A 288,358-nucleotide genomic window follows, 5' to 3' on the forward strand; every position below is an offset into this window, starting at 1 on the left:
TTGCATCACGACTATTTCTAAAACTTTTTTATTATCCCCATCAGAAATTCTATAACCGTTAAGCAATCCATTTAGCTTTAACATACTAGCATTACTCTATTCTTAGGTAAAACTCTTCAAAGACCCTCAAACTCAAACTGGAAAAAGACTGATTTTAATTCTCATTCCCAGTGTTATTAGGTCTGTTATGTGCTACTACACATTTACACTCTCTAAGTGTTGTTCTGAGCCCCATTATGGACACATTAATGACTCCAAAGAAAGAGCAAAAGGGAAGAATGAAATGTGGGGTTTTAGGTGAATCTTATAATTTTGAGTCCCAAGAGAGTCTTAATACTCCCATCAGCAGCTTTCAGTTAACTTTCAAATTAAACCAGATGGCTTTCAAAAAACATCCACTGCCAATTGGTGAATTGTGGAGCTTTGGGTGCTGTATACATGCATTCTTTTCAGGAAGTGACTGGAAAGCTGTTACCTCTCCCACTGTTGGGAGGTGTTTCTCATGTCTCTGAATGTTCCTTCAGGGTTTGTGAAGTGTTCACAGCATAGGAACCCGGCTGATGTTTACTTCTTGGTCCTGAGGCTTTCAGCTATCCTTACATATAGAATACCTTCTTTGAACTGTTGCTGGATTAATATCTCCGTGAAATCAGAGAGAAATAAAACCAGAAAGGTTGCATTTGTTTTCATATTATATTGAGCATATAAATTAAACTTGCAGTCTTTCAGTTGCTATTTCTTTCCTTCCTTGTGTTTTCTAAAGTCCTCTGGGGCCACTGCTCTATTGTTATCTAGAACTTTCACAGGTGGGTAGAAGCTTAGGGAAGTGAGTTTCAGCTGCCCTAAAATAACATTAGGTGCCTTCTCAGTAAATTTTCTACCACTGGGTGTTCAAGCAAAAGCTGGATCATTATGTATCAGAGATGGTGGAGGATTGTTCATGGACACCAGAGAGGATTGAGAAGGATGATTAATAAGTTTCCTTCAGTTTCTAAAATTCTGTGACATTGTGAGTAGGCTTGCACCATGGACTTAATCATACAGACCTGGATTCAAATTCTGACTCCTTAACTAGCTGTGTAGCTTTAAACGAAGTATTTAACCTATTCTAGTATTCAGGAGATGTTTAGATGCCCTTTCTTTAAGATTCTTAAAAGATTTTTTTTCTTTCTTCTAATCAAGAGACTCTTTTAAGATGAATTTTTTTTCATTAAAAAATTTTTTTTAATTTTGGTATCATTAATCTACAATTACATGAGCAACATTATGGTTACTAGACTCCCCCCATCAAGTCCCCACCACATACCCCATTAGAGTCACTGTCCATCAGAGTAGTAAGATGCTGTAGAATCACTACTTGTCTTCTCTGTGTTGTACAGCCCTCCCCGTGACCCCCCACCCCTACATTATGTGTGCTAATTGTAATGTCCCTTTTTCCCCCTTGTCCCTCCCTTCCCACCCATCCTCTCCAGTTCCTTTCCGTTTGGTAACTTTTAGTCCATTCTTGGGTTCTGTGAGTCTGCTGCTGTTTTGTTTCTTCAGTTTTTTCTTTGTTCTTATACTCCATATATGAGTGAAATCATTTGATACTTGTCTTTTTCTGCCTGGCTTATTTCACTGAGCTTTTAAGATGATTTTTATGGGATGATAAACACTGGAATGCTAAAAGGCAGTCTGTCCTAGTGGGCAAAAGTACTGAATCGGATGCTTAGCCTTTGATTTGAGTTTTAAGATATTAACCTGATCCTGTCTTGATATGCAACCTTGGGCCACTCTGTGGCTAGGCTTGTCCAACAAAATTAGAGATAACCCCCTATGCCTTCTCTGTATAGGGATGGTGTTTTGCCAATGGGTTTCAGCCCCAGGCAAGTTCACTATGGATTCAATGTGACCAAAGAAATGACAGTAGAATGTTCTTGGGGTGAAAGGGTTATACCCAACTTTATTTCCACAGTGGCAGGTCAATCATTAAAATCCCATTCACTCAGAGCAAGTCTGCATGCAGCAAGCTGGTCTCTGCCTCTGGGCCTCTCTGCGTGCACAGCCGTACCTCACAGCCATCCTCTGGGCCTCATTGCCTGCACAGTCAACCCACACAGCCGTCCTCTGGGCCTCTGTCCTCAGTGCTGCCACCACTCCAGCATCTGCTCTGCTCTCCTGCAGCTGTGTTACTGTATCACCCAGAGCACCGGGCGGAGCTCTTTAGAATCAGTAATGATGCATTGCCCACACCTGTGTAGTAAGCCAGCCAACCAGGGCCAGGTGAGAATCCTGGCCACAGGAACCTTCATTTTATCCACAGATGATTTGAGGTGCACAGGAATAAATTTATTAAAGCAATTTGATTTTTGCTGGAATAAAATGGCCTCTGCTAAATGTAAGGTCATATGATTTTTATGAGCTGGAGCATCACATGGGAAACTATAATTGGCAAGGTTAAATATGTCTTACTTTTTATATCAATGTTGAGATGTCTGAGAATGCTTGAAGTGAGAGGCTAATTTTTGACTTACCAGGGAGATCTATTGCCCTTTTATTGTTGTTACCATTAAACATCAGTTTTCCTGCCTTTGTATAAGAATTTTTAGAGTATGTGTTTTGCTTTTCTGGACAAGTTATGATTTCTAGTCCTGTGAAACTGGATTTCATAATTCTTTTTCTTATGGTACCCCTTGTGAATTTCTTAAGTGGAAAATTGTGGGAATGCTAAGGATGGAGAGGAGTGGTGGAGAGGATGAATGCAAGCTTCTATCATATCTTGACTTTGTAATGACTGGATTATGATTAAGACGAGGGACTTTTAGAAGCCTTGCTGAATCAAATGGGCTGTTTCCCCTGAATTACACATGGGAAATTTCAGTTTGTCATCATCCAAGGAGAACTGAGCTGGTACCCAGAAGAGGGGAGGAGGAAGAGCACAGGTAGGTAGTAAAAAAAGAGGAGAGCTTGGAAAGTCTGTAAAGAGAGGCTCAAATTTCCATCCACACACAGGAGATCTGATCTTTCTACCCCATTCCTTGAGCATCTCTGTCTTGTCAATGGGTTTCAGCCCTGGGCAAGTTCACTATGGATTCAGTGTGACCAAAGGAATCGACAGCAAAACGTTCCTGGGGTGAAAGGGTTTATTACCTGGTGAGTTCTCCGGTGGTAGGTCGAGCACTAGTATCTCTGCCTCTGCCCAGAGCACTGGGCCGAGCTCTCTATATAGCACAACAATAGCTTATTGCCCACAGGTGTGGAAGCGGCAGCCCAGCAACAGGCCAGTTACATCATCAGGTGGTTTAAGTTCAGTGAGGATCCTGGCCATAGGAACCCCAACTTCCCCACAATCGCCTTCTTGTATAATTTCCAGTCCATACCTCTCTCTAGAACCCCAGCCCCAGATACCCAACTGCCACTGGGTTGTCTCACAGTTACCATACTTAGGACATCCCAAACTGGGCTCAGGTCCTTTCTCTACTCTAAGCTGTTCTTCTCTTACATTTTACTTTTAATTCGATCAACTATCTGAATATATGAACTAAAAAATTTTCAGCTGTGCTCAACAATTGCTTCTCTTTCACCCTGAACCATTCATTCAGTGGGCATTTACTTATCATTTACTATGTACCACTGTTAGATACTGTGCCATAACAGGAGAGACAAAGATGATTAAGATATGGTCCTGAACATAACAGCTCAGTTCAGCAAAAGAAGCAAATAGACAACCATTAAACAGTCAGGTAGAAATCCTTTTTGTTCCATCTCTTAAATGATTCTTGAATCCATTTTTCCCTCTCCATTCCCATTGTCAGTAGTTAAGTTCAGACCTTTAATTTGGCCTGAATTACTGGCATAGGCCTTTCTGCGTCTATTCTGGAAATATCCTGCTTCCAGAATAACTGTTTTAAAGACACAATCTGCTTCAACACTCACGCCTTTACAGTTTTACCTCCCGGCATTCTACATGTCACTTTTCACTACCTCACACCCAATTTCCGTCACTAGAGCTTTTGTGCCCTTGAGAATACAATTTCTTTCATAGAATTGCTTTCTCTATGTAGTGAATTCTTATTTATCCTCAAAGAGGCAGTTTAATGTCCCTTTCTCCATGAAGCTTTTCTCAAATACTCAGGCAGGATTTAATGCTACCAGAGAACTCTTCATACCTCCATTTATATCATCTATCATGCCACATTTTGGGGGGCTTGTTTTTTTCTTTTTTATTGTTCCCTCATTGGCCTGTAACTTCATTAAAGGAATGTATCTTACTCCTGTTTCAACCCACAGTAGTCAAATTAGTGACTGGAATAGAATAAGTGCTCAGAAATGTTAAGATGAATGGCTCTTCATTTAATGAAGCTTGGGTGTGAACCAACCATGAATCTACACTAAGATTTAGAATGAGGAAATGCTGACTTTTCAGGCACTGGATTCTGGAGTTGGCTTATGACAGCAATAGGGCCACCATTACTTTGAGCTTCTATCTGCTCTTCCACAATTGGAACCCATAGTAGAGTCCATTTTTCACGAAGGAAAGGAAATTGCATACCAGACAATAAGGCTGGTGCCTCATGTATGTCATTTAATATAATCCCACAAGCCCTTTGCGGGAGACATTCTTATTCTCATTCTATAGGAAACAAGCTTATGGAGTTAAGGGACTGTCCTAAGATCTTATAGCAATTAAGAGTTGAACTGGGTTTTGAACCCAAGCTTGGTTGACACTGAAGCTGTGTTCTTTGCACCACTCCATACTACTGCAAGTTACAAGTCATGGTTTGAGTACCTGGTTATTGTTACTGCATTGGGGGTAATAAGATTATCATATAATGTTATTGGTAAGAATTGGTTAGTTATTTGGTGAATTACTATCCTATAGAGTTATCAACATGGAAGATTTAAGATTTTTGAATTTGGGTCTCTAAAGTACATAGTCATTTGAGCTCATGCTCCAGATTGCAAACATGAATTTTGGATTATAAAGTATTAGGGTGGCAGAGTAATACCTCATGTGACACATTTATAGACCCCAGTTGGGTTCTTCCACCATAAGATAGAGCATCAGTGATTTTTTTCATAAGATTAAGTAATGTGGGTAAACCATCATAATTAATTAAGAAATGATGGTTAACAATGAGGATTGTTAATAGCAAATGAAGTATTAAACTCTTAGGATGTTAGAATTAGCAGAACCTTATGGATTATCTAGTCTAACCATTTCATTTTACAAAATGAGACTGAGAAGCAGGGATCTACTCAAGGTCAAGAGAGAAACCAGGCCTTGATTCTTAGAATAATGCTCATTTTACCCAAGCTCCCTTTGGAAATCTAAAGGTAGTTTACAGGTAATCTGGCCATATGAGTTCAAAATTGTGCTTTCTGCTTTCTTAAATTAAATTCACTTGTTTATTGTCAAGGTTCCTCATTTCTTTATGCCTTGGTGATTTCATATATAACTGTAAAAAACGAATAGTTGTTATATCCTAATCTATGTAAGAACACAATTCCATTGTTGAATGCTCCAGACTTATTTACCGACCCTCCTGTTGACATTTAATTGTATTCAACTTTTAACATTGTAAACAATGCACACGGTGAACTTTAAAAGGTTAGAAATTTAAAGCTTTTACTTACAATTGATTCATCAATCGGACATTCATCAAGCAACCTTTTTGTGTCTGATGTAGTGTTTTTTTTTTTTACAATACCACCCATTAGAAGAACAAGCTCTCTCAGTCACAAGATGAAAATGGGATTTCTCTATTAACTGCCCAGCCCATAATAAGCTTCATCATGAGTGCTATAATTTCAGGAGAGCCTGCTCTGTGACGCTTGCAAGCCACGTATTTTAGAAGCATTTATCCATGGATAGGTTAACCAGGATTCTCATTGTACAGATGAAGAAACTGAATCATAGAGAGGTTAAGTAAACTATGCAAGAACACATAATGAATAAAGGGTAGAATTGGGTTCGTTCATTCAGCAAATTTTGTTTTGTTTTATTTGTTTTTTTATACCCATGGAGGAACTACTAAATGCCAGATTTTTATTCTACAGTCACAATACTCTAGAATAATACAATGGTAGTAAACCAGATATGGGGCTTATACTCTGGATGTCAGGCAGTAAACAAGTAAAACAAAGGTAGAAATGCACAATAACAAATCGTGACAAGTGCTATGAAGGAAACCATTATGTACCATGATAGAGAATGTTAGGGACAGGGACAGAAGGAGAGTGGCTTAGATTGGGTAGTCAGAAAGGCCTTTCAAAGGAGCTGACATTTAGCTGAAATCATGAAAAGAAAAGGCAAGAGTTCTTGCAGCAGAGGCCACAGCAGGTTTAAAGATTCTATTGTGGGAAAAAGCTTGTTAGACTCAAGGAAGCAGGACTGACTCCAGAGTGGCTGCAGGGAACCTGGTGAGGTCAGGAATCAGGGTGGCCTGTGGTGAGGGTGGAAAGAAGACAACTCTGATCCTATGGGATTTCCGAGACCATGGACAGGACTATGTATTATATTTGCCATAAAATGGGAGTGTCATCAAAGATTTAAGCAGGGGGTGAAATGGTCGTATTTATATTTTTAAATAATCATTTTGTCTTTTCTGTGAAGAAAAGGTAAGAAAGAGGAAAGAGTGGAAGTGTTGAGACAAGTAAGGAGGACATGACAATAATCCAAGTGAGAGATGGTCAACCATGGCTCTGGCTAAGGTGGTTGTGTAGAGGGAGAGGTAGAGGAAGATCTGCCTGTTTCTTGGTGGTATAAGTGACAGGACTGTGTGACCCAAGGTTTGTCCTTTCCATTGAAACTGTACCTCACTGGCTGGGAATGGGGAGATCCTTATGGAAGATTCTTATTTCTGGAATCTTCTAAAATTCTTTATGCATTTTGCAAATGCACAGCTCAGTGAATGTGACCTCTGCTGTTTGTGGTTTACATTGGCTTACAGTGTTGTAAGGGATGACTTTCTGTGAGACAAAAACTGATAATGGTCTGTTAATTTTAAGTTATAAAGAACTGGGTGACAAAAGGAGGAAGGAAACCCTAAATGCTTTCAATGAATTATTGGATTTATAGAGTCTAAAGTGACATTTCTTTTGTTCTTTTCTATTTGAAAAATGTTTCTTTTATTATTTTTCCCTTTTCTCAAAAACAATGGATATTTATTACCAGAAAATAAAAAGAAGAGCACAAATGCATAATTCCACTCACCCAGAGATATTCACTATAATGCTTTAGTGTACAAGAAGTTCACTTTTAAACAGTTTGTTTTATTTTACTATCATTAAAAATCAGTCATGCTAATAATAGTTTAGAGAGTATAGAAAATTAGAAATAAGGAAGTAGCTCATCATACAAGGGCAGCTGTTGGTCACAGTATGTTTTCAAGTCATTTTTAGTGCATATTTTATATAATTGATATACCACCTGTTAATTTTTCCACTTAGTGGAAATTTTTCTGTTAGTACAAGTTCTTTGTAATTATTCCAGTTAATCACTACATAAAACTTCAATCTATATTTCCTACAGTGTGTCTTGTATTTACCTAGGAATTTAGTCAATTTCATTTTTTTCATTATTATATATAAATCCTTAATGAAAATCTTTTCTCTAAAGCTCTTTCTTTATGGATTATTCCCATTTCTTTTAGAGTTAATTCCCAGAAGGGGACTTACTGGGTCAGAGGGAAGGCATAATGTTAAGAAATTTAATATTGTATTTGCAAGTGTCCCAATGGAATAGGTTGGACATCCTGAGATTTGGATTATGTTATGAGTGGCTGCCTTGTTGGCAATTGCCCTGAACAGATGGGTAGGTAGTGTCACAGGAGATGACACACAGGTCTAATATTCTTATTTAGCATCATATTCTCAGTTACAATAAGGGAGAGGGAGGAATGTCTTCCTAATTAGGTATAGCCTAATCACCTAGGGCACATTTTGCAATTTAAATTCTCTCTTTCCTCTCCTCAGCATCCTTACATCCCTACCACTGCAGCCTGGGGCATGCTTTCTCTCTCTCTAAAAAAAAAAATCTCACCATCTTCTCCCTTTCAAATCACTGATACAATAACCATTTTACAGATAGAAGTGTGTTATTTCTTTCAGATGTGTTGGGCAAGGGAAATTTTTGAGAAGCAGTCAATGGTTTAGGTGGTGGCAAATAGTGTTTAGGGCTCAGGGTCTGAAGCAAAATAGGAGATTGCTTCTGTCAATTTAGAGAAAGACTGCTTGGTGTATCCCTGTGGCTGCCCTTAGTGGTCCACAGCTTTGTTCTAGGCCCCATTTAGACACCTGGGAGACTAGCTGCCAGACTTAAAGTGTGGGGCGCTTAAGTCTGCCATGGAACCACAGTGATCTTTTCATTCAACTCTGAGACCAGTTTTCAGGCCCAGGGCTGCTCCCTTTTAATTCCCATACCCCCAACCTGGTGGACTCAGCCTGGCTGCTTTTTCCTTATCAAAGATACTGATCCTCATCTACCTCCTCTTCCTCACCCAGCCTGACTATTGGTGACAGACTTCTTAGTTTTCCCCCTTCTGCATTGTTTGGGTGAGGCTTAGCTCATCCCAGCCCCGAGTCTGCCAATCAGACTATTTCATTTCTTTGATCACAGTGATTGGTTCAGATGATCCAAACTGAAGCTTTTTTCTTGGAGCTATCAGGAAAGACAGAAGAGTCTTCCTTTGAGGTGCAGTCTGTATGGATGATGTAAGTGGCAGCTGCCAGAAGCTGTTGGGAAGCTTTATGCTGTAGGAGACAATGAGGCCAAAGGCAAAGAGAAGCAGAGCTGAGAAGTGGAAGGAGTGATGGGAGCACAAGGATATTGTCTGAGCTCCTGTTTTTAGTTGTAGAAGCTGCAGGCTTCTTTTTAATCTTCCCGAATTTTATATATTTTGAGTCAAATGCAATTCTCCCAAGAAGGACCCATAGCCAAATAAATATCAGCATTGTTTTACTTACTTGAAAAAAAATTTTTTTAGTTGAGGTATAATTAACATTATGTAGTTTCAGGTGTACAACATAATTCAGTATTTACATATATCTTTTGAAATAATCAAATAATCAAAAGTCTAGTTAGCATCCATAATAGTTACAAAATTTTTTCTTGTCATGAGGACTTTTAAGATGTACTCTTCAGTAACTTAGATATGTAATACAGTATTATTAACTATAGTCACTGTGTTATGCTATACATTCCCATTACTTATTTATTTTATAACTGAAAGTTTGTATCTTTTGACACCCCTTCACCCATTTTGCTCCCCCTCCCTCTACCCCTTTGCCTCTGGCAACCAGCAGTCTGTTCACAATATCTATAAACTTGTTTTTATTTTTTGGATTCCACAAGTGAGATCATACAGTATTTCTTTTTCTGTCTGACCTGTTTCACTTAACATACTAAGTATATATATTATATATACATGTTATATATATAACATTTATATCACGTTTTCTTTGTTCATTTATCCATTGATGGACACTTAGGTTGTTTCTATAATCTCTAAAGAGCTTTATGGTTTAAATGTCCTGAGATTTTCATTCTGGTCAGTTGGTGCTGTCTATGAAGAAACCCCTGTCAAGGACAAGGTGTTTTTTTGTTTTTTGTTTACTCATCCATTGATGGACACTTAGGTTGTTTCCATATCCTGAATGTTGTAAATAATGCTGCAGTGAAAATGAGGGTGTATATATCTTTTCAAGTTAGTGTTTTCATTTTAATCTAACAAAGACCCAGAAGTGGAATAACTGGATCATATGGTAGGTCTATTTGTAATTTTTGAGGAACCTCCATACTGGTTTTCCATAGTGGCTGCACCAATTTACATTCTCACCAGCAGTGCACAAGGGTTCCCTTTTCTTTTCTTCCTTAACAACACTTGTTATTTCTTATCTTTTTTGATATTTGCCATTCTAACAGGTGTGAAGTGATATCTCACTGTGGTTTTGATTTGCATTTCCCTGTTGATTAGTGATACTGAGCATCTTTTGATGTACCTGTTGTGCCATCTGCATGTCTACATTATTTTACTTCTTGATCAGTAGAGAATGTTATTCACACTTATAACTCCTTGCAGGCATGGACATAGGAAAATTGTAAGGGCTCAACAAATATTTGGACATTAAGTTTTAAATAAATGAATGAAAAAGTTAGTAGCAATAGTATCCTTAACCAATTCAGTTTCAGAGCCACTTTTTAAAATATGAGATCATTAACCAAGAATGGGCAGGGAAGGTTGATCCATGACATTTAATAAGATTGCCCAGCTGTTAAGAGTTCTAGACAGGGCCAGGTTCAGGGAAATTAAAATACAAAGTTCCATCTAGTGCTCAAATGGTTCATAGTTGCTGCTACTGTGTGTCAAAGCAGTATCTCCAGGTACCTGGCATTGCCCTCATTGTCAGGACTGAACCTTAGGGCATTCCTATTTATACCACCAGCACACAGTTTCTGTCCCCCTTTAGGTTGTCCCCCCAGTTGTTCTTGACAGGGGTTTCTTCTAAGTGGCACCAACCAACCAGAATGAAAATCCCAGGACATTTAAACCATAAAGCACTTCAGAGATTACAGCTGGGAAAAGGATATGGACATTTAACTTTCTACTTATACTGATGAGGGTACTAAGGCCCAGAAAGGTGAATTAATTTGCTCAAGGTCACACAGTTTGGGCAAGAACTGGGTGTGAACCTCCATTCCATGACTAACTGTGTGAGGCTTCTTCCATCCTACTAGTGATTCTGAGCCCTAGATGCAAGCTTGTACATTCTTAAGGAGCAGCTGTACTACAGACTCATTTAGATGTATGGATAGGAGACAGAATTTCTCACAAAACTCATCATTTAATGTCAATATCTAGCAAGGTTTGGAACCACTGCAATATCCTGTGTTTTGCTCTTGAACTTTCCAGACCCTTTGTGACAACAACCTAAAGTGTGAGGCTGAGTTCTAGTCTGAGTAGTGCCCTGATCTGGAAACAGGTGGGTTTTTCCATGCTTTATACTTAGACAGAGAGACACATGGAAACATTTTATTACTTATAAGCAATCTCTTATCCAGTATCTCAAGTGCCCTCCCAGCAATATTGTATTATACCTGTATTTCCCCAAAGAAACAAATACTCAGAGAGGGAAAATCACTTGTTTGAGGTTATTCTGGTAATAAATAGTGTCTGGAACCCAGCCCTTTCACTCCAAATCACTTGTTGTTCCACACTTCTATTTTTTAAGGTTTATCCTTTAAAAAAGGAAGTAAATCATGCACAGTAAAAATTCAAAAGGTACAATGAGTGAAAAAATAAAGTCCCCTCATACCCTTCCCCAGTCTGCTATCTGCTCAGTAATCTCCTCAGAGATACCACTGTTACCTGTTACTGGTGTGTACTTTCAGAAATTTTCTGTGCATTTTGAAATGCATACATACGTATTTCCCCATTCCTACCCCTTTAAATGATAGCTTGACTTTTTTTAAGCAATATATTTTGGGATATTTTTCCACCTTAATATAAACAGAGCTGCCTCATTCCTATTAAATGTTCCATAGAATCCATTGTCTAGATGTCATATATTTTCGGCCAGTTTCATTTTGACCAACATATATGTTGTTTACAAGCTTTTGATATTACAAACAATGTTGCAATAAATATCCTTATACATATATCATTTAAACATGTGGGAGTATGTCTATAAGGTACATTACTAGAAATAAACTTGCCAGTAAAAGCATATATACATTTAAAATTTTGATAGATCTTGTCTAATTACCCTACACAGAGGTTGACTGTTTTGTTCTGCCTATAGCAATGTATGAAGGTGCACAATTTTCCATATTCTTGACTACATGATTTAATCTTTTAATCTTTGCCCATCTGATGGGTGAAAAAATAGTAATTCATTGGAATTTTAATTTGCACAAAGGAGCTTTTAAACTTAAAAAGCTTTAGGGGATTGAGCTATAGGGCGAAAATGCAAAATTTAAGACACTAGCTATCTCTTACTCTCATTTTTGGGAAGCAGTCAATATAGACCTTTTCCTTAAGCTTTAGAATGATCTCTGAAATTTGGATTCTTGCAAACCTAACAGGTTCCCTGGTGTTAATTCTAAAGGGAATTGTAATTATTGTTAAGTATCCGATCCTCTATAGCTGCTTTCTCATATGTAATCTCATTCATATGAAGTACTCCTAACAGCTTTATGTGGTAGAGGTGTATGACCCTCAGGTTTCAGATGAAGAAACGGTCCAAATACTTACCCGAGGTCACAAAGCTTAGTAAGAGACAGAGCATTTACAACCTGTACAACTTGACTTAGAGCCTAAACCTTTCTCCATTATACCATGCTAATTCTAGACTAAGACATAATACATGTAACCCTATTAAACCTCTGAAGTATTTGCAGCTAATTCTATCTATAGTCACATTTAAAGAAGAAACAAGATTCTTCTAAAATTTATTAAAAATGAATTCTATATTTTATTCAAGTCTGTTATGGAATATTGTAGGGGATCCAATTTCCAATCCTTAACTGCACTTCTGAAAAATTTCCTCCTATCCCCAATTCTCTTATACCCTGAATCTGCTCTTGAGTCTCTCATATGCCGACTCCCTGTATACGTCCCTTATCCCTGACTCCATTTTCTCCTCCTCCTTCTCCTAGTTGTGATTAAAAAAAAAAATACTCACACATAATATGAGATCTACCCTTTTATGAATTTTAAATGTATAGTGCATTATTCTTAACTATAAGCATAATGTTGCACAGTAGATCTCTAGAACTTTTTCATCATTTATAACTCAAACTTCATACACATTAAACCATAACTCCCCATTTCCCCCTTCCCTGTCCCATGGCAATCACTATTCTACTCTTTTCTATGAGTATGACTACTTCAGATAATTCATAAATGGACTCACGCAAAGTTTGTCCTTCTGTGACTGGTTTATTTAACTTAGTTTAATGTCCTTGAGGCCTATATTCTTCTATGTCCCCTCTTCCCACTATACCCAAGGTCTTATGTAATTCAATTTGTTATCATGTTAAGTTCTTTCTCTCCTTCTTAGTTGAATATCTGTACCTATTGTAGATATTCTGCATCTAAAACCACAGGAACAGGCCTAGTCAAGAGGGAGGGAGAAACTAAATGGAAAAGAACACAGACTCTTTTATCCAAAGAGAAAATTATAAACACTTATGCCTTTATTGAATAGCTTTTTGTTAGAGCCACTAACAAATAGTCTTAGAAGATAATTAGAATTTTAACTTGGAAGAGATGAGATGTAAGAGTCAAGTTGAAATAGAGGAGGCATAATTGGAATATGTTGGGTCCTAGAACTGCAATATCCAATATTGTAGCTGTTAGCCACATGGAGCTGTTGAGCATTTGAAATGCAGCTGGTTCAAATTGACATGTGCTATAACTATAAAATATACATTGGATTTTGAATGAAGATTTAGAATGAAAATATTTCATTAATAATTTTTAATACTGATTACATTGAATTGGTAATATTTTGAATATATTAGGTTACATAAAATATATTTTTTAAATTAATTTTTACTCTTTACTTTTTAAAATATGAGACAGGAAAAATTAAAATTGTGGTGGTTCACATAATATTACTATTGGGCAGAGATGTTCTAGAAGGCTTAGTAATCAAAAGGCAAGATGAGGGCAAGGTGCTAGGGTTACAAAACGGTTGAGGGACTAGATGGAGGAAGGACAAATTGAGGCAAGCAAGAGGGCCCTGAGATGACACTTCTCCAATTTCTCCATTGTCTTAAGGCTGTCCTGACTGTGTTACGTGTGCAATACGCATGTAAACACACATGTGCATATTTTATTATAATTAATTCCATATTTTGGCTTTTTTGGGTGATTTCACTTTCTTTTTTCCTTTGGCTTCTTTATGATTTGATGGAGGGGATACCTTCTTGCTAATAATATAAAAGGACTTGATCAAAGGACTTAATGTTTCACAGCTTCAGTTTCCTTAAATGAAAATGGGAATAAAAATCTTGTTATATATTTAATTAGGTTTTTGTGAGGGTCAAATGTAAATTGGAAAGTGTTTGACAATAAAAAGTGGTTTTTATGCATTGTTGTTTGATAGAGCCAAGAGTCCTCATCCAGTCCATCAAATCTGAGAATATTATATGCATCAAGGGAGGCTTGAAGAGGATCTTAATATTTGGAAAAAGTTGTTTAGGAAATGACACTGTTCTCCTTTCTCTCAACTATGTATTTCTGATAAATTGGAGATGGTGAGGGGTAGAGAGGTGGACTAACTAAAGATGAGATACAGGGTGCATGATGGGCTGCTGAGGGGCAGCCTACTGCATGGGACATGAAGGATGGTTCTGAGTACATCATGTGGTAGACAGAATAATGGCCTTCCAAAGATGTCCACTTACAATCCTTAGCACCTACAAATATGTTACCTTACATGGCAAAAGAGACTTTGTAGATATGACTAAGTTAAGGATATTGACATGGGAAGATTATTGGGTGTGGGGAAGGGAGGACAGTGTAATCACAAGAATCCTTATAAGAGGGGGACATGAAGGTCTAAGTCAAATAGGAGATGTGACCATGACAGCAGAGGTTGGAGTGATGTGCTTTGAAAATGGAGGAAGGAGCCATGAGCCAAGGAATGAGGGCAGCCTCTAGGAGAAAGAAAAAGCAAAGAAATATTCTTCCCTAGAGCCTCTGAAAGGGAACACAACCCTGTAGACACCTTGATTTTAGCTCCTAAGACCCATTTCAATCTCTGACTTTGAAAGCTGTAAGATACTGAGTTTGTGTTGTTTCAAGCCATTTAGTTGTGGTTGGTTTTACAGCAACAATAGGAAAGGAATGCACTGAACAACCCATTCTGAACTGTGATTACAGCTTGTTGAGGAAAAGAATTGTGAGAATAAAATGGAAAAATTCCTTCAGTAAGCTGTATAATACTTTAGAAGTCACCTATGGGACAACCTATAACTGAGCTTATCACAGGAGCTGTCACATTTTCCTGTTCATTTCACAAAATCATTGTTAGAGTGTATTGCCAGGGACTGGCACTGAGGAAACGGGGGAGATGATGGTGATGGGAATAGGCTCAATGCCCCATCTTGTTTCTGGGAACATAGAACAGATGCAGATTAAGACAGCAGGAGGATGTCTCAGAGGAGGGCCTCTGCATGTTCATTCTCAGCTGAAGATTCCTGACTCAGTTGCTATACTAACAAATGCTTAGAATGGCACTGTGGATACTCACTCCCCACTCTGGGAATTTCCAGAAACACCTGAGAGGTAGGGAGCTTTCTAATATATTGGCAATCCTACTTGATTAGAAATGGCTTTGGAGCTGGTGAATATCATGTATGAATGGTAATGTGATCACCTTTGAACTCATAGGTTGATGTACTTGAACTATTTGCTTTATACTACTACAGTGGATGGCTTTTTGATGTAGACTTATAACACTGGCACCTGAGGAGGATCAAATTTAGGACCACAGAATCTGCAATTCTGAAATCTTCAAGGTCCTGAAAATTTTAAAAAAAATTTTATTTGGCAGTGAGGTAGACATGAAGTGATATGAAACTATTTACTGTCTTTATTTCTCTTTCTTTTTGTGAATATGTGTACACTTAACTGCTAAAATAGTAATGTGTTTGATTATGGGGTGCTGCTCCAGACCTCAGCAGGTAGGGTATTTTGTAAAATATAGTATATACCTGGTATTTCCTTTCTAAAATCTTATTCTAAATCTAAAATCATTTAATTCCAAGATAAGGGATTTATGGAGCTACAAAGGGAACCAGCCATACTGGGCATGTTGGATTGAATAGTGTTCCCAGAATCCATGTCTACCTGAAACCTCAGAATGTGACTTTATTTGAAAATAAAGTCTTTGCAGATGTAATTAGTTAAATTAAAATGAGGTCATACTGGATTTGGGTTGGCCCTAAATCCGATGAATTGGTGTCCTTATAAATGAAGACACACAGAGAGGAAGGCCATGTGAAATGAAGTCAGAGATTGGCGTGAATGCAGCTACAAGCCAAGGAATGTCAAGGAATTGTCAGCAACTATCAGATACTAGGAAGTAAGTGTGGGGCAATTTCTCCCTCAGAGCCTCCAGAAGAAACAAACCCTGAAGACATCTTGATTTTGGACTTCTGAGCTCTTGAACTGTGAAAGAATAAATGTGTAAATGTATAGTGTTTTAACCCACCTAATTTGTGGTAATTTGATTTAGTAATCCTAGGAAATTAATACACTGGATCAGACCAATTTAGTTGTAGGACTAACTGTTGGAGTATCTTCGAATCTTCAAAGTTTGATTAATTCATTCAACAGCATCTCTTTCAGTACAGGAACAGCAGTATAACTATAGTTTACATAGTGATATTACATTGTCTTTTTAACAGTGTCAATAGGATATTGATTGTAGCACTGCTCCTAATAGAAAACATTGAAAATTAATGATCTACTTATAAGGAATGGCAAAATCAATTACAATATATTCATACTATAGAATAATAACCACCTTAAAAATTCATACTTTTGAAAAAGCCTTTAATGACATGAGAAATTGCTCATATCAGGTTGAAAATAGTATATGAGTTGTCAGAACCCATCACATTGTACATGCAAGATTTCTGCACTTAACTGTTTATGTCACACTGAATATATCTCAAAAAAACAAAAAAATTATAAACAAATATCAAACTCTAGTCAATACATTTGCTTTTTGTAGTGGTATGAGTTAACAATCTGAAACTAACTTTTTGTGTATTTGGGCTTAGGCAACTGAGTAGGTATAATGAAGATATTGGAGGCTAGTTTTTTCACTGTTGAAGAAGGGAGTTACAAACGTGACTAGGTGGAAGTTGAGAGTAGTCTCCGAAGTGTTGCAGTGGAACTGGAGGTATTCGTTTGAATTCATGTTTTTAAATATATGTATTTAACATACGTATAGATATAGAAAAATTGTAACTAGATATATAAATAATTACATGTAGATATTTTCTAGCTTTGTCTGCTGAGTGAGCCTAGAAGAAATGACTAAGTTGTAACAATAAGCACACCTAGAATCCAAAAATTGGTTTCTAAGTACCAGTTTCCAATAAAAGGAACTAAGAATCCTTGGAGAATTAGCTGATTCCAGGACTGGTTCAGGGAAGCACAAGATGAATCTGAATTATCTTGTACAAAAAAGTAAGGAATTTCTTAAGGAACATTTCAAAAGGACATGGAAGCCAACTTGAAGAGCTCCCACCGGCCAAATATGGGACAACTTGTACATCAAAATAAATAATGCTAGTAATGGATTATAACCCAGTAAATAAAATTAAAATCTATGAATAAATGAGTAAATACATGAAAAATGAGAAAGGAGGAGTATTCTTTTAGTGGGATGCCAACTAACAAATATGGGATGAGGACATAGAGAGTCATTAATGAATGCTAAAATGAGTGAGTGAAGGTTTAGTGAGGAATGGAATATTTATATCTTCTCAAAGTATTTCCTCATAAAACACTTAACTAATTTTAAAAGGAAAAATAGTCACAAAACAAAATGATCAAAGTTAACAAACCAATATCATTCGTCTCCTGGTGAGATTCACTGAGAAGGATACAGTATTATTTAGTGGTATTCCTGCCAAAAAGGCAAAACCTGAATCTGATTAGACAAATCCAAATCAAAGGACATTGTACAAACTAAGTGGCTGTACTCTTCAAAAATGTCAAAGTCAAGAAACACACAAAAAAGTTGAAGAACTGTTTCAAATTAAAGTAGATTAAAAGTTGTGGCAATTAAATGCAGCTAAGATTTGATCTTAGGCCAAGTAAAAATAATCTATAAAGGACATTTATGGGACAGCTGATGAAATTTGAATATAGATTGTGGACTATGAATTGTATCAATGTTAAATTTCCTGCTCTTGATACTTGTATGATGGCTATATAAGAGAATCCATGTCTCCATTCTTAGATATCTCTGACTTAATAGCGACTTAATAGTGAATGGTTCATACCAGATAATATGCATAATATAAATACACATATACGGATAGAATGATAAAACAGATGAGGTAAAATGCTTTTGTGAATCTGGAAAAGAGCGTATGAGGGTTCTTTGTACTACTGCAACTTTTCTGTAGAAACATTTGAAATTATATTAAAATAAAAGGTTATAAAAATAGGGTACAAAGCCCTGTACAGTATGGTCATGTTTGAAAGAGTAAAACATTAAAAATGTATTTATTTACCTTATTTACATAGGAAAAAACTGAGAAGAAACACAACAAAGTATTACCAGTGGTTATGTCTCCCATTTACGTTAGGTGTTATTATAAAATTTCTTTTTTCAAAATGTTCTGTCTTTTGACCATACTCAGAATAAAGCCCCATGACTTTAAATGCCCATTGACCTCTTCAAAGGGAGGTCTTAATGTCTAAATAGTCACCCTCATCTTCCCCGTGTTAGTAGTGTTAGTTCTTTTTAATGGCAAAATGTTGGAAACAAACATCCAGTCTCCAGGAGGGATTACATATAGAATGATAGACCAAATTCTGAACTATTAGGTAGTCTACACTCTGGAAAATCTGTACTGTGTGTTATTTCTCAAAAAGAGCTTGGCTGTCCTACTTCCTGGCTGTGATCAAGCCATTAGAACAAATTCCTTTCTTCTAGCTTTCTTGCCTTTGCTTTTGGGAAATTGGAGATAGGCGATAGAACGTAGAATTCAATTACCATTGCTTTTTTGCTTACTAGCTGTACAACTTTAAGCAATTTTCAAGTTATTGAAACTCTAAGCTGTAGTTTTTCCATCCATAAAGTGGAGAAAATATTAAATGCCTCGAGAGGTTATTGTGAGAATTGAGGAGAGTGATGCATGTAAGGCCTCAAGCAAAGCACCTGCTTTGCTGAATAGGTCAAATGTTGATTCTTTCACAAACTCTTATTTTCCTCTTTTTTTGTGATGCCACACAGTCCCCAGGCAGAACTAGCTGCTTAATCCTCTGTGCTCCAGTGGCTTTTTTCCTGTTTTTCCAAAAACAGCGTTTGCCAGGGTGGGTTGAGATTTTTCTAAGTTTCTCTTTCCTGGCTAGGCTCACAGTTTTTCCATGAGCACAAATTGTCACTTTTATATCTGAATTCCCAGTGCCTGGCACAGAGTCTGGGGAACAACAGAGCTCAACAAGTGCTAACAGAAAGTGGGGAATTCCAGTTCCAATGACAATTTGCTTATGAAATCTTCTGATCCTTTAATTAGAAATAATTTTTCTCTCCGGTGGGAACTGAGTGCTCTCTGATCGTGTCCTGCCTTGAGTATTTATTTGTGAACTTTATTTTTTTAATTTACTCTCCCACCCCCTCATGCAGTGCCCCAGTCACAGGATGGCTGGAACTGCATCTTACTCATCTCTGAAACCCCAGCAGTGTCTGACCCATGCATTCTATCATTTGTTTAAGATACAATTCTTTTTGAGCAAGAAACAAGAGATATGATTCATACATTTAATGTCCAATACAATTTTTGCCTCTTTTGTGTAGGCTTGCTCAGCAAACCACTTCCCCCATTGCACAATGAGTTGGAGGGTAGGGCTGCTCCCAGTGTTAAAATCAGTCAGGGTTACTAGAAGGCATTCATCTACCTCTGAATAAAAAAACATTAATTCACAATTTGGTTCCAAATCCAGGCCTGTCTTACTGAGAATGTCAGGATAAGAGTCTGAATCATTGTACATATGCAAAATATAATGCAGAGTCTGAGCAGGACAAGGATTATTAGAACTGATGTGAAGATGAAGTCAGAATGCAATGCCAGGATTATAGTTCCTGTCACAGAGTTTTAAAAAAAAGTTGTCTGACTTTAGCAGCAATCATATTGCACTACTACATATGGCATTTATGATTAATTGCATTGGTTGGCATTACATTATACTGAACTTACATTATGGATGGAGGACAGCTGAACAGAGATTTTTTGCTGGGTCCAGTAGCACCTTGGTGCTTTCATCCATTGAACAAATGTTTACTGAGATTCTATTACATGCCAGCTCTATGCTAGAAATGGCTGATAGGTAAATAAGACAGACCCTGCCCTCTCTTTTCTCTTTATTGCTATTAAATAATCAAGTTGACTGTATTTATCCTGATCAGAAAACTTGTAGAATTACTATGGGGAATGAAGAGAATGTTTATAAAGGAGTTCAGATGTTTTGATAGGAACTATGTAAGAATTCTATGTGATTATTCTTCAGTACAATATTAATGTGTTAAAAATCAACCATGAAATTGCATTTCAAAGACCCTTTGCTTTTGACTTTGAGATTTCTTAGTAGTCAAATCCACTGACTCTTAATTTGGTCATTGTTTTTAAAACTAAACTTGTTTGTACCGTTTAACAAAGAAATAGTATTTTGATTACTGTTGGAGTATAAATGCTCCACTCTAAGTAGTATTTCATAGAGTTATTTTTCTTTAATGTCCATGTTTCCTCCTTAACCTCACGGACATTTGAACTAGAAAGGAACTTGAATACCATTTAATCCAAATGCTGGTCATTTTTATTCTTTTCATAACATTTGAAATGCTTCTTTTCTGAAGAACTGAAGTTCTAGAAAATTTTGGTATACCAAACTGTACTTAATTATGAATTACTAATATTGAATTTTCTGATCTTCATTAAGAACATTACTGCCAATTAGAGTTTCCAATTAGTGTGAGATAATTAGATTTAGCAGTAGGCAGGGTGGCTCTGGATTCTGGAATCAAATTACCTGGGTTTGAATCTTCCCTGAATCACTAACTATGCATCACTGAGCAAGTTCCTTAATTCTCTGTCTCAATTTCCTCATCTGTAAATGAATGATAACAATAGTACATAACTCACAGAACTGTGAGGATTCCTGCATTATCACAGCCCAAACAAAGAAAAGGGGCCTCTTCATTATCCTGTGAAACCTTAAGGGTTTCTATATAAATTAGGTTTCTGAATAAAATATTAGAAATATTTTAGCTTGTGAATGCTCACTACTGCCTTTCATGACTTCACTGAGGTTCTAGAATCCCATGATGGAAGTGCTGTTTGAGAATAAACTTTCTTTTAAAGATGAGGAAATTGAAATCAGAGAAATGAGTTGCCTGAGGATTCCTATCTAGTCAGAGCCAGGACCAGCACTAGAGCCTGGACCTTCCAGACTGTAGGACTGTGCATTTATCAGGCTCATTAGAAGCCTGTTCATAAAAGTCACAGATGTACCACCCAGATCATGTGATATGAAACAGGCATAGGATGGGGACAGTAGAAGCATATATGATGGGAACATTAGAAGCACTTACTATCATGGGTTCCATGCACACTGAAAGCAACGAAATATTGAAATTTCATTTCCTTTGGAATAACAGAAGGTCCTTGACATCTGAAAGGAATTCTCCAGAATTTGGAGATTCCAAATTGTTAAATGTAACTGTAGCATATAACTTCCTCCAGAAAAATGCATTAAAGAATGACTGAGAAATTAAAGTAACCCCATAAGACCCTTGATAAAGTCTAATAAAATATTAAAGTAACTGATAAGGCTTTTAAAATAAATTCTACCTCAGAAATAAACTTGACACTGTATTATGACATCATTATAAAACAAAGCAAATCATAAGCTTTCCTGAATGTGCAAAAATTCAGGGATGATGGTGGGTGCCAATGACCACTGCTTCCTGGTAATGCACTGATGGATGGAGCAGTAGTCAGAGGTCGACACACTACAGGATGCAGTCAGCAAGGCCCTGCTTAGAGTTCCTACACTGAGTGCAGACTAGACTTACTGGATGCTAAGTGACCTTCTTAACCAGTTCTGACAGTTCTCCAGTCCTGTCTACCAATTACCAATTACTACCTGTCATGAACCTCTGTGAGGCTCCTGAGGAGTGGAAAATTGAGAATGACAAACCTAAGAATGCCAAGAGTCTATTATGCTCAGTGCTGGTGAGGGCTCATTTAATAATCATATATTACTGTTGGGAGGACTCTAAGGGGTTACATACTTTGGGGAGGAAAATTTACTATTTCATTATTATAAGTTCAAAAAATTTCCATTTCCTTTGATGGGTAAATCCACATCTAGATATCTATTTTAAGGGAACAATTAGAGACACTTGAACAAAGAGGTATTCACAGCATTACACAATAGCAAAATGTAGGAAATAATATCAATGGCCATCAGTAGAGAACTGATTAAAAATTACTTTATGTTTATACATTGCAAAACTAAACAGCCATTACCAATGATAAGAATAAAATTTATTGATATGGGAAAATATTTAGGATATAATACTGAGTCAAAAAATCAGATTACAAACCTATATATATGCACATTATGGTCCCATTTATAAGAAAAAAAATTATGTCTTCAAATACAAGGAAGACAGAAAGGAAATACACCAAAATATATAGAATGGTATATATTAGAGGTGAGATTATAAGTGATTTTTATTTTTGTGTGTATTTCATGGTTTCTAAACTAAGTATGTAGTGCATTTTAAATCAACTGGTTTTATTCAATAGTAATGCATGTGTTTATAAAACTAAATGTGGAATGAAAAGAAATCCAGGTCTAGTTCCTCTGCATAGAAACACTATTAATAGTTTTTTTTTGCATCATTCTAGAGATTCTATAGTGTAGGAATTGTGTGTATGGTGTTTGTGTGTGTATTCACATTCATTCCTTCACAAATAGAAGAAAACTAAAAACACTGCTTTATACTTCACTTTTTCATTTAGCAGTACTTCTGCAGACCATTCCATATTAATATACAGCTACCTCATTCTTTTTTAATGGCTACATAGTATTCCCTAGTGTGGATGGACATAATTGTTTAGTCAGTCCTCTGTTGATGAACATTTAATCTGTTTCCTATCTTTTGCTGTTACAAACAATGCTACTATAAACAGCCTTGTCTATGTCTTTAAGCATAGGTGTGGGTTTATCTGTACAGTGAATTCTTTATACAGAATCATTGAGTCAAAGGCTTACACAACATAAAAAATACATATTAGAATTTTAAACATTTATTTAATGATCATAGAACATGATCCAGAAACATAGTTTTAAAAAAAACCCTAAATATCTTAATTTTTAATGATTATTTTGCTTTGTTTATTATCATGATGTGTCTGCACATTATAAAATAAACAGCATTTATTGTTGTTTATTGAAGGGGCAATATCTATCTTACCCATTTTAAGTATCTTTAGTGTAGGGAAAATGGAAGTTCCATGGCCAGGATTTTCACCTGACCCTGGTGTGCTTTCCCACTGTGCATGTGCAATGAGTACAAGTGCATGCTTGCACACATGTGGGCAATGAGTTGTTATTGACTCTATATAAAGAGCTTCTCCCGGTGCTCTGGGGCTGCGAGGTGGTGGAGAGGCCCGGAGGCAAGAGACAGGCTTGCTGTACACAGACTTGCCCTGAGGCGGATGGGATTCTAGTGCTTGACCTGCCACCACAATAAAACGGGATAAATCCTTTTGCCCTCAACATTCTGTTGTCATTTTTCAGTCTCTCCAAATCCAGAGTAAACTTACCCAGGGTTGAAACCCTCAGGCGAGACTTTTAATATCTGAAACAGTGTCTGATGCTGTGGATAAAATGAAAGTTCCTGTGACCAGGATTCTCACCTGGCCCTGGTTGGCTGGCTCATTAAACACGTGGGGAATATGTTGCTGTTGACTCTATAAATAAAGAGCTCTGCCCAGTGCTCTGGGTGACATGGTGGCATGGCTGTGGGAGAGCAGAGCAGAGGCTGGAGGCCCAGGGGATGGAGGCCCAGAGGTAGAGACCGGCTTGCTGCATGCAGACTCGCTCTGAGTGGACGAGATTTTAGTGATTGACCTGCCACTGTGGAAATAAAGTTGGGTATAACCCGTTCACCCTAAGAATGTTCTACTGTCATTTCTTTGGTCACACTGAATCCTTAGTGAAGTTGCCTGGGACTGAAAACCCATTGGCAAGACAGATGCATACTATGTAATTCAATAAATATTGATGGGATGGATGAATGAGAGAAACTTAAATGGAGTTTTCATTACTGGCCACTCATAAAAACAGCACATTATTGTCTTAAGTGTCCTAGAAACAGCCTGAGATAGGGATTTGGGTATGAGTGATTTTTTTGTGGGAGTGCTCACCAAAGAAACTTGTAAGGAAATGAGGAAACAGAAGGGAAGGGCAAGCAGTCGGTAAAGATGTTACTTCAGGTAAAGTGTAGCCTCGGCCTGACCCAAGAGGAACTGTGGAGCGTAAGTCACACTGCAGAGTTGGTCCCATCCTGAGGTGAGGTGCCAGATATTTTAGTCCCTTATCAATCAGTTTTTGGCTACAGTCTGAGGGTGAGGGAAACATAACCTCCTGAGAGAGTGAACTCCCCATTCTGCAGAGGGCAATTTCTGTGAGCCATTAACATGAACACTCACAGAAGCTGGGTGATAGACGGTACCATCTCAGCCATTTCCTAGTTCATTCATATAAAAAAAGTTCATTCATAAATATACTTGTTATTCTTCCTAGCTATTGACTCTAAAAGTCCTTATTATCTAATATGCATTTATATGCAGAAAGGCATGCAAATTCATTGTTTCTCCAACTAATAAAAGCACAGTATTTTAATAAAATATGCTTGCTCCCTTAAAAAAGTATTCAACACACAGCAAAATCTATAAAATAAATAAAGCACAAAAAAGTTAAATATAGTAACTTTTGTCAAAGAACTAGATGATGATTTCATTGTTCTCAAGTACATATTTTCCTGAATTTGGCTTTATTATTGGATTGTAATTGACATTTGTGCCTGAATTTTGACAAGTGTCAGTGTTTTACAGGTCTTTTGCTGAGGTTTCTAAAATATTGGCTTCAAAATTCTTCCTGCTTTGGGGGCACGTGGCATAACTCCAAATACATACTAGAGGTGGTTGATAATTAAAAAGGAACCCAAGGATCAACTAATCCAAACCTCTAAGTTTACAGGGGCAGAACCAGAGGCTCAGAGAAGGAAATGACTTAGCTAATGCTCCAAGGTAGAAACAGGATTAGGACCCAGTCACCTGGCTCCTCTTCAGTGCTCTCAGAATTACTAACTTCTGGTTCCCCCAAGGTTCATGAAATGATTTAGGAAGGTTTAGTATGAATTTAAGCTTCTTGTTTCTTTTTTACAGTTTTTCCCAGACAACACTGGGAGAAAAAAAAAAAAACTTTGGGAATTGAAATGTTCTGTGTAGCCATTACAGTGTATTCAAGTGCGAAGGACAAAGAGCAGAATGGGTTAGACTTGGATGCTGTGTGGGAAATTCCTTGACACTTGAGCATTTTTGGATTATTCGGGAAATGTCTCAGAGACTTGGTTTCCTCTCTATTATTTCTTCAGAATTGCCATGAGGCTAGGGAAAGAAACAGGGTTCACGCTAATTATTTACAACTTTCCAGAGTGACCAGAGTTTGTCCTCTATAGGTAGATTTTAAGATCACAGCCCTTTGTATCTTCACCCCAAGGAGGCTGGACTCTGATATCTCATTCTCCATCTTCATTCATCCTATTCATTCATTCCTCTATTAAGTCACTTACTATTTAACCATGTGTAAGGCATGGAGTTTTTCTTTTCTATACTTTTATTGAAATATTTCTGAGATAAATAGGGAAGAAAGTGAGAAACCTAGGACAGTTTTCCCAGCCAGCTCCAAGTACCTGCCCCACTGGGGTGTTAGGTCCAAATGCCTAGAGCAGTGAATGGAGTTGAGTTCCACCCATGCCTTTTATTGGGTGTATTATGCGGGGAAATCACTTACCCCCTTATAGGCCTCAGTTGCAAAATGGGTATCACACCACTTACTGCCTTGGGCTGTAGAGAATAATATGGATAGATTCAAGTTAAAGTATCTAGCAAAGAGACCAGTGTGGCTGAAGTTTTTAGCACACAAGACTCTCAACAGAATGATGGTGTAATCCTTAAGCAGCTTTCTTCCTTTCAACACCACCAGGCAGGCAATCACAGAAGTATCTTGACAGCACCAGGCAGCACATGATCTCGCCCGGTCACTTCAGGGTGGCTGCAAGGCAGGGTTATGTTAGGGCAAATTCAGTCCAATTGCTGTCTTTGTCTTAATCAGCCTGAGCAGTAACACAGTCTTGGGGCACAAGGCAGTGACATTCCAATTCCCTGACTGGACACTCAAGGGGAGGGATTTGTGGAAAGAGATGAGGGTGGGAGGGGGTTGATTGGCTGCTCTGAAGCTTTTTTCTGCTTTGCTTGCATTTCCCTTTTGGTAGTTGCCTGTTTCCAAGGCCTCTTTAGGAGAAGAGCAGAGCTGCTTTTGTTTTGTGATTCTGAGGAACATCTGGGGCACCCACAAGTGGGAGAACTGTGATTTGATCCTATGCCCCTCACAGGAAACCCTGTGGCTTCCACGAGCATGGATGTGGACAAACTCCCAGATGTCTAAGACTTAGCCTGGAATTTTCAGGAGAAGCAGAGCATTTCTGCCCTCTGAAGTTCCCATCCTGTCTCCTAGCTGTGTGCACAGCAGAGTAGGTGCTAAGTGTGTTTGCTGAATGAGTGCAAGAGCCTTCATCTGAGAAAAGTCACAAGAAAGTAGTCACTTCATCCATTGCCAGACAGAACTGCAGCTTCCCTCTGGGGTAGCCTGGGATTGAAAATGTGTTCATTCAGTTATAAACTCACCCATCGAAAACCCACTGAAGCAAACCATGAGCAGTGGACTCTGTTCCTGCCTTCAAAGAGATAGCTAAACATCCAAATATCTCCCAGAATGGGTGCTCACTCTTTAATTCTGCAATGAAACCTGCAATCAAAGGAAACCTCCAGTGATGAGAACTCCCTTGTTTTCCTCATGGCCTGAGACCCTCATCCAGTAGTGCTTGAAACTCTCATGTTCTTCATAGGTCTGCCTGATGGAGGGTGGGAATCTCATCTTGATCTTTGAACTTTTTATCTCTCCATAATGTACAGAATCTCAAATTTGCTAATTTCTGTGTGGTCTCAGAACAATTTCTTCAGTCTGTTTCTCCCGGCATCTACAAAACAGTACATATCTGTAGGTTTCAGGTAAGGATCCAGTGAGTAATGTAAAGGGTGCCATGTAAAGTGTGCTACACCTGTCAGTTACTAGCACTAGGGCAAAACTTACCAAACAAAAACAACCTCAAATCAGGGAAATTTGCGGAAACTGCCTTTTATTGATTGGCTGTCCTTGGGCAAGTTACATGAATTTTTCGCGCCTGTTTCCTCTTAAAAGCATTGCGGCAATTATAATAATGCAGCGACAGGTCCAGGACCTTGTCAGGCACACAAATGAGGTTCAATAAGTGATTCTCTCCCCTGCACCACTCCTGGACCTCATTTCCTCTGGGAGGATTGAGTGACAAGATTTTTCCGTCTGCTCGAAATCCCCAACCCCCACCCCATCGCCTCCTGTTCCGTTCCCAGCCACACCCACAGTTCGATGAAGTGCAGGCTAGGAGAAACTTGGGAAAGAAGGAACTATTGGGCCCGCCGCGCCTGTCTGGCTGTGCTCGCGAGTCTAGGCCCTCGCCCGGGGTAGCGCCTGCTAGTTACCTTTCACCTAGTTCGCCCGGCTCGCCGCTCGGGGTAACTCTAGGGCAGACGCGGGGCTCTGTGCGCCTGCGCGAAGCTCGCTTCCATCCCCAACCCCCACTCTCAGGCTGTGGTGGAGCGTCCAGAGCGTTTGTTTTTTGGTGGTTTCCATTCTCTTCTGAATTGACGGGTGTGGGTTTTGCGGATGTGCCCAGTTCTGGGTCTGGCGGAGCACCGTGGCCTCCTGAGCCATCACACCCCACGTATATTCCTGCCTTGGTCCTCTCATCATTTCCTCGTACCCATCTGTTTTTCTCCCCCAGCTGGCCCCTATCTAGTTCTGCATCTCCCCACATTTCTTCCCCCAAAAGGCTGTTAAGAAAGGAATCCCGGGCTCCCCAACGGAGCACACGCCCGCGGAAAAGCCACGTGGGTACAAAGTTAATGTTCCCATTTCTGCTGGGGAGGGCTGCTGACCTAACTACCAGGTTTGAAGTATACAAGCCGCACATTCTGTTTTTTACTCTTCTCTAAAGGCTGCGTGGAAGATAGCCGAGGCTGCAGCGCGCCTCGGGGTTACTGCCGGGCACCGGGCGGGGCCTGCGCCGCCGCGGAGCTCGGGGAGGGAAAGCCTTCCACGCCCTCAGAAACCACAATCGTAGAAACGCTTTTAATCGTCTGGCGAAGTTTTGAGTTCCAACCACACAACCTCCAGCGACGGTTTTCAGTGGTCCTACTTATCTCATCTGTCCCAGGGGTCCTCCCTTTCCTGACAACATTCCACCAGTTTAGGGGCGGGGAACACGGTCTAGGATGAGGACTAAAACCAGATGTGTACAAAATACACTTCTTCCTGTGGCCTGTGCCCCTCTCTTCCTTACCTTTTGTTCCTCCAGTCTACTAATAACAGCAAATGAGTGAAGGCAGCGCTCGGTTTGTACAGGCTTTGCCACCAACTGGAGAGATTTGGGTTAAGTCCTTTTCCCTCTCCAGAATCAATCTCTTCACCTGTAAGATGCCGGGGTTAGTCCAGATGACACTCCAGGCTTTTCAGCATTAAAGTTTGGTGACGAATCCTAAGATTTTTCAATTCCTTAAACTCAAGTCTCCTCCATTTCTGACAGGGCCAGCAGGGAATGCTGTTAAAAGGAAATTACCATCAAGGTTACAAGATTGTTCCTTGATTGGGCATTTTGAGGTTTTCTAGGTTTCTTTGAAAGAATTTGTAGCAGTCTCAAGATACAACATTTAAGGTTAAGTAAGTAGGACATTTCCTAATTACTGATAGACTGGAGGGAGCCCACCCCAAATTATATTTCTTTGACTCTGCCATTGCTCCCAGCCCAGTATATAATGCAGTCATTTGGTACAGATTCATTCTTAATGATAAAAGAAACTTTGTGACTAGAGAGTATAGGGCTCCTTTGCTTTCATTTTAATATGAATATATTTTTTAAAACTTAGGAGCATATAAATACACCACAAGAAAAAAATGTGAAGGCTGAGCATAGAGAAACCACTTGAAACAGTGTTAATCTGGTAAATCTTAAATGAGTCTATATGTTTTAACAGAGATTAGTAAAAAGTCCTGCACTTAATTTAAAAAGAATCTTTTTTTTTTATTTTATGAGGGGAATGGAAATAAGGTACCAATAAATATGGAGCTTCTTTACATTTCTACCTTACATAATCCTTATAATACTGTGAGTTAAGTGAGTACAAAATTATGGTTTTCATTTTGCACAGGAAGAAAGTACAGCTCAGAGAGGTTGAACATCTGGAGACACAGCTAGCATGTGATAAAACTAAATCCAGGGATTCTACGGCCAGGCTTTCTGCTTTAGGAGAGTATCTTCCAATAAGAGCTTTGTGTGCCCTTGTGTGTGTGCATGTGCAAGCTTATAGGATGTGGGGGAGATGGAGAAGTGGAGAGATCTGGCAATGGGAGACAGGATAGGCATTTATAGTAATTATTGTTATAGCTAATATTTATTGAACTTTACAATGTTCCAAATACTGGGTTAGCACCCTGTATACATTAATTCATTTAATTCTTCTAACAACCTTATAAGGTAAATAATAGTATTGTTTCTTTTAGAGCAGCAAAGGAAACTGGAGCCTAAAAAAAGAGAGGTGAGTTGTCCAAATTCTCACAGAAAGTGGTAAATCAAGGATTCACCCTGGGACTGACTCCAGAGCTCTAGGAGGACCCTTGTTTTAGGGGTTTCTGTTGGCTGAAAACTCAGGATGAATCAGCAGTGAAATGTGGGTTCAAGGAGCCAAAGGGACTCAGACTGCATGACTAGAAATCTAGGGTAAAGAATGAAATGGAGGGTCCTGTTCTTCTATGTGCAGGTAACATCTCACCTGGAAGGCTGGGCTCAGGTCCAGGTGCCATAAATGAAGACAGGAGCACAGCTGGGGTTTGTCCAGGATGAATGGCCCAGGGAGGAGCTACATTTGGCTCCTCTGATCTCTGCCATTGCCTTGGGAAACTTTGGATTTCCAAGGCCAAGCACAACATATGAGGCTACATGAGGTGGTGTCATGAAACAGCAGGAGATTCCGAACCAGATCCACATGGTCTTGACTCTGCTAATCTCTTCCCAGCTAGATGACTTTGGGGATACTCTTTAACCTCTCTGAGCCTCAGTTTTCCCAGTTATAAAATGGGGGAGAATCAGACCTATCTTGCAGCATTGCTGTGATAACTAATTGAGATAATGTATGTTTACTACTACCATACAGACAGACAGCAATGATGAGTTTAATTTTTAGACAATAATTTAATGAAGTCCTTAAAAAGGATAATTTCAAATTTTCAACAAGATCTTTATGTGGCTAAAGTGGTAGCCTTTAGGGGTTTAATTAGGTTTTTTTAAAAAGTAGAAGGCTGGAGAGAGTTTAATGGATTTGTCTGTGTAATGGAACAAAAAGAATTTGGAGTAGCAGGCAATCTGGAAGTGAAGGCTCAAGTAGGGAAAAGGAAGAGAGAGGAGGATTAAGAACCTGGTAGGAGGCTGGATGTGGACACAAAGACCTTATAAGGAATAAGGATGACTGATACTGAGCTTAAAATTGATTAGGCTATTATAATGTAAATCTTCCCTTTCCTCAAAGATTGCTACTTATGTGAATACCTTGATAAGTTTTGTGTAGATATTAATTTGACCTGAACATTTGTGGAACAATATGTGCAGAACAACCAAACAGTCCTCAAACAGAGTAATTCTGAAGAAGCTGGTGTTTAGCAACTGAGCTAATCAAGAAATGTACTCTTGGGAATTCAAAGAACTCTTGGGGACATTATTGGGTTTTTCATAATCCATGGAAAGGGAGATCCAAACCACTTACTCTCTGCATCTGAAGGGTCAGGATAACTCCGTCTGTCATCTGAATCTCAGATGTAATAAAGAACCTAGTGTAGAACAAATACTTTTAAAGGGAAGAAATTTTTAAAATTCAGTTTATCTAATTCTTACATAGTTTTCTGTGCACTAGGAACTGTTCTAAGCACTTTAAATATATAGCAAGTTTAATCCTCATTACCACTTCCTATGTACTAATAATACTCTATTTAAAGATGCATACACTGAGTCACAGAGAAGGTAAACAATATGCCCAAGGTTACAGTTAGCAAGTGCTGCAGCCTGATTCAAATACAGGCAAATCTGTAGACTAGCTAGGAATACTGTGTTCTATCTGTTACTGGCATTATTTCATACTGTCAAACTGAGGCAAGGCTATTCCCTATCCTGTGTGTAATCACAATTTTGGCTCATTGACCACTGATGATAGAACAGCTTCTCCTAGACCAGGATTATCAGAGGAGGAGGAAATGGAGAAGTAGCTTCAAGTCTGGAGGCTTTCTGCCCATGGATGAAGCAGCACATCTGGTGTGATTAAGGAAGACTCCCTCTCCCCTGCCTGTTTGTTCCCCATGTTGGAAATTCTCTCAAGGAGAGAGTAATTTTCAAAAAGTCATTTTCCTAACTGTTGGCTGAGATGTCCTGAAGGAGACAGAAATAAGAGAGACTTTTGAAGAATGGGATACTTATGACAGCTGGAGGGAAGCCCAGGGGTGCTAGGGGACATATGAGAGGGTACTGTAGGAGATGCAAGCTGCAGAGGAAAGCAAGGTGCCAAGGACACAGGGTCCTTGGAAGCCCAGGGAAGCTGTAGCTTAGTTGATGGTAGGACTGTATCTCTCTGTCCCACTCCTAGCATCCACCTTTATTCCAGGTGCCCCAGGTGACCCCAAGTGATCCCAAGTAGGCTCTTAAGTCCCTTGAGAGAAGTCAAGAGCCATGGAATTTCCCTGGAGGGAAAAATATGATTTAAACTTGGGGTATGCTTAGCAGAGGTGGGTCTCCAAAGAAGCCTTTTGTAGTAACTGTGGCTATAGACTGACATTTATTGGAAGAGACAAAAATATGCAGTATGGTAAAACAGACCTTGGTGTGGATTCTGTTGTTCATTACCTTCTCTAAACCTCAGTTTTCTCAAGTATAAAATGAGAATAGTGATACTTACCTCACAGGATTATGTATATAATAAAATGAGATAATGCAAGTGAGCATGCTTTGAAACTAAATATACTACAGAAATGTTATTTGTATTGCTAAGCAGTGATGCCATAATCATGACATTGTTCATAACCAGTCAACTCAATTTCCATCTATATTTTGGTAATATAGATCTCACCTCACACAAAAGAGAAATCAGTAGCCCCAGATTAAAACAGAAAAGAAGAACATTTCAGTTTGTTATTAGTTTGTATCAGCTGGTTCACTGTCATATATTCCATAATTTGTTACACTGAATCTTTCCACTGTGCTACAAGCCAAAAGAGAGAAGAGGTGAGCCAGCTGGCCACTGGGGGAAGTGCTCTCTCATCTTTTAAATATCTTCTTCAGCCATCAAAGTGTTAACCTGTGATCGTATACTTTTTTCATTTGCTCCCCCTTTTCTTCCTCTGGCAAGTCTTTCTGTCCTTCAGTCAAATTGCAATTAATCTCCCAGATATAGACAACCTTCTCTCGAGTCCTCCACCCATCCCATCAACTCTCCTTTAAGTATTGATGCATTTTCTCTCATACATTTTGCCCCCCACCGACCCTGGCCACCAGTTCCCAAATAAAGATATTAAATAGCCATTCCTGCTCTGTAACAAGAAATCAATGTACTAAAGGAGAATATAGATTTTCAGGGTGGAACAAAAAGGTTCTAGGAAGCAGAACATCTGTCACCTTCATATGCTGTGCCAAAGCTTCTCATAAATGAGACATTAAGAGTTTGTTGGCATTTTCCCTTGACTTCTTTCACTTCATGAACATTTAAGGTAAAGAGCTATGACTATTTATTTTGTATCCATTTTCTAGATTCAGAGTTACCAAATACATTTGTGAGATATACGGGAATTTAAAAAATACACAACTTGGAAGCATCACTCATGAATGCAGCATCATTAGAAGGCAAAATTAATTATGATCAGTGTGTAAAGTCTGTGGGCCTGAGGAAGAAGGATTATCCTTTTTAAAGTTGATACAAGTAAAGTGTATAAACTGATAAACAATCAAAGTAGTTAATGTAGGTTATTTTATTCTTTAGTGAGCACCTGAGTGTATTACTGCCTTAATTTCCACCTTACTCCACTCTTTCATCCATAACAAGATTCAATAATAGCTATAATTACTGAACACTTATCTTCTTCTGAGCATTGGGTTTATCATCTTATATACCTTATCTCACTTAAACCTTATATATATTACCCAATAAAGTATTTCAATCTTGAAAATGAGGAAGTGGAAGTAAGGGGAGGATGTTAAGAATTTGCCCAACATTGCTATGTTAATAGGTAGCAGAGCTGGCAAGTAGACACAACTTGTCTGGCTCCAAAGTCCATGCTTTGTAGCATTATTTAGAATTCCTTCCCTTATTGCTGACATAATACCTTCAAATTTCCCCTCCATATCTGATTACTGTACTCCTCACTCCAATAAGCTACTTTTATAATATTACTGTACTCTAAAACAAAATTAATAATTATAATAATAATATCAGTTACATTAGCGGGTCTACTCTATGTATTTCACAGGGCTAGACTCTCAAACAATTAAATTCAGGTCCCATGAACCCCATACTCTATCAAAAAGCTATTAGAATAACTAGATTCAGCAAAGTTGCAGGATACAAAGTTAATACACAGAAATCTGTTGCCTTCCTATATACTAACAACAAACTAGCAGAAAGAGAAATCACGAAAACAATTCCATTTATAATTGCATCAAAAAGAATAAAATACCTAGAATAAACCTAACCAAGGAGGTGAAAGACAACACAAATAGGTGGAAATCTATCCTATGTTCATGGATAGGAAGAATTAATATTTTGAAAGTGGCCATCCTGCTCAAAGCAATTTACAGATTCAATGCAATCCCTATCAAAATACCAGTGGCATTTTTCAATGAATGAGAGCAAATAATCCTAAAATTCATATGGAACCACAAAAGACACAAAATAGCCAAAGTAATCCAGAGAAAGAACAACAAACCTGGAAATATGCTCCCAACTTCAAGCTATACTACAAAGCTACAGTAATCAATACAGTATGGTACTGGCACAAGAACAGATCCATTGATCAATGGAACAGAATAGACAGCCCAGATGTAAACCCACACATATATGGTCAATTAATATATGACAAAGGAGCCATGAGTGGGAAAAGATAGCCTCTTCAATAACTATTGTTGGGAAAACTGGACCACTACATGTAAGAGAATGAAACTGGATTATTGTCTAACTCCATACACAAAAGTAAACTTGGAATGGATTGAAGATCTGAATGTAAGTCATGAAACCATAAAACTCTTAGAAGAAAACAGGCAAAAATCTCTTGAACATAACCATGAGCAATTCTTTCCTGGACACATTTACTCAGGCAAGAGAAAAAAATAAAAAATGAACAAGTGGGACTATATGAAATTAAAAAGCTTCTGTACAGCAAAAGACACCAGCAGAACAAAAAAGTCAGCCTACAATATGGGAGAATATATTTGTAAATGATTCATCCAATAAGAGGTTAACATCCAAAATATAATAAGAACTCATATGCCTCAAGAACCAAAAAAACAAATAACCCAATTAAAAATGGGCAGAGGATCTGAACATTTTTCCAAAGAAGTACTGATGGCCAATAGGCACATGAAAAGATGCTCCCCATCACTAATCATTAGAGAAATGGAAATAAAAACCATAATGAGATATCACCTCTCACCAGTCAGAAGTCCACTATCCAAAAGACAAGAAATAACAAGTGTTGGCAAGTAGGTGGAGAAAAGGGAACCTTCCTACACTGTTGGTGGAAATGTAAATTGGTGCAGCCACTGTGGAAAGCAGTATGGAGGTTCCTCAAAGAACTAAAAACAGAAATGCCATATGATTCAGTGATTCCACTTCTAGAAATTTACCCAAAGAAAATGGAGTCCCTGATTCAGAAAGATATATGCACCACTATGTTTATTATCACATTATTTACAATAGCCAAGTTATGGAAGCGACCGAAGTGTCCATCAGTAGATGTATGGATAAAGAAGATGTGGTACATATACACAATGGATTATTACTCAGCCTTAAAAAAACCCTGCCATTTGCAACAACATAGATGGATCTATAGGATATTATGCTCAGTGATACAATCCAGGCAGAGAAAGACAAATACCATATGATTTCACTTATTTGTGGAATATAAAAAACAAAATGAACAAAATCACAGTAGATGCATAGACACTAAGAAGTGCCTGGTGGTTACCATGGGGAAGGGATTGGGGTAGGTAGAGCGGAGTGTGAGGAGCATAAAGGGGCACAAAAATTCCCAGTCATAATATAAGTTGGTCACGGGGATGGTAGTACACATGGAGAATATAGTCAATAATTCTGTAACATCTTCCTATGTTGACAGATAGTAACTGCACTAATGGGGATGAGGACTTAATATGGTAACTGTTGAATCACTGTGTTGTATACTTGAAACAAATATGACTGTATATTAATGATACTTTAGTAAAAAATTTTTTTAAAAAGAGGAAGGAATATACCCCTTTTCCCCCCTTCCTCCTTCCTGCCTTCCTATTCATTGCAGTGTAGTCCTGGTGGCCAAAGTTCAACAGATATCTTAGGCCAAGAGGCAGGCTGGCATGCCTAGCACTGCACAACAACAGCACATAAGAAACCTAAGTTCCTGACACCATGCAGAGCTGCACCTGCACTGTCCTGACTACCACCAGTCTTCCATATAAATGGAAATGCAAGGCTTGCTTGTGTTAGCCACTGATGTTTGGGTTCTCTATTCTCACAGTTTAATCTTCATAGGATTAGTGTTCACCACTAAACTCCCCTTTTTGCCTGTGTCAAGCAGCAGTAGCTCATGTTCTCCATCCTAGCCTCTGAGATATAGGATAGTTTCAGCCAGAGGTCTACTCGATTTCCATTTTCCACTAAACCCATTTCCTCCAAAACCCTATGTCAGTGCTCCTCTAGGAATCACCTTGTGGCCTTGTTTGAAATGCAGTTTGCTGAGAGTTTCTAGTAGCAGGCCTGGGAGGAAGCCCAGGAGTCTGCATTTTAGGATGTATCTTCAGTGATTGTGATGTAAACGGTTTGTGGACCAAATACTGAGAAACACTGCTCAAGTTTTGTTGCGTCATATTTTGCTAATTTATAACATTATGAAATCAATCTTACAGAAAAATAAAATGAGTAATATAACAAATCTTAGTATCTATATTGTAGCTTTCTCAAATTTTACTTAACTGCTGTAAAGTATTCCACACTATATGAATAAATCAAAGTTTACCTGTTCTTCTGTTGATGGACATCTATGTTTTTTCCAAGCTTTGGCCATTAACAAAAAACTTTGAAACAAACATTCTTGAATACAGGTCCTTGTGCATACTTGGGGAAATTTAAAATGTACTCTATATAAAAGTTCACTACCATTATCACAATTATACAGGTCTTCATAAATTATACCACCTTCATCACAATTATTACACACACGGTTCTACCTTGAAATATTACAACAGCCCTGAGAAGCTGTATGAAGGAATGATAACCTTTGCAAAGCCTTTCTAGCAGCAGCTCTTCTTCCTCCAATTGTTCTTGTCACAAATTTGCATGTTCTTTCTCTGTACCATATATTCATGTGTCTCTATAGTGCACATTGATAACATCTGGTTATGGTGGATATTGCTATTTCCCAACTGATATCCCCTTGTCCTTTTTTTATTATTACCAAAACATCAGTTTTGTTAGGGATATGCCCAGTTTTAAAAAACAATCACACTACTCTCTATCTCCCATGTAGCTAGGCAGGGACATGGGAGGGTTGGGGGTAGGAGACTCTGGCCAGTGAGACTACATGGAAATCTGCTGGGGAGTCTGTTGGGCAGTTACTGAAAAGTCCTATTTTATTGAAACCTGTGCTGTCCCCTTCCTCCTCCTTTTCCTCTTGTATGTAACAGGGTGAGAGGCTGGAGGTATAGCCCCACCTTGAACCATGAGACTGAGGCCATGTGTGGAATCTGGTGAAGTAAAAAGATAGGAGGAACCTGAATACTTGATGGCATTGGGGAGCCTGCATACAACCCCAAGTGCCCACCTCTAAGGCTCCTGGTTACACAGGAGAAAGAAACCTGTGTTTGATTAAGTGTTTGTAATCTCGTTTGTGTTCTGTGCAGACAGATACAGTCCCTAACTGATACTAAGATTTCACTTCATTTATTGGTGTTTGCTTTCTTTCAGTCCTTTATGGACTGATCTCTCTTTTTAGAGAGATTAGAACAGATTCTTGGGGTGGTCTGCATATAAATGGTGATAGGAGAATGGGAATGGTGATAGGGAATTTGAGGCCATGCCAAATCCATTTGAATAATCCAAATTGAATTATTCAGATTCAGTGCCATAGGGACTAATTTTTACCTTAATCTGTTAGAAAATGGCTTTGGCCAAGAATGTAAATTAGTAATCATATGTGAAATACTGATTTAAACACTGCCTTCATAAACTTAGACTTCTGTGTATTTAAGTTTTAAATAGTAACATAAACCTAACATTTACAGTAAGACTGTATATAATATTCACCTATTTCCTTCAAAATTAGTGGTCATTTCTAGGGTTGGAAATTAAAATGATATGGAAAGAGGTGTTGATAGTTCTGCTGAAATGTATCCAAACTGTACCATTTTGAATATGATGCATTAGTGTTCACTGACATTTCATTTGGCTCCTATAAGCAAGCATCTTCCTGGTAAATGCACACTTTTATGCTTGGCTTCAGTAATGCTGAGCTACCTCACAGGAGGGCTTTGCAGAAATACTAATGAGCATGAATCTCATGCACTTTGCAAATATAAAAGTGCTATGAAAATACACAGAACATTAATATGGCATCATCTAGGCTGAAACATGCCATCAATGCAACTCTAAAGGAGGCATCAAAGTATTACACAGTACTCATCTAGCTATGCTCAATGGACACCAAAGCTAAAAATCTGGATTGTGTTTTGGAAGCACCTTGAGATGATAGATAATTTTAATTTTTAATTGTTATTTTTTAGTGGTGTTTTGATATAACTTTACCTCTGAGTTAAACAATACTTCACTTGAGAGTGTCAGGTTCATATTTATAGTGCAGTCATTCATACAGAATGAGTTACACTAATAAATGAATCAATAGTTTAATAGTAATAGGTTATAGATGAGCTACTACTAATGAAAATTCAAAAAACATTTAAAATTCATCTTAAAAAATAAAGTATGGCCTGAACTCCCTCCAAATAAGGCATTCTTTGCTTTCCCAGCAACACAGTTCATTCATTAATTCAACAAATATTTAGATGACTACTATAGGACAGGCATGGGAGAGGTGTTTTGGGGATTAAAGAGCAACATATAAGAAACAACATGTATGGCAACATACACAACCATATATATATATCTAAAGACATCCTGTATACTCTTGATTGCTATTAAAGAGAACCAATAACAGAAGGGCCTCAGAGAAATAGAAGAGGCAGTCTAGAATAAGGAGAAGATATAAATAATGCCATAGTCTATTCCAATAAGGGCTTTGAGATGGAAGGTGAAAATTTGGGGATTGCTCCCTGTAACAGTTGGCAAATCACTGCAGTGCCTTAGGAAGAGAAGTGAGGCCAGGGAGGGATACAACTGTAATGCTCAATGGGATGGAGGATTTGAGATAATGAATCAGAGATGAACTTCCACCATGTATGGTTTGAGAACATGTTTTCCAGTGACCACCTGCTCTGATCAAGAGGACTTTAAACTGACTATGGAGGGGGAGGAGAAAGATGCCTAAACATACCTGTTAAACAAGTTACCATGGAGCAGTTATAGCATTGAGAGAAGAAGAAGGTTTGGGAGTTGCCCAGTGAGTCACCTGAGAAAATAATTGGGAAGAAAATTGGAAATGATACTTAGAGCTTCAGATATCCATATGCTAGTGGGCTATGCATAGGTAATATACAATGTGCACTTGAAATGATAACAGAGGACAGTAAATATAGTCTCTTAAGGTACATTGAGCTGTGGTAGTACAGGAATCAACCTGCTGGATGCCAATCCCTATTGCTTCAGATAAAAGGACTTCTAGAATACTGAACGTAAATCACCTAGCATGGTGCCTAGCACAGGGTAGTTATTATTTGGAGTAGAAAAAAATAGCAATAAAGCCCTTGTAAAATCCTGATCTTTTCTTCACCCCTACTCCCATCTCAGTAAATGCACCATAATTTATCCAGTTTTGCAAGCCTAGAAACATAGCATTCTCCTACCTTTTCAAAGCAAACACCAAATCTTACTGCTTTCACCTCATGAATGGTAGTGGTGCCCATCCACTTCTCTGTTATACAACCATCACCTCTGGGTCTATTCCAGTAGTTTCCTAGCAAGTGTCCCCAGTTCTGCTCTTACTTCACTTCCATCCATTCCCCATCATGCAGTCAGGCCCTTTTAAAACAAAATCCATTCATGTCTCCTCCTATGTAAAACCCATCCCATCTCCCATCACAGGGTAAAGACAAAGATAATACTTTAACACAGCTTACAGCACCCATGTGTACTGACCTACCTGTCTCTAGCCTCGTCTCTCTCTCTCTTTGTCCACCACCTTTCAGCTCCTGAAGTATGTCAGGTTCTTTCTTGCCTTAAAACCTTTGAAAACATTATCTAAAACGCTTTCCTCTGTCACTTTGCCTAGTTCATTCCTGATTATCCTTCAGATCGCAGTTTACCTGCTGGTTTCCTCTGGGAAATCCTGACCTCCCACACTAAGGCAGTTCTCTTAGTAAACATACTTGTAGTATGTTCTGCTTTTCCTCCTCACAGTTTGTAAATAGGCTTTTTGTAAGATCATTTATTTAATAGCTCTCTCTCCCACTAAACTATAAACATAAGGGCAGGGACTGTGTCTATTTTGCTATATAGCCTTGAGACTTAGCAAAATGCCAAACAAATGGTGAAATTACACACTATATGCTTGATAGATAACCAAAACATCTATCATCTAAATCTGATTTAAAGACTGGATTAAAAAAAAAACATTATGGCACAGGGTACTGATGGTGGGAGAGGTTGTTGGAGGGGGCAGGGAGGATATTAGAACTCTATACTTTCAATTAAGTTTGCTGTGAACCTAAACTGCTCTAAAAATGAAGTCTAGTAAAATTTTTTAAAACCTATTGTAGAATAGTTCAAACATATGCAAAATTAGAATAGTATAATGAATCCCCACGGACCTGCCACCATAGATTTTTAGTATCATTTGAGTGTTTGGCATGACTAGTGAAATCATTTACTTTTAAATTGACTTCATATTTCACTACTGACATAAGAATAAAAAGATTTATACTAACCTAATTAAAAAATGGGCAGTGGAACTGAACAGACAGTTCTCCAAAAAAGAAATACAGATGGCCAACAGACACATGAAAAGATGCTCCACATCGCTAATTATCAGAGAAATGCAAATTAAAACCACAATGAGGTATCACCTCACACCAGTAAGGATGGCTACCATCCAAAAGACAAACAACAACAAATGTTGGTGAGGTTGTGGAGAAAGGGGAACCCTCCTACACTGCTGGTGGGAATGTAAATTAGTTCAACCATTGTGGAAAGCAGTATGGAGGTTCCTCAAAATGCTCAAAATAGACTTACCATTTGACCCAGGAATTCCACTCCTAGGAATTTACCCTAAGAATGCAGGAGCCCAGTTGGAAAAAGACAGATGCACCCCTATGTTTATCACAGCACTCTTTACAATAGCCAAGAAATGGAAGCAACCTAAGTGTCCATCAGTAGATGAATGGATAAAGAAGATGTGCTACATATATACAATGGAATATTATTCAGCCATAAGAAGAAAACAAATCCTACCATTTGCAACAACATGGATGGAGCTAGAGGGGATTATGCTCAGTGAAATAAGCCAGGCGGAGAAAGACAAGTACCAAATTATTTCACTCACATGTGGAGTATAAGAACAAAGAAAAAACTGAAGGAACAAAACAGCAGCAGAATCACAGAACCCAAGAATGGACTAGCAGGTACCAAAGGGAATGGGGCTGGGGAGGATGGGTGGGTAGGGAGGGATAAGGGGGGGGAGAATAAAGGGGGTATTATGATTAGCATGCATAATGGGGGGGTGGGAGAAAGGGGAGGGCTGTACAACACAGAGAAGACAAGTAGTGATTATACAACATTTTGCTATGCTGATGGACAGTGACTATAAGGGGATTTGTGGGGAGGACCTGGTATAGGGGAGAGCCTAGTAAACATAATGTTCTTCATGTAATTGTAGATTAATGATAAAAAAAAGAAGAAAAAAAAGAAAGAAAAGCGGGATTACTCTCTGATAGGATAAAACTAACTGCAAATCACCAATTAATGCATGCTTTAAATATCCTTAATTTTGATCACTTAAAGGGTGTCAGATGATCAGCTATGGATGTATATTTTTCTGATAATATTCCTTTCTCTTAAAAAAAAAAGCAGTTCCTGTGTGGTGATCTCCAATAAGTTCTTCACAATGGTATAAAGGGCATATCAAAGTGTGGGCAAAGGGTTTGTTTGTGTTTATACAGAGGATCAAAGCCTAATTTGGCTACCCAGAAAACAAATTAAGATACGATATGAAGAAGAACTTCCAACATCAACCTTTCCTGGAAGAGTCATTCCAGAAGATGATCATCAAAAAACAAAGATCCTGGTGCTGTTGCAGTTGTAGCTGCATTCGTCCCACCGGTTCCTGGACTTGCCATTGGAATGAAGAAGGAGATATCTAAGCTGGCCTGTGCATACAGTAAAACAACAAATTTAACTGGATCTATACTGTCGGAACTCAACCAAGAATTAGGAGAAGTGCAAGTTGCAGCGCTCCAAAATCTTGTGACTATAGACTATCTACTGTTAAAAGAACATATGGGATGTGAACAGTTCCCATGAATGTGTTGTTTTAATTTGTCTGATTTTTCTCAAACTATTCAAACTCAGTTAGACAATATCCATCATATCACTGATAAGTTTTCACAAATGCCTAGCGTGCCTAACTGGTTTTCTTGGTTTCACTGGATATGGCTGGTAATTGTAGGTCTGCTTTGGTTATGTAGCTGTATTCCTATTATGTTAATGTGTGCATGCAATTTAATTAGTAATTTAAAACCTGTACATGCTTATGTTACACTACAAGAAGATATGTCAAAGAAATAATCAATCTTCCCATGTTTTCTTCCGTCTGCTCCTTCTATAGCTTCTCTTCTTCCTTCATACTTAGAACCCCTAAGTAGAATTCGTGCCTCATATCGAAATTACCGAGTATCATAATTCTTCCAAGTGGTAAAGATACCTCAAGACAAATGCTGGGCATAGAAGCCACAGGGCATAAATCTGCAAAAAAGTAAAAAACTAACCTTTTCAAACAATATTGCTTCTCTCTCACTTGCCAACTTTACATTTCCCTGTATGGCCCCAGAAGATGACTGGTTAGCCAGAGACGGGTAAGATTCCTCAAGGGAGGAACAACCTAAGACAGGCACAGTTGCAGGGGGGCCATCAGGTGAGAAATTGGGGATCAACAGAGGTGAGGCCTAGAACCTCATGCCCCCTGTTTTGAGAGAAATCTTCTGCATCCGTGGATGTTTTGTTGCCCTTGTCTAGCTTGGATTAATACTTAGTCTATAGGCACACACCTGATCATCTACATTTGCCCTCTTGCAGCATTAAACTATGTTTTCTACCTTTATCTTGCATCTACCTACCACTTCAGCATTTTATTAAAAATAATAACAACAATAATAATAAGGGAGAAATGTGGGATTCACATGTAAATCAAGTATAAAAATCAAACGAATAATCATAATTGACCTGACTGTTTATAGTTCATGATGCGTGATCAAAACCGAAAGTTTCTGTGATGACTGCCCTTGCACTGTTCACCATGTAAGAACTTATTCACTATGTAAGAACTTGTCCACCATGTAAAAACTTGTTCGTTATGCTTCAGAAGATTGGAGACTGTTGAGAATTAGGCTTGGGGTTGATTAATGATTATGCATTGAGTCCCCTATACAGAATTTTATTGTTGTTAACAACTATGATCAATAAATATGAGAGATGCCCTCTCAAAAAAATAAAAAGATTTATACTTAATATAACCTGTATAAATGATAAATGATAATTCCTTTTTTAAAGGGCATAATACAAGCCTTCACATTTTGTACTTTTCAGTCCCTAAAGGATACTAGTTTACTTTCAGAGCTATCTGGTTTCACTGGAACAGGAGGGGTACATGGTGTTGGCCACTTCAGTATGTTGTTTGGGCATCAGAGTACAGTGGTCCCCTTGAGGATCTGAAATCAACATGAAAACCCTAATTCATTTCAATAATCACTCACCCTTACACTTCAGCACTTTGAGACAAAAGCAAAGACAATTAGCCACTGTGAGCTATACAAGAAAAAAGCCTTGAAAACAGAATGACTAAGATGTTTACCCAAAGAAATACTTACAGTTCCTTGAATGTGTAGGAATTTCCATCCTGCTTTCCATTTCCCAGGCTCATGCATTTGCGGTCTGTCTGTCCAGATGATGCCTCTGGCTTGATCTAGGAAAATCTACTTACCCTTTATATCTCAATTCAAGTGACCCCTCCCCCAGGAAGCCATTGCTGACCCTCTTACTCGCACCCCAATATAGATGGCTTTCTCTATTTCAGGGTTAATCCTTTGCTAATTTTTGACCCTGTACTTAATATACTTTTACTTTCTGTCTTATCTGTTGTTTGTAAGCCATGTGTGAGCAAAACCATTGAACTGTTTAAAGAAGCATTATAATGTAGAAATTAAGCAACATATAAGCTTCAGAGTTATGAGACCTGGGTTCAAATAATGATCCTAGGACTTACTGGCTGTGAGGCCCTAGGCAACTTGCTGAATCTGAGTCCCAGTTTTGTCACATTTTAAGTGAAGATACTGCTACCTACATCATAGAGTTGTCATGAGTGTTGTGGGAAATTATGGACATAAAGCACTTAGAAGAATGAGCGCCTAGCACATCATTAGTGCTCAATAAAGATATGTTAAAAGAAAGAAAGGAAAATAGAGGAAGGCAGAGGAGGGAATGCTCTCATAGAAAGTGAACATATGAAAAATCACCACAACTGTTAACAGATTCTAATCTTGAGGATTGCTCTTCTCTATTTACCTATGGCCAAATTAGAGAGACTTTCACATTTGAAGTACATATATTGCAGTCTGTCTTTTTTGGAGAAGAACATGCTTTCCAATTCTTTTTACACTGTTTCCCTGAGGGGGAATGCACAGACCTGCTTTTCCATTTTTCCTTATCAGCTGATAGGATTTTCATCTTTCAATTGTTCTTTTTATCTTTGGGCTCACTCATTCTGGATGGATTTCATATCCTTTATTAATCTGAAAGTTGTATTTACTGGGCATTTATTAGTACAGAGCATTACAGCTAACACAAATATGAAATAATATGGTATTTTCAATTTTGCTTCCTATTTGGCAAGATTAACCATGTAGAAGGCAAAGGGGTAGGGTCGGAGACTCAGTATATGTATCTCATTTACTTGGGCATCTCGTTGCTGGAACAGGGGATCTGGAACAGGTACTCTTATCTTTCTCAGAAAACTCCACTTTAAGCACCTGCTGTATGCCTGGCACTGCAGTAGACATTGCAGGGGACACTGAGGGAAGTAAGGTTCACCTCTTGCCCTTAAGGAGCTGACCACTGAGTTGGGGGATTAGACACTGAGAAAATTATAAACTGAAGAAAATGCCACAGGAGAAATACAAGGAAAAGTGTTCAAGGTTTCAAAAAAGGAAAAGGATGTATCAGGTTGGGGATATTACAAAAGGCTTTATTTATTCATTCAATAAAAAATATATATTGGGTGCCTATTATATGCAAGGCATTAAACTAGCTAATAAAAATAAGAGATAAATGAGTCAATTACCTAGCCACAAAGACTTAATAATAAAGTAGGAGGAACAGATATGTAAACTGTTATCATTCACCTATTCATTCATTTATTCAACATTTATTGAGTGCCTGTTAAGTTCAGAGCTCAATAATTAAATAAACATGGCCCTTGAGGTAAAAGAACCCATAGATTAGTTCAGGAGATAGGGGTGTGAACAAAAAATTTCAATACAGTATGTTAGGTGCCATGATAGGTATGTTGAAAAATTATGAAGTCACAAGGTGGAGGGTGAAAGGACAGTTAATTCTGGGGTCAGGAAGGTTTCTGAGTGAAACAAAATGGAAGGGGTATTAGAGGATGAAAGACTGCCACGTGGTTGTTGAGAGGTGGGAGAAAGAGTGTTTGAGGCAGGTTGTACTGCACATCTAAAATAAGAAGCAAGAGTATAGAGATGTCTTGGAGATGTGAAGACAGATAGTGGGGGGCTTTTAAACCTTGAAGCTGAAAGAATGGAATGTGAGGGTGCAGTGACTTCTCAAGGACCCAGTGAATAACTGAGCCCAGGAGGGCAAGGAGGGAATGTCAGGGGAAGGATCACCATGGGCAGGTGTCCTGTAGTCTGAAACGATGCGTAGGAACTTGTTAGGAAACCAAAAAAAGCATTCAGTTAGGAGAAAAGATGTTCCCTTTTCTTGGATTATGACAGGTATAAATAACGGAGGAAAGGAATTCCAGAAAGAGAAGCAGCTTGAGCCAAAGGCAGAAAGCTCACACACATATATAACTGAAGAGTAGTGAAAATCTATGGAAGCAGCTTTTCTTGTGTTTCTAAGCTCAGTTCCCTCTAGGTGTCTAGCCTGACTCTGACCCTCATACAAATTAACATAACAGGGATGTCCTCTATCTACTTCTTTCTCTTTACCATGGGTGGGTCTTGGGTATTCAATGTATTTTTGAAGTTAGGAGACAAAACCTGTTTTTAAGGCCTCCAGATCAACAGTGACTGCTACATTGCTTAAGGGCCCTGTGACAAAAAGGACCCTGAGGCTTCAATGCCAAAGTGACCCCTGAGCCCAGCTCCTTCTTCCAGACTGACTCATACCAAGGTCTCTGTCCTTCGTTGGGGGTTGGGGAGGTCAAAAAAGAATATGCCTGTTCTCTACTTTAGAGCTTGAAACGAACTGAGTAGTAACACCAGGAGGCAGACCACTGATCAAAATATCAGCTTCATTTACTCATAAAGCTGACCTGAACAGTGTGGCTTGACTTGTGGCCAAATGAGTTTCCTGAAATGCCCCTCTGATTTGCTTATTCTGCAAAGCTGCAAGCTTCTCACGATGTAGGGCAAAGCCTGCTTGTCCAGGCTCACCACAAGGCAGCCCAGAATGCAAGTGTCCTGTGGAGAAGCTAGCTGTAAAAGGATAGAGAGAGAAAAGGCAGGGGCAGGTTCACCACTCAGGTACGTTATCCCTTCTCTTGGGGTGGGGAGAAACTCAGAGTTCCTGCATACTTTTCCTTTTTGGGGGAGTGACATGGAAATTCCCTTCTTGTTGTAGAATGTGAAAAGCAGGGAATAACTATTAATATCCCTTGTACCACACACACTCATTTCACCTTCCTTACCCTTGTAGGATTTTTATTTTCTATCACCTGACTAAATACTTAGTCATTTACTTCTAAGTGGTAAATCCATCTCAGGTCTGCAAATTCCTTAAGGTTGGAGAGCATTATTATTATTATTTTTTAAATCTCTTCCATCTCAGACTAGGAAGAATGAAGGGTAGGAAGGATAGAGGAAGAGTGGGAGGGAAGAATAGACCTGTGGTTGGTAGTGATTCCCAGTGACTGGCTCCTCAGCTTTGCTCTGCCTCCAGTCTGCCCCCTCAGCTGGAGTCAGTGTCTTTCACTACAGGACTTGGGACCAAACCTGAGGGTTGTGGCTCCTTGCCTCATTGCAAGTCACCCTGTTTCTAGAAGGGGTCTCCTGCTGCCCTGAGATACAGTCTGTGCCAAATAATGGGCTTGCTTGAATTCTGTTTACTCCTGTTAGCCCTCCTGGAGATTGAATAATCTACCAGAATCTTCACTCTTAGGACAGAATCCTTGTTTTGGCCTCTTATGTTGTCTATCTGGGCTGATGCCTCAGCTTCCTCTTCTCTTTTTCCAGGCCTCCCCTCCTGGAGGAGCCCTTCCCTGACCATTTATACTATTCTCAGCAGATTTTTGAGCTTCTGCCTTCTCCTTCTGGTTTGGTCTGATGCTACTAGATCCCTGGTTCTGACATCAAGAGGCTGATTTCTCTGAACAAGGACATTAGCACTACCACACATCCTAAGCATGGCTGTCATTTGAGAAAGTCACCTAGAAAGGTTGCATTACCTGATGAGTCCAGGGATGCTATTGTTCAGGAACTTTTCTGAAGTTCCTCTGTTGTAATTTCATGGAGTAACAGAGCAAGACAGGACCCTAGACTTCCCCTCACGCCCACCCCTGGTTCTGCCTTCCATTTTGTCTGTGGAAACACTGAGACTTTGGAACTTAGGACACCACAGAGAACATGCATCTAATTACAGGAGAGGCTGAAACCTGCCCTCTGCTTCCCTACTACTGTCCTTCAGAAACTCTTCAGTGACTCTCCTTCAGAGCCAGCTTAAAATCTACATAAGAAGTGATCTCATAACTCTAGAGCAGTGGTGGTTATCTTTACTGAATCGCGGAGTCCTTGGGGAATCTGATAAAAGCTGAAGATATGCTCCCTCAGGAATACAAATACACTCAAAACTTCCACACACTCCAGGGTGAGAATCACAGCCCTATGGAAACAAATACCTTCTTTCAAATTTCAACAGGAACTATAATGCTGTATGACTGCCTTCCCCACCGTCTAGACCTGCATCTAAAAAGACTTCTGGCTTTTCCCAAATATCAAATCTCTGAAGGAACGAGATGTTCCAGGGCTGAGGAGGCAAAAAAGAATATGCTGTAAGCTCAAAGGCATTTCCACAAAGAGCATTCCAAAGATGTTTGAAGAAAGCCAGGGTCCCTGGAAAGTGCAGCTTCTCCATATGACCACCTGAAGGAGGACAGCATCTGTTCCAGTCCTGGTCTGCTCTTAAACAATCAATCCCTTTACCTCTCAGGCAAAGCTCATATGGAGGCTTTGGTGTGATAACTTCCTGCTAATTCAGGGAGGGAGAATTCCAAAGCTTAGCACATAACTCTTGCTCCTTTAGGCTTTAGGGACCACTCCAGGAAGTTATGCGCTGCTTCTATTCTGCCGCAAGGCTTGTATAAACCTACATCTTATTTTTATCTCTACCTCTTCCAGTAGAATATGAGTACAGACCTGAAGAGTGGACACTGGATTCATGAATTTCATCATTTGACATCTACTAAGAGGCCATTGTGTGTTAGCACTGCAGATATAGGAGTGAACAAAATAATGCTTCAGACTTTAAAGAAAGGCAGTCAAGCAAGAAATCACATGACAAAGGGTGCTCTGGGAAATACAGGGTGCTTTACAGTCCAACCTCACCCTTTGGGGAAAGGCGCCTTTTAAAAAGCTAAGATGTGATGTATATCTATCTATGGCCCAGCACAAAGTATGTGCCCAATCTTAAACATTTCCCTAGGCAAAATCCTCTGTGGTTGTTGGATGGCTCACTCACTGAGGACAATTGCTCACTAATTTAAGAGTGGCTGTGGTGAACCAGGGCCTGACTATTCAGAAAGCCAGCTGCATCAGGCCTAGCTGCTTATCTCCTTTAGCTCTTTCAGAGACATCTGAAGTAGTGGAAAAAAGTAGATTTAGAACTCCTACAGACTGTGGTCATGGGTCTTTGTCACCGACTACATTCATGAACTCTTTCACTGCCCTTTACTGTTGCCACCTCCCAAAGCTCAGGAAGCTATGAAAGCCCTTCGTGAATCTCAGGTCATTATCTATCTATCTGTCTATCTATATCTATCATTTATGTATCTGTGTATCTATGAATCTATCATCTATCTTTCTAATCTATCTATCTATCCATACATGTAATGTATGGCCTAGCTGGTCCCAGCTTTGCAGGAAAGGAGGGCGCGGTAATCATAAATTTAAGAGAACTGACGATGGCATCGCTTTGTGGGGCCTGTACATCAAGCCTTTTGCTGCCTCACATGACATGGATTTGGCAGGGAGGGGGCGGTCTGAATTCCTAAAAGGCCTTGGCTGAGAAGCTCTAGCGGATTTCACAACACAGAAGGAAAAGACTTGCCACGAAAAGTCAGGGGAGGGAGGAGGAGGGATGCGGACGGCAATTCTGCAAATCAGTAAGGGGTAAGAGGTGGGAGAGTCCCGAAGGGCAGATGGGCCAGGACGAGAAGAATCCCTGATTATCGGACAGCTCCCTCCAACTTGCCGCTAACAAACGCCACCCCAAAACCCTATTACCTCAAACTTGAGTGGCGCACTACGCGCGTACCCCCAGCGCGTCCTGAGACGTGCGGATGCAGCAGGGGCCGCCCAGCCGCCCGCTCAAGCGTGCTGCTCGCGCCGTTGCCAAACTCTAGAAGCTTCTGAGCGGCGTCCAGGTCTTCTCCCTACTGTGTCTCCGTATGCTCGGTGCTCAGTCCACAGCAACTTCAGAGTCCGTAGGCGGCTGGGGAATTGTGGGGGCGGGAAGAAACCAGTCTAGAGGCAGTAGGGTCTAGAACTACAACTCCTAGCAGACCCCGCGCCCGCCCCGCCTTCTGTGGGATGGGAGGGCTGAGCCCCCCCCCCCACCCCCGCGGCTTAAAGCGGCGAGATTCCCAGGCGGCTGCGACTGCTAGGCTCGGAGCCGCTGCTTTCTGTTCAGTTGGGCGGGGTGGGGGGGCACGGTAGTGTCCTTCCGTTTTTCCCTGTTGGTACGTGAACTAGCAAACCCCACAAGACAAGAGCCAAACGCGTTTAGAAGCTTCTCTCGAATTCCGCAGCTCTTCTGCTTCACAGATTATGAACTGTGATTTAGCGAATGAGAACCTGAAAAATAGCTTGTGTGTTAAATTTCTGTAAGATGAATTCTTGTCCCTACCATGTAAGAGTAACTTTATTTTCTTTTCCAATATTTCAGGTAGCAGTCAGTGGCTGATGTTTAGTCTTACTTATTTTCTCTAAAGACTCAACACAATGAATAAGAGGGAAGTCTATTTTAAAAAATCATGTAGTAAATTATACTGAAAAAGTGAAAGCTTATTTGCTGATTTAGTCAATTTTCTATTTTAATTTTCTGAGTTTTAAGTTTTGTAATGAGGTGTCTTTAAAATGTAGCACACTTGAAATCCTGTTTTAAGGTGCAGATTTTAAAATTTATTTATAATCATAACCTAATCTTTTAATAGGATGTAGGAGGGGTGAACATGCTATTTTTAACTTCTTGCTGTAGGGAGGCAAAAAATGACAGTTCTTTGATAACATGAAGAATAGCTGTCAGAATAGTGCTATTGGGAGCCTAGGTCCTCATGACTACCATGGGTTTCTTGAATGGAATAGTTACTGTGTTAAGACTGATTAAAAATTTTATTGGCTTAAGGCATTAAAAGTTCCCTACTCTATTTCTACCTCAAGTCCTAACGCTGATTTCTTAGAGCCACTAATAAACCACCTCCACATGCTAACAAAGAACTCCTTTTGTTTTTGCAAACAAGTACATTTTAATGGCCTCAAAAGGAATCAATTCAGAACTTAAATGCCAAATAGTTTAAGAGTTCGTTTTTTTTCTTTGTTTTTGGGCATCTTCAACTTCAGCTTGCTGAACTTTATGACTGTACATGCGTTCAGTCTGTTTAGTGTGACATTTGTGGATTTCATGAAATTGGCCAACTTTGCCAAAAATTAACAAGATGTGTAATTTTTTTATTTTTTCTTTGTATGGGGGAGCCCAGCAATAGGCATATTGAAAAATGGAAATGATACTTGATGTAGAGTGATGTTTGAGATGACTACAGCGGCTATTGTGCTCTAAACAAACCCTCCATACATTCTGAAACATTAAACAGGGGAGAAAGCAATACTTGTGATATTTGGTAATATTTAAATTTTCCCCAAATGTTCAAGTGTTCTCTTTATAGTCACGAACAGAACAAGTTTTCTATCAACTCTTCTATTAAACATTCAGTTTACCAAGTCTTAGCAGAATAAGACAAGAAAGTATAAGATATAAAATGTGTTTACAAGAAAATTTCAAGAGAACTTACAAATGATTAATACTTTAAAGAGAAGGCAGCTGGAAATAAATGCAGTATGTAGTGATCAAATTTACTCCTATCAGAGAAATCTTCTGCATCCGTGGATGTCTTGCTGCCCTTGTCTAGCCTGGATTAATACTTAGTCCATAGGCACACACCTGATCATCTGATCATCTACATTTGCCCTCTTACAGCACTAAACCATGTTTTCTACCTTTATCTTGCATCTACCTACCACTTAAGCATTTTATTAAAAATAAAAATAATAATAATAAAGGGAGAAATGTGGGATCAACATATAAATCAAGTACAAAAATCAAACGAATATTCATATTTGACCTGATTGTTTATAGGTCATAATGTGCGATCAAAACCGAAAGTTTCTGTGATGAATGCCCTTGTACTGTTCACCATGTAAGAATTTATTCACTACGTAAGAATTCGTTCACCATGTAAGAACTTGTTCGTTATGCTTCAGAAGATTGGAGACTGACGAGAATTAGACTTGAGATGGATTAATGATTGTACATTGAGCATTGACCCCCCTATACTGAATTTTATTGTAGTTAACAACCATTTGATCAATAAATATGAGAGATGCCCTCTCAAAAAAAAAAATTTACTCCTATCAGTACCAACAAAGGACAAACATCAGTCTGATAAAAGATACCACTTACAGGTGCAACAAAAAACATCAGGAACCTATAATAAATCTAAAAAAAAGATATGCAGCATTTTAATGGAGGGAATATAAAAGTTTTTAAAAAACATTAAGAAAGCATTTAAGCAACTGGATGGGTACATTATGTTCATGGATGAAAGGACTCTATTTTTGTAAGGCTATCAATTCTCCTCAAATCATTTAATGCAACCTGAGTCAAATTCTCAATAATGTTTTAGTGTATGTACATTTACATACATAAAATAAATATTTAGCATATATGGAGATCATATGTGTGACTTGACAAGGATTTTCTAAAATTTATGTGGAACATCAATGGTTCATGAATAACATATTTTTTAAAGAATAAGGTGGGGCTCCTACTAGGTTTCAAGAGTTTGCCTTACTAGATGTTAAGACATCTTATAAAACTCTAGTAACAACATGTGATATTGTTGCTGGAATAGGCAAGCAGAGAACAGAACAGGCAGGGCCTGTGCATATGGAGGACTTATTTGATAGATCACTGGGAGAAGGCGGACTGTTCAATAAATGGTGTTTGGAATAATTGGTTAACCACACTAAAAAAAAAAGATCTCAATCTCTCAACATACAAAAAAATAGAATAAATAAATTCTAGGTAAATTAGAGACTTAAATATAAAGAGCAAAACTTTAAAACTTTTAGATGTTTTTCTATATAACTTTATAAACTTGGAGAAAAGATTTTTTAAACAAGCCACAAAAAATTCAAGCCATGAATGAAAAGATAGGTAAATCTGAGTACATTAGAAACAAGCAAGCAAGCAAGCAAACAAACAAAGCTTTTGTGCACTAGAAAACACAAGTGAAAAGGCGAGGCACACACGGGGAAGGCATTTACAACTCAGACAAAAAATTAGTACTCAGGACATGTAATGACTACAAATCAATAAAACAGACAAATGATACAATATAATAATGAGCAAAGATATGACTTGGCAGTATCCAGGAAAGGAAAACTGAATGGTTAATAGATAGTGAAGATGCTCAACCTCCTGGAAATCAGGGAAATACTAATTAAAACAACAAGATATCATATCACAATTATCCAATTGGAAAAATTAAGATGTTAAACAACAGAAAACTCACCTACTGCTGATGTCAGGGTAGCTTGGTTTAGTTTAGCAATCTCATGAAAGTCAAGATTACAAAGCAAGTCCACTATGAGCACATATTCTAGAGAAACTCTTGTATGTATGCGTAAAGTGATACATTGGAAAATATTCATAGGAGCAATGATGATGATGATGATAGCTAAAAATAGAAAACAGTGAAAATGTCCCGCAAGAGAAGAGTGGATAAATGAGTCAGTTCATTCAATAGAATACTATAAAGCAGTGAAATGAGTGAATTAATTAGAACTGCTTCATCAACATGTGTAAATCTCATAAGCATAATTTCTGCTAGAAGAATAAGTTACATGATGTGTACAATGCCAGTATGATACCATTTACATAAGGTTTGGAACATACAAAATAATACTAGTTATTGATTATGGACACTGTAGAGAGAAAGTATATAGAGAGTATGAAAAATATAGAAAATGGTATATCTGGCTATTTATCCATAGAAAACCACATGTTTAAAACCAGCTGAGAAGGTAAAAAGCCAACTGCCACATATAGAGAAAGTATAAAACATATATAGAAGTTAACACCAAATTTAAGGGGAAGGAAGGAAATAAAATTGGAGGAAACTTCAAGTGTGTCTGTAACATTTTCCTTCTTCATTTCTTGAAAGTGTCTGTTAAAAGGAAAAGATGGCCATGGACATACAATGGGGAAATGACAGCCTTTTTAACAGCTGCTGTTGGCAAAACTGGACAGCTACATGTAAGAAAATGAAACTGGATCACTATCTAACCCCATACACAAAAGTAAATTCAAAATGGATCAAAGACCTGAATGTAAGTCATGAAACCATAAAGCTCTTAGAAAAATACATAGGCAAAAATCTCTTGGACATAAACATGAGTGACTTCTTCATGAACATATCTCTCCAGGCAAGGGAAACAAAAACAAAAATGAACAAATGGGACTATATCAAGCTGAAAAGCTTCTGTACAGCAAAGGATACCACCAATTGAATAAAAAGGCATCCTACAGTATGGGAGAATATATTCATAATGACAGATCCAATAAAGGGTTGACATTCAAAATATATAAAGAGCTCACACACTTCAACAAACAATAAGCAAATAATCCAATTAAAAAATGGGCAGAGGAGCTGAACAGACAGTTCTCCAAGGAAGAAATTGAGATGGCCAACAGACACATGAAAAGATGCTCCACATCGCTAGTCATCAGAGAAATGCAAATTAACACCACAATGATATATCACCTTACAACAGTAAGGATCTCCACCATCCAAAAGACAAACAACAACAAATGATGGCAAGGTTGTGGAGAAAGGAGTACCCTCCTACACTGCTGGTGGGAATGTAAACTAGTTCATGCATTGTGGAAAGCAGTACGGAGGTTCCTCAAAAAGCTCAAAATAGAAATACCATTTGACCCAGGAATTCCACTCCTAGGAATCTACCCTAAGAAGGCAGGAGCCCAGTTGGAAAAAGACAGATGCACCCCTATGTTTATCACAGCACTCTTTACAATAGCCAAGAAATGGAAGCAACCTATGTGTCCATCAGTAGATGAATGGATAAAGAAGATGTGCTACATATAAACAATGGAATATTATTCAGCCATAAGAAGAAAACAAATCCTACCATTTGTAACAACATGGATGGAGCTAGAGGGGATTATGCTCAGTGAAATAAGCCAGGCGGAGAAAGACAAGTACCAAATGATTTCACTCACATGTGGAGTATAAGAACAAAGACAAAACTGAAGGAACAAAACAGCAGCAGAATCACAGAACCCAAGAATGAACTAACAGTTACCAAAGGGAAAGGTACTGGGAATGATGGGTAGGAAGGGAGGGATAAGTCGGGGGGAAGAAAGGGGGCATTACAATTAGCATGTATAATGTGGGGGGTGGGGCAGGGAGGGCTGTGCAACACAGAGAAGACAAGTAGTGATTCTACAGCATCTTACTATGCTGATGGACAGTGACTGTAATGGGGGTTGTGGGGTGGACTTGGTGAAGGGGGGAACCTAGTAAACAATGTTCCTCATGCAATTGTAGATTAATGATACCAAAATTAAAAAAATATATATATATATATATATATACACTAAAGATTGTCATGATAGGAGAACTTCTACAGACCTGCTGTTTGAGACACCTACTCTATCACAAGAGCTTTTACAGGGTATACAGGCAGAGCCAAAAGCTGCAGAGAATAACTCAGTATGGACATACTTCTCTATGTTGCTGAATCTAATCACAAACAACCATATATTGCTTTCTCAAGAGCCTGATTATTAAAACTCATTAAGTGCATCTAAGAAGATAACTATTAATTTTGTATATAATTAAATGTATGAATAAAGTCATTAATACTTTCGTAAAATTTATTAAAATATTTTGGCTTGTTGAGGTGCAAACAGCAGAGGCGGACGGGGAAGGGAGAATATTTGACTAGGAAGAGCTGTGGTGCTACACTCATGGTTACCTTCTGTGTGTTCAGTATGTAGCACAGGCGTCTCAAAGACATTGAAACATGCCAAAGAAAGGTGACATTTTTTCCCCAAATGTTCTGTGCCCTAGGGTAATATTAGAGATATTTCTAGTAAGAAGAAAAAATAACTTTTGGCCTTAGTGCTAGAAAGGGGAATGGCGCCAACAGAAATGGAATGTAGGTCACTTGAATCCCAGTCTAATGGTCTTCCACCTACATGCATAGCAACTTAAAATTTTACTTTATTAATTTTTGTATACAGCAGAATTCACCCTTTTTAGTGTATAGTGCTACAAGTTTTAAAAAATTGCATAGTCATACAACCATCACCAAATTAAGATGCAAAACAATCCTATTGTCCCCAAAAGTATCCTGTGCTGCCCTTTTGTAGTCAGCCCTCCCCCCCAACCTTTAACTCCTGGAAACCAGTAATCTAGCTTCTCTTCCTTTAGTCTTGCATTTTCTGGATTATTTACATGAGTTATGCAGGTAACACAGCAATATTTTAATTAGGGGATTTAAAACAAAAACAAGCAAGTAAACAAAAACAACAAAAACAGAACCCATTCCCTAAATATTCAGTTAAATAAAATTTACTGTGCCAAGACTCCTCACATCTTCCTGATGCTTCTCAAATTTTTTTCCTGATTGAAGCAACTTCTGTTTCTCTTTCTCTTGGTCCTCACTCTCAGTTGCTTAAGAATTTTGGGAGTAGCTTTGCAATTGTTTCCTGTTTGGCAATGATACTGAATTTGTACAGAGGAGACTTGCTTTGTAATATTCTGTGTGGGAGAGTGGCAATGTTGTGTTTTTCTAGAAATTTTATAAATAAATTCTGATCTAAAGAGGAGAACTCCTTCTATGGAGTTCAATTAGGATTTTCCTAAAAGAACAAACGAGAAGGATGTGGGAAGCAGAGCTACGCACATAAAAATTTGAAAAGCTCTGAGGGGCTCTCATTTTTGAAGGTCAATTTCCTACATAAAGGAACATAAAATTCCTGAAACATACAATTGCAAGGCATGCAAAGGAAAACCAACCCTTGTGGGTTTGTTTGGGTGCAAACACGAACTCTGTGAGGCAAGCAGACCAGTTCTAGGTACAGTATGGGTTGGTGGCCATATTCTCCACCACCCTTTCTACTCTTGCTTTTCATGATCCACACACATTACCTATACAAACGAAAAGCACAAGAATTGGATTTTACTTTGAATTTCCCTTAGGTATTATTGTATTTTTAGAAATGCATTTGGGAATGTGGGCTTGTTTTGTTCCATTCCATGAAGTATGGAATGGATAATACTTCCTAGTTGGGGTAAGGATGGGGCAAAATAGAGGCAGCTTGCTGCCTTCTCCTTCTTAACTGGCAGTGTTTATAGTGCATCCATACCGGATTAGGATAGTTCCTGTTCGGCTGTTGTCTTAGTATAGCTACCTTCTTTCTATTATGTCACTTTGTTTTCCCCACCAACTGTTAAATCATTTGTGTAAAACCACTGTGTATTCCTGCTGGTTTGGGCTCTGCCATTGTGCTTCTCACTAGTATTAGACATAGGAGAAGTGCAGGGCACCAGGGGGAAACACTATATGAACACAATGATGGCAATAGTAGCATGGTGACCCACGGGGACAACATATACATAAGATCCCTGAGTTTTCTCAACTGTCAGTTTGTGATAAAATCCAGCCCCTGGAAAGACATTAATTATATTTTTATTTGTGAATGCCTTATATTCAAAGTCTTACACTAATCTGTTAATTTTATTAATAAAAACAAAACAAAATTCAGCTCTGCATGCAATAAATCTAACTTTTAATATAGGAAAAAGTAAATTTGTGAAACTGGTAGGTTTGATCCCTGACATCAGATGGTGAAACAGATGGTTTGTAAGCACATAGCAAAGAAAACAGCATGAGTTTACTAAGAGCAAGTGACGCTAAACCTTGTTTCTGTTTATGATAGGGTTAATACTGATGGAAAAGAGAAATTCCTTAAAATCAATATATCTTGATTTTAATAACGTTAAAATGTTTTCATGAGGACAAAATAGAGAAAACTGACTTGATTGATAACATGGTAGATTTGTTGCTAGTTAAATAAGTGGCAAATAGGCCAACCTGAAGGGTGATATATAGTGACATGTCATTGGACTCTTTAATTGTTTCCGTTTTATCAGTAACTTGAAAGAAACTTGTACATACTTTACACAGCATTTTGAGAGACACAGAATAAATAAATATCAAATTCATTATTTTTTAAGAAGAAAAAAAGCAAACTAAAACAACACCCTAAACTAATAAATGATTTTTAATGAAGACAAATGTAAATTGTTAAGCCTATGTCCTGAAAAATGCACTAGTATGGAGGACAATTGACCTCTTATTAGTTCATGAGAAGAAGACATGGATATTTTAGTCAATTTCAAATGTAATGTCAGTCAGCTCTATGAAATGGTTGTTGAATAATAGACAAATGGTATCTATATCAGATAGAAATGCCTATCCTACTGTACTTTCTAGTGGTCACACCCAAAAATAGTACTGTTTCTAGAACCATGTGTCTGAATTTAGGAAAGACACCAACTGGAGGAGATCCAGGGTATCTAACCGAGTTGATAAGGGTCTGAAGATCTTGTCACAGGAAGAACAGGGGGAAAGCACAAACATGCAGTGACTGTCTACTCTGTGCATAAGAGAGAAGGAGAAAAGGCTGGAAGAAAAAGGAGGATGAAATAAGAACAGGTCAGCTTTCTAGGGATTTCAATAATAAGTCAATGTGTAGGAAGTAGCCCCAGAATGCAAGTTATCTAGAATAGGGAAAGAATCAAGGAGGGCATTCAACAGTTGTTGCTATCTAGCCCTGAGTGAGGGTAAGGGGTGTGTGTATGCCTGCATGCATGTGCATGTGTGTGTGTGTGTGTGTGTATATGTGTGTGTGCTTGCATGTGTATTCACACATGTATGTATGTGTGTGCAGATGTCCAGGCAAGTAGGTTGTTAGGAGGTGATCAGAGTGTATGCCTTAGTCAGTTTGAGCCGCTATAACATAACACCACAGACTGGGTGGCTTATAAACAGCAGAAGTGTATTTCTCACAGTTCTGGAGGCTGGAGGTTTGTGAGCAGGGTGCCCGTATGGTTGGGTTCTGGGGAGGGCCCTCTTCTGAGTTGCAGACTGCTGTCTTCTTTTTTGTGTCCTCACATGGTAGAGAGAAGATGAGAGAACTCTCTGGAGCCTCTTTCATAAGGCACCAGTCCCCTTCATGAGGCTCCACCCTCGTGACCTAATTACCTCCCAAAGGCCCCACCTGCTAATACATCACACTGGGGTTAGGATTTCAATGTAAGAATTTTGGGGTGGCACAGATCATTCCATAACAGTGTACACGTCTGCTCCCCCTACACCCACAGTGGTTTCCCCCAGGAGAATCTTATTTGTCTTCAGACACATCTGTTCCTCATTCCATGTTTACTCTTTTCATTTACTTACTGCCAGACCTTGTGGTAGGAATTGGAGATACAAGGTTGAATAAATCCGGTTTCTACACAAAATGAGCTCACAGTCTGGAGGAGGAAAATGGACATTGTGCCTGCCAGTCGCCCACTGAGAATCTGAGAACTGAAGGTAGGAGTTTAGAGCCCCTCAGTTATCAGTGAAGTGACTGTAATCTGCATTGGTTTTCAGAGGTGGAGGGGATTTGGGACATCTGCTTAGGGTGCAGTTTTCAAACAGTGTATGGTGGAATGCTAGGGCTTTTGCACAGCTTTCTCAGGGGTTGCTGTGTGTGAGGGGGCGATTGAATCAGAAAATGTCTGGGTTCTTCCCTACTCACACTACAAGCAGAGCTGCTTCATTTCTTCCTGTTTCATTTGTTCATTATCCATACATGAATTAACTTAATGAACAGGTACTATGGCTGCTGCTAAGTGTTTAACCACACTCTGAGCCCACACAGGAGGATACAGTATATTGTGATTTGCTTGAAGTAATTAAATAAATATTCTTACTGTGTACCTATTATGTGCTTATAAAGACTATGAAATCTGTTTGTGCAGTGATTCATTGAAATACCAAATAAGCAAAGATCCTATGTGCTTCTAAAATTGTCCTAAGATTTTCCCTCATTTTAACTTTTTCATAAGACTTCAGACTCCCTGAGGGCAAGAACTTTGCCCTACTCTTTTTTGTTTCTCAGGTGGGTGACACTGCCTGACACATATGGACATTCCAAATGTTTGCTGAATATATGAAGAAGAAATTAAAATAATGTATTAATTGGATCCAGGGCAGATCCTCTGACCAACAATTATGGAAAACAAGATTGTGAAATCTTATTCAATTCTCAATAACCTGAATATATCTCTATCTATCTATATATAAAATACTGCATTAGTGGTTAACTATAGCAATCAAATTACATATAGATTGGTGATGGAGAAGAGCTGAACATTTGGCTCTTAAGCAATGTCATCTCTTCCATCTGAGGATACCCAGTCTCCTGTCCCTTCTTAGTGATGAATCCTGGCGTCTAAGTCATAAATAATGACAGAATTCTGCCAAAGATATTTCTCAGAAGGCTGTGCAACTTCTTTTTCTGTGATGCACTGACTCACTAAACAGCTACCCTTGTGAATTCCAGTTAGCAACATTTCTTGTTCTTTCTGGTCAGACTTTCAGGCAAATGTAAAATCTTGAGAATTCCTGTAGCTCTTTCTGAGTGTGGGCTGGCAGCACTCAGACACTCTCAGAGGCACTCAGTAACCAACTGATCCATGACTGTCTGGCTTGGACTTGGCCAGACTGAAACCTGTAAGTCATCATTCTCTTCAGGGAAGGTGTTTGTGGGGTGTGAGATAGGCACATAACTAGATAGTGCATGGGGAGGGTGCTTTTTCCAGTTTTACCTTAAGTGTTAACCCATAAAGCTGCTACCAGTACACATACACACATGCATGTACTCACTCATACACACACACACACTCTGACATATTTACAGGAAGAGTCTTTAGTAAAGAATGGAAATCAAGATTTTATGTATGGACCAAGAAGGGGACAGGTGATGTTCTTGGAAGGGAGCTGACAGGCAATAGCTATAAATTATCCCAAGAAAGCAAATAAAGGCCCCAAATAGCTATGAGAATGGTTAAGGATCCTGCTTTTGATGACCAATTAATAACTCTTAATTTTTTATAGTCTTTTAGGGTTCCCTATCTTTATCTAGAGTAAATGGAGTATTTTGTAAATTGTTCCTTAGACTCATGTCTGTACATTCAGAGACCAGAACTTTACAGGAGGATGTAACTTTTCTCATTCTGGACCAACTGAGTTCTATAGCTAAAGACACTGAGACAAACATTTAGTCAGGTATAGACTGGGCATATACTGTTTCCTCTCTACTGAACATGAAGTGGTACAGGAGGCAGAAACCCATTACTAGCTATGGAACTTAAGTTAATAGTACCTGTTTTCCTAAAAACAAACTCCAAATCTCAAAGATGGTCTCCATCTTTTCAGTGAAGCTCATTCTTCTTCTAAACTTGCTTTTCAAAAGCTGGAATCATACTTTTTTCTTTCATGCACATTCAGTATACAGAGAGGTTTTGTATTATATGATAGGTTTTGCAGGTACATTAGTCGAGTAGGCATTGTCCTTCTCTTCAGGAGTGAGCTGGGAAAATGGACAAATGTTCCTAGAAAGTATTTTTCTAAAAAGCCACTCAATGCTGAAAACAAAACTAATAATTATTTTGCTCACAAATCTCTAATTTTGGCATGGCTCAGAGTACCAGTTTATCTTTGTTCTATTTCTTCTGGGGAAGTTCAAAGGCTGGGAGCTGGAATCACCTGAGGGCTTGCTCACTAACCTATCTAGAGGTTGATGCTGGCAATAGGCTGACCTATTAGCTGGGGCTGTGGCCACAACACATAAATGTGGCTTGTCTCTTCTTCACTGCTTGTGGTTGGCTGGCTTCCAAGAATGAGTATCCCCAAAAAACCAGCAAAAACTGCATGGCCTTTTCTGACTTTGCTTCAGAAGGCAAACAGTATCACTTTTGGTGCATTCGATTTTCCAGGCAGTCACAAAAGCCCACTCGTGTTCAAACAAAGGGGAATTAGACACCATCCCTTCACTGGACAAGTTTCAATATGCAGACATGTTTTAAAACTACCACAAGAAAACAATTACCATGCAATGGGAAGAGTCCTAAGTGGAAAGGGTAAGCATTGGGGCCTGGCTAGAACCTGGCCTGGGTAACACCCAACTCAATGCTGGGGGGCAGGAAAGGCTTCCAAAAGAAATTGTATATAATCTAATTCCTGAGGAGTGAGGTGGGATTAGTCAGGAAAATGGTGCCAACATTGTGGAAAGAAAGGTACATGTAGAGAAAAGTAAGAAAGAACCAAGCAGGTACAGAAGTATAAGTAATATGGTAGAGCCAGATGTAGATAGAGTAGCTCCCCAGTAGCTCATAGTTAATACCCTACTTATTAACATACTCTTTATTTATGTTTCTCCTTTCCTTTCCTCACTTTCCCTACTTTCTCACTGGTACATCTTGGGATTGCCTTTTAAATACGGCTCCTATGCCTGTTTCCTTTTCAGCTTGTACTCCTTAGGGAAGTTAAACTAAGGCAGGTGTTCCTTAGAAATGATGTTTCTTCTCCCAGCCCCACCCACAAGTGATTTATTGAAGCTTCTGATTAGTTTCTAATATGATTCCAATAACTGTAAAGGCTTATCTTCTCTGAGGCAGTGCTGGGACTTAGATACTTATGGTGCTCAGGGTTAGACAACTACTTCCTTCCAAAGGCCTCTTTGTACAAGTTCAAATGCATGCATGTGGGCACTTTTTGTCTCTTTGGGTGACTGAGGAAGGAGGTGTTGGACGTTGCTGCTCCTGTTGGTGGTGGTGGAGAGACATCTGGGAAGGCAAGGACTGTCTGAATGATCGCCTAGACTTTCCCTCACTTTGGCCTCATTGCTCAGGGCCTGGTTGTGAGCCCTCTGGAGAACAGTGTCAGGGAAAGTAACAGAGCCTGTGTTCCTGAAAGACTAAGAAGGCTTGGGGCACATGCAGTTAGTTGTGCTTTAGGACCAAGATAACCAAAGGTAGCACACAGTGAGTTGCCACCTTGGCCCTCACCCTGGGGCCTCCAGACCACAGTGCTTCCTGACTCAGAGACGGAAATGTGCAGAGCATAGTGAGGGAAGACCCAAGAAATGATAGCTGGACTAACAGAGAGTCTGCAGCCCACCAGCTCCTCATGGGAGACAGGACCCTGGGTAGGGAAGCCTTTGGGAGAGGGATAAATTCCTGAATGAGCAGGAAGGGGCACAGAGCTGACAAAGTTTAGGAGCTTTTGTTCATGTGACCTATTTTGTACCCACAGGCAGGTGAAAACTGGGCTACTCAGTTGTGTGATACTTGCTATAAGGTTCCTAGTATCCACTTGATTTAATCAACATGTTGAGCAAAAGTCCTAGGATTCAATTATCCTGGGCTCTAGCTCTGTCACTAACAATAACCTTGGGCAAGTCACTTGACTTCTCTGTGCCTCAGTTTCCTTCATCTTGTAATGACCTCATTGGGCAAGATGAAAGCTGAGGTGCTTTTTAATATTAAGATAACCAGAGTTCTTTCTCTAGAAAGTGTTACCGGACACATGGAGGCCTAGAGATGTCCCGTTGTGTGGCTCCTGCCTTGGAGTTCAGAAGTGGCCCGTGGGCCTAGGATCTTCTTTCTCTTACAATGCTCTTGAGTAGAATGCCGGGTTACAGTCAGAAACTGTAACTGAAGAGGTATGTCAGCCACAGCTTTTGTGGGAAAATCCACTGGGGCTGTATCTTAAATGTTGAAGAGATGACTCTTAAACTGATGCTTTATTGTCCTTGAGCCACCGATCTTTGTTGAGTACATTGTAGATCATAAATGTGAGCATGAAACAGTTTGCCAAACTGGCAACTAACTGCACCCATTTGTGGTTAGTTTGGAATGAACCTGAAAGTACTCTTGGAGCGGTCTGCTTAGTCCCAGCTGGACTCTGATTTTTTCCCATGCTTTATAGCTTTCACCTTTTTAATATCTTTGCTCTCCACAGAGTTGGCAGATTGTTGTTTCAGAAAGTTAAATGGAATACCTTCAGTGGAGGTATGATTTCATGGTGTCTCTGCTTTTGAGAGTGGAAAGTCCATCTCCACAGTGCCATAATTGGGGAGTCTTATTACTAATTAAAGAAAATATAAACCAAAACATTAAGTTGGATCAGACATAATTTAAAAACCAATAAGAATGTTGATAAAAGGAAGGGAAAGTAGACATACTGATACTAATATACAGCTATTAGAAGCCTAAATTAAAAAATACTGGCAATACTAAGTGATGACAAGGATGTGGAGCAGTTGGAACTCTCATTAATTACTGGTGAGAATGGAACAGACACCTGGAAAAGAATCTGGAAGTTTCTTGTGAAGTTGTTGGATTCTCCCAGAGGAGGACGCCGCCCCAAATCACTCACGAAAGACGTCTCTTGATGCAACAAGCAAGAGGAATTTATTCAGGAACCAGCTAGCAGGGGTCCAAGTTACCCGTCGCAGCGGGTCTCAACAAGGACCCCGAACAGTTAAAGCCAGAGGTTTTTATAGCATAGCATTTTCAAAAAGACAGTATTTTCTTACACAGTGTTTTAGCAAGATAAGCTTGGTATGCATGACTATCCGACCAAGGTTAGCTGTCTGAAGGCCGCAGCTGCCCACCACCTGGTGTTCATGATTAACTGATTTGAGGTTAGCTAACTGAAGGTCACTACATTTAACACTGGCTGACTAATTTGTTTTTTTTCAAGATTCTAATAATTTTCCTTCTCCTAGGCTAGAGGGTGGTGTTTAACCCTTTAAGATGGCTGTACTTATGCACTTATGCTAACTTTTGATTTTTCAGATCCTACATTTCCCCACTTCTCTTTAGGGACATTCCAATCATGGAATGTTTGTATCTTCTTGTGGGGTGAGTGAATGACATTGTTGCCTCAACATTAGTACATGAACAGCACTCACTCTTTCTCTAACAAAGTTATCAGCTGATTTAGTATGCAGGGTCCTAAAGTGAGGAGCAACACAAGGATGAGTAGGGGCCCAGCCAGAGTGGATATCAGGGTTGTAAACCACGGGGATCTAGTGAACTAAGATTCAAATAGCCCTTGGCTGGCTTCTCGTTCTTTCTTTCTCTGGCCTAGCTTTTCTCTAAGCTTTGACATTGAATCTCTTACTATTCCGGAATGGTCTGCATAAAAGCAGCATTCTTCTTTTAAAGCTGCACACAGTCTTCCTTCTTTTAGGAACAGCAGATCCAGCCCTCGTCTATTCTGCAAGACTACTTCAGAGAGGGAAGTCAGAGATTCTTCAAGTTTTGTAATGGATTGCTCTATGGTCCTTAGATCTTCATCAATAGCTGTCCTTAGCCCTTCATAATGTTGGTTCCCTTGCACAATAGCGGCTGCCCCCGTTCCCACTCCGGCTGCGACACCTATCCCTAACAACACAGCTAAGGTCAGCGAGACCGGCTCTCTCTTATATCTATGCCTAGGTTCAAATTCAGCTACGAATGAGAGATCATCATCATAATACATCAACCTGGGCACCAGCTGGACTATGATACAGAAATCACGGGAAGAGTTGAAGGCAGAAATAGAGACACATGGGGTCACTCCAGTGTTATAAGCCCACCATCCCTCGGGAAGAGGGACTAGATACCTGTTTTTACCAGGGAAGGCTATGGGTATGGTCTCATTCTTTTTTTTTTTTTTTTACAGATAGAGACTCTAGCTGCTACTAGGGAAAAGGGGCGATGACCGCTCTGGCTGCTTCGTGCTGAGAAGGGGGCGCAGTAAAGGGTGCAGCTAGGTCTCTATCACTGGTCAGTTGAGAGGGCTTCAGAAGGCTGGCACTTTTATTCTGGGTTTCATTTCTATTACTATTTGCAGTTTTGTGGCTTCTAGGCAAGATAAAACAAATTGTGTTACTAGGTTATGTAGCAACATCTGGAGTTGGATTTTTTATTCTGGAAGGAGGCTGCATTATTGAAACAATACTTCTCTCTAAAATCACTCTCATTTTTACTAGAAGTAACTAGGTTAAGAAAATAATTAACAGCTGGCTTGATTATTTGCACAGGCGCAGCAAGAAGAGCAATTGATTACACAGGCTCTTTTAAATATGCTTTGCTGGAACTTTTTGTAAGGAATTTCAGATTGAACTTTTAAAAGCCTCTTGAGGCTAGACAGCCAAGCTAGACTTGCCATCAGGCTTTGCCTGCAGTACCTGTAGATTTGGATGAATTCTTCTCTTCTCGAGGTCTCTGCACCTGCCAGGAAGTGACCTTCTTTACTCACCTGGTAAGGCTGCTGGGAACTCTGTAAGCAAGGTACCAGGCCAGTTCTTCCAAGGGGCTTTGTTGGCTTTATAAAGTCAATCTTAGTTCTTTAAAGTTGTTCACATCTGAGTCCATACACATGTCTCTCAGGTATGACATTCCAGTCAAAGCCCTGGTAGTAACCAGTGTTCTTAAGTAGTCTTCTTACAAGGAAAGCAGATTCTTATTGAACTCGTGCAAATAAACATACTGCCATGGAATACAAAAACAGTCACTGAAAGTTTTTAAACTCTGGAGGGATCAAGTAGAGAGAAGGATGTTTCAATTCTGCTCATAAAGATAGTCATTTACTAAACTGTTGTTAGTTTAAGAGAACAAGGTTAAAACACTTTATCAGCAACATTTGAAACAAAAAGACACAAAATCATTTTCTTTAGTTTATGTAATCTTATGTAACTAATACCTGTTCTGCTGAAATCTAGTTCTTTACCAGTTTAGGGATAATACTATAAATGACAAAAGACTTACAAATGACAATGGTTAAAGATCTGATGAGAGCTTACTGTAAAACAGTTGACATAAGGTAATTCTGATATTTCTGTAATGCAAAACATTCAGTAACAAAGTTTAGCATCATTCTCTTTGACAGTGCTTTCCTGGTAAATAAATATATATATTATATATATATATATCAGATAAATAAGCCAAATTAGTCAAATACTTTCTCTAATGAGAAAAAATTCTTCTGACATGTTCCAGAGGCCCTCTGGAAAATATCAGAGTTAACTAGAGGTAAAAGCACCTTTTTGCATTTAATTTTTTTAGAACTATCATTACACATTTATTGTCTATATACTCAGCACAGTAAACGAGATATCTTAAAAAGGTGGGGCAGCAGGGGAGACTGCTGCTGTCAATTTTTAAAGACAATATACAGAAAGTCAAAATAATTCTAGGTTACTAAGCATTCTTGAGAGAATGGTAGCAGATGGTAGATTCTTCTGCTTTCATCTTCAGGAAGGGAAAAAAGCTACAATAAGAATTCATATTTAGCTGAAAGAACTGTCTAAACTCAAGGCAGAGTATAATATCACCAGGCATACAAAAGACCTGTTAGAGATACATACAAAGAATGAATATGGCTATAGTCAAATTCAACTTAAAAGTTTAAGCAGAATCTCAAATTTAAATGTCTCTTTCTTTCACACAGATATTCAGATATGACCAGAAATATGCTTTGAGATGAAAGAGACCAGGCATTTTACTTCTTCATTTAGGGACTGAGAAATGATGACCTTTGGCTTACAATCAATAGCTTACAAACAGTGAAAATAATAAGAACATAACTCAGCATAAGTGTCTAAGACCAGATACAAAAAAGCAGAGAAAGTGCTTAAGTCTACAGGTCTTCCCTGAAAGCTTCAAGAATGTTTTACTCTTTAATAGTAGATATAAGCTGCTATGCAAATTCTATTAAAAGCTCTAAGATCATTTGCATTAAAAAATATGGAGAGTCCCCCATGTTTTTTTTAAACATACAGCATATAAATTAAACAAGAAGACCTGGTGGTTCTCAAAAAATCTATTACAACTTTTCTCAAAAGTGGTCACACGTTCGTCTATCTAAACCTTTACAGTGAAACCTGTTTTTCTGGGAGAAACATAATCTTGTCCAGATTCTACAGTTTAATAAATTTTGGTTTGTTAACTAAGTGCATTTAATCAGCTGAAAAAAGCTTTGTTACCATTCTGCTTAGGAATTCAATTTTTCAGGCCATGCAATCATTTTCAATAACAAAATATTTCGAAGGCAAATAAAGGTTATACAGTTGTTAACAAACTTTAGCTTTTAGTCTTTTTAATATTACGATTTCATGGCAACTCACTGAGACTTTAAGCATGAGAAACTGCTTTGATCTTTCAACATTAAGAGCAGACTAACAGTTAAAGAAAACTGTTTAACTGGAAACGAGATTCTAATTTTGCTGTGCACTTGATATCAAGACTCACTTGCTTTAATTTCACTAGGCACGACTATATCTGTAAGAATATAGTAATTTATTCTTCATTTGCCCCATGGTCCCAAGCACATAAACCGGTGAGAATTATGCCTGGGTTTGCCTGCGGTTTGACTGGGTTTATCTCACTTTATCTCTAAACATCCTAACCCTCCCCCCAAAGCAACAGGCTGAGCGGATCTTCCACAACAAAAGGCACCACGCTGTTTTCTCTCTTTGTCTCTTTTTAAATAAATAGCTGTACTTTAGAACAAAGTTACTTTCTTTTATCACAAAACACATTCTTTAGCATGCAGAAGAGTTTTCATTCTTTATACTTTTTCTTATTAAAACATACATCTTCCAGCATAGAGAAATGCCCTCTCCATCACTGAAAGGAAAGGAGCGACACATAGCAGCAATTCACCGGAGAGTTCCGCTTTATTAGGGAAAGGTGCTGGGTTATATAGGAGGGGGCATGAATTGATTGAGGTATCACTTCTACGGGGCTGGTGGCTGTTGGCTAGGTGCTGGGATTGGGAGGGGGGCGAGAGGTGATTGGGCTTCAGGTGGCGCCGGCGGGAACTGAGGACCCCGAAGAGAAGCCGGAAGTTTGCCATCTTACTGGTGGGGACCCTTCATTCCCCCCTTTCTCCTCTATGGGTTTGTGGACGTTGCTTTCTCTCTGGCTGCTTCCTGCTGAACAGGGCGGAGAAGGGAGTGAGGGCTTGAGGATTGGGAGGAAAGGGTTGATAGGACTCCCCGCAGTAAGGACGAGTAGATGTGGACTTCTTCAGGTTTGGAAATCAATGAAGGTTCCCTGTAACCATAGGTTGGCCAAGAGGATATGGGTGTCAGGAGCCAGGCGTCTGCGCTATTGTTTCCAGGAACAGTTTCCAGTGGAGGGAGGGGTCCATCTCAGCGTGTGGTGAGGAGGTCACGTGAGGGTGAGGGATCTTCTGTGGCCAGAAGCTGGTAGTTCCTGAGTAAAAGCTGGTTGAAAGCTTGATTAGAGATTTTTCTGACTTGGGATTTGATGAACTTTATTATACAGGGTAAGAAGAGACAGGCGAGAAGAATGATTATTATGGGGCCTGCAATGGGCCAGAGCCAGGTGAGGAGGGGGTTTGTTAGTATTGACGAGAATGGGTTGGAATTGGAAGCAGAGTGGAGACTGGAGGCAAGGTCGGTGAGTTTGGTAATGTCAGTTTCTACAATGCCGGATTCGTTGATGTAATAGCAGCACTCTTCCCAGAGGAAGACGCAGGTGCCTCCCTTCTCGGCTGTAAGCAGATCTAGGGCCCGCCGGTTTTGAAGGGTGACTTTAGCTAGCGAAGTGATGTCTTTGGAGAGAGGTTAGAGAATCGGCAGTGGATGTCAGGGCTCCCTCAAGTTTGGCGTTGAGATCTCTAACTGCCTATAGAGAGTGACCCAAGGCTTCTCCCGAAAACCCTGCCCCAATGGCTGAGGTGGTCCAAGAGCTACTGACTGTGATGGGAAGGAAAGCAGCTCTTTTTGTGCATGAGGGCAAAGGAGGTTGGAGCTCAAGGAATTCTGCCATGCTGTAAAGTGTTAACTGTGGGATTAGGGTGACGAGAATGCAGGGTGTATCGGAGTTGAGAGGCAGTGAGTTGAAAAGACTGCCATTACACTAAAAGAAGTGTCCCGGTTGCGTAAAAGTCTTAGAGCCGGAGGTAGGGGTGTAGATAGAGAGGCAGTGAAGTGTGCTGGAGGGGGGTGGAGTTGGGTTTACACAGTGGTGGATGGTGAGATTATCTGCGTATTCTGGTTCTCATAGGGGTATGTCTGCCAGGGGGCAGAGGGGTTGTCTTTCTGCATGGAAGGAGTAGTTGGAAATATTAAGGGGCACGGCGGCCAGCAGTGGGCGCTGTAGTGATGCGCACAAGAAACAATTGTCTGTGTTAAGGGTGTGGTTGAAAAAGATGGTGGTGTCCTGAATGAGCTGTAATGAAGAGTAGGAGAAATGGGAAGAGGGGTGGGGATAAGAAGATGAAGAGGCACTATCAAGAGTTTGGATAATGACTTTTTCGGAATGTCTGCTATCTGATGCAACTTGAGAGATCTGGGAATGAGAGGGAACATACTTTCGAGAGATATGAAGGGTACTGTGGAGGGTCGAGGACCCCCCGTAGTAAACTGAGGCTGTGACTCTGGCAGCCCATCGAGAGTCCCAGGGATCTGGGATTGATAAGGAGAATGAGCCGTTGGGATATTTCATGAAATGGTTGGAGGAGTAATACTGTGGGTACTGGAAGTTACTCATGTAGTGAATGGTGCAAGACTAGTAGGGACATCTCCTGTAGGTGTCTGGCTATCACCTGCAACAGGCTTGTTTTTGGTCATAGAGGAAGCAGAGGTAGGGAGAATAAGGGTAGCTGCTAGTGAACACTTCGGTGGAGGGAGGAAAGTGGAGGTATAAAGGCTCAGAGCAGCTTTTCAGAGGGCAGTCTGGTGTGGCAATGAGGACAGTAACTTTTGTTTGATGCTGTGTGTAAGTCTCTCTGACTTTGAATCGCCATACAAAGGAGGCTGGGGTGGTGGGGAAGACAATAGGAATGAGGAAAAAAGCAAGAGAGCAGTAAAGGAGGAAAAAGTCATGATTCGGGTATGGATGGCAAAGGGGGTGAACAGGATTTTGGAGGAAAGAGGACAGTAAGGTCAGGAGTCTGGAGGGAGGGAGAGTCTGTAAACTTTTGTAGGTTAAGAGATCTTTTAGGTGATGTGGGGACAGAATGGTAAGGGGCGCTCTGAATGTCAGTTTATGAGCTTCTTTCTGCAAGAGCTGTCTAGTGGCTAATGCTCGTAGGCAGGGGGCCCATCCCTGAACTGTGGGGTCTAATTGCTTGGAGAGATAAGCTACTGGGGCAAAGGATGGGCCATAATATTGGCCTAGGACTCCTAGAGCTTGACTGGACCTCTCATGAATGTATAATGAGAAGGGCTTCGACAAATCAGGAAGATGGAGAGCTGGCGCTTCTACAAGGGCTTGACGGAGCTTAATGAAGGAGTGTCGGGGTGAGGAGGATAATGGTTTTTTAGGGGGGCTCTTGCTGAGGTTGTATAGGGGTCTTGCCAACGGGGTGCAGGGAGAAGTTAGGGATCTACGTTCTAAAATATCTAGCTAGGCTTAGAAAGGGCCTAGAAAGGAAAGGATTTTTGTCTTGGTTTTGGGAATGGGCAGGTCAGAGAGGAGCCATTTTCTGTCTAAGGTAATGGACTTTCTTTGTTGAGATAGAAGGAATCTCCTAGGCTAGAGGGTGGTGTTTAACCCTTTAAGATGGCTGTACTTATGCACTTATGCTAACTTTTGATTTTTCAGATCCTACAAAGTTAAACATATATCTGCCATTTAACCTAGCAATCTCACTCCTGGGTATTTATGCTAGAGAAATGAAGACTTACATTCATAACTGCCAAAAACCTGGGCGTGTGTGTGTGTGTGTAGAGAATATCCTTCAATGGATGAATGAATGAAAAAAGGAAAATGAGCATGTATTACTTATATATTTTTAAAAATTATTTTGATTTTTACAAAACCCATTCAAAGTTTGAGGTTTTGAGTTTTAGACTATGATAAAATTTTCCCAAGCATAACTCCAGGAGAAAATTTCGGGGCAAAATACCTTTGAAACTGAAATTAGTCAAAGGGAGAAATAAAGTTTACGAAACCCATTTATTTCTTAGAAGCAGTTGTCCCGCTGTCTCTCTCTTGACCAGACTGCAGAAGAGAGAGCTCCACCCAACTTCTCCCGTTCAGATAAACCCTCTCTGTCCTCCCTAATTTCCTATTGATGTGGAGATGGACTATTTCTCTCCACCCTTTTGAAACACCTATTGATATGCAGATGCACTAAAGCCAGGAGAGAGATTCTGGAAATACTGCAATTTTACCCACACCAAGTCAAAACAGATACATTCAAATATCATATACTCCACAAAAGTATCCTGACCAAATATACTATAAAAAAGAGCACTTAGCTGCATATTTTTAGGACTGCTGATACCAGCAATATTATTTCTACTGTTTAACTTTTCACCTCCCGAATATATGTGGGTTACTAACACTCTTCTTCATTTTTGAGGAGTTGTCTTTGTTACTTAAAATGTAATTCTGAAGGAACATAACCTCAAGGTGTTTGTATGGTTAAAAATCAAGTAATGCACCTTGTTTAGTATAAAGGGTGATTCTGTGCATATGGTGATTGGGAGGATAAAATGGAAAGGTTATCTGTTACTAAATTTAGAAATTATGTTCTGATAGATTGATGGTTGACTTAAATATAACTTCTTGTCAAGCTTCTGTTTTTAGAATCAAATTACTATGACTCTACAGTTTCCTTGAAATCGCACAGTCTCATATTTCTGTTTGCCTTCACATGGTTTTCAGGAAAGGAAGAGTGTGTGAAACTGCAAATGTAGTTTTCATTATATTATATTTTATATGACACACTGGGCATTTCATAAAAACATGAGGTGACAAATTGTCTGCAGAAGAAGTAATTGTCATTATCTCATTGAATCTCAGGTCATTCAAAACTCTCCCCCACACACTGAAGATCCATCTGGGAATGCTTTTGTCTCTCTAGCTGCCCACATGTTTTTCTGATCCATCTCTTCTCCTATTTATTGACCACCCCCAGTGGAGTGCTGAATTTTTTATTTTGCTTCTTTTGTCTATTCCGAGTTTAATTCAAATAGACAAAGTGGCTTGGATCTATCTCAGGCTCTTGTGGGTGTGGATGTGTTCTTTGGTCTCATATTTAGTTGCCAAGAATGTTGTTTCTGACCTTTGACTCTTTCCTGCTGATTTCACTAGGCCTTTGATACTAGTAAAGGGTGAGATGTGTGAGGAAGTGGTGTTGCTTTTGTTAGAGGCAGTAATGCCTTTTATTGCCTTGAATCCCAGTCTAATGGTCTTCCACCTACATGCATAGCAACTTAAAATTTTACTTTATTAATTTTTGTATACAGCAGAATTCACCCTTTTTAGTGTATAGTGCTACAAGTTTTAAAAAATTGCATAGTCATACAACCATCACCAAATTAAGATGCAAAACAGTCCTATTGTAACTCAAGTTGTGTTCAGCTACAATCATTAAAGTGTGCCTTAAAAAAATCAAATCTAAACTAGTAAAGTCAAAACTCAAAGTTACTGTCTTCAAGGAAAGATGCCATCCTTATCAAAGCTGAGATGAGCATTCAGCTATATAGCAAAAAGACTCTCTGCTAGGTTTAATTTCATCAAAATTGAGGCAGTTTACAGGCAGTGAAACTTTCCTTTTTCCTTTTTTTTCCTTTCTTTTCTCTCTCCCTTTTTCCTCTTGCTTCTAGAATAATAGCCCAACAATCAGTTATTTAATCCAATACATTTCCTTCAATATGTACTCTTACACAGAAGGAAAGGGGTGGAGATGAGAAGGATTTCCAAGCAAGGGGAAACTACATGAGCAGAAACACAGGAAGTCTGTGAAATGGGGGGTGGGTAGAGGTAAGATAGGGATGGTAGGATTGAGAAGGAAGCAAAGTGTACAGTTAGGCTTCAAAGGCCTTCAGATGTTTGCAAAGGTCTTTGTAGGTTTTGTTAAGGAATTTTTGAGGGTATTTTTTTCTTTGTAAGCAATGAGAACCATAGGAAGTTTTGAGGCAGGTAGGGGTGGAGGGGAAGATATTGTTTAGATAGTCTTTGGGTTTCATGTTGGTTTACTTAGCTTTATTCCCCCCCAAGTAAAACTCATTCTATTGTGGAAGGGAAAATAAATAGGAAGGGGAAGAAACTAGTCAGAAATAGCAGTTTGAAGGGTTATTGCAATACAGAAACCCAAATCTTTGGCTTGGACTCATGCATGGAGACAGAGAGGAAAGGACAGATTTAAGAGATATTTAGGAGGTTCAAGTGACCTGACTTTGGTGCTTTTTAGAATGAAAAGAGACAGAGAGATGGAAAGTTCAGTATGACTATGATTTCCTATACTCAATGTGTGGATGATGGTGCCATTAAATGAAATAAAAAATAAAATGCAGGCAGGAGAGAGATTTAAAAAGGAGGGAGAATTAAAGAGAATATTATAAAAAATTGGTTTTGGGTTTATTTGCAGAATGTCCTGTTCAGTGTTGTACTGGTAAATGTTAACTGGCTTTCCAAAAACGAAAAGAAAGGAAAACTCTGATTGTTTTACATTTCCACTAGTGTAAATGTTTGCACCACTGTCTGATTTTAAGCTGGTCCTGTGGAAGACATGTATTGCAGAGTTGGGTAGAGATACACATAGTCAGCTCTGAGTGGGAGTGAGCCAATTCTAGCACACCATTGGCCCTGCTGGATACTCTTCAGTGCATTAGGGAGGAAAATCAGGAGCTCAGCATAGAGGTAAGAGCTGATGATACAGGATTTAGGTGAAGCCAAGGGAGTGGAGCCTTTAGAAATAAAAAGAGGAAACCTCTATAGGAGACCTATATATAAGAAAAGAGCAATTAAGAGCAGTTAAAGAGGCAGGAGAGTCAGAAAAGAAACATTCATGAAATACAAGCGAAGAACTAGTTTCAGGAAGAAAGTTGTAGTCAATAGTGTCAAATACCAGCGATCAGGTGGCCTAAGGACTTAAGAGGTCATCAGCCTTACCAATTAAGCAGTCTTTCTGTGCTTGAGATATTTTTCTATTTTTCTACATTAAAAATATTTTATAATGATAAGAAAGAAAGTACATTTTCCCCCTTCTCTCTTTTTAAGTAGGTCATTAATGAGTTTAGACAGAACAAATTCAGAGTGGTAGGGACAAGAGTTTGCCTAAAATGGATGGGAGAGTGAATGAAAGGGAGGGAATACAGATGAAATCTTATCAGGAGTTTGGATTTTAAGGGAAGGAGGGCTTGTAGGAGGCAGGTTGGAAGGATGGCTTTTAAAAAGAATTGTAACTCACTGATCAACAAGTAACTCAGGAGAACATATCTGTCTATGATCCAGGCTAACTTGCTGATCCCAGTGACAGGCAGAACAAACATCTTAAGTCCATAAGCGGTAATGGTTTTGAATCTTGCTTACATGTCAATAGGAGTCACATTAATACAGAAGGGGATTATACTGGTCCATTTAAATTACATATGGAGGTATTGAGAACCTATGTGATAACATGGTTTATTCTACATATAATGGTGCTTCCTTGTACCTTTTTCATTTGAACATTGGTTACCTAATGCTTTTTTCTGTGTCTAACCATGTATTGGAATTAAACTGACTCAAATATGAACTATAAATCCATCCTTATATGACAAAAGGATTATTTTTTGTTTTAATTTTGAGGCCCCTCTCATTATCCAGGAATTCTATTAAAAAAATCTAGCTAACAGGTCTTCTTAACTGACAAACACAGATTGAAAAGTTATTTTTAGAATACTTTTTTTATTTGTCACTGACCTAAGCAAGGCCTTTTAGGTAATTCCTAACTTGAAAGTGAATGACAAAATTGAGCTTTTCTGTAGCTCCATGACCTCTAGCAGGGTCTCAAAGGCCACAGCTGCCTGAAGGGCAATTCTGTAATTAGAAGATGCCAGGGTCATCTCAGAATAGAACCTCAAGCTGCCCAGGCTAGATTTCTAGAATCAGCTTCCCCAGAACAACAGCAACAAAGAAGGGTCTTCTTATTTATTTGGAAAGGGTCACTTAGTTGGGTACTTGGAGTTTTTGTGTTAATGTTTGGGGGAATCAAAAGACTTGGAGAAAGCTCACTGAAGCATACTCTGAAACAGATCAATATATGACATTCAAGGAAGAGAATTCCCACTTACAAACTTTCTCAAGGGATACATTCTCTTAGGCCCTAACTTTTGGAATTCAGCATTTCTGTAATATGAACCTGTCACATTTGCAAAGCATAGGCTTGGTGTCAGTAGACTTACTCCCTTGTGTCACCAGGCCAAATCACTTTGCCTCTTTGGGGGCTTGGGCTGTTTGACTGGTAAAACCAATGAGACTGATAACCATGTTTCAAACATTTCACTGTGTTCATGTATTCATTGTAGGGGGGTGAGCAGATTCTCATAGGTTGTTCTCAGTTAAAAATGATTAAGTTTGGCATTGGGACCGTAGACTTATATATTTAGAATCAATGGCTGTCCTATCTCGGGCTTCCATTTTCTTCTTAGGCTCACTTCCTTTTTCCATCATCCTTGTTGTCTTACTTGTACAGGACTTACTGCCACTTATTCCCTGGTAGAACAACCTAAGGGGTTACCTTAATAGGGCTGCGCTTTGGAATCATAGCCTTCAAAATTACAAAAAAATTGATTGGTAGTACAATTTTAAGCACAGTGTTGGATGGTTTTGGGATGAGGTGGGGAAATGGAGAGTCAGGAAGACCTCATCACTCCCAAATATCACACTTGGAATGGCAACACCTCCTCTAGGAGCTATCCTTTATATCTAGAAGGTCAGAGATTACTTTTAACTTTTTGCTAGTCCTGGAGTTTTAAAAGTTTAGCATGGGAAAAAATTTATAGGCCATGGCTGGTACCTGAAAATGACATTAAGAGTCATCTAACACTCTCTTTGTTTATAATGACATTCTTACAAAGTGCTCAAATGAACATAATTCACTTTCAGAAACCCCTGTGAGGAAGGGAGATCATACAGATTCTCTCCATTTTACAGATGAAAAAATGGAGGCATAAAGTTTCAGATCATGTGGTTTGGTCAAGTTTGACCCCAGAACCCAGTCTCTTGGCCAGGACTGTTGTTTGACCCAGATAAGAGTGACCTCTGTCCCTGGCCCTGAGCTGCAGAAAGCTGGGCTCCAGCCCTCCTCAGGCTTCAGCACTTCCTACAGGTGAGTTTACAAGGCCAAGGAGCCATACCACCAGAGTTATGAGTACATGGAGCCGCAGAATTCCTTGTCCTAAGGCCCCTACGTGCTCTTCCAGGGCCTGTATGAAACTCCTCACCAGATTTGTCCTGGTGTTACCAGAACCACTGATATGGACCTGGGCTCAAGTTGTGGTCTTTACTGTAGGGTGGAGGGGGCTTGGTCCCTGAGGGTCTGCAATGCACACGGTGGAAGTTTTTCTGGAATATGATGGAGCTGGGAGTAAGAAGAGAAGGGGCTTGGGGGCCAGCTCTCCTTTTCCACCACATTCTTGCCAAAACTCAGGTAAAATAAACTGTGAGCTCAGAGTCTGAATGTGAATCTGCCCTTCTGGGTTGCCTCACAGGTATCTTTATCAAGGTAGTAGACATTTATTTTAAAATTTGTTGACTTGATATACGACTTAATATTTAGACTTAAGCATGTGGGCCTCCGTTTGTACTGTCACCTCTATTCCCCAAATGTTATGTGGGCCATCCTGCTCCTGACTGTCAAAGCCAAAGTCAGAGGAAGAAGCTGGAAACTGGAATGGTTATATAATTTTACACAACTGCTCATCTTTAGCTCACTTTGCAAATCTGTAGAAGCCAAATACAAGCTCTCTGTATATATCAATGGTACATTGATATAATGAAAATAAAAAGGAAGCTGGTTCACATTGTTCCATCATTTTCAGCCACCTTCCCTGCCTCAGTTTGCAAAGAGAAGGAACAAGAGCTTTTCATGTGCCCTCCCAGGACCTGGGAGACCCAGGATGGGAATCCCAAAGGCAGTTAAGTCGCCTACTGAATACCTAAGTCAGGGTTTGTGGAGCAAACAAAACACCCAATTATCCAGAGGACTGTCCACCTTCCCCCACATTCTAGGCATTTGAAAGGAAAGAAGGCCTAAACGGTTGGCGTCCTGAGGGGTTTCAGCCTAGAATTTTTCTCTCCCTCACTCTTTCTGGGTGACTAAAATGACAAAGGAAAAAAAAAATTGCTGAAAACACGAGTTTAGAGGAAGCGATTCTCACTAGTGCTATTAGCTGCCCGGAACGTGGACGAGTCTCCCGCGCAGCCCCCCGCGTTTCCCGGCCGCTCTAGGCTGGCAGGACAGGGTGGGACAGAGGGCGCCGATCCTGGGCCCGACGATACCCGCAACACCCCCACCCCTCTCCCTCTGGCCCGCAAGGCTGCCTGGAGCTGCCGGACGTCGCCCGTTTAAGGGGCGGGGCGCGGCTCCACGTGCTTTCTGCTGAGTGACTGAACTACATAAACAGAGGCCGGGAAGGGGGGCGGGGAAGGAGGGAGAGAGCAGGCTTTGACCGATAGTAACCCCTGCGTTCAGCCGAATCTATAAAAGGAACTAGTCCCGGCAAAAACCCGGTAATTCTGAGGGAGAGAGAGAGTGGTACAGGGACCTACACCTCTCTCCGGGCGCAGGTGGGCAGAGCAGGGAGGGGGCGCTCAGGACCAGAGCCCTTATAGCCAATTTCTGGGGGCGGTTAGCTCCTCCCCCCCCTTTTTCCGAAGGTTCTTCAAGGGGTGCGGGAAAGAGACGCAAACACAAAAGTGGAAAACAGGTAGGCTCTCCAGTGACCTGGGGGTTGTTATTTTGTTTCGCGGCCGAGGCTTTGGGAAGCGCTCGGTTTCCGGGTTTTTGATCCCACCCCCCCACAGCCTCACCTCTGGCAATTCTAAGTGTGGGGAGGACGTCCTAAGACTAGCTTTGGCGAACAGAAGGCGCAGCGCTGTTGCTGTCGCTGCTCGCCAGGCGGTGGACCGCGGGGAGCATCCCTGGGAGCTGGGAGCGGAGACTCGTTCGCAGTTCCTCGGGGGCAGTGGGATCAGGGGCTTCTGATTGTGCCGGGGACGATGCTGCCGCATTGGGGCAAGTGGCAGTTCTGTACCGAGCGCTTCTCTTTGTTCGGAATTGCCTGAGCCGGCTGGAAACCTTTCTGTCTGCTGGTCGGTGGGCGCCCACCGGGACAAATGCCAACACTGTGTTCCCACTCCGTTCGTAAGAAGCTGGTCTGAGTTATTAAATTAGTTATTCTCAAATAACTAATTTAATCGACTCCATGCGCCCCCAGTCTGGAGCAACGCGTTCTTGATTCTAAAGAACTGGACCTGGGAGGTGTCCCAAGTGAGGTCCGTAGCGTTATTGTTAACCTGAGGCCTGGGGGCTTTGTTTGATCTGGGGGATCCTGCCTGCGGTCTCTGCGCTCACCCGAAGCGGTATCCTTGGTGCAGCTTGGGGACGAGTTTTGTTTCTTTCAGAAACAGACTTAAGACAGAGAGTCTGCGGAAACCTGGAACTGAGGTGCCCATTCCCCAGTTCCCCCATCTTTCTGCCCTTTGCTGCTTGTTTCTGGCGGACAGCTTCAGGCCAGGCACGGATGGGGAAGCTGGGGCGAGACGTGCTGGGGAATGACCGGGAGTAACCCCGGCGGGCGGCGCAGAACTCCGAGCTCAGCAGCTGGGCAGGGCTCCGCGTTGGGGGCAGGGCGGGCTGTGCGTGGGCCGCCGGTGACCCTGCGGGACTGGCCCGCAGCGCCTCCTGGCCGGGTGGCCTGGGAATCGGCCCGTGGCCGGAGCGGGGCTGGGTTTTACAAGGCGTTGTCGCTTTCGGGTACCGACCAAGATCCGGTGAAGACGGGTGGTTGCAGACTGGGAGGAAGATCGCGGGAAAGCCTGGCTGGTTGTTTTTTTTGTTAGAATGATTTCCGACTAACAGACCGTTGCTAAATGGGAAGGTTCTTGGAGCATGGGCCAGTGCCAGGGTTGTGTGTAGATGTAGGTACCTCTCTTTCAGAACTAACACAAAGAAGAAAATAAACGAGATTCTAAAAGTGGTGGGGAGGTGGGGGTGCGGGTAGGGAGAGAGAGGGAGAGAAAAAAACAACCATCTGGCCCTGGAGGTAGTTGACCCTTCTTTTGCAGCATTGATGTCATCAACTTTTCAGTGACACTTTACAAAGTGAGTGGGTGGTATATGCATTCACATAATAGAGGACAAATTCGATATTTAGAAAATTTTCCTTGGTAATGAAAATCAGCAAGTTACTTTCTAAGGTCAGATCCCTCTCACTCCCCAAAGAACACCTCATAAAATTTTATGAGTTCAAAATTAAGAGTTTTACTGGTTCTTTTAACAGTAGTTTGGGACCCAGACCTATGTTTTGACCTTCTTTCCAGACAAAATTTAAATCCCAACTAAAAAAGTACTTAATTTCTCATTTTCTCTTTCATTTCAGCCCATTTTTCTCATATCAACCACAGACATAATGGAGGCTTTCTGTTATTCATGTCATTCTCCCGAGATTCTTCTCCCAAATCAAAGAAAGTGTGAAAGCATGGAGTAGAACCTCTTCAGATAGTATAGTAATTTTCAAGAATGTTTCCATTGCTAGGCCGGCCTCTTCCCAAAATATTTAATGCTCCTATCAAGCATTAAAATACTTCACAATAGGGAGATTTTGGAAAACACTGGATTCACAGAGCAAATTGGTATCTACTTGAGTAAAAGCACTACAATCAGAGAGACCTGAGGAGCAGTAGGATCATAGTCCATGTAAGGGACAAGAACAGCTACTGTGGTCAGAGTAATGCATGAGCCCCTTTGCAAGGACAGGCCTGTGTTCCTCAATGACGTATCTGATTGTAAAGGGGACACCAGTAATATGTGTGTCTCCCTTTCAGATGAGTATTTGAAATCTCGACCTTTGTAGGTATTTTGGTTTACATCTAGGTAGAGGCCTATAATGGACCCTGGGTGCATTTTGACTTAGAGTGTATTTACAGTTCATATGAGAATGGTTAGTCTAGGACTGGAAAAGGGTGATTAGAGCCTGGTTTTGCCTAATCTCTGCTCTGGGAAGTCTCTATGCTTATGTTACTAAAAATGAATGACACCTAATGAAACTGAGGGACATGGCTTGTTGTTATCTACTGTTATTTACCTTACATGGAGAGAAGTTGGAGTATTTTTCGATTAAATTTTTTCTTTGAGGGAATCTTCATTCCCATAAACCAAGTTGCTTATGCTATGTTTATAATGACTGCAAATTGTTAATGCTTCACTACTTCAATTTTTACCTCCTAAAATAATTAAATGGATGTTGCCTTAGACTTTGATTATGAACCTTTTGGATATCTAGAAAATACCAATATATATGATTTGGCATTTCTAAAATGCTTTCAGATTCAAATACATTTTTACTTACTATCTGGATAGTAAAATACTTCAAGCATAATGCTCCTTCTGGTCAGTTACTCTAGCATCAAATTTTAAAAGATCTTTCTGAAAATTTGTTTTATTTGGGAGAGGTCCTACACTAAAAACCCTCTTCATATCTGCATGTGGAAATAATTATAAATGCCATGTTACTGCAATATTTATTTGATAGACTATTAAATATCATTATGTACCAAGTACTATTCCAGATGCTTCTCAAATAACTAATTTAATCTTTACAACAAACTCATTTATTATGTCTGTTTTTCAGGTTAAAAAACTTAGAGGTTAACTTGCCCCTGGCCACAGACCTTGCAAGTGGCAGAGCTAAGATTTGAACTCAACCATTAAGCCCTAGAGTTCTTTAACTCCCAGTGAAGTGGTACAATTTCAGTACTATGATCAGAGGACTTTCCAAGGATGCTCACTGTGTTCTGGTACATTCATCTGCTATAGTCCTTATCAGAGTGTCTACAGCCTGTATCATATTTCCCTTGTTTCTGTGGGTGGGCCACCTAAGTTCTCTTCAGCTTGTTGGGACATTGATTGCATAGGGATTGCAACACTGTGGAAAAGAACAGACAATGAAATTTACTCAACTCTAATTCTTTATTTGGTTTAAAATGAAAGATTTACTGTTGCTTCTGTCAAATATTTGTGAGAAATCTGTGATCTCAAAATGATTTTCTGTGCAATACATGGAAAATGGAATGACGGAGTATTTGACTGTAAAAGTATAAGGAAAAAAAGCAGAAGGGAGCTATTAGTTTAGCTGGCAACCTAACTTTGGTGATTTTTGTTTTATTGGTATGATACAATATGATTTCTGCTTGTTCTATCCCTAATTACATTGCGAATCTTTTGAAATAAGCGATTTCTCCATTACTTCCATTACTATCTAGAAATCATGCTTAGCCTTTTCTGAAGGCATCTTTCTTTGAAAGTAAATACAGTTTCAAAGTCTGTTTATAAAAGTGAAATACAAGGGAAAACTTTTTCTTATTAACTTGGTGTGGCAAATTAGAAAAAAACTCATAGAAAACATTTCTACTTGGTAAAAAGTTATGTTGTTGATTTACTGTATTCTGAATGTTGTTTTAAGCATCTTACATGTAATAATTCAGTACATTCTCCTAAGAACCACGTGAGGTGGTACTATTATTATCTTCATCTTTACAGATGGAGAAACTGAGGTATTAACTAGTCTGATTATGGAGTTTGTAAGTAATGGAGCTGAGGCTGCATCCCAGGCAGTTTGGTTTCTATGGATTTACCATTGTCAGGGTAAGGACTTGTCAAATGACAAATGAAATACTAGCAAAAGGCAAAGAATGATTCTCCCTTTTCATTTGAATTTTCATCTGAAAATATTTCCTTGGATAGGTAACCAGCATTGATGTTGTTAGAGAGGTACATTTTAGAAATATTTGAAGCCAGAGAATGAAAATTTCACATGTAAAATCACTTTCAAATAGAGCCTTTAGTTATTCTATATTCTGCTGAGGTGAGATGATAAACCATATTAAGTAAAGAGCATTTTACTCTATCAACAAATGGAGGTATATCAGACTTTGTTCCTAGAACAAAATAATGGTTAAAATCCTTTTTATTTCTATTTTGAAAACTTTTAAGACCTGATTTAAATGTCATTCTTCTCATGAGCTCTCCCAGATTCACTCCTCCTTGCCAACACTGCCTTAAAGTTAATTATCTCCCCCCTTTTTTTTTTGCTCCCATAGGAATGGATTATGGCACTATTTATGTATGTAACTGTGATTTTTGTTTTGGTTAGCATTTATTAGTCTTCCTTTTGAGTGTGTGCTTCTCCAGATGGATGGATGTCTTCAATACATTCTCCCTAGTCCTTAAATCAACCCCCTTGGTGTGGAAGGGATTCAGTAAGTGGGGACTTGAACAAGTCATGAACAAAGAGAATGGGAAACTAGTGTTTCTTACCTATATTCAAATAGATGAATTAAAATGACGGGATAACCACAGGAAAAAGCATTTGAAGTAGATTTATATGAGAAATAAATAACTATATTTCAGGTTAGGTTTATGAAAGACTGAGAGATTTTAGTATGTACCTGTAATTTAATAAGGCCAGTTTACTTTTTGTAGCACAAAAAATCCTGGTGCCAGTCAGTTTCATTTCCCTTTCTGAGAAGCTGTGATTTGAGAAAACAGTATATATAGCTTGTGACATTTCACATTGAATACTTTGAACATTATTTTTTTAAAATAAGAGAATGAGATAATTCACTAAATAATTTAGAACTTAAGTACTTTCTAAAAACAAAATAATCTTTTATGCATAGGATTTATTCTTTTATTCATTCTTTTTGTGTGTATTGTGCATTTGTTTAAAACTGTGCAACATTTTCTATGCCAAACTCAACTTCCAAGAAGCATTTGAAAGTCAAAGTATTTTATCTGGCTAGTCTTGAAGTCAAAATGTTTTATGATAACTGGTGTTTGGTATGGGAAATTTCCTAGGAAGAATATATAGACATATATATATATATATATATATATATATATATATATATATAGCACCAATTCATGGTTATCACTTACTGGGAGAGGATGATTTTTTTACTATCTGGAGAATATGATTGTGTTTTTTTTTTACATACAGCAGTAGTATACACTGCAGTAGTATAACTCCTTTCGGGTTCCTGGACCTGGTGTGTGTGTGTGTGTGTGTGTGTGTTTCTCCCACATACAAAACACCAACCAATTCCTGGACCTGGTGTGTGTGTGTGTGTGTGTGTGTGTGTGTGTGTGTGTGTGTGTGTGTGTTTCCCACATACAAAACACCAACCAATTCCTGGACCTGGTGTGTGTGTGTGTGTGTGTGTGTTTCCCACATACAAAACACCAACCAATTCCTGGACCTGGTGTGTGTGTGTGTGTGTGTGTGTTTCCCACATGCAAAACACCAACCAATTCCCAAACACCAGCAGGGTCAGGAGGGTGTCTGAGAACTCAAGTCAATTCTGATACCATCTGCCAGGAGACAACACCAGATTCCCCAGGTTAAGGGCTCCATCCTATAAGACTGCCCTTTGTAAGCACCAGGCAGTTATCTGTGCTTCTCACCAGCCGGCTACAGATTGGAGGTTCTACTGACCTCCCCGGAGCTTCTGTCCTTACGGAGCTTGGGGCCTGGCTCGGTGGCACGTGGAAGCATTCTCTGTTAGAGAAGCAGGATCCAAGACAGTAGTGTGCTCTTTTGTGAGGGCTTCATTGCATACATAGTCTTGGTTGACTAAATTACAGGTCATTGACTGGTTCAATCTCCAGCCTCTGCCCTTGGGTGGGGGTACAAAAGGTCTCTAAGCAACATGATAAGACAACCCATTTCAAGGCCCTGCAGTGTTTTCAGGAGCTGTGGATGAAGACCAGATATATCTGGGAAATAAATATATTTGGTCTTCTGAATGACCAAATATGTATTTCTTATGAATCATTATATTGAAATGATGAAAATTATAGATTCTCTCTTCAGAAAAAATATGCAAAGGCATGTACATTCCAGATTTTACATATGATAAAATGTACATTCTAGATTTTACATATGATAAAATATATATTTCGTATATAATTCCAGAAACCCTACTAAGGAGTTTTGTGACCTTGGGCAAGTCGCTTCTGAGATTAAGGTTCCTGGTTTATAAAATGAAAGAAGCTGAAGTGCATGACTTTTAAAGAGCCCTTCAAGCTTTTATGTCTACTAAGTCTATATGTAGGGGAAAAGATGATCCTTTAATTGGAGCTGCCCAGAGGTTATGTCCTGAGAACATCAGATTAGTGTAACAGATCATGTGGATTTTGAGGTAGAGAGGAAACACCCAAGGAATGCATATGAGTATTCCTGATGAGAGTGATGGAAGAAAGGAAGATGATGGGTAGAGAGGAAGACAGACCAGAGAAAGTTCTTGAAATTTCCTGAAATTAAAATTCTCACCATTAGGTGGACAAAGACTTGTATCACAGAACCAAAAGGGGATTCGCATCTGAAATACAAAAGAAGGAAGAGTTGGTTCATCTCAGTAAATTTCAGTAGAGCAAACATGATTCAGTGAGACACAGTGAGTCATTGTTCTCATCTTCAACACATGATGTGGAGGATCTCTCTGAAGTAAAATATTCACTTGGACTCTCCATCTTGGACATCACCATTTTGTGTCTAGGTTTTGCTTTTTGTTGCAGTTCTGTTAATACAATATGTGATGAAAAGAAAAGCTAACCAGCCCCCAAGACTTAACTCATCTTCCAAGAAAGGAGTACCAATGCCTATCCTAGGATGAGAATTGGACTAGCCATAAAGGATATTTCTAAATACCTTGGAAAACTCTCAGTGGGGGTAGGTGGGCAAAAAACAAAACTTTTTAAAGCACTGCCTTGAATTTGTTTCCAAGATAATAATAGATTAGAACTAGAAGGAAGAGGTGAGGAAAAAGAAGAGGTTTCTGGATTGGGGTGGGGTATGGGAGGAGGAAAGGAGCTGCTAAGAAGTTGTTGGGGTTTTGTAGCTTTATTTACATTTGCTTTGCAAAATTCCTGTAGGATGCCTGGTTGAGAATAATTGTTTTTGCCAAGAGTCAAACTAAGCTTGTTTTCTTGCAGAAGCAAGTCCCTATGGGCATGGCCCCTTGAAATCGATTGGATCTGGTATTTAGATGATCCAAGTTTGACATAGAGGCAACATAGATGGAAACACGACTTCTTGGAAAGGCAGGGAGGTGAAGACACAGACTTGCACAGACTAATGAATTTAGATTTACCTTTAGACCCTTCTCCACTCCCAGAGGCCTGTTCCTTGGGAAGGAGGTGGCAGTTATCTTAGCTGAGGGGAGGTGTGATTTGGAAGAGGGAGGAAAGAGGAAGATACATATTATATGTAAATTAAATACATTAATTTATTTTGTATAAAAATACCATTAAACTGAAATTCATTTGTTCAGCATATATTCTTCAAAAACCATGTAAAGGACTAGGTGCTGAACAAATGTCAAAGACTTAAGAATCTGCCGCTATAGTGATATTTAGCTTGACATTCAAGGCTCTTTAAAACAAGACTCTGACCTATTTTGACAGCTTTGTCATAGATTATAAGGCACATACTCAAAGGAACTACATCTGCCTTTCTTACCAGTGATTAGCGCATAGCATGACTCAATAACTATTTGTTAACTGAATCTAATCTCCCTCTACAGTTTTTGCTCTCTTCTCTGGATTCTACTATAACTATCCTTTTCCTATTTTTTGACTCCTCATCATTATGGAATCTCACATCTATCCTCCATGGTTGTTTTTATTTGTTCTGTACCCTCTACTCATCTTCCTCACCGACTGAAATTTTACCCATGGACCATGGATAGAGTGTGGTGTGGGCTAAGCTTTGCCCTATGTAACCTCATGTAATCTTTATTGTAACACTGAAATAGGAAGTATAAGCCATGTAATTTGTTTAAATTGACTCAAATTCTCATAGTGATCAATGTATTTTAAAAAGTATATTGGTTCTCTAAATTGAAAACCAGTATCAGTTTTCTCACATAGAAGGTAATTTAAAAAATAATTAAAATGATTTTTAAATTAAAACAGTCTACAAGAGAGACTTGCTTTCCAGAGGCATTAGAGGATTGAGACTTGGTCTTACTTTGTTAAAAAGGGAAATTAGAATGTGTTAAAGAGGTCTTGAAGAGAAGAGCAAACAAAAACTTTCTGCTTGATGTAATAAAATTTTAATAAAGGCTAAAGAAGTGCTGAAAAGAATGGATTTTCTCATTGTGTGATTTACTATTTAATACTATGCCTGCCCATCTCCTAAGGTCCTCTAAGCGGAAATTAAGTACTGCTTAAATTCATCTTGTATAACTCTTCTGTGTTTGGGAATTATTGAGGTTGCCCCATTTTTCAGATGGTGCACTTGATACAGAGTGGTTAAGTAACTGGTTCACACATTTCGCTGATGTCAGAGCTGGGAATTCAAACTCAAGTCTGATACCCAAGTTCCAGGCAGTTTTCTTAGACTCAGAAGGTCTATTTCAGCCTCTTCGTAAAGATTTGTTTTCTGTTCTGTGGCTTCAAGTGGTAGAATGGCTTGCCTAAATTCACTGTTATTAACTGGAAATTAAAATAGTGACCTCTTACCTCTTTGATCCAGGCTTCTCACTACTATACCAGACTTGAGGGTAATATTTACAATGTCCTTTTAGGAGAGAAAAAAGAAAGTGTCTGTAGAAGTCTATCCTTTTCAGCTTAAAATGGACAGGGAATCCATGAATATCAGACTGACCTGATTTATTCTGTCTGTTGGTTCAATTTGAATCTTAAGTTTTTTTCCACTGGATTTTTTTTTCTCTTAAAAATAAAAATTACTCTTTGGTTGTAAGTTAGAATTGGAAGGAAATCTCTGCAAAAAGTCTTGAATATTGAGTCTTTCTTAGGGACTATTTGGCTAGCTAAGATTAATTGTGATTCTTCGAGACAGGACTTTTTTTTTTACATTAATGATTGTGTTAATTGCAGTAAGAACTTTGAATTCAAGAAAAAGAAAGACTTTGGTCAAGTAATATGTATTCAGTTGTCAGTCCTGCTGCAGGATTTGCAAATTGAGTGGAATTAATGCCCTTTTCCAGCTTCCAACTCTAGTCACATTTCACAGGATCATAGCGTGGCTTTCTCCTCTGCTGAGCAAATGGAGGGGCTGACTGACACTTGGTTCAAATGGCCTCCATTAAAGGGAGTGGACATGACTCTGGAGGCTGCAGGGACTAGCAAGACACTCTTTTGTTTGGTGGAGCTCCGTTTGGGGACTGTGGTATCAATACTGAGCACATTGTCACTCAGGAGATTAGATTGTGTGAGGGTTTAAATGTCACTATAAAACCACAGTTGAAGAAAGGAGGCTAGCAGGAGTTTGACCAAATTGTTTAGTTCATCTTTCCCTGGGCACGTTTTAAATCTGACACATAAAATGTTTGATTTGTGACATTCTTAATGACAGTAGCACTTTCTAGAAGAAATACTAAAAATAATCATAATATTGGAGTAATACAGACCTATTTCCTCTTGGAGGATCCTCCCAGACCTCAAATAGTAGAGTTCACATTGCTGGTATTTTTTTAAAAAAGGCTAACATCCTTCAGTTTTTGTTTTTCACAATTACAAGTATGTGGATTTAAACTTGTGATCTTATTCCTCTTCTCAATTTAGCGAGGCAGCCGGCAAAATGGTTTGTTTGGTTATTGTAGAGGAGTTTAGTTATAAAGTTGGGAGGGCAGAGCTTAGACCCTGTGCCTCTGTGTCTGACCCGGAACCTTGAATAAATTCTCACTTACCTGATTATCTGGGCCTTGCCAGGCCACAAAAACAGAGGTGTATTGGACACCTGACATATGCCCCTGCATTGCCTTAAGAGTTGGCTGGTGAAAGAAGATGTTCCAGACTAGGTAGCTGCCTTTGGTTACATACTCTGTGAGTTAGAACTGGACAAGTGCCTGGGATTAGGTAACTGTTTTTGGCAAAAGTAAAGGAATACAGTGTTGAGGGGTAAAAATTGTATCCAGGTGTTGATATGCTTCAGGGAGAGAGTTTTGACTTGAGCCTGTGAGTTTAGAGTTCAAGGCTGCTTACCAGTGTTCACAATTTTGTATTTGGGATCGTGTCCCTGGAGGAGGCATTCTTGTTAGCTGGCATGTTTACAGGTGTTCTAGAGCCTCAGTCTGGCAAATTACAGATTCTCCTTTGCTCTCATGAAGCCAATGAAAATGAATGTCCTACCCAACAAATTAGAGCAGCTTTGAGGAAAACCAAATTAAAAGCATTCCTACTTGAACTTGTATTTCTTTGAACAGAGCTGGAAATTCTGTCATGGTTTTGCACTATGCAAACCTTTACTTTCAGTGAAGTTTCTGATTTGTTAATGTAGTGAGCCTGCTTTAACTATTTTTTTCTCTTCCCTGAGGTCTGACTTCAGAGGCCTTCATTCTACAAATGCTTATGGAGTACTGAGTCATCTTGGGCACTGGGTTCAGTGTGGCAGAGAATAAGAAGATGTTGAGACAGAGTAGCTTGCTGTACAAGGCTTACAATTTACTAGGGACACCCTGAAAATTTGGTTAAATGGAGAAGATTGTTGGGAGAGCTGATAAGAGGGAGGAATTGGGTCCACATTGCATTCAGGTAATTGACATAGAGAACTGGAGGACGTAGGGTGGAGAGAGAAACAGAGCCAGGTGCTGAAGACTTGGAGGAAAGTGATAGTGTGCCTGTAAGGAAAATAAGAGCTGGCTGCCAGGAGCATGGAGAGAATAATGAGTGGTGAGGGCCCTCAAAAAGGGGATTTTATGGTAAAACAATGGCGGAAGTGGCACCAGAGTACTAGACTAACCCTTTCATATCTCCCACTGAGTTGGGCACTAGAAAGATGTTCTGCAAAGGTCTTTGGGGGAAATAGCATCTTCTGTGGATAAAGAAGAGAGAAGAGAGATTCCTTTAATAAACTGCCCACTCTGTGCCCCACCCTTGATGAATACTTTACCCTGTGAAGTCAGCATCACTAATCTTTATAATAGCTACCATTTACTGGATATTTACTTTGTTCCAGGAACTGGCTTAATGTTTTGTATACATTAGTAGCTCTATTTTATGGACAGGATAGAGGGGCTCAGAGTCCCTAGGGTTGCAGAGCTGGTAAATACCAGAATAAGGATTCAGACCTAGCTTTCTCTGACTCTAAAACCTCCTTTCTTTCTACTGGGCCAGTTAACTCAGTGAGAGTTAAGAATGTTTGAGGGAGTTTGATGCCTAGTGGCATAGGCCCAGAGGGAGAGGAAGGCATGAAGGGATCTGGGTTTGTCTGTTCCCGAGTCCTCTGAGCACTTTTATAAAAATAAACCCTGTAGCTGGGAGGAGGATGACCATCTAAAGATGTTGACCCTTCCAAGATGTAAGTCAAACAAACAGTTTTTTGCTGATACGGTCCCTAAGCCTTTTATCCTAAAATTCTTTTGGAAAACCCTCTTACAACAACAGGGAACATTATCCAATCTAGTTTTTCTGCTTATCAAGGGGGCTGAATAAAGGATTGCTCACGGAGACTTGCTTGGTTGTGTTTCTATAGCTCAGGATGTTGAAGACTTTAGCAGTTCCTTCCCTGTGGGTCTCTCTTATTTTGGCATTATGATTGTGGTTGAAAAATTTGATTTCTTTTCCTATGACATATGTTGACAGGTTGAATTTTTTTTTTAGGGGAAAGGTTCTTTTTTCCTGTGCGCTACATACCCCCAACCAAGGAAAAAGCAAATAGTTGTATTGTTTGCTAAAGTCTTCTTTTGAAGGTTACTCTATTTACTTAGTGGAAATCAGCAGGGGAAGAAGGGCTGTCTCAAACATTTTGTTAATTTCTCCATAATCCTACAGCGATGAAATAACTTCAGTATAGGACAGATTTGCTTTCTGAAACCTTGGCTCTTGACAGTTTTAGAAGTCATGAGACTTTTTTAGCTGGTAACAGCTAGAATGTCGAGAGTGATAAATAGGATCTTTGGTTGTCCAAATACCAGTGACATGATGGGAGTAGATTTAAACCTTTTGAGTCTCCTTTAAAATAGAATTGTTGACAGCATGAAGAATTATGCTTCTCAAAGCCTAGTTACAGATTTGTACAGTATTCATAGATCTCCTTTCATTATTTATGTATTCATTTCATATCCTTCATTTTGAAAATTAGCTATTAGCAAATACTTTTTTCCAAGAAACTGAACCTGTATTCCAGAGTAAAAGAAGAATGTGCATTTATCTCTAAACTTAATTGTTTCTAATAAACAAGTAACATGATGCATTTGGTACTTCTAAAAATAGTTCCCAAGTAACTTATAGATTATTGGAATTGATAAAATTCACTGGATCTGTATTTTTAAAATGGGTAATGTGATAGCTGAGCCTCTTCTAGAATGATAGCAATCTTCTAGAATGATAGATGGCTTCCTTTTATCCTTGACTTTTACTTTAGAGGATTTCTTATACCCTTTTTTCTCCTCAAATTTGAGTATTAAAATGTTATGGTTTAAGAATGAACAAAATAGGAGTAAACTCATAGGCACTGAAAAGTGAATGATGGTTAACCCTGGGGGAGGAGCTGGGGTGGGTGGTGGGAAGGGTGAGAGAGATAAAGGAGCACAAAAATTCTCAATCGTAACAGAAGTTGGTCATGGGGATAGTAATACAAAATGGAGAATGTAGTCAGTGATTCTGTAACATCTTCTTATGTTGACAGATAGTAACTGCACTATTTAGGGTAAGGATTTAAAATATTGGTACCTGTTGAGCCACTGTGTTGTACATTTGAAAGCAATATAACATTGTATGTCAGTGATACTTCAATAAAAAAATAAATTTAAAAAAAGCTGTGGTTTACGTAGAAACACAGTTTAAAGGGTGGCTGAGTGACAGCCCATGGCCTTTCTGCAGACTTTCAAGGGCCTAATAGCAACTAACAGCATTTTCCCTGAATTTGTGGGTCTTCAGGATGGTTAGGGAGTGTGAGGGGGTGGAATTTAAAGTTTAGCAAGGATGGCCTTAAAACTGGATAACTCAGTGGCGTCTGGAGGCTGGAATAGTTAAGACATAAGTTGTCAAATTAACTTCAGGCTTAGTAAAGTTTCCCTAGCTTAACTTGGGAGACATCATGGAATTATTCAAAATCCCTTCCTTCTACCACAGTAGCCACATCCTGCCTTCAATCATGGGTGCAGTGAGCTGTTCCAGCCTGGTTTTTTGACTGTCAGTAATCCCATTAGCCTCTTGCCTGAATGTGGCTACTGATTCAGAGACATATGCTTAGAGAGGCAATTAAAGAACAGACCTTTTCCAAAGCAAGCTTGCTCTCTTGGGCTTATAGGTTTCATATCCTAATTTTCAGGACTCTCCACATCTCTCTGAAGATGAGATGCATAAACATCTGTGATTTTTGCTTTTGCATCAACACATCATGAATAGGCAATCATTTGAGCTTTAGCGCCAACACATTTTCAATTCATATGTGATATAGTTAAATCCTGCCTTAAATGTACCTCCTGTTTTGTAGGTTATATCAGTACACTGTAGGTTATATCAATACACTGCTAGAAGACATTTAGAAAACAGGTTCATCAGGAATGATGCCTATAGCTGTTGTCACAAATTTCAACTTCTCGCTCACTTCTGGTAAATATGTAGAAAATTGTCTAACAAAGCAGAACACATACACACACACAAATTTAATAAATCAAAATTTAGAGAAATAGTCTCATAAAACCACTGTTTTTGAAGGATGGAAATTAGTTGCTGACTGCACAATTTGGGCATATGAACTATTCAGATAGAACTCGTAAGAAAAATATGTTTAGAATAACATAAAATGTAGAAGAAATATTGTAGTGGGAAAGGACATACAACAATTGTTGAAAAAGCTCTTTTTTGATAAACCTGGGAGTCAGCTCTTACTGAGGGGTAAATCTGGGCAAGTTACTTCCTTTTGGGGAGCCTCATCTTCTGTACAAGATTGGGGCAGGGATGGGTGGAAGTAGGTCTCCAAAACCCACTCAACTCTTCTTATCTGTTGGTAACAATAATCAGCAGGCTTAGGACTTTGTGAAAGGTTGTCCTCTTCTGCCTGGAGGGGCCAGCTCCTGTGCCTCAGTGAGCAGTGTCAGTTGTGTGGTTCCTACTAGGAGGCGCCTCTTCTGGAGCATGCGCTGGCCAAGGAGTTGACCTCACCCTTCGATGGAAGCTTGGCTCTAAAGCTATGAGGCATGGCCTCACATGCTCAGTGTTCTTGCAAGAGGTTAAAAGACCAACTGACCTTTTGTTACTGCGCAAACTAAGAATTTTTGGTAGCATTGCAAACATTTTTCCCCCCTTATTACATTTCCGTAGACAGATTTAATGCTTCAGAAGGGTAGAAAGCAGTCACGGGAAGTAGTTCCTGTTTTTCTTTTGACTTCAGCAAGTAGGAAAAAACCCTTTTATTTTTTTATTAACATAACTTCCTTCTTCCTTACTCCTCCTTTCTTCTTTATATTTCTCATTCCTCATTAAAACTTAAAGGTGATGTTTAAAAAGGCCAAAGGTTTGGGTGAGGAAGGGGAGTATCTGTTTCAGTGTCTGGAACAGTGCATGGCATATAATGGCCACTCAATAAGTATTTGTTGTGGCTAATGGGAGCCTTGCAGAGTTAAGGTTGCCACTGTTTGTTGAATGAATAGTGTGGTGGGAACTAAATGGGGTCATCTATTTACCTTTTCACATCAAGCTTCCTGTGAACTGTATTTTTTCCTTTTATCAGCATCAAGGACTCTGTCCAGCATTTCAGGTTTGGTTTAGGGAAAAGTTAAAGGAATTCACAATCACAAGTGTCACTTGGTGACCCTTTTACAAGTAGCATATGGCTCACTCTCTCATTTCACTGTCCTAAAAGTGCTTCTTCAGAAAGAAGTTACCTACCCTGCCATTACTTTCTGTTTCCTTACTCTGCTTCATTTTTCGTCATTATTCCTATCACCCACTGCCTTAAGCCCATGGTTGTTTGTCTATTTTTCACCTCCTTGCTAGAATAGAAATTCCATGAGAGCAGGAACTTTGCCTCTTTTGTTCACGGCTGTGTCTGTTCCAGTGTCTGGAACAGTGCATGGCACATAATGGCCACTCAATAAGTATTTGTTGTGGCTAATGGGAGCCTTGCAGAGTTAAGGCTGCCACTGTTTGTTGAATGAATAAGCGGTGCATATTTTATCCACTGTTCAACTTCCTAGGGAATCCACAACAACCAAGCTTTACACTGTGTGTTTTTTAGGTCTTCCAGGGATTGACTTGATTTATGGAATGTGTTAATTATTATAATAGATGGCAACTTTTTTGGGAAACAGTCAGGTTATTGATACATAATTTACATACAGTTAAATTTACCTTTTTTTTAAGTGTACATTTTGATGAGTTTCAATAAGTGCATATAGTTATATCATCATTACCACAATTTGATTTGTAATATTTCCATCACTCAATGCTTTTGCAGTCTCTCCTCCCCCACACCCATATCCACTGGCAACTGCTAATCTAATTTCTGTCCCCATAGTTTCTTGTTTCCCAAAAGAAGGGAAATGGAGTCTTACAGTATGTAGTCTTTATATCTGGTTTATTTCTATTAGCATAAGGCTTTGCAACCATGCTGTTGCATATATCAGTAGTCTTTTTCTTTTTTATTGCTAAGTAGTGTTTTCCACTTTTTTAAAATTAATTAGTTGATGGACATGTAGGTTGTTTACAGTTTGGGCTATTCTGAATAAGATTTCTATAAATATTTACACATAGGTCTTTGTGTGAGCGTATTCTCTTATTTCTTTAGGGTAAATACCTAAGATGGGATGGCTGGGCTGTGTTATAAGTCTGTGTGTAACTTTACGAGAAATTGCGAAACTGTTTTACAAAGTGGCTTTTCCCTTCTACATTCCTACAAGCACTGTGTAAGAGTTTTAGTTGCCCCACATACTTGCTAACACTTTCACATTTAAAAAATTTTAGTAGTTCTAGTAGAGTGTAGTGGCATCTCATTGTGGTTTTAATTTGCATTTCTCTGCAACTAGTGATGTTGGGCATCTCTGCTTATTTGAGAAGGTCATGTTTCAGTAGTCTGTTGTATTCTCTAGATATTAGTATCTTAGAGTATCAGTGGCTTTTGAAGGCAAACTTTCTTACAAAAATTGCTCAGAGCCTTGAGCACTCACTTCCATTCAGTCCAAACTGTATAAAAGAAGGATAAGAGTGTGGAAACTGTTAAATTTTGGCACAGGGTGATCTATCTGGTAACCGATGATGAGACACGGAGAGAGTACACCCAGGACTTGAGCATGAAGAGTGGCAGAAAGCAGATTTCATGGCTCTGCTGGCCTTGGGAGGGCCTGCTTGGTTCTTAGCTAAACCGGGTGTTTGTAGGAAGCAGGCTTAGATTCAATTACATTTTCCCGGATGCCCCTGGAGTCACCTGGGAAGCTCAACAGTCCTTTGTGGCCATTATGAGTGTGTGTGGAAGCCTGTTAAACGTAAAGCTCTTTCTCTGGGGACAGTTTACCTAAATCAGTTAATCAAGCGTGAGAAATCAGTTACCACAGGCCCAGGAATGCCAGCACACTTATATTTTGAAACCCTATTTCTCACATCCATCTCTTAATTAAGCAAACATTCCCTGAGTGCTTACTACATGCCAGGTGCCGTTTTGCATACTAGAGAATTTTAGTGATGAAGAAAACAGGAATGGTCCCTGGAGACTCGGAAGGTGGGAAAAATGCTGCAAGGGAAAGCAGATGCTGCCCTGGGAGCACCTAGGAGGGTGTCTATCAGGACAGGATCCTGAGCATATGACAGCTAAATGGAGACTTCAGGTTGGAGAAGAGCCAGCCAGTCTGACAGTGCTGTGAACAAGTACTGCCAGCCAGGGAGCATACCAGGCAGGTCCATTCCTCCCCCAGTCCAGGACCATGGTTTAGGAGGTGGGGAAGGGTAAGAGAAGGGGCTGGAGTCTTCAGGGAGCCAACAAACTCATGGCGAGCCCTGGACTTTATCTTCAAGGTGGTGGGGAGCTGACAAAAGGCTTTAATGTGGGGAAGTGGCATATTTAGGCATTTGGTTTAGTCGAATAATTTTGGTTGCTTTTGGGTAAATGGATAGGAGTGGGGCAAAACTGGAGGAAGGGAGACCAGTGAAGTCATCGTGGTAGTCACCCTGGACTGGGATAGGAGTGGCTTATTGACGGGCAGTGATTGTGAAGTAGGACCCTTTCCAGCTAGTAACTGGAAATGTGCATTAGAGCAGAAGCTACTAGCTTTGAAACATTGGGAAATTTAGTACATAGTCCTGCCTTCTTTTTGGTTTTGGTTTGTTTGTTCGCTTCCTTGAAAAACTGATGTAGAAATGTCCCTTTGGCTACAGTTACCTGAGCAGAGGATTTTGGGCATTGCTCCCAGCAGTGGTCACTGAAGGTGTTAAGTGGGGGAGGGTCTGACATGTGAGGAGGGAATTGTGAAGGAAGCCAGGGCCATGGCAAGGTGGGTGGGGGAATTGGGGCAAGAAGACTGCCTCTTTCTACCAAGCAAAACCAGAGCAGAACGACCTTATATTGCTGCTCTTTGCTACTTCTTGCTAACTTTCTGTGCATGTCTCCTGGAGGGCCCCTGGGAGCAGAACCCATGTCTGGAGACCAAGAAACTCTACTTTTAGGAAAATACTCTCCATAAAAACTACTGGCCTTTCTTGTTTGATGAACATTCTACTGAGGTGTCTTTTCCTCTGAGATTCTCCACTAAGGTTTAGGGGATGCTATGCTATGGTTTGGCCCTGGTTGGTGGTCTGATGCCAGGCTATTCAGATTTCACCATTCCTACTTTGCCCTTCCTACTTTTCTAGAAACCCATCTTCCGACCTACCTTCCCACAACCCCTAGATTTGCTAAAAATAGTGGAATAGAAAAGAATGTTTGGACAGGATATAACTATTTCTCTGTTAGAAGGTACTGATAGTACAGAGAATGGTAAGTGGGGAGAAGGGAACACATTTATTTGACACTTATAATGTGCCATATACTGTGTCAGGAACTTTATATTAACTCATTTAATCCTTCGATCATCATGCAAGGTAGGTTTTGTCATCCCTGTTTTATAATGAGGAAATTGATACTTAAGAGGGCATAAAGGCTTGACCAAGGGCACGTAGAAGCTGGGGCTAATTCTTATCTGGGTTCTTTCTACTTAGGTTAATTTTCCTTTTAAAATTACAAACTTGTGTTTCAGGCTTCTCATTTTAGCTTGGGGATCTGAAAAAATTCATGTAGCTTCTAAATTAACTCAAGTGATTCCTGGAGAACAGCTTTTGTATGAGAAAAACCTAGCTAATTATTTATTTCAGTGTTTCTGGAATGCAAGCCCTGTCCTAGGTCACTTACAAAGCAGTTTGGGAGTATAAGTATGTGTCTCACAATTGCATTCTTAGTGCTTAGAGGCCAGTTCACATCTTTAAACAACAAATTGTAAACTGTCACAGTACTGGCTTACCTCTTCTCCATTTTGGGGTGAAAACTTTTGGGAGTCTGTGTCCTTCTAAAGGTTTGCTGAGCAAATGATAAAGAAAGAAATAGGTCCTAAAGCTTGAATGTTTTAGAGGAATTCGTGATTTGGGGATTGTCAATGAATATACTGAAGTACATAATAGTAGGGTCATTCCTTCTCAGACACTGCAAACTCCCTCTACTTTCTTGTCTTCTCCAGAAGTTTTTAATCCAAGTTTTTGTCAGATGGGCATCAAAAGGGTAAAATCCTCCTAGAGGTTGCCTTTTGCATTGAGATCTGATTTGGACTTGTAGATATTTAGTCCAGTATTTTAGCATTTTTAGTCCAGTATCCACAAATGGTCACTATATTCTTAGCCTTTTTCCCTGTTTGTACCTCAAGCCTATGTCACATCCCCACTACTTCACTAGAGGCCACAATGATTAACTGAGCCATTTTAGAAATAAAGCTGGTTTCCAGTTTCTTTTAAGAGTTCATGACAACAAAGTGTGCCCAGGGCCTAGATTTTTGACCTGTGTATCCCTCACTTCTTTCACATTTCATTGTCTGCCCCTTCCCCAATTTTAATTTTAGTGTGACTCTTGGGGTTATTCCAGCATTAAATAAGTACAGTTGTTGAGTGGGCAGCTGGGACACACAAGATGTTGTATCCCCTGGGTTATTTATGAAAAGCTGCCCTTCCCCCCAGCTTGGTAAAACGGTCCCCCACAGAGGCACCTAACTAGGAGTAGTAGCGCCCTGCATGCAGGTAGAGCAAGACCAGAAGCGTGCATATGTCTGGACAGTGAGAGCTTGTCAGTTTAACAGCAATGCTCTTGGCCTGTCTCAGCTGACTTGTTTCTCCATGGGGTATTGTTTTCTTTCCACAGACACACAGCACTAGGATTGTCTTCATTGCTTGGGAGCCAGGTGTCACTGCATTTCTTTGGTGTTTACTCACAGTCATCTGAGACATGCTGTGGCTTTCCTGACTGGGAAACTTCTTTATTGATGGTGCCATTTATCATTTGAAGGACTCAACTTTGTGGCTCAGATGAAAATGTAGTCTGTAGCAAATTTTAAGAAATAACATAAATTACTCCATATTGAAGGCAAAATGTATAAATGCTGCTGACATTTTATGTGAGGGAGGCATTTTCTTAGAGGCAGGTGTCTGGGTTCCAAATATGCCATTTCCAGCTTCAGTGTTTTGGCTACCTTTGATTGCTCACTTAAGTCTGTGTTCCTAAGTGCATTTTTCATTCCCAAATGATCACACCATTGGAGCTAAGATGATTAGGATTATAATGACTAGCTCCCAGGTCATTGCTAGAAAACCTCCAGAATCTCTTGTTTCCTAGAGAACCCCAAGGCCAGAAGCTGGGGACTCATGACCTGCAGGGGAGCAGTCATGACACAGATCTGAGTGTTGAGGTCTCAGGTGAGGGGGCTGGAGCAACAGCCCTCACTGGCATATGGCTTTGCAGCAATAACTCACAGTACTCTCCCCTCCTGCTTTATCTTTCAGTTAATGACCAGCCACAGCGTCCCTGCTGTGAGCTCCAGCCTCTGCCTCTCCGGGCTCCGAGCCACACACAGGCTGCTGTGGGTGCCAGCTGAAGTAACATGGCTTATTGGCCTCAGTTGAGGTTGCTGTTATGGAAGAACATTACTTTCAGAAGAAGACAAACAGTAAGCTTGGGTTTTTCAGGGGGGTTCTCCCATGCTTTTCTTCATGGTTTTGAGTTATAGATTGGAGGAGGGAGGACAAGGAGTCATCTTGGTTTTCTGAAAGTGTTTGATTGAATCTGGCCCTGGTGGACTCCAACTGTGTGGTCCTGATAGAGCCCTGTGGTTCACTGTGGAGAGCAGATTTGCAACCAGGCAGAAATGTTGGCTTTGGTTTGTGTTAGTGCCTGGCCATCAGTTCTGACCTGGAATCTGGCACAGAATTGCCCCCAGCTATCTTCCTCTTTCATCTTAACTGCAGCCCTGGGGGCCACCTTGGTTCTTTCTGCAATAGCACCTAACCAGCCCCAGTATTTCTGGGAGGTGGGTGTGAAGTAAGATCATGGCCTAGCTGTTAGAGATCAGAGTGTAGAGCTTTCAGTGTGGACTGTGTCCTTTCATCTGTGACTGCAAGCCAAGAGGAATATAAAACTTGTTTTATTTCTGTGAAGGGTTCTAAGTCAGTAATTTCCCAGATGGGACAACAATTCTCTAAGTAATGCTGAGAAGATCATCTTTAATGCACAGGTAAATGGTATTGTTCCACAGAGGAAGGTGAAGGCTATAAGGCATGCTGAAATCCCTGAAGTTCAGATGTCAGCTCTGCTTTTCTATCTCTGGACACTCATATAAATCCCATCTAGTCTCTTGGGTTTAGCTTCACCTCTCTGCATTTAGCTTCTAAATCCCTGTTTCCTCCCCTGCCTTTTTCCCTGAATTCTAAACCAGCATTCTCACTTGGCTTTCTTGAAGCTTGACATGGCTATAATCAAAATGATCATATTTCTTAGACTCAAAGAGCTATAAGGGACCTTGGAGAGAATTCAATTCAGTGTTTTTCAAACTAAAATAATGCATAGACCTTCTTTGAAAGAAAAAAATGTCAAGGTCCCCTTGTGTTCATTAACTTTCTTTTTTATTATAATGCTACTTTAATATGTAAATATGTGAAACTAGATATAAACCCCTTATACTAAAATATAGGCTATTATACAACCATGTGACACATACATACTTACAAATTAAATGCAAACAAAATGACAAAACCACTACTGAAATTGAAATTAACACTGTTAATAAAATATGACAGCTGACATTGTTTAGCTGAAATAAAATTATAAGTAGTAATACAAATATGGTAGTGAGTGCTGTGGTACTGATCCTTGTGAGTTTGGACAGTCTATATTATTATGTGTTAATGGTTCAAATCGCCAACCACTTTCCCAGTAACCTTCATTTGATGTCATTTGGCTTTCATTTGGTCCGACCCCATCTCATTCATAAATTACATCTGTATCTGTTCCTTTATCTTTAGCCTGCTACAGTTATATTGGTGACAGCATAATCACAGCCACAAATATAAACTTAGGCTTTGAAGTCTTGTGCCAGAACTTGGTTGTAAAGTAGGCATTCAGAAAATCCAGATATGTTTATTTGAATTTGTTTAGATGACCACTAAATGAAAAAACAAAATGCCTAAAATCCTCACAGAGAACTCATATATAATCCCTCATGAATATATGTGTCTATATATATATATATATATATGAGGGATTATATATATATATGTCCTAGTTTGAGAAACACTGATATTTTAGCTCCTCACATTATAAGTGGTACGTGAATCTCTAGGTTACTAGTGAGAGAGTAGGAACTAGATTCTATAACTTGGTAATACTAGTACTAAAATATAACATATATTATATAATATAATAAAAGCAAACACTTAGAATGTGCTAGGCACTAAAGTGGGTTATTAACTGTATCAATCCTTTTAAGACCCCATGAAATACTATTATTTCCTTATAGTTGTGAGAGTTATAGATAGTTCATGAGTTATTTGTCTGAGTGTCACATCGCTAGTCAGGAGAATGTGTTGATTCAAATGTAGATAATCTAACTCTAGAGCTGGTACTCTAAACCACTATGTCAGATGTTTTTTAGTAGTATCATGATTTTTTCTGTCCTCAGTCTTAAAATCTTGAAGTTTCTGACCTCTTCCTTGCCTTTGCCCCCATTTCCATAGCTGTTCCCAGGTCCTGGTGTTTCCAAGTCCAGCATGTTCATCTCCTGTCTGCATTTCTTAACTTCTGTGTGGTCCAGGTCCTCTGCCTCTTCTCATCCTGGTAGCAGCAGTCTGCGTGATGGGAAACTGTTTCTGTCATGGTGTGTTTATTAGCCAGTGAGTAGTAGACAGAATTTTATCATCTTAGCACTGAAAGGGGCTATCAACGGTAGTCCAGTACAGACGTCTCAGTTTACAGATGAGAACACTGGGGCAGAAAGCAGGGAAGAGATTTCCTCAAGATCAACCAAGAAATCAGGGGCACAGGTGCTGGAACAAACTGTGGAGTTGGACCATCCAGCCTGGGCCAGTTTCCACTGGTTTTGAGCTCCTTGCTTCTTGCTTAATATTGCTTAATGGTTTAAGGAATTAAGATTAGAGGAATAGGCAGGTTTAGTCAAAGGCAATTCTTAGCTTTGTGGCAGAGTTCTTGTTGAAGGAGGAAGTAGAGAGCATCTTGACACACAAGGGCTTTTCTGGATGATACATCACTGCCTGATAGCTTGTCCTCCTTACTTCCCCTCCTGATTTCTAAAGGAAATGTATTTTGCTGAACTAGAAGGAAAAGTGGTTTATTTCAGGTTACAGATGCTTAGCTTGTCAGAGCTGGAAAGATCTGGCTTGCCTCTTGTGTTGTTGATGAAACTGGGGTTTGGGGAAGGGGGCAGAGATCCAGAATGGGCAGTGATGGAAGTAGCACCAGAACCAATTTCCTTGTGGCCCTGCAGTCACACATCCTTTTTTAGCAGGATTTGCTTTATTTGTACTAAAGGTTTAATGCCCATGGATCTTAGTGCTTACTTACAGCTACTCCCCGATGCACCTGGCTTAGATGTGGAGATTGTATTGTTTAGACAATGGAACCTTGCTGTTAAGGGTTTTAGTGTCACTTTGTTAGTTCATATAGTCAGAACCAACTGAGCCCATTAGGCAGGGGAAGAAGTTAGTAGCTCCATGATGGTTCTTTCTCATAACATATGGAAAATCATTGTTTCCTTTCTGAGATTCTGTAGTGTGCATACTTGGCTCCAGAGCCTGGCATCTGGGATATACTTAATAAATATTTGATGAACGAGTGGTAAATGCATTAAATGGGCCATTAGTTTGCAAGTCTCAAGGAGGCTTCCCTGCTATAGGGGCCCCGTGTGCTGCTTCCAGGAAGAAAAGAAAGACTGTATAAAAATTGGTAGCTGAACAGCATAGCCCGGTTGAAAGGCAGCCATTTCCCTTTCACTCTGTGTCCTTGTTTGCTAGTGAATCATGGGGACCTCTCTCTTGTGTCCCCATTGTACAGACTCACGGAGACCATCAGCTGGGGTAGCTTTCTGCTCTTCCTGTTGAGCAAAGAATACATTGAAATTTAGTTGCGAAAGCTGGGTGCAAAGCTCAGTTTGGGTCCAAAGTAACAGTTAACTTGTGTGGGTGGCAGGCATTCAGCATAAACAGAGCTTGGAACAGAAGGGCGAGGGGCTTTAGAGTTCTCAGGATCTTCAGCTGGTTTTAGGCTGAGCCAGAGGCCAAGGTCCCCAGGGAACAGACGGGGCAAAATGTGGCCATGGGGCCTCCCTTTTTTGCTTTTGCTACTGATTTTCTCAATTAGATCTGACTTGCCATGTGGGTGGGCAAACAGATAATTCTAACTGTTGCTTAAGTTAGAGCATCAATATTTGGATATTGTTTAATGACATTATTTGATCAAACAAATAAAAATTAAAGTTCCTATTTAAGAGACATTAGAGAATTTTATAGGGTAGATGGAAACTCTCCACATCTCCTCCCTGCTTCCAATTTCGCTTGACACATTTCTTCCTTGTTCTTAGTCCTGCCTGGCAGTCATGGTTCAAATCCAGATAATAATTCTAATTCAATTCTGATTACAGGTTGGCCACAATGTGCCTCAGTGGCTTAGGGGAAACTCATTTTTTTGGAGTTTGTTTCCCCTTCTATGGAATGAAGAAAGAAAAAATAGCCCCTTATTGTTTCATTTGGATAAATAGTCATTGAGCATCCATTACATGTGGAACGGTGTACGTTGTCCTGGGTGTACACTGGCTGGATGTACAGTGGTGAAACAGAATGATCCCTGCCCTCATAGAGCTTATAGTTCAGTGAGGGAAGCAGATATAAAACACATTATCACATAAGTGAAATATGTTTTGTATTACATTGTGTATATTATATTCATTACAACTGTGATGATTGTAATGAATTAAAAAAACAGATAAACTGAGGCAGTGTGTTAGATACTACCAGTCTGTGGATAGGGACTTAACTTAGACTGGAACATAGGACATTTAAGCTGAGAGTCCTGAAGTTCAAGCAGTATTCAGCCAGGGGAAGATCAGTAGCTCAGCATCAGGGGCAGTGTATTCCAGGCCAAGAGACAGAGGATGTAACAGCCATGGGGCTGAATGCAGTTCCTAAATCAAGGAACAAAACAGCCAGTGGCACTGGTGGAGTGAATGAAGACTGGCTGAGGATGAGTTGGGAATCGGCAAGGCCAGATCATGCAGGGCTTTGGAGCTGGGGGAAAGGCATTGAATTTTATGTGCAGCAGGAGTCGCTGCGGTAGATGGGTCATCTATGATAGTCACGTTGTGTGGTCCTTGGTACTGAGGGCACTTGAATGGAGACAGCCCAAGGAGACAGTTGCAATCATTACATACATATATGCCATTTTATGCTCTGTTTTCTTCCATTAAACATTCTTTGGAGTATATGTCCCTTTATTTCCAAAAAGCGTCCTGCTTGTTAATAATGATTCTTGATGTGTAGGCTGCATTTTGTAGTTTTGAAAGTACTTTTATATCCCTTACCTTCTTGATTTTCACAGCAATTCTGAGAGGTATGCATTACAATTTCTGTTTCACAGGTGAAGAAGGTACTGGAAGTTAGTAAGAGGAGGGACTGGATCTTTTCATCCCAAATCTACCATGGAACAATGCCATTGACTTTCCTTGTAGTTTTTATTTTATAGGTTCATACCCGATTGCCAACATTTAAATATTTCCAGTGTTTGCTGCTATAAATAAACTACTATAAAAATTTTAGACATGTAGCCTTTTCTTCCTTTTGTATTAGTTCCTTAGGCCAGAATCTCAGGATTAGGATCACTGGGGTCAAAGGGAAATGGCCAATGAACTATATGGTCAAATGTCCTTCCAAAGGATCAAACCAACTTAAAAAGCCACTGTCAGTGTAGAGGCTTTACAGTTCTCAGAGGGTGGACCTGGTTTTAAAAACTGTTTTACCCTGTAACATTTCTCTGATTAGATCTTTAAGATTTCATTCTAATGTGCTCACACCTAATTGAGTGTATGGCATTAGGGATGGACCTAAACACATTCAAATAATGTCACCCAAGAAGCTTTTATCAAACAGTGATTCCTTTTCTGGTTATGTTTGAGACATTTATTAGAATCTTATCTGGGTAGGGGGCTGTTTTGGGGTTATTTATTTGGTCATTTGATAAGTATTTTTTATTTTGATGCCAATATAGCTCTGAATGTGCTATTACTTTGATGAACATTCTGGAATCTTGGGGGAGCCCATTGTCTCACACTTTCTTTTTTGCTTCTTAGAATATTCTTTGATATTTTCATCTATTTATTTTCCCTTATTGAATCTTACTACCTTATTAAGTTTTAAAAAGTATCTCGTCACTATTTGAATGCCTTATAGACACTTAATAATATCTGGAGACATTTTTTGGTTGTCATAATCCTGGGCAGGGGTGGTTAATGCTGCTGGTAACTAGTGGGTACAGGCCAGGAATATAGATGGTAAACCTCCTATAATTCATAGGAGAATCCCTCACAACAATTATCTGGCCCCAAATGTCAATATTGAGACACCCTGCTTTAGAGAAACCGTGCTCTGGAAATGCTTGTTTATGCTTTCCCCATGTTATAAAGAATATAAGCTGAGGAATAGTGAGATGGAAAGAGCAGAGTGATGCTTTGGTATTTCCTAAAGCATTTTTCTTACATATCAGAATTATTATTTTAAACCCAACATCAAAGAAAGGCTTCTGAGTTTCTGACTTGGGTGAGTAGCGTCAAAGGAGGTGAGTGAGTAGGTGTCAAAGTAAGGTTTAGAAGAGTTTTCTATTGGAGTTTATAGCAGTGAAGCATCAGTCTTACTTCCTAGCTATGTATTTATGTATGTATAATACATAAATTATGTATTATACTATACATGTATAACAGGCCCTATGTAGGGCCTATTTGAAGGAAAAGTGCTAAACTTAGAGATGGGAGAGAAATCTGAATTTGATGAGTGGAGCCAGAATAGCATTCCTGGCAGAAATCAAATTAGGTTTCTATTGGGAGGCTATTAGGAAAAAAAAGAGAGGAATATCCCCCTAAGTTTGGAAGGCTAATTCTGTGTTCAATAACAGAAATAATTTTATGGGTACAGAATAAAAAAGCGCAGATGAAATTTTTTCTCTCATGAGTTCTCTGGGTGGTGTGAACTTCATTCTTCATGCATGTTAATATCTCGGCTCAGTAAGGGCTTTGAAAGATTAACAATATCAATACTCTGGTAATAGGGCAGGGGTGTAAGAAGGTTGTGGTGTATTGTAGCTAAGAGCAGCGACCCTTGAGTCAGACTGGCTTTGAATTCTGGCTCTGCTGTTTACCATGCTTGTATCACTGGGCAATTGATTAATAACTCTTTGAGCCTCAGTTTCCTCATCTATAAAATAGGTATTATAGCAGTACTAACAGGGCTATTTGAAGATTAAATGAGTTAATATATGTAAAGCACTTAAAACACTGATACATAGTCATAGTAAGACCTATTTTAGTGTTAGCTATTATTATTATTGCCAGTCTTTTTCTTACCTCTTCCCTAATCTGTTTATACCCATTGGCTTCAGTTGCTGAAAATGATTTGTAAGATTTTCTTTGTGCCCTTTGCTATCGGTGCCTTGGGGAAGATATATTCATTTTTTTCAGTCAACCAGTGTATTTTGAGCATCTGCTTCCCTGCAGGGTCCTAGATGTAGCGGCTGCAGAAATGACCAGGAACATAGGGCTTGATTTGTTGTATCAAATCAGTGCTCATGGAGGCTAGTGAGTGCTAGAGTCCTTAAAGTGGCCATCTTAAAAGGTATGTGTCCTAACCATGGCGCTGTGAGTGGCAGCATGATGGGTCCAAAGCACATAAGGTTCAGTAGGTCTGGTTCATATACTGGTACACTCTACAGGTTATGGTTCATAAGCTGTCCAAACCTTAGTTTCTTCACTTTTGAAGTGGTAATGATACAACCTACTTCAGAGTTATTGTACAAATTAAATATTAGAGATGAGATGTATAAATACCCCTGATACACAGTAGATGCTCACTATTGACTGTAACTATTATAAATCTTATATATCTATAGGCTGTGAGTTCGTTTTACCTGTCTGGAACCTGTTGTTTTTTTTTTTTTTGACCATGCCACCTAGTGGGGTTATTTCCCATCTGGGCCATGTGCTATGTTACAGAGATGCACGTGCACGTGGCTTCTAGAGTTGGGCAGAAGGAGCTGCTCATCTCAGCTCACCACTGGCATCTCAGTGACTTACCCTTCCTTGAGCCCTGTCACATATAAAATGGAGACAGTAATGGTCCCTACATGACAGGCTTGTTTAGGGGATTAGATGAAATAATCCATATAGAATGTGCCTATTACATATTGGACTCAAAATAAATAAACGGTAGCTAATCTTTATCCTAAAAGTAGCTTCAGAGCTTCAAGGTTGATGACTACTTATCTTACTCATACTCTTCATTTGAATTTTTTTTTCCGAGTTCAAAATTCTTTTCTGAATTCTTCAGTTTTGCCATTTTTAAAGTTTTTTTTCCTGTCAATTATTTGTAAGTGATTTTATTTAGTTGTAAGTTAGAAGGCATACACTTTTGTGTTCTGCTTTTTTCACTTAATGTTATATGTGACACTGTGTTTCATAAATGTTGTAGTGACTGCATAATCTATTGTCCAGTAGATATACCATAATTTATTAATTTCCCTGTTGCTGTGCAATTAACTTATTCCCAATGTTTTATGGTTACAGTGTTTCAGTGAATGGATAACTTCATGTATGTAGCTTTTTGATATTTTAAATTTAGTTCTGTAGGATGAATTCTTAGGAGTATTACTTGGTCAAAGGCATAAGCATATCTTTTGAATACATATGGCAAAATTGATTTTTTAAAGGGCTCAACTGATTTGTGTTTTCCAACTTCATTATTTTGTAAATTTCAGTTCATTCTCTTACTCAACAAACGTTTTTTTAAGCCCTTATCATATGGCAGCCCTAGTAAGAAGAAACAGCAACTAGGGGAAAAGTACCTATACAAGTAGGGCCCCTTCTGTGCCCAGTGCTGAGAAAGGCACAGAATGCCTAGGGGATTCCAAAGAGGGACTTCCAACTTGGTAGAAGAGGCTGAATGTCATCTGAAAGCTTCGAGATTTCAGTTTGTTGCCTCTTTGGGATCATTTACAGAAATATTTAGCTCCATCTTTGGTCTTGGAGATCCCATTGACAGCATGGTTTCTTCCAAAGAGAGGCCTGCTTGTCTTTCTTTTTCCTGTTGTGCTCTTGATGGAGACCTATTCTTCATAGTTCTATGGTAACAGTGTTTTTTATGTCCCATTAAAAAAGTAATACATGCTTGTTGTGGAAAATTTAGGAAGCACAGGGAAGTATTTAAAGAAAAAAAATCACGCATGTTCTTATCCCAGTATATCCACTGTTAACAATGTTTGTATTTCTTTTCAAAAAGAAGATTTTGATTTCCATATCAAACGTCTTTGGAAGTTAAAAGTGGATTATTTAATATATCAGAAATCTAACAACAAACAAGAATTTAAAAGCCAAAAACAGTCTGAAGCACCCGCAATAGCAGAAAGGTTTAATTAATTATGATCAACTCACAATGTGGAATATCAAATGGCCATCAGAATCCATATTTTAAGATAATCTTTCATGTCATGGAAAACTCTTCCAGTATGATGGTTAATGAAAAACACAGAAACAGGAATTATATATGCTGTATAATCTCAGTTTTATAGAGAAAAAAATATTTATGCATACAAAAAAATACAAATATTAAGAGGACCATTGTTAGCTCAATTTACTGGCCTATCTCTGGGAAGTAGGATTAAGGGTGATTTATATTTACCTTTTTCTATTTTTCTGTATTTTTTATTAATTTCAAAATTTCCACAATAGCAATATATGGACTTGAGACCAAAGAAGAAAATTCAATTTAAAGAAAAGGGGGGATTTCATGCCATTGTTCTTTTGGCTTTTTGGCTCTGAAGCCACAGTTGTAATTACTCTCAACCACATGGCCTCATGGCTCTTCTAGATTCTTGGTGTTCATCTTAATTAGAATGTTTGAGTACAAAAATTAAAAGAATGAAAAAGGTGAGAGACTTTGGGTAGTGTAACTTGTCTGAACACCATGATTCAGTTATGTCTAATGATTTGCATCCTGTCCCTGTGCTTGTTTATCCCACGATAACTCACTGAAGCAGCATTTTCCTTTAGAGAAACCTCATTGCTTTAAACAGTGGACCATGCTTACTTATAAGATTAATGATCTTCTAACACATAGGAGAAGATGGTGACCAGACCCTGATGCAGGAAAGAACTGTGTGTGCACTCCTTCAAGCTCTTGCCAGTCCTGGGTACACACAGGTTGATCTGGAACTGTGTGTGGATTCCTATTGTCCTTTGGAGCTGTCTTCTCACCCCTCAACCCCTTGGAGGGAAACTTTGTGTTCATATAAAGGAGCATCCAGTCTTTTTTCACAGCAGGATGCCCTGGGCCTCTCTTTTCAACAGATGGATGTACCTGGCACTGGCTCAGGCTGGGAATGCAGAGATGACTAGCATCTGATGCTTGCCTTTAGGGTGCTAATTTGCAGTGAGAAAGCTAGTGATAGAAACAGATGGTTTCAGGGGCTCAAGAAAAATGCTCTGAAAGGTGTAGGCTTGGGTTTCTGTGGGAGCACAGAAGGGGGTCTGGCTCAGCCTGAGATTTTGTCAATTATATACTTGGTTAAGTCTTGAAGAATAAGTAGTAGTGAGCCAGATGAAACAGGATGGGAAGCATCTTCCCTTTCTTAAGGAAAATACAGAGGTATGGAATAGTATGTTATAAGGTGAGAACTGCAAACAATTTAGTGGTTAAAACTTAGAGAGTGGATGATACCAAAATAAAAAAACCAAAAAAAAAAAAAAATTAAGAGAGTGGTGGGAGAGGCTGGACAAATTGATCAATTGTTTAATTTTTCTGTGGATTTCCTAGATCCTAGTAGCATTAGACAGCCGTGTTATTTTTTTTAATTCACAGTGCTCTGTCTTATTTCCTCCTCAGTTTCAGCTGTTGCTGGAGGTGGCCTGGCCATTATTTATCTTCCTGATCTTGATCTCAGTTCGGCTGAACTACCCACCCTATGAACAACATGAATGTGAGTATCTGAGCATCCTGCCTGAGACTTAACCACTGACAAACCAAATCCAGGCAGTGGACATGGGCTAAATTTGACCTTTCCCAAGACGCTGTCTTTAGGAAACACCGCAAATAATTTGGAACAGAAATGCTTTCAATTTTTTGATAAGGCATGACCTCAGGAAATTATTTTCAGTCCTAGTGAATGGTGATAATAGTAATTATAATAATAGTCAACATCTGTTTCATACATTTTATATCATGAAAGTAAAATAACCTTACTGATAGTTCATAAAGTGGTGGAAAAAAAGCCCACAGGCAGTGCCTTAATCACTATCAGCTGGTCCCTGCCAGTCTTTTTCACACGCATTATTTCTTTATTACACAGTTGCAAATCATGGAGCATATGATTTTAAGCAGCATTTCTATGGAACTCAGATTGGCTAATAATATTTTATTTGAGTCTCATAAAAACCTTGTATAGTAGACTTTATTATTGTTATCATTTGCTTTAATTTCTTGATAAATAAATTGAGGCACAGAGAGTGCAGGAACTTGCTCAGGTCCCACATCTCATAAGTGACAGAGATGAAATAAAGCTTAGGTCATCTGACTTCCACTTGTGTTTTGATGATGGCCTAATAGTGAATGTTAAAAATACAGTAGTGGCTAAGAACATAAGCCCCAGGTGTCAGGTTACCTGGGTTTGAATCCTGTCTTCAACACCAACTAGATATATCACCTTGGGCAGGTGATTTATCTTCAACATTTACTAGATATATCATTTTGGGCAGGTGACTTTGATACCTGAGTTTCTGCATCACTGTCAAAGGGGAACAGTAATCCCTACTCTGTAGGGTTGTTGTGAGTGTTATTGCACAATCAGTCTTTCCTGGCTGGCTTGCTGGATGGATTGACACTGCAGAAATATTTGTATGGGAGGTTTAGCCAGGACCTCTGTTCCATTGCCCCAGTGACTCTTCCTACCATAACCAGCTCCACTCACACCCCACAGCCCCACAGGCTTGCAGAATGCTGTTCCTTAGGGAAGAGATGGGACTAGGGTCACCTTTTAATTGTGTCCTTGTCTGGTCCCGTCTCTCTGTCTGCACATAGCAGGTATTTATTTACCTGCTAGTTTACTAGTACACATTATATGTGTTTAGGGTCTAAGAAGCCCCATAAAAGCTCAAGAACATTCTGACAGACATGATGATATTATGATTTTACAAAAAGAAAAATAGTATAAAGTAAAAATATACTTAGTCTTTGGGCCTATGAGGTAATTGTGCTTTCTTTTTCAGAGCCCCAAAGATTGACAGACAAGTGCACATTTTATTTTATTTAAGCAGTATCCTAAGCTCCACTGAAGTACACGTTTTAGGGAAAACTCATCTTTTTCGTCTTCTAGGCTATTCTCTCTCTGGAATGATCACAAGAAGGCAAGGTGGTATAGTGGAAATAGCATACACCTTAGCATGAGACAGTTGGGGTTTGGATTGTGGCTCTGCCACTTCCGAACATGTGATCTTGGGCAAGTTGTTGAATTTTAACCCAGATCCCTCTGAATCTAGACCACAGACTCTCAGAAATGTTGTGAAATTCCTAACCTATAGAGGCAGGTAAGACTTGCTCTGAGTTTGTACACTTCCTACAACTTACCTCTTGTTCTTACCACTTTCTAGGGACACAGCTTAGAAGGGCAGAGAGCTAAGGTAAAGCTTGCAGAGGTTTCTTGTCTCTGAATGAATGATTGGTGTATAATTTTCTCCCACTTTGCTGTATAATCTTTCTCAATTTGGCCCAGAGCCGTCAAGGTCCTAATCACCTCTCTGGGTCCTGGGAGCCCATTACTTCATTTGATTATCATCCTGTTTACTCAGTGCCAAATCCTCCTCCTGCTGTTGTTTGAAAATAATGTGGGACACAACATACAGGAAGAGTTTTTGCTTTACCCACCGAGGGATAGCCTGCTGCCTGTACCCACCGAGGGATAGCCTGCTGCCTGTACCAACACCACCCTGTCTTTGGTGCCAGTGTCTCCACTGGGTAGTTAAAGGAGAGAATCCCCTGGTCCTTCAAGTATTTAGGTGGGTTACATAAATCTCCCCTGAATGAGGAGTAGCTGACTTAGGCAAGGGACCTTATTTGGTTTTCCTTGAACTGTTAACAGGGAGATAAGGAGGTTAATTGAGTAAATGGTCAACAGGCCAGAGTCCCTGCAGAGGGTGGCCACAGTGGTCAGATCTTGTTACATCCTTGCTCTGGATGTTGCCTGTGGTTGGAATATGGATATAAGAAAAAGACAGAAGGAGCCCAATATTGAAATGTAAAATGTAGCAAATCCTGGCTATGGGTTAACTTCTGGGGAGACTCTGTTAGCACATTTGCATGTAAAGAGTAAGATGTATTAAACAGGGTTGATGCTTTGGGTGATGGTGGTAGCCATGAGATAGAATGTTTCCAGCTGGATAATAGCAGAGTAAGGACTACTGTAGGCTCACCAACAAAGTGACTTGATAATCTTCACAGGCCCATTCATTGAGCCAGGTACTCTGCTACATTATTTGCCTGTGAAGTAGAGTGTATTTTTGTCACCATTTTACAGATGAAGAAACTGAGGGTTAGGGTTCAGGGCTAGGGTTCAGTGACCTGGCCAGAGTTGCTGCTTAGCAAGTTGGAAGGACTGGATATGAATCCCAGTTGGCCTGACCCGAAATCCTATGAAGCTACATGGCTGTTCACCACCTACCACTATGGGTCTTAATATGGTTAAGTCTTCTGTGATCACAGATAACCCTGAGAATATGATGAAAGCTGCAGCCATGGCCTTTTCTGTCCAGAGGAATACACACATGCTTGGTTCTTAGGTAAAGAGCCCCTGATTCCAGGGCACATTTATTTTGCTTCTCATAAGCTGAGTGTCACACACAAGGCTGTGCCTCTGATGCCTAAAACCAGCCCAAATACACCAAAGTCATCTGTTTGCAGGAAGCTCCTCCACAAGGCAGGGGAAGGGTAGTGAGGAGATGACCAGTTAAATGGGCTCATTGTTTTGATAAGAGACAGGGCAGCAACAATGAGCAACTGTAGCTTCACAGATGACAGCCAGCCCCAAGTCAGCACATTTATGTGGTGCCTTTAAGGAGCTTGTGGGCTGTCAGAGGAGGGGAAACTCACATACTTGGCCAACAGAGGACAGTACCAGAGGGGCTTCAGGAGAGCTAGGATATAATGGGGCCATGGGTTTAAGGGAAGGAGCGTGGACTGGGCTCTCAGACATGTGGGTCCTGCCCACTGACTTCTTGAGTGTTCTACATCACCCACTCTATTTTGCCGTAGTTTCCTCCTTAGTGTAAAGGACTTGGATTGGGTCATCCCAAGGCCCCTTTATGTCTCTGAAAGGTGAGGCTGGTGGTGGGAGGTGCACTAGCAATGATGGAGGACTTGCCGTGCACCAGGTGCTTTCTGTCTGTGGTCTGATCTACCCCTCTTACCACTTTCCCAAGGGTGCTGTCATGAATCACACTCTACGGAGATGCCACATAGGTTAAGAATTGCTTTCTAATGCCAAGTTTCCAGCTCAGTGTTGGATTACTCCAGAGATGGCAGGTCCTGGGATGTGGGGAAGGAGATAGACAGATTGAGATGGGGAAATAAATCAAAAGCAATAAAGGTTCCTATCAAGTCTCAAAATTGATTTGAAGAATTAATGTTTCTTCTTGTGTTTTTCTTCTCCTGGATCTCAACAGGCCATTTCCCAAACAAAGCCATGCCCTCTGCAGGAACACTTCCTTGGATTCAGGGGATTATCTGTAATGCCAATAACCCCTGTTTCCGTTATCCAACTCCTGGTGAGGCTCCTGGGGTTATTGGAAACTTTAACAAATCCATGTAAGTATCAGATCATGTTTTCTTTCCCAGATTGTTAATATTTTTCTTCCCTTCTCAACTGCTGGAGAATTTTGAATGATTGGATTTGAGTGAAGTTGTTTTTGTAAGGGTTTGTGTGATAAAGTCCACAGAATGAGGGCAGGGAGAATTGTTCCTGGGATTGAAGACTCTGGGACCTTACTTTGGTACATTTTAGGAGTAATGCTGTGTAGCTACAAGTCATGTAGTTGGGGACTGTTCCCCCAAAACTGGCTGGTAAGTCAGGAGACATAGCACATCAGCTGTATCTGTTAATTAGCCAACATTTTCAGCAAGCATTTACTGTGCGTCTGAAACTGGGGGTGTAAGAGCTGGGCAAAGAGGGTACAAAGATGTGTATGTGTGTATGGAGGGCCTTCCTGGAGAGGAGGCATATGGGCTGGGCATTGAATGGTGGTAAGACACATGGGGAAGAGTATTTGGGGCAGGGATGATGGGTGGGTAGTTGGGAGCACTAGGTAGAAGTGAAACTGCGTGTGGGAGCAGTAGGAGTGGGCCAGGGGCAGCCCATGAAGGACGTGGCAGCCAGGCTGGGGCTTGTGTTCCTGGAAAATGCTTTGTTCAAGCTGGAAAGGCAGCTGGCCTAACTGGGGCTTTTCTTGCACTTCCTGCAGTGTGTCTCGCCTGTTCTCAGATGCTCAGCGGCTTCTTTTATATAGCCAGAAAGACACCAGCATAAAAGACATACACAAAGTTCTGAGAACACTGCGGCAGATTGAAAGTTCCAGCTCAAGTAAGCAAAAGCCTTCTGTGTATTGGTTCATAATTGGAAATTGACCTGCACCCGGGAGAGATAGCAGCCCAGGCAGCTGAGAGCTTGTTTCTTTTAGTTTTTCCTGTAGGGTTGTTCTCCTCAGTGGCTGGGCTTTGAGGGCTCTCTACAGGAGGTATTTGAGCAGAAACTAGGAAGACAGTGAGTACACTGGCTTCCTCTGGGAAGACATGAGAAAAATCCCCAGAGATCAATGTCACAGCCCAAACTTAGGACAATTAGGGGTGCAGTTGCTGCCAATTTCATTTTTTTGCATTTGGCCATGTGGGTTATAGTGAATGGGCAAATTCTTATACAAGGGATACTTCTGTGCATGCAAGAGCTTTTAAAGTTGCAACTTCATGTGGATAAGTGAAAGTTAACCATTTATTTCTAAAAGGAAAATGCAATGCATCTTTCCCCTAGTCATTTGATTTAGTCTGATAGGCATTTGAACTCTGACCTTAAAAAGTGAAATCTTTATCTCTGTTGTGGTAAGTCCCAGGCAGTTTATTGCATGCCATTGAGGAAGTGTCTGTGGATCAGGCAGTCTGATGACCGAGACATTGACTGCAGAAGTCATGGGGCAGCCTCCCAAGTAGTGGCCTACCAAGAGGGCAGTGGGCAATGGGAGCAGTCCCTGGGTGTCAAGCAATGATGGTGGGCATGGTCTGTAGAGAACTTGAAAGCAATAATGATCTTCTTATCATCTCATGCACTCGTGGTTCTAAACAATATCAGTGATAAGTGACTCTTGATCATGGGCCAACTGCTGCCACAGCTCCAGGAAAATACTTTTTATTCAGTTTGGTGTTTGGGGAGGCTTTTGCTGAAAGGCCTCTCAGTTTGTGATCCACTTGACAAAAGAAGAAATGGTATAAAGTGCTGGGGTTTAAACCAGACTTGTATTGGAGCTTTTTCTGGGGAAGACAGTACTTCGCTTTCCCTGGGCAGAGAAAGAGGCAGTGGGTAATGTGGGGCCTGATGACAAAGGGGGCAACACTGTGTGTGGGGGCACAGAGGAGGTGTCACTTCTCATCAGAAAGCACCGTGTGACTGCTTAGGCTCCTGGCTCAATTTTGAGGAGCTCTCAGCCAGACCACTCCCAGTGTGTGTCCAGGTCATCTGGATGCTGTTTCCTTGCCCTGTAGGTACTTGGTCATGCACACGTTTCTGGCCCATGGCAGGACACAGAGAGGCAGCAACCACCAATCAAAGCATCCATCCTTCCTGATCTACTGGAGGCCCCTGCCCGTTAGACCGGAGGCAGAGCCAGGGTTATTCTACAGAGGAAAAGAATAATAGGATATATTACTTTGTAGGTTTCTGACTTCGTGGAAAGTCATTTAGTCCCTTTTGGGCCACTCTTCTCATCTGTAAAATAGGAGCAATAGGAGAATCTATCTGATAGGATAGTTTTGAGGAATAAATGGGATAAAACATTTAATTGCTTAAAAACAGCATTTTGCACATAGGAAGCAGTCAGTGAATATGAACTAGGATTATTTTGGAGTGGTGACATCTTGGCCAAACCATTTAACCTCTCGGAGCCTTAAATTCCTCAGCTATTAAATAATAGGTAACTTGCAGTGTAAAACGTAAAACCTAACACAGTTTCTGGCACACAGTAGATGTTCAATAAACGTGAGCCAATGTTATTCTTGTGTGTCAGTGAATCACAGCTGGAGAAGTGGATTGGTTGATGGGGGTAAGCTGTTAAACAGAGTTTCATTTCTGATCTTAGTGGGAGCTTTCTTAGACACAGAACTGATTTTCTTCTTAGAGCACCTGGAGACATGACAAGTGGGGATGAAAAGACAAACCTACTTTTCAAAAAACTTTCTCTGTACAGCTCTGAAGAGAGATCGCCTCTGACATTGATTGTATCATATCAGTGCTCATTACACTTCTCTCCATTCACCCAGTGTGTTCCTTTTTCTGCCCTGCAGTTACTTCTTAAATCAATTTCACCTTTCTTTGCCTGTATTGTAGTACTAAGCCAGGCCTTAGTCTAAAGGGAAATGCATAGAAATGATGCTTCTTCCAGGTAAAAATCAGTAGCTTTTTGCTGAATTTGAATAGCACTTCAGATTTCTGAGAGAATCCAAGACTGGAGCATGTCAGTATAGAACCTGACTCAGAGACCTGTGTTTATCTGCACTGATGCCCCTACTCACAGCATGATGGGCTGAGCCCTCTTGTACTGTCCCTCTCAGGATTGGAAGGCTTTTTGGTCGGAGTCCTGCCCTCGTCAAGTTCTCTACCACACACTGATTCCTGAGATGGGGACCTACCTCTCTCAGGGTCACTCATTTCAGATACTGACAGTTCTAATGATGAGGAAATATTCACTACCCTGCTATACCTTCTAGAGAATGAGGCTACTTCTGTTTCCCTTGAAATATTTAAAGATAGCTCTTGTGTTTTCCCCCCTCATCTCCTGAAGTCTTTGATTTTTCTAGGTTAAACGTCCTTCCTTCTGGAATGTTTATTTTCCCTGACTTCTGCCTCTCTCTTTTCTGGCTGTGTTTCAGTGTGACTATGCCTTTCTTGAAGTTTCTCAGAAATTACGACAGTATTCTAGCACAGAACAGAAAGGGATTTTTGCCTCCCTTGTTCTGAGCACTGTATTTCTGTTGATGACATCTGAGATTGCATTAGGCTCTTTGGCATCCAGTCACACTGTTGCATCGTGATCATGTGCAGCCAACCAAAATTGCAGTTTTATAAATACACAGTATTGCAAGTTACTTAGTCTTTATTTCTTAATTGTGCTATCAACTTTTTGAACCTAAAGGGAAAATATCTCTTTTCTGTTTTACATGTTTAGTTTCCCTATGTCATCTCATCCTACCAAAACCATTTTAGATTCTTATTGTGCCATGTAGTATATCTGTTGCTTCTTGTCATTTCCTGTCATGCAAGAACATGACAAATAGCTCTCTTTGTTCTCATTGGAGTTGCTGACAATAAGGCTTGAAGTTTGGATCAGTCCACTGGAGACTAGTAGCCCCTCTGGACACTAGCACTCAAGTTCTCAAAAATCCACTGATGTCATTTGTGCTAGGTCACCAGGCCCAGTTTCTGTGATCTAGTTGGAGAACTTATTTTGTTCTTCATCTTGTGTCTGTTACATCCATTAGACTATCCAAAGATAATTTGTGAATATGGCAATCTCTCCTCAAATACTCTCTTCTAGTCCCATGATTTCCTGGGCTAGGGCATTGTCTTATTTCCAGTTACTGGACAAGACTGTAAAGGCCATTTAGTTCATTTATAGGTAAATGGGTTGATCGGTTCAATCATTCAGCCAGTATTTATTGAACATCTAGTATGTGCCAGCCACTGTTCTAGCTGCTGGGAAGAAGAGATATATAAAACAGATATGCCCTGTGTTCATATGGAACTTCTATTCTAGAAAAGAATCTGATCCATAGAGGGTTGGGCGAGTGACTTTCCCAAGTTTGCACAGCCACCAGAGAGATATTCTAGGAATGGAACACAGCTAAATGTCTGCTGCTCTGCATACAGTTCTCTTTCTATAGTGCTGTCTGGCGCTGTTCTAAATAATCTTTCTACTGAGAAGGCCTCTAGTTTTAAGCATTAAATCTTTGAAAAATCTGATTATTCTTGAAACCACCCTAATGAGAAACTCCTGTAGGAAGTCTTGTAGAGGGGCCTTATTCCATGTTCTCATCACTAGAACTTTTTTGACATTTTATTATTTTTTCCTAAACCTCCAACCACATAAGTTGAGTGGTGGTTAAATTGCTGTTTGGGAATCAGTATGAGGAGCATTTGTTCTTAAGTTCCTATCATGATTGCAACCCAGTGGAAATACAAATATTGCACAAGTTCTCAGAAATTTTTGAAAAAAATGACAGGTCTAGGTTCTGTCTCTGTTAGATGCAGACTGACAAGGCTGAGTGTTTCTCTGAGTAAGTTTTGTGTGGCATCTGAGATGATTTCAGGCAGTACACAGATGATAACTTAATTTTTAACCCATATCAAATTGCAGTTTCATCAGTTTTGTTGCCTAAGAGGATATTAATTAGAAAAAAATTTAAGAATACATTGTTTCACATGAATACGGTAAAACTTGTGAGAGTGATCTGTAACTGCTAGAAGATTGAAAAACACTTGTATAATAAAGAGTTCAAGGTTTGTATTAAGATTCCTTTTGGGAACAGGCTCTGTCCCTCATAATGTGTGAATCTTGGGCACAATTAGATGCTTTCTGACCCTCAGGTTACCTGGGAAATGGAGATTAGCTGCCCTGAGGGTTGTTGAGCAGCAAATTAGATGATATTTGTAGATGACTGATGGTGGGGCATAGCACATAGTTGATAAAATAATCTGAGTTGGTTTACCTCCCCTTCTGTTTCTGGCTGACTGGCTTTGCCAGTTTGTTCCAATGTCTCTGGACCTCAACTTTCCTTGCCTCAAAAGTGGAACATCGGCATGACAACCTGAAAATGTTTCATTTTGAAAACTTGGCCAGTACTTGGATGGGGAATCTCTTGGGACTAACCAGTGATATGGGCTGTCTTCTGGACTGTAGCCAATCAGTGAATATTTGTGGAATGAAGGTGAGAGAGAATACCTACCTTTTCTCCTTCACAGAGCATTTCAAGGGTCAAATGAAAGCACTTTGAAAAGTATAAAATCCCAGCACATGTAATTTTCGAGTTGATACCCTTGTGTGAACCCTAGTCAACAGGGCTCTAATTAATAATAATAACAAAAGTTCTTAAAACAGTCTTGGCTCTCTTTCTTCTACAAGGTTTACCTTCCAGAACTACTGGCAGGGCTGTTTTGAACCCAGAGGCCAGAAGTGGATTTACTGAGAAGCTGAGGAAGTTTCGCTTTCATAGCCCTCTTCCAAAGCCCTGGTAGGAATTTTAGCTACCAAAAATTGCAAGAGTATTATATTTTAAAATACTGTTTTTTTGTAAGGAGAGTTCCCCAGGTTATGTCAGCTTTAGGCTTCCCCAAACCTACATCTGCTCCTGCCAGACAGAAGAACTGCTCCTTCCTTAGCTGCCTCCTGCACCCACCCTCATTCTCTTCATCCTTCCAGCCCACCTCCCACTCTTTGGTGAACCTGACATTTTAAGATGGGATGACCAGCAGACCAGCCAGGCCAAGGTCTGCCTGCTTGGCTAGTGCTGTCTGGGTGAGGGCTGGGCTGGAGAAGGATGATGTCCCTTTGCTTTTTCTTTGTCTTTTCTGCTTATTTTCTCTTAAGCTACCAAAACACATTGCTTAGTGATACTTAACAGGTTCATTAGTCTGCTTCCTGCTGAACATTCTGCCAAGACATCCACTTTGCCCCAGAGTTTTGGTTCTTGCCCAGATCCTTGAATCTTGACTGTAGACTCTCCTTCATTTCTAGGTGGCCCTGTGGGCCCAGGCCCTTGTTGAGTGTGGTCAGGGCTTCCTAGTTGGCTTCCTAGTTGGATCTGAGGCTTCTTGGCTTCCTGGAATGGGCCATGTTCATATTCCCTATAAAAAGCTCCCCAACTCTGCCCCCATCCCCATTTCCAGAGTTAACTAGGCTCTTGCCTGCTGCTGCAACTCATGGCTCCTCCTTCTGCCTCACCATTGCTTATGCTGGCCCAGGGACACTTCCTAGGTAAATGGATGTTGTCTCTGTCAGCTGCAGCCTGGCCCAGCAGACAGGACTGTGGGTCTGTGGAGTCACTGGATGCCAGATCCCCAGTCTTCTTTGTGTATGGGATTCATCAACTTCCATCCTCAGCCAAGATCTTAGCTCTCCAGGTGTTAGGTCTTGTACCAAATTACAGCCACACTGATACTTTTTAACAGAAGCCCAATAGGTGCTTTGTGGGAATTCAGAAAATACTTTTCTGGATCTGCTAAATTAGACCAGGCCTGGTGGGTGGGACAGTTGGGGCATGACTTTCAAACTGTTATGTAGGGCTGCCAAATTAGACATTTCTGCAGATGCCATGTGTGCCATGGTCTATGAGAACTGTGCTCCTTGACGTTAGGTAGTGTGCATCCTACATCGCCTTAGCCATGGCCTGGAGTACTTTATCTCAGCTATCCGCAGTGAGTACTAGGGTTACAACAGACCCCCCACAGCCTCTGATTCAGGGTCTTCTGAAGTACTCCTTCTCCAGGATGTAGAACCCTCTGAAGCTTATGAGGACCTTGCCAGAAAAGAACAAGGAAGAACTTTAGGCATTTTGTCACTCAGCTGGAGATGTCCTTTGGAGGGTATCCCACATTTTTGAGGTCAAAGGCTGTAAAGGACAAGGGCTGGAGGAGAGATCCTGGGCTATACCACATGCATCCTGACATCCTGACTTAGGTCTTAAGCTTTGCCATCCCTTAAGCTAGATTTTTGTGTGTCAGTGGCATGGCTGCCTTTATCTGCATATTCATGGCACATATCTCTTCTTTTTATTTTTTGGCTTTGGTGATGTGGCTCTATAGGAGTTCCGTGAAGTCAGTCCTGTGGGTTAGGCCGAACTTTACTTAGGGAAAAGGGTCATAACTTTTTGGCTGTTGGATTTACTTGTAATACTAAGAGCCAACGTATGGACTTTTGATTATGTTTTGATCTTTGAAAATCAAAAAGACACGATCTCCAGAGGGCTGGGCAGGCTTTGGTGACATGGCGACATAGTTGGCTGTGGCAGAGTTGAGGGAAGGGAATGTAAAATTTCATTTTGAAAACATCCACTGAGCAGTACAATTTCATGTTAAGACAATGGATTTGGCAGCCACACTTCTTTGGTTCAAATCCTGGCTCTGCTGCCTACCAGCTCTGTGACCAGAGAGAATTCCATAACATCTCTGTTTTAGTTTCCTAAAAATGGAAATATTAGTAAAACCTCTCTCAGCAATATTGTGGGGAATAAGTGAATTATTAAGGGTAAAGCAATCAGTACAGTACCTGTTATATAGGAAGCTTGTACTTTAGTAACTACATTTTTACAACTATCAGGTGAGTTGAGGGGGCTTGGTTCATTTTTATGCACATGCAGGGGTTGAAGTTCAGAGAGGCTAAGTAACCTGCCTAAGGAAGCACAACTGACAAGGGGCAAGAAAAGGGTCATCAGTCTTTTGTACTCTGTTTTTATTACATCCTAAAGAGAGCAGTGTAGGAAAGCCAGAAACTTCCCTAAGGTCACAGGATCCTGGGCATGGATGGGCTGGAATTAGAATGGAGACAGAGGACCTCAGAGAGAAATGCCAAACTTCCTCTGCTTCCCGGCTCCATGGATAACAGGCATGGGTGGAACATTCCCCAAGGTCTGTCTAGAAAGAACATCCTGTGACTCATAGCTACTTCTTCCCTGGCTGAACCCCTTCATTCCATTTGGGCAACCACTGAAGTTGAGGTTGCAGCCCCAAACTTTGTTTCCTGTCCTTGTGAGCCTGCCATGTGTCTTCTTGTTGGGAGATCTGATGACACATGTGTCAACATTATGTCATCAAACTGAAAATTTATTGAAATCTTTGTATGATTGTAATTCATGTTCTGTATGCACTTGTTAAAAGTTCTGATTTAGGGCCTTAAGGTTTCATATTTTGAAACCTTTGTACCTAATACCAGAAAGTTTTCCCAGACCTGTCACAGCCAGGCGGTAGCCCAGAGCCCAGAGCCTAGGGTGTTGATTTTTATCCAGAGTAGGGGCCTGGTCCCAGTTAGGTGAATGCAGTGCCGCACTGCTGTGTTGAAATATTCCTTGAACTAAATTGAACCAAAGGTTGACTTTACCCAGACAAGAATAGAAAACATAATTACAGGACAGTGTGTACCCCACAATATCAGACTGCCCTTAAGAAGTTTGAATTGTTAACACCAAGAACAGTGTTTTTTGTCTCTTACTTTTCCAGTATTAGATTTATTTACCCTGTGGGTGGCAAAGAGCAATTTGGGAGTCTAGTTGTTTCCACTTGAAAGCTTCCCACTTCTGGCCCTGTTATTGTTGTTGCACTGAGGCAAAAAAAGGCAATCTTAGAGTGACACTTTGTCCAACAGACTAAGTTGCACCAGGTAATGATGCTATTTTACATTTTAATATATTGTTACATTTAAGGGTTACAAAGGCTCTAGCAGGCTGGTATTATCATCCCCATTTTATTGCTGAGGAAACTGAGTCTTGAAAGGGTTATGTCTGTTGCCCAAGATCACAGAATAAAGCTGTGAATTGAATCTGGGTCTTTGTATGCCCCAGTTCCCAACATTATTCCCCCATACCATGCTGCCATGTTGCCCTATTCCAGTACCTGGAAGCATGGGTGGCGTCATCAGTTTTTGAGGCCAAAAATGATGATGAAGCACTTTTAAAGAATAAAGCCATTCACTTAATTCCCAGTCTGGTAGAAAACATTGTAGCCAAAGGTGTCTGGGTTCAGATTTACCACTTGCTTGTTCTGTGACCTTGAGTAGGAGATTTACCTCTCTGGGTCTATTTGAAAAATGGTAGTAATAGGTTTCTCAAAAGCTTGTTTTAGGAATTCTAGAAAATCATACATATGATATTTCTGATGCTTGAAAAATGGTAATCATCTTCCTCTGACTACAGATCACCACCATGTCCCTTATTAACACATTTTATTAATTTTAAAATAAAGAAAAAACTAAGCTGTTTATACATTATATATATTAACAATTTTTCTTTAGTTTGGCCCTGGAAAGAATTCCTTCTCAGCCCCTGACTTGTATGCCCATCTTCCTTTCCTTTCCTGCGCTCCCTAGACCTCTCAACATCACTCTGGCTAATTTTAATCCCACATCAAATGGTGTTAGCAGTGTCTGGTCTCTTTTTCAGTTGGAGACCAGCTCATCAGTGAAAACTGAGTGCCTCAAACTCCTTTCTTCCCATCTCTTTTTCTGTCCGCTCTTTTTGTTTGATCTATCTTTCCTTTATCTGGACTTTGTGTTTCTTCATACTTTTGACCTTTTACCTCCTCTCCATCCTGTGCATTTTCTGGGCATCCTTTCTCACCTTCCCACCTCTCTGGCCCTTACAGAGTCCATGCAGAGTTCGTCCAGCTATCTACTCGCTTTTTCTAATGTTGGCCCTTTGTCTCTTCCTTTGTTTCTCCAGAACTCATTTGGGCCAGTGTTACCTCCTCAGTGTTACCTTTTATTCCCTTCTGGGCTTCAAAACCCAGAACTCAACTGTGCCTGTCACCCCCATTGCATCAAGAGTGCTTCTGGCTAGTCTGACCAGGTCACCCTTCTCCTCTGGGGCCACGGTCTCCACTGGTTCTTTGGGATATGGTTACCATTCAGCTTCTTATCAGCTGACATCAGTCCTCATTCCAGGGTCTTCCAGCAAGCTCTCCCACCTTGCCAACTCTTCACTAAGACATGGGTATGCTATTGTCTTAGCAGATGTCTCTTTCCATCCCTTGATTTCAATGATGACTGATTCTGCAGTGGCAGAGAGGGCTGGAGCCCTACAACTCTGCTTACCTGACCCTCTGTCCATCTCCTCTTGGAAGGCAAAGACACAATACAGCATCTCTTCTATTATAGACTCCTGCCTTCTAAGAGCACCAAGAGTATTATTCCTATGAACCATAGCACTAGTATTTTGGGTTCATTTAAAAGTTTGTTGAATTGATGCAAGTTCACATTACATGTAAAATGCTTCAAGGAATGTATAATTTCTAAAGTGGTAGTACTCCCATTAATCTCAAGTGAGGATCCTGGCTTCCCTCATAATCACCTCAAAGGGTTCAGGAAGCATAACTCTAAATATTTGGCTGTTCTTGGAAACCCATCACATAATTGTTATCCATAACTATATCAACATTTGTTTTGAACTTCTTTAGTTTTCAGCTTGTATTTTTTCTTGCAGCTATGTGTAAGTCAGTATTTAGTATTTTATGGACTTCACTTCATTAGTGCTTACCTAATCCATACACCTAGTAGGGTAGATCTCCATTTATAGAAAACTAGAGGCTCAGAGAGCTTAAATGACATCTCTAAGGCCACGTAACTGGAAAACTATGGACTGACATTTGAACCAGGTAAGCCAGACTCCAGCACCTGAGATAATTTAGGTATGTCTTCGGTATCCCTCTGCAAGCCCTCTGAGGTTGGGAACTCCAGGCCCTGATGCACAGCAGGGAGATTCTGAAGCTGTATGGACCCTTGGCTCTCAGTCTCCTCTTAACTTTCTAAGGAATCATCCCAGGAAGCTGCCAGTGTACCCTGCCTTACTGCCTTCTCCAGATCCCTGAACCTCCAGAGAGGCTCTGGTCCTGCCAGAGAGGGTCAAGCCATCTCAGCAAAGCAGGCACAAGCTATTGTTTGAAGAAGAAAGTAGGGCCCTAGCACCAGGATAACAAACCAAAACAACAAACACCTAGGAAACAACTGTGTGTGTTTCTTACCCACCCTTTTATAGGAGAGAAATGGTCCATGGCTTTTTTTTTTTTTTTTTTCTTTTTATATGGCCAGACAAGCTTAGGCTAAGTAGAGCTATGAGTTAGAATTTGTACCAGAGCACCCGCCCCCCCCAACCCCCACCTCAGGCCATTTTCCATTTGACTGGGTGAGGGCAGGGACCCCTCCTGGTATCCTTTTAAGAAGAATATTTGGGCCTTGGATGCTGAGGCTATCTCTTTCTCCACTTCTTCTTTTAATTTGCCTGCTCCACCCACTTCTCAAGTGGCTGAGTGCTGTGGTTCTTTTTCATGTTGAACAAAAGAGATGACAGCAATCTTGAAACCCAAGCTGGGGACCTGAGGGCACTGACCGAGAGTAACCCCTGCTGGCTCTGGCCAAGGGCTTCCTTCCTCCGCCTTCCGGCCCCTTTCTGTCTCTGTCCTCCTCCTCCTTCACTGTGCTCCAGCAGAAGCCCAAGGACCACTAAGTGGCCCTGAAAGGACCCCCCCGGTTCAGGGCCTCTCTCTGCTACACCCTCTGCCTGCCTGCTGTGGAAGTGTTTCTTAAGCTTGGCCAGAGAGGCCTGGCCCAGAGGATTGGCGAGAAACTGAGGATTCTGTCCTGTTCTTCCTCAGCCCACAAAAAAGCATTTCACTTGTTTTGTTCTTTAGATTCCAAGCTCCTGATACATTTTTTCTCCCTTTCCTGTGCCCCACCTCCCTGCATCCAAAGCAAAGCTCTCAGAAAATGATCATTTGCTCCTCCAGGCAAAACCAAGGAGGCTGAATGCATGGGATGACGTATTTTGGACCACATTGGAGAGACTGCGGCAGGAAAGCTGTCTTGGCCTTTTACTGGGTAGTGACTTTCAGTCTTCTCTGCAGGCTGCAGGGACTCACGTTTAATTAGTGACTAGCCCAGCTCCCTGGTGGCTCTGTTCTGTGGCAGCATTTATTTCCTCTCAGTAACCCCTGCAGGCATGAGGCTTGTTAACTCTTGCCTCTGAAAGACAACTTTCACATTCTTGATCTTGGTTTTCACAACAGTCTGTGAATATTATTAGCTCCATTTTACATCTAAAGAAAACTGAGGCCCAGAGAGACTAAGAAAAGGGGAAAAGTGAGGTTCATGGTTATACAATTAGGAAACAGCAGAGCTGAGACTTGAATTTGGATTTTCTGATGCTAAATCCAGTGTCAATTTCCTTTTATCCCAAGTGTACCTTTCTCTACTGTGGATAAGAAAAATGGATATCATCCTCTATAATTCACACATTTTACATAAGAAAATCCAGGTCATATATTACCTCATGGGAAAAGTTAAATGGCTAAAGAAGTGACTATAATTTCTTCTACGTATTCCCTGCCTTGCTTCCAATAACTGGTCTTTCTTACTGGTCATCCCCCACCTGTGCCCATCCTTGCACTGACCCCGTAGGTGTGATCATTCACATTGATTCTCTGTAAAATGCTAGATCCATTTATTCTTCTATAAAGTTCTGAATAGGCAAGTCAGTTTGCTTCAACATTTTCTTCATCTTATAGACAGTGTCAGCAGAAAGAAGTCAATAATTCTGTCCAATTCAGGAACTCAGCCAGGCAAGTATATAACACACACACCTCAGATCATAAGTTTAACATGGACTTAGTTGGCAAAGTCACTTCTGTGCTCTTATCTAAAGACATATGCCTTAAGGGTCAAAGTAGCAATGAGCTAATGAGATCAGTCTTTCCTGAAATTGATGACGGAATTAGTCATCCTTTATTGAGTACTTTTCTCAGTACCAGGCGTTATTCTAGGACTTCTGGTACATTTTCTCATTTTACCCCAGCTCAGCCCAATGAGGTAAATGCCATCGTCATCCCCATTTTTTCTGTTACTGACACTTTCTGCTTCCTGTTTCCAGCTTCCACCCTCCTGACTATCTTCTTGACTTGAGCTGAAGCAGCTGAGTGGGTTAGAGAAGCTCCAGTGCTCCCTTGACCTGGTTTGTTTCACATGCATTTCACATTCATGTTCTGATCCACTCTTCCCTAACCACAGCAAGGTGAATTTACTCTTCCACAATTGGCTCTTTCCTAGACCACCTCAGTTCATTAATTTATTCACTCATGAAGATACCTCCACCATTTGTGGAGTGTCTCCTCTGTGCCAGGCACTGCTGTGCTTTGGAGTTACAAAGTCCTGGCCCTCAAAGCACTTGTGTTCTGGTGGGAACGTTGTGCTCAGGCAACTGCAAGTTAATCTGTGTGCTACTTGAGGGAAGCATAGGAGGCTATTAGGGCACAGAGGATGGACACCTTATCCAGCCCTATGGTGGGAAAGTGAGGGCAGGCTTCCTGGAGGAGATGACTCAAGGGCCAAGTCATAAAGAAAGAGGTGGAGTTAGTTGGGCTAAGAGGAGTAAAGGGTTGTTTCTGACATCTGGCTTTCTTAGCATTCTTGGCTTCTCTACTCATTTTCCTGCCAGCAACTTAATGGAGAAAACTGAGACCAGAGATACAAAGCTGCTGCCCCACTTTGGCCTCACATCACACTCCTTCCTGTTCCTCCCCCAATCTGCTTCCCAAATCTTAGATTTTGAGGAACCTCGTCTCTCTTTATCTGCTTGTGGACTTACTTATTCATTCAAAAAAATTTATTGAGAACCTAATGTGTGCATGGCACTATGACTGCAGGGTGTCCTGGTCCCTGCCTTACCCTGTCCTAAAATGCCACAGCCTCTAGATCTAGAGACTTTTGACTCTGTCCTTTTCCATAATATGGCTTCATTCTGACTCTTCTCCCCAGAGCGCTTGCATGTATGCCTTCTCTTGGTCAAACACTTGCGTAAACTGCCTTCCTCTGGCTTTCTCATCCCTCTTGCTTTATTGATTTGTCTCTTCATCTCCCTTATCAGCCTTGGAAGTTTCTTGAAGTCAGGAACTCTCTTACCTTTTCACTGTACTTCATTGTGGCATATTGGTAAAGTTGAGTGAAAACAATGTATTCAGTCATCAGAAAATTATTACTACTTATTGAGCACCTACCGTGAGCCAGTTGCTCAATACTCATGCTTTACATATGAATATCTCTAATCCTCTTATCTTTGAAAAAGTGAATATTGTTATCCTTACCTCTCAGGAAGAAAACTTGGGCTCCAGAAGGCAAAATAAATTTCTCAAAGCCACACAGTTAAATACTGATGGCACAGTCCAGCATCAAAGTTAGGTTTTTCTGGTCCCACACCCCTGATTTTTCTGCCACAGCATTGTTTCTCAAGTTTGGCTAGAATCACTTGGGGAACTTTATAAAATTCTGATGCCGGGTGTTAGCTCCAGAAGTTCTGATTATCTGTTAGGATGTGTGGCCCAAGCAATGGGTATTTTGTAAATCTCCCCATTTTAGTCTAATAGGAGCCAAGGATGATATCCATGTGATCAGACTGCAAGTTTTTTGTAGCCAGGGATCTTTGGTGCTTCCTGTTGCTTCCCCACCCAGCGACCTCACCACCCCATGCACGTGCACTCTTGGGTTTGTGGACTATTTCATTAGCCTCTTGGTTCTTATGTCTCATTCAGAGGATACACTGATAGGCGGGTGGAATTTGATCACATCCAGCTGTTCTCATCCTCAGAGCCTGTTGAAATAATGAAACAGTCTTATAAACAAGCTGGTCTCCAGAGTGTTGCTCGTGACCTAGACCCATTGCAAGTGCAGCCTGAGTTGACCTTCCACACTTCCAACAGCCCTCCTCTGGAGGGACGAGGCTGTTCTGAAGTTCTGTAGCAGGATGTTGGTGTCCTGCTGTGACATTTCACACTCAGGACGAATCTGTGGCCCAGGAGGTCAATGAGCATCACTTCATGTATATATTCTGTTTGTCCAGGACTTAGAGAGGTCTTTTTTTGAAACCCTTCACATCATAGGTAAGGCAGTGGAGACACAGCTGGATGAAATGACCTGGCAAATGAATGGATACAGACCCAGGTTTTCTGACCTCAAGTATGGTACTTTTTCCATTGTTCCTTAGTGGTCAGTGTCTGGCTTTTCATGTGAGGCTTCACTTGAAGCTACTAGCTTTCCCACCTTCCTCCCTGTTTAACCCTACGATAGCGGTCCTGCCACACCTTGGGTGTCACTTTGTGTCCCTGGGAATATAGTACTAATGACTAGAAGTCCTGTTCACTCCTGGGGTGCAGTCTAGGGATTCTTCTGACATCTCTGGGCCCTTCTTGGACCGGCTCAGCTGAAAGATGATCTGTGGTTCTGCTCAGATACTTCTGGAATCTTCTGCCCTAATCCCATCTCTTACTATTGGTTATCCAGCCCTCATTCACTGAACAGTAGTTCTTTGTCAGGCCCCGAGGCGGACCCTGGGATTCAGAGATAAAATACTCTGTCCCAAAGGCATAGTTTATTGGAGATAATATGCAAATAAAACACCACCCCTAAAAGTATAGTTCCCAGATCCTCTGCACTATTAAAATGCAGATTCTTAAGCCCCACTCCAGATCCACTGTTCAGAATCTCTGGGAATTGGGCCCAAGAAACTGCATTTTAGCATGCTCCATGAGTGAACCTTAGCTGCTCTTAAGGTTTGACAATTACAGAAGTGAGCACTATGGTAAAAGTATGATGTCATACATGATGGGGAGCACCAGGTAGGTGGCCATCTACAGGAGCACCTATTCTGATGAGGGGCAAGCAACAGTTTCTTGAAGGTGTCATGAGGATTATCTAGGAGTTAGCCAAGTAAGGTGTAGTCAGAGAATAATTTCTCTAGAGATGTGAATCATGCTTAGTTTCTTCTTTCTATAATTCTGAATTATTAAAGTTTGCTTAAGCAGAGTTGCCTTAATCAGGCAGCGCTGATGCAAATCTGGTTGGGCATTTGGGCCCTTCTTCTACTTTATCTTTGCATATGACCCCATTAGCTCTGAGAATTAACTCTTGTCCTCTTTAAGCCCCACATCCACACAGTAGCCACAATAAAACCAAACCTCTATTCTCATCAGTTCAATGATTTGGGTTGTCAAGGCTTGCCCCCTAGAGGTTGGGTAGTGCCTGGGCCTGTAGGTTGCAGTCTGCAAAGAAGACTTCCAAGTCATGTGGTCGTGATGAGGTGGTTTTCTTTCTTTTTTTTTTTAAAGCCTTTTTTTTTTTGGTATCATTAATCTACAATTACATGAGGAACATTATGTTTACTAGACTCCCCCCATCACCAAGTCCTCCCCAACATACCCCATTACAATCACTGTCCATCAGCGTAGTAAGATGCTGTAGAATCACTACTTGTCTTCTCTGTGTTGTAGAGCCCTCCCCGTGCCCCCCCACCACACTATACATGCTAATCATGTTGCCCTCTTTTTTTTTGCCCCTCCCCTTATCCCTCCCTTCCCACTCATCCTTCCCAGTCACTTTCCCTTTGGTAACTGTTAGTCCATTCTTGGGTTCTGTGAGTCTGCTGCTGTTTTTTTCTTTGTTCTTATATTCCACAGATGAGTGAAATCATTTGGTACTTGTCTTTCTCCGCCTGGCTTATTTCACTGAGCATAATACCCTCTAGCTCCATCCATGTTGTTGCAAATGGTAGGATTTGTTTTCTTCTTATGGCTGAATAATATTCCATTGTGTATATGTGCCACATCTTCTTTATCCATTCATCTACTGATAGACACTTAGGTTGCTTCCATTTCTTGGCTATTGTAAATAGTGCTGTGATAAACATAGGGGTGCATATGTCTTTTTGAATCTGAGAAGTTGTATTCTTTGGGTATATTCCAAGGAGTGGGATTCTGGGGTCAAATGGTATTTCTATTTTTAGTTTTGTGAGGAACCTCCATACTGCTTTCCACAATGGTTGAACTAGTTTACATTCCCACCAGCAGTGCAGGAGGGTTCTCCTCTCTCCAACCTCACCAACATTTGTTGTTAATCTTTTGGATGGTGGCGATCCTTACTGGTGTGAGGTGATATCTCATTGTGGTTTTAATTTGCATCTCTCTGATGACTAGCAATGTTGGCCATCTGAATTTCTGGTTTTCTTTCTTATTGAAAGAAGAAGTTGGGTCATTAAGAGGGTGGGCAGAAGAAGTGGACAGGGAATGAAATAGAGAAAATGATAGCAGTTTAGAGTCAGGGGGTTCTACCTGGTCAGAAACCTCTTGTTATGGAGATGAAGAGGCTGAGGTTCAGAAAGATGTTAGGAAATACCCAAGTGACACCGCCAGACACAGCCTCCAACTTTAGGGATTAAAATTTTGGATTTCTGTCTAGTGTTTTTTCTGCTTCAGTACACTGGATTGGAACCTTTTCTAAATGTACCTGAAAGGCTTATTATTTAAAGGGATTCTGTATGAAACCCAGCAGCAGTCCAGTCATTTAGTAGGGTTGATTTTTAAATGTGTGTTGACATGTTTTCTTAAAGCTTGGCAGGCCTGGGTTTTGGAGCTCCGTATCATTTTTTACACATTTGGTATTAAAGTGAGACCATGTGTACAAATGCTTTGATATGTATAATGCTCTGTACCAGTGCTTCTCAAACTGTGGGTCCCAGATAAGGAGAAACTAGTATCAGAAAGTCTGGAGGTGGACCCAGCAATCTGTCTTAACAAGCCCTTCAAGTGATCTGATGCCCACTCAAGTTTGAGAACCACTGTTCTGCATCAAGAGGAAATCAGCCCCAGCAGTTTGTGGGAATTAGGCTTAAAGTATCTCCGATTTTAGATATCTGGGATGGCATTGGGGAGGCAGGAGCAGTGGTATTGATGTCACAGTTCTCAGGGGGATGGGCAAGAACATATAAAAAGTCTTTTTTTTCCTTCAAAAAGTGAGGAAAGGCTGTGCATGTACATGCAGCGCTGTTGCTGTCTCAGTGTTTGAGTCTAGGAGCACGTGTCTTGGAAAAGCAGTCTTTTCATGTCTCTTCTGCTAAGGTGAAGCTCCCAGCTCCCTGAACCTCATTTCTTTCTGTGCTTAAGCCAGAAGCCTGTGGTTATCAATTGGTTTAAAGTGAAGTAATCAATATTATGATGTTTTTCTCAGTCTGCCCCATTGTACTGACTTCAATACTTTTTGGAGTTACTTACTAAATGAAAACAAAACACTATTTCTCCGCAGGCTTGAAACTTCAGGATTTCTTGGGGGACAATGAAACCTTCTCTGGATTCCTGAATCACAACCTCTCTCTGCCAAGGCCTACTGTGGACAATATCCTGGAGGCTAATGTCAGTCTCCACAAGGTAAGCTGTGACCGTCAGCTTCCTTGGTAGGGCTGATAGCAATTACATTGTTCAAGAATGCCTGGAAAAAAATGGAAAAGTCCTCTTTGTAATGGCACTGAAAGAAGTTGTTAGCTCAAATTCAGCTTCACCTATTTTACTGGCATTGCCAAACCATCCAGAGGATGGAATATGCAACCTGGTGTCCTGGGCCAGCTGGTTGAAATAAAACTTATTTCCTGTCTATCAACTGGAATTTGTTCATAACGTCTCCCTATAAGGGGGATGAATTTAAGTTAAGAGAAATTAAACATTTTCTCTACAATTCTACAGTTCTGAGAAAATAACCAGGGTTGAGGATTATTAATGTGGAGCAGCTCTGTCTATAAAATCTAAGACAGGGGATTTATTTAATGCTTCCTTTAAAGATAGATACAAAAAACATATAAGGAGAAAATATTTGTTTTTTCTTAATATATAAAACCAGGAGATAATATTAGGGTTTACATAGAATTTTAACCTTAGATTCTTCGAATATTCCTCTGGCATTATTAGATATCATAGAGCTCCTGTGCAGTGGTTAGCAGACCCAGGTTGCTTGCTTATTGATTTTTAGAGAAGTTTCTCACATTTATTCTCTGGTAGAAAGGAGAACTGCTTCTTTACCCTGGCTCATGTCTGCTTACTGGCTTGTCTTTACAGTAAGCAGAAGTAGTAGACATGTTTATGCCTAAAAATAAGATCTTTGCTTTACCGTATCTAGAATTTTTATTTATTTATTTATTTTACTTTTTTTCTTTTTGGTGTCATTAATATACAATTACATGAGCAACATTGTGTTTACTAGATTCTCCCCATTATCAAACCCCCCCCACATACCCCATTACAGTCACTGTCCATCAGCATAATAAGATGCCATAGAATCACTACTTGTTTTCTCTGTGTTATATTGCTAGAATTTTTAGAATTAGAAAAATGTGCTTATTGCTTGCCCTTATTAAACTAGGGGAATATGTCTTGTGTTTACTAATTATGTGGTTAGGAGATGGGCCAAACGCAGCAGACTTATGAAGATAGTTGTATTTAGCACAATTTCTGTTGCCCCCCGCCAGTTTCATATCTGTCATATCCAGTCAATTTAAAATAAGGGGCATCCTAAGTAAGGAGGTAGTCCTTGCATGGTAGAGAGAGTTTGTGTGTAGTTTTAAACACAAAGTAGGCTGGCAGCCTGGCAGCATGGATACAGAAAGGAGTGAAACTGAAGTGGGCTTTAGTATCTGGCAGTATGTGAAAACTTAATGGAAACAGTGGCGGGCCAAATGCTCCTCAGTGTTAGAAAGCTGCACAGGTATTGAGAGATCTTGGTCCATCATTCCTGTTAGATTGTATATAAGCAGGTCAGGCTACACTAATTTAAACTGCTAGGGCAGGTAGTAACGGAGTAGTAAAAAGTAGATCATCCATTTATTAATTCCACAAATAATTGCTGTCTCTAATGTTCCAGCACTGTGGACACAAAATGAGCAAGAAAAGGAAGGCCTTTCATCTTAATGAACTTGCTGTCTGTAGACACTAAGGACCATATATGAAGAGGCACAGTTTATTTAGGCCTGGAAAAGCTAATTAACTAAACAAAATATGGCCAAGGAGAGGCTTTCTACTGGGTATGCTGTAATGAATAGATAAGAGTGACTTAGAAATGCCTTACCAATGAGATGAGAAGAGGCTTGGAGTTCTGGTACTCTCTTCTGGGTCAAGTAAAATGAAGAGTCTAAATTCTGCAATTACTTAAACATAGTTCTTTGCTTCAGTTAAATATCTCTACTACAAATACATAGTATAAATGCTTTTAAAAAGCATTCAGCCCAACTCCAGTATAAGATATAAGTTTTCAACATAGTAAGAATGTTTTTCTCTAATAAAAGTGGTTTCAGTAGTTCAGACTCTAGATTCCTATTCACTGAATCATTTGTCCCACTTTTGAGAAGAAGAGACAGACTCAGGATTTCCCTTTATATAAGCACAAGAATGTTGGAGCTAATGAATCAGACACAACAATCAGGTTTTAAATACCTAGTCAGATTGTGGCTCAGTATATTCCAAAGTTGAGGAAAGAGACCCAATGCAATGGACTGTTGCAGTGGTGTTCATTCTTCAAACCTGTATTGATGTGAAATCCCCCAAAAGGCTTCAAGGATCCAGCTTCCCATCTTTGTAATCTAGTTTTACTTGTCTCTCTTTGCATGAAATGCTTCCAGATATTTTTACAAGGCTACCAGTTACATTTGACCAATCTGTGTAGTGCATCAAAACTAGAAGAGACGATTCAGCTTAGTGACCAAGAAGTTTTCAAGCTTTGCAGCTTGCCAAGGGAGAAATTGGATGCAGCAGAGCAAGTACTTCGTTCCAACATGGACATCCTGAAGCCCATCATGGTTAGTAGGCTTGCTGTGTGGAGAAGCTTCAAGCACTAATGCCTTTGGAATGTGAAATTTTTCTTTGGACAATCTGACTTTGTTTTTGTAGAAACATAGGACTGGCTGGGAGTTTGAAATATCATTTAGCTCAATTATTATTCTTACTGTTCTTTTAAACTTTTGAGCTATCTACCAAAGGGTAAATGGGGAAGAATGAGTTGAATGTGGCTCTAAGTCCAAGCCTGAGTTTCCTTGTGCCTGTTTCAGTAAGAGATCTTTTTTTTAAAATGTTTTTTTAATATTTGAGATTATAAAATTCATTTGAAGAAAGAGTTCTCAGATTTAAAAAAAGCCTAAAACCTTTGATAGGAAGATGTATATCTAGTCATTTTTAGAAGCACATCAGAAAGGAGACACTATGAACTGTCACAGTGGGAAAACCTTGGAATTGGATGGGTGGGTAAATTAGCTTAATCTGAATAAATTGCATTCACAGAAAAAAAATTGCCAGCAAAGTCTGATTAACCAAAGAATCAATAGTGCAGAAAATCAGTGCATGAGAGTAAATGTTCATTCTAAAAGAATATGGTTGAACCTGAACATTCTGGCCATCAGAGTGCTGTGTATACAGTTCTGTAACAGGCATATTTCTTTGGGTTTTCTGAGAGGTCCTTCAAAACGCTTCTCCAGTACCATCAGTTAGCATCTAGAATTAGTGTTCTGGCTTCTTACACACCAGAGAGCACTCTGGTTTGTCAGTAGATTCTCTTAAAAGTAGGAAAAGAGCCTTGGAAGGATATGCCTGGAAAGAGATGTTCCTCATTATAATAAAAAGAACTTGGAATCCTCTGTGACTTTGTGCAGCATGATTTCTTTATAAAGAGGTGAGTCCTTGCAGGGCTACTAAGAATGTTCAGTTTCCGGAGCCTGTGCCTGGATCACACCCTAGAACATAACTTTAGGAACACATCCTCGAGTTGACACCCTAAACTGAAACCTGCTTGGTTTGGTTATGATGCAGCTTCTGCAGGAGTCAAAGGCAATAGGAAAACTGTGAGCTCCTGGGTGTTTCTGTTGGCAGGGTCAATGATGAGCCGGTCAGTGTGAAGGACTTGGGCCTCAGGCTTAATATCTCTTTTTGCTTTATTCTGGAAATAGTATTTTCTGTTTCAGTTTGAAAAAAAACAACAACAAAGCTGAGTTGTTTTGTTCAATGGTCTGTGATTCTTTTGGTTAGTATTTCTATACTATAATTTCAAATAAGATATATTTTTGCATGGGGATGTTTGGAGCCCCAGGTAACTGTTCTAAATGTCCACTTAAGCTTGTTTGTGCAGGCATTGGCAGCCTGTTGACACTTTTTGCATAGAGTCGAAGGTTATTACAAATGGTAGACCATTTTCTTGGGCTGTTTTGGCTGTTTTGCTATACTTCTTATAGAACAGAAATGTTTACCCTTTTAGCCAGAGTGATTTGAATTTTGGCAAGATGGATGTTTTTAGAAGACATATAATTTATTCTGGTGCTCATTCATTGTTTCATTTGTTTGCTCATTAAACAGTTACAATGTGCACAACCCAGTTAAAATGAATTAAGTTCCTAGCAGTTGTAGGACTGAAGTCCCTGTTTCCTTCCTGGATGTCAGCTAGAGGCTGGTGTTTGCTCCTAGAGGCTGCGGGCAGGCATTCCTTCTCATGCTTTTCATATTTCCCCTCTCCAGCCACAGTGGGCTGAGAGTCCCTCTCATGCTTTAAATTTCTGACTTCTCCTTCTGCTACATCTCTGTCTCCAGTCAGAAATATTCTCTGCTTTTACAGGCTAGATTGGACTCATCTAATCCAGGGTAATTTCCCTGTTTTTTTTTTAAGGTCCATAACTTTTATTACATCTGTAAAGTACATTTTCACGTGATACAGCACACTCATGTTTTAGAGATTAGGAGTGTGGACAGCTTTGGGGAACACAGTCATCCTGCCACAAATGCTTTTTAATTGGAAAGTATATTTCATTATGTCTTTGAAGTGATTTCTCAGTGCCTTGGCTTTTTTATTAGTCCCTCTTCAGTCCTGTGTACTTTCTTGCCCATATTCTGAGAGTGACTTTAAAGAATCATAAAGACCATCCATTAGGGCTTTTAATGCACAAACTAAAGAGAGCAATTACTTTGGAGAAGCAAATGCATCTCTGAACAAGCCATGAGACATTCATCAATAAAACCAACAAAGGTTTACTGTATTTCTGCTTTGTACCAGGCAGTGTTCTAAGCCACTGAACCTTTAACCATGAACAGGGCAAGCAAAGTACACATGGAGCTCTCATTCTAGTGGTCACTGAGAACCAACTTTAAGGCTGAGATTAGGAATATAAGGAATTCTTCACAGGTTCTGGGTTTGTAGAGTGAGGGCTATCTTTTCAAACCAGTTTTACCGATGATCTAACAACTCCTTGACAGCAATCTTTGCCCACATGGGACACTGTGAGCCATAGTGGAAAGAAGTAGTGGAGTTTGGTAGACTTGGGCTATAATCCTGACTCACCATTGATTCAGTGATGTGAGAAGTGTTTAATTCTTGAGTTAAGAAGGACAGGCATACAGATTTATTTCCGTCTCAGTAACAACTTGGATATTGCACAACCATGTGGTTATTAGATTGTCTTGACTTCTGATGGTACCTTTACTCTGAAAGGGAAAGTTGTTTCTTTGAAACAAAGAGCTCTGTTCACATACCTTCTGATGCATGCAGCATATTCTTGAAAGGGTGGGACTTGGTTCATGGGACAAAAGAGGTGAAATGAGTGGTGCCCTGAGGTCCCCAGAAGACCAGTGATCTCACTGGTCTGTGTATAGATAGGAGGAACAGATGAGGAAGGGGTGAGTAAAGTTACCCTCAACTTGAAGGGTCTTTGTTCAGCATCTTCTTGACTCTTAGACAAGGATCCTTAGATTACAGATGGGACTTAGCTTGTGGCTTCTGGGGGGATAGATACTTGAACTTGTCACAAGCAGTACTTAAAGCATATGTGTGGGTTTTTTTGCAGGAGAAAACACTTGATTTTCCTCTCTTCCTGCCTGAAATTTAGGCATTTGTGGAAAGTATCAGATTTTGTTTGGCTTTATTTGATTGTACTGTCCACCTGTTTACAACATATGCTTTTGCCTGGCAAGCAGTTGCAATCTTCATCATTTGGCTGATGGTAGAGTGACATACCTCATGCATGTTCACCTAATTATTATGGGAAAAGGGGAGCACAGAGCTGGGATAAATTGGTTAATATAGCAGTGTGTTAACTACTACTACATATTTACAGACATTTTTGCCTCACATTTCTTCCTGAAATTCTTTGATTTCTTAGATGAAGGTTTAATTTTTTTTGGAGAGGACGCTGTCCTGAATTATGTGGTAATAGGTATATTTAGTAGTGTGTAGAAACAGCAAAAAATGAAAAAAAAAACCCAGCAAAATATTTTTATGCATTAAACACTTCAAATTGAAAAGCTATTATTTAAATTGTTGAATTTTTTTAAAAGATTAGTACCTTTCTCAGATGTGTTTTATAGTTCTTTACTTCAAGAAGAAATAATAAATGTTTCTCAAAGGAAAACTTTATTGTCATCTAAATATTGGAAAGAGGAGAGTCTTTGTACCTCGTGTATGGCTTATTTTCAATTTGAACTAAAACATATAAATCCTAGCCCTCAGTTGGATTTTTTGAGTGTGGGCAAAGTGAAGTAGACTTTTTAGTTTACTTTATGAGAGTATTTAAGGAAAGTTTGAAATGTTCCAGTGAATACATTATAGCATGCATTCACAGGAAAACAAAACTGTGCATTACACTGAAAATACTATTCAAATAAATATACCCACATCTCACATTATTTGGTGTTAGTAGTAGAGTTCCTAAAAAATTGGGGTATGGACACAATTTTTGTAAATTGAAGAGAGTTTTCAATTAAATTTTAACTTCTCAGAGGTTCTGTCTCATATTAGGCTGTGACTTCTAATGCATTAGTAATATTCTCTCCTAGTCTTCTATAGTGATCATCTATAAACAAACACTTAAATTCATTCATTCAGCAAGTATTTATTGAGACCTGAGCTGTGCCATGCACTGGGCCAGAGAAGTACTCGTGAGCAAAGCACAGCTCTCTTTGAGTTTCTTTGCTGGTGGGACAGTGGGTGGGATGGACCAGGAAAGAAGCATAGCATATCCCTTGCTATGCAGACAGATAGAGCCTCTGCTGGGCACTGTGCAGGCCCTGATGGGCCCCTCCTAACCCAGTATTTGAGGATTAGGAAAGAAGCATACTCTGAGTTGAGAACTAAACAATAAAGGTTAGCCAGGTCAAAAACCAGGAGAAGGTTCAGGCAGAGGACATGGCATGTGCATGGGTCCACAGGGGAGAGAGAAAAGAAGGTGGTTAATACGGGGAACTGCACATGATTGAGTAATTCAGAGTGGAACAGATATACCTATGGGAAGTTTGACTGTAGAAAGAACAGTAAGATATGACACTAATGGGGTGGACAAACTTCAAGGAGCCGTGTTAGGCTGTTGGGCCTCATCCTCAGAGCAAGGGGAGCCACAGCAAGACCCAGGAGGTGAGTGACTTAGCGAGATGCATGTATCTGTCATTTTGAATAACCTTTGAAACAGGACTCACACCAGCCTGTCTCTTACCCTCCTAATGTGCTTCTCCCTTGCTTTTGGCTTTTCTTCCACAAATATTTACTGGGTGCATAGTTAGTATGTGCCAGAAACTGTGCTGGACATTGAGTTGAGCTAAAATACCAGCTCAGAAATTAAAGTCAAATTGACTTTGTTAAATTACTGCCTTTTTGAAATTTCAGTCTTTTACAATTTAGTTAAGCTAGTGAGGCTAGAAAGAATATCATTAAGTCATCTGTTGGATCCAGAAGGGATGAGGCACAATGGCACTGGCCCCAGAATATCATGCCTTTAGGAAATATTGCTATGTTGTGATTAATACATTTTACAGAAATGGGTAGGAGCTTTTGAGTAATACAATAAGCATTGTCTATTCCTTGTCTAATGATATTACAGTATTTAGTTATGATCTAAAAATATTGAATAATACATGAATTCCTGTTAGCTGAACACAAAATGTACAGTCTTGAACTAAAGGTTTTATTTTACCTCTTCCTATCCTCCACTTTACTTTATAAAAGAAAATCACTTGCCTCTGTGGTCAGGGATTTTAAAACATGGGGAGAGAAAAGACAAATGGTCTAAGTGGCCAGTTATTGAGTGAGACCTATATAAGTTTATAGCCAAGGGAATGTTTCTGGTTAGGAAAAACAATAGTAGGGATTCCAAACTGTGAATTGTTAACTGGAGTTCTTTGGAAATACTATTTGGCAAGTTTTGCCTGCGTGTGGCAAGTACAAGCAGGCAAACACAGTTAACAGTAGATACAAGCGCATGGTTCTCAGACTTCAGTTTGTGGCCTGGGCATGTTTCCCGAGGTTAATTTTATTCAAGGAAGTTAGACATTTTTCAGATCTTATATGTACTCAAGCCAGTTTATATTGTTTACCTTTCTTTCATTCTTGCCCAATCTCCTTCCTTTCCTTCTCCCTCCCTCTCTTACTTTTTACTGAATTAAAAAGAAAATTATGAAATAGTTCCAACATACAAGTTGCAGAAAATAACATGCACCAGTATCTATATCATTCACTGTGCTTGCTTTAGATTCTTCTTAAGAAATGAAACATTGTACTTGTAGTTAGTGCCATCTGTGTATCTCCATCTCTTTCCTCAGAGATAACCACTATCGTGGAGTTGCATTTTTTTATGCTTTATACCATATATATTTGCATCTGGTAATAAAAATATACTGGATTGATTTGAATGTGTTCACATTTTATAAGTACATATTGGTCTGGAACTTGTCTTTTTCACTCAACATGTTTTTTCAGACTTATCAATGCTGATAAATGTGGTTCACTTTATTGCCTGGTATTCTGTTTTAATACTAAAATGTAAGGAAAAAAATCCATTCTTCCATTCTTTGGCTCATTTTTTCACATTGTGTATGGTGTCTTTTGGTACATAGTTCTTACTTTTAAAAGTTGGAGTCATTTTTTAAAAAAAAATTTTGGTTGGACTTTTTGTATTTTAAGGACTTCCTAACCAAGTTCATATGTATCTTTTTTCCTGTATGTTTCAAACTTACCAATTTTACTTTTAGATCTTCAATCTTGTATAGTAGTGTGAAATGGAAAATTTATTATATAAACAACTAGCTGTCCCAGCAATAGTAATTGAATAGCCCATCCTTTCCCCATAAATTTGTAATATTAAATTTCCTGACTTGTATCAGTCCATTCTCAGTATTTTATAATGTCCAAGCACAGAGAAGTAAAACGAAGTCTTGAGCAAAATATCCAGAAAATCTAAGCTTTGAACTCAATGTTGAATTTAAATTCTGTGTGTATGTGTGCATTTTTAACCCTGTTATGTCAACCCACATCTGTGTGTGTAACTCCAACAATCCTTTGAAAATGGAATTTTGTTTGCATTGACTTCATGTTGCCAGTATTTGTGTTAATGAATATTGAACACCTAATCTCAAACAATCATTAGTGTAAAAAGGACAGTAATGACATTGTTCTATCTATTACTTTTCTATGGATTTAGCCAATGTTTCTCCTAGATACCAAAACTCAAATTATATCAGTTAAGTAAACAAACCAAAGCTCGGACTATTGACAACCAAGTTGTATAGTAAGGTACAATATTGCATCTGTGTTTGAAGATGTAAAGGTCTGATATCCACAATAAATGTAATGAGGTCCTTCTATGTATGTCTATGGTAAACTATGGGTTAAACAGTCAGGTGGTAGGCCCTGCTATGTGCATGGAGTTTTACTGAATTGTGTAGCTTTTAAAAGAAGAATAAACTTGCCCCAAGGTTAAGATATGTAAGTCGAAAAATCTGAAGGAAATATCATTACCCATGAAGATTTAAATTTATTCAGATGGGGAACTCATTGATTTGTACCCTCTAAGGGAAAGATTACTGCTAACGGTGACAATGGAATGATGCTGTGTCTGGGGTTTTAGAGTCCGGGTCTTTTGCGTTTGGTGGCTTGTGTACTGAATTGATGTGATTGTGTACCTAGCCTCAGATGCCTTTGACCTTATCTTCTATCCCACTTGGGACGAGGGGAACTGATTGCTCTTTCTTCAGTGCTCCACAAACCAAAGCAGACAGCATGTGAGTCCAGACATGGAACGCACAACCAATCACATCCATGCAGAGAATTGTGCAAAAGAAGCCTAATGTTGTCTAGGTGCTGTGTCTTATGTAGTTCTCAAACTTCAATGTGCAAAAAAGTCCCCTGGGTATTTCGGGATCACATGCCTAGCTCCTGAATCAGTAGGTGTCAAGGGGCTAGGAGTCTGCATATTTAACAAGCACCACAGGTGGTTCTGATGCGGGAGCTGTGTATTAAAGAAACTTGGTCATTCACAGTCTCTGTCACGATTTGGTTGTATTCAAGTGCAATTGGTACCATTTTAATTTAATATTTCCTTTTAATAGAGTCACTTCTTTTGCATAAGTAAGTTTAATTAGAAAGGAAACTATCACTATTCTGAAGGTATAATTACTATCAGTATGAAGAGAAGGTACACGTGAATATACATTAAGATAAAGTGTATGTACTTATACATGTCTGTATATATATATATATAGATATGTACATATACATAATCATACGTTATGGTTTTTCCTTCAGGTTTTTCAATTTAAATGTCAACTTTGGGGCAAGTTTATGTATGCATAGTATAATATATATATATATTTATATTTCTTCTGCTTAACATTCTTTAATATAAGTATGTAGTTCATCTGTTTAACATTATATTTTGTTTCATAGTTTAGCAAACACTGAGTTAAAGAAAAGGGTTAGTGGGAGAAAGAAGAATTTTACCTCAAGCCTTCAGAAATTAGGTCTTAGCCCTGCAGTGAGGAGTATTTATAATTTTAGAAATAACACATAGGAATGTGGCTGACATGCTTTGAGATGACAACTCTAGCTCTCTGCTTAGTGGAGGGCACCTCAATAGGAGAAAAAGTTCACTGAGAACTAGCCAAGAAACAGAAAGGAGAATATATGTCTTTTTAAGAACTAGAAAGCCCTGTTTGCAGAGGTGAGCTCTTTAGTGTTGGTAGTAAACTTTCATGGAAGGGAAGAGAAAGGGAGGGATGAAATTGTTTATAATTGTGAGGGGCATATTATGTGCCAGGCACTCTAACACTCATGAAAATGCTGTGACTTGTGCACATCATTATTGAGTCTGCTGTGCAGTTGAGGGAATGGCGTGGAGGAACTGGAGCCATTTTCCCAAGATTCTGTAGCTATTGCAGGTTCCCACTAACCAAAGAAGAGGGAGCAAAGTGACAAAAATCACAAGAATCTTATTTCTATTCAGACTTGATAAAAGAAAAAATTATCTAAGAAGTTTTAAGTTTTAAATATTTACATTAACTTAATTTGGCATTTTTTGTCACTACAATCCTGAACATGTGTCATCTTGTGGGCCTCGTGGTAGGCATGGAAACAGTTTATCTCTCCTCGGTCTTCCAATTAAGACTTCTCATCTGTAAAGGGTTTCCTTGCTGTCAGCTCTCTGGGTTCAACTTTTAGTGTGGTAACCTTTAGTTATAATGTGAAACTGAAGAGAGAAAATTTTTTTTTAAATTCCTGTTTTTGCTCATGAATTACTTCATGGAAAGAATGATCATTAACATAACCTGTGGGTCATACCACAGAGACCTACCTGAGTATCGCATTTACGGGGGAAACCATAGGTCAGTCAGAGGACTGGGAAAGTGGGAAAACTTGGCTCTGGTGAGTAAGCCATTTTGGAAGAGCTAATGAATCAGGCTGGACAAATTCTTTCATTTCACCTTTGGACAGATTTTGTTAGAAATACATTCAGGATTATGCTTGGATATTATGATGATCGATTGGGATGACACTAACTTAATCTCCTGCATTTGGAGTTCTTTTTAAAAGAAAACATCCCAGCCTTCTATTCTCAGAGGTAATGATGAGCTTCATCCACTTTCAGCCATTTTCCATGCAGTCTGCATTATAATTTCACAACAATTATCATGAGACATGAGACAAATATCAAAATAGCACAAGCATTCTTGAGATTTCATAGGTATCGGATATTGCATAAAATGTCGATAGAAGTGCCAAGGAAAGCTGAGTTTTCCCTGAAGACTTTTTCTTCCCTATTTGACAAAGAATGATGAAACTGACCCTCTCTCTATCTTTCACTCTTTGGAAGAGAAACTCAGAACCAAATTTGAGTCCCCTCATCTGTAGTACTTCTGGCCTCAGAGTCTCTGTATCATTGTTTTTTCTTCTCTGCCTTAGACTTTCAGCCCTACCTTATCTTTTCCTCGGGCCTAATTATTTTCTTACATGTGCTGTGAGGCTAGGTGGCATAGAACAACAATTAACTGTATAAATGAGTAATTTAAAGGTTTGATTAAAAGTAGACCTAAAAATAAGTGGTCTGTATTAAATTTCCAGTGTTAGAAATAATGTTGACTTGAGCAAATGACAGAGAATTCCTTCTTCCCATGCTTTTGGCACCTTTACATTTGTATTTTTTTCCTTTCTGTGAGCCTTTACAAACTTGTTTCTCAAGGCCATTCCCACAATGTCTGTCCTACAGAACCACAGAAAGAGTTTGGAATTTGTGTTCAGAGTTGCTTTGGACTCTAATCCAATATGAGATAATTTTATCTTTTGCATTTCAACTAGTTCTAAATGTATATTCCTACACCATTAAAAAGAATTAGTAATTCTCTGAAATAACCTGCAAAAATACAGTTAGAATAATTTTAGTGTCTTATTTTGGTTAGGGATGGGCTTTTTGTTGTTTTTAATCTCAAGATTATGAAGTTTTAATTGTTTATTTTTAGTAAGATCTCAGTTTACATTTGAGCTTAGTAACAAAGTATTTTTTCTCCTTCCAGACAGAACTAAACTCTACATCTGCCTTCCTGAGTAAGGAATTGTCTGAAGCCACAAGAACTTTGCTGGATAGTCTGGGGTCACTGACCCAAGAGGTAAGTTGTCATTCTAGCACCAGAACACAGACAATCTGCTAACACTTTTTTTGACCCTGAGTTTGGTTAAGAGAAGGTCGTTTTGGTTTGAGTATTATGTTAAATGTGAAATCAATTTTCGAAGCACCAGTGATCTTAAAAGTTATCTGGATTGATCTCCTTACTTTATAGGTGAGGAAATGGAGTCTAATAGATGTCTCAGAGCTAATTAATTAGTGGCTAAAGGCCTGATATCCAGTCTAGAATTTCCTCGCATTGTTACTTTTCGCTTCTAGTCAATAACTTACTTGTAAAGAGGATAATTCCCTCTCATTCCCCTACATCCTGCATCTGTTTTACTAGCAACTTCTCCATATTTCTTATTCAGTAGCAAGGCCAGGTGATCTTTTTACAAAATATTTGCTAACTAAAGGAAATAAATGGTACCCCCTTATTCAGATCTTTCACTTAGAAATATGGTCTCTGAGATTCAACTTTGGATATGCAGTACTTCTGTGAACATTGTTAAGTTTGCCTTTCAGGTCCACATGTTGACAAATTTATCCAATAACCTTATATTCATTCATAGGAACCAGAGGGCCTGTAGTTGCCTGCAAAAACAGTTAAGCTTTCCTCTGCCTCCCATCCAGCATCTGCTTCATCTTCCTGGCACCTAGCCTTGTTTCAAATTTGACTTGGAAAACAGGAACTTTCCGGAGTCCAGTATAAGGAGCCGAGCCAGGGGCAGTGGTCAGAAACAACACTGGCCTTAATTTATAGGACATTGCATATTAATAATTTGTGGGAAAATTTTCTCAGACTTGTTCCAGCCTTATTTTGAGTTGCTTCTCTAACTCATTTTTTTGGTGCTTGTATTATTTTTCTCAAATATCTAAATGTATGTTTTCTGTGAGTGAAAGTATTGCATGTTTATTATGGAAAGTGCAGAACATTTGGAAGATACAGAAAACATGAAAATTAAACACTGTTGACCCTTTAGTGTATTGCTTTTGGTTCAGTTCTCTTTTTTCTTTTAATTTTGCTTATGTGTGTCTGACTGAAGAGGCTTGGTTTTTGGGTCCCTTTCAGGGGAAGTCCTCTTCCAGCCTGCCTTTGTTACTCCAGTTCTGAACGCTGGTGACCTTACTGTAGGTGGAGAAGCTGGGTCACCAGGGTTCTTCCAGGAAGCGGAAAGAAAACAGAAACTGCCCTGCAAGGCCATAGGCATTTCTCTCGGCTCCTGTTAGCTGACACTGACATGCCCTGTACTGCCCTTGCAGGTCCCCTCCCAGCTTTAGCGACAGCAGAGCAATGACTGGAGCATAGGAAGCTGCCTCTAACTCAGGGTCTGGTTACAGCTGTTTCCTTTTACATCACTGGCCAGCCTTTTGTCTGGGGTAAAAAATAAATAAAAGAATTGAAAGCATGTGATGCTCCCATTGCTGATGTGGCGGAAGCTTGTGGCGGAAGCTCTCCAGCTGAGCAATATATATTTTTCATGGTGGCTGCTTCCTTGTGCCCTGCTTGCTACCTGGTTCAGGGCGAGCCAGGCCGCCTGCTCCTCTCAGTGGAACACCTATAAATTGCTCTGACCAAGAGTTACTTATTGGCTAACTTGTTATTTCTCTGGGACAAATGGGGGAAGATAAATAAATGTATTCGTTTATCTGTTCAGTGTTTAGAATGAAATTGGTTGTTTTGACCAAAGCACAACGCTTGAAAGAAAAAAGGGAAAGGAAGCAGGGAGCTATTACTTTCTGGGGACTGCCCCTGGTTCATGAGGTTCTACCCAGTTTTCCTCTAATCCATACGACAGATGTGAGTAGCTCTTATGGTATCTGTTTCACAGAAGACACTGAGGCTCAGAAAAGTTAGACAGCTTAACGCACAGTCACCTAGTTAGTTAACTGGCAAAACTGAGATTTGAACCCAGGAGCGTTAGACTCCAAAGCCTATGTTTTTGCCGCGATAGCCCATTTTTTGTCTAATGAACAATGGTGATAACTGTAATAGACTAAAAAAGGAAACACTTCAGAGAAGAAAATATGGATTAATGGCCTGGCAGTTAGGTGGAAATGGGGACTTTAGGAGCTAGATGAGACAAAGCTGACATGAGCTTCACATCTGGTGGGTAGGGAAGATACGCCTGATGAGATGGGGAAGGCTGGGCAGTTATTTGTCTAGCACCTACCAGGTGCCTGGCACTGTGAGATGGTGGGGATTCACCTGTGAGCACTCTAACTTCCCCATTCTCATGGGGCTTGTGTGGGGTGGGAGAAAGAAATGCACAGGTGAGCATGTAATGTGACAGCAGACATACTTGCAATGAAGAAAAATAAAGCAGGGTAAGAGGGATAGTAGGTGAGGAGGTGGTGTTTTAAAAGGGGTCATTAGAGAAATCCTCTCTGATAAGGTGACAATTGAACCTGAAGGAAATGACCGTATGTCTGCCACTCCAAGCAGGAAGAACTGAAAATACAAAGACCCTGGAACAGGGCATGATTAAGGAATGTGTTTCAAGGCCAGGAAGGAGGCTGGTGGGCCAGAACAAAGTGAGCGGCCGAGAGGGTGGTTGGCAATGTGATCAGAGAAGTAGGCGAGTGCTGTGAAGGCTTGGTAAGGCCAGACTTAGGCTGAGGGGAGCGGGAAGCCAGTGGAGGGTTTGGAGCAGCGGGGCATATGATATAACCTAGAGTCTGCAAGCCTAGAGTCTGTTTGCATTCTGGCTTTTAAACGGAGAAGAGACTGCTGGGGGTAAAGGAAGGAGGAGGCTGTTAAAGCAGATTGGGAAAGCCGTAAGTCAGCAGTTCACTCAGCCACAGATGATTACCACAAACTGCCTTTCAGGGCTGCAGGACGACTGGCTACCCTTCCTTGTGAGTAGGAGTGCATCACAGGAAGTGTGGGCCAAAAGCTGAGGTGCAGAAGAATGAGCAGCAGTTTGCCCCTAAGACAGGTGCTGGGAACAGCCAGCAGTGTGGAATAACTCACTCCTTTTGGTACCTGTATCCAAAAATGTACTGGTTTTATGTGGGAAGAAGTTTGTTCTTTTGGTTGGGGATTGGTGGGATGCTGGTGGTGAGGTGGCCTGTGGAAAGAGGAGTGGCTTTTTCTCACTGTCACTTAAAAGTCTCCAGGGTTGTTTCTATGCACCAACAAAAGGAAAGGTGGTCTGGCTACCTCTCCTCTCCCTGTCATATATTCATACAGGTTATGAAAAGATAAAAGCTGACCACCACTGTGTTTTCGTGGGGTGTGTCAGGTATTCCACCCTAGAGGGAGAACTCTGTGACATCTGACCCACCCCTGGGGTCTCTGGTTGCCCTCAGGAAACAGAAGGCAAAGTCAGGACCTACAGAATCCATTATCGTGTCACTCATAGGAACCAGCAGGCTCTGTGAGACAGAAGACTGCATGCAAGGAGCTGGAATCTGGGCCTTCTCCAGGGTGTGGGCAAGGGTTTATTAATGATTTATTGTGAAACTTGTGGAAATACAAAGTGTTCTATAAATATTTAATTGTAAGAGTAGTTGGGCCAAGAACTCCACAAGGTGCTGGAGTACATTTGTATGTGAGACCCAGCCCCTGACTGCTGGTATGTCTGATTCATCCTTGCAGCGCCCTCTCTCATATGGTTTGTGGCTTACTCCCCACGACACTATTTTAGCTTCAAAGCCTTGATGAGAAGTTGGACCCTTAGAGAAGCAACTTTCCTAAGGCTTAAGCTAATGAGAGACATAACTGCGGTTCAAACTCAGGTCTTCCACCTTATGCTTTTTCCATTGCCTGACAGTAACTAAGACAAGGATGGCGGCTTCACACATGGTACCTTTTCTCCAAAGGGTCAGGGGGCTCCTTAGTTTCCACATTAAAGTTTGATGTGTTTTAGAAATGAGTTGGTGATTTTGAGGGTGTGAGCAGGTCCTGAGGTATGTATATGAACATAGAGCTGTTCAGAGAGAGCATTCTCTTACAAACCAGAAAACAATCCAACTGAAGTAAAGCACATCACCACGGGCTCCTCTAATATCCAGGCTGTGCTTCTCAGTCTTTAATGTGCATAGGAATCGCCTGGACATCTTGTGAAAATGAAGATTTGAGCTGTAGCTAGATAGATTAGAATTTGTGTTTCAAACAGCCTCTCCCAAACTGCTGGTGCTGCTGGCGCCACTCACAGGTGGAGTCACAGGTTCTGGCTGTCCCATCACAAGACTAAGAGGAGATGTTGTCAGACATGGCATGGTCTGGGATATGGCTTTGTGGAAGTCAAGAAAATGAGGTGTTTCTTTCTCTTCGCTGTTCTAACCCTTGCTCTACCTACCCCTTTATCCTCTTCCCTCTTGTTTTCCTCCTGATACCTGACACCAGCTGTTCAGCATGAGGAGCTGGAGTGACATGCGGCAGGAGGTGATCTTTCTGACCAACGTGAACAGCTCTAGCTCCTCCACCCAGATATACCAGGCTGTGTCCCGCATTGTCTGTGGCCACCCCGAGGGTGGGGGCCTGAAGATCAAATCTCTCAACTGGTATGAGGACAACAACTACAAAGCCCTCTTTGGAGGCAACACCACTGAAGAAGATGCTGACACATTCTATGACAATTCCACAAGTGAGTGTCTGCAGACTGAAGCCCGGGCCCCAGCCCACCTTGTCTAGACTTGGCCTATGTCACCTCCTGCTTGCTGTTATCCTCTGTGGCAGCATTGGACATTTACGTGTCTGTTTGCCCGCCATATTGAGCTCCTTAACTGTCCCCACTTCTTTGAATGGGGCCTGATACATCTCAGGTGCCCAGTGTGTTTATCAAATGAATGAATGATTGAGAGCCAATCTCTCCAGTTGCCTGGGGTGTGTAGGAGGGTGGTTCCCAGAGTAATCAAGGATCTTTTTCTTCTTCCTCTGTCCCCTTTCTGCACTCCCCAACTCGATGTATGCTTTATGATAAAAACTTAAAATAATGGTATTAATAACAGTAATAAAAGCTAAATGTCAGGAACATTTCCTGTGTACTGTACATTCTATTTATCTCCTTTAACCCTTAAAATAACCCTGCAAAGAAGGTCTTACAACTCCACATTATGTAGGCTCGGAGAGGTTAAATGGCTTGGGCAGAGCCCCACCGTAACTAATCCACAAGAGCTGGATTAAGCTCAGATCCACCTGGCTCCATGCTGTTTTCCAGTAAACCGCATGGCCTGTTAATAGTGGCGTGTGTACAGTCAGATTTGGACATTTGATCTGCTGTTTGTTTTTGGTTCTTAGTCGCAAGGTGGTGTTAAAGAACCTGTAACTCTATATTCACTGTCCACACTAGGTACTTTTGTGGGGATGTGTGTCCTTACCTGGTAGCAGCGAGGAGCCAGTGTTACAGTTTTAGACAATGGCATCCTTTTCCTTGAAAACATTATGCAAGTAAGCCTTTCTCCATTTTCAGCTGTAGGTGTGTCTTTCAGATCCTGAGTGAGGCAGCTTTTTGTGCATTACTGTAACACAAGAACATTTTATTCTTCTCTGGAGTAAAGCACCGCAGACATTGCAGGTTGCTTTGCAAGCCAAAGGGGATGGAATGATGGGCAGTTTTAGGAAATGCCATCCCCTCCGCTCCCTTGCTTTGCAAGTCAGCCCAAGGGAGCCTGCATTTGCACAACACATACAATTGTGAACAAACTCTCCTTATAAAAAAATTGTGTTATCTGTGCAGCTTGTAGAGTAGATAGATTTGGTATCTAAAAGAACCAGAATGAAATTTTTTAAAAATTCAGGAATTTTTCTGGGTAATCAAACCCTGTCTGTTTAACTTTGAATTTTTCATTTGGGATTTTTATTACATTTATTGCATATACTTCTGATGAAACCTATTAATTAAAAGAAAATTTAATTTTTACTGAAATACTAAAGTCTGAATTCAGCCTTCTGTTTTCAGTGAAAATGAAGTGGCAAGGTCTGGCACAGTGGTATGGACCTAGAGTTCTGCAGGCTTGTGCCTAGTAAGAACATTTTTCTTGATTGTCTCAGTTGTGAGTTATCCATCATCAGTGTTACAATCTCTGGTTATTTTTTGAGCATTTTTCTTGGAGGTCTATAGATAACATCTGTTATTCCTCCTCACATGTCTGCCAAGTAGATTTTGTTAACTTTATTTTTATAGAGGAGCAATCTGAGGCTCAGACAAGTAACATTATTTGTTACATAGCTCTTAAGTGGTAGAGCTGGGATTTAAACCCATGACAGGCTGGTTGGCCACAAAGCCTTTGTTCCCAAAAGTATATGCCTATGCATATGAATGTTTCATCTTCTTTGTAGCTCCATACTGCAACGATTTGATGAAAAATTTGGAGTCCAGTCCTCTTTCCCGCATCATATGGAAAGCTCTCAAGCCTCTGCTTGTTGGGAAGATACTGTATACACCTGACACTCCTGCCACAAGACAGGTGATGGCTGAGGTAAGCTACCCTGGCCCAAGAGTTCCTCTTTAGAATCTACTGGGATTATGGGCAAAAAAGTAAAGGTGGCTTTAGATGGTGTGTATTAAGTATACTCATGGCTCTTCTTGGATTTCCAAAGAGTAAGAACCTAGTCTGACCCAGGCCAGAGCTGACCTCTGGGTTGTAGCTACAGATAGGTACTCTCTGGAAATGGGAAGGACTGGAAAAGAGCTGCTATGATGGAGCATCTTCTCAGGGTGCATCTGAATTTCTCATGTCTCTGCATCTCCTCCTTTTTTCTGTTGCATCTGACTTCCCACCTGACTACAGGTGAATAAGACCTTCCAGGAACTGGCTGTGTTTCATGATCTGGAAGGGATGTGGGAAGAGCTCAGCCCCAAGATCTGGACCTTCATGGAGAGCAGCTCAGAAATGGACCTTGTTCGGGTGAGTGTCCCACTGTTCACTGTGTGCCTGTTTGATGCTAGAAAGGTGAGTTCTAGTCACTTTCCCAGTGACTGAGATGAGAATTATTTATTACATTTAACTGGTATAGACATACTAGACATAGGTTGAAGCCCAGGGCTGTCACCTTTGCAGAGTTACAGGAGATGGGGCACAGATAACACTTTTCACACACATCAGCATCAATGTGTCTGTCTGATGGTCAAAAATCATTTTTCTAAGAAACTTAGTGAGGGCTGGTATTTGGAGCAAGAGTTTGGTGATTGTAGCACCTTTAGCCAACCACAGCATCTTACTTGACCTTTCTATATCTTGGTAGGTCTTGGACAGAGGTTGGGAGGAAAGGCGATCTGACCTGTAGACCAGTCTGAGATATTTCCTCCCAAGGCACTGTGTCAGTGAGGAAACACTGTTACCATATGGAGGGGAATTGCATTTGGTGCTTAAAACCATTTGAAAGGGATAAGTAGAGGCAGGATTCAAAAGTGGAGGAGGCTATATGAGAACAGAAGGTCTCCTTTGCTTGAGACTGAGTGCCATTCAATCACATCATCCCTGCCTTGGGCTGAGTCAGAGAATCATTAGACTATTTCTTGTCTCCATGATGAAGGAGGCCTCTTTTGTTTCTGCTGCCATTAAGAAGCAGGAATGGATTTTGCCATCTTTCTTCTTTTGACACCTCATTGATCAAAGGGGCAGCTGGGTTTTAGAGATGGTACCTACCTGGAAGGTACTCTCCTGGGCTTAAGACTGTCCCCTGATGCCCTAGGGTGGACATTATTCTGGGGGCCTTCCAATAACAGGAAAGTTGGAATCATCTTTAACACTAGTCCTATTATATATGCAGATTCTTAAACTGGGGACTTTAATAACCAAGGGACTTCAGTGAGAAAAACATGAACAATATTTTATATGGATATACCAAATAATTACTGACTAACAACTCTTACCCTTCAAGTATGGGTCTTTATTGGGCTCCAGTCTCTCCTCTGCAAGGGGTTCCTAGCCATGGGCAGAACCACAGACTGAGATGTGGTCTCAGGCCTCTTCTTCCTGGTCTTCTCCTTGGAATCCACATTTCTACTTGTTAGATTTCTTTCCTTCTGAGTCATAGACGATGATGAGGGGCCCTGTTAAAGAGACTTCATGAGTTTTGGTCTGTAAACATACAGATGCTTACCCCAATCTTAAATGGGGACTTTGGCTTGGAAGCATCAGAAGCTCATAGGCTCCCTGTTCTTTGGCCCTTCTAACCATGGCCGTGGCATTCATTAGGAATCCTGCTGGGGGAACCCAGGATGTAAGACAGGAAATGTAGGAGCTGTGAGTGGGGAGAAAGGCATGGCAATGTGGTCTGGAGGGCCTTGTGTGTCAAGCCAAAGACATTTAAGCCCTGGGGGACCACTAAAAGGTTTTAAGAAAGGGTATCTGTAGGTACTTTTCTCTGATATGACAGGTAGACTAAAGAGGGGAAAGGTGAAAGGCAGAGAACCAGGTGGAGGCTATCCAAGTGGGTGGCCAAGAGATCAGTAGGAGGTAAAGCCTGGTGACTATTTGATTGAGGAAGGGTGAAAGAGTGGGAGACGTTAGGGTGATTCCTGACCTCTGATCGGTAGGAGGTGGGGATGTTATACAGGAGCGGGGAGATGGGGCCTGTAGTGCAGGGTTGGTCAGGCTAGAGACACCAGCAAGGGGCTCATCGGGTGGCAGAAGCCGAAGGAGCCTCCTCCAACTGCTTTCTTTCCTCTGTTAAAGAGTGTTTGACTCCACAGGCTTGGGCTCCTAGTCCTCTGCATCCCCTTCAGCCTCACCTTTGGTGTGTGACACAATGCCTGAGGCTTCTGCTTCTGTTGGGGTGGCTCTTATCTGTTCTTTCTTTATGCTTTCCAGCTTTCCTGAGGTGTAATTGGCAAAATTATGTACATTCAAAGTGTACAATTTGCTGTTTTGATATATATATATATATATACACACACATTGTGAAGTGATCAACACAATGAAGCTAATTAACATATCCATCACTTTATATAGTTGCCTCTTAGCCAATTTGAAGTATAAGTCCAGTATTATTAATTGTAGTCACCGTGCTGTATACTAGATGGCCAGAACTTATTTATATTGCATAACTTAAACTTTTTGCCCTTTGACCCCCCCCTATTTCCCCCATTCCACCCAAATAGCCCTGGGCTACCACCTTTCCATTCTGATGGCTTTTATCTTTCTGCTCTCTCTGTTTACACCCACTGCATCACTCCACAGACTGGGGGCGCTTCTCTGTTCAGTCACAGGAGCCACTGACACTAATCCGTCCTCCTTTCTGAGCTGCTTTTTGCCACCTCCATCTCAAGGCCCTGCTTTTCCCCCTGCTACCACGCCTAAGGGTGATCTTACATCTACTGGGCCCCAGAATGGCTATGTGACCAGTGATCTCCCTAGGCACATCTCTTTGGTCTGGCTGCCTGCCTTGGCCATATTACTTGGAAGCCACACTGAGCATGGCAGGTGTCACCCCAGATGCCACATGTTTTCGCTCAGCTCTTATTTGTGCGGTTCAAGTCTCTACTTGAAGTCATTTCTGAATTGCTAACCCAAACTCCTATGAACTTTTGTGAAGTACAATTTTGTATCTGTTATGTTGACAAAAATAGTTACATATCTTACTGATGACGATATAAATTGTTATTCCCTAAGGAAAGCAATTTGGAATGAAAATTGCAAGAACCATAAAAAATGTGCTATCCTGTGTACCTCCATTCCATATACTCTCAGGGATATATCCTAGAAAAGATTTTAAGGAAATCACAGTTGGAGAGAAAACATTATTGCTATAATAACTGTTATTGTGAGAAATTAGAAATAGACTAACTGCTGAGCAATATGGGAATAGTTAATGAAGTTATAGTATATATACTTTATAAAACCATTAGGTTCCCATTAAAATAATAAACATGAAGCCACATGGAGGAAAAAACTTGATAGTGAAAATAAGACTGACTTAAAAAGTAGCTGTTTTTGGCCCCTTAGAGATTCCACTTCAGTAGAACCAACGTTTCATCTTCTGTCTTGAAGGTGTGACAGGAGTTAGAGTTTCTTCTTCTCCATGAATTGAATTGGAAGCTGATCCATTTTTCTGGCAGCACATCTGTGCAGGCCTCTGCCCAGCCCTCTGGACCTCCTGATTGGGTACCAGATTGGTTTGTCCTGCTCTTCTGTGTTGACCCACGTGGGGAATCAATATCTAAGGAACAAGAAATAGAAGACAGGCCTCCTCTGCATCATGATCCAGGCATTTTACTATTAGGAAAGGTCACATTTTACTTGGTTTAACAGTGGCATTATTTTCCCAAACTACATAGCAAAAGTAGGCTTGTGTTACTAATTCAGTCTAGAGATAGTGTATGTGAGGTATCATCAGCCTGGGGCTCAAAAGAGGAAGATGATATAATGCAGTAGGAAGATGCAGTAGAATCATAGAGTGCATGTTTCATATCCTGGCTTTTCTACTCCTTAGCTGTGTAGCCTTATGTTAGGAACTTGAGCCCTCTGAACCTGTTTTCCTATCTGTAAAATGGGAACTATTAAAGATGCCTTCTCATGTAGTTGTGTCAGGTAAAGCATTTAAATAATTCAGTATAGTAATTGCACAGAGTAAGTATGATTATTGTTACAGTAGTTAATACTGTTAAGCTAGGCTGGAAACACAGACTGTCAAAGTATTATATGGAACCCTATTATCTACCTCACTGTTTTCTGTGAAGATAAAGATGTAATGTATGTGAAAGAGTTTTGTCAATCATATAGTGCTTATCAAGATTCAGTTGGTATTTACTACCTGTCTTTTCTTATTGGGATGGCAGATACTGTTGGACAGCCGCAGCAATGACCACTTTTGGGAACAGCAATTGGATGGCTTAGGTTGGACAGCCAAAGATATTGTGGCATTTCTGGCCAAGCATCCAGAGGATGTCTGGTCTACAAATGGCTCTGTGTATACCTGGAGAGAAGCCTTCAATGAGACCAGCCAGGCAATCCAGACCATATCTCGCTTCATGGAGGTGAGAATCTGTTCTGTGGATCATTTAGAAAAGACTTTGGCTTCTTTTCTCTGAGATGATGCAGTAAGATTTGGATTGGAGGAGAGTTCAAAGTAACATATAGTATCCCTCAAACCTAACACATGGCTTGGTGTACAAAGGCACTCAATAAATGTTAGTTGAATCAGCAAATGAACAGACCTAATGCCAGTTTTATTCTTTCTGACTTAAGAGTGTTTCTACCCATTGTCTTTCAGGTTTTCCTCTGTTTTATCCCAATAACTAATGGCACCAAAGCATTTGCTTAAAAAGGCATTACTTAAGAAACTTACCTAAAATCTAATAGGACAGATAACACTTAAAAAATTTAGTCCTAAAAATTACATGATTTAATAGGGACAAATAAAAGGTGTTTGGGGTCTGTTAGTTAGGTTAGTTGCTAAGAAAGCAGAGAGAAAAATGAGGTATGATCATTGTTTTAATCTCTTCCTTGCCACAAAAATCAATATGAGTAACTTATCTCTAAATAATTCTAGTAGTTCTCTTAAACTGCAGTTAAAAAAATGATCCATTCTTGGTCGAGGATTGGAAAATCACTCTAGAGAGGAGTAGAGATTGAGGATAAAACAATCATGCAGTTAACACTTCTGTCTTAGGATAGAGTTTGCTTTGGCCACTACTTGTTCTCCTGGCCCCCTGAATTCTCACCAGGCTCTTCTTCCATCAGTGTGTCAACCTGAACAAGCTTGAACCGGTAGCAACAGAAGTTCGGCTCATCAACAAGTCCATGGAGCTGCTGAATGAGAGAAAGTTCTGGGCTGGTATAGTGTTCACTGGAATTACTCCTGGCAGTGTTGAGCTGCCCTCTCATGTCAAGTACAAGATCCGAATGGACATTGACAATGTGGAGAGGACAAATAAAATCAAGGATGGGTAAGTTGAATCCAGTCACACCAGTGATCCTGGGGAAGTCAAGAGCAGCTGATATGACTAGAAGTACTTTGTTTTAACTAAAATTTGGTAGAAACTTCACCAAAAAATAACTCAAATTGGTGGCATAATTTTCATGAAACCCACACATTCATTACTAGAGATAATTATTTCAAAGGTCATAAAAAAACAATCTTTTGATTTAGCATTTCCACTCAAGGGAATTAGTCCCAAGGAATTATATCACTGGAAAAGAAAAAAAAGAAAAGTGACTTTAGGTTCCCTATGTTGGTATTATTCATTTTTACAGAAAGGAGCTAACAGCCAATATAAACAAGAATGATTAAGGACATTTGGTATGTCCACTTGATGTAATGTTAGAGAGCCAGTGGAGGAGAAAAAGCACATCAACAAGTGATATGCTTATTCTTACTGTATCTATTTAAAAATATGTGTACATGTCAACTAGCCAGAAAGTAAGGCAATTACAAAAATAATTTCAGCGGCTCTGTCATGGTGGGACTATGGTTGATTGGATTTTCTTTGTAATTGTATGGTTCTAAGGAATGTTTGATCACTTGTGGTTTGGTTTTAGGTACTGGGACCCAGGTCCTCGGGCTGACCCCTTTGAGGATTTGCGTTATGTCTGGGGGGGCTTCACCTACTTGCAGGATGTAGTGGAGCAGGCCATCATCAGGGTGCTGACGGGCATCGAGAAGAAAACTGGTGTCTATGTGCAACAGATGCCCTACCCCTGTTATGTCGATGACATGTAAGTAACCAGTAAATCACCATCTTTATCTGTTTAAAATGGTCCCCAGATGGAGTGTATATACAGACAGACACATGCAAACATACATGTGCCAGGGGAGGGGACAAAAATGCCTTATTTATTTTACCTGTGTATCAATACTGTCAAAAAGTTGTTTTTGAAATTCTGTAAAGATTTCAGGAAGATGCCAGATGTAGTGAGTTGACTGTTTCAGCCCCATCACAGACACACAGGTATGCATACCAGTAATTCTCCCTCCTTTTTTATCCATGTTCCAGCACCTACATTTTTTATACTCTACCCTTTTGGTTACAGTTTCTTCAATCTTAAAGTTTAAAAATGTGTAATGATGAACACATGCAAACACATACACATATGCACACATCCCTGAAACACAGAAATAGCAGTCTAGACCTATAAAAACTGAGTTCACATAAATTTGTCCACTTCCTGTCTATAAGTGATAAACCACATTTTGAACAATCCACATGAATTTGAACAATGTGTTTTTATCTTAGACTTTTTATATAATCTTTTGGTGGTTAGGCACTAATTAGCTGCCAAGTTCTCACTGTAGAAACTGTGCCTTTGAATCTAATAATTTCTTGTAAGAGAGAATGGGCAGAGGTGGTGTTATCGTAGGCATCTGAAATATGGAATGTCTTTTTTCCACATTCTGAAAGTTCTCTTACTCTCCATTGTGATTGTATGTGTGTATGAGTGTGTGTGTGTGTGGGGGGGGGGATCAGTGCAGAAGGAGCAGAGCTCCTCCTTGTATTTGCTCTCTGCTTTGCACTGAACAGCTATTTCCTTGCATGGCTCTCTCTAACTTTTCCAGGTCACCTGCATTTATCTTGTTTTTCACCTTTCACAAGGATTAGGCAGAATTTTCTAAAGGAAGACTCTTCCAAGGACCCTGTCAGCCAAGATTTATTTTAGAAATGATGTCTTAAGATAGGAACATGATGGGAGTGGGGGGCATTGAGGGCCTTTGCCTGTTGTCACATATTCAGTAAGTGCAAAAGTACTAAAACTAGTACTCAAACCTTGAGTTCCAGAGTCCAAATTTTGTGTCCATTTTACTTCACAGCACATTTCCTACTCTAGTGTGGAATCTGAAATATTACTGGCAAGAGCTGCCTGAAGTGTGTTTCTGCACTATCTGTGATAAGAGTTACACAAGGAGAGTCAAATGACCTTGGCAATGTTGAACTTCCATGAGAGGAGTTGTGTTTTTTTGTTTTGTTTTAGTATTTTAAAATAGCCCAAACTTAGCTTAATGATACTTCAGGTACCTAGTTACTAAAGCAGGCCCCAAAGAAATTTTACTTAACAACACTTTGTTAGTCTAATTTCTGTCACTAACTTGCATTGTTCTAGAAGCATCTGACAACCTGTATATTTCAGAGTCCAGAGGGCCTGCCCATCTTTGACTCAGTTGCGGTGCTTTCTCTTGCATGCAGGCTTGGGGATTTTGGCCCATGAGCCTGGCTTACACTCATCTTTAATTTTCCTTCCATTGCTTGCCCTTCCTTGGGCCTCCAGCTTCCTGCGGGTGATGAGCCGATCAATGCCTCTTTTCATGACGTTGGCCTGGATTTACTCTGTGGCTGTGATCATCAAGGGCATCGTGTATGAGAAGGAGGCGAGGCTGAAGGAGACCATGCGCATCATGGGCCTGGACAACGGCATCCTCTGGTTTAGCTGGTTCATCAGTAGCCTCATCCCCCTGCTGATGAGCGCCGGCCTGCTTGTGGTCATCCTGAAAGTAAGACTGCCTCACTGGCCCTTCCCTGGCAGGGAGTTCCTAAATAGCCCAGCATTAGCTATGTAAGGAGAAGAAAAGCAAAGATTCTTGAGGAGGAAAGGGCTCATACCTGTCATTGCCTGTAATTCCCTCATTTATAGTTGGGGAAGTGAGGCCCAGAGAGGAGTAGTGACTAGCTCAGGGTCAACCCAGCTATCTAGCAGCAGCTAAGCAGGACAAGAACCTAGGCTCTTGCTTCCCTGTTAAGCCCACACCTAAATACACTTTGCTGTCTGGTCAGCAGCGGTTCGTGGTAGCTTCTGAGTGCTGTTCATGTGCTTAAGTGTATTGGGTGGTGATTCTGCTTAAATTTCTAAAAACCATAATCAGAGGGATACATATTGTTGCAGGTTAGGTTTTTCTGGAAGCAGAGGCTGAGACAGAGTCATTAGGGATCAACATCTGTGAAAGAGAAGGGGAGGATACAGGATTGAGCAGAGGAGGATCTCTGATGCAGGGCCAACCCCATGGGTACTCTGGAGCATATACAGCTTGTTGAATTGAGCTGACAATGAACTAAATATCTGGCCCTTTAGGTTCCCCAAAGCCTTCTTCCCTGAAGAACAATATGCCAGCCCCCTCAGTCAGTCAGTGGAGGTGTGTGCCCCAGGGTCAGGTGGCTCTCTGAAGCTGTGACAAACCCAGAGGAGTTGACACCTTGAGCTGTCTGCTGACGTCCAGGCAACAAGTCCCCCTTGAAAGGAACTCTGGGTATTGGGGTTCTGTGTGTACCCCATACATGAGTAGGTTTATATGTTAATTTTCTTTCTCCCCAGTCATTTCATTTAAGCATACAACATGGAAAAATAACTGTTGTTAAACGGGGTGGGGAGTGTAAAGGGATAGGAACCGACACTTAATACTTGCTCCTATTCATTACAAATGAGTACTTGCTGATTGCCAAACACTATTTAATGTGTCTCTTCCTTCCCAGTTAGGAAACCTGCTGCCCTACAGTGACCCCAGCGTGGTGTTTGTCTTTCTGTCGGTGTTCGCTGTGGTGACCATCCTACAGTGCTTCCTGATCAGCACCCTCTTCTCCAGAGCCAACCTGGCGGCAGCCTGTGGGGGCATCATCTACTTCACACTGTACCTGCCCTACGTCCTGTGCGTGGCTTGGCAAGATCATGTGGGCTTCACACTCAAGGTCTTTGCTGTGAGTAACTCTGGCCCTCCTGCAGTAGCTGCAGTCACGGCCACCCCTGGGGCTTCACCTCTCCTTTGTAGTCCAAGCTGAGAAAAGAAAGAGAGAGAATCTCATTCTGGTGGGACTTCAACCTCAGTTCTAGCTTCTTAGTTCCTTGAAGGCAGGGATTGTTGTGTTGTATGTTGTTATTTTTAGTCCTCTCAGTGAATGCTGGTTGAATTGAGTTGAATGCAATTTTTCAGAGTCAGACTGCAGCATAAACTGGGTTGGGGAAGAGTGGCATTGGGAAATGCCTTTGGACAATAGATTTCATCCCCACCTTGTATTACCCAGCTCTGCTGGCCGTGTTAAGCTTGCCTCAAAGTCACAGTCACAGATAGAACTGAACACTCCTGAGCACAGATGGTTTCTTCTTGACTCTTATCTTCCTTGTGTCCAGAATGGGATTGTGCTTGAGTAATGTTTTCTCATTACAAAAGACTGAGAAGCAGGTGTCCCATCCCTCCACAAATCTCTGACTTCAACACCCTCTTCTTTATACAGAGGAGAGGACTTTGAGGGTGTATAAGCTTCTATACAAGGGAATAGCCTGCTTTCCTCTGATTCACCCACAGGATGCTCCAGGTGCCTCAGTCTGCACCCCTTAGACATCAGCAGTCCCAGACAAACTCCTCTGACCCTGAGGCGTTGCTGGCTGAGCAGGGAGCTGGGGGGGGGCCTTGAGTATGTGTGTAGGTGTAGGTACAAGATTGCTGAGCCCTTGGGGACATCTTAGGAAGCATAAAATTCTAAAAGTTTAATACTCCATACATACATTTATGAAATGTGTGCAAATAATGAGTGGTTATAAATAGAATAATTTCATATACTGCCAGGGAGCCCACTTCCTTCAAGGGACTCTGTAGGTGAATACTTCCATATCTTGTAATTGATCCATTTTACAAATTAAAATTTCTCCAGGTGGAATTTACATTCGAGATGATAGAAAAATGAGAAAGATAAGGATATAGAACAGTGACTTTGCCTCTTTCTCACAGAGCCTGCTGTCTCCTGTGGCTTTTGGGTTTGGCTGTGAATACTTTGCCCTTTTTGAGGAGCAGGGCATTGGGGTACAGTGGGACAACCTCTTTGAAAGCCCTGTGGAGGAAGATGGCTTCAACCTCACCACCTCCGTCTCTATGATGCTGTTTGATGCCTTCATCTATGGGGTGATGACGTGGTACATCGAGGCTGTGTTTCCAGGTACACTGAGCTTCCGCAGGGCTTTAGCCATCTGCTAAGGAAATGTGATTTACAGCTGCAGAGCTTTCCTCCTTTTGTGCTGGAATTTCTTCAGGGCCTGGGATTTCTTGGAGAGCAGCTTGGGCCTTTAGACCTATGGCAAACAAACAGTCCAAGGAGAAGCAGCTAATGCTTAAAGTACAACTCTTACTGCTAATGTAGCTCTCATTGCTTGTACACTGTGTGCCAGGCACTATGTAGTGTTTTGTACACTTTGGCTCATTTAATCCTTATAAAACTACTCTGCGGGAGTTACTGTTATGACCAGTTTCTGCAAATGAGAGAACTATGACTAAGAGAAGTTAAATAACTTGCTTGTGGGACACATGGCGGTAGTGGTGCTTGGAGGTAAACCAGCTGGGTCACACTGGGTCAACTAGTCCAGGAGACTCCTGCCAATGCTGACCCAATTCTCTAGCTTTGTATCCCCAGAATTACCTCTAGTGGAGGTCCTGTTTTCTATGTACAGCTTGTGAATAATACAATATATTGGCTCTAAGCACTTGCCTGTGATTTAATTGAATTAGTATTCATAAAAATTTATTTTGATACTTGTCTTAATAAATCTCCTTACCAAGACATGTGTTGGATACATTTTCATACAAATTGAATTCTGAGAGAGTTAAGGTTTAATTTTCTCCCGATTTTCCTCTAAGCGAGTGTGTGAAATATTTATTACCCCTACCTGAATTTCCTGCATTGAATGTGCAATCTTGTATTATACAGATTCGGATTCAAATTCTGAGTTCTTCACTTAATGGCAGGGTGACCTGTAGTAGGTTTCAGGGAATGTTAGCTTCGTCTTCGCCCACCGCCATCTGGTCTGTCCTGTCTTCAAAGTCTGTGTCAGGAATGGTTCTGGCTGGGATACCTCGGGAATGCTGGGATGTTGGCAAGCATGGCTCATATCTGTGCTTTGCTTTCAGGCCAGTATGGAATTCCCAGACCCTGGTGTTTCCCTTGCACCAGGTCCTATTGGTTTGGGGAGGAAAGTGATGAGAAGAGTCACCCTGGTTCCAGCCAGAAGGGAATATCAGAAAGTAAGTGCTGCTGACTTGCCCTCCCTTGGCTGGAGTGCAGCTGCCCTCACTGACAAGGGGGCACAGATGGCTTTGCCCTTTAATAGAGCCTATCTACCCTAGGGGCAGAGAAATCACATGCGATGCCCCTTTCCAAATTCTCCCATGCCGTTTGTGTCCTCTGCTATTGATTCATTGAGAGGTCTATGTTTGGGCCCCTTAGGGGTATTTCCTTTTTTTTCTTGTTTTTCAGGAAAGTGGTTGTTAATCTCTGTACCTTCACCTCCCACTCCCCTCCACACATATACTTTTCATGATATCCTAACAGTTGGAAGGAAGAGGTAAAGACTATTGTGATTGAGGAGCCATAACCTCACTGCCTGCCCTGTCATAGTGATAGATGACTGAGCCTGTGTTGGCTGACACCAAGTGGCTGCCCCAGAGCTCAGGCTTTGCTTCTTAAATGTTCTCACCCTTCATTACCCAGAACTCTGATCCTCTCCTGGCTCCCAAGTATAGGTAAAGATGCCCACAGTTCAGCAAAGGTTCTGCTTTCTGGGCTGTGTGCTCAGGTTCTTGGAGGGAAATAATATCTTTATGTTCAGTGTGGCTTCCTAGGTAGTTAATGTAAGTCCCTCTTCTGCTGATCTCTTCTGTGTCTTCCCCTGGTTGCCAGTATTATGCTCCTTAGCTTGCACTCTACTCTTATTGCAACTGGTCCTTGCCTGCTATTCCAGCTGCTTCTCCTGCTGTTCCTTCTCTCCTTGTTCAACTTCCCCTCTCCACCTAACCTCTAGAGTTGCCTAGTATCAGTCACCTAGAACTGTTCACAGTGGCTGTTTTCCAGCATCTTTGTGTCTTAACTGTGTACTCTGGCAGGAGAACCCTCTCTGCCAGCTTGCCTGCCTTCAAAATTCCTACTCAGTTTTCAAGATCTAGTTCAGTATCCCTTCCCCTGAGTAGAGCTTCTAGAGTTCCAGGTAGTCAGTCACTTCTTCCTCTGAGACATTAAAAACAAACAAAAAACCCTTTTTATTTAAAATAATTACAGATTCACAGGAAGTTGCAGAAAGTTTTATCAGGGGTTCCCTTGTGCCTTTCACCCAGTTTTCCCCAGTGGTAATACCTTACATATTATAGTACAATATCAAAACCATAAAATTGACATTGGTACAATTCACAGACCTTCCTCAGATTTCCCAAGTTCTACATGTACTCATTCATGTCTGTGTATTTAGTTCTGTGCAGTTTTATCGCACATTCACATTTGTACATGCACATTTGTATAATCAAGATGAAGAACTGTTCATCAATACAGACTCCCTTATTCTAGCACTTAGAAGGCACAGCCACGTCCCTTTTCCTTCCCAATCCCTGCCATCTGTCAACCACTAATCTATTCTCCACTTCCACATTTTATTATTTCCAGAATGCCATATAAGTGGAACCATACGATATGTAACCTTTTGAGACTGGCTTTTTTCACTCAACATAATTCCCTTGAGATCTATCCAAGGATCTCAGGTGTGTATATTAGTAGTTCATTCCTTTTTGTTGTTGAGTAGTTCATGGGATGGCTGTACCACAGTCCTGTACCATTTTAGATGTGTTTTTTTAAACACCTTTTAGTGCCCTGTGTTTTAATTGCTTGGTAAGTCTTTTTCCTCAGAAAAACTGTGAATGCCCCTTCATCACAGAATTCTCATCACCAACGCTAAACAGGCCTTAAATAAACGTTTGTAGCCTGCCTGCCTGAGAAACCAGAAGTAGCCATGGACAGAGGATAGTTCTCAAATACAAGCATAGCCCCCTGGTCTGTACCTCCCACTTGCTCTGTGGGTTCACTTTTGTTTCTGTCTTATCCTGTCACACAGTCTGCATGGAGGAGGAGCCCACACACCTGAAGCTGGGTGTGTCTATTCAGAACCTGATGAAGGTTTACCGAGATGGCATGAAGGTGGCAGTCGATGGCCTGGCTCTGAACTTCTATGAAGGCCAGATCACCTCCTTCCTGGGCCACAATGGAGCTGGGAAGACCACCACCATGTAAGAAGAGGGTATAGCTCTCTCATAATCAACCGCAAGGGTCTGTAGTGCAGTTAGAAACCATGCCTACAGATGGTGTGCTGGTTGCTGAGGCGCATGAGGAGCTGAAGAGTGTAAAATGTTATCACAGGAGTACTTTACAAGCACTGGTTTTGCTACATATTATTTCTAAAACAGGCTGGGGGTCTTTTGATGACCTTTTCCATTTATTTCTCAGAAGTCTGCAGTGTTCTTAGAAACTGAGCTCATGACAGCTCTGAGAAAGGTCTCCTTTTGAGCTGATTTGGTCAAAACTGTGAAGCAAGAATGTTTAAAGAAATATATTTTGAAGAGAGATAGTAATTTCCAGTAACTCTGTCTCTTAACAGATGTGAGAAATGGCTGAATAAGCTGGCTATATGATTGCCCTCTCTGGGACCTTTAAGATCCTTATAATGGGGAGGTTCAGAAGGGAGCACAGGCCATGAAAACACCAGAGTTAGCCTCAGTAGTTTTCAGTGCGGTCCCTCAATCGTTGCAGTCTTGGGGGTGATGACCATTTCCTGTTTTTCTTTTATCCCTTTTTGTTGTTAATGCAAATTCAATGTATTATGAAAATTGTAGAAAAATTTTTAAAGGTGTACAGAAATTTTACTGCCTAACACAAAAATCATTTTTATCTTTGAATAATTTGTTCTGATTTGTCCATTTTATATGGACATGATTTTAGGCATAGAAAAATATGTTTTCAAGTGTTATGTTCCACTGCAAATTGTAAACTTCATTTAAAAAATACTTGTACTGAAATTGCCATTTCCTACACCTAGGCCCACTCCTCCTTATTCACTAAAGCAAAAATGTCTTTAATTTGTAAGGGTATGTTGGGGTCCATGAGGAAGGAATAGGGGTGCGAGGGCTGGTGCCTCTGCTCTATCTGCCCTGGCTCTGTAGCCTGGGCTGGGGCATGTCCAGGGCAGGGTGCTTAACACTGACTCCTGTACTTTAAAATTTTTGTCCTCAGGTCAATTCTGACTGGCTTGTTTCCTCCCACCTCGGGCACTGCCTACATTCTGGGGAAAGACATTCGCTCTGAGATGAGCACCATCCGGCAGAACCTGGGAGTCTGTCCCCAGCATAATGTGCTGTTTGACATGTGAGTACCAGCTGCACTTGAACTGCAGACCCTCTCTGGATATGTCTGTTGTGAGGTGGGGTGGAGGGGTCTTAAAGCATCTTACCTTCTCTGGGGACAGCAGACCTCGCCTCCCTAGATGTGCCTCTGGTTATCCTTTAATTTTAGGAAAAGTCAGAATTGTATTGTTGGGTGGAAGATGTTAGTAGATGGGGCTGGGGAAATGATGCTCCCTATTATTGTCATTCTCAAGGGCCAATCAGCTCATCCTCAATCCTGTCACACCCCTCCCTAATGCCAGCTGCAGCTCTAACCTTCAGACCTGGCAGCACCTCAGGGCCTCTATTACAATGGCCCAGCATTTCCTGTTCAAGACATTTGCTTTCATTCAAGTTTCTCCTCAGCAAGTAGAGCCCCCAGGGAGACCTTGTGGTGGAGCAGAGAAAGACCTGAGCTCTATGACCTTGGGCAAAGACTTCTCCCCTTCTGGGCCCCAATTTCTTCTTACCTAAAGTGAGCAGCTCAGGCTCATATTCTCCCTTTTCATATGATTTGAGGTCCTCTGAGGTTCAGGAGGGCTGCATCAGATAAGTGCTGACCCAGCTTCTTGGCTGATGGGTTTACAGGGAGGATTCTGAGATTTTAAAGTTGCAACCACCTGATGCATGGTGGCCAGGTCTGCTGGGAATAGGTGGAAGTGACCTGTCACATTTCAGCTTTGGCTTCTTGAGCAGCTCATGTGGACATTCTGTCTTGATCCTTCATGAGTATTATTTTTCCAAAGTTGATAAAGTTAAAAAAAAAAGGTGTGTGGAATGTGCCCATTCTCTTCTGTTCTGGGTCAGGAGGCACTGTATTCTGGAATCTTGTGAGCCACAGATCTGACCTTTCCCTCTGTTCCCAGGCTGACTGTTGAAGAACACATCTGGTTCTATGCCCGCCTAAAAGGGCTCTCAGAGAAGCATGTAAAAGCAGAGATGGAGCAGATGGCCCTGGATGTTGGTTTGCCACCCAGCAAACTGAAAAGCAAAACAAGTCAGCTGTCTGGTAAGGCTGGTGCTCCCCCTTCCCTTTCCCCTCTTCCTCCAGCCACACAAACACACACAAGGGAGAAGCAACCGCTGTCCCAGTGTCCCTGGCTGGGCGGTGAGTGGGTCAGAAACGTGTCCCTGGCTTGTCCTCAGGTGGGTGCCTGCCTCCATCGTCTCTCACTGCCTCTGCCTTTGCTGTCTGGGGCCAGTCCTGGAAACTTCTCCCTTTCTTACAGGTGGAATGAAGAGAAAGCTGTCTGTGGCCTTGGCCTTTGTTGGGGGATCCAAGGTTGTCATTCTGGATGAGCCTACAGCTGGCGTGGACCCTTACTCCCGCAGGGGAATATGGGAGCTGCTACTGAAATACCGACAAGGTAACTGATGTGTATTGATTTTGCATTATGGAGTTGGAGAAAAGGATGAAGAGGCTCTTGAGAAATATGGGTGTTCCTGCTAGAGCAACAGAATTGCTTCTGAAGGAGCACACACACTTCCTTTCTTAAAGCTCTGCTCATCCCTGATACGGAGGTGGGAGGCCAGGTTTATAAGACACTTAAAGTTTATGCTTCATTACCTAGGGTCCTGCAAGATAAAGAGAATTGGAGATAAAGAGCAGGGCCCCTAGTGCTACCTCTGACATAGAATTTTACACATGTATATTATAACTATATTCCCCTATAGACTGAGAGTCTTGAGAGCAAGGGCTGCATCTTTGTTCATCTCTATCCCCAACATGGTACACTAAATTTATGTTTGTTGAAAGAGTGGATATGTAAATGAATGGAATGGGCGAGGTGCGGGAGCATTGGCAATCTGCTTAGAGACACAGAGTGTGTATTAAGGAACCACCTTAGGGTGTGAGAAGAGTGGACTGTGGAGCCAGCTTGGGCTGGCCCTGAGACCTTGGAAAAGTGATTTAAGTTGCCTCAGTTTCTTTACCTATAATAATAGTGGTGCTTGCTTCAAAGAGGATTAAGTCAAATAGGAATACATACAGAATACATAGCATATTGTCTGATGTGCATGTGGTAAGTTCCCAAGTAAATATTCCTGTTCTTATTTCTGTGAGGGTACAGTAGCTGTATTCACAGTTTTGCTATCTTAGAGGCCATGGCCACATAGGCATCCAAGGCTTTCTCCCATACTTACCCCAACAAATATTTCTGTAGTTCCAGCCCCTGTGATCATTGAGAACTGACAGCTCTCACCTGCCCACATGTGTTTCCACTTGGCAGGCCGCACCATTATTCTCTCCACACACCACATGGATGAAGCGGACATCCTGGGGGACAGGATTGCCATAATTTCCCATGGGAGGCTGTGCTGTGTGGGCTCCTCCCTGTTTTTGAAGAACCAGCTGGGAACAGGCTACTACCTGACTCTGGTGAAGAAGGATGTAGAATCCTCCCTCAGTTCCTGCAGAAATAGCAGTAGCACTGTGTCGTATCTGAAAAAGGTGAGTTGCAGGCTTAGTGCCGGGCTGGTGCTGGGTCTGGGGATCAGGACTGGTTGGCCGTGAACGGCTGGTCCACCTATGCCTGACTCTGCCGCATTGGAGTCACCATCTCCATGGTTCGGGGTCCTTTTGGAATCACATCATACTTCAGACATGGAAACCTCTGTTGAAGCCCATTTCCTTCTTCCTGTGGAAGCACAGTGAATGATGGAAAAGGTCCTTAGAGAACTTTGTTATGTTAAAGAGATGAGACTTGCCAAGAGTTAAGAGCCTTGTCTGGAGAATGCTCTTCTGTTCCTGCTCATTACTTTTACATCTTATTGACCTTTTAACTGTAAAACAGCACATATTTATTGAGCACTGATTTCATGTTAGACAGTCACTCTAGCAGACTCTGGGCATAAAAGAAAATAATGATAATAGTTAATTCTTTGTAGTATTGTTATCATTTGCAAACTTTTTTTTTTTAACATCTGTCACCTCAAAATGCAGAGCAGCCCTGGAAAGGAGGCATTGTAATTATTATCCCAGATGAGGGAAGTGAGGCTTGTAGAGATTTGGTAGTTTATTCAAGGTCACCCAGCAGTTAAATAAAACACAGATGGGACCAGAACCCAATAAACAGGTGCATTTTTCTCTGTACCACAGCATATGCCTGAGATTTGTATGTTGAAACGAGTAGCACTTGAAACATTTATATCCCAACCTTGAGCCCCTGTTCACTTACTTACCTTTTAACTAATACCTGGTTACTCCAAGTGTGGTCTGAGGACCAGCAGCACTGGGATCACTTGGGAGCTTATTAGAAATGTAGAAACATGGGCTCAACTCAGACTTACTAAATCAGAATGTGCATTTTAACAAGTTCCTTGAGTGATTAAACTCAATTGGCTGAGAAGCATTGAACTAGACAAGTATAGCCAGGTAAAACCCATGCCTGAAAAGATCGGTGAATGCCTGGATACAGCATTCATTGGCAGGCCACAGTTCTGTTGACAGCTTGCTTCCTGACCTCCTGACCACATAACACATAGTGTCAGACAGTGGCCTCAGAAGCCGTGGCTGCCCAGTTGCATGCTTCCCAGGAGGAGCTTTTCTAGTTCTCATACACTAGAGCCTCATGGAAACCCTCCCTGGCAAAGGTGGTGGTGGTTGTACCTTATTTGGTCCCTGACCCATTCTCACCTCCTTCTTTGCCATCAGGAGGACAGTGTTTCTCAGAGCAGTTCTGATGCTGGCCTGGGCAGTGACCATGAAAGTGACACGCTGACCATCGGTAAGGACTCTGGGGTTTCTTATTCAGGTGGTGCCTGGGCTTCCCCGAGCTGGGCAGAGTGGAGGCAGAGGAGGAGAGGTGCAGAGGCTGGTGGCGCTGACTCAAGGTTTGCTGCTGGGCTGGGGCTGGGCGGCCATGGGAGGGGAGAGGGTGCAGCTCAGTGGCCGATTGGCTTAACTTGCTGGGGATCCTGGGGTTTGGTCTGGGAGCTGACAGGGCACTGTCCCAGAGAACTGAGATGATTGGGGTGGGGGACCCCCCCTTAGGGGAGTGGATCTGGCTGGACCTGAGACCAGGGTGAGGAACTGAGAGTTAAGCCAGTGGGGAAGGACTGGAGCTCAGTCCTAAGGGTCAAGAGATTGGGAGATCAGAAGAGCCTGGCCCTGGGTTTCCTCAGGAGGCCAGTGCTCCCAATAGCACAGGTAGAGCAGAAGCCTTACCCTGGCCATCTCTGCCTAGGCCTCAAACTGGGTTTTTCGAGGAAGACTTCTTCCATGAATTATATGATTAGCCCTCTTTTGAGGTAAATAGAAGGTGCCTCATTTAAAATGTGAGAGAAGGGTGAAGAATCTTTAAGGTTCCTTTACTCGTTTCCCATTAAAAAAATCCTAGAATTTAGGCAATAGACAACAGGCTTTCAACCACAGAAAGTCATCCATCCTTCCTTCCATCCACCTACCCACCCACCCACCATGCACTGAGAGCCTACAGGCTTTGTGTGTGACTGGCTGTGGTGAAACAAAGGTGAATAAGACATAGTCCTTATCCCTAGGAACTCTCAGGTCAGAGATAAACATGTGGAATGACTTAAGTATCTGGGAAAAATGTCATATATGGGCCGCTGGCTTCTGAGGAGTAGACAAAGGGAGAAGGTAGGGGTTGGCTGGCCCTTACTGTGGGGCCTCTGATCTGGCTGAGTTATCTTTTTCCTTTGGTTCCTACAGATGTCTCTGCCATCTCTAACCTCATCAGGAAGCATGTGGCTGAGGCCCGGCTGGTAGAAGACATTGGACATGAGCTGACCTATGTGTTGCCCTATGAAGCTGCCAAAGAGGGAGCCTTTGTGGAGCTCTTCCATGAGATTGATGACCGGCTGTCTGACCTGGGTATCTCTAGTTATGGCATCTCTGAGACTACCCTGGAAGAAGTAAGTTAAGTTACTGACTGCCAGAATACATCAGGACCAACAATCCCAGCAATCCCAGGGCTAGACAGGCAGCCGCATTCCGCCTGAGGACAGCGTTACCATGGAGCTAGGCAATGTGCCCTTAAGTTTTTGACATCAGGAAAAGGTTGGCTTCAGTTAACCCTTTAAAGTTGTAGTGGCAGATAGCAAGAAGGATGTATTTGGATTGCTCCTTGGTGTGACTATGTAATGGCCATGAATAGGAAGTGGCCAGCATTTATGGAAAATTTACTTTTGCCAGGTGCTGCTGAGATTGGTGTTTTGTTTTTTTATTTAATTACTGTAGCTGCATTTAATCCTCATAAAATGAGAAAGTGGACACTCAGGGGTGCTAAGCTAGGATTCATAATCAGGGGTTTGGGGTTTTAAAGCCCATACTGTCTTTACTGTGTAGGAGCACTGCCTCCTTTTAGAGATGCAGCATCACAGACCTTGAGGACTGGAAGGGATATAAAAGTTGTCTGACCCGGTGGTCCCCAAGCTCAGTTGCAGCAGAATCATGTGGGGATATTACTGACAATAAAAATTCTAAGTCTCAGCTACAGAGTCTTTGAATTATAATTTCTGGGGATAAGGCTTTGATGTCTATGCTTTTATTACATGCTTCCTAGACAGTGGTCTGTAGTTGAGAATTTGAAAATCATTTGTCTAGATACTCTTCTGATGCTGAATTCCTGCCGTAACATTTCTAGTGAGGGCAATCCATCATCTCCTGATCACTCTGTCTTGGATAACCGTGCTAGCCTACTCAAAGATTTGGGGCCTGAGACCTAGAAGAAGCCACTTGACTTGTTCCCTGTTGATTCAGAACAAATTTCTTCTGCTGCAGCGTCCTTATGTTGTAGCTTAATTTGAAAATGATTGTCTGGATTGATAGCTCTTAACACTGAGGAAGTATTCTCTGGTTAAGAAGAGCTTTGCTTGCAAGTAACTCTGACAAAGTGTTATTAATAAATGAGGCTTTTATTTTTTGTCTTTAGGGGCTAAGAAGCCATTCAGTAATGTAATAATCATGGCAGTGATGGTTGCTGACATAACATGGTGTTTAAAATATCCTCATTTACTCTTTATTTTTCAGATATTTCTCAAAGTTGCTGAAGAGAGTGGAGTAGATGCTGAGACCTCAGGTAGCCTTTCAGGGGTGGTAGGGGTAGGGGCTACACACTCTCTGAGAAATGCCTTCTGCATGCTGTCTTAGCTCACCAATATTGTGCCTTTTCTTTTGAAATTTTTTTATTGCATTCTTATTTTTAGTGTATAAGTTTGTTAGAAATGTGGAGGGTTTGTTTTGTTACAAAATAAAATAAAATGCAGTATTCCTTTTCTTTGCCTTCAGATGGCACTTTGCCAGCCAGACGAAACAGACGGGCCTTTGGGGACAAGCAGAGCTGTCTTCGCCCATTCACTGAAGATGATGCCATTGATCCGAATGATTCCGACATAGACCCAGGTCTGTTTGGGCAAGGTCTGTGTTCCATTGTTAGAAAGTGAATTTCTCTCATGTTCTTCTCTGGAGTTCTCTTTTGATGTCTTTGAGTGAGGATGATAGATGCCTACAGGGTCCAAAGGGAGGTAGGGAGATGAGAAAAGCTGCTTTTCCTTTTTCAGTGCTGTGCCTGTGATCAAACCTGAAAGATCCTAGCCTCATCACTTCCTTCATTTCAGTGAGGTCTTTCTCTCATGAGACATATAGAGATGGTCCCTCCGTACTCTAAATCCATTTATTGTCTTTTCTGTAGAGTCTCAGTTCCTTGATATATTATTTAATTGTTGAAAAATATTCTTTGAATTGATGAATGATTTTGAATGGGTCAGCTTTTAGACTTAATTGCACCCATACACTTAAATCCTGTGGATTTGACTGGGATGGAGAAGGGGAGGCGAGAAATCAAGCAAATACTGGGAGGATGTCAAACACCTTATTTAGGAATCATTAGTTTAAGACAAGGATTTCTATAAAATTTCTAGGAACAGAAACCTTTCTGGCTCCCCCAGTCCTTGCTCATGTGAATGTGTGGTGCTTATGCTGTGCCTGATTTCATATGTTGTCAGTACTTAATTCATTTGGATGTGTCCCCTTTACTCAAAATATAACAGTTGAAAGACAAATTGCCATCTTTGTTCTCAAGTATGGCAGCCTAAATACATGGCCCATTTTATAGAATATTCTATAAAAAATTGAGGATGACTTGGTTCATCTAAATGACTTGCTGTAACACACAGTGATGTGTGAACACATCTCTTCAGCTGTTTCAGGGTACCTTCCTTTCCTGCACTTAATCAGATAAGAACTGAAAGGCAGAAACTACTACTGTTGGATATTTGAAGTCCTAACTCTGCTTGGATGTGGATTTATCCTGAAAGTCCTGTGTACTTCTGAGTAACTTCCAAGCACAAACCTCCAAGATGGTTGCTGAAGATGCTGGAAAGAGGAACACAGTGATATAAAAAAATGCCTAACCTATAGGTGACCTTCAGTGTTGGCTTCTTACAGAATCCAGAGAAACAGACCTGCTCAGTGGGATGGATGGCAAAGGTTCCTACCAAGTGAAGGGCTGGAAGCTCACACAGCAACAGTTTGTGGCCCTTTTGTGGAAGAGGCTGCTGATTGCCAGGCGGAGTCGGAAGGGATTCTTTGCTCAGGTGAGAAGAGAAGAGCTGTTCCAGGCCAGCAACTGGCTTCATGAGTGGGCTACAGGCTCCATGACCAGTGAAGGCAGGATAGAGTCATGGTTATGGGATGGATGCTGGAGCCAGATGATCTGTATTTCAGACCTAGTTCTTCTTCTTGCCACATTACTTGAGGACAAGTTATTTCTCTGTGCTTTCCTCTCTTCATATTTAAAATGATAATGTACCTATGACATGGATTGTTCTGAGGATTAAAATGAGTAAGTGCTTAGAATGGGCCTTGTAGTTGTAATTACCTTTTTTTTCTTTTTGATATCAATTTTATTGTAGAGGAATTAGCCCTGGCTGGGCAAATTAATTTTTTTTTAAATTTAAAAACCTGAGAAGTGATTTGCCCAGATGCACGTGACATATGAACTAACTGGAAAGTTGATTTTTCTCTAACTTGATGTTAAGCTGCAAAGTGATAGAAAAGATAATTAGGACAGAAAAATATTGGTAAACAGAAGATTCAAGACACTGTTGTCTGCTTTGCATGCTAACTTACTTGGTTAGGAGGGATAAATTATTCCTCTCTGTAATCAAGAAATATAGAGAAAGAACCTGTAGAGACTTTCCCACAGACCGTGTGGGTAATGCAGAGAGCATGAATTTGTAGCATTCAAATCTGGATTTGAATTCCAGTTCTGCTACTTATTGGCTGTGTGACTTTGGGCTTAGCTTTTCTGAGTTCAGTTACCTTGTTTGTTGATTGATGATAATGATACTACTTAGGGTTGTGAAGATAATTAAATGGGGTCATTGTTATACAGTATTTTCCCATGTAGTAATCACTTGGTGATAACTTTCTGCATTAAAACCCTAGAACATAGGAACCAGGGGCATCATTTGTATCTTTAAGTTTTAAAGGATGTATGCCTCAGGAATAATTGGAAGGAGCTTAGAGTTTACTTAGATAGTAGGCACAAGTCATTGTTTTCAGAGAAGGTACAGCTGTAAAGTTTGAGGATATTCAAGAAGAGTTTAGATAATTATGTTTTTTGAGTCCATCCATCAAAGGAGACAATGGCTGCCAATCTCTTTCACTGGAAACATTGTTATGGGATAGTTTTATCAGAGAATGGGTCATCTAGTCTTAGTCTGCAGGTTAAATGAGAGCACTGAAGCCAGAGGGGAGGTGACTCCACATGTAGTAGAGACAGAACCAGCTTTGGGTCTTCTGGCTCCTGGCCTCTGGCTTCTGGCTTGTTCTCTTAGCCTTCCTCTGAGTTGAGATGAGCTGAGCTGGGCTCCTGGCCCTATGTGATCCTTGGTTTTCAGAGGGAAGAGAGTAGGACCCAGTGTTCTGAGCCACCCTGCCATGTTTACTCTGTGAAGTGCTCAGCTCACTTCCTTGCCAGGTTGCCACAGCTTCTGGTACTGCCAGCTGCCAGAAAGTCCCTAGAGGGAGAGGAAGAAAGGTTCTTGGGCTCCCTGCTTCCAGCCCACCAAGAATGCCTCGGTGGAGCTCAGCTATGGGCCCTGTACTCCCCATTTGTATTCTGGCTGGTCTGGGAGACTGGGTGGACTCATTGGGGCTTGCCTCCTGGCCTTTTCTTTCTAACACCTGCCATTCTGTGATTTCCCTTCCCCATCCACCCCTGGTTCTAGATTGTCCTGCCAGCCGTGTTTGTCTGCATTGCATTGGTATTCAGCTTGATTGTGCCACCCTTCGGCAAGTACCCCAGCCTGGAACTTCAGCCCTGGATGTACAATGAACAGTACACATTTGTCAGGTAAGTGTGTGCCTTCTGGGCCCAAGGAGAGAGGAGAGCTCCGGTAGACCAAGGGTGTTTACTGCACTGAGGGCCAAGAAGAGGTGAATTCAAGAATTACACAGTGGAATGGATTTTATCAGCTCTGGCTGAAGCCTTGCATGAACTAATATGGGTGCAAAGAACAGCAGGGAGCTGAACCCGAAATACCAGACCAGTCCCCCGTTGTCCCACTTAAGCTTCTTCCTGTTTATCCTGCTATTGTCAGAAACTGTCATATGAGTCTTATGTATGTCATCTGCCCTTGCAAAAATATCTGTGATCAAGCTCTAATAAATTTGGATTTTTATAGCTATGTTTTAATTTTGTAGTTTAATTACAGGGTTTCCATACACTGTCAAAGCATTGTACCACCCAGGCTCTTGTTTCTGTACAGCATAATTAGTTGTACATATTTAGTTGTAGATATTAGCTGGTGTTTTTTCTTTAGACCAAAGTGCCAGCTACTCTGTAACAATACAGTGCTTCAAACAAAGGGACAAAAGGAACCTCTCTGTCTCATTACACAGGAGTGTTCTTCAGTCTTGTAGTATTTATAGTTTGTTAGATGGTGGGGTGGGGTGTGGAGGATTATGTGAGTGATATAAAAGGGAAGCTTAAAAACAAACAAAAACATGAAAAATCCTATGTGAATCAGTCTTTTTCTCTAACTCTATGTTTCCTTACTACTGAATTCAGGTTTACCTTATTCTTTCTTTCCCTAGCTGCTGACCCTGTACTGCCCAGGGCTATGGAACAAGGATTTGTTTTGTATTTGTAACCTGTGCACATTATTGTGCTTTCTAGTTGTTCATGTAAACATTCAGCCAATAAAATCTGCCTGCCCTTTCTAGAAAATCCTGGTTGTCTGTGCCTAATGGATGATTGTGAAAGTATTTTTGAAATACTCATCCTAATGAATTTCTTCATATTAAAATAGATATGTAAATGTATATATGCATGTTTGTGCATACCATACATGAACTTATTCACACAAGCTCCACTTCAGAATGCTATGTTACCTTATACCAAATATGTAGTTAGAGCCTGAGCTCCTCTAGGGTAGGTTCTATGTTTTATTCATTTCTGTTTTAAAAGCTTGGCACACAGGAAGTACCTTGAGTGTTTAATGTAGAAAAGCATTTCAAACTCCCAGTCCTGGTTTTAATGAATCACTGAACTGGCTGCCTCTCATGTTCCCACAGTAATGACGCTCCTGAGGATGTGGGCACCCAGGAACTTTTGAATGCCCTCACTAAAGACCCTGGCTTCGGGACCCGATGTATGGAAGGAAACCCAATTCCGTGAGTGTCACTTGAGCTAGGAGACTCTCCATGGCTGGCTTCTTATGCTTGTCATCTGGTTTGATCTCTAATATACCCATTTATCAGCTATGATAAGTGCACCATAGTGACTACTGTCATGTGTCCTTTGAACCATTTTTTATTTTTAAGAAGTTAATAGAGTAACCTAATCAAACCATCTTGGAACAAACAGATTAGGAGAGTTTTTTAATATCCTGCAAAGAAAATCGCCAAACATGTCTGTTTACTGCTTTAGAAATTAATATTTAATTTAAATAACACTTTATACTTTCTGATTAAATGATTTTCCCTTCTTCCTTCCAGCTCCTGTACCTGAAGGCAGAGACAGGCTGCCATTATATATAATTTGCAGTTTTGCTTATTAGCTTCTTCCTTTACAAACCTGAAATGATGATGTATTCATTTCTATAAAAATGGACATTTTCTTTTAGAGTTTCATATTTTTATCTTTTCTTCAAAGTACTCTTTAAGAAAGTGGGCAGTGTATGAATTAATTCAGTGATGTATCTACATGTCTCTCAGTGGGTATGGCAGGACGTATGTTGGCGATGTTTGTAAGGGAAGATAGTGAAGAGAGGTGTGGCTCTTCAGAGAGAGTCAGAGAGAGCCAAACGATGGCAGAGATGAGTTCAGGCTTCGAGGCAGAATTTGCTATTAAAGCTGTTACACCACAGACTCAGGAAATTATAGAGAGTATGGGAAGGTATAGGAAGATTGGAGAAGGACTAACTTGAATTCCAGGTTTTAAAGGGAAGATACCAACCTTGTAAATGACAGACTAAGTGCAATACCTGTGCATGCAAGGTTTTAGAGTTGATTATAGAGACTGTGCACTTGCTATGTTTTATTAGTAATTGGATGCTTAGTAAATGTTAGTACTCTTTTAACACCCAGTGGGCAGTAAATCCCAGCAGCCAATATTGGTTCCTAAAGAACAAGATGACCCAGGTGGAAAAGGACACAGAAACATCGTGTCTGGACACAAGGCTTTTGATGAGATTCCACTTATAAGTTTTATAGGTGAGCTGGAAGAATGAGATGAGATGATGATAAGGTCAAGTGGATTCATCATATGTCAGCTGAACAGTATTGACTCACAGATAGATGCTGGCCGGGGAAGGATGTGTAGGAGCCTGCTCTGGACTCAGCTTGCAGACCGAGACAAGGGGCACGGCCCCTGACACCAGAGGCCCCACAGTGCGGAGGCAGAACACTGCTGAACATGGCTTGGGGGTGGTCTGATGGAAGGGCCCCAGTCTGGCAGCTTCTTCTGAATTCATGTTTTAGCTTTTACAAAAAGTAGTAAAACTGAGAGAAGTTTGACTGGGACATTTACCTGTGGCATCTAACTTGGTCTCAGGCCAATCATTTTGTGAAGGTTTTAGAGTGTGAGCTCCAGGAGCACCATGCCTTTGATTTTTCTATCAAGTCAGGGTGCTTTAGAGAGAACTACAGGGAATCCACAAAAGTGTTATTTGAAACAAGAATAACATAAAGACTCTTCCTCTGCTTGAAATTACAGAATTTTGGAATTGGAAGGGACATTAGAGATGAGCAGATGAAACAAGTCATTTTGTACTTTTATTTTACTTAGTGGAGAAAATAAGCCCCTCTTGTCGATGGTCTCACAGTGATTCAAGAGCTCAAGTCGGGCATAAAGGCCTTGTCTTTTGTCACTGCTTGCAAACAACCTAGTTCTTCGTGTACCAAACAATGTCAGCCCTATCCTCTACTTCCGCAGTTCTCTTCTCATTTTGAAACATGAAGTGAACCCTGACGTTCCCCGCAGGTTTTCAGCACATTGAGCGGAAAATGCAGATCCCTCCGCAGGCCCGCGTCACCCAGCGCCTGCCTCCCTCTCTTGCTCCCTGCTCGTCAGCAGTCCAGCCGCAGTGCCTTCCCGCGGTTCCTGAGACGAAGCTCGGGGCCTTCACACCTGCTCATGACATTCTTTCACCCCAAATCGCTGCCTGGTCGTTCTCTCTCATTTTTTACATTTTTGGCTGAAGTATCACCTCTTTGGGTGGATCTTTCCCACTTGTCACTCTCCCTTTGTTTTGCTTCATTGTGGGGTGTCAAAGATTATATTATTTGTTGTCCAGCTTTCCGTGGGAACATAAACTCTGTAACGGCAGGGACTTTGTCCCGGTCACCCCAGAATGTACACACACATGCTCAGTGAATATTTGTTGAGTGAAGACATGGGTGAATGACCCCATGCTGGTGGACTCAGCTGAATGGAGTTCAGTATGCGAGCATTTAGGCCCATTTTGCATTCCATCCTCCTCCTCTGTAAAGTGAGTTTGCATCTTACAAGTCTGTGGGGGATCAAATAACGAAATGCTGAGGGGACAGATGCTTGCTTGCAGTTGATGTTGCTTATCTGTGCTCCCAAGGTAACAGGAAAGGCCAGGCCCTCTCAAGTGATCCTACCCTTGCTGTCCTCCCTTTGCAGAGACATGCCCTGCTCAGTGGGGGAGGAGGACTGGACCACTGCCCCAGTTCCACAGACCATCACGGACCTGTTCCAAAATGGGAACTGGACAATGGAGAACCCCTCACCTACCTGCCAGTGCAGCAGTGACAAAATCAAGAAGATGCTGCCCGTGTGTCCACTGGGGGCAGGGGGTCTGCCTCCTCCACAAGTGAGTCACTGTGTGTGCAAGCAGGTGGGGGGGTCATGGGGGGCTGGGAAACTTCTGCTTGGGAAGAAGGAATGGATGACTTACCACGTGAGGGGGGCTCTTTCAGTCTTGATCATCATTCTTGTCATAGGGAAAAGCATGGAGGGGAAGGGGTTTGGACCACATTGTGCTTCTATCTGAGGGAGCTCAGCCTGTGACTCTAGTTGGAAAAGTTAGCCTAGGCTACTAACTTGTGTGAGTCAAAACCAGAGCACAATACCCTGGATCAGTGGCTGTGGGAGACACACTGTGGCCTCTTCTGCAGAGATGGTGCCACAGGAGACCATGACAGGCCCACTTCCATCCCTGCTCTGCCACAGATGAGCTGGTGACTTTGGATAGACCACTCAGAGTGGGCCTGTTTCCTCACCCCTGAATTAGGGAGGCTGGCTCATAAGATTTTGGAGGTTCTTAAAACTCTGACATTCTCTGAGACTCTGAGTGTGGGAGGCAGTTCTGAGCTGTTTTCTCTGAGAGCAGCTTGAGGAAGAGGCTTGCTTGTAATACTTCTCTGCTGCTTTATCAGCATCCAGGTTTCAGGGTGAGGACCATAATTTTAAATGGGTGTGAGAACTTAAAGAGGTTCTAGTTATCTCTCCTTAAAATAACAGCTAGGGGAATTATCAGCATAACTCTAGCAAATTAAAGAATTCACTAGGTATAGTCAGTGATGCTGCTCCCTAGGCCTTTGTGAGTATGCAGAATCGTATTCTGTTGTCTATGTTTAGTTGTTCACAATAACTTCCTGGGGATGATCTTGGCTTAGCATAGGTGATGGCCAGTACAGAGTGAACCAGGCCTTGGTGCTGGCTGATGGCCGTGCCTTGGCCCTATGGGCAGGATCTGGTCTCACTGTGGTCCATCTTTGAGGGACATATGTCATTGTAGTCCTAGATTTGTTTTCTGCCCCAATTATGGTCCATAAAGACACTTGTGCTTTGTTTTTCTGTGATAACAGAGAAAACAGAAAACTGTGGACATCCTTCAGAACCTGACAGGAAGAAACATTTCAGATTATCTGGTGAAGACTTATGTGCAGATCATAGCCAAAAGGTCATTACTTATTAAACTTGCCCCTTGCTTTATCAATCCTGATTAGAGAAATTAAAGGCTTAAAAATAGTAGACTGAATGGTGGGGGAAATTTTGGCCTGATACTCTCCCAAATTAGAGAAGATAAGTACTGTGGACATTCAGCTGTCAGCATCAAGTTGGGACTGCCTGGAATAATCACAGTTCTGTGAATTAGATAAATTCTGGCAATCTAATAATGCACAGCATTGTGACTGTAGTTGACAACACTATTATTTGCTTCCAATTTGCTAAGAAACTCTATCTTAAATGTTCTCACCACAAAAAAGAGAGGATAATGGGACGTGATGGAGGTGTTAGCTAATGGCACCATGATAATCATAGTATACAAATATATTAAATCAATGTGCATGCCTTAATCTTAAATAATGTTACATGCCATTTATATCCTAATAAATATAAAGAAATCTGGATTCAGATTTGGATTCTGCCACTTAACTATCTGCTTTACCAAGGTAACCAGTTGTCCTTTAAGAAGACTTAGTTCATAAAAAATGTGATGATAATGTTGCTCTTACCAGTTTGTTGGGAGAATTAAATGAAATGATAAATGTAATAAAGTGCCTCTTGTGGGAGGAATGCATGATACTCTGTGGCATTATGAAGAGAGTCTGGGCTAGCTCAGAACTTGGCTGTGGAGCCCTGGAAGAGCCATGTAGCTTCCTGGGTCATCACTGCAGTGTTGGATACTTGGTTTAAGCCCTGGCACTGTTTGCTCCGGTGTCCTTTCGGCTGCTTGTGCCTCTCAGTTAGGAGTCCTCTGTGACTTTAAATGACAAGGGTATGCTTAAATGGCAATTACCATGAATTTCCAAGAAAGAGACATAGACTCTCCATGTCATTCATAGTTGAAGCATTACTTTGAATTGAAAGAAGTTTCTAGTTCCATCTCATCTTTGTACATAAGGTGGTTTTTGAATGGTTTCATCCAAAGCATGATTTTCATATAAATAAGGTTTTAAGATGGGGGAAAGCCTGTTGAGTAGGGCTTCTTTCCATTGGCACAACCCTGCCAGACCTGCCTGATCATTGAATTATTTTTGTCCCTTTGTAGTGTCCTCAGGTAGATAGGTACTCCTTTTTGTATCATCAGGAATAGGATCCATGTTTCTGTGAACTGATATTTGGTTTCTTTGGCTTTTCCAGCTTAAAGAACAAGATCTGGGTGAATGAGTTTAGGTGAGTTGATCTCTTTTTGTGCTTTCTTCTAGTTTTCTTGGCTGTGGTAGTTCAGTCAAGAAATGCAGGTATCTTGAATAGTTCAGTCAGGAGGATGATTTTAATGCAGGTATCTTGAATCTGGGGAAGTTACTGGTTTGTGGATTATTTTGCCCTTAGTGTTTCTGTTCAGTGCCCAGTTGTCAAGTTCAGAGGCCTTTAAAATATTTGGTATACTGAGTTCCTTGAGGAAGTTCAGCAGTTTCTTAGGTGTCTCTAGGGATTTACCAGGAAGCACTATGCTGTGAGAGAATATCTATGCTATTTCCACTTTTCTCCCAAATCAGATTCCCAAGGGGTCCTAGAGACTCAAGTATAATTTTTCAAGCCTTTGGAATGAGACCAAGAAGGTCTTGGATGAAATGAAAGGCACCAAAGCCATATATTTTCACTGTATTTGAACTCATTTATCCTTCTGTGTTTTGAAGGAACAGGTGGGACTGGGGAAGAAAAGGAAGAATCCTTGAAGTCACTCAATATTTCATGAAAAATGAGACCTTAAATGGCTGCCTCAAAACTTAGCTCTGTCACTGTTTTCCACCTTTCCTCTTGGCCTTTTCCCCAAGGGCCAGCACCCACAGGACTCTGAGCAGAGCAGATGCAGAACCCTAGAGTGGCCCTCTTACTAGGAAAGAGCCAAGGCCTATGGATAAGCCTTCCCTAGCCTACCCTGATCAGTGTCCCCCATCATTCGTCCTGATTCCCCATCTGCTTGCCTCAAGACCCACTGCAGGTGTGAGTCACAAAGTGGGAGGAGCATCTGTGAGATGGACTGTTCTCTCCGCAGTGTCTCAGATGTCATACTTTATGTGTACTTAGACCCAGGTCCCTCCCACTTGGGAGGACCTCTCTTAATTCTAACCAGAAGAGTTAAGAGATTGTCAGAATCCACTGGAGGAGGCCAAGCTGTAATATTCTCTGACTTCAGTCCTACTTTAAGTAAGCAGTTTATCTAAATGAAGCATGCACATGCTCAGGTGGTGTCTTCTGCTGAGTGACTGGTATTGTGTACCACATTGTCTGTGTTTTAATGTCAGGCTGTTCTTTTAGGTATGGAGGATTTTCCCTGGGTGCCAGCAATTCTCAGTCACTTCCTCCAAGTCAAGAAGTTAATGATGCCATCAGGGAAATGAAGAAACTCTTGAAGGTGGCCAAGGTACAGTATGCATCCTAGGACATGTCAGAAAAATGTCCTAGAGAACAATGGCCCAGAGTTGCTGCTGCATGGGAGTAGTGGGCAGGCAAATCTAATCACCTAGCCACTGATTGTTTTTAAGATTTTAAATACAAAGTCATCATTGGCATGTAGTGATCTTACACCAATCAGGACTGAACTACTCAGTGTATATTTAACATCTGAAAGTGTAGATGAAAAACAAATTCAGAAATTTAAAAGCTCTCAGAATAACAAGTTTTTGAATTTGGCCAGTGGGTAAACTGGGCTTCAAACACATTTTTCTAAAACAATCACTGGTTAAAAAGGTAATAAATCATTTTCTTTAAGCTGGCAATAGGCTTCAGGACCTGATAAGCACTAATTTCATTTGTCTATATTTCAGGTTTTCCACTTTTAAATGAGAATTGTGAGGGGGTCAGATGATATGGACTCCAAATGGATAGCAATGACAGTCCTAGAGTTTGTACCTCTGCTTCCAAGGCACAGACCCCATGTGTCTGACACATTTGCACACTGAGCGTAGTTTTGGGTCTTACACCAGGGAATCTCTGAAGAATCCTCATCACCCAGTGAAGCCAGACATCTCTATCTTGTGACTTTGAGTCGCAGGGTGTCCCCATGATTCCTTTAAGATTTTTTGGCTCCTGGAAACATCAGTGCTTTAGATTTATCGACACTTGTTTCTTAGGAGCCAGTTATTCAGTGGCTTCAAATTTCATTTCAGTTGAATGAGGCAGTGATAGTGGTGCTCTTCATAAGGTTGTCCCTGTTGCCCTTGTGAACCATCCCAGCTGAGGCAGGTTTCTTTTGTTCACAGGACAGTTCTGCAGATCGATTTCTCAGCAGCTTGGGAAGGTTCATGACAGGACTGGATAAGAAAAATAACGTCAAGGTAAAGCACTTTGTTCCAGTAGCTGCTTGATGAATAGTAATCCTTATGTTCCGTGAAGTACTTTCAAGCTCATGATAAGATGATGCAGGTATTCGTGACAGAGAAAGCCGACTAGTAATTTTATCATTTAGGCCATATGGTATAGTTATTAAGGGAATTTGCTTTGCCACCAGATGTACCAAGTGAGCCCTTGTGAACTTAATCAAATTACTTATCCTATCTCAGCCTCAGTTTCCTAAGCTATAAGATGGGGACAGTAATCAGGCTATGTCAGAGTTGTGGTGAGGATTAAATGACTTAGGGATATAAGGGGGTCAGCACAGTGCCTGGTCACATGGCCAGGGTTCAGTATGCCTGCCTGCTGTTATGACTTTGCCATGTTCTTTGACTGTAATGTTTTGTCTTGGTGTGTGACTGAGAGTTTCTGCAATTTATGTGTATGTTTTGTGTGTGCATCTACCACTGGGAGTAGAGTTTGGGAATATTACCTTGTACCTGGTATACTTTATTTCAGGTGTGGTTCAATAACAAGGGTTGGCATGCCATCAGCTCTTTCTTGAATGTCATCAACAATGCCATTCTCCGGGCCAACTTGCAGAAGGGAGAGAATCCTAGACAATATGGGATCACTGCTTTTAATCACCCCCTGAATCTCACCAAACAGCAGCTTTCAGAAGTGGCTCTGTAAGTGTGGCTGTCTAAATGGCTGGGTGGGTATGGAGAGGAGAGGGTGTTGGAGGAATCGTGAAGCAGGGAAAGGATATAGGAAGCTGGTTTTGGAGTAAAACCTCGGGAAACAGTTACATTATGGTGTATGTCTGGGTTGATCCAGGCTCTGGGAAGAAAATTGTCAGTTTATGAATTGCCTGGCAGGGATTAAACTGCAGAAGATAAATGATTCTGTAGTGAATAAGTAGGGTTACATGTAGTGAATTCATATAAAATGAAAAAAGTTGTTAATAAAATCCTAAAATATTTTAATTTGCCATTAATACAATGTTTAATAAGAAATAAATTTCATTTGCTTCAAAACCACTGTTTTTAAACTTGGTGAAACATGCTTTTATCAGGTTGTCTTTAATTCCTGAATTAAGCCTCTGTGTGTGTGTGTCTGGGTGTCTGTGTGTCTCTCCTCCTTGGCTGAGTCTTCGGCTGCGTCAGTGGCCCCTCAAATCCTCACTGCCTTTCTTTTCTAGGATGACCACATCAGTGGATGTCCTTGTGTCCATCTGCGTCATCTTTGCAATGTCCTTCGTCCCAGCCAGCTTTGTTGTGTTCCTGATCCAGGAGCGGGTCAGCAAAGCGAAGCACCTGCAGCTCATCAGCGGAGTGAAGCCCGTCATCTACTGGCTCTCCAATTTTGTCTGGGACATGGTAAGGGCACCTGTCTGCCGCTGCCTTATACATGCCATCGGGGCTGTGGATCGGATGAACAACACGGCTGTGCTCTGCTAAAAGTGTTCTAACTAGACTAAAGATAAATGAAAAAGGAAAAGGTAGAAGCAGTTGTATGTTCTCATGACACCAACCATGATGTTAAATACAGAGCTGATTTCACATCAGAGAGAAAATTTGTCCACACCAACTACATTTAATACCACTACCACCTTATTTCCTAAGTGACAACTTCTCAAAGAAACCTTGAGATGGAAGACTTAGTCAAAACTCCAGTTTCTCTCTTGTCTGATAGTTTTCTACCTCCAGAATCAGGGTGTTATTTGCTTTACTAGGAAATATCTGTCATTGGAAAACCATATTTTTTTACCAGGAGCTTATCCATCCATTGCAAATATGTTTTTGCATCAGCTCTAATACATTGTTTCTGTTTATACCAATAGAGAAGACTTCAAAGAATTCTGAAGTTTTAATTTTTATAGAGTTGAAATGTATCTCCCTATAACTTCCATTAATTATAAGCTATACAGAAATTTAATTCTCCCACTGCACAATTGAAGATAACTTCATTTAACCTATGTTTTCCCCAGATAAGATGGCACGTGGGAACACACTTTGTAATCTTTAACGCAATATACAAATGTGAGTGGTGATGCAGATGGTGTCTGTGCTGATTATACTGAGCCTCTCGGACTTGCCACTATTCTGATACTATTGCCTTTCTATGGCCATGCATTGTATCATTAAGGTGAACAGTTAGAAGTCTAGAGGGAATTTATCTTTATCCCGTACTTCTTTTTATTTTATTGATTGATTGACTGAATGAAGTAGTTGATATATAATTATGCCATACCTCTATTACTAAGCCCCAGGGTATTTCACTTTGGAAGGAGCACTGTCTTGTTGGCAACTTGGTAGTAAACTGAAACTCCATTCCACAGGAATGATTGTTGAGTGGGTTCTCTTTCGTTCTATACTAATACAATTGACTGTTTTGAACCTGAACTTTATAATTAATCTTATTAAACTGCATCTTGTTTAGTATCCATTTGTTTTTGTTTTTATCCTGATCTAGTAATTACTTCATCCAGTAAATACATGCTGAATGCTCACTGTGTGTCGACTGCCTGCCAAAGGAGATTCAGAAATGAAAGAGCAAGTTCCTGAACTCAGGGACTTCACTTTAACTTTCTGTATATGATCCATCTCTCCCTGCTTTAGAGCCTCTAAAATTTGCTGTAATCATGTCTTCATCTAAGTTGTTGATAAACACATTGGGTAGGATGGGAATGAAGCAGAACCCTGCTGTCTGAAGCTACAACTTCTTCTAACAGCTGACAAATCCACTCTTGCCTCCCTGCTTATGCTTTTCTCTGCCCACTATGAACTCTCATAATTGTCCCATGGTCATATCTTTACTTCTGCATGTTAATGCTTGATACATCATCAGGATAGACTTTCAAATTATTGTCAGTGTGGTGAAACAGTTCTGATGTTTGTGTTAAAGCGTTTATCTCACAAAGAGATTACCCATGAGACTGAATGTGGGTAGACTGACACAGCCCTCTTCAGGAAGAACAATGAAAGCTTAGTTGCTGCCTGTAGAATTGAAATTACTCTGGGAATCATCGTTCAGTAGGTTTACTAAGCGTCACACTTTGGCTTCACTGTTGGAAAGACAGAAAGGGCATGAGTTTATAAAATCAGCCAAGGGTACAATTCTTGTCAAAATGTATTGTCCAGTATTTTGATTGTTTATGTGGCTTTATTAATTCAGAGTTATTCTCTAATACATTTATCTGCCCTTTCTTGTCTGATGATGGTGAAGACTTGAGATTTATCTTTAAGGACTTAGAGGTGAACTTTGTTTCCGTGTTTTACCTTTAGTGCAACTATGTGGTCCCTGCCACACTGGTCGTTATCATCTTCATCTGCTTTCAGCAGAAGTCCTACGTGTCCTCCACCAATCTGCCTGTGCTAGCCCTTCTACTTTTGCTATATGGGTAAGGCACCTCTGGATGGGGGAAAGGCATTTGGTGCTCAGTGTCAGAGAGGCAGGGGACACCCAATGGACATTTGTCTTTGTGCCTCACCAGGTGGTCGATCACACCTCTTATGTACCCAGCCTCCTTTGTGTTCAAGATCCCCAGCACAGCTTACGTGGTCCTCACCAGTGTGAACCTCTTCATCGGGATCAATGGCAGCGTGGCCACTTTTGTGTTGGAGCTCTTCACCAACAATGTGAGTTCTGTAAAAGAGTACCTCCTGCTGGGATGAGCATTTCTGGGGAGCCAGAAGACAGGGTCAAGTCATAATTTTTTTCTGCTTGTCGGTGGTGTTGACACCACAGAGCACTCTGTCCTATCTCAGACTGTCTCTTCCTGGGTTTGCGTAGCACCTCTCTCTCCTCCTTTGCCTTATATTTCTCTGATCAAACCTTTCAGTTTACTTTGACAAGTTCTTTTATACTCTTCTGTTTAAATGTTGTTTTTCCTGACATTTGGCCTGCTGCCATCTTTGCTTTCTACTTTCGATGCTATCTCTGGATAATGGCATTCAGTCCAGAGGCTTTTATCATCACCACTCTCAGTGTCTTAGGTTGTTATCTCTCAGATCTGTGCCTTTAGCCCTGACAGTTCCCTTGAACTCTAGATGCACATTTTCACTTGCCTAGTAGATGGCTCCATTTAGATAATTTACAGATATCCCAGACTCGACATGTCTAATTATTTTCCTTGCCATTCCTGTTACACCGAAAGGCATTGTCATCCCCCCAGTTGCCTCTGCTGGCCATAATAGGGTCATCTAAGATGCCTTGCTTTTGCTTATTTCCCACAATTAACTGGTTACCTTGTCAGTTCTTCCAGTTCCAGATCTCTTAAACAAGGGTCCCTGTGCATTCCTGTTGTCATTCCCTTTGTCCAAGCACCTTAGCACACAAGGCCTTTCAGAGGTGTGCAGCCCTTCCTGGCCGGTAATCACTATATCCTTTCCCAAGACTCTGTAAACCTCAGCTGAGTCGTCTCTTAAACCCTCCACACTCCTGCAGGCCTGGCTTAAAATGTCCTTATCACGGAGTCTGGTGGTTTCTCCCTTACCCTTCAAGACTGAGTCAAATGTGAAGCTCCCCTTACCTGCCCTATGGGAGATGCTGTCTTTTCCCTGTGTTCCCAGGTTCCTTCATTCTTGCCTCCAATTATGTAGTAATTTCCTTAGAGCAGAGACTGCTTCTCACTAACTTTGCTTCTCACATGCCCTATCAAGGTACACCCAGCACATAGCTTCTTACTCAGATGCTGGTTATTTGGCCACTGCTAACTTAATTTACTTGAGGAAATTCCAACAAAATCCTGAGATTGAAATATTGACCCAGGCATGAGCAATTTGCTTTTAAGATGTTAAGCCAATATATTGTTAGGGATTTGCTTTTGATTAAACAAATCCATGTTTCTATGAACTTTGCTCATATTTCTCCATACTCATAGCATTGTTCTAAATTTTCTAAAGAGCAAAATTTTATTGTTATATATCATCATCTATGGCTGCTACTATTTATTGGTATCTGAATTGAAAGATTCAGTTTAACACCAGGGAATCAAATTTTTTCTTCCCTATACTTTAGACTTTGATAAATTTTTAGCCTAAACCATGAATGACATTCAGTTTTTCTCTCTCTTATTTTTAGAAGCTGAATAATATCAATGATATCCTGAAGTCTGTGTTCTTGATCTTCCCACATTTTTGCCTGGGACGGGGGCTCATTGACATGGTGAAAAACCAGGCCATGGCTGATGCCTTGGAAAGGTTTGGTGAGTGGCAGCAATGACTGGAGGATGCTCTAACTGAGGTGGCCATTTTCATGGGTCTTGGTATTCTGCCCTTTGTTTTGGAAGGAGGCTGGAAACGGGGCATAGGTCTTCCCACCACTGATGGTTGTGACATGGGTTTTGTAATACAACCATTTGCCTGTGCCTCTGAATGCACTGAGAAAGTGAGAAGGCAGTTGAGAGGCAAGGAAAACACTGGCTTTAGCATGGATTCAGTGTCTAATGCCACTGGTTGGGTTTGTTAGTCATTGGAAAAGTCAAACCATAGCTTTGAGATTAGATATAGGCCAGAGAATCAGAAGGAAATATGTAAACTTTAGCTCTATTAGGAAAATCATGGGCCTTGCAGATGTGGCCATATATAACCTTTTACAGTCTATAAAAGGTAATTTACTGCAGCTCTTTCTATCTTTAGATAGAGTCTTTAAAAATATTTCTTCTGCAGCCACATTACTATTCTTTATTACTGGCTCATATAGTTAGATGGGCCATTTTAATGGACATAGAAGAGGGACTCTCTTTTTCAACATGGAAGGACAAAGGAGATGTATAAGGAATTTAAGGAGTACTTACATAAAACCAGGTGATATGAGTCATAGGTTATATTACATGCTGTAATGTATTATATTACATCATATGATTATAATTGTAATTGCATTACAATTACATTACACTTTAAAAAGGGACATATTTTTAAGGTGCTGTCTAATTTTTCTGAGTGAAACTTATAATTTACCAAAATACTCTAAAAATTACCTTGGATTGTTTGCCTTTTTAAAAAGGATTTTTGGCATGTCTCATTAATAAGGAAACACTAGCTATCTTAGACGAAGTTACAGATCTGATACATGTTGGCTTTGAAATTCTGAATGATACTGGGTCGCAGTGTGTTTTTCCAAACCCTACTCTAAATCAGACTTGGAGAGTTCTTACTCCCTTACTTTTTTCCTCCTTGTTGTAGGCGATAACCAGTGATGTCTGTAGGAACATAGATGAATTTGAGCCTGAATGGGAGGAAGGGCTGTGGTCTTCAGTGCCTTCATTCTGACTACATCTCTGCATGTCTTTCAGGGGAGAATCGCTTTGTCTCACCACTCTCTTGGGACTTGGTAGGACGGAACCTCTTCGCCATGGCCGTGGAAGGGCTGGTGTTCTTTCTCGTCACTGTTCTGATCCAGTACAGATTCTTCATCAGGCCCAGGTGAGTCTCAGAACTCATGGAGCACCTGGTTGAGGGTCACAGAGGAGGATCACAGGGGAACCCTTTGCAGTGGTCATTGGATTGCATTGTGCTCAAAGCAGATAATCAAACTGATTTTCCTAATGTGGGCATTCCCAGCCCCCAACACTGCCAATCCTGGAAACTGGAGAGTAGCTTTTATACTGCTTTAGAAACTGGATCTTTGTCTTGAAAAATAACTTGAAAGGTTGATTTTTGTAATTTGTTTCCCCTAAGACCTGTAAACACAAAGCTTCCTCCTCTGAATGATGAGGATGAAGATGTGAGGAGGGAAAGACAGAGAATTCTTGATGGTGGAGGGCAGAACGACATCTTGGAAATTAAGGAGTTGACTAAGGTGAGGCAAGGGAGCACAAGTCAGAACAACGTCTCTTCAGTTTTTTCAGCTTTATATGTTGGAAATGAGCCTTTTGCTGATTTGCTTAATGAAAAGAGCATGCTTCCCAAAATATGCATCTATATCAAACCACTGTCAGTTTAATTGCATTTAAAATATAGCATGGGGACTTCTTAATTAAAGAAATCCCACCAAGAATACTTTTATAATGTGAATTTGTATTCTCGAGTATATTTGTTATCACACTTATATTTATGTGTTTGTTGTTAAAGTATACTAATACTGTATACCTAGCCAAAGCTGATGTAGGGCAAATAAATGGTTGATTTGGAGATTCATAGTCCAAAAAGCTGATACATCTCCATTGTTCCAGGAGGAGGGTTTGTTTCAGTACTCTGTGCCAGAATCCCCAAAACTCACTTCTTGTAATATGTACAATATTTGCAATGTCTTGATTATAAAATTTTACCCTGTAGAATTTAATTTTTAAATATTTACAATATATTTATTAAGTAAATTTAAAAAGTGTAGATATTAATGGCCGATACACTTTTTTAAAAGGTTTATATTAGATTAAAAATGAAAAGAAATTAATTTTTATTATGAGCTTCAGAGTCATTCAGAAGTTGGTTGCTACACAGACAGACCAAGGCTGTTGGCACATCAAATATGTCACTTAGTCTCATCTGTGAGTCCCATTTCATGGTGTGTTTGGGTTTAAATTCCCTTTTCTACAGTTGGTTGGCATAGCTGTGAGTTGCCATAGCTCATGACCTTTTGCACTTTCGTTTGTTTTAGATATACAGAAGTAAGAGGAAGCCTGCTGTTGACAGGATTTGTGTTGGTATTCCTCCTGGTGAGGTAAAAGCACTTTGTTTACATTGTGTTTGTCCTTATTAATTCAGACTGTTTCTACCCAGTCAAATAATGTCTGTAAGAGGTAAAATTGTTTTTTAAAGGCTTCTTTATTTATATCTATGTGGAGCAATCAGTCATTGAGAGGATGGGGACCCCATATGTCAAAAGAGAACAATTTTGGATAATCTCAGGCAATTTCAGAAAAGCATGCACATGCAAAATGTGATTTTTGTGATCTTTTCAAGATGATGGTGAAATTCAAATAGATTTTTAAAAATAGATTTTCCCCTTTCCCATTCATGTTTGTGTTCTGTACCTTTAGCCAGATCAGATGGTAAGATGTGATTGGTTTGGCTTTCATTACTATGTTTCATACATTAACTTTGGCCTCAACCTGATGATTAAATAATACTTACAAATATGCCCACACTTAAAATGGTCTCATGATAAGATATATTTTTAAATATCTATATGAGTTCTTAAAACCAAAAAAAAAATGTACTCTTAATTGATATTTAAGAATGGTATTTTAGGATCATGTAATATAAAAACTAAGCTGAGGCAACTATAAGGTTCATTTATATGATCTGTGTATTATGGATATGTTTAGTAGTAGTTTGCTTATACAACTTACCCAACCTTTTTCAGTGCTTTGGACTTCTGGGAGTCAATGGGGCTGGGAAATCATCAACTTTCAAGATGTTAACTGGAGATACTACTGTTACCAGAGGAGATGCTTTGCTTAACAAAAATAGGTAAGAAAAGATAACCACTACTTACATTTCCTTTCATTCTCACTTTATTCTTTTTATCAGCTTTATTCAGGTATAATTTACATACCATACAGTTCACTCGTTTTAAGAGTATATAATTCAACGACTTTAAGCCAGTTTGCTATCATCACAGTCCAGTTTTAGAACATTCTCCTCATCCCAAATCTATTGTATATACACATGATAAATCTATTATATATACACATACACATACAAATGTGTAATTGACTTCATATTGTACCTAGGTTTTTAATTTACTTTTTATTACTAATTACTATTAAAAAATAGTGTATTATGGATATTCCCCAATAGGTTACATATCCTAAGATGTAGATTTTTACATTGCTGCATAAAATTCCCCTATGTACATGTACCTATGCTTTATTTAAGAAATTCCTTATTTGGGGACCCTTAGTTTCTATTTTTCACTCTGTAAATATGTCCTGTGTTCATCTTTTATTATTTCTTCAGGAAAAGTCCTATAAGGTAAAAGGGTGTGTACTTGCCAGGTTGCCCATTCTAAATTGTGTATCAGTTATTGAGGCCACATCAGGCACATTATCTGAGAATGCACAGGCCACCAAGCAGGCTGATCTTCAGGGTTACAGCTCTACTTTAGAGACCTGTTAGGCCATGTTACCTTTGAATACCCTAGATATGTAGGGCTTCTCTGGGCTTTTTATGTGGGGAGATGGAACAAGGCAGTGGTTTTTAAACTTTGATAACTATGACTCATAGTGACCAGTACATTTCACCTCTCAACCCAGTAAATACACAAAAACATAAACATGCATATAGCTTAAAGCTTTGTAAAACAGTACAAACCTGCACTACTTGTAGCACTCTCTGATATTTCTTTTTCTACTCTACCATGTCATTAGAAAATACTAGTTGTGACCCACTAAATTTTACAACCTGTTAATGGCTGCTGACTCACAATTTGAAAACAATGGACAGGGAACTACCAACCAATAAAATTGAAAAGTGCAAGGGACTGAATGTACTTATGGATCTCCTCCTCTGCCTCTTACCAGTTTTTTCAGTAGCAGTGTAAAGGAGGTTTAAGAGAACAGAAATTCTGGAATAGCAGGCCTAAGGCTGCACACCTGCTTCCCCAGGCTTGTTCCTAGTACCAGGCTCCTGGGACATAGTAACTGGCCCAAAATAAGGTTTGTTACAGTGACTGGTTTTAAGAGCTGGCTTGGGTAGTGTAGCTATCAGGGCCAGGTACAGTGTCTATGGGTACCTCAATCATAAGTCTGGAAAAGGTAGGACATGGAAGTACTAATTAGATACGCAGAGGGGAATGAATACCGCTGACAGGCAAACTCATAACTGTCCAAAGGCAGCTGCAATGCAGCCCTCAGAGTAGATGTGACACTGAACTTCTCCCACATTGGGATTCTAACCTGAGATTGGCTTCATAGGGCCTAAAAGCTGCCCCAACCCACCAATATATGTAAAATTGCATTTGTAGGTATATTTTTTTCTTGTCACCAAATTCTCAGAGGATCTGCAATCAAAAACACTTAAACCAGGAGGGTGCCTGGTTTGGGCATTTAGTGGAACCAAGTGGTCTGGACCATGCTGAGGCTGAGTCAATATATAGGCAGCAAAAAGTAGAGGGAGGTCATGCCAGAGTTGCTGGAGGTTCTCTGCATCTGAATGGCCATGAAGGAAACTCCGGAATAACAAGACATTTTGGTACATATGACTGGGCCACAGAGCTGAGTATGGGGTGGGCACTCAGTGTTAAAGCCCCACGACTGTGTGACCGAGGTTGTTGGTAAGGATGGTGCTGCAGCTGGGATGGACTTGAGAATTTTGAAATGGTACTGAGCCTGCAGGTTGAGGTTTTGGGGGAGCCACATATGAGAAAGGACTGGGCACAATAGAGGCAGAAACCGACTGCCAGAAGGACTAGCATCCTGCGGGCAGAAAAGCTGTTCTTTCAAGCTGCGGCAATTGTACTCACTGGTATTTCTGACCTGTGTAAGCATACTTCATAGGGATGTTGGACAAGATTGTTTGAGTATCTCTAAATGCTTAAAACCTGACCAGTTCTGTTTTTATTTGCAGTATCTTATCAAACATCCATGAAGTACATCAGAACATGGGCTACTGTCCTCAGTTTGATGCTATCACGGAGCTACTGACTGGAAGAGAACATGTAGAGTTCTTTGCCCTCTTGAGAGGAGTCCCAGAGAAAGAAGTTGGCAAGGTAACCTGGGTACCAGAAAACCAGGCCGCCTCCTTTGGCATACTGACGACATATCTTACGGCTTTGACTTTCACATGACTGTTGGCTTGGGGCTGGTTTCCATCGTGGGTGCAGCACTGTGGAGTGCTGGCTCCCTGCACCTCCTCTCAGAGCGGGAATCGTGGTGGAGAAAGTGGGCAGGGATGGGTGGGCAGGCATGCTGGAGGGCCGAGAGGGAGTACTGCTCCCACCCACCTAGTCCCTTCCCCCTGCTTTTGGCCCCTCAGTATTTGCCAGGTCATGCTTATAGAAGCTAGTCCTACTCAGTGGAAGAGTTTCATATGTAAATGTAAGAAAGCATGATAAAATTACCAAACCAGACAAAAGTCATGGTGCTTTTTATTGGTCTAATAGGTTGGTGAGTGGGCAATTCGGAAACTGGGCCTCATGAAGTATGGAGAAAAATATGCTGGTAACTATAGTGGTGGCAACAAGCGCAAGCTTTCTACAGCCATGGCTTTGATTGGCGGACCTCCTGTGGTGTTTCTGGTGAGTGTGATTGTCAGTGGAAAACTGCTCTTCTGGCTTGAATTGAGAACGTGACTTTCTAAAGTCCTACATGTGTAGGGATGTTGCATGACTGGCTTGGAAATGGCATGCCTCACTTCCCTGACCAGGAACAGCGGAGCAGCCTCAGGGAACCAGAGGGAAGCAACCTTGTTCCTTTCCTTGACACTAATTGGGGGTGGTTCTGCCATGCCCTCAGATGCCCCAGAAGAGACACACTAGATACCTTGTTTCTCTAGCATGGAGAACACTGACAAGTGTGGCTAAGGCTGGATATGTGATTTGACCTTTCTCTGGAACATTCTTTCTGACCAACTATGTGTTCATCCCTCTGAGGATGGGGAGTGTGGATACAGCTTCAGGGTCCCCAAGGTAGCACCTGGGTCATAGTTCCTTACATACTGATAGATGGAAACAGATTAGACTGGCCAGTGGCCCTCAACCCTGTTTTTCTCTAGAAGACAAAAGCATTGTAATTATTATATGAAGAAAGCTTGGTTAAGGCTTTAGTGTTGTCCGAAAAACTTGGATCTGGAATTTGTTTCTATAAACTACCAAGCACCATAGAAAGGCTAAACTGTTGTGAGCTACAATAAAAAAGAAGAAAAGGAATTTTACCCAAACTTTATACTGACTTCAGTGGAGATTTCAGACAAAAGAATTTTTTGTATATACTTGGCAGTCATAAAAAAATTATTGAAACTAAATGTCTTTTCCCCTTCCCTTTCTGTTTATTTGGAGAAACTTTATTTCACAAACATTTGAATTTACTACTTCAATGACACATTTATAAGTGAACTGTTACAAACGAGTATGAAACTTTTACTTGTAAGGTCTGGTTCTTTGGTCTCTCAAGAAATAACTAGAAGGGCAAGTTAAAATTTAAGCTGTTTCAAAGGTACTTCTGCATTTAAAAACAAACTTATCTTTGTTGTTGGGTTTTTTTTTCTTTCCAGCAAATAATAGGACTATTTTATTCTAATTACAGGATGAACCAACCACAGGCATGGATCCCAAAGCCCGGCGATTCTTGTGGAATTGTGCCCTAAGTATTGTCAAGGAAGGGAGATCAGTAGTACTTACGTCTCATAGGTTGGTAGTGAAGACTGGTGTGGCTTTTGTGTTGTGTAATTTAAAATTTTTCCAAGTAGAATATATGATCATTATATAAAAATTAGAAAATACAGAAAGAGAATGAGAAAGACAATTATAATGACCTGAAATTGCATCACTAGATTACTGTTATTGAGCTAAATATCTTTGCAGATTTTTCCTATGAAAATCTGTATGCACAGGTGCACACATGTGTGTGTTTACAAGCAAAAATGCAAGCTTAGTGTATATATATATATACTGTTCTTTTTCATTTAATATATTGTGAACATGATTCCAATTAGTAAATTTAGATGTCATCACTTCTTACAGCTATTAGTGGATGGTATTCCATTAGAATATACTCAAATTTATTTAACTGTTCCTGTCTTTGTAGATCTTTGGACTATTTCCAACTTTTTTCACAGTTGTAAACAGCAGTGGAGTGAACAGTGTTATCCCTACATCTTTGCATTGTAATAGGTTGCAGTTATGCCCTAGGAAGCTGGAAATCTGTTTCTTTGAAATGCCAGATGTTATATGATGTTCTGATGGTTATAGGCACATCTCTCCAAAACTAAAACCTCTGTTTTCCCACAGTATGGAAGAATGTGAAGCTCTCTGCACTAGGATGGCAATTATGGTTAATGGGAAGTTCAGGTGTCTTGGCAGTGTCCAACATTTGAAAAATAGGTAACAAAGATAATTTCTTTGGGATAGCACCTTCTGAGAAAGCTTTTATTTATTTTTTTCTAAGTGTATAAATGGTGGCTCTAAAGAGAAATAAACTGAACCAAAAGATATAACAGAAAGAATGAAAGTTTTGAAGTCAGACAGAATTGCATTCAAATTCTGTCTTTACCTTTCTGAGAGTAGTAGGAGTGCTAGGAATAGCCACTTACTAGCTTTGTCATATAGATGAAATGGAAAAATTTGCACGTGTTGGTATGGTTAGAGCATCAAACTCTATACTTTTATGCAAACTTTAGACAAATGTTATGGCTTTAAAGTCAAACACAAACCAGTCCACATCTTGGTCTTACCACTTAGAAATTCTGTACCATGGGCAGGTGACTAACTCCTTGAGCTTCAGTTTCTCTATAACATCTCTCAGATTTCATAGGTTCAGATGAGGATTAAGTGAAACTGTGTGTCAAGGCACTCAGCATGGTACCTCACATGGAATAGGCATTTAATAAATGGTAACTAGTTCCTTTTCTGAGATACTTATTTCTGGGTCAGTCAGGGACCTTGTTTTTCATGGCACCAGTTGGGTTTCAGGGCTAAATATTCTTTTGAGACATTTCCTGAGACTCTTCCATACCTTTTTTTTTTCTTCTGTTTTCAGGTTTGGAGATGGTTATACAATAGTTGTACGAATAGCAGGGTCCAACCCTGATTTGAAGCCTGTCCAGGAATTCTTTGGACTTGCCTTTCCAGGAAGTGTCCTAAAAGAGAAGCACCGGAACATGCTGCAATACCAGCTTCCATCCTCATTATCTTCTCTAGCCAGGATCTTCAGCATCCTTTCCCAGAGCAAAAAGCGACTCCATATAGAAGACTACTCTGTTTCTCAGACAACCCTTGACCAAGTAAGATTTGAGTGTCAAAATAGATTTACTTCTCAGGGTGAGGATTCCTGTCCCCTGTCCCCTATCCCCATTGTGGGCCCTAGAGCAGTTCAGGCTGAGTTTGAATTCCTGACCTACTGGCTATGCTTTTTACTAAAGTTTTCCAAATTTGGAAAAGGGAGATGATGTCTCTAGCTTATAGGGTTATTAGATTGTAACAATAATCATGAGAACTACCATTTATGGGTACCTGCCACAGACAAGGCATTTTTCCAGGTACATCATCCCATTTAAATTGGACAACATCAAGTAACAAACAGATCCTGGCACTTAGTATATATTCAGTAAATGTTAGTTTTCATCCCTCTTCCCATTAATCAAGCCTGTATGAATCAATGTAAATATATGATTGAGCACTTGGTGATTTGAGAGGCAATGTAGGTCAATTTTTAAATGGTTAATGGGTTTTCAAGTATTCCCCTCTCCCTTACACAGAGTTTTCTAGTTAATCTATTAATGCAGTCTTGTATTCTCCTACTTGACCTCATTTCCACATGGGGAAAAAAATCCAACTGGAATAAAGAAAAAGCTATTTTTATAAAGGCCTGTTTTTCTTTTGACAGGTATTTGTAAACTTTGCCAAGGACCAAAGTGATGATGACCACTTGAAGGACCTGTCATTACACAGAAACCAGACCGTAGTGGATGTTGCGGTTCTCACATCTTTTCTGCAGGATGAGAAAGTGAAAGAAAGTTATGTATGAAGAATACAGTTTGTACAAGGTGGCTGGAAAAAAGGGGTAAATAGCCCTTTCTTTGCACCATGTGAAGTGCTCCAGAGGAAAGAGCTAGAAGTTTGTGTGGGAAGAATTAAACTGGATACTGTACTGATACTATTCAATGCAATGCAATTCAATGCAATGAAACAAAATTCCATTACAGGGCAGTGCCTTTTTTATAGCCTGTGTCTTGTATGGCTCTCGAGTGAAAAAGACTTGAATTTAGTTTATTACTTTATTATACTATGTGAAACTCTAGTATGGAACCCAAGGACATATGGGTTTGAAATACTTTTTTTATTCCTTTGTATTCTCACTGGGGTTGCAACAATAATTCACCAAGTAATCATGGCCAATGATTATGAAAATCAAAAGGTGTGCACATTCCCATTCATTAAGCCGTGCCATGCCAGAAGACTGGTCTCCCAGTGACACATCCATTGCTGGCAATGAGTACACCAGAATTACTAGTGCCAAGTTGCTCAGAAAGCACGAAGGACCATGGTGTGTCATGCACACGTTTGTGAAAGCTGCTCTCCTCAGAGTCTATCGTTAAATATCAGGTGACAAAAGGTGCCATGTGTCGGGAAAATACTACTTTGATTCCCTCTTTGATGAGCTGCTCTGGAGGTGGTAACATACAAATTGTGCCTCTAGGCAAGTGAGGCTTGGTTCTACTGTTACATTGTCCCTCACTTGGAACCATGGGTCTCCAGCGTCATCTTTCTGGTACTCTTTAAGTATACTTAGATGCTGGCTGGAAGCAAAGAATCAGCCAAATTGTTGGGGTTGCAAGCTGCTGAGGTCAGGGCATGAGATTAAAGAGATGGCATATTCAAACCTAGGGAGGCCTATGTCTGTTTGTCCTGGTTATCTACTAACATGGTACATTGCATCTCAAGATCTTGTTGTTTGACATAAGTGTAGTATTATTTCTGGCTTTCTGAACTATGTAAACTTAAAAAGATGGAGCTGTATTTTGACAAAAATCTTTGTACTTTAATGTTATCTGGTTTAAGTTGTCAGTGATTTCTGAAACCTTAGAATGGCCTCTTTGCAGAACCCTGTGGCATAGAGGAGTATGGCACACTGCTTTGCTAGCTTTATTTTCTCATGTAAGTTTGCAAGTTTGCAGATGGATTAGCTGTCTAGTGTTTAGTGATTAGAAAACAATGTGATGGTCAAGATCTCATGACATTATGTTTCAGTTCTTTAAGATCATTTAACATACTTACAATCTCAGTTTGTTAACCAAGTATTTTTTGAATGTATGTTATAGTTGAATGAGTATATGTATGTATGGATTGGGTGAAGAGAAATTAAAGTAGATTTCCTGTGCCATTAGTAAGTCCACTAACTGATTTAAAATTTAAAATAATAGTTTTTTTTTTTTTTTGTGGTTGTGGAAGCCCACTGAAATACTGGGCAGTCCACTTTTTGAAAATATCAACAATGCAAAAAAAGCCAAGAAAGTGTCAGTGTCACAAGGGTCACAAGAGTGAACGATGGATGCCAGCACAGAGAAGGCGGCTGGCTATAAAACTTGTTGAACACAATTTGTGTTTATGATATTTAGTACCGTTAAATAGTTGGCTTTGAAGATTTTAAACACCCCATTATGACAATCTCAAATTTGTCACCTCTTCAATCACTAACCTATCATGAAAAAATTAAAAACAGCAAATGCCCCCATATGAAGTTTATTTCAGACTTTTCTAACTCAGTCTTTTTTTTATAGTAAACACTTCACAAAAATATTATTTCACTAATGCTTAATGTTATCTGTCTTGAGACAACAAAAATATGAGAGAACTAGAGTTCAACTGATCTATTACTATCATTACAAATTTCTTTTTTTTCTAAGTTTTTAACTTTATGAAGGTGTAATATTTCAGATCTATTTCAAATCTATATTTTTTTCTTTCTTCATTTACAGACTGTTTTATAGCTCACTGCTTGGAAAAGAAAATGTCTTTTAGAAAGTAATGCTAGTATTGTTTTCTAAAATGATAAGTAATGAAGGCATACTTCCAATATTCATTGGCATAAGAACAGTATATTTTATGCTATCTTTAATTATCTAAAATTTATAGAATAGTTTCTCCTATCGAACTTAAGTATTTTCCATTTCACTAGAATCATGTTCTAGTTCTCTAAATCCATGAGCAGCTCTTCTTGCTTTAATTACTCTGACTTCAAGGCCATATTTAAAAAAAACCAAAAGGCACTGTGAACAAGTTTGAAAAAAAATACAACTTTTCAATAAAGATTTAAAGGATCTCTTCTGAAGCTGGAAACAATCTACAGTTACACATTGATTTCATTGATACTGTTACCTTTTAGACTATCAAACTCATAATCTTCTAAATTTTCCTGTGTAAGCCTACTTACAGCAGAAACTTTTACCCTCTCAGTTGAAATTTCCATACATTCCCTGTGGAAATATAACTGTGAATTTAAAAAAGAATTTCAAGAGTGTTTTAGGATTTCTACTTTGGTTTCTTTTGGAAACCTCTAACAACTGTAAGCAGGAAAAATACAAAAGAAAACAGTAAGAAGCCCTTTGTATGTAAATGTCCAACACAGTTCATTATTAAAAAACAACCAAACCTCAAACTACTGTATTTCAAAATCTGTACTGAAAGCATTGTGACTATTTAATGTTGCATATCATTCATTCCCTGCATAGTAATCACTGATTAAAGGGGAGTTGTCTGTTTTCTTCTTGTGGTTGTACACATCAGGTAAAATTTTTTCCAAAGAGCCCTGTGTCATAATATTGTACCACTCTGATATTGATATATTAATTTGTACTCCTGTTACTATTTACTAGGAATAATATATATAGTAACATAGCTCTAATTCTCTTCAAAGTTGTTGCATCCCTTTTGTATTTCCGTAAGGATTAAGAATTCTACTCTCTCTTCTTACCCTAGGACAAAACTATGTTTTTGTGCTTTTTATCATTGGCCCATCATTCCAAGCACTTTATGCTACTCGAATGGGATCTATTTTTGCACTGGAATATCAGAGAACTGCAAAACTAGACAAAAGTTTCACAATAGATTTCTAAGTTAAATCATTTTCAGAAAAGGAAAAAAACAAAAAAATTTGTATTGTCAGTAACTTTATATGAAATATTAAAGCATATTTCTATGTTGTAATGAGTCATGAAATAAAGCGTGACAGTTTTGTTGGTCTGTACAAATTGATTTTTGTGCATTTGTAGCACCACCTACTGTTAAAGCTTATAAAGCCATTATGGGAGTAAGAAATGTCCACTTGTAGAGGGGAAGCTGTGTGGCTTAAAAGTGAAAATTTTAGAAAACGTCTTGTTAATCACAAAAGAGAACTCGGGGGACTTCCTGGAAAGAAAGGGTGTTTTGCACTTTCATGATTTAGCTAACTGGCACTGAGTTTAAGCAATTTTTAGATAAACTTATTCTGCTTAGTGATTTGAAAGCTGTGGAGATCTTTGAAAATATTCTGTAGCTAAGCTTATTTAATCAAAGTCTCATTACTTCATTTGTTATTGAGCACTGCAAAGGCAGTCTTCAGTGCTCTTGCTTATTCAGCCGAAATGCAAGGACACGGTAATGACGAGTGTACTGGTAAGATGCTGGGTGTGGATGACAAGGAGGAGCGTGCAGAAGTAGAAGAATGCAGAAGGAGTTATGATACTGAAATTAATGGAGGCGCCTTCCCGTTTCCTGTAAAAAGTGCTGAGCAGTCTATACCTAAGATAGGTAGTGCTACTGTGAGACAAGTGGATGTATTTTTCATAGCTCATTAGACATCAGTTTCAGAAATGATGTCTGCTTATTTCGGTACTTGGAGAACTGTCACACAGCCCTTATTCTGCACACGGTGGAGCTGTGGCTTTATTTATGATCTCTCCTGAATGGCTGTGACGATGTGTGGTGAACAGTCCTTTCCTACAGCGTGGATCTGAACTCTGTGCGGAAGCATCTTGGCTTGCAAGGGAGCCTGGTTGACCATATGGTAAGAGCTTCACAACTTGGTCTTCCCCCCCTTAAAGTTCACATTACAGGTGACATCAATGAAATGATAGAAAACTTTCTTTATGAAGAATGACAATTGAGGGAGAGAATACTGAAAAAAGGCAGTTAATTTAGGTAACAATGTAAATTACCCATGAGTCTTGACCAAAACATTCTTCTAATTAGAGAAAAGCCTACATGAACACTACAAGTTCAGAAAACTCTGGAACCTTTGGAATGCTAATGCATACATAAATATGAAAAAGTGTAAGAAAATTAACTTTTTCCCAGTGTTTTACTGTGTTGTCTGGAACTTCATTTAATCCTCAGTAGCTGCCCTTTGAGGTAAGCAGTACAATTTGACATGAGTAAAACTGGCTCAGAGGATAAGGAACTTGTCCAGTTACCCGGCTAGTAAGTGATAGGGGGTTCTTTTTGGTGAAGGTGGGCATCAATTAAAATTGTCCTTGTAAAATCAAGTTCAGTACCACACAATTTAACAAATGCTTACTTAACTCTACTGTGTGCCAGGTGCCTTTCTAGGTTCTGAGGATACAGCACTGAAGAAGACAGAACTCCTGCTTTAAGGGACTTAAATTTCAATGGAGAAACTAGTCATTTTCACAGTGGATCTGTGAGCAAACATGATTAAGACAGGGGCGAATGCTAAAAAGAAAATGAAACGTGGTGATGGGATAACGATGGAGGTGGGAGTCAGAGATGGCTTGTCTGAGGAGTGACATTAAAGCTCAGATCTGAATAAAATGGGTAGGAGCCAACATTTGAAGGTGGGCAGGAAGAACACTCCCAGAAGAAAACACCTGGTGCAAGAGCCTCAACATAAAAGGTGGGCAAGTTGGGGAAGTGGGAAGAGAATTCTAGTGTCTCTGGAGTGGTGGGGTGGAATCAGAGATGGCCTTGCAGGACATATTAAGGTAGCTCCATGTTATTGTTGGTACAATGAGGAGCCACTGGTGGGTTTTAAACAAGGTAATGGTTTGATCTAATCTGCAGAGAGAACATTGGCTGTATGGAGAGAAAGGACAGTAGAGAGACTAAGAAAGATGGTGGTGGATTGGGAAAGGATAGTAGCAACAGATATAGGGAGGAACAGTAACATTCAGGATCTATTTTAGAAACAGAACCAACAGGACCTGTTGACAGACTGAATGTAGGGGATGAGGGAAAGAGATCATTAAGGTGACTTCTAGTTTGTGTGTTAGAAAGGCAGTTGGTATTTCAGTCCAGAGGTCAGGGGCAGTGATGGGAAAGAAGATAAAAATGGGTGAATCAAGAGCACAAATACGGTACTTAAGCCTTGGAACTGAATGACTGAAGATGACAGAATATTTGTGAGCCCTGACCTTGCCCATGTTTAGAAGAGATGCCAGCAAAGGAAATGGGACTGGCAAGTGAGGAGGAGGAAAATCTATGAGTATGGCACCATATACTGAAAGCTCCAAAATCAAGGTGTTTTCAGGAGACAGAGTGGTTAGTTGTGTCCCAACACTGCTGAGAAGATGAGCAAGATGAATCCGTTCTGACCTTCAGCAGAGTAATTTCAGTGCACTGACATGAATATGTGCACTGACATGAATATAGGCCTAACTAGACTGGATTTATGGAAGAATAAGAGGTAAAGAAGGGAAGACAGTAAATAAAATTCTACAGAGACTTTTGCTTTGAAGGGAAGCAGAAGACATGATAATAGCTGGATTACAAAACTTTCATTTGGATTATTGTGTTAATAGTATAGGCTGCATCTGAGTAACATCTCACCTGTACTTACTGATTTTTTTTGTTTTTTAGTCCTTTGACATGTCTTCTATAAGGAGCCTTACACTCTGTACTTTGTTTTCCAAATTTCCCTTAGACAGCTAATTCATAATTTACTGGTATATATTCACAATATGTTTTAGAAACATAAAATAATTTCGCTGTAAATAAAGACTATCAAGGGAGCTTGGAAGTACCAAACCTAGTTTAAGAAGGCAGAGGCACTCAACTAAAATGGAAATTCAAGGTGCTTCAAGGAAAACCCTAGCATATCTGTGGTGGTACTCAATAACCTTTCCTTCTCAGATCAGTATGTTATTTTCTTGGTATTATTTATCATTAATGTTGGTAAATTATTACTGCCATGACCCTATAGCAACTACAGTAAAAGCTCTAGAGAATATAACATAAATACAAAATGCAAATTAAAAAAACCCAGAACAGGTATGTAGGCTTTTATTAGGTCAAGTATTTCCATAACAAAGATCTCCTTAAAACAAATCGAGGTTCCACATACCTTTATTAGTATTCCAAAATGAAAATTCATTCATTATAAATGAACACGTTCAGCATCTAAAACAAGTCTTCTGAAGTATTTTTAACACTGAGACCTAATTAAATTATTTTCCAAGTTAGAGTGACCAATAATTACTGTGAAAACTATTATTAATACAGATGACACAGGTGATACCACACTTTCCCAAGGTAATGAAATTATTTGATTTTATATTATGAATCACATTTAATATCACAAAATAAACTATTGGGAAAATTTATTCTTAATCTCCTAAAAAGCAGACATGATGAAAAGACAGACATTGTATATAAATAATTTAAAAATATTGTCAGACACAGAAATGTAAAACCATCTTTTGAACATAAGAAAATGCTATAAAGCAAAGGGTTGTTAAAATAGAGAATAAGAGATATTCTGAAAGAAAGAAAAATATCGTGAAGTAGTGGCCAATTATTTCTAAAGTATAATCAATACTGTAATGCCATGAAGAAAACGAACAGAACTATTTCCAAAGGTAGTAGTGATAAAGGACAGAGGTGGCCTTAAAAATGCAGAGATGTGGTGAATTAACCTACCATGTTCTTCAAATAAAAGTGAGAAACTCTTGAGAGAATTTAAGTGCCATGAGCAGACACATCTCATGACAGTTAATGAAATACTTTGTATTTCAGTGGAAAACTATTTCAATGGTGAAAATGAAGTAGGAATCAGAAGCATATTCTTCTGAGACACGAGGTAACTGACGCTTTCCCGAACTGGAAAAAACATTTCATACGAAGGCATATAAGGTTTTTGACTAAGTCAAATTTGTTCTCAGAATAATTTGTGCTTAGTGAAACAGCTTACCAGCTGCCACGATTCTGGGATCCTCATGGGACTGATGTCTCCCAGCTGCACGACTCTCTGCACTCTCATTCCACCAAAGAACGTGAACTGAAGAAATAGACCAGAAATAGATTCTAAAACTATGGCATTATTAGAAATAAGAAACACAAAAAAATTAATCAGAAACATTAAATCTTACTGTTTAAATAAAAATAGTGACTATCAAAAAGGTTCAAGTAATAAGTATGTTGATATGATTTCAGAGGACTCAGATTTGGCAGAGAAATTTATAATCAAACTGGCTTTTCAGATGAAGAAACAAAAGTCTGGAGAGAGGAAGTAAAGTAACAAAGCTAAAGACACAATCTGGACTAGACCTAGGTTTCCTGACTTCCTACTGCATTTTATTTTAAAAATAGCAAGATTATAAAAAAAATTGCATTTACTACTAAAAAACTGGAAAGAAGAAAAAAAGTAGCATAATACTCTTAACCATCCAAAGAAAACCTCTGTTAATATTTAGTGTATTTCCTTTAAGAAAATATGAGTAATTCAAATTAGGGTCTATATATTTGAAAAAATCAACAATGTGTATTTTCTATGGCAATAACAATTTTTAATGGCTATGTGAATTCCTTCTTATAGATAAAAAAACTTTTTATTACAATTCTTCATTGTTGACTATATTCAAAGTACTGCAGTGCCCTACAAAATACTGAAATATTCTTATACTTAAGTCATTTAAAATTTTTTTGTAACTACAATGTTACACATGTTAGCTGTCCAGATTTTAGAAAATACAGGTAAATAAAAAGAGAAAGCAGGAATCATTTCTAACCCTACCACCTTGAAATAAGCACTTTTTTATGTTGGTGTATCTTTTCTACATCTATGTATATGTGTATGTATTTTATATGTTTACATACTTATATTTATATAGCATATGTTTATGCTTATATAAAATACATGATGTATATGTATTATAAGTATACTATATACATAGGGTCATACAACCTTCTTTCCAATATTTCCTTATTGTAAACAATACTGACATAGCTTTCCTTATTGTAAATAATCCTGATATAAGCTATATATAGATATATAAATGTAACAATGCAGACAAAATAACTACTACTAATATTTATTGGCTGCTTTCTATGTGCCAGGCCTGATTCTAAGTATTTTGCATATATTAACTCACATAGTCTTCACAATAATCTTAGGTTATTAATATTATCATTTTATCAATAAGTAATGTAAGGCACAGTAAGGTTATGGAATTCACTCCAAGTAACAAAGTTAGTAAGTGGTGAAGCTGATATTCAAATCCAGGCAGTCTGGATCTGATTATTTCCTCAATATAAACTCCTAAAATTCAAATAGAGAACCAAAGAGTATCTTATATATACTTGGAGCTGTATACAGTAAGTATATATATATATATATATATATATGTACCATCCTCCATAAATTTGTACTGATTTACACTCAGCATTTTACCATTTTCATCTTCTGCTAAGAATCAATTTATGATTAAAGTGTACACACAAATTTTCAGTTGTTTTTAATAAAAGACATATGTCCATTATAAAAAGTTAAAAGACTTAATAAACATTAACTCCATCATTCAAATGACCAATGTATATTTGACATCATGTCAAATTTCCTTGTTGTATAACTGAACACAACTATGCACCCATGTATATTTACTAGAATAATGGCAAAAATAATTTAAAAATTAAGGGTTTTTATTTATATTGCCAAATCTGGGGGGGAGGTGGAGGAGATTAAGTCAGTATGAAACACACTCAGTATATGAATACTTATTAACCTAATACCATAGCTATATAGGTGAAAAATGGTAGCTCATTATTGTCTTAACCTGCATCTTCTAATGTACTTAGTAGTTATATGTACATCTTTACCTTTGCATAAATTTATCTTTTTCTTTTTTCTTTTGACTTTTGTTCATGGTATTTTGGGGCATGCAGATTGAAGCCTTTTTAGAATTAAATCATCAGGCTTTTTTCTTCATTGTTTCTTTTGCTTTTTACTTAGATACATAGTTCTCATCCATATTATTAAATAAATCTATATTTTACTTTAGTAATTCTATGACTTTTTTCTACTGAAATTTATAATCTATTTTAATTTTAGCATATGGTGTGAGGCAGACATCTAATAATTTTTCTCTTCATATATTTTTCAACTTGAAAATACCTTTTTCCTTATATTTTAACTATTTTCTTAGGATATATTACTAGTAATTATATTTTTGGGAAAAGATCAGAAGCTCAGCTTTGAATATATTGGGTTTGTTATGTCCATATGTCCACTGGATGTTCAAATAAGTTGAGTAGGCAAATGGATATAATGAGTCTTTCAATTTTTTTTTTAGCTGTTCTTAGGCATTTGACCTTCCAGATGAACACTACATACATTTTTTAGAGTTTGCCACAAAAAACTATCTAAAATTCTGACTGCAATAAACTTAAATTTAAAAGTGAAAAGCCACAAGTTATTATTGTTATTCATGTATATGTATTATTTCTAGCATATATCAATATATAAAGTAACATTTTGGTCTTCGTATTCTTAATGTCATTCGTGTGTGTGTGTGTGTGTGTGTGTGTATGAATGAATGATGTAAGAATACAAACACCAAAATGTTAATAGTACTTAATCTCTAAGTAGTGGGAAATGTTTTTCCCCCTTTTTGGGCATGTTCTAGTATTTAGCATTTGTAAAAATATGCTTTACTTTTTCATTCAGAGACAGTCTCTCTACCCTAAGTAATATTATTTTAAAAAATCAGAAGTATATTTAGAGGGGGAAAAGAAAATATGGAAGAACAGTTTTTTAAACTCTGCAGTTTTTAAGTTTTTAAATGTTAATCATTTTGCTGTATCATGGAAAACAGCAATTCAGCATTTGCAAAAGGTGTTAACATTCTAAATAAGATGTAAAACAGATTTTTTTCAACCCTTAAAAGTATAAAAAAACTAAAAAATTGGCAACCAAAATTAAAATATATGCTGTACTGAAAAAGAGAGACAAATAGTTCCAAGGAACTTACTTAGTAGATAACCAATGTACTTTGCGGTTTTCTAGAAGAAATGAACAACTGTACCTCTGTTGAGTGCTCCATATTCTGTGTGGAAAACTCCAATTAGCTTTGAGTAGCCTAGATCAACATGGGCATTAATTGCCCTTTTAAATGCGTTACCCCACAGAGGTGGCCCACCAGGTTTCATCTCAAAAATAACCAGTTCGTATACTCCTGGTGTAGGAAGAAAAATAATTATTTTACAAAAGATATTCAAGAAATGTATAAGCAGGTTAGTCTGGTTCCAGTGGAAGGCTAAACTATATATACAGATTTGGAAGATCATACATATATGCATGTTTATACAGATATATTTATGGATTCTTCGCATTATTTTCTTTGTTTCTATGTTTAGAAAGTCCTTGTCCATATTAAAGGGTCAAGTTGTAAAGCTTACCAAGGCTTCAGAGGGTGTTAACATTCTAAATAAATGAGATGTAAAACCAAGGACAAAGAAAAAGGAAGATATGTTAAACTATTATCTGAAATATTTTTAATCTATAAAATTTGTCAATAAAACTTACGAAAATTTGTAATAGGATTAGGATTTTAGAGCTGAGTTGACACTTTAAGGTGAGGAATGAATAAAAAAGAATTTTCTCATCTCCTATATTTTCTTCCTTCTTTGCAATTTTGAAGAACTACTTTTTTGTTTGTGTAATTTCCCTCAATAGGATTCCACTTCTAACAGGAACAGCAAGCAAACAACAGACCCAAAGTGATTTCTGAGTATTTGAGGGAGGGAAAAAACAAAACAAAACTAAACAACTGAAGGAGATGATTTTATTGTTCCTAAATACCAGATAAACACTTGAAAAGTATTTTATCTTCTGATCAGAAGTATGGTGCAAGTAGAAAGAACAGGGTACAAGTAGATTTGATAAGTAAAAAGAGAAAAGTACAAAGTTCCTAAAGAACTATGAACACAAAGGAAAAGAACCAAGATTTGGCACTGCCTTAGAACCACCGAGTTTCTTTACATAGTGCCAGAAGCTGAGGAGAGGCTGAGGTGGGTAAGGATCCAAGTAAGTCTTTTCAAGTCTCTTCTAATCTAATACATGGTAAAAAATTGGGATTATGGAGGAAAGAAAATTTAAATTAGTTTATGCTTTTTAAAAATCTTACTTTTGTTTAAAACTAAGTTGAGGTAAATATTTCCTTAAGTCAGCAAAAGACAATGAAATCAGCAAAAAGGTAACTCTTCAGTAATTATTTTCAAACTTGAAATAAGAAAAAGGAAAAGTTCAACTAGAATAATACAGCTTAACATTTAACAGTTTATTCATTCATTCCACCAAAACAACCAGTCTTACAAGCAAAGCTATACTTAAAATGTTTTAAAGGTAACTAATTTGTGTAAATAATTACTAAACTATAAGATTTCATATGGTATCTTTTACCTAATGGTACATTTGTTTTCTTTGCTTCAAATCTCCAACTTCTCATCCTTTACTTCCCATGCCAACTTTTTATATTTATACCACAAGCTTAAGAGCTTTTCCAAATTGGAAAATATTTAACACTTACTGTTTTAAAAAGCAAAGAACTCATATTCAATCTTATCTCTATAATCACAATCTATTCCTATATAAAACAGGGGATTATTATTTTTTTTTCCTATGCAACGTTAGTTTTTATAGCTTAAATTCTTTAGTATTTTCTACATCAAAATTCAAAGTGACTAAGAGGAAAAGACTTACCTTCTTTTGGAGGCTTCTCTAATTTGCACCATGGCACCAGATAAGTAATCTCATTCTGATGTTCATCTATGAGAGGCAAATTTGGAATGAGAAACTGTTCTTGCCATTCCTTATCTTTGGCCAAGGCTTTCCGAACTTCAGCTCGATGAGCAAAATTATCTATGTGGAAGAAAAGGAGTAAGAAAAATAAAAAATTTTCAACTTAAAATCACCTGTACTTTTTCTGAGTTTCATTCAATGCATCAAGTGTTCACTGGGGCCACAAAGATACTGTGTGTTCTGTCACTGGATATCCCGACATAAATAGATATGAAATGTGTCCCCAAGTTTCTCATGATTTGAAAGGAGACTGGAAATGTAAACAACTGAGTGTAATGTCATGGAGTGGGCTTTATAGGCTGTACCACTTAGTAAGCCTTTGTGTGATTTAGGTAGGTTACTGAATCTTTCTGTGCCTGTTTTTTACTCTGCAGAATAGGAATAATGATAGAGGATCTATCTCCAGGGTTGTTGTGAGGATTAAATGAATTAGTATATGAGAGGAGCTTAGAACAATGTTTGGAACCTAGTTCATTCTCAATACTAGTTAATGATTCTTATTAGTTGAGTTGTGGAACCTAAGTTACATTGCCGATTCAGAGAAAGACTACTTTTTCTTCAGTGGTGGTGGTGTTGGATGGTCAGGTCAAGGCATACCCTGAATTAAATTTAACATAAATTAAATTGAGATATACTTTCTTAGGCTCTTCTTTGAACAGTTTCCAAAGAAATAATACTGATTCTCTTACTTATTGTCATCCATTCTCTTTGTTTAGTACTTATTTCTCTTCTGTTTGCTACTTAAACAGCTTTTATATATATTTACTAACATGTGGGTCTAGTACTATATTTACTATTATGGCCTCACTGAGACTAATGGTAAGAGTTCTCTGTGATTTATGCTGGAAATTAATCACGGAGCTTGGAGCTTAAGTGAGTTCTATCAGGACCTCACTAGTAATTTTTTTAGTAATGATCCAAATGGTGGGACAGTAAAACTCTGTTGTAATGGGGTTTGTTCTACTACAAGAGGGGAAAACTGAATGGCCATGCTAAGTAATACTTTTCATATTAAAGTACTTAATGATTATTAACTTGGGATACTCATGACCAAACACTAAATGAAATTATTAAAAGTTCTTTGGATATCATTAAGTCCTGATGTGCACTTCAGAAAAATTAGAGACTGGAATAACATTCTATGATATAGGAATTCCTATAACCTGTGTCAATATGGGGAGAACTCTGATTGCCCTTAACTTTCCTACAGCAGCTTAATGAATAGCAATTCCTCAAAACCCTGGGGTTTACAAATGAAACAAAAATGGTTCTCTAAACATAACAAACTGTTAAATCTCAGAGTTGGGTGAGACCTAGAAGTTACCATCTCCATTAACTTCTGCATCCTTAAGTTCCTACATGTTTGAATTGTTTCTGCTAAAATCCTGATACCCACCCATAGCTTCTCCCTTCCTTTATGATCTTAGTTCACTTGGGCTTTTGCAATCACTGCTTTAAATTTTTCATAAATCATCTTTAAAATAAACCATTCTATAATTTTTCTGAGAATTAATGTCTAGTTTATGATTTATGATTTGAAAAGTGAGATGCCACATTTTCCATTTATGATAACTTAAAGATTTGGGCAAAGGATTGTTAGAGGTATACCACTGGGAGTAGTAATTAGCAAATTTGTTTTTATGTTGTTGTTATCCTTTTTAAAAGTTTAATTTGACCTGTGTCTGTTTATAGTCATACAGATGTAAGAGATGTAAGGTAACATTTATAGAATGAAAATCTCTGTTGAACACTTAAGCTGGAAATATCATACCATACTTCCAAATATGAAACACTTTGTTGATTCTGCCTCCAAATTCTGTCTTCCAGAATCCAATCAATTCAGAATGAGCTGTCCGAATATGTATGTTTTTCTTAATGTTTTCCAGAAACTCATTCATCTTTGGAGGTTTAAAGCAATAAGTACGAAATTCGTAGAATGTTCCATTGTATTGTCTGGGGCCAGTAGCAAAAGATGAACACACCTGAAGAAAGATAAGACAAATTTAAATATTCTGGGAAGGCAGGGTTTATAATATTGTTATAGCTAAATCTGCACCTGGGAACATGGGACACCCAGTACGCTCACTGTCCACGTTTGGACCTCTGTTGAAATCTCTCAACAGACATTTGTTTAGAGAGATGTCAGTAAAGATAACTACTCTTAAATGTGTTGAACATATAGCTATTATTTCCTAGCAGGGGCCCACTTTTAGCCACCTTTTCATGAAAAGTTGATCATAAGAAGGCATAGGGTCTTAATGAAAGTCCTTTACCCATGAACTACAGTTAGGTTTCTAATAAATTTGCAAATGTTTTGCCACATTTAGCCAATACTCTATCTTAGTCAATACTATACATGCTATAGTTACAGATTTAAATGAACTTTATAAAATATGCAGGTACTTTCACAGGCATGATGGAAGTATGTTTACTAGCAGAAAACTCTTCTTCAGTTATTGTTTTTAAAATGGAAATTGCTATACAGATGAAGGTATTTCCCAAATTTAATGAAGTAGATCACTGGTAAAAACTGGGACTGGAATGTAACCAATGCTAAAGGAAGCTATAAACTATCCAATTACCTTATAACATGGAGGCAAACTGTAGGAATGCTGTAAAGAAAAAAATCAGGGTCAAAGGTAAGAATCATCTGAATCATTACTAGGTTTAATTATAGATAAAATGTGATAAGGGCATTTAATCCATCCATTTATACCACACAGATGGAAATATCTCATAAGAACCATTAGTTATTTTTGTATTAGTCATATGTTCAATATATATATTTTTGTCCTAATTTAATCTCCTCAAATCTGAGTGAATTTAGCTAGGTAGGAAATGCCTAGCCAGAGATTATTCTCTATTTGTACATGTGTGTGTGTGTACATGTTTATACACAGGTGCATACACACACTCATATAGCATCTGTATTTACAAATCTTACTGTAGCTTTTGTTATCATGTGCCAATTTCCTGAAGCTAATTAGAGTTACCTATTAAAAGTTTTGGTACAAAGCAAGCTATGGACAAATGTGGTATTTATACTGATTACATGGCATGTTAAATGAAACCAGTAGGCTTCTCCCTCTGACATATTTTTGGTTACAACAGACAATTTGCATGTAATACTATAACTATCTACTTAAGCTAATTTCATTCATGTCCCTATTATTACATTCCTATTGTCCAAGTGACTAAGCTTACTTGGAAAACAAGTAGTTTCACCAAAAACAACAGCAGCTACTCCTACTTTGGTGGACATACTTTTTGTGTCATTTTAACCAAATTCTAATAAAAGAATGTTATGTAAAGAAACAACACCCTAGTATTATAGTTTTAAAAGTATTATAAATAGAACACATCAGAAAATGGGTCAGTGGGGTATTTGTCACAATTGCTTTTTTTTTTTTTTACAGGGGAAAGCGCGAACGCATTCCCCTCTACCACGAATTATGCAGTTGAGTTTCCCACATTTGGGGAAGTAGCAGGGGTCAGCACATCCGGAGTGCAGGGGATAAGCCTCGCCCTGGGGAAACTACCTTCGTGATCATGGTATCTCCTCTGCCAGGTATGTCTGTCACAATTGCTTTTTAAGTTGATTTGAAGAGAATTTGTATTTGGAAACAGGTATGTGGTTAAAAGCACATATTTGCATTATCTTTCACCGGAGAAAGTAGAGGATATACCCAGAAAAAGGGTAAGCAGCAGTAACGTAAAGTGTGTTATATATATACTTGCGGAGGTGATTTTTGTTACAGGCCAGAAAATAAAATCATGCTGGGGGAGGAATCATGAGTGCTTCAGACTGCCTTCATCTCCCAGTGAGGGCTCATTTTTGGCAGCAATGACTCCCAATTCACTTATAAGAAAACAAATGGTCGACATTTGATAAAGTTAATGTTCAGATGAAAGTTGCAAGGAATAATTATCGGCCCTATCCCAGTGGAGAGTTCAGGATAAAGACTGTTTAGCTAATCTTTGGTGAATGGATCATTAATGCCTCTTAAATTTTCACCAGAAACTCAATCTCTAGAACAGGGTAATCTCCTTCCTATCCTACCAGCCGAGAAAGGAATAAAAAACAAACACCAAAAGGAAAAAATCCCAGGTTAGATTCACAGAATAGGCCAATTCCTGACATTAAGGGCTGAATCGCAAAAATCCGTTTTGTTCGTTTCTTAAGTATGATTAAACGAGGTTGCTATCATTCTGTACACTACGAGGTTCCTGACCCTGTCCGGCCTGGGCACCGGCGGCACGAGAAGGCGGGCAGCTGGGCAGGTGCTCCACCACCCGCCCCCTGGGGCTCTTCTCCAAGGTTCTCTGTGACACGCTCGGAAGTTGTGTGTTTCGTTGCACAGGGGGGGGCCGGGTCTTATGCCGACTTGGCTGACCATTTTCATCTTCCACTTTCAGTCTAGAAGGAGCAAGTGGCTTGTCCAAGCACAAACCAAAAGGGGCGGCCGAGCAGCGCCGGCCGCGGACCGCAACGCCGCGAGCACAACGATGGCGGGCGGCAAAAACGCAGCAGGCGGAGCCTCAAGGCCACGCGGCAACTGAGCCAGAAAAGGGCGGCCGGCGAGATGGCGGGGAGGCGACGCTGGCAGGCGGGTCGACGCCCCTCGTGTCCACGTGCGTCCCGGGCTCCGGGACTCGCTCGGTAACCAGCAGCTGGGGGAATCCCGCAAGCCTGGTGGGCGCACGCGCAGCACTCGCAGGTCTGGGTGCGCCGCGCGCTCCCTGCAGACGCCCGCCCCGCTCCTTCCCCCCGGCGGGCGGTACCTGAGGCGTCGGCGTCCGCGCGGCTAGACTTCTGGTCAGGGCGCTTCGCACGGCGAGCATGGCGCTGCTTGGAGCGCTGAGAAGGGCAGCCAGCCGGTATTCTTTCTTAGATCCTCCTCTTAATGGCTTCCCGGCTGGACTGCTGGCGGACGCAGGCTCGGGGCGGGACTCGGCGGGGTCAGCTCCGCCTGCGGTGCCGGGAGGCCGGCCCGACTGCCCAGGCCGCTGGAGGCCCGGGGCCAGGCGCGTTTGGCGTCATCCCCGACCGTTCAGTCCCCGCGTGTGGCCCTGAACGTTCTTAGCACGTCAGAGGTCACGTTAGGAGCAGCTGGATGCTGAGACGTGCCCGTGTCGCCCTTCTGAGCCCGTCACGTCATCTCCAGGAGCAGCTGCGTGCAGTTCCACGTTTGTGTGGAGAAAGCGAGCGTATAGGGCCCTCGAGAGAGAAGCAAGTGTAGGTGCGTGCGTCTGTAACGCTTCACGCTGCAAATCGTGGAGGTTGCTGCCTAGTTAAGTTTTATTCGGAGTGGCGTCCACACAGCTGAAGAACGGGGAGCCTTCACTCTGCGGCCCTAAATGCCTCCTCCCTCCCCATCGCCGCCCTGCGTGACCCTGTAAGGCTCCCGATAATGATTTAGACTATTTCCCAGGAGCTCAGAGGAATAGGGGCACCGACTAGATACGAAAACGTCTAATTGAAACATACGTAGCTTGAAGTCAAATAGTTCCGTAAGCCTTAAAAGCAAAAGAGCAGACTTTAACCCTGAATGCTGGGTTCCCCTGTGGCGGGATCAGCCAATACACCCGTAGACAGTGTGGAGAAGAGAGCTTTATTCAGCAAGCCGGCAGGTTGCAAGCTGGGAGGACTGCTGTCCTGAAGACCCATCTTAAGTCAGGCTTGATTTCAAGCTCTTTCTATGCTAGGGAAAGAGGGTTTGGGAGGGTGCAGGAAGGTGACAGGTAACTTCGTACATCTGGACATCAGAGAGGGTGAACACCTCTGCCAGCAAAGGTCGGGTCCTGACACTCCTGCAAACTCCTGATAGAACAGTTATTTTGTCTTCCCTCTCAAGTTGTAAGCAAAATTATTAAGCCTTTCTGCAAAGCTGCAGTTTTAAAAATAAATCTAAAAGTGGTCCAAAAAACAGGTAATGCAAAGCTAGAAACATCAACCAAAAGAAACTGGATTATTAAAACTAAAGTAGCAAATGTGATACAGAATAACTGGTTGTTGAAATTGGGTGGATAGAGATGGCATATAAGAGGTGACAAAGTATTATATGTACAAAAGTGTATTTATTATATCTGTACACTCTAAAGAGAATAATAAAATGAACACCTGTGCCCTTGCCACCAAGTTTAGGCAATAAAATACTGTCAGCATCTCAAACTCAGGACATGTTCCATTCTGGTTACATTCTCCTCCCTTCAGCACCATCCCTAACCTCAATCAAATAACTGTGATCCCAAATTTTGTGTTAAATCATTACTTTTCTTGAAATTTACATTTTTATATAATGCTATACCATACATTGTTTTAATTTGCTTATTTTAGAAATTCTTTACATGGTATCTAAATTTTATTCTTTTGTCACATAATTCTTAGCTTTAACTTTAGGCTTTTGAAAATCACACATGTTAATGCAATCATAATAGTTAATTTCTTTGCTGGATACTTAATTTTTTTGTCCATTTTACTATCATAGTCAGAGATATTTAATTTTCTTTGTAGATGTCTCCTGATACCAATGGAAAAATTTCTCCAAGACAGGCACTCCAAACTTTTTTTGTGTCATAAAACTCTTTGGAAATCTGTAGACTCCAGGTGTTTTAAGATGTGTACCAAATGAATAGGGTTGCAAGATAAATTAAAAGAAACAAATACAAAGCAAACAAGTTGACTAGAATTATCAACATAAATCTGTTATTATATATATTATAGACTTGAAGGCTGTTAAGAGAGTAGATCTCAAAAGTTCTCTCAGTATACATACACATAAAGGTAACTGTGAGGTGCTGGGTTTGTTAACCTTATTGTAATCATTTCACTATATAGCAAATCATCATGTACACCTTAAACTTGCACAATGGTGCATGTCAATTATATTTTAAAAAGCTGTAAAAAAAAGATGAAAGCAAAATCTTTAAGGAGAAATAGACATGATTCTTTGTTATGGTACTAAATAACAAAATCTGGTGGATATATGATACCACAATTTTGTATTAGTGAAAGCATAAAAGAAATTTTGATCTAACAGGTTATGTATTTTGACAATGTCTATTATATTTATTGGTCATAAAGTCTCCCATCTTGCTAATAATACTGTGATTTATTGCCTACCTTCATAATCAAAGGAAATGCTTATTTTCAGTTAGAATTTGATGACATTAAAGATGTAACTTTTCCCATCCAGTTACCAGATCTTTTATCCATAACCCCCTTGGGGATCTGTGTACTTGAGGTTAAGAACCACTACTCCAGAGTGCATACCTGGTAGTCGAATTGATGGGTCATAAGATGTATATATACATTTTTACTAAATAGTGCCAAATTGTTTTATAAATTGATGCCTTAATAACAGTGTATTAAAAACAAGCTTTTCTGACCAATTTTTAATTATTGCCATCTGGTTTGATGAGTGTGAAAATGCATTTTTATACCTCACATAACAGATATTGTAAAAGGGTGAAGAATTAATTATATGAGGTGGGCAAAAGCAACAATCCAGTTGATGGTACCCCTACTTGATTTTGTCCAAAGGCCAGGCTCATGCAGATCTGCAGAAGGAAGCAGGGGAGGTGGATCCAATGCTGGCCCAGCTGAGAAGGAGGGCAATGGCTCTGCATGTAAACTCCAGATGCTTGTATTTTGGTGACATCCCTGTGTGAGTACTTTCTCAGTACTATATTCGGCGGCCACTAGGTGATGCTATAGACTAGTTTTTCTTAATTATATCTCAAATAGTGGGTGCTATTTTTATGATTATTTTTGAGTTCCTGTAACTTAAGCTATAGGTATTTAGAGTGAAATTAGCTTACAATTTTTTTTATCATAAGGAATTATGTACGGGAGAGAAAAACTTCAGTAAAGATAAGTTACTATCCTTTTATGAGTTACTTTATTATTAATATAAATACGCAGTAATAGCATACCAGTTTTCAAAATGTTCCTGAACAAGTATCCTACTCTTATCAGTGAATATTTATTAAGCACCTTTTGCATATTGAGCATTGAATTGAATGCTATGGGAAAGGAAAAAACACTGGATGCCTGTTAAGCTTGTCAACTTGTCTTGATACTTCTGTATAAGCCTCTTTGCTGCTATTTTTCTTAGGATAAGGAACAGAAAAGATTGGCGAGAACCTCAATGTAAAATATAGTACAAATTTATTTAATGTCTATTAATAAAATAGTTTTTATTACTAAAACACATAAAGCTATGAGTTTATATCCATTATATCCCATTTTAGATGTCCTGTAGTAATTGGATTTATGTTTTGCATTCACAAGTGAATTCTAGTGATGATGACATTTTAAAACCTTTCATTAATACAGGAAGTTATTTCCCAAAATAAGCATTACAAATCTATTGTTTTGGATAATCCTTTTGCCTTAAAAACTAGAGTTGGGGAGAAATACTAAGGGCAAGATATTTTTGGATCTTTAGCTACTTGTTTTACCTTTTTATTACTATATATGACTGGTTTCTTTTTAGGTCTATTTTGAAACACCTAGTAGCTTTAGGCACTGTGCATTTCGTATATGACACATTTTTTTTCATGAAGTTCCTTTTTCAAGCAAATACCCATTATCCAGTGCTCTCCAATGTATTTCTTCATCTCCACAAGTTGTGATAGGTACTTTCCAGCTAAGTAATAGTCACCTTTTAATCTGTTTTAGTTTTACTTGACCATCATTGATTGGTTTTGTAGCATCTATATGATTTCTTAACTTTTCTTTATTCCCAATATTGTATTGAGAACCAGAGCATTAATGTAAGGGGCTTGTAGGCTGTGTCCAAAGCAGAGGGCCTATTGTCTCTTTTGCTCTTTGTTAGGTCCTTCCAGATATTGCCTAGGATTTTCCCAAACACGCTCTCTGATCTCTGTTCAAATGTCCCTCTGTCTTTTATGAAGGTTGACAGAAACCTAATTTATGGGAATTCTGTACTGCTCAGAGTTTCCCTCTGAAAAACATTCTAAATTGACTCTCAAGATAGCATAATAGTACTCCTGGAAGCAGCTTTCATATTCAACATGATTTTCTTATATAATATAACTTAATATTAAAAAGTATAGTTCCCAGTTTTCCTACTCCTTTGGAATCATCTTATGTTCCTACATAGCACAAAATAAAAACTGCAAGTGGTGAAGAGTCATAACTTTCCAGTTTGCCTCAGTATAATTCCTGTTTCATAGTATTTTTCACTGAATAACCATCCTGAGCCTGTAAGTATTCTGGAAAGAGACATGTCTGTCAATCCATGTTACTAGAGTCTCTTTCATGATTAACTCTTGAGTGAGACTGGGCCCTCATTTGATTGGTTAATCCTTCCCTCATTCCTGTTTAGTTGTCCTCATTTTCAAAGAGGTTTTAATATTTACATAAAATTTTCAAATTATCCATCCTATTCCTATTCTTCTTTGAGAGAATATCAGTGAAACCTATTTCACAGATAAGAGAATGTTAGATTCTAATGTGCCTGATGTCACGTAGGAGCTGACATGTATCTTATGTGTTTTATTTAACTCTTTCTTACTCTCTTTCACTTCACTTTGTGAAGCTGATATTTCCATTTTACACATTAAAACAAAACAGCAAACAAGAAGTACAAAGAAGCTAAAGCTACTACCACAGGGTCACAAAATGAATAGTTTAGAGCTGTTTCATTCATTGTAGTTCCTCTTTTATAATCTAGTGTTATGGGATACCATAACTTAGTTTTTCTTTCCCATGTTAATATTTAAGTGTTCCCATATGTTTATTTTATATATAATGCTTTAGTGAATAACTCTGTATATATCTCCTTGGGCACATTATATGGAGTTAATGAGTGTGGTTTTAAAGTAAGTGGAATTAAATGAACTTCACACTTTTTCTAATATTGATTTATACTACCACTTGCAGTGAATGGGATTTCCTTTTTCTCCACATTGTTGAAAATTCTTTTAAGAGTTTAATATTCAATATTTAGATATTTGATCTATCTCAAATATATTTTGGTTATAGTCTGAGGTAGAGGTTTAATTTTTTTCAATATTAATAGGACATTAAATGTAAAGAACAATTTTTTAAATATTTCATCCATTTCCTAGTGATTTGCAATGACATCTTCTATCAAACAACGTTTATTTATGACATAAATTTATGCATATGCCCAGGCTGTTTCTGAATTCTCTACCCTATTTCATTGATATATTTACCTGTACCAATACTTTTTATATATAATGCTACGTGAATTAGTGTAGCTTTATCATCTATCTTGACATTTGGTGCAGTAAATATGTAGTTATTATTCTATCATTGTGTTGGCTATTCTTAGTTTTTACATTTAATTTGAATTTTGAATAAACTTCAGAAATAAAAAGTACCACTTTCATTTTGATTGAAATTCTCCTAAATTTATAGAAAAATTTGGTAAGAATTAACATATTTCTCAGGAATTTGTTAACATGGACAAAATACAGCTCCCCAGTTTGTGGTAAGTTTTCTTCTATGTGCTTTAATGAACAATTATACTTTCTTCAAAAATTCCTTATACAACCTTAGTAGACTTATTTGTGGTCATTTTATACTTTTGTTGGTGTTGTGACAAGATTTTTTTTTCTTGCTATCATTAATCTACAATTACATGAGGAACATTATGTTTACTAGACTCCCCCCATCACCAAGTTCCCCCCACATTCCCCATTGCAGTCACTGTCTATCAGCGTAGTAAGATGCTGTAGAATCACTACCTGTCCTCTATGTGCTGTACAGCCCTCACCATGCCCCACACATTATGCATGCTAATCATAATACCCCCTTTCTTTACCCCGCCTTATCCCTCCCTTCCCACCCATCCTCCCCAGTCCCTTTCCCTTATGGTAATTGTTAGTCCATTCTTGGGTTCTGTGAATCTGCTGCTGTTTTGTTCCTTCAGTTTTTTCTTTGTTGTTATACTCCACAGATGAGTGAAATCATTTGATACTTGTCTTTCTCTGCCTGGCTTATTTCACTGAGCATAATACCTTCTAGTTCCAGCCATATTGTTGCAAATGGTAGGATTTGTTTTCTTCTTATGGCTGAATAATATTCCATTGTGTATATGTACCACATCTTCTTTATCCATTAATCTACTGATGGACATTTAGGTTGCTTCCATTTCTTGGCTATTGTAAATAGTGCTGCAATAAACATAGCACTGCATCTGTCTTTTTCAAACTGGGCTGCTGCATTCTTAGGGTAAATTCCTGAAGTGGAATTCCTGGGTCAAATGCTATGTCTATTTTGAGCTTTTTGAGAGACCTCCATACTGCTTCCCACAATGGTTGGACTACTTTACATTCCCACCAGCAGTGTAGGAGGGTTCCCCTTTCTCCACAACCTCACCAACATTTGTTGTTGTTTGTCTTTTGGATGGTGGCAATCCTTACTGGTGTGAGGTGATATCTCATTGTGGTTTTAATTTGCATTTCTCTGATGACTAGCAATGTGGACCATCTTTTCATGTGTCTGTTAACCATCTGAATTTCTTCTTTGTCAGTTCTTCTTCCCATTTTTTAATTGGATTATTTGGTTTTTGTTCGTTGAGGTGCATGAGCTCTTTATATATTTTGGATGTCAACCCTGTATTGGATCTGTCATTTATGAATATATTCACCCATACTGTAGGGTACTTTTTTGTTCTATTGATGGTGTCCTTTGCTGTACAGAAGCTTTTCAGCTTGATATAGTCCCACTTGTTCATTTTTGCTTTTGTTTCCCTTGCCTGGGGAGATATGTTCATGAAGAAGTCACTCATATTGATGTCCAAGAGATTTTTGCCTGTTTTTTTTCTAGGAATTTGACGGTTTCATGAATTACATTCAGGTCTTTGATCCATTTTGAATTTACTTTTGTGTATGGGGTTAGACAGTGATTCAGTTACATTCTCTTACATGTAGCTGTCCAGTTTTGCCAGCACCATCTGTTGAGGAGACTGTTATTTCCCCATTGTATATCCATGGCTCCTTTATTGTATATTAATTGACCATGTATGTTTGGGTTAATGTCTAGACTCTCTGTTCTGTTCCACTAGTCTGTGGCTCTGTTCTTGTGCCAGTACCAAATTGTCTTGATTACTGTGGCTTTGTAGTAGAGCTTGAAGTTGGGGAGCAAGATACCACCCACTTTATTCTTCCTTCTCAGGATTTGTTTTGCTATTTCGGGTCTTTGCTGGTTCCGTATGAATTTGCTGGTTCTGTATGGAACTCTTTGTTCCAGCTTGTTGAAGAATGTTATTGGTAATTTGATAGGGATTGCATCAGATCTCTTTATTGCTCTGGGAAGAATGGCCATTTTGATGATATTAATTCTTTCTAGCCAAGAGCATGGGATGAATTTCCATTTGCTAGTGTCCTCTTTAATTTCTCTTGAGTGTCTTATAGTTTTCAGGGTATAGGTCTTTCACTTCCTTGGTTAGATTTATTCCTAGGTATTTTATTCTTTTTGAGGCAATTACGAATGGAATTATTTTCCTGATTTCTCTTTCTATTGGTTCATTGTTAGTGTATAGGAAAGCCACAGATTTCTGTGTGTTAATTTTGTATCCTGCAACTTTGCTTTATTCTGATATCAGTTCTAGTAGTTTTGGAGTGGAGTCTTTAGGGTTTTTTATGTATAGTATCATGTCATCTGCAAATAGTGACAGTTTCACTTCTTCTTTAACAATTTGGATTGGTTGTATTTCTTTGTTTTGTCTAATTGCTGTGGCTAGGACCCCAGTACTATGTTGAATAACAGTGGGGAGAGTGGGCATCCCTGTCTTGTTCCTGATCTCAGAGGAAAAGCTTTCAGCTTCTCACCGTTCAGTATGTGGCTTATCATATATGGCCTTTATTATGTTGAGGCTCTTGTCCTCTATACCCGTTTTGCTGAGTTTTTATCATGAAAGGATGTTGAATTTTGTCAAATGCTTTTTCAGTGTCTATGTAGATGATCATGTGGTTTTTGTTCTTTCTTTTTGTTTATGTGATGGATGATGTTGATGGATTTTCGAATGTTGTACCACCCTTGCATACTTGGGATGAATCCCACTTGGTCATGGCGTATGATGCTTTTGATGTATTTTTGAATTCACTTTGCTAATATTTTATTGAGTATTTTTGCATCTACGTTCATCAGGGATATTGGTCTGTAATTTTCTTTTTCGGTGGGGTCTTTGTCTGGTTTTGGTATTAGGATGATGTTGGCTTCATAGAATGAGTTTGGGAGTATTCCCTCCTCTTCTATTTTTTGGAAAACTTTAAGGAGAGTGGGTATTATGTCTTCTCTGCAAGTCTGATAAAATTCCGAGGTAAATCTGTCTGGCCGGGATTTATGTTCTTGGGTAGTTTTTTGATTACCACTTCAGTTTCTTTGCTCGTAATTGGTTTGTTTAACTTTTGTGTTTCTCCCCTGGTCAGTCTTGGAAGGTTTTATTTTTCTAGGAAGTTGTCCATTTCTTCTAGGTTTTCCAGCTTGTTTGCATATAGGTTTTCATAGTAGTCCTTAATAATTCTTTGTATTTCTGTGGAGTCTGTCGTGATTTTTCCATTCTCATTTCTGATTCTGTTGATGTGTGTTGATTCCCTTTTTGCTTAATAAGTTTGGCTAGAGGCTTATCTATATTGTTTATTTTCTCAAAGAACCAGCTCTTGGTTTCAGTGATTTTTTCTATTGTTTTATTCTTATCAATTTTGTGTATTTATTCTCTGATCTTTATTATGTCACTCCTTTTGCTGACTTTAGGCCTCATATGTTCTTCTTTTTCCAGTTTACATAATTGTTATGTTAGACTATTCATTTGGGATTGTTCTACCTTCATTAAGTATGCCTGGATTGCTATATACTTTCCTCTTAAGACTGCTTTCGCTGGGTCCCACAGAAATTGGGGCTTTGTGTTGTTGTTGTCATTTGTTTCCATATATTGCTGGATCTCCGTTTTAATTTGGTCATTGATCCATTGATTATGTAGGAGCATGTTGTTAAGCCTCCATGTGTTTGTGAGCCTTTTTGCTTTCTTTGTACAATTTATTCTAGTTTTATACCTTTGTTGTCTGAAAAGTTGGTTGGTAGGATTTCAATCTTTTGTAATTTACTGAGGCTCTTTTTGTGGCCTAGTATGTGGTCTATTCTGGAGAATGTTCCATGTGCCCTTGAGAAGAATGGGTATCCTTTTGCTTTTGGATGTAGAGTTCTGTAGATGTCTATTAGGTCCATCTGTTCTAGTGTGTTGTTCAGTGCCTCTATGTCCTTACTTATTTTCTGTCTGGTGGATCTATCCTTAGGGTGAGTGGTGTGTTGAAGTCTACCAAAATGAATGCATTGCTTTCTATTTCCTCCTTTAGTTCTATTAGTATTTGTTTCACATATGCTGGTGCTCCTGTGCTGGGTGCATATATATTTCTAATGGTTATATCCTCTTGTTGGACTGAGCCTTCTTTATCTCTTCTTACTTTCTTTGTTTTGAAGTCTATTTTGTCTGATGCTAGTACTGCAACACCTGCTTTTTTTTCCCTGTTGTGTGCATGGAGTATCTTTTTCCATCTCTTCACTTTTAGTCTGTTCATATCTTTGGGTTTGAGGTGGATCTCTTGTAAGCAGCATACACATGGGTCTTCGTTTTTTATCTATTCTGTTACTCTGTGTCTTTCGATTGATGAATTCAGTCCATTTACATTTAGGGTGATTATTGAAAGATATGTACTTATTGCCATTGCAGGCTTTAGATTCATGGTTACCAAAGGTTCAAGGGTAGCTTCTTTAGTATCTTACTGCCAACTTAACTCACTTATTGAGCTATTATCGACACTATGGTGATTCTTTATTTCTCTCCCTTCTTATTCCTCCTCCTCCATTCTTTATACGTTGATTGTTTTATTCGGTGCTCTTTTGTGTTTCCTTTAACTGCTTTTGTGGGTAGTTCATTTTATTTTTCACCTTTAGTTAGTATGTGGTTGGTCTGCTTTCTTTGCTGTGATTTTATTTTCTCTGGTGACATCTGTTTAGCCTTAGGAATGCTCCCATCTAGAGCAGTCCCTCTAAAATATCCTGTAGAGGTGGTTTGTGGTATGAAAATTCCCTCAACTTTTGCTTGTCTGGGAATTGTCTAATCCTTCCTTCATATTTAAATGGTAATTGTGCTGGATACAGTATTCTTGGTTAAGGCCCTTCTGTTTCATTGCATTAAATATATCATTGCCATTCTCTTCTGGCCTGTAAGGTTTCTGTTGAGAAATCTGATGATAAACTGATGGTTTTTCCTTTGTAGGTGACCTTTTTCCTCTCTCTAGCTGCCTTTAAAACTCTGTCCTTCTCCTTGATCTTTGCCATTTTAATTATTATGTGTCTTGGTGTTGTCCTCCTTGGGTCCCTCCTGTTGGGTGTTCTGTGTACTTCTGTGGTCTAATCGATTATTTCCTCCCCCAGTTTGGGGAAGTTTTCTGCAATTATTTCTTCAAATACACTTTCTGTCCCTTTTTCTCTCTCTTCTTCTTCTGGAACCCCTATAATGTGAATAGTGTTCAGTTTGGATTGGTCACACAGTTCTCTTAATATTGTTTCATTCCTGGAGATCCTTTAATCTCTGTCTGCATCATCTTCTATGTGTTCCTGTTCTCTGATCTCTATTCCATTAACGGCCTCTTGCACCTCATCCAGTCTGCCCTTAAATCCTTCCAGAGATTGTTTTATTTCTGTATTCTCCTTCTTAACTTGATCCTTTAGCTCTTGCATATTTCTCTGCCTGTCCATCAGCATGGTAATGACCTTTATTTTGAATTCTTTTTCAGGGAGATTGGTTAGGTCTATCTCCCCAGATTCCTTCTCAGGGGAGGATGTCTGGATTAGTCTGGTCTGTATCAAATTCTTCTGCTTTTTCATGGCGAAAGGTAGTTGTGGGCAGCTGGCGCATGTGTTGGCTGGGAGAACAACCCTCCTTGCTAGTTTTGGCCTTGCTCTCCTTGGAGAACAGCCACCCCTAGGAGCTTGTGCTGGACAGCTGTGTGCAGATGGGGTTTCTAATTCTTGCCCAGCCACTATGAAAGAAGCTCTGCCCTGCTGCCCCAGGCTGCTGCTCCACTATGGTGGAGCGGTGTCATAGGGGAAATGGGCAGGAGGCTATTTATCTCCATGAGGGGCCTCCGAGCTGTGTTGCAGCCCAGGGGGTTAGGGTTCCTGGAGTTTCCCAGGATTCCCAGCTGCTGGGATAAGTGTTGCAGGACATTTCCTTTTAGCTGTGGGGTCCCTGTCCGTTGATATCTTTCAAAAAGCACTCACTTTTCTTTGTCCCAGGGTGCTGGCTGCGGGGATCCACTTGCAGGGTTTATTGTCCTGTTTCCTTAGTATCCAGCACCCCATGCATTGCGTGTCTGCACTCCAGTGCAGATGGCTAGGGCTGGGTGTTTAGCAGTCCTGGGCTCCCTCTCCCTCCCCACTCTGACTCCTCTCCTCCTGCCAGGAGCTGGGGTGAGGGGCACTCAGGTCCCGCCAGGCCGTGGCTTGTATCTTATCCCTTTCGTGAGGCACTGGGTTCTCGCAGGTGTAGATGTAGCCTGGCTGTTGTCCTGTATCCTCTGGTCTCTCTTTTAGGGATAGTTGTATTTGTTGAATTTTCAAATGTATATATATATGGGTTTGGGAGGAGATTTCCACTGCTCTTCTCATACGGCCATCTTGGCTCCACCCCACTCTTATATGTATTTTTGACTTCAAAAATAAGAGTGGGTGGAGGAGGATGTTAAGCAAGGGGATGTATTAGGATTTATGTGGCTTTACGTGGTAAAAATCTAACAAATTTTTTTTCAAAAAATAGTAATTTAAATCATATATATAAAATGTAGAAAGGTCAGTGTAGTCATTGTAAAATCTGGTTTCAGAAGTTAAAGTGACAATGTCATACACATTCTCTATCTCAGCTCTACTTTCCTTCTCAGTTAGACTCTCCCATGTATTGGCAGAGATGACCAGCAGGAGCTCAGTGTTTCTATTCTACAAGTTGAGAGAAAACTGAGATCAAGAGAACCCTAGTGTCAGCACTGCTGGGGTTGACTCAAATTAGCCTGACTCAGGTCATTTGCGGTGCTACAACAATCACTATGAGTAGAAGAATGCAGAGCTTAAAAATTATTTGTTTATTTATTTACTTACTTACTAGGCTTATTTACATGCTTACCCCTATATCCAGAAGGGTAGGTCAGTCCCACGCTGTACAACATGGACTGAGGTGGCAGGGGAACATTGCTTCCTCAAAAGAAAACTATGCATTCATTCTCTACATATTGGTCAGCTCTGCAAATTGTTTAGCAGTATTGTGCATGGAAGCTGCATAACAAAAACAATAAATACAATTTCAAGGTGACTGAGAAAGGAGACAAGGAAGTTAGAAAGAAGGAGGAGAAAGGAAATATATAGAGGAGAGAGGAGAGGGGAGAACAGAAGAGAGAAGAAGGAATTGAGAAAAGACAAGCAAAGACAGAGAGACAGAGAAAGAGGGATTGATCTTTAACAACATCATGACCTTCATGGGAGCAATTAGGAAAAATGCTTAGAACAGGAAGCCCAGCAGATAAGGAACTATTTAGAAGATTATTATAAGCATTTTATGCTGAAAGAATGGAATCTCATATTTGGCTTTGTGAAAATAAAAGCTGTCATAACATGGTTTTGGATTATTATCTTTTAATACAAAAGACAACATCTGTTCTCCCATCTAAGATGATCATATGCCTCTGGGTCTTTCATGTTTTCAATAAATGTAGGTGTCTGCTCAGAACTTTCTTCACAGCTTCTTTCACCTCATTATTCCTCAGGCTGTAGATGATGGGGTTTAACATTGGGGTTACCACTCCATAAGACAGTGCAATGATCACATCAGAGGTGTTTGTGACCTTTGACTTGGGCTTCATGTACATGAAAAGGGCTGAACCATAGAATAAGATGACCACAGTCATGTGGGCCGAACAGGTAGAAAAGGCTTTTTTTCTTCCCTCAGCAGAACTAATTCCAAGGATGGAAGAGATTATGAAAATATAGGAGATGAAAATTAACAGCAGAGGAATCACTAGTAAAATAATACTCACCACTGTCATGATAAGCACATTAATGGTGATATCTGAGCAGATGAGTTTAAGAAGGGCCAAGATCTCACAGGTAATGTGATCAATGACATTATTACCACAGAAAGGTAGTATTATTATCATGATACTTTGCAGTAGGGACACCATATAGCCTATGGTCCAAGACCATGCAGCCATGTGCACATACAGCACCCTGTTCATGATGATGGGGTACCTCAGTGGGTTGCAGATGGCCACATACCGATCATAGGCCATCACAGCCAGGAGGACACACTCAGTGAGCCCTAATCCAAGAGAGATAACCATCTGCAGAGCACAGCTAATGAACGAGATGGATTTTCTGTCAGATACAAATATAACAAGCATTGGAGGAATGGATGATGATGTGTAACAGATGTCTAAGAATGAGAGGTTTCCGAGAAAGAAGTACATGGGGGTGTGGAGGCGAGAATCCAGTATGCTGATGATAATGAGGAGACCGTTTCCCAGGAGGATTATCAGGTACATGATGAGGCAGAGCACAAAGAGAAATTGCTGAAGCTCTGGGTATTGGGAGAGTCCCACCAGAAAGAATTCAGTCACCACAGAGTAATTCCCCATCTCTGTGTTCTTGTCACCTTCAGGGTTTAGAAAAGGACAAGAATCAGGAGAATTTGAATTTTTGATGTAGAGTTACCAAATCACTTTCACTTCCATAATTTCATTGTATTCTTAGAACAGCTCCTGAAATCAGCAAGGAGAGGGATGTTATGTTAATTTTATTAATGGTGAGACAGTCACTGAGAGATGACCACTACTGAGGCTCACATAGCAGCAAATCTGTGAATTGTTCTGCAAGGTTCCAGGCTCCTAATGAAATAAGATCTAGGAACAAACTCCCTTCAAAAATGGATAACTGGAGGAGCCTAGATGGCAGCATGAGTAGGGAGTGGAAATCTCCTTCCAAAACCATATATATTTTTGAAAATACAACAAATACAACCATTCCTAAGAGAGAGGGCAGAAGATACAGTACAACGGTCAGTCTAAATCTACATCTGTGAGAACTCATCATCTCACAAGATACAAGCTGCGGCGCGGGGGAACCAGAAAGCTCCCCCCACCCCAACCCACTGGCAGGAGGAGAGGATTCACAGCAGGGAGGGAGTGGAAGTGCAGGACTGCTAAATACCCAGCCCTAGTCATCCACACTGGGAGTGCAGACGCACAGTGCATGGTGTGCTGGATATTACGGAAACGAAACAGTAAAACCTACGAGCGGGTCCCTGCAGCTGGCACCCCTGGGACAATAGAAAAGGGAGTGCTTTTTGATGGTCTTAAAGGGACAGCAGCTTCACAGCTGGATGGAACTGTCCCAGCACACTCAGCCCAGCAGCTGGAAATCCTCGGGAATTTCAGGCACCCCATGCCCCTTGGAAGCAACAAAGCTCTGAAGCCCCTCACGGCGATAAACAGCCTCCCATCCATTCCACCTCCTGCGTGGCCCTGTCACAGCAGGGGAGCAGCCTGAGAGTGGCCATGCCCACAGCGGCTGCCCAGAGCCTCCTCCGTAGCTGCCTGAGCCAGACTCCAAGGCCCCGCTGGCACATGGCAGCCCAGCACAGACAGAAGTAGCTGGGACAGGGTGCCAAGGGTCACTGGTCTCACAGGAGATCACATCTGGTGCACCTGCCTCTCCCTACGAGGCACTGGGCTGCCCCGACAGCTGCCCCACCCAACATGGCTCAGGAAATAAAACCGGAAGCTGCTCCCTGTCTGTGGGTAACTGGCACAGGCAGCAGAGAAGGGCCAGGTGCAGGAAGGGATGTTGTTCTCACAGCTGACACATGCTCCAACTGCCTATGACTACCACTGTCACCATGAAAAGGCAGAAGAATTTTATCTAGTCCAGAATTACCCAGACAAACCCCTCAAGGGAGCCTGAGGAGATAGATTTAACCAATCTTCCTGAAAAAGAATTCAAAATAAAGGTCATTACCATGCTGATGGACCTGCAGAGAAATATGCAAGAGCTAAAGGATCAAGTTAAGAGGGAGAATACAGAAATAAAACAATCTCTGGAAGGATTTAAGGGCAGACTGGATGAGGTGCAAGAGGCCGTTAATGGAATAGAGATCAGAGAACAGGAACACAGAGAAGCTGAGCCAGAGAGAGATAAAAGGATGTCCAGGATTGAAGGAATATTAAGAGTACTGTGTGACCAAGCCAAATGCAACAATATTCGCATTATAGGGGTACCAGAAAAAGAAGAGAGAGAAAAAGGGACAGAAAGTGTCTTTGAAGAAATAATTGCTGAAAACTTCCCCAAACTTGGGGAGGAAATAGTCTCTCAGACCGTGGAAGCTCACAGATCTCCCAACACAAGGGACCCAAGGAGGACAACATCAAGACACATAATAATTAAAATGGAAAAGATCAAGGACAAGGACAGAGTGCTACAGGCAGCCACAGAGAGAAAAAACGTCACCTACAAAGGAAAACTCATCAGGCTATCATCAGACTTCTCAACAGAACCCTTACAGGCTAGAAGAGAATGGCATGATATATTTAATGCAATGAAACAGAAGGGCCTTGAATCAAGAATACTGTATCCAGCATGATTATCATTTAAATATGAAGGAGGGATTAAACAAGTCCAAGATAAGCAAAAGTTGAGAGAATTTGCCCCCCACAAACCACTTCTACAGGATATTTTAAAGGGAGTGCTCTAGATGGAAGCACTCCTAAGGCTAAATAGATATAACCAGAGAAAATAAAATCACAGCAAAGTAGACCAACCAAATACTAACAAAAGACAAAAAATAAAATAAAATAAAATACAAAAGCAGTCAAAGGAAACCCAAAAGAGTACAGAATTAATGACCTAACATATAAAGAATTGAGGAGGAATAAGTAGGGAGAGAAAGAATCATCAGTTTGTGTTTATAATAGCTTAATAAGTGAGTTAAGTTAGACAGTTAGATTCAAAAGAAGCTACCCTTGAACCTTTGGTAACCACGAATCTAAAGCCTGCAATGGCAATAAGTACATATCTTTCAATAATCACCCTAAATGTAAATGGACTGAATGAACCAGTCAAAAGACACATAGTAACAGAATAGATAAAAAAGCATGACCCAAATCAAAAGCTGGAGGCAGAGCCAAGATGGTGGCATGAGTAGAGTAGTGAAAATCTCCTCCCAAAACCACATATATTTTTGAAAATACAACAAATACAACTCTTCCTAAAAGACCAGAAGACACAGGACAACAGCCAGACTACATCCACACCTGCGAGAACCCAGTGCCTCGTGAAGGGGGTAAGATACAAGCGTGGCCCAATGGGACCCAAGCGCCCCTCACCCCAGCTCCCGGTGGGAGGAGAGGAGTCAGAGTGGGTAGGGAAAGGGAGCCCAGGACTGCTAAACATGCAGCCCTAGCCATCCACACCAGAGCACAGACACAGTGTGTGCGTGGCATGATGGAAACTAGGGAAACAGGACAGTAAGTCCTGTGAGCAGGTCCCTGCAGCTGGCACCCTGGGGACAAAGAAAAGCCAGTGCTTTTGAAAGTCTTAAAGGGACAGGGATCCCACAGCTGGATGGAAGCATCCCAGGACACTTAGCCTAGCAGCTGGGAATCCCGGGAAACTCTGGGTACACTAACCCCCTGGACAGCAGGGCAGCTTGGAGGCCCCTCATGGAGATAAACAGCCTCCTGGCTGTTTCCCCTCCGACGTAGCTCCACCATATCAGAGCAGCAGCCTAAGGCAGGCCATGCCTACAGCAAACCTGGAAATAAACTCCATAGCCACCAGGCAAGAATTAGAAACCCCATCAGCGTGCAGCTGCCCAGCACAAGCCTCTAGAGGTTGCTGTTCTCCCAGGAGAGGAGGGCCACAAACCAACAAGAAGGGACATTCTCCCAGCCATCACTTGCAACAGCTCTGCAAATTATCTCTATCACCATGAAAAGGCATAATTTGAAGCTGACCAAGATCACAGTCAACCCCTGAGAAGGAGGTAGACCTAACCAGTCTTCGTGAAAAAGAATTCGAAATAAAAATCATAAACGTGCTGACAGAGCTGCAGAGAAATATACAAGAGGTAAGGGATGACATCTGGAGGGAGATTACCAAAGTGAAACAGTCTGTTTCACTTTATAAGCAGAATGGATAAGATGCAAGAGGCCACTGATGGAATAGAAACCAGAGAACAGGAACGCATAGAAGCTGATGCAGAGAGAGATAAAAGGATCTCAAGGAATGAAACAATATTAAGAGAACTGGGTGACCAATAAAAAAGGAACAATATCAGCATTATAGGGGTACCAGAAGGAAGAAGAGAGAGAAAAAGGGATAGAAAGTGTATTTGAAGAAATAATTGCAGAAAACTTCCCCAAACTGGGGGAGGAAATAATTGATCAGACCATGGAAGTACACAGAACTCCCAACAGGAGGGACCCAAGGAGGACAACACCAAGACACATAATAATTAAAATGGCAAAGATCAAGGAGAAGGACAGAGTTTTAAAGGCAGCTAGAGAGAGGAAAAAGGTCACCTACAAAGGAAAAACCATCAGTTTATCATCAGATTTCTCAACAGAAACCTTACAGGCCAGAAGAGAATGGCAATGATATATTTAATGCAATGAAACAGAAGGGCCTTAACCAAGAATACTGTATGCAGCACAATTACCATTTAAATATGAAGGAGGGATTAGACAATTCCCAGACAAGCAAAAGTTGAGGGAATTTTCATACCACAAACCACCTCTACAGGCTATTTTAGAGGGACTGCTCTAGATGGGAGCACTCCTAAGGCTAAACAGATATCACCAGAGAAAAATAAATCACAGCAAAGAAAGCAGACCAACCAAATACTAACTAAAGGCAAAAAATAAAATGAACTACCCACAAAAGCAGTTAAAGGAAACACAAAAGAGCACCGAATAAAACAATCAACGTATAAAGAATGGAGGAGAAGGAATAAGAAGGGAGAGAAATAAACAATCACCTGACAGGGTTTTAGCAGCTCAATAAGTGAGCTAAGTTAGACAGTAAGATACTAAAGAAGTTAACCTTGAACCTTTGGTAAGCAATAATCTAAAGCCTGCAATGGCAATAAGTACATATGTTTCATTAGTCACCCTAAATGTAAATGGACTGAATTCACCAGTCAAAAAACATAGAGGAGTAGAATGGATAAAAAAGCAAGACCCATCTATATGCTGCTTACCAGAAACTCACCTCAAACCCAAAGACATGCACAGACTAAAAGTCAAGGGATGGAAAAAGATACTTCATGAAAACAACAGAGAGAAGAAAGCAGGTGTTGCAGTACTAGTATCAGACAAAATAGACTTCAAAACAAAGAAAATAACAAGAGATAAAGAAGGACATTACATAATGATAAAGGGCTCAGTCCAACAAGAGGATATAACCATTTGAAATATTTATACACCCAACACAGGAGCACCAGCATATGTGAAACAAATACTAACAGAACTAAAGGAGGAAACAGAATCCAATGCATTCATTTTAGGAGACTTCAACATGCCACTCACCCCAAAGGATAGATCCACCAGACAGAAAATAAGTAAGGACATGGAGGCACTGAACAACACACTAGAACAGATGGATCTAGTAGAACTCTACATATAAAAGCAACAGGATATACATTCTTCTCAAGGGCACATGGAACATTCTCCAGAATAGACCACATACTAGGCCACAGAAAGAGCCTCAGTAAATTCCAAAAGATTGAAATTATACCAACCAACTTTTCAGACAACAAAGATATAAAACTAGAAATAAATTGTACAAAGAAACAAAAAGGCTCACAAACACATGGAGCCTTAACAACATGCTCCTAAATAATCAATGGACCAACAAACAAATTAAAATAGAGATCAAGGAATATATGGAAACAAATGACAACAACAACACAAAGCCCCAACTTCTGTGGGATGCAGCGAAAGCAGTCTTAAGAGGAAAGTATATAGCGATCCAGGCACACCTGTAGAGGGAAGAACAATCCCAAATGAGTAGTCTAACATCACAACTATCGAAACTGGAAAAAGAAGAACAAATGAGGCCTAAAGTCAGCAGAAGGAGGGACATAATAAAGATCAGAGAATAAATACACAAAATTGATAAGAATAAAACAATAGAAAAAATCAATGAAACCAAGAGCTGGTTCTTTGAGAAAATAAACAATATAGATAAGCCTCTAGCCAAACTTATTAAGCAAAAAGGGAATCAACACACATCAACAGAATCAGAAATGAGAATGGAAAAATCACGACAGACTCCACAGAAATACAAAGAATTATTAAGGACTACTATGAAAACCTATATGCAAACAAGCTGGAAAACCTAGAAGAAATGGACAACTTCCTAGAAAAATAAAACCTTCCAAGACTGACCAGGGGAGAAACACAAAAGTTAAACAAACCAATTATGAGCAAAGAAACTGAAGTGGTAATCAAAAAACTACCCAAGAACATAACCCCCAGGCCAGATGGATTTACCTCGGAATTTTATCAGACTTGCAGAGAAGACATAATACCCACTCTCCTTAAAGTTTTCCAAAAAATAGAAGAGGAGGGAATACTCCCAAACTCATTCTATGAAGCCAACATCACCCTAATACCAAAACCAGACAAAGACCCCACCAAAAAAGAAAATTACAGACCAGTATCCCTGATGTTGCAAAAATACTCAATAAAATATTAGCAAAGTGAATTCAAAAATACATCAAAAGCATCATACACCATGACCAAGTGGGATTCATCCCAGGGATGCAAGGGTGGTACAGCATTCGAAAATCCATCAATAATCATCCACCACATCAAAAAAAAACAAGGACAAAAGCCACATGATCATCTCCATAGATGCTGAAAAAGCATTTGACAAAATTCAACATCCATTCATGATAAAAACTCTCAGCAGAATGGGTATAGAGGGCAACTACCTCAACATAATAAAGGCCATATATGATAAACCCACAGCCAACATCATACTGAACAGTGAGAAGCTGAAAGCTTTTCCTCTAAGACCAGGAACAAGACAGGGATGCCCACTCTCCCCACTGTTACTAAAAATAGTACTGGAGGTCCTGGCCATGGCTATCAGATAAAACAAAGAAATATGATTCATCCAGATTGGTAAAGAAGAAGTCAAACTGTCACTATTTGCATATGATATTGTACATAGAAAACCCTAAAGACTCCACTCCAAAACTACTCGAATTAATATGGGAAATCAGCAACATTGCAGGATACAAAATTAACACACAGAAATCTGTGGCTTTCCTATATACTAACAATGAACTAATAGAAAGAGAAATCAGGAATACAATTCCATTCACAATTGCATCAAAAAGAATAAAATACCTAGGAATAAGCCTAACCAAAGAAGTGAAAGACATATACCCTGTAAACTATAACACACGAGAAATTAAAGATGACACTAACTAATGGAAATTCATCCCACGCTCTTGGCTAGGAAGAATTAATATAGTCAAAATGGCCATCCTGCCCAAAGCAATACACAAATTTGATCCAATCCCTATCAAATTACCAACAACATTCTTCAATGACTGGAAGAAATATTTCAAAAATTCATATGGAAACACCAAAGACCCTGAATAGCCAAAGCAATCCTGAGAAAGAAGAATAAAGTGGGTGGGTGGGGATCTCACTCCCTAACTTCAAGCTCTACTACAAAGCCATAGTAATCAAGACAATTTGGTACTGGCACATGAACAGAGCCACAGACAAGTGGAACACATTAGAGACTCCAGACATTAACCCAAACACATATGGTCAATTAATATTTGATAAAGGAGCCATGGACATACAATGGGGAAATGAACATCTCTTCAACAGATGGTGCTGGCAAAACTGGACAGCTACATGTAAGAGAATGAAACTGGATCACTGTCTAACCCTATACACAAAAGTAAATTTGAAATGGATCAAAGACCTGAATGTAAGTCATGAAACATAAAACTCTTAGAAAAAAACATAGGGAAAAAATCTCTTGGACATCAATATGAGTGACTTCTTCATGAACATATCTCCCCAGGCAAGGGAAACAAAAGCAAAAATGAACAAGTGGGACTATATCAAGCTGAAAAGCTTCTGCACAGAAAAGGACACTATCAATAGAACAAAAAGGCGCCCTACAGTATGCGAGAATATATTCATAAATGACAGATCCGATAAAGGGTTGACATCCAAAATATATAAAGAGCTCATGCACCTCCACAAAAGGCAAATAATCCAATTAAAAAATGGGTAGAGGAACTGAACAGACAGTTCCCTAAAGAAGAAATTCAGATGGCCAACAGACACATGTAACGATGCTTCACATCACTAGTTATCAGGGAAATGCAAATTAAAACTACAATGATGTATCACCTCACACCAGTAAGGATGGCTACCATCCAAAAGGTAAACAACAACAAATGTTGGCAAGGTTGCAGAGACAGGGGAACCCTCCTACACTGCTGGTGGGAATGTAAATTAATTCAACCATTTTGGAAAGCAGTATGGAGGTTCCTCAGAATTCTCAAAATAGACTTACAATTTTACCCAGGAATACCACTTCTAGGAATTTACCCTAAGAATGCAGCACTCCAGTTTGAAAAAGACAGATGCACCCTTATGTTTATCACATCACTATTTACAATAGCCAAGAAATGGATGCAACCTACATGTCCATCAGTAGATGAATGGATAAAGAAGATGTGGCAAATATACACAATGGAATATTATTCAGCCATAAGAAGAAAACAAATCCTAGAATTTGCAACAACATCAATAGATCTAGAGTGTATTATGCTCAGTCAAATAAGCCAAGTGGAGAAAGACAAATACCAAATGATTTCACTCATCTGTGGAGTATAAGAGCAAAGGAAAAACTGAAGGAACAAAAGAGCAGCAGAATCACAGAACCCAAGAATGGACTAACAGGTACCAAAGGGAAAGGAACTGGGGAGGATGGGAGGGTAGGGAGGGATAATTGTGGGGAATAAGAAAGGGGGTATTTTGATTAGCATGTACAATGTGGGGTGTGGGGGAAAGGGGAGGGCTGTGCAACACAGAGAAGACAAGTAGTGATCCTACAGCATCTTACTACGGTGATGGACAGTGACTAAAATGGGGTTTGTTGGGGGGACTTGGTGTAGGGGATAGCCTAGTAAACATAATATTCTTCATGTAATTGTAGATTAATGATAACAAAAAAGGGGTGGGATTACTCCCTGATAGGATAAAATTAACTGCAAATCAACTGTTAATGTCTGCTTTACATACCCTTAATTTTGATCTTTTAAAGGGTGTAGGATGATCACCTATGGAAGTGCATTTTTCTGATAATATTTCTTTCTCTAAAAAAAAAAGCAGTTCCTGTGTGGTGGTCTCCAATAGGTTCTTCATAATGGTATAAAGGTCGTATCAAAGTGTGGGCAAAGGGTTTGTTTGTGTTTTTATAGAGGATCAAAGCCTAATTTGGCTACCCAGAAAGCGAATTAAGATATGATATGAAGAAGAACTTCCAACATCAACATCTTCTGGAAGAGTCATTCCAGAAGATGACCATCAAAAAACTTCAATAAAGATCTTGGCACTGTTGCAGTTGTAGCTGCATTCAATGCAGAAGGAGATATCTAAGCTGGCCTGTGCATACAGTAAAACAACAAATTTGACTAGTTCTATATTGTCGGAACTCAACCAAGAATTAGGAGAAGTGCAAGTTGCAGTACTTCAAAATCGTGCTACTATAGACTATCTATTGTTAAAAGAACATATGGGATGTGAACAGTTTCCAGGAATGTGTTTTTTTAATTTGTCTGATTTTTTTCAAACTATTCAAAATCAGTTAGACAATATCCATCATATTATTGATAAGTTTTCACAAATGCCTTAGTTACCTAACTGGTTTTCTTGGTTTCACTGGATATGGCCGGTAATTATAGTTCTGCTTTTGTTATGTATCTGTATTCCTATTATGTTAATATGTGTATGCAATCTAATTAGTAGTTTGTTAAAACCTATACATGCTTATGTTACTCTACAAGAAGTTATGTTAAAGAAATAACCAATCTTCTCATGTTTTCTTCTGTCTGCTACTTCTATAGCTTTTCTTCTTCCTTCCTAATTACAGCCCTTTAGTACAATTTGTGCCTCATATTTAAAATTACTGAGTATCATAATTCTTCCAAGTGGTAAAGATACCTCAAGACAAGTACTGGGCATAGAAGCCACAGGGCATAAATCTTCAAAGATGTAAAAAGCTTACCTTTTCAAAGAATATTGTTTCTCTCTCACTTACCAACTTTACATTTCCCTGTATGGCCCAGGAAGATGGCTGGCTAGCCAGAAATGGGTAAGATTCCTCAAGGTAGGAACAACCTAAGGTAGGCACAGTCACAGGGGGGCCATCAGGTGAGAAATTGGGGGTCAACAGAAGTGAGGCTTAGAACCTCACCCCCCTGTTTTGAGAGAAATCTGCATCTGTGGATATTTTGTTGCCCTTGTCTAGCTTGGATTAATACTAGGCTATAGGCACAGACCTGATCATCTACACATGCCTTCCTACAGCACTAACTTATGCTTTCTATCTTTATCTTGCATCTACCTACCACTACAGCATTTTATTGAAAAATAAAAGAAATAAGGGAGAAATGTGGGATTCACATATAAATCAAGTACAAAAATCAAATGAATAATTATATTTGACTTGATTGTTTATAGTTCATGATGCATGATCAAAACTGAAAGTTTCTGTGATATGACTGCCCTTGCACTGTTCACCATGTAAGAACTTATTCACTATGTAAGAACTTATTCACCATCTAAGAACTGGTTTATTATGCTTCTGAAGATTGGAGACTGTTGAGAGTTAGGCTTGGGGTTGATTAATGATTGTGCATTGAGTCCCCTATACAAAATTTTATTGTTGTAAACAACCATTTGATCACTAAATATGAGAGGTGCCCTCTCAAAAAAAAAAAAATCAAAAGCTGGAGAAATTGAAAGGAAAATATAATGGGGAAAAAATAGCAAGACCCATCTATATGCTGCTTACAAGAGACCCACCTCAAACCCAGAGACATACACTAAAAGTCAAGGAATGGAAAAAGATATTTCATACAAAAAATAGGGAGAAAAAAGCAGGTGTTGCACTACTAGTATCAGACAAAATAGACTTCAAAACAAAGAAAGTAACAAGAAATAAAGAAGGATGTTACATAATGATAAAGGGCTCAGTCCTACAATAGGAAATAACCATTATAAATATATATGCACCCAATACAGGAGCACCAACATATGTGAAACAAATACTAAGAGAATTAAAGAAGGAATTAGAATGCAATCCATTCATTTTAGGAGACTTCAACACACCACTCACTCCAAAGGACAGATCCACCAGACAGAAAATAAGTAAGGTCAAAGAGGCACTGAACAACACATTAGAACAGATGGACCTAATAGACATCTACAGAACTTTACACCCAAAAGCAGCAGGATACACATTCTTCTCAAGTGCACATGAACATTTTCCAGGATAGAGCACATACTTGGCCGCAAAAAGAGCCTCAGTAAATTCAAAAAGATTGAAAATTTGCCAACCACATTGTCAGACCAGAAAGGTATAAAACTAGAAATAAATTGTAGAAAGAAAACAGAAAGGCTCACAAACACCTGGAGGCTTAACAACATGCTCCTAAATAATCATTGGATCAATGGCCAAATTAAAATAGAGATCAAGCAATATATGGAGACAAATGACAACAACATCAGAAAGCCCCAACTTCTGTGGGATGCAGTGAAGGCAGTTCCAAGAGGAAAGTATGTAGCAATCCAGGCCTATTTAAAGAAGGAAGAACAATCCCAAATGAATAGTCTAATGTCACAATTATTGAATTTGGAAAAAGAGGAACAAATGAGGCCCAAAGTCAGCAGAAGGAGGGACATAATAAAGATCAGAGAAGAAATAAATAAAATTGAGAAGAATAAGAAAATAGAAAAATCAATGAAACCAAGAGCTCATTCTTTGAGAAAATAAACAAAATAGATAAGCCTCTAGCCAGACTTACTAAGAGGAAAAGAGAATCTGCACACATCAACAGAATCAGAAATGAGAAAGGAAAAATCATGACAGACCCTAAAGAAATACAAAGAATTATTAGCGAATACTATGAAAACCTATATGCTAACAAGCTGGAAAAACGAGAATAAATGGACAACTTCTTGGGCAAATACAACCTTCCAAGACTATCCAAGGAAGAAACAGAAAATCTAAACAGACCAATTACCAGCAACGTAATTGGATTGGTAATCAAAAACCTACCTAAGAGCAAAACCCCTGGGCCAGATAGATTTACCATGGAATTTTGTCAGACATACAGAGAAGACATAATACCCATTCTCCTTAAAGTTTTCCAAAAAATAGAAGAGGAGGGAATACTCCCAAACTCATTCTATGAAGCCAGCATCACTTTAATACAAAAGCCAGCAAAAGACCCCACAAAAAAAGAAAATTACAGACCAGTATCCCTGATGAACATAGATGCAAAAATACTCAACAAAATATTAGCAAACTGAATTCACAAATACATCAAGAGGATCATACATCATGATCACGTGGGATTCATCTCAGAGATGAAAGAATGGTACAACATTCAAAAATCCATCAACATCATCCTCTACATCAACAAAAAGGACAAAAACCACATGATCATCTCCATAGATTCTGAAAAAGCATTTTACAAAATTCAATATCCATTTATGATAAAAACTCTCAACAAAATGGGTATAGAGGGCAAGTATCTCAACATAATAAAGGCCATATATGACAAACCCACAGCCAACATTATACTTAGCAGCGAAAAACTGAAAGCTTTTCCTCTAAGATTGGCAACAGGACAGGGATGACCACTCTCCCCACTGTTATTCAGCATAGCACTGGAGGTTCTGGCGCTGGCAATCAGACAAAACAAAGAAATATGATTCATCCAGATTGGTAAAGAAGAAGTCAAACTGTCACTATTTGCAGATGACATGATATTGTACATAAAAAAACCCTAAAGTCTCCACTCTATGAAGTGGAGTTCTCCAAAACTACGAGAACTAATATCTGAATACAGCAAAGTTGTAGGATACAAAATTAATACACAGAAATCTGTTGCTTTCCTATACACTAACAGTGAACTACCAGAAAGAGAAATCAGGAAAACAATTCCATTCACAATTGCGTCAAAAAAAGTAAAATACCTAGGAATAAACCTAACCAAGGAAGTGAAAGACCTATACCCTGAAAACTATAAGACACTCTTAAATGAAATTAAAGAGGACACTAACAAATGGAAACTCACCCCATGCTCTTGGCTAGGAAAAATTAATATTGTCAAAATGGCCATCCTGCACAAAGCGATCTACAGATTCAATGCAATGCCTATCAAAATACCAACAGCATTCTTCAACGAACTGGAACAAATAGCTTTAAAATTCGTATTGAACCAGCAAAGATCCTAAATAGCCAAAGCAATCCTGAGAAGGAAGAATAAAACAGGGGGGATCTTGCTTCCGAACTTCAAGCTCTACTACAAAGCCACAGTAATCAAGACAACTTGGTACTGGCACAAGAACAGACCCACAAACCAGTGGATCAGAATAGATACTCCATATATTAACCCAAACATGTATGGTCAATTAATATATGATAAAGGAGCCATGCACATACATTGGAAAAATGACAGCCTCTTCAACAGCTGGTGTTGGCAAAACTAGACAGCTACATGTAAGAGAATGAAACTGGATCATTGTCTAACCCTATACACAAAAGTAAATTCGAAATGGATCAAAGACCTGAATGTAAGTCATGAAACCATAAAACTATTAGAAAAAAAACATGGGCAAGAATCTCTTGCACATAAACATGAGTGACTTCTTCATGAACATATCTCCCTGGGCAAGGGAAACTAAAGCAAAAATGAACAAGTGGGACTATATCAAGCTGAAAAACTTCTTTACAGCAAAGGACACCACCAATAGAATAAAAAAGCATCCTACAGTATGGGAGAATATATTCATAAATGACAGATCTCATAAAGGGTTGACATCTAAAATACATAAAGAGCTCATGCACCTTAACAAACAAAAAGCAAATAATCCAATTAAAAAATGGGCAGAGGAACTGGACAGACAGTTCTCCAAAGAAGAAATTCAGATGGCCAACAGACACATGAAAAGATGCTCCACATTACTAGTCATCAGAGAAATGCAAATTAAAACCACAATGAGATATCACCTCACACCAGTAAGGATTGCCACCATCCAAAAGACAAACAACAACAAATGTTGGCGAGGTTGTGGAGAAAGGGGAACCCTCCTACACTGCTGGTGGGAATGTAAAGTAGTCCAACCATTGTGGAAAGCAATATGGAGGTTCCTCAGAAAGCTCAAAATAGAAATACCATTTTCCCCAGAAATTCCACTTCTGGGAATTTACCCTAGGAATGCAGCAGCCCAGTTTGAAAAAGACAGATCCACCCCTATGTTTATCACAGCACTATTTACAATAGCCAAGAGATGGAAGCAATCTAAGTGTCCATCAGTAGATGAATGGATAAAGAAGATGTGGTACATATACCCAATAGAATATTATTCAGCCTTAAGAAGAACACAAATCCTGCCATTTGCAACAACATGGATGGAGCTAGAGGGTATTATGCTCAGTGAAATAAGCCAGGTGGAGAAAGACAAGTACCAAATGATTTCACTCATATGTGGAGTATAAGAACAAAGAAAAACTGAAGGAACGAAACAGCAGCAGACTCACAGAACCCAAGAATGTACTAACAATTACCAAAGGGAAAGGGACTGGTAAGAATGGGTGGGAATGGAGGTATAAAGGGGCAGGAGGGAAACGAAAGGGGGTATTATGATTAGCATGTATAATGTGGGGGAAGGGGCAGAGGAAGGGCTGTGCAACACAGAGAAGACAAGTGGTGATTCTACAGGATCTTACTATGCTAATGAACAGTGACTGTAATGGGGTATGTTGGGGGGACTTGGTGATGGGTGGACTCTAATAAACATAATGTTCCTCATGTAATTGTAGATTAGTGATACTAAAAAAAAGTGGATAACTAAGAATCTATTAATGAGTATTTTAAAATGTTACTTCATTTCAATAAAGCTGTATCTAATTTAATATATATATAATGAGAAGTACATCACTTATCCTCAGTATGACTTTTTTCAGTTACTTTTCTTAAGTCTCAGGTAGGTAAGCTTGTTGTCTCAGCTAGTAGTGTGGGGCAGAAGGAGAATCCATTAACTCTTTGGCACTTTGTTGTGAGAACTAAATTAGATAACACATATCAAGTGACTGGTGTAGTAGATAGTTCCAACATGTCATCTAAAATTATACATAATGTAATGGAATACAATATAATAAAATATATAATGTAATATAAAGATACTAAGTATTTATATATTCATAAATATAATAAAATGTAACTTCTACATCTATTAGACTGACCCAGATGGAAAAAAATGCTTTAGTTTTTTTTTTTTAGACCAAGGGGGTTAAAGTTTGGGACAATAATTGAAGGACTGCGATTAGTTTCTGATACAGGTAATAACCTGATCCAGTCTATAAACTGGATAGATATCTCTCAGATGGGAGGTAGGACATGGAATTTGCTCTCACTTAATATGTCACTTAGTAATGTCTTTCTCCCTAACTTTTGTAATTTTCTATATTCTCTTTTCTTTCTTTGCCACTTATATCTGACATGCATATTTTGCATTTTTCCAGGCCAAGTCATAACAGTTTATAAGTATTTATTCATACATATTTTCTCTCAATTTTTATATTTGCTAGTTTAGAATGAATAGCCGTATCTTCCATATTATTTTAGTTTTTGGCCATGAGAATTCAATATCTGACTGGACTAATAATGCCTAATTTTTACTGAGTTCTTTGTCGTAGGCACATTACATAGTTGTAAGTCCATTAACTCATTCAGTCTTCAGTGCAACTCTTGATAACATTTTTTTGCTCACACTTTTCAGGGAAGGAAACAAGAGACAGAAGTTTCAGTAACCTGTCCAAGGTCATAGAGATAGCATGCTAAAGGCAGATTCCAATATCCAGTTGTCTAGTTCTAAAGTTAGCTCTCTTAACTACTCGACTAGACAATCTCTCACAGATTCCTACACCAATTCTGAGAAAGAAACGATTTAAAATTGTTCTCTGCTGTGTTAAACTGAAATAGCAAGCATCACTTGCTTGTGTTATTTCTGGTGTTAAGTAATATGATAGAGAACTCTGAAGGCTAGATCAGAGTTTCTTTTCTCTAATGTCTTTTGAGTGTGATACTCATAGTTTTTATATGTAGCAAGCAATTTTGCAATTATGAGAATCAGATAATCAAGAGTATGATATGAGAATCCTTACCATAACATTGTCTATACCAATCACACACTTGAAGTCTTCTAGCTTTCATCTTTATTCTGCAAATCTGTATATACTTTAGGATGTTTAAATGCCCTAAATCTTGCTTTGCCTGCCTTTTCCAGTGTAACTCATCTTTTGCTAAGATCTGTTTACTTATAACTTTATTCTGCATCATTAAACACTCAACTGTGCTTTTATTGTTTCTTATTTATTTTGTGAAGATGCCCAAACATATTTATAGACTAATTATATAAAGGACTATATGTTATATTTTATTATACTACCACTGTCATACCTGTGTTCACTGGGTTGTGTAGGTAGAATGAAAATATTTCATGCTGAACATATATGTTCTCTCAAAGAGCACACATTTTCTTTGATCTTTATGTATCTAGAGAGTTTGAAGACATGGATGAGAGGCTTACTCCTTGGCATGTCATAGAGGGCAGCACTTTAAATGTATCTCCTGTCCCTTCCCTTCATTATCATTTTTCTTCCTGTTAGAGAGTGTCTCCCAGGCAGTGATTCTGGTAAAAGCCTTAACAGAAGAGATGATATTTCCAATATCTTACTTTATTGGAAAAAATTCCCTTCTTCCTGCTCATCCTTTCCTGTCTTCAGTCACATTAGCACATGGACTTATTTCCACAAAGGAATAAGTTAATTCAGAAGGTCTAAATTGTTTGAAGATATTTGTTGTGAAAGAAGAGAAAGAGAAAGAGAAGGAAACAGAAGAGGAGGAGAAGGAGCCATTTTTTACTCTTAAAGAAAATGCAGCAAACTTAAAACTTGTATCCTGGGAGTAGGGTTGTTGAGGAGAAAGGAATGAAAGAGGAATGGCTATCTTTTTCTGTGTTCAAAAATGGATATTTATCCAGAATCCAGGGTGAATAAGAGCAAAACAGGGACTTCACTAAAAGCAACTAATCCTTGACAATTTGCTTTCTACATGATGACCTCATGACAGGTCCTCTAGCTACTCCTCCAAGCACGATGTCACTCCTAAGTCCCTCTAATGAGAAATTCTGAAGCTGCTACTGACAGCCTCAATGCTCTGAAATGACCGTGCTGAATTTTGTTTAGTCTCTGTAAAATACTGCAGTGTTTCTTTATTCATTCGTTCATAATGTTTTCATATGTGTAAAGGCTTCTACCAACTAGATATTTTCTTTTCTAGGAAAACTTCTTAACTCATGGTCTAGGTTGGATGTCCCTGCTATGTGCTGTGTACGGTCTTAACATCCTTCATTTATTCTTTTATTCAAAACATACTATATCACATATACTGTGATATGTAATAGGGATCTCATCGTGAGTACTAGACTTTGAAAATGGACTCTTGATATGAAATGCTTATGGTATTTATTTCATACATTTCAGAAACAAATTATTTATGTGCTATGTAGCATGTTCCAATGCAAAAAGTTATGGAACATTTTTCAAATAATTTTTTCAAACTAAAATTTCTCTATACCCAAAACTGTCATATAGAGAATAAAACTATGATCAATCCTATCTGTGAATGCATAATCAGAGAATACAAAGTACATCTAAACTGAATACTCAAATGATGTCATTTATTTTTATTAATGGGTGGAATTCCAAATTCTTGCTTAGAAATCTATAATACATAACACAAATAGGTAACAAACATAAAATACATGCTTTAAAGGAGTGCCAAAACGTACTATTCATTCTTGATGAAAAGTCTTAGTCATCTAGACTTAGGAAGAGAAATCATTAAGAGAAAGATTATCTGTCTTAAACTGTTGGTCAGCATAATTCCCAGTGGTGAGATACTGGAGATATTTCCCTAAAAGCCATTCAAAATGCGTTACTATTAGTATTTAATGTTTTTCCCCTAAAAGATCCAACAATAGTATAGAAAAACAAAAGTAAATGATGTTGTATGTAATATATTTCAATTTAAAGCATGCTTTAACCTTGTATTTTCTCTAGAATGCTGAAATTCTGTCATGTAATGGTTACAGTTATATGAGAAGACATACCACCACATGTGTATCACCAATGCAGATAATAGCCCTGGAGAAGAGTTAAGGACAAGGGACAGTGGTCATGATATAATATTACATGAAAAAATGGAAGTTTCCCAATTATATAAACGGTCACAAAGATATACATATAGTGCCCGAAGGGTATAGTCCCAAATGATAAGTGTAGTTTTCTCTGGAATGTGGGATTTTGGGCATTAAAATATTTCCCTAATTTCTTTATGTTTTCAAATTAATTTTTCCTTAACTGTTTTATGATTATTAATATCAGAAATAGTATTTTCAAAATTTCCTGTGAATGGAACAGTTGCCAAGATGTCCAGGACTTTGGCCCCTGTTTTCTCTAAAACTCCAAGTAGGAAATAAAAGAATCAATGGAGAGGAATTTGGAGAGGAGATTTTTACATGGACTAATTTGACGCAATCTAGTAAGCTGAGTTCAGCCAGTCACTCTCACACATACATCCACCATCAGCAAACATACTGACAGCAGCCTCAATTTTTGCAAAAGGATTCTAGAACCCACTATCTCTTGTGGCCGAGCTCAGTAGTGCAGATTGGATGCTGAGTAAAGCGTCCAACAGTATCACACACACAAAACGTGCAAGAGAGGACCTACCTGGTAGGTAGGAGGGATCCTGGGCAAACAGCAGGAGATCCTGTTACCTTTTCTCTTTCTTCCATTAAAAGGTAAAATTACTTTTCCTTCTTTAGGTTAGTTGATCTCTCTCCAAAGGCTCAGTCCTTACATTGTTCCTCACCATTGGGCATCACCTGTGGGAAGAAAGCAACCTCTGCTTGGGAGTGTGATCACGAAGCAGTCCCCCTTCTCCCCATGTTTACCAACAGGACAGAGCAGTAGTTTCTTGGAAAGCGCAGGTACTCACGCAGACTCCCTGATTTAACCCAGGGCACGTTCTGAGACAGAGCATGGCACTCACCATGGCAGATTTCCTCAAGAGGAAATATTCGACACTGAATATTGCACCCCATGTCCTTCTTCCTCCGGCTTTTCTTACTGTTTATAAAGCACTTTTGTTCTTCACAATATGACATCTCTGGCCGACCATCCCGAATGCTTGTTCACGTAAGTGACTTTCTAGGAGCTCTAAAAGGACGTGATGATGAGCACTACGGGGGAATTTAGAATAGGTCGTTGTCTCCCTTTTCTAAGTGGTGTTGAGAACCATTCTGAATTTTTTTTCACCATCTTGTAGGAGCCTCCGTATGAATAGGAGCCTCACTTCTGAGATTGATTAGATCATGCTATCCTGCATATTGTAAATTATTTCTTGGGCTGTAGCATGGAAGCCTACTGTTTGTGCTTCAGCGTTTGTTCTTATTGCTAGTAAGGTATCTTCATGGACAGGAACTATATTACAATTGAAAGAGCAGTTGTGCTGGAGTCGTGGCACCTGTAGCTCAGTGTGGGCCCTGTGGCCTCGTTCTGTACAAACCTTGAGCAGGACACTTACGATGGACATGGCGTACAATGTAGTAACAGTACTTATTTTGTAGGGTTGATGTGAGGATTAATATAACTCACCTGAAAGATCTTGGTCCTGAGGGAGTGCACAGTACATGTTAGTTTAGTCTGCACTCCTAGGCTGGCATTTGATTTTTCTAAGGAAAAGAGAAACAGATAATGCCAAAATGTAAATCCTCCTTTCCCATGATTTTTCAGTTTTATTTATATATTTTCACCTAGAATAAACCATTCAGAATTCCTAATTACCATATGTTTTCTCCTTTCTCAAAATAACTCTTCCCAACTGTGCTCATCTTCCTCATGTAAGCATCAGTGGGGAATCATCACATCTCCTCTTAACATAGATAACATGGTTTATTGAGACTACTGTCTGCAGAACAAGAAAGCTATTTGAGATGCAAGCTTGGATATTTTTATTCAGCATTCCCTTTCACCAGTGTTTCACCAGCTTTTTCTGTCTACATCGACATTTCTGCAGCTATTCCTCCTTAGATGAGTTTGAATCTCAGGTCTCTTCTCCTTGAGCTACAGTCATGCTCTTAGAACCCACAGGCGGGTGTCCTATAATGTGACATGACTGCTTGTAGTGATGAGGGGGCAGACAAAAAAAATAAAAAAGCTTTCATCCCAGTAGAAAGTCATGTTATATAAATTTGTGTCAGTACTATGTCAATCTGCCATATGAGTACTCTCACCTCTGGGCCCTAAACATTTCCAGAGGGCACCCCCGCAGCTCTGACACCAATTTAAATGCTCCTTTGTTTCCATCTGAGAGACTCTGAAGTCCCAGAAGTGATTTAAAGTTGAACATTTAAATCTTGCTGTATTAGGAAGAACTTTTAAATAGATTAGAAATAATGTCTGAAAGTTCTAAATTACACCTTATTAAAAGCTGTATTTCTTTTTATTTTTTTGTTTATTGAGGATGCATTGATATACAATCTTAGAAAGGCTTCACGTTAGCAACATTGTGGTTACTACAATCCCCGTATTATCAAGTCCCCACCACATAACCCTTTATTGTCACTGTCCATAAGCATAGTAAGATGCTCTAGAGTCACTACTTGTTTTCTCTGTGCTATAATTCCTTCCCCGTGCCCCTCTATATTATGTGTGCCACTCATAATACCCCTTATTCCCCTTCTCCCTCCCTTCCCAACCATTCTTTCCAACCCCTTTTCCTTTGGCAACCGCTAGTCCATTCTTGGGTTCTGTGAGTCTACTGAAAAGCTGTATTTCTTATTTGAAATAATGTTTTCCCTGATTACAGAAATAATATATTTTCATTATAGAAAATTTATGAATTTCTTATTTGAAATAATTCTTTCCCTAATTATAGAAATGATATATTTTCATTGTAGAAAATTTGGTAATTTCTTATTTGAAATAATTCTTTCTCTGATTACAGAAATGATATATTTTCATTGTAGCAAATTTGAGAAAACCAGAAAAGCCTAATGGATCACAATTTCAGAGATAACTATTGATATTTTGATTATTTTTATTCATATACTAAGTGTAGTGGAAACTTGAGAGCACACTGCTCTTCCTGTTTTATAACTTGCTGTTTAAAATTAATAATATATTGTATGTATTTTCTCATGTTATTTTATTAGACAATTAAGATGAATGTCACATTTTTTATGTGGTAAACAGGGATGGTGCAGAACACATGTAACAAATGGATACAAAAGAGTTTCTTGTTGAATACTTGCAAGTTTCTACTTTTTTTTGTTTTGGTGTTTTGAAAATGATGATAATGTTAGAGAACTGAAACAGTTTTTCTTCACTCTAGTGCTTATTCGTAAATGTTAGGTTTTTGTATTTTAATTTCCTCCACATTTATGTTTGTTCAGTACCTCCACAAATGTATGGGCTGGAGTTAAGAAAGCATTAATTTTAACAAGGAGACTTTAGGCTCTATAAATATTATTTATCTATAATAAATATCGCATGAAATAAGGAGATGGAACACATAATTCTATTTGTTTGTTTGTTTATTTATTTATTTATATTAAGGCATCATTGATAGACAATCTTATGAAGGTTTCACATAGCAACATTGTGGTTATAGCATTCACCCATATTATCAAGTCCCCTCCAAACTCCATTGCAGTCACTGTTCATCAGTATAATATAATGCTATAGTGTCACTACTTGTCTTCTCCGTGCTATATTGCCTTCCCCGTGAGCCACCTACATTATGTGTGCTAGTCATAATGCCTCTCAATGCCCTTCTCCCCTACAGTCTCCACAACCTCTTCCCTTTGGTAGCTGCTAGTCCGTTTGTTAGTCTGTCAGTCTGCTGTTGTTTTGTTTCTTCAGTTTTGCTTTGCTGTTATACTACACAAATGAATGAAATCATTTATTTGTCTTTCTCCATCTGGCTTATTCACTGAGCATAATACCCTCTAGCTCCATCCTGTTGTTGCAAATGGTAGGTTTTGTTTTCTTCTTATGGCTGAATAATATTCCATTGTGTATATGTACCACATCTCCTTTATTCATTCATATATTGATGGACACTTAGGTTGCTTCCATATCTTGACTATTGTAAATAGTGCTGCAGTGAACATAGGGGTGCATATGTCTTTTTAATACAGGTATCATGTTCACTTCGGGTAAATTCCTAGGAGTGGAATTCCTGGGTCAAATAGTATTCCTCTTTTTCATTTTTGGAGGAACCTCCATATTGCTTTCCACAATGGTTGAACTAGTTTACATTCCCACCAACAGTGTAAGACCGTTCCCCTTCTCTGCATCCTCCCCAGCATTTGTTCTTCCCTGTCTTTTGGATGTTGGTCATCCTATCTGGTGTGACATGATATCTCATCGCGGTTTTAATTTGTATTTCACTGATAATTAGCGATGTGGAGGATCTTTTCATGTGCCTGTCGGCCATCTGAATTTCTTCTTTGGAAAAGTGTCTGTTTAGATTCTCCACCCATTTTTTAATCAGGTTATTTGCCTTTTGGGTTGTGAGGCAACTGATGTCTTCATATATTTTGGATGTTTACCCCTTGTCAGATATGTCATTTATAAATATATTCTCCCGTACCGTAAAATGCCTTTTTGTTCTACTGATGGTGTCCTTTGCTGTACAGAAGGTTTTTAATTTGATGTTGTCCCAGTTGTTCATTTTTGCTTTTATTTCACTTGTCTGTGGAGATGTGTTCAGGAAAATGTTGCTCATATTTATATTCAATAGATTTTTGCCCATGTTTTCCTCAAAGACTTTTATGGTTTCATGACTTACATTCAGGTGTTTGATCCATTTCTAATTTACTTCTGTGTATGGGTTTAGACAATAATCCAGTTTCATTCTCTTACATGTAGCTGTCCAGTTTTGCTAACACCAGCTGTTGAAGAGGCTGTCATTTCCCCCTTTTTATGTGCATGGCTCCTTTATCATATATTAATTGACCATATATTCTTGGGCTTATATTTGAACTCTGTAGTCTGTTCCACTGGTCTATGGGTCTGTCTTGTGCCAGTAACAAATTGTCTTGATTACTGTGGCTTTGTAGTAGAGCTTGAAGTCAGGGAGAGTAATTCCCCCTGCTTTATTCTTTCTTCTCAGGATTGCCTTGGCTATTTGGGGTCTTTTGTGGTTCCATATGAATTTTAGAACTATTTGTTCTAGTTCATTGAAGAATGCTGTAGGTATTTTGATAGGGATTGCATTGAATCTGTAGATTGCTTTAGGCATGATGGCCATTTTGACAATATTACTTCTTTCTATCCAAGAGCATGGATGAATTTCCATTTATTAGTGTCCTCTTTAATTTCTTTTAAGCATGTCCCGTAGTTTTCAGGGTATAGGTCTTTCACTTCCTTGGTTAGGTTTATTCCTAGGTATTTTATTCTTTTTGATGCAATTTTGAATGGAATTGTTCTCCTGATTTCTCTTTCTGTTAGTTCATCATTAGTGTATAGGAATGCAACAGATTTCTGTGTACTAATTTTGTATACCGCAACTTTGCTGACTTCAGATATTAGTTCTAGTAGTTTTGGAGTGGATTCTTTAGGGTTTTTTATGTACAATGTCATGGCATCTGCAAACAGTGACAGTTTGACTTCTTCCTTGCCAATCTGGATGCCTTTGATTTCTTTGTATTGTATAATTGCCATGGCTAGTACCTCCTCAACTATTTTGAATAAAAGTGGGGAGAATGGGCATCCTTGTCTGATTTTCGATCTAAAGGAAAAGCTTTCAGCTTCTTGCTGTGAAGTATAATATTGGCTGTGGGTTTGTCATATATGGCCTTTATTATGTTGAGGTACTTGCCCTCTATACCCATTTTGTTGAGAGTTTTTATCATGAATGGATGTGGAATTTTGTCAAATGCTTTTTCGGCATCTATGGAGATGATCATGTAGTTTTTGTCCTTTTTGTTGATGTGTTGGATGTTGTTGGTGGATACTCAAAAATTGTACCAGCCTTGCATCCCTGGAATAAATACTTGATAATGGTGGATGATATTTTTATACATTTTTGAATTCAGTTTGCTAATATTTTGTTGAGTATTTTTGCATCTATGTTCATCAGGGTTATTGGTCTGTACTTTTCTTTTTTTGTGGTGTCTTTGCCTGGTTTGGTATTAGAGTGATGCTGGCCTCATAGAATGAGTTTGAAATTTTTCTCTCCTCTTTACATTTTGGAAAACTTTGAGGATGGGAAGTAGGTCTTCACTAAATGTTTGATAAAATTCAGTAGTGAAACCATCTGGTTCAGGCATTTGTTTCTTAGGTAATTTTTTGATTACCAATTCAATTTCATAGCTGGTAATTTCTCTGTTCAGATTTTCTGTTTCTTTCTGGGTCAGGCTTAGAAGATTGTAGTTTTCTAGAAAGGTGTCCATTTCTTCTAGGTCATGCAGTTTGTTAGCATATAATTTTTCATAGTATTCTCTAATAATTCTTTGTATTTCTGTGGTGTCTGCAGTGATTTTTCCTTTCTCATTTCTGATTCTATTTATGTGAGTAGACTCTCTTTATTTCTTGATAAGTCTGGCTAGGGGTTTATGTATTTTGTTTATTTTCTCAAAGAACGAGCTCCTGCTTTCATTCATTCTTTCTATTGTTTTATTCTTCTCAATTTTATTTATTTCTGCTCTAATCTTTATTATGTCTCTCCTTCTGACATTGGGCCTCATTTGTTCTTCTTTTTCTAGTTTTGTTAATTGTGAGTTTAGACTGTTCATGTGGGATCATTCTTCTTTCTGGAGGTAGGCCTTTATTGCAATATACTTTCCTCTTAGCACGGCCTTCACTGCATCACACAGATTTTGCAGTATTGAATTATTGTCATTTATCCCCATATATTGCTTGATCTCTGTTTTTGTTTGGTCATTGATCCATTAGTTATTTAGGAGCTTTTTGTGAAGCCTCCATGTGTTTGTGGGATTTTTCATTTTCTTTAAGTAATTTATTTCTAGTTTCATACATTTATGGTCTGAGAATCTGCTTGATTCAATTTCAATCTTTTTGAATCTACTGAGGCTCTTTTTGTGGCCCATTATATGATCTATTCTTGAAAATGTTCCATGTTCACTTGAGAAGAATGTGTATCCTACTGCTTTTGGGTGAAGAGTCCTGTAGATTTCTGTTAGGTCCATCTGTTCTAATATGTTGTTCAGTGTCCGTGTCTCCTTACTTATTTTTTGTCTAGTTGATCTGTCCTTTGGAGTGAGTGGAGTGAAGTTCTCTAGAATGAATGCATTGCATTCTATTTCTCCTTTTAATTCTGCTGGTATTTGTTTCACATATGTAGGTGCTCCTGTGTTTGATGCATAAATATTTGTAAAGGTTATACCCTCTTTTTGGACTGATCCCTTTATCATAATGTAATGTCCTTGTTTGTCTCTTGTTACTTTCTTTTTGAAGTTTATTTTGTCTGATATACGTACTGCAACTCCTGTTTTTTTTTCCCTATTAGTGGCATGAAATATCTCTTTCCATCCCTTTACTTTTAGTCTGTGTACATCTTTGGGTTTGAAGTGAATCCCTAGTAGGCAGCATAAGGATGGGTCTTATGTTTTTTATCCATTCAGTGACTCTCTGGCTTTTGATTGGTGCATTCAGATCATTTGCATTTAGGGTGATTATCGATAGGTATGTACTTATTGCCATTGCAAGCTTTAGATTCTTGGTTAGCAAAGGTTCAATGTTAACTTCCTTACTATCTAAGAGTCTATCTTAACTTACTCAGTATGCTATGTCAAGTACAGTCTAAATGTTCTTTTTTCTCTTCATTTTTCTTCCTCCTCCATTCTTTAAATATTTAAACAATCATATTGTTTACTTTGTCTATCCCTTGACTGACTTTAGGGGTATTTGATTTAATTTTGCATTTACTTAGGTATTAATTGTTCTGCTTTCTTTACTGTGGTTTTATTACCCCTGGTGACAGCTGTTTAGCCTTAGGAATACTTCCTTCTGTAGCAGTCCCTCCAAAATACACTGTAGAGATGGTTTTGGGGAACTAAATTCTCTCAGCTTTTGCTTATGTGGGAATTGTTTAAAGCCTCCTTCAAATTTAAATGATAATCTTGCTAGTTAGAGTATTCTTGGTTCCAGTCCCTTCTGCTTTGTTGTATCAAATACATCATGCAACTCCCTCCTGGTCTGTAAGGTTTCTGCTGAGATGTCTGATGATAGCCTGTTGGGGATTTCCTTTTATGTGGTCTTTTTTATCTCTCTGGCTACCTTTAATATTCTCTCCTTATCCTAGATCTTTGCCATTCTAATTATTATATGTCTTGGTGTTGTCTTCCTTGGGTCCCTTGTGTTGGGAGATCTGTGCGCCTCCATGGCCTGAGGGATTATCTTCTTCCCCAGATTGGGCAAGTTTTCAGCAATTACCTCCTCAAAGACACTTTCTATCCCTTTTTCTCTCTCTTCTTCTTTTGGTACCCCTGTACTACCTATATTGTTCCATTTGGATTGGTCACACAGTTCTCTCAATGTTCTGTCATTCTCAGAGATCCTTTTTTCTGTCTGTGCCTCACCATCTTTCTATTCCTCTTTTCTAAAATCTATTTCATTTATCGTCTCCACAATATCTAATCTGGTTTTAAAATCCTCCATTGTATTCCTTAATGATTGGATCTCCTACCAGAATTTGTTCCTGAATTCTTCAAGTTTTTCTGTACTTCCATGAGCATATTTATGATTTTATTTTGAAATCTCTTTCAGGAAGATTGATGAGATTGGTTTCATTTGACTCTTTTTCTAGTGTATGTGGGATTTTGCTTTGAGCCAGTTTCCTCTGATGTTTCATATTAGTATGAGGCACCCTGTAGTACCCAGAAGCTCTACTCTTTGGAGCAATTCAGCTCCTGGAGCAATGTTTGGGATTGCAGGTGAGCAGTGTTGGTGCCTAGGGGGAGGAAAGAGCTGTTTCCTGCTTCCTGGTTGCTATGCTTGTCTCCACTGTCAGAACCAGTGGGCCAAACACAGTGGTGTAAGCCTCTATGCTTTGTGATTGTAGTTTCTATAGGTGTGTCTTTTCTCTGGCTGGCCTGACACCAGGGAAGGTGCTGCCGGTTTGTGAGCCACGGTCATGCTCGCTGGTACGAAAGTGCAGCACATTGCATATCATGGTGGGAGCCCTTGGAGCTGTGTATCCAGCCAGGTGGATTGAGCACCTGAAACTCCTCAAAGTTCCCAACCTGCTTGGCAGAGTGCATGTGGATAATTTTGTCTACTTGTCATTTCTCCTGGGTATCAAGCTCTATGCATTCCTTGCCCCCTTTAGCAGTCCTCTCACTGTTAGGAAGTCTCTCAGACTGCCTGCCATTATTTTGTCCCAGAGCAGCCGAATATGGTCCATACTTTCCACAAGTGGCTGGAATCTCAGTCTCTCCACGTATTCCGCCTGTCTTAGCTTTCCAACCCCACTAATCTCCAGAGCACCATGGAATGTTGGTTCATGCTCCCAGAGCAGATCTCCAGGGCTAGGTGTTCAGCAGTCCCAGGCCTCTACTCCCTCCCGCTCCATTTCTCTTTCTCCTGCCGGTGATCTGGGTGGGTGAAGAGCTTGGGTCCTGCCGGATCATGGCTTTTGTACATTATCTGTTCCCTGAGGTCTGTTCTTTTCTCCAGGTGTATGCAGTCTGGTGCAGCCTTCTTTCCTGTTGCTCTTTCAGGATTAGTTGAATTATATTTTCATATTATATGCATTTTCAGTGGGAGGCCTCTGTCTCACGTCTTATGCCACCATGTTTAATCCTTTCCTCTACTATTCTTCTAACTTATGTTTTTAAACAAGCTTTATAATATGTGAGAATCTATTAATGGTCCATGAGCAGAAATTACCTTGGGACATAAGATCTTCCGGGCAGTTGATCTTGGTCTCTGCTAAAACATGTAAAGCTTCATACTGAGGTCCTGGGCTTCCTTTACCTTGGCGCAAGTAATTCTATCTCAGAACCTATTTTCACTTCAGATTTATTGGCCAGATCAGATCTACTGAGATACCCTATTATAATGATCTCTTCCACCATTTACTATGAAATTATAATTTGCTTTACATTTCTTAAACATCACATTGTGACCAAGAGTATTTTTTTGGTTTTATTTTCTTTTGTTGTGTTCCCCTAAAAACGTTAGATGTTTTCTAGGATCCGTGGGAGCTCATTTATACCTGAACTAAGGAAATGGAATTTTTACATTTCTCATAATATTTTGAATCTAGAAGTAGTTTATATTTTCTGCAATTTATGTATTTGTGTCAAAGAGGGAATATTAATTTTTAAGGAATCTGTAAAGCTACTTTTAAATAGTCTTTAGCCATTTTCAAGCAGGTGCCAATAAATTTTTCAAATTAAATTGCCTCATTTTACCTTATTTTTCTCAGTTCCTGAATATACCCATATACTCAAGAATATACTGTAATAGTAAATATTGCTTATTTCTATAATAACTTACCCAGGATTAAACATTTCTTCCTAATCTAGAATATGAGGAGAACCGTTTAGCACAAGGGGGTAAACACTAATGCATCCTAAAATACTAGAAGTTTACAGAGTAGTAAGCTGTAAACAATCTTCTTTCACAATAGAGAATGTATTCAGTCCCTGGAACATACTCAATACAATTCAAATACATTCTCTGGTGCCTAGAATTTCCTTAGCATGCTTCTAGGCACACACAGTACATTGATGAACATAACAGACAAACATGCTTGCCCTTATAGGCTTACACTTTAGTCAGGGAGATAGATTTTTTAAAAAGTAAAGAAAATCTAACAATAGTGAACATCTAAGTGGAGTAGCTAATGGTTCCACTATAAGAAAACTAGACAAGGTGGGTAGTATAATTTTAAACAATTAGTTAGATTGCTTGTGAGGAAGTCAGGATATGAAGAGCTAAGATTCTGGAGAGAAGGGCATCTCATTTATGTGAGCCAAACAGTCTGTATTCTGCTTTTTTTTCTCTTGGGACATTTGCTGATTCTTCAGTTTTCCTCTTGATAGGCTAGAAACTCAGCAGAGGGATGCTGCTTTGTGATAAAAAAAGTAAGAACAGATTTGGGCGATTTCCTTGGTCTCAGAAGACAAATCTTGGGGCTTGGACCTGCCAAGACACCTCATTCTGAATTTAAGGGAGGCCAAGGTCCTGAATTGAAGAGAGGTACAGATAAACGATTGAACAGTTTTATTGGTTTTTTACCTGGGGCATTTGCTGATTCTTAGGCTGCCTAGAGTTAAAGGCCTGGAAACTGAGCAGAAAGGGACTAAACATGTTAGCTGGGATTTCCGCAGTTTCATAGTGCGTATGAGGTAAAAATTGAAGTCTCTGACTCATGAAAGCAAAAATTCCCTTATATAAACTCAAGGGTCTCAGTTTGGACCCTAGAAAGATAAATGTAGAAATGGAGATGAAGCAGATTGTGGCTAAACTTTTCAAAATCTGAAATCTGACTATAAATGGTTTCAATCCTTCTTGATAAATTCTATTTCCCCTACTCTAAGTTTTTTTTTTAGAGGATAGAGTGAATTTTCTTTATATAAAAAAAACATTGTCTAGAGGTAGTAAGGAATAATAAGCAGGAGGGTGGATGAATATATGTGTTAATCTAAATGAACATCAAGTATAACAAAAAGTCATAATGTTTTCAGCTTCTAAGTTATATGTAGAATTGAAACTTGTAATAGCAAAACAGAAAAATTATGACAGGTTAATTGGAGCTAAAGGTTTAGCATTTTCTAGAAGGTGATAAAAGAATATATATTATAACCTTATAAATTAGGGATATATATTTTTATCTCTATGCCCCTCTACACTTCAAAAAAAACTTCAAAAAAAAGGTGGAAATGACAAACTGCTCCAAAGAAAACACAAAAGGAGAGACAAAAGATAACATAGAACATTGGGGACTAATAGAAAACAAAGAGTAAATTGTTAAATAAAAATTCATATACATCAGTATTTATAATAAATGAAGTAAAATGTGGTAAGAGTGCATGCTGTTGTCACTTATATTCAATTATGTACTGTAATCCGTAATCAGTACTATAAGTAATGACAGATTATATAAATGAGAGAAAGAAAAAATCTGTTATTTACAAATAATCCTATGTGTACGTAGGATAAGTGGATTTAGCAAGATTGCTAAATATGAATTCGACAAAGAAAAAAATCATTATATACCAATAATAAAAAGGTAGAAAATATAATTTTAAGCATAAATTATAAAAGCATCGAAAAGGTAAAAATATATGAAAAAATCTCAGAGTTCATACTGTGGAAGAGATTTTTACAAGAAAAACCAGTATAACAAACATTATTGAGAGAAATTAAGGAATACCTAAATATCTTTCTAAGGAAGATAAATATTTCTAATGGCTTAGAATATTCAGTAATATAAAAGATGTCAGTTCTTTCTAAATTGACATGTAAATTGAAGGCAATCCCAATCAAAATTCTAGCAGGTAGAATGTGAAAACTGATAAGCAGATGCTAAATATGTGAATGCCAATACCAGAGAAAGAATTCATAAAGAAGAAAAATTTTAGAGGACCTGAAATCAAGACTTATAGAGCTACAGTTAATAAGACATTGTAGTATTGGTGAAAAGATAGACAGGTAGACCAGTGGAACAGAACAAGAGACCGTAACAGATTCAAGGAAATATGGTCAAGTAGTTTATCTCAAAAGTGGCATTGCAGTGCAGTGGGGAAGGTTTCTTTTAAGTAAATTATGTTGAGTCCAATATTATCCATGTAGTAAAAAAGTTAGTCTTGGCCCTTGCCTCATATATATAGGAAAATTAATTTCAGGTGAATTATGTTTCTTAATATGAAGAGTAAAAATGTAAAGCTTCTAGAAAGTAAGGTGCTAGGCTTGGACTAATCAGGATATTTTTCTGTGGATAAAAATGGGATAGATGAATTAATAAACCTGTAGTTCTTTTAAGAAGGACAAAGGTCCAGGTAGTCAATGTTGGTAAAGATGTATTAAAGTCTACAAAATACAACTTACCTGGCCTGGAGTCTGGTGATCTCAGTTAACTTACCTTTGCATCTTAAATCAGCTGTGGGTTGACTTATTGGTTGTTCTGAACTCACTCACTCGTTGGGGATTAACTGCTGGCTCGTGGAGGTTCTCCTTGGCTGTGGCAACTGGAGCAACTCATCTCTGCTGAGGGTATATTTCATCCTCCAGTTGGCTAATCGGACATACTCTCGGGACAGTAGCAGAAATGGAAAAGGGCTCACCTAAGTGTGTAAATGCTTTACAGGTCTCTGCTTGTGTCATATTTGTTAATGCCCATGACCATATCAAATTGCATGCCTGTAGCCAAAACCAGAGTAGGTGAGCCTAGGAATAAATGAGGAATTGGGGTCATTAATGCAATTAATATTACAACAACTGTATAAGATCATTTAGATAGTCATTAGTTGAGCTGAGGTTCAATTCACAATGCTTTAAATCCAGTATTCATTCTACTGTATTACACCTTCAGGGATTATTATATAATCTTTATAAAATCACAAATGGTGTCCTAGGAACTTAGTTTATTCACGTGGCATTTGATAATAATAAATTATCTGATTGATCAGTCCTCTCTCTTCATTTTGCTGCTATTTAAAATCTCAGTAAGTATGTTTTATCTTTTATTACTCAGATAACTGAGATATTTGGACATTTTTCTGAAAATAAATAGGTCACTTTACAAGCTCAAAGGCCATATGGGAAGGCATTTCTACAATTCTGTTTGTTGCAACACTTGCTGTGAATCTCAAGGGTAATCTATAAAAGGAATGAAATAGGCAAATAGTTTCCCCCAATTCTGCTTTCAAAAATGCTACTCAGTAAACATAGGACTGCATGTATCTTCTTTGGATTGATATTGTTTACTTCAGGTAAATTCCCAGAAATGGAATTGCCGGGTCATATGGTATTTCTATTTTTAGTTTTCTTGAGAAATGCCCATACTGCTTTCCATAGTGGCTGCACTAATTTGCAATCCCACCAGCAGTGTATGAGGGTTCTTTCCTCTGCGTACTTGCCAACACCTGTTATTTTCTGTCTTGTTGATATTAGCCATTCTGACTGTTGTGAAGTGATAGCTCATTATGGTTTTGATTTGCATTTCACAACCTGTGTCCATTAATCGATGAATGGATAAAAAAGAGGTGGTACATATATATATATATACACACTGGAATATTACTCAGCCATAAAATTGAATTAAATCTTGCTGTCTGTGACAACATGGATGGACCTTGAGGGTGTTATGTTAACTGAAATAAGTCAGACAGAGAAAGACAAATATGGTATGGTTTCCCTTTTGTGTGAAATCTAAAAAACAAAACAAACAAACACAATTGAAATAGACTGTAAATTCGGAGACCAGACTGCTCGTTACCATAGGGGATGGAGGATAGGAGGATGAGTGACTCAGCAAAGAGAAAAAAAAATAGTGATAAAATTTGATATCTTGACAAGGCTGATGGTTACATGAGTGTATACACATGTCAAGATTCAAAAAGCTGTACACTAAGATTTGTGCATTCTATTGTATGTACCTTAATTATAAACATAATTAAGAAGTTTAAAAAGAGAGGAAAAAAAGAATAGAGCTACCTGGTTCCATAAAAAAATGCTGCACAGGAATCAGGTCTTTTACTGGCCCAAGTAACAAAATAGTTTTTCAAAAAATTACCTAACTTTTTGTTCCTAATTAGTTAATAGAACTTGGAGAATCACACTCTTGAGAACTGGAAAGTTTCTTCTTTATGTCTCAGAATCACAACTTTAAATTGTTAAGGGACTTGAAAGGTCCCCAATAGTAACATAAGACTTTAGTAGTCTTAGTTCTGGGGATAAACCTTTAAAAGTTTTTTGGAGCATATCATAGGTGGTGATTTTGGCAGAACAAATCATCATGATTTCTCTTAAGAAACTATTTTTTAAATTATAATTAATATATTTTGAGACTTTCTGAATCAGACAAGACAGGTTAATTTTTTGCAAACTTAGAACATCCATATCCTTTTTCATTGCAATGTTTTAAATAAAAGTACCTTTGTACAACTCACTTTAATAGGTTTCACAGACTACTATCATAATTACAAAATTCAGTTTCTTTTACACTGTGGAACACTGTACAAGAGTCAGAAGAAAAAATATACCGATCAACTTTAACTCTGAATATTGAAGGACATACTAGCCAAAAAGGAAGATGCTCATCACATGCACTGAGGTAAATGAGAATAGATATTATCCTTATCTTTCTGCATGCTCAATTTTACAAAATGTACTAATGGGTTTCAGCTAGGCCAGAAAACCAGAATAGAGATGATATTTACTTTAACAAGTAGTATTGTCAAGAAAAATATTGGGTTGAAAAAATAACTGAATATGGCATAGAACTTTTGGCTTTATGACCTTGACTTTCACATGTGTATCAGACAAGTCATGAACCTCTCTAAGCTTCTCTCAACTTTAAAATAAACGTTAGATCAGCAGTCTCTGAGTCTATTCAGTCTGTGCAATTAGAAAGCAAGGGAGTTTGTTGGGAAACATTTTGTATTTAGCACTGGAATCAAAAATCTTTTCAGAAAAATAGAAAGTATGTGAAGAAAATGACCATATAAGTGGGATTCTGACTAAGATGTAAGATAAAAATAAGGGGGTGAGTGGGAATTCAATCTGCATGAGAAATGGAGAAGGCTTTGTTTCTAAAAGGGAGGAAAAAACCATGGTGAAAAAAGAAGAGAAAGGGGAAAGCAAGTGAGGAACCAGAGCTAGAGCAAGAAAATTGGGTGCTTGGGTGGGGAAAGACTACCAGAGAAACCCTCAGTCGAGGTAGTGGTGCATGCTGACTGAAATGGACTTGAGACCAGGAATGTCTAACATTGATCTTTCTGGAAATAATCAGTAAGGTGTTTCATATTCACTAATGGATTGGGATTGAAATTTTAATATATTGTGAAGAAGGTGCTTATCCGAATGAATATGGACTAGCACTGGAGCCAAACATAGACAATTAAGGGTCTGCAAAGCAGACCATGAAATCATAAATCCTTTGTGATTCTCTGAAAAATAGAGGCCATGGAGTTGAGGTGGTGCAGGGAGAATTTAAAATAAGTTATTTGAGATCTCTCAGATTTGCAGAAATTGGAATTAGTCATCCTACTTGTATAGGTTAGAAATCCAAGTTTCAAGGAAGTCAAGTGATTGGCATACTTTTGCGAATCAGTTAGTAGCATGGTTGGATTTAATACAGTACCTTAATTCCCTACAGAAAATGGACCCTTGGGAAGGAAGCATTTCATCGTCTTCCAAGAGAAAAAGTGGTCATTGCCTTTGCCCACTTTTACTCTGCATCAAATATTTAAAGCTAAGAGGTCATCAACTTTGTTTCATAACTAGGTTCTTTAATGTCTCAGATAAGTGGAAGTGTACTAATTTGAACATGTTTAAAAAATTACCATGTTCAAGGTAGCAGGGTGTTACTAAAAATCTTAAATGTGAATAATTACTTTGTGAGTATTGTGGGAAACAAGCTCTTGAGAAGCTCATAGTTCAGGGGTGAGAGCAGTAGGGATGTACACACATGCTGTAGCTGAGTGTGATATACTTGAGCATAAGTATCTACAGATAATAAAGCTGTGCTTAAAACAATGTCATGCAGTTTTGATGACTGGATAAAATATTCACGAAAAACAAAATTGGAGCTGGAAAGGATAGGCACTCCAGGTAGATAAATTTCTGATTAAAGATGCATAAATATCAAATGGCATGGAATGTAAGAGGAACCATGAGCTGGTTGTTGTTTCAGACCAGAGTGTGGAGGTAGAATGTTGGGAGATGATGTTGGAAAAGTAGGCACTGATAAAAAAGTGAGGCTTGTGTATTTTTAATTGTTTTCATTTGAACTCAATCTTGTAGGACAGTAGTTTTTAAACATACCTTATATAATCAATTGTGAGATATATTGCAAGTAATTTGATTTGCATTAGAAAATTCTTAACTTTGAAAATGACTTCTTTCTAATAGAGTATGGGCTCAAGATCATTCACTATTTATAAATGCCTTCTTGAAGACAGCAATCAGGTAGCAGTATTATAATGATTGGACTCTTGTCTATCTTCTAATTGTATTCCTTAGTGTGCAGCTGTCCATCTGTTACATACATAATTTCCAAGTTTATGAAGTACAATCAAGACCTTCTTCATTGCAACTTTTACAAACACCTTTTCTTTGCCCAGCAGCCCTCCCTGGTCCTTAACTTGATTAAGTCCAATGCATTTTTCCATAAAGTAAGTCTCAAAATGTCTCAAAGAGCAGCATCCTCATCATAGAGTTAGGATTCTTATTCTCTGTCTTTGCCTAGTTCCCTGGGGCATACATATGTCATGTTCTTTGTAATTATTTCTTTACTTGACTGTCATATGTTTTATTGTAGGTTGCATGAGAGCAGCTTTTATATAATTCAGCTTTAGATCTTCAGTGACTTATATTCAATAAATGTTGAATGATTGAATGAATATTTAATATGATATTGTCAGAATAATGATTCTTTTAAAGTAGTCCTAATAAAAACCCCTTGAAAGTTGGTAGAGTTGAAATTCTTATGCTTTGACTCACTAACCCAGGTGCACAAGAAGGAATAAAATGGTCAAGGCCAATTTGACAGTCGTTTCACATTTTATTTTTCTGGGATTTACTCACTACCCCAAAATTGAGATTACCATATTTGTGCTGTGTCTGCTGATGTACTTGATCACCTTGCTGAGTAATGTTATTCTGATTTCTATCACCATCCTGGATTCCCACCTACATACACCCATGTACTTCTTCCTCAGCAACCTTTCCCTTCTGGATGTCTGGTACACCTCTTCTGTTTTCACTCCAATGCTGGCAAACTTCATTTCAGGGAAACGCACCATTTCATTCTTAGGATGTGCCACTCAGATGTACTTCTCTCTTGCCATGGGCTCCACTGAGTGTGTGCTCCTGTCCATGATGGCATATGACCGGTATGTGGCCATCTGCATCCCCCTGAGATATCCCATCATCATGAACAAGAGGGCTTGTGTGCAGATTGCAGCTGGCTCCTGGGTGACAGGCTGTCTCACTGCCCTGGTGGAAACAACGTCTGTGCTGCATCAGTCTTTCTGTGGAAGTAACATCATCAATCATTTCACTTGTGAAATTCTGGCTGTCTTGAAACTGGTTTGTGTAGAGAAACCCAAGGTGGAGTTAATCATGCTGGTGATCAGTGTACTCCTTCTCCCTATGCCAATGCTCCTCGTTTGTATCTCTTATGCATTTATTCTCTCCAACATCCTGAGAATCAGCTCTGTGGATGGACGAAGCAAAGCCTTTTCAATGTGTGCAGCCCACCTGACTGTTGTGGTTTTGTTCTATGGGACAGCTCTCTCCATGTATCTAAAACCCTCAGTTGTAGATTCACAGGAAATAGATAAATTTATGGCTTTGGTGTATGCTGGAGTAACCCCCATGCTGAATCCTATCATCTATAGTCTACGGAACAAAGAGGTAAAGGCGGCTGTGAAAAAATTGTTAAATAGGAACACCCTTTGTGCTCTTTTAATCACTAGTAGCAAATAATTTTGATAAATATTAATATAAGGGATCTTTAGTTGTTTATATATACCAGAAAATTGGGATAATGGGGGTAAGACTCTCATTTTAAATGAGATGTGTGATTTCCTAAGTCTCATCCTTGACCAACCACTGAAATTCTAAGATAATATAGATATATCTTACATATGAATATATGGAATATGATATAAATTGTAATATCTTATGGAAAAGGTCTCATGACAGATTTCAATTTTTGATTTGTGGTATAAATAGAACTTTCAGTTAGTGTATTTCTGAATATTCAAAATTATACATATGTAATATACAAATGTAATAACTCTAGTAGATTTTTAAGCCAATATATAATTGACCTTTGTTTTAGGCTGATTCATGTCACTAAAAAAAGTCTTACATTGAAGCTCTAAGTATCCCTAGTAATATAGAATGTGTCTGTATTTGGAGATATAGCCTTTAAATAAGTGGTTAATTTAATATGATGCTATTAGTATGAGTACTTATACAAACTGAGTTGTGTGGTTATTAGAAGAAGAAATGTGGACACACATAGATACCAGGGATCTTATGCACAGGAACGGACATAGTAAGAAGATGGCCATATGAAAGCTAACGAAAGGCCTCTGAAGAAATCAAACTTGCCAACACCTTAGTCTTGGAGTTCTAGGCTCCAGAACTGTGAACAAATAAATTTCTGTTTAAGCCATCCAAACTGTGGTATTTTGTTATGGCAGCCTTAGCAAACTAATATTAACTCTTTTTCAGCACAGCTAAATTTAATGGAAATAATTGCATATTCTATAAAGTGTGGCTGTGTTTTATACATATGGATATATTTGTTCATGCAGTTAGATGTGTGATGTGAATGTCTATTCACAAATGTAAAAGGTCTGCACAGTATATCCTAAATAGGGTGGAGGAGTAGCAGTCAGGAGAAAAAACAATCTCATAGTGTTTAGTATGTTTTTGGTCTTAGGGTGCTAGCAATATTGTACAAATCCAGAGAAAGTAAAGTGTGTTTCAGAGAACTACTAGTACCCTTTAAAATAGTGTCTTTGCCTGACACCTGATTTCTTACATCCAAGGAGATAAATGAAGCCATTAGCACTTAAAAAGAAAGTAATGACACTGTATTATACACTTATCAATTTCCAAAACCCACTAAATTGGTGTAAAGTATTAAATATATGACATCCCATTATATAAACTGCAATGTACAAGAAATTTAAAAAATGTATACTCAGCAGCATAACATTTGTATTCCCCCTCTGAACAATATGACTATGTTGTTGATGTGTAAAACTTACTTGCTCTTTATCATGAAGTTGTCACTGCAATCAATAGAATTGTGATGGCTTGGACCCAGGTGGAGTGTTGACCTTCTATGAACAAGAAAGAGACAGAAAATATATTGGGATAACTTTAGGGCATGTGAGAAAATAATACCAAAATTTTATCTAGTCTATCCAGAGTGAACCTCTTCGAGACAGGCAATTAAACTGGGGTCAGTGGATTGACCAATCATGATTCAGTGATAATCCTTGAAGGCAATGATCTATGGCCATTGGAAGAGCAATAGAAGGGTCAGAGAGTGGAGGTAATGGAAGAAGGAGAGTGTACCTAAGTAACAGTGGAAGAGCTTTCTGACTTAGGGTACTTCCTAATTCCAACTAGTCATATTCACTCATTCCACTCTCATTCAGATATGTCATCTTTACTGCCTGCGTAAGGGGTGGGTGAATCTGATCTATGGATGAGGAGGTACAAACGATCCAAGCCTTACAAACCTCTATTTCTATATGGAGCCTTCCTAAGTAAAGTTTCTATTCCTTTAAAAATTTTCTGTTATTTGGCCTTGGGTTTATTATCTTCAAGTGGTACCTTTTTACAACTACCTTCACCAAATATCTACAAGCTTATTATGCTGCCTTCACTCTGTGAAAACCTCTTAAGGTTTTTGATAGGATCATAGGCACTAGCCCTGTGGTTTACTGTGACTGATTTAAGTGAATTTCAGTAGCACACTCCAGATAACTATGAATCTCTCATTCTTTTATTGCTTATAACTAATCATTTTTATATTTTATAATTGGTTATTTTAATGCATGTAATAGCAGGATGGGCTTAGCATTGCTTATTTTAAAATACAATTAAAAGGAGAGATTGGAAGTCAGGCTTAATGGTATATTCCACATAAGAAATAATTAATGCCTTTTAAAAACACACAGACTGTCTCTGTATTGAAGAACAATAGGTGTATATCATGACAAAAAGGTCTGTGAACAAAATGAGGAACAATGTTCAAGTGGGAATGAGTGTTAATGCTAAGAATCCTGTTCATTATCCTTTCCACTCAACCCTCATTAGCATAATAAAATAAAATATATGACAACCTGATTCTCAAAATCACAAAGCATTACTCTACCAAATGTTGTACATACTCTTGTTGAAGAAATTAAAATTTGGGGGAAAAACATTCATTTCTCATCTATAATGTTACTACTTGTTAATTTAGTTCTTGCTGCAACAGGAGTGATGATGTGGTATTGTGGAAAATCATGGGCTTTATGACTAAAGAACTCAGGATTGAATTCCTGCTCTTCTACTTCTTAGTTATGTGGCCTTGTAGAACTGAACTTGACCTCTCTGAGCTTTGATTACTTAATTTGGAAGATGTATACATCAATGCCTATATCATGAGGCTGTTCTGACAATCAAGTGAGAAGAGAAATCCAAACCAGCAACTAATTGCTACTCATTTGTTACCAAATGCAAGGGAAGGGAAAGATCCCTTCAGGACATTGATTAGCATTCATTAAAGAGATGAAGGTGAAATATTTTGATGAGGTAGGATTGTCAAGAATCTTGTAATCTTGGGCTTTATTATGTAAAAATGGAAAGTTAGTGAAGATTTCCTTTCACTCTTGATGTGATCAGTTGGACTCTTAGTTAGAAACTCTGGTCTTGTGACAGTATGGAGGATTGATTGAGAATGAGAAAGATGAGCTAGAGGACTGTTGCACTAGGGCCCGTGGAGACAATGAAGACTTAAAAAGAACACAATTGATGAAGACAGGATGAATATGGGAAATAACAGGTTTGTAGGTTTGGATTTGAGGATATAGCAGATATGGACAAATAGTCATCACAGATGATTCCACTGGTCTAAACAAGGATCTCTGATGCAGCCACTGATGGAATGAGAAGAGAAGATTAGCGATGATGATGTCACAGAGATAAGGATGTAAATTGGTTGACTGGTTGACTGTGCATTAAGGGTGAAACTTCTGGGTGAGGACAGATTAGTGTCTTCACCTAGAGGAAAGAAATCATGTCTGAAGCTATATATTGGGAAGTCCTTTGCACAGAGATGGAAATTGATCCCTGTGTGCATGACGTTGTCTAGGGAGAAGTTTAGGACAGATAATGAAATGATTGACTATGTTTTCCTATAATTGGTCAGAGCTGTGGTATAGGAGAAAGAACAGTACACTTGATACCTGAAGTAAAGAAATCCAGTTTGGTTTTTCTATACAAGCTGTAATATTAGGCAATTTCTTAAACATCCTAGTCTAATTTCCTCTTCTATGAAATAGGCGCAATTTATTTAATATATTAATTATTTTTTTAAAGGCCTTGTTTGTAAAATCCAGAAGACCACCTCTCAAATCAACTGGGGTTATGGGCTTATCACTTAGACGGAATCAGTTTTTGAACTTTATTTTTCTGCCTAGACTCTACCTTCAGCCAGTTGGAATATACTTGTAATTTCAAGTATATTGAATGTCTATTGTTGTATTAAAAGTGTAGGCCTAACTCTCTGTCAGTACCTAGTGAAATAAGCATAAAATTCCCCAAGATATCTCTGTCTATCTGTATCTCTTTCTCTTCCAGCATTATCCATAGCCATTCACCATGAAATATACTGAAAAAAAAAATATCCCAGAAAAATATATAGGTGGGGGGGTATTATGCTCAGGGAAATAAGCCAGAAGGAGAAAGACAAATGAGAAATACCATATGATTTCACTTATTTGTGGAATATAAATACAAAGCAAAACAGAATGAACAAAGCAGCAGTAAACTCATAGACACTGAGAAGGAACTGGTGGTTACCTGGGGGGTGGTTGGGGTGGGTGGGTGGGGAGGGTGAGTGATGAAGGGACACAAAAATTCTCATTCATAATATAAGTTGGTCACAGGGATGGTAGTACAACATGGAGAATATAGCCAATGATTCTGTAACATCTTCCTATGTTGACAGATAGTAACTAAACTAGTGGGGGTGAGGATTTAATACGGGTAACTGCTGAACCACTGTGTTGTATATTTAAAACCAATATAAGGTTGTATATCAATGATACTTCAATTTTTTCCACAGACGGGCAACTATACTAGAAGAATAGTTTCTGTCAATGAGTTGAGAAAACCCAGTCCCCAGGAGAGAGCTGCCATCTGAATACAAAGTGTCTTACTCATGATGATGGGGTATCTCAGAGGGTTGCAAATGGCCCCATAATGGTCATATGTCATCACTGCGAGGAGCACACACTCTGTGGACCCCGTAGTGTGGGAGACAGACGTCTCAACAACACATCTAGTTAAGGAGATGGTTTTTTTCTCTGAAAGGAGGTGTGTCAACATTGAAGGGATAAAGGAGGATGTGTACGAAATGCCTAGGAAGGAAAGATTACCAAGGAAGAAGTACATGGGCGTTCGGAGGCGGGAATCCAGGAAAGTTAGGATGATCAAGGCGCTGTTCCCCAGTAGCGTCACCAGGTACATCATCAAGCACATCACGAAAAGGAGTTTTTCAGTTCTTGGGTACTCCGAAAGTCCCTGGGGAATGAATTCAATCTCTGTCCAGTTGGTCCTTTCCATTTCACTTTTTTATGCCTGGAGTAATCCAGAAGAGAAAGCTGCATATGTGTTTAGTAAGTCTGTCCAGTGTTGTATAAAGTGATTGGAGGAGGGTGACAAGTTAGCACTGCTCAGAAGGGTTTTAACAACTTTGAGTTTAGCTTTTCAAATTTTTCTTCTATGTCATAAGGCAGGGGATTGAATATGTAATAATTACACTGCACGGTTACTAGAAATACAGGATTCTACATTCCACTTTCTGAGATCCTTATGTACAAGTTCTGAGTCAGGGAAGAACTATTTGAATTTTTAACAAGCGTGTATTATTTCCAATTCAGTGCACTCACAGGGTTTGTGTTAAATATAATTTTAGAGAAGGCATGCTTAATCTGTTTAAAAATATCTATTTTATGCCACACCAGTCATTAACAGTACCATTGGTTTAGGGTTTTTCCATTTATAATATGTTCACACACATTACTCATTTTATCATCACTATGGTTCTCTGAGGAAAATGAAATAAATCCATAGCGGTAAAATCTATATAAAAACACAGTCATTGGGTGAGATACTATTCAAATCTGCATTTTGTGACTTTGTAACACTTCCCTCCCCCCTTTTAACTACATGCTTATTGTCCTTGCAAAATTATGCAAATTTTCTATGAATTGAGAATCAAGCATCTTTACATAATGTTCTCCAGATGACCCCAATTTGCAATTTAGGAAGAGAGCCACTTGTGTAATGGAGAGCTTTCACATTTTTATATACAGATGAATCTTGTGAACAATCATTATAAAAGATTCTGAACTGGTGGGTCTAAAGTGGATTCTAAGATCTGCATTTATTAACATGTTCCCTCTGTTCTTGGGTACTCCGAAAGTCCCTGAAGAATGAATTCTTCAGGCATGCATATAAGACATGCTGCAGACACTGCTTGTCTACAGAACTCAGATGACTAGCAAGGCTTTTCAGACCATCTCTTTCCAATACCTTTGGAGAGTGCCGTGGGTGCTTCAGTTGTATGTAGGATTGTAGCTGAATAGTAGACCAGGCCCAGCTGAACATTTGTGAGGCCTGGAGTGAGACTTCTGTGTAAGTGCTTTACAATCAGTTTTACATTCTTTAGATTTGCAGATATGTAAGCAACTAACCGTATTGCATACAGAAGAGCCTGCCTTTTATTTCTGTCCATGAAAGTCATTTCCTCTTCCATTTCTTGAATTTGCAATTAGGGTCAATATTCTTTTAAAAAAAGGAATCTGATGTCAGCTCAAGCATTTAAGTTGTGTAACATAGAGCATGGAGCAAATGACTTTAATTGTAAAAAAATTTAAAGAATACATAATAATAGATGACATTCTTTATAATAAAATCAAAGAACATAATTTTTAGAATATCTCCTCATCTTCAAATTATTCTACTCAGCTTAAAAACTATCCCTAGAGGATAAGGGGAATGAGGGGCATTACGATTAGCACACATAATGTAGAAGGCGGGGGGGACATGGGAAGGCAGTATATACAGAGAAGACAAGTAATGATCCTATAGCATCTTACTATGCTGATGGACATAGTAATGGGGTATGTGGGGGGTACTTGATAATAGGGGGAGTCTAGTAACTATAATGTTCAAGTAATTGTACATTAGCGATACCAAAATAAAAAAATAAAAATAAACTATCCCTAGAGGAAAAAAATTAATCCAACAGATGAGTTTCTGCTTGGCTGTTTTTAGTATAGGATTTGCCATTTCATTCTGTGATCATCATTTGCCAGCATGTTATGCTGCTTTCTATGAAACTCCAGTTTATGATAGTGAGACATATTAACCAGCATAATAGAATGTTTATACATGTATTGGCTATGCAAAGGAGGAGTTTCATTCAATTCAAGCTGCACCCTACTTTGTAGACATATGTTATAAACAGGGTAGGAAAGGTTGGGTAGGCCAGGGTATACTTTATATGGTATGAAGATTGGAGTCTGATTGACTGTAGGTTAATAGAGACAAATGTAGACAACCTACTTTCAATCTGGAAATAAAATTCTGATACAGGCTTTGAAGGAACATCAGTTGCCTGGGGTTTGTAGTGAAATTTTTGCAGGGAAGATGTGAATCAGGTCATATACCCTCTCTTTTCTAGGACCATCTCCTAAAGGTTGATTCCCATTAGGGAATTACTTGCAGGTAATAATTATGGTATGCATTTTAACAGCCCTGAAAAAGGTGCTGCAAAAAAAATTTCAACCACAAACATCCACAAAAGAAACGACCAATCTGCTTTAATGCTTTCAAATGGGGAAAAAGGACTAATGGACAGTGTGGAGAAAATCCCTTTCATTACTCTTGCAAAACTATTGCAACTTTTAAGAAGCAGTCGGCCAGGGCTCTGTTGAATAGCACTCTGCCTGAAATTTTTTCTCCACTTTCCTATAAAATGGACTCCAGAGAACAGGAATGAAGGATTTTTAAGATTGCTGATAGATTTTAATAAGTAACTTTCTGTGGGTTCTGTGTATGTTATAATTCCATTTTCACTAGATCTTTGCCATTATTGGGTGTTAACTTTTAAAACAATTTTTCATACTTGGCTAATGCCAGTAGAATTGTTAAATAATGATAGTACACTCATTTGATGGGCCATTATGCACTTTATATGACATTTGTGAAGAATTTGTATTAACACAAAGTAACATTTAAATTATATTAAAGTGATTAAGTGAAAACAGAAACTGAAAGATGGGAAAGTAATATCCAAAACATTAATGGTTATCTTAACGACCTTTTTTTTACTTTGCTAAATTACGCAAATTTCTAAACTTGATACATATAAATGAAAAATATAATAAAAAAGAGAAAACGACTGATGTAGTTATCCATTATGTTGAGGAGATTAACTCAGAATAAAAAATGCTAAAACAATTTAAATATTACAGTGATTGTCTTAGGATTCTAGACTACACATTGATGCTGAATTATACCTGTGTGTTCAGGTATATATTTTTTAGTGGTCCACTATTTTTAGTGGACCAAAAGCATTTATAATCTCTACTGTCAAAATTTTCCAGGTGACAATGTTTCTTGTCTCTAGGAGGTACACAAAGATAAAGAACTTGAGTTCTTGCCTTAATTAGATGTTATCAAAAGTGGCTGTAGATCACTGATGCCTGGTCACTAGAAGATGACATTCTTATTTGTAAAGCATCTGAGTAGCCTGGATCCTAGCCATCCTCTGATCCCTTCTCCCAACCCTTGGTCTTCATAAGAAATAACTACTCTGTGGTTTAATGGTAAGACTTCATCTTGGCACTTTTATTGTTCCAATAGACCTAAGGAAAGTTTATGACTTCTTAATCTAAGCCATAAGTCAAGCTCTCTAACTTCCTGTAAATTTTAATTTTGTTTTGTTTTATCGACTTAGCTACTTGAAGATCTAATGTTTAAAATACTAAGGTTTTTCAATGAAAAATACAAAACATCTGTACTTTAAATTCTCACTAGAGGAAATAATCCTGCTACCCTAAAAAGATGAATTAAGACAATTGATACTAGGAAATATGAATGGTCTTGCCAATTCTCAATTTATAGAGTTTATAAACTCTAAACTTCAAGGAAAGGTGTATTATTTTACACTATCATAAGGAAAGGTGTATTATTTTAGCTCACAAAGAGGGAGAGTAAGTGACAACATATGAGATCCTAGTGTGAAGCACTTCATCTATTTTTTATTATTTAATCTTCAGTTTAACCCAAATATTATTATGCATTATTCACAGAGGAGAAAAATTCATTTGAATTTCAAAGGTTAAGCACAATTTTCAATATTTTATTGTTGGTGAATACCAGAACTATGATTAGACTCTTATGTTTATGATCCCTCCTCCCCCATTTTTACTGCTATACAGCACAATTGCTTTTTAATACAATTTTTTCATAAAACCACAATTTAATATGATGCACTTAACTTTCATCAAAGAGCCATATGATAAATATTCACATAAAATATATTTGCCTCTTTTGAACCACTCAAGACATTCATTGTCTTCCATTTAGCAAGACATTTTGCATAGTATCAAATTCAAATGAAAAATGTGTCCCAAACTCCTTTTGGTAGAGTGTGGAGAATTAAGGTCTAGGATAGTGGATTTCGATTTATTATATAAATGAGAACTCAATAAAAGTAACTATGTTTTCCTTTGTCTTGATCACCTGCAGCTCAAACTAAAGGTTATAGTTACTTCTCCGTTACACATTTTTTTGTTTCTAATTCTGTTTTTACTATAAACACCTGTAATAACATGTTTTCTCAAATGCTTTTTGTGCATAATTTATGTGTGAATAATAAGTAAATCACCATGGACTTGTTTTTTTCTTAAGATTTTAGTGAACTGCACATTTAATAACAGTGGTCATTGGCCTATTATTTTTAAGGGTCTGTTGCATTGCAATCAACTTTGTCTTCCTTACTAGTCTCTCCCATGGAGTATTTTGGGATTTTTAAAGAAATGTAAATAATATCCTGGTCTTGGAAATATCTTGTGTTTGTACTTCTTTCACACACACACACACACACACTTTCAAAATCTCACCAGCAATTACCACCTCAACCCAAAAATCTTTGTATTTATTGGTAGAATATTTTTTCTTTTGAAATAATTTTAACGAAAAAGTCTATCTTACCCCCTGACTGGGTTTTAAAGTCATCCATACCTTTCGATTCAATTAAATAATGGAAAAAATTCCCAGGAATTTGAATGTCATTTGCATTTTTCAGATGAGACCAGAAGCATATCAGTTTGAACGGTGGTTTCTCCTCCTTCCCAAAAAGAAATATGAGATAGATTAGCTACAATCAGGCAATTTGTCTGTACATGAATCTTCTCAAGGGGATGTCAAGGGAAGAAAACATGTTAAAAATAAAGATCAATGATATGAGTCTAATTTCCTATGATTTGTCCCAAAGTTGGTATTTAAGAGACAGCTTCTTTTGGAAATCAGTTTAGCACTTTCAAAAAATTCTTCAGTCCCTGTGTGAGTCAGAAACTTGGGATTCTCCGAGGTAAAGTCCCTTACTTCTGCATATTCCAAAGACCCGATTATCTTGACTTAAAGAAAACCTTCCCCAGTCATACTTGGAGTATTCATCGAATATGTCTATATTTGATAAGATGAGGCTAGAATCAGAGTATGTTCGAAAGTTCTCAGAGAAGTTAAACTTTCCCAAGAATTTGGTTTTCTTTTTATTCCACAAATAACACTAGGTCAAGCCTATTCTAAATAGTCATTTCACCTCTTTAAACTTTTTTTATCATTCATGTTTTTAATTCTAGAGCACACACACATTTTTTCACAATGGCATAACTGTAGTATAAATTTTAATTAGTATTTCCCACTTTATACCAATAACTTTTTGTGATTTTTTTCAAAGTTATTGTAATATTCCTTTTTATAATTGAAGAATATTTCATTAAGTGGAATTACTATAATCCAGCCTAAAATTTCAATATTATTGGATGTTTTAATTAGTTGCTAATTTTCTGAGATTTTGATAAAGTGACCATCAGTATCTGTGTAGTAGTCTATTATAATTATGTTTCAAGATTTATTTTATCTCTTAAATAATGGGCATTTACCTTCCTTTCATTTCTTACTATTATAAACAATGCTACAATAATAATTATAATTTATTCTTTAAGAGGAATGCTTATATTTTATTTATTTTTGGAATAATAGTGTTGACTTTCATCATAATGAATAATGAAAGTGGAGGCAAAGACAAAATGTATATTCTTATACTACCATACTGATGAAATAGTCAAATTCTGAATTACTGGATCCAAGAGCTAGAAATCATCTTTAAATTAATATAGTTCTAACCCTTAAGTGATGACAGAAATCATATCTATAGTATGATTGAATTTCATCTTACTTTATGAGGCCACGCAGGCTCACAAGCTATTTTTACATAATTCTCATTATTAGAATGTTCTTTATGTTTAGCTGTACATGTTAACTCCCTGTATGCAACTCTCATCTTTCCCTATGAAACAACAAAACAGAAATATATATTCCTTTCTCATGAAAGCTTTTCAAGTATTTACAGAATGATGTTTCTAAGTCTTTCTTGTACCATGATACAATTATTTGTTCCTTTAGCCATTCTACATGTGTTTTGTTAAAATAATTAGGAACATGTATAATTGAAAATATTTTAGGACTGTGGAGTTCTCTGTGATAAACAAGGACTTCTCCTATGCATTGTGTTCTGGTTTCTGATTTTGCCTGACTCTACAGGAGCAAAGCATTCTCCGTCACAGGAGGCAGAACGGTGAGGTCGTTGATAACATTGGATTCTGGAGTTAGACAGCCCAACTTTGTCAGTCCCTACCTCTATGACCTCAGTGAGGTCGCTGCACCTCTGAGTCTTAGGTTTCATGTCTGCAAAATGAGAAACATAAAAATTCCTACCTGATGTTATTCTGAGAATTAATGAAGTAATGCATATGAAGAATTTAACATAAGTATGGGTGTATAAAAGTGCATACTATGCTAATTACAGTGATGATTTTCAATATGGATCTTGCTATTATAGAAGGAAAATGGCTTTGGAGTTGAATACACATTTTAGGATCCCAGTTTTCTGACCGTGGCTTGATGGTTTTCATTAATCTATTTAAGTTGTAAAAATGAGTATTATAACTACCTTGTAAGAGGTGAAGGGGGATAAAATTAGTGATAATGTTAGGTGTCTTGATCTATGTGATGGTTACATGAGTGTATACACATGTCATAATTCGTCAGCCTATAAGCTATGACTTGTGCATTTTATTGTATGTACCTCAAAAGAGAATGACCTTGCAGAGCTCTTACATGATAAAAGTACTTATTATGGTTCTTGGTAATAAATAGGCACTCTATAAAAGACAGTTGCCATTACATTGTATTACAAATCAGTGAATCTGAGTATAGTTTGTGCACTGATGGTGCTACAAATAATCACTTTCAGTTGCTTTTTGTAAATAAAACAGACCTATGATTATTCTGCTTCAATATAAGCTATAAAAATTAATAGAAAGAGCACCAAAATGAATCACAGCCACTAAAGAATGAAATCTATTTCTTGATGAGTTGGGAAAAATATAGATTGCTTGTATGAGGCAAAATTCTATAACTTAGTGAATTTGAACAGTAAGTCTTGACAACTCATTTATGATAATTCCATCTAAATTGTTGGCAGCTTATTTTGCTTCATAAGTATATTCAGGTCAATTTAACTCAACAGGAGCATTGCAGAACAAAAACTGTGCAAGACACAAAGGTAAGTAATGTACAGCTCTTAGAAACCATGAACTCCTCCTTAAAATGGCATTTCTTAACAGTTTGTAACTGGTCTTTTAACTTCCACTCTTACCTTCATTCAGTATATTTTCTAGGTAGTAGCATGGTGTCTTAGAATGAAAGATACTGCAATCTGGCTACATGTTCTCTACTTCACATGCAGCAGTTTCCTATAAAACAAAGTGAAAAAATATTTGGAAGAAGTAGGGCTCATACTTTCAAGGGTCAGGACTGTCATTACCATGTGTGTAATTTTGGATGTTTCGTTTGCCATCAGAGCCAAGGTACACATCCTACTTCTCCTGGAGATTTGTGTGGAGCAGGGTGGTGAAGAATGGGGCATGACAGGAGCACAGGAGTTACAGGTCAGCATGGTCAGATTCCCTTCTCACTGCAGATACCTGTGTCCAATGCTCCTAGATGCTAAAGGGGCAGATACTGATTGAGTTGTGAGGAGTGCTAAGTTAATATTTAAAATGATGTTATTTATTTGATAGTTTCAAATTTCAGTCCTCTAAAATTACATTGAAAATCTGAGCAATCATGAAAAAATCTCCAACAAAAGAAAATGTGATTTGGTCTACCCTAGTGCCCTGGCTCACATTTGTGTTATATTTAGCACAAATATTCTCTCAATAGATCATGTTATGAATAGTTATCATATAGCTACTTAGGAACCTTGAGCATCCACATGTATGTGAGCTGTAATATGTGATCATGTATCTAGATGCACATGAACACATACTTTGTTCATCTGTATCTCCCCAAAGAACCCTAATAGAATAAATTGCTCTTTGGGGGTGGTCATGATTGTCCCATAGTATTTCTGACTCTAATGGATGAACAGTCTTGTTACAAGTGTATGCTGATTAGTATGAGTTTTTATTTACCATTCTTTATTTATTTGCCATTTATCATTTTACTGGTCCTGAGCTGAACACTTAATTTGTACCATATTCAAATGCTGTTCTATATTATGTAAATTCAGGGTAAAAATCAGAATACCTACTGAATCCTAGTCTAGGTGCTACAGGATTTTTCTGATGTATGGTATTCCAGGATTTAAGTGAATACTGGAGTAAAAGAACTCTTCGGTTCAAAAGTTCGATCATTCTTTTTACGAACAACTTCACAAGTACTGATTGAGTTCTGATGAGTGCTAAGTTAATATTTAAAATGATATATTTATTTGATATTTTCAAATTTGAGTCCTCTAAAATTACATTGAAAATTTGAGCAATTAAGAAAAAACTCCAACAACAGAAGATGTGATTTGGTCAATTTTTGAGATTTTTAAAACTCACAACATTAATTATACTCACTTAATTTCCAAGAATAAAAATGGACTATCTGCATGACTGCATGTCTTTCTGGAGTCATAAACACAAATATCTTTACTGTTAGGCAATTAATGTACTTGAGTAAAACAAGCTATGTTTAAAGCAATATGGAGGGGTGAGAAATGTGGCAAATCTCTTTAATTCAATGGAACTAAACAAAATGCATGTGCTATAAAATTCACTTTCTCAGCAGTTTATCACCTCTTACTACTCAGTGTTTTCATGAGAATATGTCTTCTTTACCCTATATAATTACTTTTTATGAATGGTTTGTTGATGGCAGTGTATAGAGAACTGCTTTCTCTTTGCAGAAAAAAATGATTTCACTTTTAGAATTTTCCTCATAATGATCTCATATATTGTTTACTGTTTAGTTGTAACTAAAGAGAAATGAACCTCCTAGGAACAGTCCCAGATTCCCTCCAGAAAACCTGTGAAGGGAAGGGGGTTGTTAAAAAGTTACAAGCTCACTTTAACAAGCTTACTTTCGACTGTTGCAAGCACATGGATCCCTGTCCTATGTAACTTATTTATACCTTGATACAAGAGAGAAGTAGGTGAGTCAACTTTTAATGATGTCCTCTGAGATGTTGTTCTGTGCCCTGGTGTAAATATGACTGTGCTTTATAATCCTGTTGTGGGAAGAGATTACTAGGCTATAAGACAACAAGTAGAAAGGAAATGGTGTCTTCCTAGGTCAATTGGCCTCTTTGGAACTACTATGTTTTATATGATTAGAGGTCATTTAGAACTGAAAACTGTCCTTAGTTTATTTGTAAATTAGATGGATAGGAAGGTCTTTTAGCAGTTAAAAAACATTGAGATATATGATGGGGTGATGGGAAGTGTATGAATTTAGGAATCTGTTCAGTTGTGCTCCAGTCCCACTGTGCCACTTCCAGTGGTGTGATCTGGAGCAATTTGTATAACTTTTTTGGACATCACATTCCTTACAGTGTAAAACCATGTATATTTCCAGGGTTTTTGAGGATTAATGTATATGCAGCATTAGTGATGTTTAATGTGTTCTCCCTGGGCAACAGAAAACATTACTCTCTGAAGTGATTGCTTTATTTCTAATTAATCTGCAATAGGAAAGAGGGATCTTTCTTTTCCAATTTCTCTGGAAACCTTATGGGGTTGTCCAGAGGAATTTATAAGAATTTCCTATCTGGGGTCAGTAAAATTATTGCTATTTTTCTTTGTTTAGGGTCCTACTGATCCTATGACTACTTTGGACTTACCCCTGGTGACATTCCAAAGCCTGCCCTGCAGGAGACATTCCTGAACCAAGTGGGTAATAGTCCCTTTTCTCCACATTAATATCTTTAATATCACCAATGCCTGTATCTCTCATTTCTTTTCTTAGACTAAGGGTATTTCCTTGTAGGCTTCTTGAGGCTCTCCCTTTTGTGAACTTGGTGACTCTACATAGCCATGCCTCTCTTTCTACCTCTTGGGCAGACTACTTGCCTTGTCTGTTACTGGTTCTATTTCATTCTTGCCTAAGAAGGGGAGTATGATTAGTAGTAGTTGCTCTGCTTTTCTCTTATTGCAAAGACATTACCTGTAATATTTTTGTTAAACATCACACCATTCTGCAGCATAAAACTGAATATCCAATATTAGCGTTTAATTTGTATCTTCATATGTTGGCTAAATGCCATCAACCTAGTGATTCACTAATACTGCAAGGAAACCCGTTAGAGTAGAACTCTCCCTATTCCCCCGTCTCCTAGTTTTTCAAATGAAGACCATTCCATAGAGTGAGAGAAGTGCTGTGAAAAGTGGATGGATGAGCTGGTACATTTAATCCACACCATTGAGAAAACTGAGATTCCGAGAAGTTAAATTACTTACATAGGCTATAGACTGCTAAGGTAGATGTGGAGTGAGATTTCCATCTAAATGGTGTGACTGACTGCACATCCAGTCTCCTAACCTCAATATTTTCTGCCTCCCTTGATATATTAAACATTCTTGCACCCTAAAAATTCATCTTCTCTAAAGTATATCACTGAAATACCCATGAACCGAGGTTTATTCAGCAGTTTTCTGGTTGGTTAAAACACTTCTTTCTTGATGATTACTATTACCTGTAAGTACAGGAATATTAGTGAATTTCTGAGGATGATGAATTACTGGCCTCAAGACAAAATCAAAGTATTATCCACTCTTATTCATGGCCTTGCCACAAGCACAGAAGATTGGTCTTGGTAGCTCCCTGAGTTCAACTACATATCCAGTTAAAAGCTTTGGAGAAATTCTGAGGTTAAGTCCAGTAAGAATATATTAACTTTCTTTACCTCTAATATCTTTGGATTAATTCTCCTGTTTCAGATGGAACCGAACCTCAGGATATTTCCCTCCTGAAAAGTAAGCAATAAAAGAAATAATATATTTTTATAGTCAAGAGTATGATTTGAAAACTATCTTTCCCACTTAGAACCTGTATGATCTTAACTTTTATGAGTTTCAGTCTCCTCATCTGTAAGTTAAGAGCAAAGAAATACATACCTTTGAAGATTATTGTGAAAATTTAGTAAGAAATAGTAAGATGTGAGTATATAGCACAATGCCTTGTACTTTAGCTTTGCAGTCAAATTCTCTAGTTTCTTATCCTTATCTTCCTTTTCTGTTTCTTTCTTTTTCTCTTCTTTATGAAGCCGAGTTTCCTATAAGAATTTAAGTATGAATACTTCCCTCCAAATTTTTTTCTTTATCCAGTAAATTTTAATTTGGCAGAATTCAATCATATTTGGCTTCTTAGCAGGGGTAATATTAAACATATTTTACAAAGATTATGGCATAGCTACCAACCAATCAGAAAGGACACAACTATAAATAACTAGTACAGCTGCACTGCTGGGTACAAGCTCAGGTCTGGTTTTATGAGGTTTTAATTTTTTGGTTGTAATTTTTTTTCTGATCAATAAGCCAAGTTGATATTTAATTGGCATACATTACAGTGGTCACACTGGTTATTTATGGCAGGTATTCATTCTGATTTATTGAAGTCCTTGCCATAGAAGTTTTTAAACATTTTGTATATCACTGCTGTTCATTATTCATTTAGACATGTGTTGTAATTATCCCAGATGATGAGCTTTTTAATCAATTAATAAATTATTTTTAATTGAGAGAATATGGACTGTTTATTTGAAATTTGCTTCTTCTTGCATTAACAGAATAAAAATTATTATGTTCTATATATGCTTAGAACAATCTATATTCCATAGTAGTTGGGTTATTAAGCTTGATAATTGTTTTTTTCAAATGAAAGACTTCTCACATCCCAGTAGTGGATGCAAATATTTCTACACTTGTGGAACCAGGTTTTCTCTTCAGTAAAGTTGGGGAATTACCAGCTCCTAAAAAGTTACAAGATCCAATAATATGATCTTGATAAATAATTTTGGAAACTATATGTATCATCCTCAATTTGTTTATTTATGTATTTACTTGCTTATGCATTAATTCCACAGATTTATGGAAATAGTGTACTGTGCACCAGGCATAAATCTTAGTGCCTGCTAGGTGTGCACTAGTGTAAAAAATTATACTTAATGTTTCTTTTTCTCGAAGTTATAAGTTTAGCCCTTCTCACAAGTATTTCAATAATACTTTTCATATGCTGTCGTTTCATGTGGTTATATTATTATTATTTTGTCATTTTTTAGTACACTTAAGAGACTTTCATAATCTACATTATTAAAATGAGAAAGCAACTGAAGAATAAATATAAACATCTCACCCAGTACCTTCTTTTACTGAGTTGTGTAGGGATATGACAGTCTGACCAAATCTACTGCTTTTGCTCTGATTTCCTACATTTCTGAAGGAGAGAACTGCATATTTCATTGCTGTTAAAGATGCGTCAATACAAACTAAACACCTGACAGAGCTGTTTATTTACTAGAAGTAAAAGCTGAGCGACAGATTCAAACCTCTGAAAACACGGCATTAGAAGGCTACTGGTTCTAGGTTATAGAAAGGAATAAATGAAAACTGAAACGAGTACTGGAAGCAGCTAAAAAGCTGCCATTTTCATGATGATGAACCATAGCCAGAGTGGTGCTGGCAGGAATAAGAAGCAAACAGGGAGGCTCAAGGCCCTTGGATTTTGTTCATCCAACTTACCGTTCTCTCTCTAGTAACTACAGTTTTGGAAGAATTTAACAGAAACTAGGTAGCAAAGGAGAAATGTGGTTTTCAGTGTCCTAATCCTAACTCACAAATCATAATGTAGAAAAGTGGATTTGAAGCTAAAAAGAAAGTAGTTTAACAGCCTGCTTCCAGCACTATTTAGTGCTAATGTATGAATTTACTTTTTTAATCTTATGAAGTAACAGTAATTAGCAAGAAAAGAAGATATTTGGGCTTACCCTTTCAATTTTGAAGTAGTTATAGTCTTTTATTTTATATTTGTGTTCTATATTTAAACTCCCATAGATTCCTTGAAGGGATAGAGTGCTTTCCTCTATTGACATATGTTTTTTTTAATATTGTTAATGTACAATTACTTGAACAACATTATGTTTACTAAACTTCTCCTATTATCAAGTTCTCCCCACATACCCCATTACAGTCAATATCCATCAGTGTAGTAAGATGCTATGGAATCATTACTTGTCTTCTCTGTATATACTGCCCTCACCATGCCCCACCCCCTACAATATGTGTGCTAATCGTAATGCCCCGTTTTCCCCTTTTCCCTCTCTTCCCACCCATCCTCCCCAGTTCCTTTCCCTTTGGTAACTGTTAGTCCATTCTTGGGTTCTGTGAGTCTGCTGCTGTTTTGTTCCTTCAGGTTTTTTTTTGTTCTTATACTCCACACATGAGTGAAATCATTTGATACTTGTCTTTCTCCGCCTGGCTTATTTCATTGAGCATAATACCCTCTAGCTCCATCCATGTTGTTGCAAATGGTAGGATTTGTTTTCTTCTTATGGCTCAATAACATTTCATTGTGTATAAGTACCACCTCTTCTTTATCCATACATCTACTGATGGACACTTATGTTGCTTTCATTTCTTGGCTATTGTAAATAGTGTTGTGATAAACATGCGAGTGCATATGTCTTTTTCAAATTGGGCTGCTGCATTCTTAGGGTAAATTCCTAAGAGTGGAATTTCTGGGTCAAATGGTATTTCTATTTTGAGGTACCTCCGTACTTCTTTCTACAATTGCTGAACTAGTTTACATTCCCACCAGTAGTGTAGGAGGGTTCCTCTTTCTCCACATTGTCACCAACATTTGTTGTTGTTTGTCTTTTGGATGTTGACCATCCTAACTGGTGTGAGGTAATATCTCATTGTGGTTTTAATTTGCATTTCCCTGATGATTAGTGATGTGGAGCATCTTTTCATATGTCTGTTGGCCATCTGAATTTCTTCTTCGGAGAAGTGACTGTTGAGATCCTGTGCCCATTTTTTAATTGGATTATTTGCTTTTTGTTTGTGGAGGTTATGTGAGCTCTTTATATATTTTGGGTGTCACCCCTTTATCAGACCTGTCATTTATGAATATATTACCCCATACTATAGGATGTCTTTTTGTTCTACTGATGGTAACCTTTGCTCTACAGAAGCTTTTTAGTTTAATGTAGTCTCATGTGTTCATTTTTACTTTTGTTTCCATTGCCTGGGGAGATATGTTCATGAAGAAGTTGCTCATGTTTTTGTCCAAGAGATTTTTGCCTGTATTTTTTTCTAAGAGTTTTATGGATTCATGACTTACATTCAGGTCTTTGATCCATTTTGAGTTTACTTTTGTGTACGGGGTTAGACAACAATCCAGTTTCATTCCTTACATGTAGCTGTCCAGTTTTGCCAACACCAACTGTTGAAGAGGCTGTCATTTCCCCTTTGTATATCCATGGCTCCCTTATCATATATTAATTGACCATATATACTTGGGTTTATATCTGGACTCTCTAGCCTGTTCCAGTGGTCTATGGTTCTGTTCTTGTGCCAGTAACAAATTGTCTATGGCTTTGTAGTAGAGCTTGTAGTCAGGGAGAGTAATTCCCCCTGCTTTATTCTTTCTTCTCAGGATTGCCTTGGCTATTTGGGGTCTTTTGTGGTTGCATATGAATTTTAGAACTATTTGCTCTAGTTCATTGAAGAATGCTGTAGGTATTTTGATAGGGATTGCATTGAATCTGCTTTAGGCAGGATGGCCATTTTGACAATATTAATTCTTCCTAGCCAAGAGCATGGGATGAATTTCCATTTATTCGTGTCTTTTTAAATTTAAGAGTGTACTGTAGTTTTCAGGGTATAGGTCTTTCACTTCCTTGGTTAGGTTTATTCCTGGGTATGTTATTCTTTTTGATGCAATTGTGAATGGAATTGTTTTCCTGGTTTCTCTTTCTGCTAGTTCATCATTAGTGTATAGGGATGCAACAGATTTTTGTGTATTAATTTTGTCTCCTGCAACTTTGCTGAATTCAGATATTAGATCTAGTAGTTTTGGCGTGGATTCTGTAGGGTTTTTTATGTACAATATCACGTCATCTGCAAACAGGGACAGTTTGACTTCTTCCTTGCCAATCTGGATGCCTTTTATTTCTTTGTGTTGTCTGATTGCCATTTCTAGGACCTCCAGAACTATGCTGAATAAAAGTGGGGAGAGTGGGCATCCTTGTCTTATTTCTGATCTTAAAGGAAAAGCTTTCAGATTCTCACTGTTAAGTATAATGTTGACTCTGGGTTTATTATATATGGCCTTTATTTCGTTGAGCTTGCTTGCTCTATTCACCCATTTTGTTGAGAGTTTTTATCATGAGTCAATGTTGAATTTTGTCAAATGCTTTTTCAGCATCTGTGGAGATGATCATGTGGTTTTTGTCCTTCTTTTTGTTGATGATGTTAATGGATTTTTGAATGTTGTACCATCCTTACATCCCTGGGATGAATTCCACTTAATCATGATGAATGATCTTTTTGATGTATTTTTGAATTCAGTTTGATAATATTTTGTTGAGTATTTTTGCATCTATGTTCATCAGGGATATTGGCCTGTAATTTTCTGCTTTTTATGTGGTGTCTTTGCCGGATTTTGGTATTTGAGTAATCTTGGCCTTGTACAATGAGTTGGGAGTTTTGCCTCCTCTTCTACTTTTTGGAAAACTTTAAGGAGGATGTGTATTCGGGCTTCACTAAATGTTTGATAAAATTCAGTAGTGAAACCATCTGGTCCAGTGATTTTATTCTTATGTAATATTTTGATTACCAATTCAATTTCCTTGCTAGTAATTAGTCTGTTCAGATTTTCTGTTTCTTCCTCGGTCAGCTTTGGAAGGTTGTACTTTTCTACAAAGTTGTCTGTTTTTTCTAGGTTATCCAGATTGTTACCATATAATTCTTCATAGTATTCTGTCATGATTCTATGTATTTCTGCAGTGTCCATGGTGATTTTTCCTTTCTCATTTCTGCTTCTGTTTATGTGTTTAGACTCTCTTTTTTTCTTCATTAGTCTGCCTAGGGGTTTATTTATTTTGTTTATTTTCTTGAATAACCAGCTCCTGCTTTCATTGATTCTTTCTATTGTTTTATTCTTCTCAATTTTACTTATTTCTGCTTTAATCTTTATTATGTACCTTCTTCTACTGACTTTGGGCCTCATTTGTTCTTCTTTTTCTAGTTTCATTAATTGTGAGTTTAGACTGTTCATTTGGGATTGTACTTCTTTCCTGAGGTACATCTGTATTGTAATATATTTCCCTCTTAGTATGGCTGTTGCTTCATCCCACAGATTTTGTGTTGTTGAATTATTGTTATCATTTGTCTCCATATATTGCTTGATCTCTGTTTTTACTTGGTCATTGATCCATTGATTATTTAGGAATGTGTTATTAAGCCTCCATATGTTTGTGGGGTTTTTTGTTTTCCTTGTGTAATTTATTTCTATTTTCATACCTTTGTGATCTGAGAAGCTGGTTGGTAGAATTTCAGTCTTTTTGAATTTACTGAGGCTCTTTTTGTGTCCTAGTATATGATCTATTCTTGAAAATGTTCCAAGTGCACTTGAAAAGAATGTGTACCCTGCTGTGTTTGGGTGAAGTGTTCTGTAGATGTCTGTTAGGTTCATTTGTTCTGATATGTTGTTCAGTGCCTCTGTCTCTTTATTTATTTTCTGTCTGGTTGATATGTCCTTTGGAGTGAGTGGTGTGTTGAAGTCTCCTAATATGAATACATTGCATTGTATTTCCCCCTTTAATTCTGTTAGTATTTGTTTCACATATGTAGGTGATCCTGTGTTGGGTGCATAGATATTTTTAATAGGTATATCATTTTGTTGGACTGGCCCCTTTATCCTTATGTAATGTCCTTCTTTGTCTCTTGTGACTTATTTTGTTTTGAATTCTATTTTTTCTGATACAAGTACTTGAACTCCTGCTTTTTTCTCCCTGTTAGTTGCATGAAATATCTTTTTCCATCTCTTTACTTTCAGTCTGTATATGTCCTTGGGTTGGAAGCGAGTCTCTAGTAGGCAGCATGTAGACGGGTCTTGTTTTTTAACCCATTCAGTGACTCTATGTCTTTTGATTGGTGCATTCAGATCATTTACATTTAGTGTGGTTATCAAAAGGTATGTACTTATTGCCATTGCAGGCTTTAGATTCGTTGTTACCAAAGATTCCAGGGTAATTCCCTTACTGTCTAACAGTCCAATTTAACTCACTTCATGTGCTATTACTAGCACAACCTAAAGGTTCTTTTTTTCCCCTCCTTATTCTTCCTTCTCCCTTCTTTGTATGTTATGAATCATATTCTGTGTTCTTTGTCTATCTCTTGGGTGACATCTATTTAGCCTTAGGAATACTTCCATCTGAAGGAGTCCTTCCAAAATGCACTGGAGAGGTGGTTTGTGGGAGGTAAATTCTCTCAACTTTGTCTTATCTGAAAAATTTTTTTTTTGAGAGGGCGTCTCTCATATTTTTTGATCAAATGGTTGTTAACAACAATAAAATTCAGTATAGGGGGGTCAATGCTCAATGTACAATCATTAATCCATCTCAAGCCTAATTCTCATCAGTCTCCAATCTTCTGAAGCATAACGAACAAGTTCTTACATGCTGAACGAATTCTTACATAGTGAATAAATTCTTACATGGTGGACAGTACAAGGGCATTCATCATAGAAACTTTCGATTTTGATGACGCATTATGAACTATAAACAATCAGGTCAAATATGAATTTTTGTTTGATTTTTATACTTGATTTATATGTTGATCCCACATTTCTCCCTTTATTATTATTATTATTATTATTATTATTATTATTATTATTATTATTTTTAATAAAATGCTGAAGTGGTAAGTAGATGCAAGATAAAGGTAGAAAACATAGTTTAGTGCTGTAAGAGGGCAAATGTAGATGATCAGGTGTGTGCCTATGGACTAAGTATTAATCCAAGCTAGACAAGGGCAACAAAACATCCACAGATGCAGAAGATTTCTCTCTAAGCAGGGGGGGGGGGGTGAGGTTCTGAGCCTCACCTCTGTTGATCCCCAATTTCTCACCTTATGGCCCCCCTGCTACTGTGCCTGTCTTAGGTTGTTCCTCCCTTGAGGAATCTTACCCGTCTCTGGCTAACCAGCCAACTTCCGGGGCCATACAGGGAAATGTAAAGTTGGTAAGTGAGAGAGAAGCCATATTGTTTGCAAAGGTTAGCTTTTTACTTCTTTGCAGATTTATGCCCTGTGGCTTCTATGCCCAGCACTTGTCTCCAGGTATCTTTACCACCTGGAGGAATTATGATATGAGGCACGAATTCTATTTAAGGGTTGTAATTAGGAAGGAAGAAGAAAAGCTATAGAGGTAGCATATGGAAGAAAACATAGGAGGATTGATTATTTCTTTGACATATCTTCTTGTAGAGTACCTTAAGCATGTATAGGTTTTAAACTACTAACTAATTTGCACACACATATTAACATAATAGGAATACGGTGACATATACAAAGCAAATCTATAATTACCATCCATCTCCAGTGAAGCCAAGAAAACCATTTAGGCACACGAGGCATTTGTGAAAATTGGTCTATGATATGATG

At 39.3% G+C, this 288,358-nt stretch overlaps 4 protein-coding genes, 1 long non-coding RNA gene, 1 other non-coding gene and 1 pseudogene across 17 annotated transcripts; 2 read left to right on the forward strand and 5 right to left on the reverse strand.

Annotated features, from left to right (window-relative positions):
• Positions 1–9,189: 9,189 nt before the first annotated feature.
• On the reverse strand, positions 9,190–49,933 carry LOC118966932 (uncharacterized). 4 transcript variants are annotated; one of them, XR_012126969.1, is made up of 4 exons: positions 49,543–49,933; positions 41,825–46,521; positions 30,944–31,007; positions 9,190–28,728 (listed from the first exon to the last, which is right to left on the reverse strand). It is a non-coding gene; the product is annotated as an uncharacterized lncRNA (long non-coding RNA). The 4 variants fall into 4 exon arrangements; XR_012126971.1 differs by having other exon boundaries at positions 9,191–31,007; positions 41,825–43,769; XR_012126972.1 differs by having other exon boundaries at positions 9,191–31,007; positions 41,825–43,779.
• A 28,257-nt stretch (positions 49,934–78,190) lies between these two features.
• On the forward strand, positions 78,191–200,816 carry ABCA1 (ATP binding cassette subfamily A member 1). 5 transcript variants are annotated; one of them, XM_073226824.1, is made up of 50 exons: positions 78,191–78,209; positions 98,677–98,840; positions 109,318–109,411; positions 113,145–113,286; positions 113,940–114,058; positions 131,559–131,680; positions 133,918–134,094; positions 144,101–144,193; positions 148,541–148,781; positions 150,476–150,615; positions 150,928–151,044; positions 154,920–155,117; positions 155,824–156,029; positions 156,622–156,798; positions 158,344–158,566; positions 159,540–159,761; positions 160,790–160,994; positions 161,960–162,073; positions 163,927–164,098; positions 165,099–165,230; positions 166,114–166,256; positions 166,477–166,614; positions 167,476–167,696; positions 168,900–168,972; positions 169,917–170,119; positions 171,237–171,285; positions 171,495–171,623; positions 172,653–172,801; positions 174,440–174,564; positions 175,788–175,886; positions 178,363–178,552; positions 179,550–179,644; positions 180,829–180,861; positions 181,951–182,056; positions 182,895–182,969; positions 183,484–183,653; positions 184,166–184,343; positions 186,252–186,367; positions 186,461–186,605; positions 188,050–188,173; positions 189,263–189,392; positions 189,648–189,768; positions 190,567–190,629; positions 191,275–191,381; positions 193,479–193,620; positions 194,014–194,148; positions 195,155–195,258; positions 195,859–195,951; positions 196,607–196,850; positions 197,453–200,816. In XM_073226824.1, the coding sequence occupies exons 2-50, from the start codon at positions 98,775–98,777 to the stop codon at positions 197,591–197,593; spliced, it is 6,801 nt and encodes a 2,266-aa protein (XP_073082925.1). In that variant the 5' UTR covers positions 78,191–78,209; positions 98,677–98,774; the 3' UTR covers positions 197,594–200,816. The 5 variants fall into 5 exon arrangements, with proteins under 5 accessions (XP_073082925.1, XP_073082919.1, XP_017535500.2 ...); XM_073226818.1 differs by lacking the exon at positions 78,191–78,209 and adding an exon at positions 78,219–78,406; XM_017680011.3 differs by lacking the exon at positions 78,191–78,209 and adding an exon at positions 78,219–78,406 and having other exon boundaries at positions 171,495–171,608.
• On the reverse strand, positions 167,699–214,686 carry LOC108409429 (protein NipSnap homolog 3A-like). 5 transcript variants are annotated; one of them, XM_073226838.1, is made up of 7 exons: positions 214,415–214,684; positions 212,215–212,244; positions 211,404–211,614; positions 209,534–209,692; positions 207,858–208,007; positions 204,749–204,835; positions 167,699–167,883 (listed from the first exon to the last, which is right to left on the reverse strand). In XM_073226838.1, exons 1-7 carry the CDS (start codon positions 214,472–214,474, stop codon positions 167,837–167,839), a joined length of 744 nt encoding a protein of 247 aa, XP_073082939.1. In that variant the 5' UTR covers positions 214,475–214,684; the 3' UTR covers positions 167,699–167,836. The 5 variants fall into 5 exon arrangements, with proteins under 5 accessions (XP_073082939.1, XP_036883387.1, XP_036883389.1 ...); XM_037027492.2 differs by lacking the exon at positions 167,699–167,883 and adding an exon at positions 203,887–204,657 and having other exon boundaries at positions 214,415–214,681; XM_037027494.2 differs by lacking the exons at positions 167,699–167,883; positions 207,858–208,007 and adding an exon at positions 203,887–204,657 and having other exon boundaries at positions 214,415–214,686.
• On the reverse strand, positions 213,046–213,208 carry LOC118966950 (U1 spliceosomal RNA). The gene has a single exon (XR_005053707.1). It is a non-coding gene; the product is annotated as a U1 spliceosomal RNA (small nuclear RNA).
• An 11,800-nt stretch (positions 214,687–226,486) lies between the features above and the next one.
• OR13D1 (olfactory receptor family 13 subfamily D member 1) lies at positions 226,487–229,851 on the reverse strand. The gene has a single exon (XM_073218230.1). It carries the CDS (start codon positions 228,311–228,313, stop codon positions 227,375–227,377), a length of 939 nt encoding a protein of 312 aa, XP_073074331.1. The 5' UTR covers positions 228,314–229,851; the 3' UTR covers positions 226,487–227,374.
• A 33,950-nt stretch (positions 229,852–263,801) lies between these two features.
• On the forward strand, positions 263,802–264,833 carry LOC140844977 (olfactory receptor 13F1-like). The gene has a single exon (XM_073218242.1). The coding sequence runs from the start codon at positions 263,802–263,804 to the stop codon at positions 264,759–264,761; it is 960 nt and encodes a 319-aa protein (XP_073074343.1). The 3' UTR covers positions 264,762–264,833.
• Positions 264,834–269,117: 4,284 nt separating this feature from the next.
• On the reverse strand, positions 269,118–269,633 carry LOC140845506 (olfactory receptor 13D1-like; annotated as a pseudogene).
• Between the last annotated feature and the right edge of the window lie 18,725 nt (positions 269,634–288,358).

This window comes from Manis javanica, chromosome 2 (genome assembly GCF_040802235.1).
Source record: "Manis javanica isolate MJ-LG chromosome 2, MJ_LKY, whole genome shotgun sequence".
NCBI lineage: Eukaryota > Metazoa > Chordata > Mammalia > Pholidota > Manidae > Manis > Manis javanica.

Coding starts and splice junctions, on each gene's coding strand:
- LOC140844977 (XM_073218242.1), top strand. CDS start 263,802: ATGGTCAAGGCCAATTTGACAGTCGTTTCACATTTTATTTTTCTGGGA.
- OR13D1 (XM_073218230.1), bottom strand. CDS start 228,313: ATGGGGAATTACTCTGTGGTGACTGAATTCTTTCTGGTGGGACTCTCC.
- ABCA1 (XM_073226824.1), top strand. CDS start 98,775: ATGGCTTATTGGCCTCAGTTGAGGTTGCTGTTATGGAAGAACATTACT. Junction 171,624..172,652: donor CCCAGGTCTGTTTGGGCAAG/GTCTGTGTTCCA, acceptor GGCTTCTTACAG/AATCCAGAGAAACAGACCTG. Junction 186,606..188,049: donor TGGAGCTCTTCACCAACAAT/GTGAGTTCTGTA, acceptor TCTTATTTTTAG/AAGCTGAATAATATCAATGA.
- LOC108409429 (XM_037027492.2), bottom strand. CDS start 214,474: ATGCTCGCCGTGCGAAGCGCCCTGACCAGAAGTCTAGCCGCGCGGACG. Junction 212,245..214,414: donor CGCGGACGCCGACGCCTCAG/GTACCGCCCGCC, acceptor TTTTCTTTACAG/CATTCCTACAGTTTGCCTCC. Junction 204,836..207,857: donor ATATGGAGCACTCAACAGAG/GTACAGTTGTTC, acceptor CTATTTCTTCAG/TTCACGTTCTTTGGTGGAAT.